The 288,358-nt window shown below is 41.2% G+C and overlaps 1 protein-coding gene, 3 non-coding genes and 1 pseudogene across 5 annotated transcripts; 3 read left to right on the forward strand and 2 right to left on the reverse strand.

Moving 5' to 3' along the window:
* Positions 1–1,904: 1,904 nt before the first annotated feature.
* Gpd2 (glycerol-3-phosphate dehydrogenase 2) lies at positions 1,905–176,045 on the reverse strand. 2 transcript variants are annotated; one of them, XM_045147796.1, is made up of 17 exons: positions 175,752–176,045; positions 136,873–136,982; positions 107,832–108,003; positions 94,266–94,390; positions 92,865–92,962; positions 90,929–91,092; positions 50,711–50,875; positions 49,765–49,909; positions 34,773–34,966; positions 17,502–17,636; positions 17,088–17,263; positions 16,433–16,564; positions 14,646–14,804; positions 9,306–9,418; positions 9,143–9,221; positions 8,412–8,510; positions 1,905–5,136 (listed from the first exon to the last, which is right to left on the reverse strand). In XM_045147796.1, exons 2-17 carry the CDS (start codon positions 136,972–136,974, stop codon positions 5,011–5,013), a joined length of 2,184 nt encoding a protein of 727 aa, XP_045003731.1. In that variant the 5' UTR covers positions 136,975–136,982; positions 175,752–176,045; the 3' UTR covers positions 1,905–5,010. The 2 variants fall into 2 exon arrangements, with proteins under 2 accessions (XP_045003731.1, XP_045003732.1); XM_045147797.1 differs by lacking the exon at positions 175,752–176,045 and adding an exon at positions 175,149–175,253.
* A 53,078-nt stretch (positions 176,046–229,123) lies between these two features.
* Positions 229,124–229,628, forward strand: LOC101615893 (annotated as a pseudogene).
* Positions 229,629–250,266: 20,638 nt separating this feature from the next.
* On the forward strand, positions 250,267–250,337 carry Trnag-gcc. Its single transcript has one exon. It is a non-coding gene; the product is annotated as a tRNA-Gly (tRNA).
* A 254-nt stretch (positions 250,338–250,591) lies between these two features.
* On the reverse strand, positions 250,592–250,663 carry Trnaa-cgc. Its single transcript has one exon. It is a non-coding gene; the product is annotated as a tRNA-Ala (tRNA).
* Positions 250,664–258,698: 8,035 nt separating this feature from the next.
* Positions 258,699–258,805, forward strand: LOC123460336. The gene has a single exon (XR_006636901.1). It is a non-coding gene; the product is annotated as a U6 spliceosomal RNA (small nuclear RNA).
* The last annotated feature ends 29,553 nt before the right edge of the window (positions 258,806–288,358 follow it).

Here is a 288,358-nt window from a genome sequence, read left to right on the forward strand (position 1 = left end):
TAAAACTATCCTTGCTGAGTATAGTGGTGTATTCCTTTAATTCCAGCACTTGGGAGGTAGAGGTAGGAGGATTGCTGGGAGTTCAAGGCCACCCTGAGCCTACATAGTAAATTCTAGGTCAGCCTGGGCTAGAGTGAGACCCCACCTCAGGGAGGGGTTGACTATTCTTTTATAGGTACCAGGACCACAAGGGTTGGGTGGGGGGGATACACACACACCACTTCTAACCCCCTGACATGATGAGGGAAAGCTCGCATCAGCCAGTGAAGAATAAAAGCATACATGGCTGGGCAGAAGCCACTTCCTGGGAAATGTGGGTAGGGGTGCTGCTTGCAGACGTAACAGTGGACTGCATGGCTCACACACAGGTTGCTGCTTTCAGACATAACAGGGGGCTGCATGGCACACACGAGAGTGGAAGCAGCTGGGCCATGGGCCATCCTCAAGCATCCACAGAGGGTTCCATGTAATTCCATTCTCTTATCCTTCTACTCCTAAAGGATGTGCTGCCTTCCTGTAGGACATACACCACAACCTCCCTAGGTTCAAGTGATGCCAAAGTGAATATTTATGGTAATGTATGCTAAGCAAATTGATTCCATGCCAAATGTGGAGAACAGGATGGCTCGGATAATTCTGCTATGGCAAAAGTTTGCTTAGGTCCTATCAATTCTGGACCATGTCCTTAAGAGAATGCAGAGATGCCTAACGAGTTTTGCACCATCCCTCTTAGCACAGGGCCTGCAGGACTGTGGCATCATCAGGCTCACACATATCATATTTTGTGCCTGCATTCCACAAGTTAGGTAGCTAATTAGAGACCTAAAATACAAAGTGAAGGCATAAAAGGCTCATCATTTCTGCCTCCTATATAGAATCTGTCTCATTATGAAGGTTGCTGATCAATTTAAAACTTCAGTAGCTTCTTTCTTTTCGAAGTCAAATGCCATCTGGTGAAAACCGACACCAGTGATTTTGCACTGTTGACAAACTGCAAAATATTATGCTCACACCACGGCTCTCTTTGTTTTAATGACCATCAATTTTACACATTTTGAAAACTGGAAACAATATTTTGATTAATTTTATGCTGACAAATTTTAAAGTGCTCTCAAATTTGATAAGCTGGATCAATGAAACATGTTTGAACCACTGTATATTATTTTTTTCTAGACACTGAACAGTTTTGTTCCAGTCTGGCTGGGAGCCTTTGCCTGAGGTAGTCTGTAGACGGGCAGAAGCTCACAGATGTCTTTGGACATGCAGAAGCAGGAGGCAACCCCTTGAAGCCACACGTGTAAATGTGCAAATTAAAACCTATCAAATAACACGGGCATTATAAAATTTGGCCAGTGTTAAAACCGATACAGCTTTACTGATTTACTGACAATGAAAATATATAGCGTTTTTTTTTTCCTGTCAGAGCATTTATCAACACTTGGCAACGCTGCACTAACTTGACATGTAAGATGATCAAAATGGATTATGTAATCTTTCCCATTCATTTCTATTGATTTTAGTTATGATAAAATTCATCAGCATGCCTAGAAACATGGAGGCTGAAAGGTTCTAGTTGACACAAGAAAAAAAAAAATAGAATTCAACTGAGTTGTAATAGGATAAATGTAATTTTAGAATAGAGTTGCACAAATACAGAAATCATGCCCTTAAGGCTAAAGCAACAAATTAATACAAATAATTCTGGTCGCTTCATAACATTACATTTGTCTATGCAGATATTTCACCCTAGAAATAAAGCTACAAAGGTCTAAGGTAAAAGAATTAATGTGTGTCATTAAAAAAAAAAATAGATAGCTTCTGAAAATATTTTTAAACTTTTAAAAACTTACCAGTAATTAAAGTTATTTGTCTGACAGAAAGTGACAAGAAAATGCCAGCCAATGCACCATTTTAATCAGTTTTATTGATTCATGCTTTCCTTCTTATTCAGTTAAAAACAAGGCACATTAAATATATCCTCTTACTGCTCTATAAATGCATGCAGCTCATTCTGTATATCAAAAGTAATAAATAATGGTGATAAAATACCAAGACAGTTATAAAAATGACAACCCAGCCTCAAACATAGTATTTAACAGTCCAATCTAGAACAATAACCCAATACAACACATAAAGGTGCCACAATAAGAAAACATGCAGTGAGAATGTCCACTCCAGTACTGTGCTAATTCCTGATATTCTTTAAAAACTTTTTTAAGGGCTTTTATTTGCTCTTCAGAAAAGGTTTATATAATGCAAAACAGTGCAAGTTACAGCATCACGGACTTCAATATGGGGTTACATTCATATGCAAAAGAGTCTTCACAGAAGCATAAAAAGGGAACAAAAAAAATCAATGATGACCCCATATTTCATAAAATTACAATAAAACTTTTGTTGTACAAGAGAGGAAGCTGCATATTTTAAAACAGATAAAAATCAAGCCAGAAACTGAGGCAGAACAAGATGCATGCACTTACTAGCAGAAATCTTAGTTACACTCAGTATAAACTAATTGAAAGCATGGATATTGCAGCATGACAGATATGAGGCAGACAATCTTGGCTCAGTTAAACAAACGAACAGAAATCCAGCATTATTACTATTATGACAACTGAAGTAGAGGCTAGTTAAAGGAATATCCAACTTGCCACACAGTTGCGGTTCCTTCACCTGAATCCCCTGAAAGGCTCTTAAACTAAAACATTTGGTTACAGAAAGGTGACCCCTGCACACCCAGCCCAACACCTCAACAAGTCAACTGGTATTAGTTTTACATGAAAAGAAGGTAAAAAATGTTGTTTTGTATTCAGAATGGGTTTTGAAGGTGCTTATTCCCTTGTGTCTTTTCACCTTTTCTGAAGTCAGGTTTAAAAAATTTTAAAGCTGTACAGATTTAATTAAACTTATACAAAATGCTGGGTGCTTTATTCCCAGTAATGACTTGAAACCAGTTCATGCAAAACGAATCTCTAGGATTGGTGAAGGAGCCTGCTTTAGAATTAGCAGATTTTTAGCAAAAGCAGATATGCTCAAATGAAGAAAAGTGCGGTCTTCTTTGTCCTTAAAGGAACTTCCCTCATAGCAAAACATTCAAAAGCAAGACCTGCTTTGCAAGCACATATCTGCCTAAGTAAGTCGCATTCTAAACCCAATCCCTACTGTAAGACAATCGGGGAGGATACAAGCCACGGTTATCTTGATCTAACTAGAAAAGAGAGAAAGAGAGAGAAAGTATACATGTACAACACTGTCACATCATCTGGGATGTTTTGACGGACAGCATTTCCACCTATTTAATGTCACTAGGTTATACTCAGTGAAATTTATTTTCTTGATAGAAAAACTCTAAGTTGCAAAGCCACATGTATCCATTAATTTAGAAAGTCAGTGTAAAAAAGAAATCACACTTAGAAAATTCACAGTGACACCTGGGATCATCACTAGCTCTATTTTTAAGTTTTCTGAGTTAAGATGCTGCTTTTCCTGTAGGTCTTATTTGTTTCAGATGTGCTGTGTGGGAGCTTGGGTAAGTGAACCTCCAAGTTTATGATAGACAGGCTCATAGTCCACATGAATGAAGCAAAAAGATATCAATAAAGTTGACATAAATACAAAGGATAGCACAAAAGAGTTTTATGTGCCAATTTATACATGTACACAATTCAATCTGACCAAAAAATAAATGTGAAATAAGGATTGCCCTTCCTATTTCAAACAAAACCTGATCTTTTAAAAAAGTAGTAGTTAGCTTCAAAAGAAGGATAACAAATATTAAGATGACTCCCTAAAAATGCCAACAAAATAGAGCAAAATCATCCAAAACTGGTATTTTTCATTTGACACATTATTGTTAAATTTGATGCGCACTGGTGTAGTATATATGTACTTGCATATCTTTATTTTTTGTTATTGTTTAAAAAATTAGAACGTTTTCTCCCATTAAGTACAGAAAGTGAAAGGCTTTCAAGTAAACAGACTGTTCTTAGATATTAAATAGTTGTGCCTTACCTAATAGGTAATTATAATTAAAGTTAACTAAAATCTATTCACTCTTATCCTATTATCTGTTTGCAAGTACTACCCCAAAAGAACTGGTTTGACAATACCATCTGCTACAAAATATAGGACTTGAAAATTCTATCATCATATTATTACTCCTGTAAAGACTGGAAAGATTTGGTCTCATCCTATTATATCCAACTTACCACTTAAATGCTAGTTTTAAAGTAAGAAAAGCAAGGATATTTCTGGCAACTCTCACAGTTAAAGAAAACCAGCAGTGAGTGGGGAAAAAAACTGAACTGCTGAGATGAAACTATCACTGTAGCTCCCACAAATGTCAGTGCTGTCCCTATCTTACACCTGCGATTCTGGAAGCCTTCAGACTTTCTCTTTCAGACTTATAACCAGATCGAAACCAGACCTCAACTATTTTTTTTTCCTTCCTCTCCTGCTTAACCAGCCATGCTCCAAACCTAACACTGGGCAGCATGGTTTAGAAGACAGAGGCTGACAAACTGGAGGAAGAAAGAGCCAAGAAGTCTCCATATCCCTATCATTGCAACAGGTGTTTCTTATTCTTTAAGAACTAATGCAAGCTTAAGAGCTGAGAGAGCATTACAAAGTTGTCTCTCCAGCTTCTTTCTCCAATTTCGTCCAAAAGATTCTGCCTCCAGAAATATTCAAAATATATGAATAGAAAAGGAGAGTGTCAAGTCTAACAGGTCACAGGATGAATGCAAAACATTAAATTAATGTGCATTGAAGATGAGAAAATATACGTTTTAGAAACTAGATCAACGGGAAAATTCAAATAAAGTATTGGGAAATTAGGTTGGTAAATACACCAATGTCTTAGAAGTTTTGGAATGTTTTCCAGTGTTAAAAAAAAAAAAAAAAAAAAAAGGTCAGCTACCATAGCCACTATTTAGAGTGGTTTAAGTCATCTCTGGTTGTCAAATGGTGTTGCTGTCCCTATGTTGTCTGGCATGGATTTACTGGTCAGACTCACAATCCTCCACAACTACGGTCCACGGGAATTGGAACTCTTCGGTCAAGGTTCTCTTCAGCAGTTTTCATCAGGATAGCAAGCCGGCTTCCAGACACCCTTCCTTTCTGAATAGCACTCATCAGCTTCAAGAGAAAAGAAGCAATACATGTAGCAGGCAAGCCAGCATATAGATACCCTTCTTCTTGGCCACTTAAGGGTGGCCATTGTTCCCGGCACAGGAAATTAAGTGCTCCATCTAAAACCATAGCATGTACTTGCTTTCTGAGCATTTCTAAACAAAAAGGGACAGGAATTTCACTACTGCTGAAAAAGACACCCACCCAGCACATCAGCCTTTCTTCAGAACAGGTGTATGGGTAGTGTGTGTGGTGCATGTGCACGTGGGTGCTGAAGCATGCATTCCGTGTGCGAGGCTGGAGGACAACGTCACATGTCCTCCTCCATCATTCATCTGCGTATTTCCTAGAGGTCTCTCTCTCCTTCTTTCTCTCTCTATGAACTAAGAGATGCAGTTTTCATAAGACCCAGAAGTTCTCAGGTCTCCGGCCCCTGAAAGGCTGAGGTTACAGGCATGCATAGCCACATCCAGCTATTTAAGTAGGTGCTGAGGAATCCAACTCAAGTAGTCTTGTACCCTCTCTGGTCTTCATGCTTGCACAGCAAGCACTCTTAGCTGCTGAGCTATCTCCCCAACCCCATATTTTGCCTTTCAATACGTATGTGTCACTTTAAAAAAAAAAAAAAAAGAAAGCAAAGAAAAAGAACCTTCAAATATTAGATTTTTGGGTTATTTATTTATTTATTTACTTTTGCTTTTCGAGGTATGGTCTCACTTGAGCCCAGGCTATCTGGAATTCACTATGGAGTCTCAAGGTGGCCTCGAACTCACGGTGATCCTCTTACCTCTGCCTCCCGAGTAGTAGGATTAAAGGCGTGAGCCACCATGCCCAGCTTAGATTTTTAATTCAATAATAAAATCATAAAAGGAAATCTCATGGATTAATAAAGACAAAACAGGATCTACATTTAACTATCATTTTTCACTGTAACTGTGTAACAACACTGAGTCCCCTAAATCCAAATTCCTTAAAGACGTCAGTTCTTGGAAATATACCCAGAGATCTGCCCTAAGAATTAAAAACATTCTACTACTGCAATTTTAGCTAATTCATTTTTATCCAGTGGATAAAATCAGAATTAGTCCTGAAATGACATGCTGTCAATGGGCAAAGGCCTTTCAACTAGAAAGCACCTTGTAATTATGTGTGAGGATTTCCCATCTTTTTCACACTGATGTGGTATCATTAATTATTTGCCTTTGCTTGATCTCATTTCCTTCAACATTTTTACTTAGTCACTTAAAAAGAACAGAGTTACCCATTCACCAGAAAAAAATATGTATGAATATTCTTTAATATCTTTGGGGATGTAGCTTGTAGAGATACATTTCTCAAAAACAAAACAAACAAACAAACAAACAAACAAAAAACCCAGCTCTGCATATAAGTCTGAGGCATCATCTGCCAAGGGGCTGGATTAGAATTCTGTGACCTTATTAAAAGCTGTTTCACAGTGATTGCTTACTGGAGATGGACTCCTACATGCACAAGTGTCAGTACAGTCAGTCCTTAGAAATAAAGTCATGCAACCAGACTGTATGTAGAGAGATCATCCAAAACGACAACTGAAAACACATGTCTATATTCCTAAAAGTTCTAACGAGGAAAGCTTAGTATTCAGAAAAGGAAATCATCTTCTCTAGCAAATTTGGAAATGTGCTTTACAACTGAGATATAGTTTATCTAAGGAATGCTGACTGAATCTAAAGACAGTCTACTGTGTATTGTCTTTTTGACCTATTCTAGGAAGAGCCTGCAAGTTTACCAGAGGTAAACACACTGCCAGAGCTGAAGTTTTCTTTCAGCCATAAATAGTAAATCATGAAGCAACCTAAATATTTTCTTTAAATCATATTGTAAGAAAAAATAGTATTGGGATATGAATATATTGTAGGGGAGTAATGTCACCATTTTTTAACTTGAAGCTTATGTGGTATACTTACCCCAAGCATCAATAGTCTCTTTATCTTAAAAAGAGACATAAAATACTCAATTATTTTAAAATATCTACAAGGAAACTTGAAGGTTTGTTAAATTATTTTCTATGTGTTTAACTCTATTGCATTCATGAAAATTACCGAAACCCCAAGCCACAGGTCATATTCATAAAATTAGATTTTTATTGCTTCTAAAATCCTAGGTTTTTAAAGCATAAATGCTGTTGTTTATCTATAATGCACAGGAAATCAAACACAAGCTATTTCTTTAAGAAAAGTTTTCTAAAATTTTGAGAAAATAAAATGCTCTCCACAAAACCTACACAAAAGGATGTATTAACCAGTTGCCTATTCCCCAGGAATACATTCTAGACCAATTTAAAACTTGCACTTAGTTAAGCAATACAGTAAAGAACTAAAGATTCTTTTTTGTAATGCTAGACACAACCTGTGAAAATTTTCTGCATTTAGATTCAACAATGCTCTTATCTGAAGCTCATCTCTAGAGAGACAATTACCATTTCCTTTGCCTTGATCTTGTTTGTTTAACTTGACACAGTGAAGAAAGGGCTGACATTGACCAAAATCCCCAGCATTAATTTATTTCATGTTCAGCATTCATCATTGCCATGGTGCAAGCAAGACCTGGCATTCATTTGAAACACCTGCCCAGGAACCAGGACGGACGAACCTGGATGCATTCTTCAAATGATCAGAGTCCTATGGACAGCTACACATAATGTATGGGTTTATTGAATTTCCTTTTTTCACGGACTTTTAAGGGATGATGCAGAGCATCTAGTTTGAGGTTAAAGTAACAAAATTTATTTTCTTTGTGATGATAGAAATTAAGTAATTGAAACTTCAGTAAGTTGAAACGTGGAAATGGAAATATTTAAATTATATGGTCTTGACCCCAGGGTAGACATTTCCTTCCTTTTGCCTGTCTGGTTCTTCATAATGTAAAAATCAAAAAATTATTTTTGTAGGTGAGCATGATTCTTAAATAAATAGAACTATAGTTTTTAACTTTTTCCATAAAATATTACTCCCCACATGAGAAATATTATGTTCTTTTCTTGATGTAGGTAATGGTACAGCATACTTCTTTCAAATGCATGCTTCCAATTTAATCTGTTGAGCCATAATCACATTGGATTTAATTAAACTGCGTACTATAACAGAACATCTCATAAAAAGAAAGAAAATTCAGTGTACTGCGCAGAGCTGCTAGCTCAAGCTTGTTTTGTCAGAATGAAGTGGCCAGTGTGTAGATTCCTATTCTTAGGATAATGAGAACCAAGAGAAAAATAAAAACATAAGTATTTCACAACTACTCACCTGCAAAAATTCATTTAGTTCAACCTGTCCATTTTTGTTCAAATCTACTTCATTCAGAATTTCATGCAGTGTATTTTCATCCATTTGCACGTTGATACTCTAGGGAAAAAAAAAGCACAGAATATGAGATTTAATTAAAAATGGTGCCTATCCTTTTCCCAATCTCACCAAGCTGTCAAAAATTTTTTAAAAAGCTCCACTTTTAGACAATATTAGATGAGAAGACATCATCCAATTTATTTTTATTTTTATTTATTTTTATTTATTTATTTATTTATTTTTTGTTCATTTATTTATTTGAGAGCGACAGACATAGAGAGAAAGACAGATGGAGGGGGAGAGAGAGAGAATGGGCGCGCCAGGGCTTCCAGCCTCTGCAAACGAACTCCAGACGCGTGCGCCCCCTTGTGCATCTGGCTAACGTGGGACCTGGGGAACCGAGCCTCGAACCGGGGTCCTTAGGCTTCACAGGCAAGCGCTTAACCGCTAAGCCATCTCTCCAGCCCTTTATTTTTATTTTTATTTTTGAGGTAGCATCTCACTCTAGCTCAAGCTGACTTGGAATTCACTATGTAGTCTCAGGGTAGCCTGAAACTCATGGTGACCCTCCTACCTCTGCCTCCCGAGTGCCGGAATAAAAGGCGTGTGCCGCTATGCCCGGCCAATATTTTCTTTATATTCTTCCACTTTCAACAACTGATAATAAACAAAAAAAAAAATGTGTATATTACCTCTAATACACGCTGAACATCAACAATGGTGATAAAACCTTTTTGGTCTGCATCAAACTTATGAAATCTCTTCTTGTACCTGGAATACAGGATTGAGTAATGAAAAACATGTACTCACACAGAAGAAAGAAGAGAGAGAAATCTAGAACCTTATGAGAAGTACCTGTCAATGTCTGAAGGCAGCAGGCTAATTTCAGAGCGATCTGTTAACTGCTCAGATCGAGATTTATAGCCCATTTCATAATACAGAAATTTCTTGGCTGTTTCAAGTTCTTTCTAAAACAGAGATACAAACAAAGTTCAAGGATTTATAGAAATAATTAACTTTTTCTTTTAATCTTTAAAAAGGAAATTGATCCTCATCTACTGAAGCAACATATATATTTCTTCCAGGTTTTTATGGAAGTACAATGAATTTGCTCTCATATGCTCAAGATACAGACATTTCCATTAATTTACAAGCCTCCTCATGACCATCTTCATTTGACTATATCCCCTGATCACTAGGTCCAGGCATCCCCACTCTGCTTTGGGTCATCACTTTTCTTTTACTGGAATTTTACATTAGAAATTTCATAAGCACATACTCTTCTGTGTTTGATTGTTAAGTCATAACATATTCTCTGACTGGCATAAAACTCATTTAGAGTGCCTCCTGGCTACTCCTCACCAATGTTTGCTCAGAAATTTAAGAGACAGTGAGAGAAAGGCATTAAATTCTTCTCCTCTACAATTCAATAATATATTGTGTGTCACCTTGAGCAATGATCTTGATCACGTCCTATAAGCATTCTTTTAATTTCTGAAGATATTTTGTTGCCCTTTGCATTATTTTTTCTCAACAGTTGGCAAATCCTAATAATGTGATGCTCACGTTGGATCATTATGCACAGAGACACTGCCTCTTACCCATAACTAATGGCTAACCCCACAAAGCACGACCCATATTCCCCAACAAGGAGAGTCCCTGCAGAGGGGCGAGGGCAGGGAGGAGGCTAACAATGGAATCAGCATGACTGTATACACACTGTGTGTACGTAACTAATAATTTTTTTAAATGTGTTGCTCATACAGTCCATATTACTCGTGATTATCATCTTTTCACTTCCATCTGTTATAAATTTGACGTTTAATCCTTTAATTCTTTTTTCTTGCCTCTCACTTTTCCTTCTTGTTGCAATCAACCTGGAAATTATTTCTCTTTGTGAGACTCTCATTCTAATTAAAGGATCTTTTCTTTAAAGTCCCTCAATGATAAAAACATATACCTCTTGCTTGAAAGTTGTAAAATCAAACCCTTCAGGGCAGCATTTCCAAAAGCAAGTCCTGAGGGAATGCTGACCCCCTTCCTGCTCAGACCTTCCAAATGTGAGATTGGTTTGAGACACAAAAATGTTCTCTTGGAAACCAATAATACAAATAAGCATTTCACAGGTTCCAAATTATCTGATTTAGAGAAATTAGTTTTCTTTAGTTAACAGAAAAATTTCCAAAATCTTTAACCATGTAGTCATGTCTTAACACAACTTGTATATATGAGTCTTTCGAAATCCTTCCTACTAAATTCTTCTGTCAATCCCCAACAACATCAGGCAACACTATCAACACTAATCAGTTTTTTCACTTTAGCTCACTTTCCCTCTAAATATGCCTGTGTTTCTATATGAAGATACACATGCCTTTTTGACATGTGTATATGTTATATCTACACAGTTAGGGTCCACTATCCTTGAAACTATGAGCTATTTATTATTCTCCTAAAATATTTGGTCCAATGCTCAGTATACAAGTCACTCATTAAGTATTGACCAGTAGAAAGAACCACAATTCATCTACAGAGAGTTATTTATCACCCTGCTACACTCTCACTTTTGCAGGTTAAATAATCCCAATGCTTTTAACCTTTTCTGTGAAATCTAACTTTCTAACCTTTTAATACTTTCCTCCCCCCTTTGTGCTCTCTAGACAGTCCACAGTTCTCATTAATACTCTTATGTCTCAAATAGTGAATAATAACTTTAAGTGTTTTACTGTTGTTACTTTTGTAAGGATGATAAAATAGTATTTCTAGGCACATAAATCAACACGTAAAAATTAGAAATAAACATGAAAAAGACCAAATATAACTGTCTTATAGAAATTTCTTCCTGTTTACTACTTTTTACCTTCTGAATTTGAAGCATAAAATATATTCCTACATATTTACATCATACTACCCATGTTCTTTGTAAGAACATGTTATCCATAATCCTAACAATCAGGGAATATGATTGGCAGGGACATAGAAGTAAGCTTTCTTGCTTTATCTGATCAAACTGAAACTCAAACCCTGAAGCCAGTGGCATAGCTAACACAGAAGCAATGAGGCTGAGTGGAGATCAGAAGACCAGCTTTCCGCCCCAGTTCTACAATGTACTGCTTACATATAAACTGCCAGGGACTTACTTTGTGGGACTGTTTCCTAAAATATAAAACACAGGGAAAAGTTATCCCTCACAGCTGGGGGTGGCATTGCATGCTTCTAATTGCAGACTTGAAGGCTGAGACCAAAGTAACAGGAGTTTCAGGCCAGCCTGGGCTACACAGGCTCTGTCATATAATATAATTCTCAAAACACTGAAAGAAAAAAAAAAAAAAGGACTGCCCTTCACAGAGCTAGGATAAGCACAGCAATGTTCTCCACTTGACCAGTAATTTCTGCCATCAATTCACTGCTGTGTACTGTATTAAAGTGACTACAAAAGCATACACCCTTTAATCCCAACACTCTGGAGGCAGAAGTAGGAGGATGGCTGTGAATTCAAGGCCACCCTGAGAGTACATAGTGAATTCCAGGACAGCCTGAGATAGAATAAGACCCTACCTTGAAACACATAAAAAAACAAAAAACAAAAAAAAAAAAAAAAAGGAAGAAGAAGAAGAAGAAGAATAAAGAAAAAAAAATCATACACAGGGACATGGTGCCTCCTGAAGATGCTGATACTCTGAAGTCAAGCCTCTAAACTCACCTTTCCTGGATGACTAGTAGGGAATTATATCATCAGTACCTATACCATACTAAGAACACTTTAAGGACAGCCCACAAGCCCAATTCCTCCCTTCACTCTCAGTCCAGGATGCAGACACTCAATGGTGTCCATTCAGTGTAAGGGAGAAAGGAGAATTGTTTCTGAACTTTGAAAAGTGGGTCTTTATTAAATCTCAGATATGCTGGTGCTTTGACCTTGGACTTCTCAGTGCTTGGAACTGAAAGAAATGAAGCATACAGTCTATAGTATTTCTGATGGAGCAGCCCAAACAGACAAAGTTACCTTCTGGTCTCCCTCTTAATCTTCTCACACCTCCTTTAACATTTCCAGCTATTCCATTCTCTTTCTTTTGTATTCTTCTTTATCTCTGCAATATCTAAACTTGGAGGGCTCCACAGTCCAATCTCAGGGCCACATTCCTCATCTAACAACAGTAACTTCCTCCATGGCTGACAGATTAAAAGAAAGTGAAACATTCACGCACAACCCAGGCCTAGAGTGACATATTCAGTGACCTGGATTATGTTCTCATAGGATCCTTAATTTTTTTTTTTTCTTGTGTGTGTGTGTGTGTGTGTGTGTGTGTGTGTGTGTGTCCCCATGTCCTAACTCTAGGCCAGGCTGGTCTGGAAGCTCCATCTGTAGCACCAGACTGGCCGTGAACTCATGGTGATCCTCCTACCTTAGCTTTTTAAGTGCTGGAATTAGAAGGTATGCGTTACCATGCTGATGGATCCCCCAAGTTCTTAAGGTGAGAACACTGGTTTAACTGGAGGGAAACCACTATATTGATTTTTATGAGAGATACCTAAGTATACATCAGGGTGAAAGAAATAGATGTGTTTAAGTTTGAATTCGATCATGATTTGAAGATAAATATAATAAGATTTACTAATGGATTTAGATAGTGACATTAACATATGAAAGGGAAAGAGCTACTTATGATATGGAGAAAAAGACCATAAGAGCAATACTTGGAAGAGGTTTGAGGTGGTTCAGAAGTGGCCTTCCAGTCAGGTGTGGCACACACCTTTAATCCCAGCACTCAGAGGCAGAGGTAGGAGCATTGCTGTAAGATCAAGGCCACCCTGACACTCCATAGTGAATTCCAGGTCAGCCTGGGGTAGAGTGAGATACTACCTCAAAAAATCATAAAAAAAAAAAAAAAGTGGCCTTCCAGACTGTGAGAAAGCCATTCTGTGAGGCATGCTGGTTTATACCTATAATCTCAGTATTTGGGAAGCAAAGACAGAATGATAGAGTCACCAAGGTCAGACTCTGTCTCAAAATAAATAAATAAACAAAAAAACAAACAAGAAGTAGTTCAAGGAGGAGAGTAGAATAACTGTGCCAAATGTTGTAACCTAGTCAAATAAAATTAGTACCGGGAGTTGATACTGATCAAAGTGATGTTCCAGGTGAGAGTGGGCATGGTTAATACCAAGAGGTGATGACAATAAAGCCCAAGTGGAGCATATGGAAGAAGCCTAGAGGAAAGGACAGAACCCAGTGAATGAAGAAAGAACTTCCTGCATATATGAAAATGCTGAATGTCCCTCTTGTCAGGTCAGGACACAATGGAGTTATAGCAGGAGGCGACAGAGATAAGGAAATGGGTCATCCACATTCCTCAAGAAATTGTCTAGCCATTAATGATGCCCAGGTCTACATTTACTGCCTCCTTTATCTCTCACAGGGTCACTTCTGGTCTCATCCTATGGCTAATGTAAAGAACAGAGATTTACTGCCTCAACAAAGAAATTCCTTCCCTTCCTCACCTTCCCCCAACTGAAGCCCTATAAAGCCCACTATTTGTAAGCCCAAGCTGACTGCTCTGCTCTTGAGAGTCAGTCCTGGCAGCTCATGTCCCACCCCAATAAAAACTTCCATCTTTGCCTCAGAGTGCTTTCTGTGGTCTTGGTCACTCCTGAACCTTATACCTCTGAGTATCACAATAATTTGGGATAGTCAAAAGGCATAAAGATCTTCTGCTTATTACAACAAACCAGGCATATGTGTGTGTTAAAATGACGCATGCTTGCATCATTGACTTTATTTAATTTGGACACAGATATAAAATATAAGTGATATGAATGGTAAGCACTTGCTGCTCAGGCAGCAAAGCCACTATTTATAGCACAGGGTTACAGAAACTGAAAGTCCACCAATATGTTCTAAGAGCATTTCAAGTGAAACCTAGAAAAGGCTGTACACAACCATCTTTTATACCTCTTTTTCAGGAATCCTGACTATGAATTTAAGAGCATTCTCAATATTTTCCAAGAACAACAAAAGTTTGGTATAAGAATAGCATTACATTTTCATAAGACCAAGCAATATTAGATAAATATACATAGAGAAATTAGAAGAAACAACTATGATTATTACCAAAAATTATGTTAGCCTATATAAACCAATAAGAGTGTTTCCTGTTTTTAAAGGGAACTGCAGTGGTGAAGATTTCTATATCGTACCTGTTTCCTAGAATCACTCCAGTTCAGTTCTCTGCCCATTAGCTCAACTATCCTAGGAAGGGCTTCCTCTGCAGCCTGAACATTGAGAAAAGCCAAGCGTGTCCGACGTGAAATAATATCCACGGCAGTGCAAGCATACTCCTTAATCCCATATTTCACCTGGATTCAAACACAATCATTTAAAGTTTCACATAAAAATCATAACAAAAATTCATGTTTTGAAAAGATGGTATTTTTATTGACCCTCTGGTTCCCTAGCAGTAATAGCACAAAGAACACCATCGGGAATCACTACCTGTCAACCAAAGGATGTTTGGAAAATGGGGTAAGTTGGACAAGAGTTAGTGCCTTCTTGCTGAATACAGCCTGACATAAACATGCTTCTCATCACTTGTAATTACACACCCATAGTAATCACTTAGATCTCTTTGCTGGCCATGTTAATTTACATGGCTGAATAAGGAGACAAAAGTTTGGTTTTGCTGGGCTGGTGGTGCACACCTTTAATCCCAGCACTTGGGAGGCAGAAGTAGGAGGATCGCCGTGAGTTCAAGGTCACCCTGAGATTCCATAGTGAATTCCAGGTCAGCCTGGGATAGATATCTCAAAAATAAAAAAGTGAGGGCTGGAGAGATGGCTTAGCGGTTAAGCGCTTGCCTGTGAAGCCTAAGGACCCCGGTTCGAGGCTCGGTTCCCCAGGTCCCACGTTAGCCAGATGCACAAGGGGGTGCACGCGTCTGGAGTTCGTTTGCAGAGGCTGGAAGCCCTGGCGCGCCCATTCTCTCTCTCTCCCTCTATCTGTCTTTTTCTCTGTGTCTGTCGCTCTCAAATAAATAAATTAAAAAAAAATTTTTTTAAATAAATAAATAAATGAGTTTGGTTTCATGTCTGCAGACTGTAAACTTTTCTGTCTTGGAGGACAGGAACCTTGAATTCAATCAACAAATGCATGCCTACAGGACACTGATTTTTTTTTTTTTTTTCCAATTTGATGGTGGTGGAGGGAGTGCTGGGTGGTGATGGTGTTTTAAGTAAAGTGAATTACAAATAAATATAAAGCAGGTTCTCTACTTTTGTATTAACTTGAAAATATGATGTGAAATTTGAGAAATTGTCAAAGCAGGACACTATGACATCAGGCAAGATAGCAGTGGCATTAGCTTGTGTTACAAATTTACAAAAGGGACAAATGACTGAATTCAAAGACTTGGAAAAACAGAAATCCATTCCTTTATACTATGACCACTATCAATGTTATTTGAGAATTAAAATTCTAAGCTGGGCATGGTAGTCCATGTCTTTAATCCTAGCACTTGGAAGGCAGAGGTAGGTAAATCCCTGTGAGTTCAAGGGCACCCAGAGACTATATAGTGAAGTCTAGGACAGGTTTGGCTACAATAAGACCCTACCTTGAAAAACCAAAAAGAGAGAGAGAGAGAAGAATAAAATAAAATTCTATAAATGGCTGGGTGTGGTGGCGCACGCCTTTAATCCTCGCACTCAGGAGGCAGAGGTAGGAGGACTGCTGTGAGTTTGAGGCCAACCGGAGACTACACAGTGAATTTCAGGTCAGCCTGGGCTAGAGTGAGACTCTACCTTGAAAAGCAAAAAAAAAAAGAAGAAATTCTATAAATGAGACCCTACCCTGGGCACTCAAAAACCTTACTCTACATTTAGCTGATGCATGTGCATTAAAATGAGTCACACATAATTGTTAAAGATGGATAAGGAATGGATGAATGGTATAACATGGCAGAAAAGAAGTTCCTCAGTGACCATTCACATACCTCTGCTTCAATATATGGAAATTCTGACACCAGACGCACTCCAACAATAGGCCAGCGTTTTCCAGTCACACTTGCCATTTTGGCCACCTCAAAAGCCTTGTCACCATAAGTGGTGGAAAGGTGCTGTGCCACCTACAGAAACATAACTGCATTAGGCAAGCACTTTGAGTATCATTCCTTCTCCATGCAAGCAACAAAAATGTACGTGCTTATCCTGTCAGCTCTCTTACAGCCTGTAACTAATAGTTCTCAGAGAGAATTAGGTTCTGATTCGGTGGGAGGAAACCACTTGGGCTCTGAGTGCTTAGGCCAGCACTAACTTGGCTGCTCATGAATCATTGTATCAATGACGGATGGAGCTTCAGGCAAATTTCCCTCCCAGTATTGCTGCTGAGGAACAGCCTTCCTGATGCTCAGGATGGAATTTTGGAAATTCTGAACAAGCCAAATAAACAAAAGATTCCAAAATAGAAACTCAAATATACATTGCTTTTTAGGCAACTGTAGTAAAGTTGCATCATCTTTTTTTCTTAGTTTATTTTGTGATACACAAGTGAATTGTACCCAGCACAAGGAAGCACTAAGCCATGGTTACAGACATGTTACTAGCAAGAATGAGAAATTAAGTGAAGTGTGAGCTAGTGTAGCAACATACCTCACTCTCAAGCCCATAATCCTGTACAAGCCTGATGTAGAGTGTGGGGCTCCAATCTTTGCCTCCTTGAAGGAAGAGCCCAGATGTCCTACTTGGTCCTGCTTTCAAGTTGTGAATCTTGATAGCAGCATTCACAGTATCTTCTGCCATAGACCGGTAAGTTGTCCACTTTCCACCTACAAAGGAGCTGATATATTAATTGACAGTCCTTATTTTTCTTATACTTAAGTATTTATCAACTTACTAATAACAACAGGAATGTGTTATGTGTAAGAAATATGGCAAAATGATGTGTAAGACTCTCCTCTGAATCATAAAAGAAAACACCTATTTATCGGAGTCAAGGGATTCTCATAGAACAATCCAGTTGCTTCTATCTAACATGTATCCAAACAAGAAGTACGTGAGTCTTACCAGCTATTGTAATAAGGCCACTCTCACTGATATCAACAACATGATTCCGGGAGATGGACTGGGTGTCTGCAGATTTAGGATCTGTAACAAGGGGGCGGATGCCACTCCATGCTGCCAAGACGTCTCCTCTTCTCACTGGATGAGTCAATGCCAAGGGTTATGTGTATTACTAAAAACATTCCAACAAAAGTATGAAATAATTAATACACATGAAAGCATTCAGCAAGAGGAGTGAAGGAGGGGTATTTTAGATTGAAGAAAAACATTAAAAATCTGAGAGGCCAGATGCAACAAACACTCAAAAAAGTATTTAATTTGGCAGAAGCAAAGGAAATCCCTGGTAATGATAGAGAAAACATAGTAGGGCAAAAATGGAGAAGTTAGAAGAACAAGAAAAAGTACAAACATGGGCTGGGAGATGGCTTGGTGGTAAAGGGCACTTGATTACCAAGCCTATTAGCCAGGGTTCAATTACCCAGTACCCAAAGCCAGATGTACAAAAATGTCATTTGCACCTGGAGGTCGTTTACAGTGGCAAGCAGCCCTGATGCACTCTCTCTCTCTCTCTCTCCTTATAAATAAATTATATATATATACATGTGTGTGTGTGTGTATACACACACACACAAATAACCAGGTATAGTGGCATATACCTTTAATCCCAGCACTCAGGAGGTAGAGGTAGGAGGATCACCATGAATCCAAAGCCACTCTAAAACTACATAGTGAACTCCAGGTCAGCCTGGACTAGAGTGAGTCATTATCTTGAAAAACCAATTAAAAAAAAAGTAAAAATAATGAAAAAGATTAATTAATGGTTAAATTTCCTTCTAGAGTAAATCTTGCTGTCTCTTTTCGGGGAAGTCAAAGAACCTTATTAAATTAGCCTATAGCAGAATGCTTTCTCTCCTCACCAATCTTACTCAGTGAGCAACTACAGCAGGCCCAGACCTGTGCAAGATATTTGACATTTTAACCACACAAAATATCATAGTATTGGGTATTGTCTTCTCACCACCCATGCTGAAAAAAATGTGACTAACTTGGGAAAACAACATATGCCAGGCCAACACCCCTTTTATAGAGTAGACCAGCATCAAGCCAACTTCATCTGGTTTTAAAGCTTACATGCTTACTCATTAAGCCACTAACAATTTTCATGTTCTGCTCCTTTCCTTCTCTCACCCCTTACCTTTAGAACTGACACAGAAACAAGCCTATTGGCTCTTATCAATAGCTATGTTACAGGGTAATAAATTCCATCCATACTCAAACTGTCATGAAATTATCCTATCTCTGCCTCAAGACTCATTAAGTTGCTGAGACAAAGTGACTTCTTTCTGAGTACTCAGCACTAAATAAAAGGTCTCTGTTATACCTTCTAAGAGTCAAGGAACATTGCAGAATGAGGGAAGAGAAGAATATAAGAGCCAAAGGATGGAGAGGAATGATTTCAAATGCTGCTCTCAGGGCATAAACTGGCTAGTGGATTTATGATCTAAGAATGACTGCCATTACCTGCACTATATTGGGCTCATCAACATTTTGTCATGGATACTGGAAAAAGACAAAATAAATAAATAAATAAATAAATTGAAAAAGGACCAGTTGGAAAGAAGAATTTCAATAGAAAGGGTAGTGAGACAAAAGAAATTAATAAGAAGGGATTCTGAGCAAAATACATGATGTGCAAGTATGAAAATTGTCAGTAAAAAGGCAAAAAATAAAAAAGTTAAAAATTAAATCAAGAAAATGAGAAAATTAATGGTATAGTGATTTAAATCAGAAATGCCCCCCCCCCCATAAACTCATGTGTTCTGAATGCTTGGTCTCCAGCTGATGACAATTTGGGGGATGGAACCTTGGTGGAAGAGGTAGGTTGTTGCGGTGAACTTTGGGGTGTTACATAGCCAGCTCCATCTTGCTAGAGCTTGGCTCACTCTCCTGCTGCTGTTTTCCTCCTGCTGTGGCACAAGTGATGTCCAGCCTCTGCTCATGCCATGCTTTCCCCTGCCATCCATGAAGCTTCCCTTCCAAACTATAAACCAAAATAATACCTTTCTTCCATTGTAAGTAGCTACTTATAGCAGGGTGTTTGTTTTTTTTTGAAATTTAAATATTTTACTTATTTATTTCTGAGAGAGAGAAAGAGAATGGGTGCGTGAGAGCCTCTAGCCACTGCAAATGAACTCAAGACACATGTATCACCTTGTGCATCTGCCTTACGTGGGTGCTGGAGAATCAAACCTGGGTCCTTAGGCTTCACAGGCAAGTGCCTTAACTACTGAGATATCTCTCCATCCCTGGATGGATGTTTTGTCTCAGCAATGAAAGGTAATTAGAACAGATGACATAAATAATACATAAATTGGGGGCTGGGGAAATGGCTTAGTGGTTAAGGTGTATGCCTGTGAAGCCTAAGGACCCCAGTTCAATTCCTAGGACCCATGTAAGCTAGATGCACAAGAGGGCCCATATGTCTGGAGTTCATTTGTAGTGGATAGAGGCCCTGGCATGCCCATTCTTTCTTTTATCTCTATCTGCCTCTTTCTCTCTTTCTCTCTCTCTCTCTCTCTCTCTCTCTCTCACTCTCTGTAATCAATAAAATATTTTTTTAAAACTTAAAAATAAATAAATTTAAGCTGGGCATGGTGGTGCACACCTTTAATCCTAGCACTTGGGAGACAGAGGCAGGAGGATCACTGTGAGTCTGAGGCTAGCCTGAGACTACATAGTGAGAACCAGGTCAGCCTGGGCTACATGAGACCCTACCTTGAAAATCAAAAAATAAATAAATAAACAAGTTTTTCCTATCTCTGGAAAAATTCAATTATCTATCAGCATTATGATTATGAACACAAGTAGTTTATTTTAAAACTAGAGAGTTGCTGAGTAGCATTTGTGACTGACCTGAAATGCCTTGGGGCACAGATGTGGTTCTGTTCTACCATCAGGACAAGGACAAGACTCAAGGACAAGATTCTTAGAATCTACTGTTCTTTGTCTCTGTTAGCTTAAGGGACAGCTTAGATCTTTGTCCCTCTACAGGTGGGAGACAACCTTGCACACCTACAGGCACTACAGACAAGTGTTCACCTGGTCACTGCCACTGCACTTACTGTGGTAAAAATCAATCAATCTTTAGATAAAAGATCTAAGTGTAATTTTTCTTCATCCATGTCTTAAGAGTCATGTGAGCCTTTCCTCTTCACTATATTCCTAACCCATTCTCCCCAGTAATAAAAAGTAAACTGTAAATACTTATGAAACCTTTAGTACAACAGGAAAACTAGACCTTAACGTGCAAAAATAAGAAGCTGATCCCTTACCTATACCTTGTGCAAAAATCAACTCACAGGGATAGAAGACCCATGCAGAAGAGCTAAAACCATAAAATTCGTGTAAGAAAACATTAGAGAAAGTTTCCTGATACTACATTGGGCAGTGTCTTCAATATGACATTAAATGGACTAGCATAAAGTACATAAAAAAGAAGAACCAGTTCTAATGGGCTTCACCAAAATTTGAACAAACATCCCACAGAATGTAAGAAGATATTTTCAGAACATGCTACCTGATGAGAGGTCAATATTCACAATATATAAGGTACTTCTAAAACCCATCATCAAAAAAGTCTCCCAAATAACCTAAATACTAATGCATCTTACCAAGTTATACGGAGGACAAAATAAAAAAACCTTAAAACAAGTGATATTACCCTCTTCCTTCTTGCTCTCATATGAAATACAGACATGACTAGAGATGGTGGCACATGTAATTCTAGCACTGGGGCAGGAAGATTACCCCAAATTGAAGGCCAGCCTAGGTTACACATTGAGTTTCAAGGCAGCTTGGACTATATAAACACTATTTTAAAAAATAGCATTCTGGTAAAGATTAATTACACTAAAGTAAATCTACCATATAGAGTAGTTGCTTAAAAGCCATACTCTTAAATGACTAGTACCTGAACGAAGGGGAACTTACATCCAACCCGAATCCAGCAATTACACTGAAACAAGAGAGGAAGGGACATAAGCTACTGAGGAATCTGAGGCTTCTCAGTCTTCTTGTTCTTGCCACTCAGAGGATACATGGGATCTTATGCTGGGAATCTAATCCCAGATCTGCCCATGTGTGCCTTCTCTTCAGCAGTTATAATCCTGATGACTCCTGAAGCCTAAGGGTTAACTTCTGCATCACAGAGTTCAACAAGCCTCGTAAAACCTCACCACAAATATTACAAAGTGCTTTGTGCTTTATAAAAAACTGATCTAGGAAATTGCTACTATTTTCCATTAGAGTTCACTTCAGCCTCTGAGTCAAAAATAAAACACCCAACCCACCTATAACGTCACTGTGGTCACCACACATGCCCTCCTCTGTCTGTGAGATTCCTTTGGTAGCTACACTGATCAGGAATTTGGTTTCAACTCTAAAGGCTCTATGACTAGTTTTTAAAATATTTCCTGGAAAATCAGACTTTCTGTAATAAATTAGAAACTTATGCATACAATTGGTGGCAAATGCTTTACCTTTTCTAGTCTAGTGGTCAGAAAAGCACACACACAAGGTTACAGTGTATGAAACAACTGGATGGAAACATATTCACAGAGTTCACTCATAAAGGACCTAAAACTCAAAACAAATTGTGAATTGATGCCATTTTTGATCCTTACTCCTTGATTGATCCTCAAATATCCCATGGCCAAGACAAAGGAGTTCAATGGGAAGACCTTTATATTCTGTTAAATCTTAGCCTTGGGCTGGAGAGATGGCTAAGGGGTCAAGGCACTTGCGTGCAAAGCCTAACGACCCAGGTTCAAATCCCCAGTACCAATGCAAAGCCAAATGCACAAAGTGGTGCATGCATCTGGGTTCTTTTACAGTGGCTAGAAGCCCCGGCATGCCCTTTATCTCACTCTCTCCCTCTGTCTCTCTCTCACTCTCTTTCCTTGGAAATAAATACTTTTTTAATATTTTATTTATTTGACAGAGAAAGAGTGGGGAGAGAATGGGTGTGCCAGGCTTCCAGCCACTGCAAACAAACTCCAGACATGTGTGTCCCCTTGTGCAGCTGGCTAACGTGGGTCCTGGGGAATTGAACCAGGGTCTTTTGGCTTTGCAGGCAAACGCCTTAACTGCTAACCCATCCCTCCAACAGGAAATAAATAAATTTTTAAAACTCTTAGCCTATAGTTCCTTAGGCAGAGAATTGTAACAGATGGATGCTTGGATTGAATTTATTCAGAAAGACCCATTTTGAAGATAATAAATTTTTATTTAAAATATAAATTATTCTTTAATATTTCATTTTATTGTGTGTGTGTGTGTGTGTGTGTGTGTGTGTGTCTGATGTGTGTGGGAGGGACACACACATTCCATGGCATGTATATAGGTAAACATGTAAAATATTAATTCTAACCCTTCAAATAAAAAAAAAACAAACCTGCAATTTTCTGGGCATGGTGGCACACACTTTTAATCCCAGCACCTGGGAGGCAGAGGTAGGACTTCCGTGAGTTCGTGGCCACCCTGAAACTCCATAATGAATTCCAGGTCATACTGGACCAGAGTTAAGACTGTACCTCGAAAAACCAAAAAAAAAACACCTACGACAGGTTTTTCTACCTATGACCTATTTACTAAAGATGCAAACCTAATGAGAATTTACTCAAGAAGGAAATTCAGGGCTGGAGAGATGGCTTAGCAGTTAAGCACTTGCCTGTGAAGCCTAAGGACCCCAGTTCAAGGCTCGATTCCCCAGGACCCACGTTAGCCAGATGCACAAGGAGGCGCACACATCTGGAGTTCGTTTGCAGTGGCTGGAAGCCCTGGCGTGCCCATTCTCTCTCTCTCTATCTGCCTCTTTCTTTCTCTCTCTCTCTGTCACTCTCAAATAAATAAATAAAAATGAACAAAAAATTTAAAATAAAAAGAAATTCAAAGCAGTAGTCAGAACAAGAATCATTACCATATCTTTTAACTTTGCCTGGAGTTGTTGCAGCCATGTTATAAGCATGAGCAAAACAATCTTAGGAGGTAGGAGGAAAAAAAACAACAACAACAACAAAAAACGTGGAGTTGGTGGAGTGAAGAAAAATAATAGCCAAGAACCTTAGTTACTGCAAAATCATGTACTCCTTCTTCAGCCTCCTTACCCTGGAATCCTTTTTCTATAAAATGATTTCTTTGCTTTGTTTAACACTATAACCCCTTTACCCAAATCAATGACTCCATGGAATCGAGCCTCTCCTCTACAGTACATTTAAATATTTCTAGTCTCTGATGGTCAGGTCAGTCCTACAGATATTTATCTGTGCTGGAAAGGAGTGATATCTGCACATTCCAATTCGATAGTTAATAGCAGCTACTAATCTCTTCAAATGTGATTTACCTGACTGAGGAAGTGAATTTCAAATTTCATCTAATTTAAATAGCCATGAGCAGCTAATGGCTATCGTACTGGACAAAGCCACTGTGTCAGTCATCTTCTTATTGCTGAGATAAAATACTTGACAAAAAGCCATTTTAAGGGAGGAAGGTTTTATTTTGGGTCATAGTTCAGGTTACGGTCGGTCTGTCACTGTGAGAAAGACCAGGTGGTGGAAGCTTGAGGCACCTAGTGGCATTGAGCACAATGAGGAAGCAGCAGGTAATGGCCACTGCTGCTCGGTCAGCGCTTTCCTTTTATATAGTCCAGTACCCCAGGCCACGGAAGAGTGGCACCCACAACTAAGGTGAGTCTTCTCACCTCAATTAGCCTAATCAAGAGAGAGGCTAATCTAATCCACATAATCCCTCACAGGTAATTCCAGGTCCTATCAAGTTGACAGTCAGTATAAACCATCACAGTTCCCTACAGCAAAAACCCCAGCAGCTGCAGACATCAGGCTGTGCTGTATGTTACCAAGCAGGTTTTTTACACCGGAGCTACCTGATCCACATCTCCCATAATGCACCCTGCCACTGAAACCTGACTGCTGGGGCTCTGCTGGGGAGAATCTGTTTCAATAGCATCTCACCCCACAACACTCCTGACTTCCAAGCTCCACAACCATCACAGCAAAACATCCTCCTCTCCTACTCACCTTGAGAGCAAAGAAATAAAAAGTTACTCTCCGTTCGAGAATCTGCTTCTTTTTTTCAGATAGACGCAAATCCTAAGGAAAGAACCACCTCATCATACCTCAAATGGGCCCCAGCTGAAACTAAGAATAATTGGGGAAACATGCAAGAATGCTGTTCTTGGCAGGAACTAGCACAATGGTGAAGGAGATAGACACAGAGAAAAATCAACCTCTACCAAACCAGATATCCAGAGACACAGAAGCTCCCAAGATCTCAACATGGAAACAGACCTAATATGAACCCAACATGGCTCAGGGAAATTTGTGGAAGAGGGGCAGAAAGAATGTCAGAGCCACACACTGGGTCACAACACGCAGAGACATTTCCTCCTACCTGAAACTGAAGGCTAACCCCACAATGCACGACCCATACAACCCAACAAGGAAGGTCCCTGTGGAGGGGGGAAGGACAGGATGGAGACTAACAATGGTACCAACTTGAGTGTATTCACTGACTACAAAAATAAAAATAATAAAAAATAAATAATAAGATTTTCATTAAGTATTCTTACTCTCAAATTATGACCCAGAAGTCACTCCTATCTTACAGATTGGAGCCAAGAATAGTGAACATGTAATAAATGTGAGCTACTTTAATGCACCATGGTGAGATCTGTGAAAACAACATGGATTGGGTCTCCCATGCTTCAGAACTCAGAGATCCCTCTTGATTTTATAGTTGTTATACTGCAAAGACAGCTGAACAAGATTTCAACTAGTGTTCCATCTCCTTTCTGCCAAACTATCAGTCTTTAGCAATGGGGAGTCTATGTGCCCTCTCAATACCCCCAAATATTATATCAAATAACATGCTGTGTATAGTTATCACTAAGGGTTAAGCAGAGTATGAAGATTCTCTGTGCCAGGAACAGTGTTGTGTGTCTGGAATCCTAATATTCATGAGGCTGAGATGAGAGGATTCTGAGTCAGAGGTTAGCATGGCTCAAAATACAAAGCAGGGGGCTGAAGAGAAGGTTTAGCGGGTAAGCACTTGCCTGTGAAGCCTGAGGACCCTAGTTCCAAGCTCAATTCCTCAGGACCCATGTTAGCCAGATGTACAAGGTGGCACATGCATCCGGAGTTCATTTGCAGTGGCTGGAGGCCTGGCACACCTATTCCCTCTCTCTCTCTTCATCTCCCCCCTCTCTATCTCTCTCTCTGTTGCTCTCAAATAAATAAATAAAAATAAACAAAAAAATTTTTAAAACAAAAGCAGGGCTGCAGAGACGGCTTAGCACTTAAGGCGTTTGCCCACAAAGCCAAAGGTTCGATTCCCCAGGACCCACGTAAGCCAGATGCACAAGGTGGCACATGCATCTGGAGTTAGTGTCCAGTGGCTGCGGGCCTTGATGCCCTCCTCCTCCACCAAAAAAAAAAAAAAAAAAAAAAAAAAACCATGAAAAACCTTTTACCTCAAATGTATATAAAAGTGCATCACAAAGTTTCCAAATGGCAATGAGTATATAAAATAGTCCTTGTATCATAATATTTAAGAATTATTTTTATTTTGGGCATGGTGGCTCACACATGTAGTCACAGCACTTAAGAAGACTGTCATGAGTTTGAGACCAGCCTGGTCTACATAGTAAGATTCTGTCTTAAAAACCCAAAACTAAAAAGACTCATTCAGATATTTCTATAGATGTGAAAAGTAAGCTATAAATAGTGATGAAGTTAAACGTCAGTTTTTCACAGCTTGTTGAAAAAGCTAAGCACAATGAGATTGTTCAAATTATAATTAATATTTTTACTCTCACATACTTGGCAAGACAAGTGTTTGTTTTAAAACTAATAGAAAATGAAGCCCGCAGGAAGTGACAATTAAAAGCTAAATGTGTGGTTTTTGCATCACATTAGTTATTCAGGCATACATTTTTGGGGTGTCCTTCCTCATGCTTGCTACTTTGAAAACTAATCAATAACAGCCATGTGAATATATCTAAATGAGCACAGGGAACCAGTGTCAAAAATCAATACTTCTCTTACCAGCATGTTTAACCTGCTGGAATGAAGTGTTAATCACAGAAATAAGATACCATATTACATTTATAAACTAATGAAACTAGAAAAAGCAAAGCGCGTGACACTCTAATTAAACAGCTGGAAGACATCCAAGCCTGTGTAAGTTGATAACCCGGGAACAATCTCTGGCAGGGAAAGGCAGGTCTGCAGCGAGGTGATATGGCCAGCTCAGCTGTTAATTGAATAACAGGCAATCTATAAACACTGCTAATTGCACATGAGAAGCCCATGTGTGAGTGTGGAGGCTGCATGGAGAAGCACTCCCAAAGCACTGCATGGATGGAGTAAGCACCAGGCTCGCTTCTGTCTCTCTCCACCCAGAGGTCATGGCTGACATTCACCACCACATCCTGATGAACCACTACACTGCAGCCTTGATACATTTATCAAAATATCAGTTTTGGGACTGGAGAGATGGCTTAATGGTTAAGGCGTTTGCCTGTAAAGGCTAAAAGATCCAGGTTCGATTCCCTAGTACCCACATAAACCAGATGTACAAGATGATGCGTGTGCCTGGAGTTCATTTGCAGTGGTTAGAGACCCTGGAGAGCCCATTCTCTCTCTACTGCCTCTTTTCCTTCCTCTCCCCCCTCAAAATAAATAAATATAATATTTTTTTAAAGATTATTTTTCTTCCTAACTCAATATGAGCTACAAAACTATCAATTACCCATTTCAGAAAAGAACAAGAAATCTAGAAAATTCAGCTTGTGAATGGAAAGCTTTCTAAATTGTAAAAGGAGACATAGTCTTACTCCCAACAGGCAAAATGCCTCTCAGATCTTTTGACACTCCTTGCAGAAGTGTGGCAGCTGCTGTGAACTATATTCAAGATTGGGATTTGACACATTTTCTCCCTCCCATCTTTTTTTCTCTCCCTCCCCTCTCTGGATATAGTCAAGGGGAGGGGGCGGTCAGAAACTGCCAGAATTTCACTTATCCATTTACTAAACCCTCTTAGTATGTTCATTTCAACCTGGTGAATGAAAACATTGCAAAATTACAGCTTCAGAGCCTAAACAAAACTTTATTTTTCCTTTTTTAAAGCTGTGGAGATCAGCTGGGCCAATGGCTATCTTAGGAGATATAGAAAGCCTTCTCGAGTTTCATTTTTGATTCCAAAGAAGGTCACTGTCATTGTAAAGGGCTAACAGCTTCCATGAAATGAATGAGCTGACAGAATCCACTCCACGGTGGGTGAAATATCACATCATGAAACCCACAGCTACTAATGCAAGAATTGTATAAGATCAGGAAGGTCGTGTAAAGCCAGACTTACTTAAACTCACATTATGGCTCCAGCACTACTTACTATGGGCAAGACTCTTTAGGTCACAGGGCCTGCATTTTAACCATGCAGGATTACAAAATATACCTTACAAGGTGGGTATAGGAAATACAATAGAACCACTAGCAAGGCCTGTCTAGCAGTGTGTCTAGCAAACAAAGTACTCGCCAACAGGGAAGCTGCTAATATTCAAGCAAGCAAAGGTGAATATTAAAATGTGGAGAGGGTATGATGAAGACTGACCTTAATCTTCTAGAGCTCCTCCCTCTCCCTCTCTCTTTCTCTCTCTCTAACTCTTTTATATTAGTTTTCTTTTTCTTCCTTCTCTTAGTGGGCACTGACCTGTAACTCCCACTACCAGCATGTGGCTATCATCCACAATGAGCTTTTGATTAGAGAGACCTACAAGGTTTCCTAAAAAGAAAGGCAGATTTCTGTTAGAGTACTTGATGACCCACCAAAGGTTAGTGGTAAGACCCTACTGCTGAAGATGCCTTTTGCGGTTGACACGTAAAATGGAATGCCATGGCTGGAAGCCAGTCCACAGACAGTCAGCGTGTCTAGTGCCAAAGGGTGCTACATGGGCGACTGGAGGAAAATGACCAATATCTGTCCAAGCAACTCATGGTCTAACCTACTTGGCAGCAAATAACCTGTCATGATGCTCACACAGTGCAATAGTGGCGCACAGCCATGGTGGGAAACCAACTGCTCTTGATTTGGCTAACTGATCCCCTCAGTGGTAAGGGACCCTTAGCTGGAGCTGGGAAACAAGTCAGAACCATATCCAAACATAAGCCTGCTCTCCATTATCAAACTACCACCAATCGTGGGCTACAAGAGGGCCTACACCTATTAACTTCTTTATAAAAAAAGTGAGGGTTATCTCATTTGTCTGCTGCTAACTTACTCTGCATTGGAGAATCTGCTTCTCTTTTTCAGACAGACGTAGATCCTAAGGAGAGAGCCACCTCATCATACCTCAAAAGGGCCCCAGCTGAAACTAAGAAAAAATGGCAAAACATGCAAGGGTGCTGTTTTCCTAGTGAACCGGGTACCAGCACAAGGGGGAAGGAGATCAACACAGAGAAAAATCAACTCCTACCAAATCAGATATCCAGAGACCCAGAGGCCCCCAACACCTCATCAATGAAGCAGACCAAAAATGAACCCAACATGGCTCAGGGAAATTTTGCTGAAGAGGGGGCAGAAAGAATGTCAGAGCCACATGTTGGGTCATGATATGCAGAGACATTTATCCTACCCATAACTGTGGGCTAACTCCACAATGCACGACCCATATACCTCAACAAGGAGGGGGCAGGGGGAGGGGGTAGAGTATGGATGAGCCTAACAATGGCACCAAACTGACTGTACTCTCTGAGTACAAAACTAATTAATAAAAAAAAATAAATATAAAATAAAATAAATACAATGTGTATAAGTAGGGGGCTGGAGAGATGGCTTACTGGTAAAGGCACTTGCCTGTGAAGCCTAAGAATATCGATTTTATTCCCCAGGACCCACATAAAACAGATGCACAATGTGGCACATGCATCTGGAGTTCATTTGCAGTGGCTGGAGTCCCTAGTGTGCCCATTCACTCTCTCTCTCTGTCTTTCTCTCTGCCTCTTTCTCTGACTCTCTCTGAAATAAATTAAAAAAAGAAAATATTTTATTTATTTATTTATTTATTTTCTTTTTTTCTCTCAATTTTTTTATTAACATTTTCCATGAGTGCAAAAAATATCCCATGGGTAATACCCTCTCCCCCCCCCACTTTCCCCTTTGAAAATACTTTAAAATGTATATAAATAGGGCTAGAGGGATGATTTAACAGTTAAGGTGCTTGCCTGCCAAACCTAAGGACTCAGGTTCCATTTCCCAAGTCCCACATAAGCCAGATACACAAGATAACATACATGTGTCTGGAGTCTCTTTACAGTGACTGGAGACCCTGGTGCACCCATTCCCTTTCTCTCTGTCAGCCTCAATCTCTCTCACTCTAATAAATAAAATATATTTTTTTAAATTTAAATGTGTATAAATAATCATATGGCTGGATGGTGACTAAAGCTAAGCTTCTCACATTTCATTTGTACACAAGAGAACACTGGGTTCCACCACAATTTCTTGGGAAAAAAAAAAAAAAAACACCAATGTGAATGTCATCACTTTAAGACATAAACATGCTTCAGCTACTGATATTTCTTTTTTTAATGAAGACCAAGCACATTTCCTCAGATATGAGGCCTTCAGTCAATTAGAAATAAGAATAACGCTGGCCATGGTGGCACACACCTTTAATCCCAGCACTCAGGAGGCAGAGGTAGGAGGATCGCTATGAGTTTGAGGCCATTCTGAGACTACATAGTGAATTCCAGGTTAGCCTGGGCTAGAGTAAAACCCCACCTCTAAAAACCAACAAAGATATAAGAATTAAATTAACTGTAAGAACTTTTGTATATGTGTGTGCGGTGTGTGCATTTGTGGAGGTGCATGAGCATGCATGTGTAGCTGGGTACATGTGCGTGTGGAGACTAAAGGCATCTTCCTCTATTGTGTTCCACTTTATTTTCCTTAGAGGAGGTCTCTTGCTGAGCTCAGACACCTCTCTTCTGGCTAGTCATGCTAGCCAGCTTGATCCTTGGCTCTGCTGTCCCTATCTGAAAGCTGGCATAGCAGATGGGTCCTCAAGCCTGCCTTACTTTTACATGGGTTAACAGAATCCAAACTCAGCTCTCATGCTTACTTGCTTACTCGGCAAGCACTTTATCTATTGTACTACAATGAAAATAAGAGGGGGGAAAAAAAGAAGTTGAGAGGCTCAGAGCATTCACAAAAGGAACAAAAACTATTCTGAAAGCTAAGCTCTCACAGCACCATGCTGAGAAAATACACACCAAAAAGCTATCAAAGGTCATGAAAAGAGAAACACCAAACAAACAAACAAACAAAGCATAGAAAGAATAAACAATCCAGGGAGAAAGCATGTCCCAAAATAATTAAGAAAAATGAAAGGAAAAGAAGGTAAGAAAATGGGAAGTCCCTAGACCCAAAGTCCAGGCCCAGGACAGAAGTAACAACCCAAAGTTCAGGCCCAGGGGACAAATGTATTAACCCCAAGTACAGGCCCAGGGTGACAGAAGTATTAACAGGTATATTCTAACAGGAAAGAGAACATGGAAGAGAAAGACTACAGTTGGCACTACAAGAAGTCTACCTAAATGAGAGAGTCTTTAAGCCATTGAACTACATTTCAAGAAGTCACATGTTCTAAACTTTGCCTGCCCAGACCCCCTCATCAATACATATGTAGCTCTGGGCATAATAACGAAAGGTGCAGACACTGAAGTGAAAGTGGTCAACAGACGCCTTATAACACAAAGTTACTAGAGGAGGAAGTATGCCCAGGTTGTCAACAACCTTGAAAATGTGGATGGGTAAATGTGGTACTGGGTTACAGCAGTTTCATGGAAGCGACTCCTGCTAACCATTGAGGTCGGAAAACTCACCATAACTGTGATATTTCTGAACACTGCCTTGCACATCAGCAGTCATCAGGATTATTTACAGGGCTGGGAGATAACTCACTGGTGCTTGTTTGCAAAGCCTATCAGCCCAGGTTCAATGCTTTAGCACATACAAAAAGCCAGACATGGGCTAGAGAGATGGCTTAGTGGTTAAGCCATTTGCCTGAAAAGCCAAAGGATCCTGGTTTGATTCTCCAGGACTCATGTAAACAAAATGCAAAAAGATGCACAAGGGGGCACATGCATCTGGAGTTCGTTTGCAATGATTGGAGCCCTGGCATGCCCATTCTCTCTGTCTCTTTCTTTCTCTCTTTCTGCCTCTTTCTCTCTCTCAAATAAATAAATAAAATATATATTTTTTAAAGCCAGATATAAAAAGTGGTGTATGCATCTGTCACTCAGTTGCAGCAGCAGGAGATCCTGGCAAGTGTGTGCACGCCTATGAGCACACAGACACAAATAAATAATTTTTGAGAGAACTGCTTATTTAATTACAAAATAAATTAAAATGAAAAAAGAACTTTACCCTATTCTAATTCAAAATAATCACAAATAGTGCCATGTCAGTTAGACAAGTTTTGTAAGTGAAGAAAAATCCTTGTTCTCAAGGAGCGCCATGAGAAAAGACATCTTTCACACAGCATAATGTTGTGATATAGACTACTGTCCCTTGGGAGGACAAAAGGCAGGTGATTTGTGAGATACAAACCTTTTTGTTAAGATGACAAGTTGATACAAAGGATATCGCAGAACAAGGTTTCATCAGAAACAGAGGAAAGTTTAAATATGTATGGCATCCCTTGGAAAGGAAAAATAATACAATTAGAACACAGAGTCCATAGAAAAGAAGGGGCTGAAGCACTTGTAGACATATACTTTATGCAAGATAATTGACCATTTTTGCTAAAGTCAATGAGTAAATTCGTAACTGGTATGTTTGTTTTGTGTGTGTGTGTGGGGGGGTGAGTAGGTGTGTATTCCTGCATGCGCACATGCGTGTGTGTGTGTGTGTGTGTGTGTGTGTGTGTGTGTGTGCACGCGCGTGTGTGCATGTGGAGGCCAGAAAACAACCTCAGATATCTTTCCTCTCTGAGGCCATCTACCTTTTATTGCCACAGGGTCTCTCATTGGCCTGGACCCTAACAAGTAGACTAGAGTGTCTGGCCAGCAAGCCCTGGGGATCCAGCCCTCTGCCTCCCTGTCTTCGGCATGGTAAGTACACACCACCACTCCTGGCGATTTTACGTGGCTTCTGGTAACTGAACTCTGGTCCTCATACTTGCAAGGTAAGTATTCTATTGACTGAGCCATCTCTCCAGCTCCAGGTTGTTATTTTAGAAAGTGATTTCTGATGGAATGATACACTGAGTGGAGATAAAGGCATGTCACAGTTAAGGGTCAATGCAATTGTTCAAGTAAGAAATGACCTAGGTGAGTGCTCCTGAAAACCCAGCACTTGAGCAGCAGAGGCAGGAGGAACGCTGTGAATTCAATGCAAGTTAGGCAATATAGTAAGGCCCGTCTCAATGACTAAATAGTATTTCTTATAGACAAAGTAAATTGGGACACTAAAATGGCAAGGGATGTGCACAGTATTCGAAGTAGCTGAGTGGCATTACACTAGATATGAAAAGGAAATGGATCAAGAAAGAAACAGAATTGTACTTCCAGCTTGAGAGACTAGGTGGCTAATGAAGATAGGAACTGAGAATATTGGGAAAGTTCTAGAACTATACTGTATAAAAGAGTTCACAACTTAACCAGGTATTGTGACCCCTGCCGTTAGTCCTAGCACTTGAGAGGTAGAGGGTAAAGGATCTCTGGGAGTTTGAGGCCACCCTGAGAATACACAGTAAATTCCTGATCAGCGTGGGCTAGATTAAGACCCTACCTGAAAAAACCAAAGAAGGGAGTTCATAACTTCATGGAAGAGAATGTTAGGACAGCCACATTACACTGCTGCCCATGGAAGAACTGAAAAGAAGTACAAACTTTGGCTTCATTGTATATTCCACATAGTAACAGACTGCTATGATTCGGGCACATTTTGTTTTCTAAAGATGCAATTGCTAGAAGTGTGTCTCCATTGTGCTGGCCCTGACACACAGTGGTGGAAATATTAAAAGGAAAGACCTAGTGCAAGATGACCGCATCAGGACTGCTCTCATGAACAACTGACACCGACCACACAGGAAGGCCTTAGATAATTTGATTAGTTCCCAAGAGAAAGTTGTCAGAAAGAAGCAAGCCCGGTCCTCCCCAAACTCCTACTTTCTCTATGCACTCCTTCTCTCACATGCATTCCCATTATGTGATGCTCTCTTCTGTAGAGGGACAGTAGGCATAGCAAAGAGGTCCTCCTCAGTGGCCAAATAGATGGAGCTACTGATCTTGGCTTTCCCATATTAAAAACACTGAGCTAAATAAACCTCTTTGCTTCACAAGAACATTCAGCCTGTGATATTTTGCCATGGTAACACTAAAACACACACACATAACTATAAAACTTAGGGTATCATACCATGCTTATATGACAAGCATTTAGGAGGCTAAGGTGGGAAGACAACTGTGAGTTCAAGGTCAACCTAGGTTGCAGAATGAGACCCTGTCTCAAAAAACAAAAGCAAAGTCAGAAGCGGTGGCACACACTTTGAATCCCGGTACTTGGGAAGTAGAGGTAGGAGAATCACCATGAGTTTAAGACCAGCCTGGGACTACAGAGTGAGCTCCAGGTCAGCCTGGGCTAGAATGAGTCCCTACCTCAAAACAAACAAACAAACAAAAAACAGAATTTCATTCTCCTTTCATTTTTCTGCCTCACTGTTGTACAGTGCTTGTATCTGACCTTCCCAAGTTGCAGAACAAAACAGTGATGCAAACACTGCATGCTCTTTTACCAGTTCATTTGTGCTAGGGAGGCTGAATGTGTCCGTGCACTCTTTGCCTAAGAAATGATCAGGAACAGGCTATATAAATCTCAGGTGGATGAAGCAAGTAGAGAAGAAAAAGCAGCTTCTACAGTGCTATGATTTGGCCCTCACACATCTTCAAGGAGAATGTTCATATGCAGTATATGGAGTAGGTCACTGGGAAGTTGCTCAATGATAGTGCACTTGTCCATTTGGAAGGCCCTGAGTTTGATCTCCAGCAGAAAAGGAGGAGGAAGGGAGGGAGTGAGAAAGAATGACAGAAAAAAATAAACTACGTGAGTATGAGTCAGACAGACAGGTCTAGTGAGGTGCTGAAAAGGTTTGGAGGAACCAAAGAAAGAAGAAACTCAAAGGACTGTTTCCGTTACCTTCAACATCACAACTCAGGTAGTTACGCACTTCATTCAAAATGAAGTTTATGTCCTCTTCTGAAGGAATTGGATGCTGTGTGATTTCCGTGGGAGTGTCGGTAGTGCCGGCAATGGTCATCTTTTCCCAGGGTAAGAAGAAAATAACTCTTCCATCACTGGTCGCAGGGTCAAGAAGGCCCATACTCTCTGGGCTGAAGTTAAAAACAAAACAAAATAAAGTATATTTTTGAAATTAGAAGACTTTTAATCAGTATACTAAAAAATATTTTATTCACTAATGCTCAAAACAAGAAAGAGATGATCTATTATTTTTACTGCTCCTACCATAGTCCAGAGAAATTCCTAAAAGAAACCAAACTTAACAATAACAATGAGAGGAGCAAATGGGATAATATTATATTGCAGCAGAGCCATCTCCACCTCAACAATGCAAGGTTAATTAACTTCCAGTTGTTTGCATTTTTATACTCCTTGGACCATTCACATCAGATAATGTCAGTGGGATTTATCTACAATGGCCAATTAAGGATAGTTCTTCAACCCTTTTTTGAGTCTATGAAAAGTATCTTCTTGGGACATTTGACATTTAGCACATCTTTCAGTAGGTCTCAGAAGTACATAAGAAAGTGAAGAGTCTAACTTTCTAGAAAATAAAATGGAAATGTACAATTCTTTACTCCTTTATGCCTAGATGACCTGTGCTCCTTTACCATATATGAGATTTCTTTATTTATTTTTAATATTTAATTCATTGATTTATTTGTAAGGATAGAGAAAGCATGCACTGGGACTACTAGCCACTGCAAAGGAAGAAGCGCCACTTTGTGCATTTGGCTTTATGTGCTAAAGAAATTGAACCTGGGTCATTAGGCTTTGCAGGCAAAGGCTTTAACCACTGAGCATCTTATTTTTATTTTTTTATTTAAAAATTTATTTTTAAAAAAATTTATTTGAGAGCAACAGACAGAGAGAGAAAGAGGCAGATAGAGAGAGAGAGACAGAATGGGTGTGCCAGGGCCTCCAGTCCCTGCAAATGAACTCCAGACACATGGGCCCCATTGTGCATCTGGCTAATACGGGTCCTGGGGAATTGAGCCTCAAACCAGGGTGAGGCTTCTCAGGCAAGTGCTTACCTGCTAAGCCATCTCTCCAGTCCCATCCCATCTTATTTTTAAGTAACAAAAATCAGAAGAAGTGCATGGAGAAAGGCTCAGATATTTTCATAAATAACAATATCCTAAGATAGGTCAAAGGGAGAGAATAGACTGTTTTGGAAAAAAAGGAGATGGGTGTATGATGGCATTAAATTAAGGCAGAAGTCAGACTTCTGACCAAACAAAAACTTCCCAAACCTAAACTACGAATTTTCACTGACATACTGAATAATCCAAAAGCCAAATTATGAAACACATTTGAAAAAGCAGTCCCTGTAGAAAAACATTAACAGAATCCATCCAATTTGTGACTAGAGACTATTGTTTTATTGCATTCATTAACCAAAGAAATTTGGCAAAGTTGTCAAGGAAGCTGGAAGAATCTGAAAGCATCATATTCACGTACAGAAATATAAACATTTACATAGCTATCAGAATTTGAATTCTTATACAAAGCTAGTGTTAAAGGTATTTTCTATAAAGATATTTTAATGTTTATTAATGGAAGTTTTAGGTAGCAAACAACTATATTTGGTATGAGAAAATTCAAGAAATCACTCTTATACAAACTTGAAGGGTCATGAAGTCATTGTTTTTAGGGGGAAGGTGTGGTGGTTTGATTCAGGTGTCCCCCGTAAACTTAGGTGTTTGAATGTTAGGTCCCCAGCTGATCTGATGACAATTTGGAAATTAAACCCTACTGGAGTGTTGGGGGCGGGCTTATGGGTGTTACAGCCAGCTTCTTCTTGTTTGGCACACTCTCCTATTGCTGTTGTCCATGTGATGCTGGTCAAGAGTTGATGTCCACCCTCTGCTCATGCCATTATTTTCCCCTGTCATCATGGAACTTCCTCTCAAGTATATAAGCCAAAATAAACCCTGTTTTTTCCCCTAAGCTGCTCTTGGTCAGGTGATGTCTGCCTGCAATGTAAACCAAACTGCAACCAAAGGGTTGAAGAAGAATCTCACGCAAGCCCGGACTGACCTGGAAACTTATTCTGTACCTCAAAATGGCCTCAAACTCATGGTAATCCTTCTCAAATGCTGGCATTATAAGCATGAGCCACCATACCTGGCATAGCCAACTTTTTCATTGTTACCACGTCCTGAAAGCTTTTCAAAGATTTATTCAATGAAGCCTAATCCTAAAACATTTGGCTCTGGCTTATAACTTCTCATACCAAAAATTGGTTAAAATTCATGTTGAGCTATTGATCAGAGAGACCTATGGAGGTCCCCAAAACAAGACAGGCTTTTGTCAACACACCTAATTACATATCTGAGGTAAGAGGTAAGACCCTATTGTTGAAGACAGCACATGTTCTGGATGCTGAACAGCAAGAGATCCAGCTAAATCTGATTTTTTTGTTTTGTTTTGTTTTGTTTGGGGTAGGGTCTCACTCTAGCCCCAGCTGACATGGAATTCACACTGTATTCTAAGGTTGGTCTCAAACTCACAGCAATCTTCCCACTCCTGCCTCCCAAATGCTGGGATTAAAGGTGTACACCACCAAATCCAGCTAAATCTAGAAGGAAGCCAATTCCAAGATAGTTAGCCTGTATAGCGCTGAAAAGCACTGCCTGAGGTGCTAGGGGAAAATGGCCAACAACGCTGAGTGCAAGCAGGGTTGACTGCTGTAAGAAAACAACTAGCCTGACAAAATGTACACACCTGTGTAATAGTGGCATACAGTCTGAGTGGGCAACCACTGGCTCTTGAATTGGCTATGAGATTCGTTCAATGGAAAAGAGCCCATAGCTGGAACTGGGAACCAAGTCAGAACCCTATGGAAGTCAAGATTACAGACTCCAAAGAGAAGATCCCACTAATCTTTGTCAAAATGTGAGGCTATAACCATCAAAATCTTTCCAAGTTAAAAATGTACATTCCCTTTAACCTATCTTGATCTCAATCTCCATTGGAGATTCTGTTTCTCTTTTTCAGAAAGTAGCAAGAACTGAGGATAGACAAAGTCTATCAATAAGGCAAGGATAGCTGACTCCTTGACAGGAGATGAACCACCCCTCGCACAGCAGTTAGGCCCAGGTGAAAACACAGAGTAATTGGCAAGATGGAGCAAGAGTGCTGCTTCCATGGCAAACCTGACAATCTGAGCCAACGTGATAGAGACAGACACTGAGGATATTCAAAATGTACCACAGCAGAAATCTAGAACCTTCTGAGAGTTCAACACTAATGAAGCACACCACCACCTTTCAGGAAATTTTGCAGAAGAGGGGGCACAACATATGCAAGAACCACCGGATAGGAGGGAATATCCAGAGACATTGGCCCCCACAATGACTGACTGCTGCCCTCCCAACTGAAAACCCTCAACTCCAAGATGAATACCAGTAATTTTACTAAGGAGAACCCTCAATAAGTGGAGACAGGAAAGAGGGAAATGATAGTACCAACATATGATGTGTCCATACAAAATTTTTACTTGATAAAAAAAAAAAGAAGAAACCCAGGCGTGGTGGTGCACGCCTTTAATCCCAGAACTTGGAAGGCAGAGGTAGGAGGATCGCCATGAGTTTAAGGGCACACTGAGACTCCATAGTGAATTCCAGGTCAGCCTGAGCTAGAGTGAGACCATACCTTGAAAAACCAAACACAAAAATAAAAGAAGAAGAAGAAGAAAAAGAACTACCTAGGCAGAGGAGGGTCTTCAGTGAAATGATGGGAAAGGGGATAAAAGAGGTTCATGAGACAGGAATATGATGAAATCATAATATGTTTATATATTAAAGTTCTTAAAGCAAAAGATTTATTCAAGTGTGTAAGGATGAGAAAGTAACAATTATTTAAAAACAAACCAAAATAATCTATGTAAGAAAGGAAATCTATAATAAGTATCACTACTATGTCTACTTTATTTAAGCCACAATGAATTTGGCTCTTTTTTTTTCCTGGAACTTTGGCCATGTCCAACACTGCAGAGCTTTGCTTTGTAGTTTCCAAAGGCAGCATGTGGTGGTTTGATTCAGGTGTCCCCATAAACTTAGGTGTTCTGAATGCTAGGTTCCCAGCTGATGGAGATTTAGGAACTAACGCCTTCTGGAGGCAATGTATTCTTGGGGGCAGGCTTATGGGTATTATAGCCAGTGTTCCCTTGCCAGTGTTTGGCACAGTCTCTTGTTGCTATTGTCCACCTTATGTGGGCCAGGGGGTGACGTCCACCCTCTGCTCATCCATCATTTTCCCCTGCCGTCATGGAGCTTTCCCACGAGCTTATAAGCCAAAATAAACCTCTTTTTCCCACAAGATGCTCTTGGTTAGGTGATTTCTACCAGCAATGTGGACCTGACTGCAACACAGCAGAAAGAGGTTGATCTAAATTTTAACCTTTGGCTATAATTTGAGCTTCCTCGAGAGTCACATAGGGGAAGTAACATTCATTCCAACATGCTAAAAACAAGTATTCTGGGTCTTGAAAAGTGACTATGTATTTTTGTCATAAAACTGAAAATCTTAAACTAATTAATAACATGTGTTGTAAACTCATTTTTTGGTTTCATATTGATGTGTGCTTAGATGAAATCAGTCACATGGGGCTGAACATAATAAATTCAGAGTCCATGCTTTCAGTCTGATCAACGGTACTTTATGGAAACAAAATGCTAGTTCCCATATTCTAACATATGAGAAACAGCTGAGAAATTACATGTTGATATATTTCCTATATAACCCATTCCATGGATTGGATAATTTATGTGCTTGAACTTGACAAGCAAGCCTAAAATTCTAACATTAAATAACCTAAGTAGGAACTGCAGCTGACAATGCATGATCGCCGAATCCTTTAAAACTTCCACTGCAATGAAAGCCATTGACAGGGTGAAGGTGACAGTCACCAGCACACACATAACTGGAACCTGTACAGAATTGACTGCATAAGTGAAGACATATGTGTCAAACATAAAATTAACAAGCTCAGAGGGAAGACAAAGCTTCTAATGAATGATATAAAACGTTTAGAATCCACTTGGAAATATCTCTTTCATCAGTTCTAAATTGCCTAATTCATAGTCTCCCTCAGGGAAAAGTTTGTTTTCTTACAAAGGATTAATTCTGCAAGGTCACCCTAAAGTGTCAGCTCTAGTGATAGTACGTTACAGTAAGGCACAAGTCCCTTCTCGAGCTGTACAGTCACCTGACATCCGAGGGGACACTTGCTAATTTATGTGTGTGTCTAGGATTAAAGGGAATGAACATTTTTCTCATGCAGACCATTGCTCCCCTGAAGTACCCTTAGTTAAACTGAAATCAATTTATTGTTATCCAGTTGGCAATCAGTGTTAGAGCTAATAGTATGTACACACATTATAGAAAAAAAATAAATGACCTCTTGTCAGTAGAAAAGAAGTGTCAGGCTAGAAGGAAATGATTATTTTCAGTCAGTTGGTGTATTGTTGCTTTTGGAAATGCCAGATTAGTTCTTAATATAAGGAGTAGATTATAAAAAATGATTTCTGTGCATTGGGCTTTCTGAAATTAAAATAATTCTTCCTGCTTCTCCTCCCCTACCACATGCCAAAAGCTCTTATCATGGCTTAAGATAATTCCATATGTGGAATTAGTGAGATTTATACCAAACTTAAAAAACATCATTATAGATTCTTTTGAAAATGACTCAATAAGATTGAGGTACAGTTGTCACTCTGTTTACCAACCTACATTCAAGAAATCAATGGCTACTAAACTCACTGAATTTCCACCCTAATCAGGCTCTAACTGAAGCAAGTGGCCTTAATTTATCATTGGCCTGCAGTAGGACAGCCCCAGCAGGCCAGAGAGTTCTGCTTCAACACTGAGGACCTGACCAAAAGCTTGAAGTTTTAGCCTTAAGGTGTAGACAAGATCACCTCAGGCTGAGAACTTTGGACACCAAACAAGAGAATGATGTCATGTGGAAAGGAAAACCTTTCCCATGGAAAGCCAGTAAGTTGCTCCCAAAGTCAGTGCTCAAAGTGGATGGACCCTCCTCCAGAGCACAGAGCTGAACAGATGTCAGCCGCTAACCCGGTTTCCAGCAGCACATGTAGCAGCTGTGGTTGAAAACACCAAACAGGGAAGAATTAACTACCTCCTGGTAGAATAAGGTGACTTATAGCGTCTTAGACTGAGGCAGACCGGCTGTGACTACACCTTAGGCTTATGGGGTGGTGACCCAAAATTAATGCCAAATTTTTAGGATTAAAAAGACAACTTAAAAAACAACTTTTAAATTATTTTTAGCATACATATTAATTATACATAATGATGAGTTAGCTTTTTTATATACCATTTCATACACATATGTAACATACTTTGACATATTCACCCTTCTATTACGCCCTTTGTCCCTCTCCCATTCTCTTTTTCCATTGAGAAAGGACAATTTCTTAGAACTCAATATGGGGCTGGGTGATGGCCCAATCAGTAAAGCACTTGCCACGTAGGCAGGCAGACCCAAGTTAACCATAACCAGCGGCCCCACAGATGTTAGTTGTGGTGGTATGTATACAGTCTCAGGACTGCAGAGACAGAGAGAAGAGAATCCCTGAGACTCACGGGAATTAAGACATAAGAGAGAGCCACAAATAGCAATTTATGTAAAAAGCATAACAGGGGTTGGAGAGATGGCTTAGTGGCTAGGTGCTTGCTTATTAAGCCTAAGGACCCCAATTTGAGGCTAGATTCCTCAGGACCCACGTAAGCCAGATGCACAAGGGGGTGCACACATCTGGAGTTCGTTTGCAGTGGCTGGAAGCTCTGGCATGCCCATTCTCTCTCTTTCTCTCTCTCCCTCTCTCTCTCTCTCTCTACCTCTTTCTTTCTCTGTCACTCTCAAATAAATAAATAAAAATAAACAAAACATGTTTAAAAAAAAGCTTAAAAATAATTGTAGCGGGATACACATGTATGTGAGTAAAATAGTTTATGGGAAGAACTGGAAGAAAGAATTACTAAAGATGTGATAACGAGGGGAAGGAAGGAGGAAAACAGAAAGTCTTCTATTGGGACCCAGTTTTCTATGGGGATTGAAATTTTTGATCTTGAACTTATTTTTTATTTATTTATTTTGGGATACTTTGGAGATTAAAATGAAGAATTGTATTTTGTTTTCATAAGTTAAAATTCTCTATATTCAAAAAAAAAAAACTCTAGCAAACGTTGTGTTGGCATTTCTGCACTATAAAAAACACACTAGAGATAACCAACCTACCAGAGGAAGGACTTGCTATGGCTCCAAGTTCTGACAGACCCTGTTGCTAGAGGAGGGCGACGTATTCTACTGTAAGAGGTGGAACAAAGCTGCTTACCTCAGGGCTGCAGCTCAGGAGGCAGTGAGAAGCAGAGACTGGTATCCCACCGTCACCATCGAGGGTATTCCCCTCATGGCTTAATGATCTTGCACTGGGCCCAACCTCTTCAGGCTTCCTCTACCACCAGAGGGGAGCCAAACTTTAACACAGACTTTAAGGAGATATTACAGATCAAAATACCTGCTGCTACACTACTATTTTTTTTTTTTTTAACATAGGATAGAACACTAGTGCAGGCTGACCTAGCACTCACTCTGTAGTCCCAGGCTGGCCTCAAACTCATGGTCATACTCCTACCTCTGCCTGCCAAGTGCTGTGATTAAAGGCGTGTGCCACCATGACTGGCCTCTGTACTAATATTGTAATATAAAAAATGTGACTATCTCAAAATGTTAACAATGCTAACAAAAATGTTAGTAGGATTCATTCAAAAACTACTTCTTGATGCTAGAGAGATAGCTTAGCAGTTAAGGTGCATGCCTGTGAAGCCTAAGGACCCGGGTTCAATTCCCTAGAACCCATGTAAATCAGACGCACATGTGGCATATGCATTTGGAGTTCCTTTGCATTGGCTGGAGGTCCTGGCATGCCCATTCTCTCCATCCCTCTCTTTCTCTCTCTCTAATAAATGAATAAAAATAAAATATGAAAACTATTTCTTAGCCTCAAGCAAAGTATGAACAAGAGGGCTGATCTAAAAGTGGTCTTCTGACACATGAACATGCACACAAAATAATAATATAAAAAAAGTGTAATTCAAAAATACTAACACTATTTCTAAAGATGTACTCCAGTGCACAAAACACATTATGAAGAAAAATGATCCAAGTCATTAACCCACAGGAATAAGTGCTGTCATAAATATTTAAGATATTTCCAAGCCCATGCAAGGTCACTGAGAAAACTTGCTGGAACTGAGCTGAAAATCTCCTCTGTATAGACCAGCTAACACTGCATGCAGATTCACAGGACAGAGAGAAATCAACAGTTGAGATAAACAACAGTGGCCTTAAGTTTGGCCAGCCAGGCCAAATGAGCCAACAGGTATAATAGTGGTATGTCTGTTATGGGGGAGACCAACTGCTCTCTAATTGAACGGGAGCCCTGCTCCACAGGAGGAAACACATACCTGATACGGAAAACCAATGACAGTTGAAGTCATGAGATCTACAGGTGAAACTCTTGCTGGTGTTTGACTAAATGCATATGTTATGCTCAATAAACTGCCCGGTAAGCACCTTTCTTAATATTCATACCCATGTATTATGCTACTCTCACCTTTGGTTAGAGAAGCTTCTCTTTTCAGATGGCAGTGACCTTAAGATGATTCAGAAGGCACTATAGTGCTGAGAAGAAGTGATAAAGGAGTGTTCAGCACTGAAACATCTCTCACACCTTCCAAGTCTCAGGGTCCATTGTGGAAGAGGTGGTAGAAAGAATGTAAGAGCCAAAGACAGGTAGGACTCCTTACAATGCACTATTCCAGACACAAAATGACTTAGATATAAATGACCTCACAGTGTCTGGCTCTACCTACATAAGACCCTCAAAACAGGAAGAAAAGATGATGACATCAAAATAAAAGAGAAACTGATTGATATGGGGAGGGGATATAATGGAGAATGGAGTTGTGAAGGGGAAAGTAAGTGGGGAGGGAATTATCATAGCTTATTGTCTATAATTATGGAAGTTGTCAACAATAAATATATTTTTTAATCTCCAAGCCCAGAATGTGTTTTGTTCTGCAGAGTCCCTTTCCTTGTTTGTCATCACTTTGAAGAGTGAATTAGAAGGTCTGCTGTTGTTGGCCACTTTCCCCCAGTAGCTCATGTAGTGCTTTCCAGCACTACGTGGGCTGTCTGGAGACTGGCTGTCTTCCAGATTCCAGCCAGGTCTCTCCGTGTTCTGTCCTGGCAACATATGGTGTCTTCAGCAATAGGTTTTTACCTTTTACCTCAGGTGGGTAATCAAGTGCTTTGACAGAAGCCTCTCTTGTTTTAGGGAACCTCGCAGGTCTCTCTGATCAACAGATCAATGTGGGTAGCACCAATTTCTGGTACTGGGAGTTACAGGCCAGAGCCAAGAAATTTTAAGGTTAGGCTTCATCCCACCCCCTCCAGGGCCCTTCTTTCAGGCATTTCCTCTATGTTCCTGTTGAGGGTTATATCTTCTAGTCTGTCACGGAGGAAAGTTTCTACGGTACCAATTTATTTCAGGTTTTAGTTTTATTTCCCCCCAACCTCGCTTTCCCCTCCCACCAACCCCTTCCATCCCTATTGTCAGCAACTCAAGATGTTCCAGATTAGGAACCACAGATGAGGAAGAACATGTGGCTTTTGTCTTTCTGAGACTGTGTGGGTAACCAATAGCTTTCTAATTAGCTAAGAGATCTGTTCAGTAGAAAGGAACCCATATCTGAAATGGGGAACCAAGTCAGAATTCTATGGAGACAAAGATTTATGCTGTCCAATGTCAAGCTCCCATTAGTATTTGGCAAAAAGAAGGGCTACGTCCATCAAAATCTTCCTAAATATATAATAGTCATCAAAATCTCCCTAAATTAATAATGCTAATCTAATTTAACCTATGCTGACTTCAGTCTCCATTGAAGAATCTGTTTTTCTTTTCCAGAAGATAGCGAGACCCCAGGAGATAAACCACCCCTCACTTTTCAGGCAAGGGCCAGGTGAAACCACAGAGGAACTGGGGAGATGAGCAAGAGTGCTACTTCCATGTAAGCCTCACAATCAGTGCCAGGGTGAAGGAGAAAGACGCTAAGGAGGATAGTCAACAAAAGCAAGGAGAGAACCAAAGGCTCCTAAAAGCTCACTATGGCTCAGGAAATTTTGCAGGCGATGGGGAGGAAAGATTGTAAGAGCCACAGGTTGGGACGTCATAGCCAGAGGCACTGCCTTCCCTAAGTGCTGGTCCCACAATGCCTAACCTACAACCCCATGGGGATCCCAGCAACCACAATGAGGAGAGTCCCCAGTGGAATGGAGGCAGGGACTAGGGAAAAGATGGTACCAACACATGATTCATCCACACAAAATATGTTCTTAACAAAAAAGAAAAACAAAAGGAATGTCTGCTATTAAGAAGAGTGCTGCCTGTAGATGAACAGACAAAACAAAAACCCAAACAACTACAGCCAAGTGGCCTTTGATAACAATGGAAAAAGTACTCCTTGGATTAAAGAAAGCCTTATGCAAAAAAAAAAAAAAAAAAAAAAAAAAATTTGTTGAAAATGATAAGGAGGAGTAATTTGGACTTCTGTTTTCCAGTCACAAAGAGCCTGGCCCATTCATGACCTCTCACCATTTGTCATTATTTACATAACACTTACATGATATTGGGTTCATCAACATGCTGCCAGGGAAAATGGAGAAGGGCATAAAAAAGGGGCATCAAAATAGAAAAAGGGGGCTGGAGAGATGGCTTAGTTGTTAAGACGCTTGCCTGCTAAGCCTAAAGACCCAGGTTCAATTCCCCAGAACCCACATAAGCCGTATGCACATGGCAGTACCTGACTCTGGAGTTTGTTCCAGTGGCTGGAAGCCCTGATATGCCCATTCTCTCTGTCTCTTTCTCCCTCAAACAAGTAAAAAAAGAAAAGAAAAGGGAAAAAAAAAGGGCTTAGTTGAAAAGAAGAGGCTCAGTGAAAATAAATAAATAAATAAGATGGGGGAGAGAGCTGGAGAGATGGCTTAGCCGTTAAGGTGCTTGCCTGCTAAGCCAAAGGTCTCAGGTTCAATTGCCCAGGACCCATGTAAACCAGATGCACAAGGTGGTACATGTGTCTAGAGTTCTTTAACAGTGGCTGAAGGTCTCAGTGCGCCCTTTCTCTTAACCTGCCTCCATCTATCTCAAATAAATAAAATAAATAAAAATTTAAAAAATATTTTTAAAAGATAGGGACAGAGAAAAAAGAAAGCAATGAGAAGGGATTATGATCAAAATAGATTATTTATATGGATTAAAACTGTCAATAATTACATAAAAAGAAATGGAGTTCAAAAAATTGCATATCCACATGTAGAAGAATGAAAACTAGAGCTGAAGAGATGGCTTAGTAATTAAGGCACTTGCCTACAAAGCCGAAAGACCCAGAATCTACTCCCCAGGACCCACATAAACCAGATGCACAAGGTGGCACATGCATCTGGAGTTCATTTGAGGTGGCAGGAGACCCTGGCACACCCATATTCTCTCTCTTTCTCTCTCTCAGTCTTTCTCTCCTCTCAAATAAATAATTTTTTTGTTTATTTATTTGAGAGCGACAGATAGAGAAAGAGGCAGAGAGAGAGAGAGAGAGGGGGGGGGGAGAAAGAAAGAGAGAGAGAGAGAGAATGGGTGCATCAGGGCCTCCAGCTATTGCAAACAATCTCCAGATGCATGCACCACCTTGTGCATCTGGCTTATGTGGGTCCTGGAGTATCAAGCCTTGAACCGGGGTCTTAGGCTTCACAGGCAAGCACTTAACCACTCAGCCATCTCTCCAGCCCAAATAAAGTATTTTTAAAAAAGAATCAAACTAAATTCCTATCTCTCACCCTGAATAAAAATCAATTCCAGGGCTGGAGATACGGCTTGGCAGTTAAGGTGCTTGCCTTCAAAGCCAAAGGACCCAGGTTCGATTCTCCAGGACCCATGCAAGCCAGATACACAAGGTGGCACAAGCATCTGGGGTTTGTTTGCAGTGGTTGGAGTCCCTGGAATGCCCATTATCTCTCTCATTCTCTCTCTCTCTCTCTCTCTCTCTCTCTCTCTCTCCCTATTTCCCAAATAAATAAAAATAAAATAAAATAAAAATTCAAAAAAATCAACTCCAAATGGATCAAAGACCTCAATGCAGAAATTCAAGGAGTTAAGTTAAAAGGAAAAAAATTAGGGAAAACACATTAATATATAAGCATAAGACAAGAACTTTCAGAATAGAACTTCTGTCACTCAGGAAATAAGACCAGGCCAACAAGTGACAAATGGGACTTTGTGATATTAAAGAGTTTCTATATAGCAAGGGACACAATCAGGCGAAGAGAAAGTCTACAGAAGGGGAGAAAATCCTGCTAATTATATAGCTGACAGAGGATTAACACTTACAATATGGCCTTTAATCCTAGCACTTGGGCTGGAGAGATGGCTTAGCGGTTAAGCGCTTGCCTGTGAAGCTTAAGGACCCCAGTTCGAGGCTCGGTTCCCCAGGTCCCACGTTAGCCAGATGCACAAGGGGGCGCACGCGTCTGGAGTTCGTTTGCAGAGGCTGGAAGCCCTGGCGCGCCCATTCTCTCTCTCTCTCCCTGTATCTGTCTTTCTCTCTGTGTCTGTCTCTCTCAAATAAATAAATAAATAAATAAAAATTTTAAAAAAAGTAAAAATTATAAAAATAAAAAAAAATAATCCTAGCACTTGGAAAGCAGAGGTAGTAGGAGGATGGTTGTGAGTTTGAGTCCAGCCTGGGACTACAGAGTGAGTTCCAGGTCAGTCTGGGCTACATTGGGCTACCCTATCTCAAGAAAAAAAAATCTACAATATGCAAAAACCTCAAAATTCTAAATAAGAAATCAAACTCAGTCAATAAATGGGCTAATGAAATGACACACAATTCTCAAATGATGAAACACAAAGGGCCAATAAACACATGAAATAATGTTTCACCTCAGTAGCCATCAAAGAAGTGCAAACTAAAACTACACTGCAGTTCCATCTTAGTCCAGCCAGAAAGGCAATCATTAAGAAAATACCCCAGACACGAAATGGCCTGGATCTCCATGACCTCACAGTGCCTGACACTACCTACACAAGACCATCATAATAGGAGGAAAAGATGATGACATCAAAATAAAAGAGAGACTGATTGAGATGGGGAGGGGATATGATGGAGAATGCAGTTTCAAACGGGAAAGTGGGGGGAGGGAAGGCATTACCATGGGATATTGTTTATAATCAAGGAAGTTGTTAATAAAAAAAATTTTGAAAAAAAAAGAAAACGAGACAAAACAAATAACAAGATGGGAAGATGCCTTAGTGGATAAAGCGCTTGGCCAAGCAAGCATGGACACCTGAGTTCAGATGTTCAGAACCCCTGTAAAGCCAGGCATGGTCGTGCACGTATGTAATCCTCCCAGCATGTCAGTAGTGAGGAAGAAGGCAGCAGCAGGTGAATCAAGTTCATGAGCCAGTTAGCCTGGCAAGTGCAGTGGTAAAACAGTGAGAGATTTTGCCTCAGAACAAAGTGGAGGGTGAGGACCAACACTGAAGGGTTCCTTCTTGCCTCTACATGTGCACCATGGCACATGCACACACACACACACACACACACACACACACACACACATCATGAACACACCACAGAAAGAAGGAAGAGTGGAAAAAAGAAAGAACAAATAACAAATGCTGGCACGTATGTGGACATAAGAGAATACTTATTCAATGATGGTGGAAATGTAACTAGTTTAGCCACAATGGAAATCAGTATGAAGTTTCCTAAAAAAACAAACAAACAAACAAACAAAAAAAAACTAAAAATAGAACTACCATATGACTGAGCAATATCACACCTGGGATTGAATCAAAGGACTTCAAGTCAACAAATCACAGAGCTATTTGTATATCAATATTTATAGCTAAGCTATGGAACGAAGTTTAAGTGGTCATCTTACCGAGGAATGGATAAAGAAGATATGGTAAGTATACACCATGATACTTTTCACTTAGACACATACAAAGCTATGTCTTTACAGGAAGTAGATGCTACTGGGGACAACCACAGTAAGCAAATAAAACCAGTCTCAGGAAGACAAATATATATTTTTTCTCATAATGTGGTCCAAGATTTTATATAGATACAGAAAATCAGGTATGCATACTATCACTTAAAAGCAAGCTGGGTGTGGTGGTGCATGTCTTTAATCCCACAAATGGGAGGCAGAGATAGGAGGATCACTATGATTTCAAAGCCATCCTGAGACTAGCAAGTGAATTCCAGGGCAGCCTGGGCTAGAGAAAGATGTTACCTTGAGAACAAAAAAAAAAGGAAGAGCAGGGGTTGGAGAGATGTCTCAGAGGGTTGAGGTGCTTGCCTGCAAAGTCTAATGACCTGGGCTCAATTCCTTGGCACTCACATAAGGCCAGATGTACAAAGTGGTACATGCATCTGAAGTTTGTTTGCAGGAACTGGAGGTCTTGGCATGTCCATTCTCTCTCACTTTTCTCATCTCTCTTTCTGCATGCAAATAAATGTTTTTCTTTCTTAAAGAGTAAATGTGTCTTGGGGGGACAAAAATGACTAACACGAAGGGGTAGAGAATATAGAGAGTAGGGAAGTATAGGGGAGTTTGCTCAATATGCAATGTACATGTGTTTGGAAATGTATGCAGCACAGTACCATGTGCAATGAAAATATACAATGGAAAATTTAAAAAACAAAACACCCCAAATACTTGCACAACTATGAAGAGTGTGCAGATTCAGTTACTGTCCCTCTTTGTCAGCTGATGACTGGCAAAATGGAGCACCATTACCTGTAGTAACCAGGCATCACAATGTGGACGCCGGCACTTGGCTGGCAGATCGCCGCAGCGTTCTGATCATCCATTTTGCGCACAGAGTCTGTGAAAGGTCCCGTAGCATTGATAACACACTTGGCTCGCACATCAAATTCCTGCCCTGTGAAAGAAAGTAGCATCAATCATATACTCTGTTTGTTCTTCTGATCCCCAGTGCTGAGTTACGAATTCATCTATTTACCTATAGTGAAGTATATGGCATACTACACTAAGTGACATGAGCATCCAGAGTTACTGAAAAACAATGTAAGAGGCTCACTCCCGAGTAAATTTTACCAAAATCAAGCCCAAATTAAAGGGTAGAAGGTAGTATGTCACTTTTTCATCCTCAGCCTAGGTATAAAGTGCCTATAATCAAGGTGCTACACACAAAGATGATGGAATAAGTAAATAACTCACTTTCTCCTTAAAGCCAAATATGTAAACAGTATTACTGTCAGAAAATATATTTCACAGTGTGGGCTTCACAACTGCCTGCATGTTGATGGGACTATCGGAAAAAAATGAAAATCTAGCAGAGTTAAAAGTGACTGACTGTAATAATATGTAAATGCATGGCCTTTGTCACCTAAGTGATACTCGGAAACTTGGCACACTTATTTAATTTTATTAATAATATGTTTTTGTAAGGGAAATGGAATGCATTCATAGCTGTGAGAATTTTGTGGGCATTTATTATTATCAGTATCATTATTATTATTTAATACAAAGGGGAAAAATTGCCAAGTCCCACAAGGGAAAATTTTCATGTTAAACCAGTCATTGTTGACAATGAAGAATATAATTAATATGACTGAAGTCTGGCTTCAATGAAAGAAAAGTGACAGAGAAATTATAATTCAATCATTATACAAGCAAAGCAAAATGCTAAGAAAAGCCTCCTGGAGGAGACCTAGCATACCTGTGAGGACATCCTTGCACCGTGCACCGCTCACCCGCTCCTTGCCCGTTTCGGGGTCTGTCTTCTTGAGCAAGCTCACTACCTCCATGTAATTGGCCGTGGCAGCCCCATACCTGGCAGCAGTGAGGGCGATGGCAAGGTTCATCCGTGCATCGTTGTGCTGTCCTGCAGCATGAAGGGAGGGACAGGAGTCACCTCAAGCCACAGACTGGTGGCTCAGAAGTGTGTCACAACAGATATGTCACATCTGTCCCTGTCACCCAGAATATACATGATGGCTGGGCAGCTCTACAGAGCACCCTGTAGAAATGCATGGCCACCCTCAGGCTGACATTTACCTGCCTCTTTTGCAAGTGCCTTTGGTGTACCATAAAAATGATGCAAAATATCTCTTTCTTACATACATAGCTGACACCAATGATATGAAAGTTAAGGAATCAGTAATTATTCTCTCCATGTGGGAACATATGTGTATGTCAGACTTTTTCTAATACAGAAAAACCATAAACATGAAAGTAAGGCAATTCAAAACTTCAGAATATTTGACACCCCAACTGGTGTTGACGAACAATTTTTCTGAGTATGTGCTCTATCTAATATTCAAAATTGAAAGCTTAATCTTCCAGAGAGAACCTCTCAGTTTTCCATAAAAGGATTTTTCTTGGTTTGAATTTTGATCAGTGCTTCTTAAAATATAACATTTTTTTGTAAAAATATAGCATATAAAAGGTAAGAAATTAAGCAGGGCAAAATTTAATTACAGAACAATTCCTACCTGTATTGTTAAAGATTTATTGCTGAAAAAAAAAATCCCAGTTAAAGAAAACTAAAGGGGAGGAGAAAGCGGGGAGAGATGATTAATCACTTTAAAATACTGGCATCACTGGAGACTTTTTCTATTTATTATTGCCAGTGGAGTTAACGCTGACCAGGAAGAATGAGTCTACATTGCAGGGCCAGGTTCTCTGTGCCCTGAATAATTAATTATACAGGGCTAGATGTATTAAAGCAGGGTTCAAATTCCCACACATCGGGATCATTTCTATCAAGATAATACGGATAAAGGGATGAATCTGTAATGGATATTGTTGTTGATTTATGTCGCCAGCATACCAAACATGTAGTATAAATGGTTTATGTAAAGTTTCTTCCTTGTGATTCTGTCTGTGCAGGGCTGGAAGCACAGCACAAGTCATCTGTTCCCACGAAAAGGGCAAAGTTATAAAGAGAGAATCAATGATGGCAGATCTCACTGCCCCACCCCAGAAACTCCACATTCTAAAATGGCTGAACCAGGGGCTAAGATACTTCCCCCAAATTATATGCACTGTTAAGTGAAGACGAAATAGAAAACCCTGATGTGCTTTTTTTTTTAATGATTTGCAAGTTGTTTTATCCAAAACTATGTCATTTATTACCCAGAAAACCTATTATCCTGAAGTTAATTGTATCCAAAAATTCACAGACTGTTAAGTAGGAAAAGAAAGAAATACAGTCACAACAGCATGGTAGAGGTGGAAAAAACTCAGCATGACCCTGGATAGCCTCAGTCAGCAGTGAAGTTTAAGAAGCCAACTATTACTAAGACAAGGCGCTCTACTTAAAAAAAGGATACTAGAATACTTCCACAGAAACTAAACACCACTACAGTTTTGCTTCCTCTTTGACTAAGGAGATGACACGGGGCTCATCCTGCCGTCCTCTCAGGGAGATGGACATTAAGCAGTGAGATGCCTCCCGGGCAGAGGTATGCACTTACTAGCACAACACACTAAGTCATGTTCGTTCATAGACATACAGCAGGCAACTCGCTCTCTTGGCTATGTCACTTTAGCATGGAAAGTCACATGTAAACCAACAGCTTTAAATCCTTCATGAACTATTTCAAAGAATCAGGCAGAAATTCCACTTACATGACAGATTCCTGTATAAATGATAAATCTATACACAGTCATCTGATGCCAAGGAGATCAAGGTGATCTTGATAGTATAAAATGTTCCAAGCTGGGTGTGGTAGTGGCAAACATCTTTAATCCCAGCACTCGGGAGGCAGAGGTAGGAAGATCACCGTGAGTTCTAGGCCAGCCTGAGACTACAGAGTGAGTTCCAGGTCAACTTGGGCTGTCTCAGAAAACACAGCAATATAAGAAAACTATAATGAGAACGAAGTGAAACTATCCCTTCTAGTCTCCATTGATTCATCAATATTTTTTATTTATTTATTAATATTTATTCATGTGTAAGGGCTGGCCATGGTCTCGCTTGTTCTTCAACATCCACCCTCAGTTCCCAGTAGTTAGTGCCTGCCTTGACTTAATCAACATTGTCACTTACTGACGGGGACCCTCTAGGATATGATGCCGGCCTGCCACAATTCTGCTCCCACTATTCTTACTATCTCCATTGACAAATTATTTGCAGCTCCTTGACATTCAGGCCTTTTTGCCTTTGCCCCACTTCTGACTCTTCTTGGTGTGGACCATTTTGGAAGCTTTAAAAAAAAAAAAAAACAGCTCAGGACTGGAGAGAGATGTGTACTGTTTCTTTAGGCTAGCATTATGTTCTGTATATAACTTACCTACAATCTTCCTGATACTATAGCCACTCATATTCCCAAGCACTTTCCATTTAGAAAACTAGCAAGTTTTGCTTAGGAGTTGAGCTCTGAGATAAAGGCAGGGATACAATGGTCATAAAGACAGAGGACAGCCCAGGGCAGGAACTCATTTCCTATTGTGAGGACTAGATGATTCCCCTACTGAGAGGGTAGGGAACATGGGAGAGATGGCAAGGGGCTTCTCTGTTGTTTAGTTTGTGTTCTTATGTCTCTATCTCTCTTTCTACCCTTTCCTGCCTTCCTCTCTTCCCCTTTCCCTCTCTATCATTAGTACCAAGCACAGAACAGCTATCCAATAAGTGTTAAATCTGGCCAGTTCCATACAGCATGTTAAATGTACAAGGTCAGAAAGTCTTACCTGTAATTATGAAACAAAATGTCCTATCTTTTAGCCACCAGCAAGGTTATGTCTAGATATTTGAGGGGTGTAGGGAATCTAGAAATATGTACAAAAAATGAACTTAACCCCAAACTAGCCTTTCTATGTACCTGAATAATGAGAAGGGAGGAGAAATGGCTATGAGTGATTCCCTCAGGACAACCCCAAGTATTGTCCCCTGCTCCATTGGAGAGTGCAAACAATGCCATTATTAGCTCCTCAAAATTGAGGAGCAAGTAATTTACTTCCCTTGAGCCTAGGAGCTCATTTTCCCAGCAAGCGTTCCTCTGTGTAGATACTTACCTCCACTGGTTCACCTCTTCAGATATAGAACAAACAAGATCTGCCTTGAGACACCCAGATACCTGCAGTGAATACTTTCTGGGGTAAAAAAAATTATCTATTTTCATTATTTTAAGCTAAATCTCCTCTACCCTGTTTCTTGACATTTTGAAATGTCTCTATCCCTCCTGTAACTTCTTCTGAAGAAAAAAAAAAGTTCTTGACAATACTACCTGTAATTGAATGTGCTACAATAGTCTCTAATCCCCACCAAAATGGTCTGCTTATGAAGTTTAGATTTTCAAATCTGCTTCCTCAGAGCCAGGCAACGTTACACTGCCACGCTGATCAGCGAGGAGCTGTGTCTTGGCACTGACACAGAGATCCAGACGGTGACTGGGAAAATCTGCTCCCTGCTCTGTTCTCGTTTGCACTTGAGATCTTACATATGCGCACATACTAAGCTTTCAACTCACAGGAGAGGAGGCACATGAGAGGTGGAACTATAACTGTTTTGTCTTGTTTAGAAAAACAAAACATTATATATACCCACCAAAAAGAATAAAGGCTGTTGGGTGGTAAGGATTTTGTCTTCTCCCTCAATGGTCTTGCATATGTCAGAGTGAAGAGTTTTTGAAGTGAGAGTTTCATGATTGCACATAATTTAGGGTGTACCATCTATAAAGACAGGCCACACATATAAATATTTTGGAGACATAGCAGTATTGCTCTCCTCAGAATCAAAGTTTGGCAACTAAGTTAAAGATGAAAAAACAAAAAACAAAAAGTATTACTGGATGGATAAAGGGTGTAGAAAATGAGTAAATATGAGGGGAAGAAAGTAAGAAACTAGCTGATATCTCCTGTTCCTTCAGAACTAAAACACTGAGATGCTATGAAAGTCCATACACAATTTTACTCTTGGTGAACATCCATTAAGTGGTCCTTTGCTGTTAAAAGACCTGCATAGGGAAAGACCTACCTATCTCCTATCTACCTACAGAACTAGATAGTCTAAATTTTCATTCATTAAAATATACCACCCATAATTTCATCACCAATACAACTTCTACTTTGCAATATTGCAATTTCCTTCTATTCCCTGTGCCATGACCTAGGTCTTAGGCAATTGCTTTGACTAGTTCTCACACAGGGGAAGGAGGCTTTCAAGAAAGAATACCTCCCTAAAGTGTTAGCCCCATTTCTAACAAAATCCTCACAGAAAGTTTTATTGTCTCAGATGGCCAGGGTCACAGTGACCTCTGGCAACTTCACCTTTGCAGTCTGGTAATTCAATGGCTAATCTAGGAAACTCACATTACATTTAAAACTTCCCTTTCTGAAGGGAAGAACGCAAGAGGAAGCAGAGCAAAATAAGTGTGTGCATACACGAGTATGTTCAGACAGTAGTAAATTCTGCTATAAGTACAAGTGATGAGCACAGTCTTCATGGTAAATTCTGACAACATGCCATTTCCAAAAGTAAGTCACTTACAGAAAGTGCTTATTGTGGAAAGATTGGTGGCTTGATGAGAATAGACTTACAAGGTGCAGTGCAGAGCGGCGCTGGGTTTGAAACTTCTGAGTGCATTACTAATCTAGCTGGGGGAGTGTGAATGATGCCGGGCACTTGTATGTGCCCATATCCTACAGGAACAGAGTGCTGGAATCTCTGAAATTACATATGATGGTCAATCTTAATAGCTACCTATTGCTTTCAAGATACTGCTTCAAACTTCTCCCCATGTCTAACTTTGCATGAATTCTTTGTACATTCAAACAAGTGCCTTTAACCACTAAGCCACCAGTCCAACCCACTTTGTACATTCAAAAGAGATTGGAGGTAGCCGGGCATGGTGGCACACACTTTTTATCCCAGCACTCAGGAGGAAGAGGTAGGAGGATCACTGTGAGTTCAAGGCCACCCTGAGACTCCATAGTGAATTCCAGGTCAGCCTGGGCTAGAGTGAGACCCTACCTCGGAAAACAAAGAAACAAAAATGTTCAACAAAAGAGATTGGGGGCCTGGAGAGCTGCTTCAGCAGTTAAGGATCTTGGCTACAAAACCTAAAGACCTGGAATAGATTTCCCAATACCCATATAACATCAGATGTACAAGCTGGTACTTGTGTCTGGAGTTTTGCAGTAGCTAGAGGCCCTGGCATGCCCATTTTTTCTCTCTCTTTAATTTTTGTTTATTTTTATTTATTTATTTGAGAATGACAGACAGAGAGAAAGAGGCAGATAGAAAGAGGGACAGAGAGAGAGAGAGAGAGAGAGAGAGAGAGAGAGAGAGAGAGAGAATGGGTATACCAGGGTCTTCAGCCACTGCAAACAAACTCCAGACGCATGCACCCCCTTGTACATCTGACTAACATGGATTCTGGGGAATCAAGCCTCGAACTGGGATCCTTAGGCTTCACAGGCAAGTGCTTAACCACTAAGCCATCTCTCCAGCTCCTCTCTCTCTCTCTCTTAAATAAATAAATAAAATATTTAAATTATAAAAAATACTGAAAATCCATAAAGACCAGACAGACACTTTATCAAGAACATCAGAAGAAAAAAAAAGACAAAAACTGTCCTTTTCCATGAGACTGAAAGTTATAATTACATTTCATTTGATTAACTTTTATGAACTCCATAATATATTATGAACATTTTCTCAAATCTTCTGTCCTTCCTATAGCCATGGCCTTTTAGTTATGAGTCTTCACAGCTCCCCTTCCACTCTGACTCTGGGCTCCATCATGGGCAGTTGCTTGGTCAGTGGAGTATTAATATGGTAAGAAAAACAGCTTCCAAGGATCACCTGTGTGTTTCTGCCCTGCCCCTGCCCTCTGCCAATGATATAAAGGAAAGATAATCTCTGGTGACTTGGGCATAGGAAGAGGATGGGAGATATTGTGATTGACCCCACTCACTCATCCTAGCCCAAGCAGGCATCCTGCATCAACTAACAGTCAGCCAAACACCTGTTCAGAGAAGTTCAAGTTCAGCAGAGACCAGGAACCACCAAACACATGAGCCATGAAGCCTGTGCAATTAAGGCTATCAATTTCTATGAGTAAGACCAGCTAGAAACTTATAGGATTATGAATTTGCAGCTACAGCCAAAGCTTATATAAAAACAGAAAGTACCAGAAATGCAGTCACTGGACTAGAAAAACTCCAGTGTGTTAAGTAGTGTCGATAAAGTGACCTTTTCATTTATTTAGACAGTAAGGTATATTTGCCTATGTTTCATCATATATGTATGGTGTATGTGTGTGTGTGTGTGTGTGTGTGTGTGTGTGTGTGTGTGTGTCTTTCTGATTGATGTACACTCTTAGTATAGTCTGGTGAAACTCCAAATTAAAGCATAATATTCCAAGTTTTTGAATTGGAGTAATTTGCTGTCATCTATCCATGCTATCATTCTCAAGAAGGGACACCTGTTACCACTGAACATATAATCATTTTTATTATTAAATACAAAGGTACAATTAATGCAGACACAGGTGTGACCTGCATCATAATTCTGCCTGGCCTTTCTCTTCAGGTTCTCTTTTTCATTATCATGGGCCTTTTGTTCCCTCAGGTTTCTTTTGTCTCACCTTAAGTTCTCAAATAAGCTATTTACAATCTGAATAATTAGCAATCATGGTGGACCTGTGGTCTTTGGCCTCATGTAAAGGAAACATTGTCAAATGCCTGAACATGACACACAGAAAAACATAAAGTTTCCATACCCTTACGACTTTCCTTTTTTGAAAAACTTTTTAAATGAATCTAATGAGGAGAGAATTTCCTACTTCTCTGACACTTAGGAATCTAACTAGTGTTGAACAAAAATGAAACCACATTTAAACTGCAAACAACAGAATGCTCTGGGTATTCATTAGCTATTTCCGTACAAAAATGTTCCATACATTAGCTTATAATGAAGATTCCCATGCCTACTTCAGGACAATCCATTCTCTCTGTAGCACAAGCCAAAAGTACTTCACATTCCCTCCCTCCTTCCTTCTTTTCTTCCTTCTCTCCTTCCTTTCTCTCAAAACATATTAGAAAAAGAAACAAACAAGAAATGAAGCACTATAACAAAGATGAATGGAAACTGGAGCATCAAGAAGCAAGACATGAGTCTGGAGAGATGGCTCAATAGTTAAAGGTACTGCTTGCAAAGTCTGCTTGCCAGGGTTCGATTCCCAAGCTAGATTCACAAAGTGGCTTGATCTGGAGTTTATTTCCAGTGGCAAGAGGCTCTGGCTCATTCATTTTCATTCTCTCTATCTCTCTCTACAAACATTAAAAGTATTTTTAGGGCTGGAGAGATGGCTTAGCAGTTAAGGCTTACAAAGCCAAAGTACCCGAGCGCTATTCCCTAGGACCTATATAAGCCAAATGCACAAGGTGGTGCATGTATCTGGAGTTCATTTACAGTGACTGAAGGCCCTCTTTCTCTCTCTGTCGATCTGCCTCTTTCTATCTCTCAAATAAGTAAAATAAAATGAATTTTTTTAAAAGTATTTTTATTTCAAAATTAAAAAAAAAAAGAAGCAAGACATACCAAGACTGTACACTTGTTTGTGAAATGCACAAAGTTCATCACTTAGCCAATTTGAATGTCTAGCTACGATGGCAAAACTCTTCTTTGAATTGAAGTCTGGGGCCTGGAAGATGGGTCAATGGTTAAGGTACTTGCGTACAAAGCCTAATGACTCCAGCCCAGCATGGTGGCACATGCCTTTAATCCCAGCACTTGGGAGGCAGAGGTAGGAGGATCGCTTTGAGTTTGAGGCCACCCTGAGACTCCATAGTGAATTCCAGGTCAGCCTGGGCTAGAATGAGACCCTACCATAAAAAACAAAACAAAACAACAAAAAAAAAAAAAGCCTGATGACTCCAGTTTGATTCCCCAGTACCCACATAAAGCCAAATACACAAAGTGGTGCGTGCATCTGGAGCTCCTTTGCAGTGGCAGGAGGCCCTGGTGCACCCATTCTTTCTTTTTCTTTCTCTCTCCCTGCCTCTGTCTCTCTTTCAAATGAATAAATAAAAATATTTTAAAAAAACTCTTCTTTGAATTAAAGTCTGGATAGCATGGCATCTTTAAAATTTTTTTTTAATTTATTTGTTTATTTGCAAGCAGTGAGAGTCACAGTACCTATTACCTCAGTACCTAGGACTGCATGGAGTAGAAACTGAAGAAGGTCAGAATGGGCCAATGGCCCAGGACACTGGTCTGGGAGAGCAGGTTCACTCTCGCTGGGAAAGTCATATGCTCCCTAGACCTTCCCACGTCTCAGCACATGTCTTTTATCTTCCCTCTGGAGCATGTGTAGATGTGTACAATGTTTGTGTGCATGGGCACACATGTGCCACAGCACACATAAAGATGTCAGGACAACCTCAGATGTTGGTCCTTATCTTCCACTTTGCTTGAGTTAAGGTATCCTTTCTGTTTTGTCTCTGCCACTTTGGGGGCACTAATCTAGCTGGATTGAGAGCTCCTTGATTCTCCTGGACATGGTAGGATATTAAACACATACCATTTGGCATCAGGCTTTACCTGAGTGCTGGGTAGTCAATCTCAGGTCAGTGTACTTTCAAGCAAGTTCCTTTAACAACTGGGCCATCTCTGTAACCACTGAAGCGTTGCTAAAACATCACAAACCCAATGCCTTCTTTTTTTTGCTTATTTTTATTTATTTATTTGAGAGCAACAGAGACAGAAAGAGGGAGAGAGAGAGATAGAGAATGGCATGCCAGGGCTTCCAGCCACTGCAAACGAACTCCAGATGCATGCACCCCCTTGTGCATCTGGCTAACATGGGTCCTGGGGAATCGAGCCTTGAACCAGGGCCCTTAGGCTTCACAGGCAGGTGCTTAACCACCAAGCCATCTCTCCAGAACTAGCCCCCCCCCCAATGTCTTCTTTTCTGTCTTGCGTTCTAGGAAGACTAGCAAAGCTTCTAGCATGCAAGCATACTTAAGATCAAGTTGACTGCACTGACTGTTAATGCCAGGTGCTTCTGCTAGCACTGTAGTCTCACATCTACGCAAGCAGGATGACAAGGGGCTTGGCAGTCACTGGCAGCAACAAGTCAGGGTCACAGTGCATGCTACAACATAACAGTTCTAAATAAATGCACTATGTTTACCTTTTTTGAATGGGGGGGGGCAGTATATGTGTGCTGCAGCTCATGTGTAAAGGTCAGAGGACAACCTCCAGGCATCTGTGCTCTTCTTCTATCATTTTTGAGACACAGTCTCTTGCCCACAAGTTTCTCATTCTGGCTCAGCCATGCATGTCATAGGCACATTGGAATTACAGACATGTGTGTCACTTTATGTCCAGCTTTATATGGGAGCTGGGGAGGACTAAACTCAGATGAGCAGGTCAAGTAAGGGGTTTTACTGCTGAACCTCTGAACCATCACCACGGCCTCCTATATTTACCTTTTGTTATTAAAAAAGAAAATACTGAAAAGGCACAATACTGCCTAAAATAGGGTTAGAGCTTAAAATGTTTACACACACAGGTCTTCTTTCACCTTAGCAATGGCAGCAGTTACAATGACAGATGTCAGCAGCTGAGGACAGCGCTAAGTGACAGAAACAATAAAGTCTTCAGAGAGCTGGTTCAGGAGCAGAGTTTGCCTGTGGCCAAATATTATTTTTGGTTCATGTTCATTATTTTTCAAGGTAGAACTTCTTTCTCCCTTTCCATCATTTCCACTGATATTCTAAGTCTTTCTGAGAAATCCCTTTGTGTATTCCTATAACCCCAGCACTCCAAAGAGTAAGTTGGGAAGATTTTGAGTTCAAGGCCAGTGTAGACTACATCATGTGAATATGTCAAAAATTAAAATAACAAAAACATTTTTTTTACTGGGTGTGGTGGTGCATGCTTTAATCCCAGAACTTGGGAGACAGTGGCAGGAGGATCACCATAAGTTCAAGGGTACCCTGTGACTACATAGTGATTTTCAGGTGAGCCTGAGCTAGAATTAGACCCTACTCAAAAAATCAAAAGATAATAATAATAATTTTTTAAAGAGAAAATCCTTTTTTCTTTAAGCGAGCCAGATTGAATTTTCCCTGCCTGTGATTATACTTTTGGGCAAGTCTTAACTGTCATGCCTCAGCTTTCTCATCATTCCAGCCATAGGATGGACCCTGACGATTTCTCTTCTATTCCTAGCTCTTCCTGTTCTGTTAATTGCAATCACAACATTCAATATAATCCAGGTGAAAACTTAGGGACTCAATTATATAAAAAGCCCAAAGATGCCCTTTGATGTAACCAAACCACCTTTCATCATCAAAGGGCCAGCAAACATGTGAACCCTCCACTTATAACACACCCTGCCTTTGAGCCCTCCTCTTTGCACAAACACATGCACAACTTTTTTACAAAATGCTAGAATGGCTTGATCTGCCCCAGGGATGATTTCAAGTGTGAGCTACATAATAAATACATGGAGCTCTGTGCTGAGAGCCAGCCTGGGAATTCTAACTGGAAGCCACCTTCTGAGAACCTTTGTCTGTGTTATAGTGAGCCTTGTATCTAATCAGATTTCTCTCTCTAATCACAGGAAGATTCCATCTTATCAAACTGTAATCTAATCAATTGGACAAGAGCCCAGTGCCCCAGTCTGAAAGCCAGTGTGCAGAAGAGTTGACAGGAACATGCTGTCACTCTCAGCTGTGCTGGGAGAGGGGGTCAGGACGCACCCACCCACAGGCACACTCTCTTAGTAGGTCTGCCTCTCCATCTATAAAATCAGGCTATTATCAATCTCTTGCTCTTCCATCACAGCTATATAAATGACCCCATTCAGCATATATAAAAAACAGAACTAGGCATGGTGGTTCACATCTTTAATCCCAGCAGAGGTAGGAGGACTGCCCTGATTTTGAGGCCACCCTGAGACTACAGGGTGAATTCCAGGTCAACCTGGGCTAGAGTAAGACCCTACCTCAAAAAACCAAAGGAAAGAAGAAAAAAAAAAAAAAAACAGGAACAAAATTATTATGGCTTTTTGAGATACCTTATATTTATGTCCAAATCATAAATATTCCTAAATTATCAGAATAATGTGTCAACAACTCAGAAACCATATTTTATTGGGAAACCGTATTTTCAAATTTTATTCTCTAAAAGTACAAGAACTGGCAAGTTAGAACATAATTGTCTTTTTAACTACAAAAGTAAAGCATTCCAAGTATGCAATTACCTCCACTTGAACTTTTTTTTTTTAAATATTTTATTCATTTACTTGAGAGAGAGAGAGAGTGGCAGATAGATTACAGAGAAAATGTGAATGCCAGGCCTTAAGCCACTGCAAATGAACTCCTAACACATATACCACCTTATGCATCTGCCTTATGTGGGTACTGGGGAATCAAGCCGGGGTCCTTAGGCTTCACAGGAAAATGCCATAACCACTAAGCCATCTCTCCAGCCTATCTGCTTGAACTTTGTTTGTGTGTGTGTGTGTCTCTGTGTGTGTGTGTGTGTGTGAGAGGGGGGGTGGGCTGATGTAGCATAAGCTGGTCGCAAACTCACTATGTAGCTAAGGATGACCTTGAACTTCTAATCCTCTGTCTATCATGTCACGAGTCCTGGGACTATAGACCTGAGCCACTATACCTCGTTTACACAGTGCCAGGTATTAAACCCAGGACAAGTACTCTATCCACTGAGCTACATCCCCAACCTTTCATATGAACTAAGCAAAATCATGATCTTAATTTGATTTTTCAACTAGGTTTGATTTCTAGACATTTTTGGTGCATGTGTATGTGTGCGTGTGCACACATGCTTGTTTAAGAAAGCACATACAGGCCACAGCATACATTTGGAGGCCAGAGGACAACTTTGAGTGTCAGCCAGGGTCTCTTGTTCCTCAACACTGGGGTTACCAGGCAGGCTGGCTTACATACATGTTTCGGGGTAATTTTGTTTCTACCTCCTTCACACCTTAGGCACACTGAGATTATAGATGCTGATGCTAGCGGGTCCAGCCTTCTGTGGATCTAAATTCAGGTACTCATGCTTGTGCAGCAAGCTCTTTTGCTAAACCATTTCCTCAGTCTCTAGGTTCTCTCTCTCTCTCCCTCTCTCATGTTTTTAGAACATTTAAAATATATTATTTTAATTTATTTATTTTTGAAAAAGAGAGGTAAATAGAGAATGGCACAGCAGGGCCCCTAGCCAATGCAAATGAACTCAGATGCATGTGCCACCTTATGCATCTGGTTTTATGTGGGTATTGGGGAATCAAACTCGGGTGCTTAGACTTTGCAGACACAAAGCATCTTAACCACCCGGCCATCTCTCCAACACTGCACTTTCTTTTATAGTAGCATAATGGGTCATCCAGTTTTCATGGAGGTTTCACTGTTCATCAGAACAAACAAGTAAGGATAAGAACTTTGTTCCATTCCCCAACATCACCCCCAGTTCATCTCTAGCAAAGACAAAGTGTTTGATGTGCAAAAAGGTGTTAAGGAATTATTGGGTGGCTCCAAAGTAGCAATTAAAATAATCTGTGAGTTATACAGATGTCAATAAACTTACTATAGCCTGATAATCTTAAAAGAATTTTTAAAAATGGGCATATTATATCATTACATAGCTAGGGGCTAAGGAAGAAAATTGAGGTCAAATACTAGTTTCACCGCTTCCTAGTAGCCACAGAATACATGAATTGTCTTCCAGACAAAAAGATATATTCATGTACAATACAGTTAGCAAGAAAAGGACATCAATATTGCAATCATATACACCAAATAATGTGCCAGGTGCTATGGACATATTTTTAAACAAACTTGTTGAGGTAAAACGTATAAACATGTAAAACAGAACTTTCCCTTTGGGGTGGCAAGAGGGAGGAAAATAACTATAAATGTGATCAATATTCCCCTGGACATGAGAAAGACATTTCCAATATTCTACAGTTTGAATGGAAGCTGCATTCAATAAATATGTATGAGTTTACAAAGGAAATAATTCAATAAATAACCTATAGAGTTGTTTCTGATAAATTATTAAAAAATTTACAATGAAATAGTGCCATAAACAGCTTATGCCTGAATGGGTGGTACAAACCTGTAATGCCAGCCCTTGGAAACAGAAGCAGGGAGGATTATGAGCTTGAGTCTACCCTGGGCAGCATAACAGAACTTTGCCTCAGGAAAAATACCAAATAGTTCTTTCAACAATGAATGGCAAATGTTTCTTTTGTCTCTAAACTTGTATAGAAAGACTCAACTATTAAGAACAATCATCCTAGAGGAGGGCATGAGGTTCCCATCCCTCCCTGAGAAATTATTGGCAATTGGTGGTTGTGGAGGAGGGGAGATATTTTCTTCAGTGGTGTAGCCCCACATGTGCACTTGTAAATAACCCCCCCCTCACACACACACACACACACACACACACACACTCACTCACTCACTCATGCAAGCAACCCTAGTTAAACTCAGAGGGACACAAAAAGATAGGAAAATAGAAAAGGGACTGTTTGGGAAGAAACAAGAATTCATTGGGGAGGGGGAGAAGGCAATGGAAAGTGACTATAATCAAAATATATAATAGATATATAAAAACTATTAATAAATAATTTTAAATCCACAAACCAATGATATCCTCAAACTTCTAGTCATTTCCTACAATTTAAAAGGATGCACTGCAAATTTATATAGTATACAATGTCACTGCCACTCTAAATTAAAAATAGATTTATTAGCTTCACTTTTACCTTTTAAATACAAAGCTGGGACACAACATAGCTATTAGTACCAATGCTTTCACTTCTGCTTTATAAGGAAAAAGAACCAAATCTTGTGTTTCAGTGAGTAGGGCTTTAAGCTTACATCCCTGGCAATTCTCAAGGTCTTCCAGGAAATGCTGGTTATTGTCAAAAAAAAGATCTCATTAGTTTCTAAGACAGTCAAGGTGCCCTTGCCCTACTTTCATTACTGAAAGCCTTCAACCTGCAGGCTCATCCCTTACAGCTCCTGAGTCAATCACTGCACGTGGTGATGTACAAGGAGCTGCCCCTGTCCAGGGGCAAACACAGGGGTCTAGGAGTCCCTGGAGCTAACTGGCTGCAGTCCCACTCACCATATAGACCAAGCCACCCCAAAGGTCTCCATGTGCTCTGTGGCTAGAATTCTACACCTTCATCTCACTTGCTTACTTAGAGCTCTGACATTAGGCCTAGCCTTTCCCCCAAGTGAGGCTTCTGGCCATTTCAAAGGATAGCTTAGTGTTCTCCTAAGACCTCCTTCTTCCAAAAGAAACCAATATATTATCGTATGTTAGATTCCACAGGCTACTTGTTGGGGAAAACTGCTATCCTACCCAGAACCACACACTGATAAGGGCTGGATAGACATGAAAGTTACCATGTCATCTGAGACAGGTGGCCTGGGATCAGTCACTACCCTCGGAAGCTGCTCAGAGCTTGGGTAGACCTGTTGGTTTGCTTCTCTGAAGCTACTAACCTGCCTTAGGAGAGCCATACCCTTTAGTTTTATGAAAAGGTATCTATGTTTGAAAGATAAGAACTTGAGTTTGTCTGTTAGCCTAGTCAAGGGTCAGTGCTGGCCAAGTAGCTGCATGAGTAGACTGTGAAGTTCTCATCACACTGGAAATGTGAGAAAGAAAAATACATCCTCTATTCGTTGTCAATATCACAAGCTGAGTTAGCGAATTCAAAGTTAACTTTATTTTATGAGTTCTTAATTCATCTGGTCAATAATGAAAGTTTTGCCATGCCAAAATGCTGGACTTTAATTAAAAACCTAAGCCTAAGAATGAAAGACTCAATTCAAGCTGACTGTAACAGACTATTCACCTTAAGGAGAGAGCAAAATTATAATATATTACACCATTAAAATACAGTATATTAGTCTTCAGCAACACACGTCTTGAAAGTTCTGAGGAGCACTGAACAAAGATGCTTTTGTACACCACTCAAAGCACTTTGAGGTGGCCGTATGTTCATTAAAAGGAAGTATTACTACTCACATACATAAGGTACATGATGAATTCAGTATGTGCCCAGAATTGGCTAATGCCATTAAAGCACATGCCAAAAGAACAGACTATAAATCAAAATGCAATTTGTCAAAGTTAGATCCTAAAATGATACAGGTTAAAAATAAATAAATAAACCGCCAATGTTCAGATATGGGATTGGCGAGGAGAGCTAAACCCAAACTGCGACCAGGTTGCAGTTGACATGCCTTTGTTCTATCTATAGCTTTGGCTATCCTTCTCCTTCCTCCACCTGGATCAGTACAAAATTAGCATGCACCAGCCATTCTTCACTCTCCAGAGGGTTTCTATCTCTAACACCGCTTTAAAGACAGGTATTCTTTCCAAAATGCTGACATAAACCAGTTGGGCAATCACAGATTTTTCTAAGCCCACATTATTAAGTTTTAAAAGATCTAGATTATTCTTAAAACAGAATTTAGAAATAAATGGCATTACTTTATTAACTCATTTCCAAATTGCAGACTTAACCAAAGACCAGAAAGGGCACACAGGCCAATAAAGAGGCAGAGAAAACTATCAACACAACAAGAAACTCAGGGTAGTAGATATTGGAGAGTTTTCCAGGAAACAAAAACAATGAGAGTGGATACTAGACCATGAGTGATGCCTTCCCTTTCCTATATTTTCAGTTCTCTTTCTAGCCCAAGATTCATTCACAGCAGCACTAAATGTCATCCAAGACTCTCCTATTAGTCACCCAAGCATGGTTTCTACATCCTGAGTTCCCTACAACAAATGCTGCTTTCCTTCACTGGATCCCCACTGGCAATTAAATTCCTCAGCCTGGCAGTCCTGGACCTTCATGGTCACAGCCCCTGATTCGACTGCACACCTCGGCTCACTCTCATCTCAGGCTCCACACACAATGTTCCCCTCCATATCCTCCCAGCTGACTTGACTACACTTCTCTTTCGTAAAATTCAGCAATGCACCGTGCACTTACATGCTTTCCTCCACTTCCTACCCCTTCCACAGAGTATCTGGGCTGTTGCTGTATATCACCCCCTTGCCTGTCTACATACTCTGCCAAAAAGTCTTGTGAGGAAAGACAACATTCTGTGCTGTTCTGTCCAGTACCTATGACATTACCTATATTATATATACAAATATTATAACTGTGCTAGAAATAAATAACTGAAAATGTGACTCAGTTAGTAGAGCACTTGCCTAGCATGCTCAAGCCCTGAATTTCAATCCTGCACCACAAAAAGTGAGCAAAAGTGGTAGTAATACAAAAACTGTCTTTTCATCTTGAAGAAAACATGAATCTATAGTATTCGAAATTACTATGCAAAATATCCTTTCTTCAACCACTCTAAGCATTTCAATACTAATGCAATAAAGCCAGCCTTAAAGAACAGAGTACATAGTTCAAGAACAGAAAATCTCAGAAGTACTGATAGTTACCTGAGAAGATCGTACAGATGGGACAATGACCTACTATAAGCTAGACTTACAGGAGTACACTTCAGTTCAGCATCACATGTTCACCTTGATCCTTCTACCCAGTAATCATACCTCATGGAGTTTAGTGGTATTCACAGGAAAACAAGCTGTTCTATCCTCGGACTCATCACAGATTTCTGAAGGGATGCTTTGTCCAATCTTACGAGGGGTTAAAAACATCTAAAACTGGATCCTGGTGTTAGCATCAGATTCTTTAATAAACAAGAAGACAACATCTCAAGCCCCAGGCTTCAAAAGATGCTCAGGGGCTGAAGAGGTAGTTTAGAGGTGCTTTCCTATGAAGCATAAGGACCCCTTAGGTCCCACGTTAGATCCCACGTTAGCCAGAAGCACAAAGGTGAGGCAAAGATAAGGTTGCAAATGCCCACTAGGTAGCAAAAGCATCTGGAATTTGATTTCATTGACTGAGGCACTGGCACACCAATTCTCTCTCTCTAAAATAAAGATATTTTTTTTAAAAGATACTATGTAATCTGGTGAGCTGCAGCTTCCACAGCAGAAGTATAAGACTAATGTTCAAATTCTGTTTCCTAGGTACTCAACATTTCTCTAACAGAACCCATAGCTCATGTGTTCCAGAGGGAGAAAAAAAAAAAAAACACTCTCAGCTTTTCATTACTGATAGTCTCACGTAGCCCAGGCTGGCTAACCTCAAACTCACTGGGTAGCCAAACATGACCTTGAACTTCTGATCCTCCTGGCTTCCCCTCTTCAGTGCTAGGATTACATTGTGCATCACAATGCATATGCTAAAGATAAAACCTACTCTACCAGCTGAGCTCCATCCTCAACCCTCATTATTTCCCTGTAACTATCTAGCAAACAAACATACAGAGACCATCCCAACCACACTAAATGCTCCTTGGGGGGCAATGATACAGAATTTTTTATCTAAAGGAAGCCTGTTTTATTCTAAACACAAAGAAAATGGAAATCAATGAGAGGTCAGCCTGCTGAGCAGAAGAGGCACGCCCAGTGCTCACTGGAGCTGCTAACCCCAGGCCCTGGAAACCCCCTTTGCGGAAAGCAAAAATCATTTGGAACATCTGGAGTGACTTAATGCCTTGGTGCCCTTTTTAACAAACTGATTCATTTCTACTGTAAAGTGCCATCGCACTCTTTTAGAATGACTCAGGAAAATCTTCATAGCAACTTGTTCGACTGCCTGGCTCAGCCCAACATTAGACAAAACATAATTTCTGTATCAAACACAGGTCACAGAGGGTAAAGAAAGTAATCATTTTTTTTCCCCCCTCTGGCCCTTTACTATTGAACTGTCTTCTTAAGTTCCTCCTGGTATTGGTTAGGCCTAGAGTTTCCAACTTGGTCTCTTCGGGTTTCTGGGAAAAATGGCTCTGGGTAACTGTAGTGGCAGCCAGTGAATAATTTCAGTGAAAGTTGCTTGGATCAAATCTTCCTGAGATGCCTAAAATTCCAAACTGGCTTTTTAAAGGTGTAATTAAAAGTGCTTGTTTGCAAATGCTGTGTTTGACCCAAGTTCAAGTCCCCAACCACCCATGTAAAGCTGGATGAGAATTCACTTTCAGCAACAAGAGATCCAACACACACACACACACACAAATATATTCAAAAAATACAAATAGCCAGCATGCCAGAATTGCAAAGGAATGGGCAGGGGTAAATAACCACTCTGAAATCCACAACAAAAAGTGCAAATAGATAGTGAAAGACGAGTGCCTTCCAAAACCTAAGATGAGAAGAGCAATTGAGGAGAATGAAGAAAAGTCAACTCTCAGAGGATCCTGGCACACAAATGACCCTCAATTATACTGAGGTGCAATTAAGGGCTTGTTGAATGGAGAGCCATAATAACAAAAAAGGAAGAAAGATAAGTCTAAATTAAAATTTATGGGGTGAATTAATTCTATTCACATTTGGGTGGGGTGGGGAGAAGAGAGGACCAAGGTTAAATTAAACAGCAACTGCAGCAAATTAAAATAATTAGACTTCAGTGAGTGAGGTGTTTAATTGCATCTAGGTATTTATATTACTTGAAATATTGCTCTAAATCGTATATGTTTCATTATGTTGTGTTAATAATGTTTACGCTTAGCTTTTTTAAAAATGAGGTCTCCCACTACTCTAAAATTCAACATAATTGAGTGAGAAAATTTATTTTTCTCTGTTTATATTTAAGGAGGCATGACAATACAAATTTAAGATGTGAGGAGAAAAAAAAAATACATAAGTAGAAGACAGAGGGAAAAGGCAATATATATAAGCTAACCTTCCTTTACACAACAGACACATTTCTTATAACAAGCATGGACTACTACCTGATCTTTGAAATGCCATTGGAAAAAATAATAAAATAAAATGTCATTGGAAGGGGCAACAGTTTAAAAAAGAAAGAACTTGGGAGCTGGAGAGATGGCTCAGCTATAATGGTGCTTGCCTGCAAAGCCTGACGGAACCAGGTTCATTTCCCAAAGCCCAAGTAAAGCCAGATGTACAAACTTGTGGATGTATCTGGAGTTCATCTGCAGTGGCAAGAGGCCCCGGCATGCCTATACTTACTATCTCTCTGTCTCTTTTTCTCAAATAAGTAAATAAAATATCTTTAACAAGGTAATCTGAAGTTGGACATGGTGCCACATACCTTTAATCCCAGCACTCTGGAAGCATAGGTAGGAGTAGTATCACCATGAGTTCAAGACCAGCCTGAAACTACATAGTAAATTCCAGGTCATCCTTCACTAGAATGAGACTCTACCTCCAAAGAACAAAAACAAAGAAAAGGTAATCTGGATTTATTTTATTCTATTATGGGAGTAAGAATCGGGAATTTATCCAATTTGTTAATCCTGATTTCATTCGGATTACTTTTTTTGTTTGCATTTGGATGTGTTCCATGCAGTGTAGGAGAATGCAGATATGTGGACACTGTGTGTGTGTGTGTGTGTGTGTGTGTGTAGACACACACATGTGTAGGATAGAGAGGAACTTTCTGGTGCCTTTTTTCACTGCTCCTACTTTCCACATACTTTTCTGAGGTGAAGCCTTTCCCTCAATCCATTCCATCAGTGATTCCCAGCAATTATCTGGTCCAGCCAAGCACAAGAACTGGGGTTACAGGCATAAACAGCAAGCTCTAATGGCTGCTGTTCCATCACCCCAGCCCAATTCCTCTTTTACCAAAACAGATTTGAAGTAACTTTTGAGCTACAGTGTGTTTCACATACAGAATTATCAAGAGAGTGAACTAACTCTGAGTGACCCTTCAGTGTAAATGGAAGTAAACTGTGAATCACCAAGTTCATTCATTATAGTCTCCTAAGATTAAAAGTTAAAAAACAGAAAGCACCTGGGAAATACGAAGTTCCTGGTTCACTGCTAGTCACTGGCATTACCTCTCTCCCTTAGTTTGGTTCCACATTGATTGCCTTTAACATCAAGACAGAGTACATGGTATATGATTTGTTGCTAATCTGGTAGGTGCTCTCATCTTCCTTAGGTGTACTTTAAATATTTTCTCCAGTGAAGAGTTTTGGACAGGAAAGGAAAAAGAGTTATATAAATAGCGTGGACTGTGCATGTGCATGTGCATTTGTATGTCTAATGACCACAGTTGAGTTTAATAAAAACGATGTTGTATGGTTCTTTCTGTAGGTGGACATACTGATTGAAAGCATAAAGAAGTATTAAGAGTAATAATGAAACAAGTTTGAAAACCTATATAACCTGTATCCTGAAATAATCTGGTGGGCTCTACGAAGGTGTTACTTATATTCATAAGGACTACATGTCAATGACCTTTTCACAACTTTCTATCACATTTCTAGGGCTTATTTATAGAACTGTTCATTGTAAATACAGTGCTGGGATTAAAGGCATATGCCACCACACCTGGCTACAGTGTGGGCTTTTTAAGTGAACAAATTCCTCCATTACTGCTTTTTCGTGGGAGGTCAAATGCATAGACTAGGCTGTCTCTCTCTTGACTGAGAGTGTCTGGTGTAATCGGCAGAACTCTAAAATAGATTGTTGTTTTTTGGCTGTTGTTCTTCTTCTTCTTCAATTTTCTGGGCAAATACTACTAATCCCCAAGAAAGAATGCTAGAATAAATCTAAGGAGTGGCTAGAAGAGTGAGCACCTATCAATGCAGCCAATAGATGAGAACAACAAATTAGAAAACAAAAAAACATATCAGTTCTTGACAACCAACCCTAACAGCTTCCTGATGACCAGTCATTATTATAGTGTTCTACTTCCTATTTGTGTATTTATATCTCCATGTCAGTTATTTTGTTCTCCGCTTCCTTTCAGTGTGGAGTACAAGACTTTACCCCTGAGGGAAATGTGAGGCTGAGATGAACGCACTGGGAGATGACTTCGTTTCAAAGGGCAGCACTTTCACTAAGGCGCATCCCTGACCATGTACGTTCACCAGATCTCTAAAACAAAGGAGAAAATAACTCAAGCCTTTAAATTTCAACCCTAAAATGCAATTAGTTAGCTTCACTTCCACTTTTTAATGTGCCATTGATATGACCCATATCAAAATGAGGTTTTACCAAGAAATGTATAATTTAAAATACTAGCATAAGACAGGCCCAAGTATTTAAAAGGCTGTGATTAACATGAGCAAAATAGTCTAACTCAGGAAACTGGTATTCAATGCAAGCAGATGATATGAACTAGGTTTTAGCAAATTTAAACAAATTAGAGCATATTTTACATAATGATAATAATAGCATTAGAGACTTGAAGACTAATTTTAAGCTCTCAATACAGTTAAAAATGGTTTAAATACCACTCTATAGAATCCCAAAAAAGAAGATTCATTTTCAGTTATCAAAAGAGTAACTTGGGCTGGAGAGATGGCTTAGCGGTTAAGCGCTTGCCTATGAAGCCTAAGGACCCCGGTTCGAGGCTCGGTTCCCCAGGTCCCACATTAGCCAGATGCACAAGGGGGCGCACGCATCTGGAGTTTGTTTGCAGAGGCTGGAAGCCCTGGCGCGCCCATTCTCTCTCTCTCCCTGTATCTGTCTTTCTCTCTGTGTCTGTCGCTCTCAAATAAACAAATAAATAAATAATTTAAAAAAAAATTAAAAAAAATTAAAAAAAAAGAGTAACTTGATTGTGTGGTTTAATGGTGACCACAGTTATATAGTATTGACTACATGTTCAGTCATATTTTAAGTAATCAGCATACTTATAAATTTAATTCCTCAGTTCTTGCACATTTCTTAAATTTACTATTGAAAGACACGATGAAAAATGTGAGGCACTAGTATTATTTATGAAATTGTGGGACAGCAAAGATTAAATATAAATACAAATATACACAGACCATACCCATTTTTATTTTTATTTTACTTATTTGCCAACAAAGGGCGAGAGAGTAAGTGTACCAGGCCTCTTATCACTGTAAACAATCACCAGATGAATAACCTCTTTTGGCATCTGGCATCATGGGTGCTAGGGAATCAAACCCAGGCTGTCAGGCTTTGCCAAGTGCCTTCAATACCTAAGCCATCTCTCCAAAGCCCCTCCCCCCACACACACCCATACTCATAATGAAACAATACACTAAAATTCCTAGGCAAGAGTAGTCATTACCTTGAAGGAGCAAGAAGAACAAAAAGAGAAGCTAGCCTTATCTGAGTATTGTTTTGCTTCTTTGTTTACATTTGTGGTGAACTGAATGTAAAATGTCTCACATAATACTTAAAGCCCAACTGGTGATGTGATTCAGAAAGATGGTAGAGCCTTTAGGAGTGGGGACTTGTTGGAAGAAGTAGGTGGCGGGGGGCTTGAGATATTACAGCCCAGTCTCTCTCTCTTTTGCCCTCTCTCTCTCCCCCACTTCTTTCCTTCTTCTCCCCCTTGCCTCCCTCCACCCTTTCTGTCTCTCTCCTCTGACCTGCTAATGTGACCTGGGCTGTCTGCTCCTGCTGTGCTTTCTCTACCATGATAGGCTCACTTCCCCTCAAAACTGTAAGGGGAAAATGAAGCCTTTCATAGGATACCTCCAGTGAGTTGATGGCCAGGGAGGTCCATGGTGCCCGCAAAACATTATTGGCCATTGACGAGGCCCTTGGTTTCCCACCAGAAACAGATGGTAAGACCCTATTGCTGAAGACTCCACATACTTGGGCTGCAAGGCCACTGAGAAATCCTACTGGAACTGAGCTGATAACCTCCTCCATATAGACCAGCTGACCGAAAGCTAGAAGAAGCCATTCTACATGCAGGTCGAAGGGAGAAAGAGATACCAGCAGTGAAGATACTCAACACTGGACACTGCAAGCCTTATAATTGGCCAGGCAGGCCAAATGAGCCAATGGGTGCAATAGTGGCACATCTATCATGGTGGAAACCAACTGCCCTCTAATTGGACTGGAGGCCCACTCCATGGGAAGGAATACATCCCTGATACTGAAAACTTAAAACAGGGGTAGTCATGAGTGTAATGTCTGCTGATGGCTGGATAAATGTATATACTATGTTTATCAAACTGCCCAGTGAGCACTGTTCTTAATATTCATACCCTTATATTAATGCTACTCTTACTTTGGGTAGATAATTTTCTCTTTTCAGATGGCAATGACCTTGGGACGACTCAGAAAGTATCATGGTGCTGAAAATAAGTGAATGGAGTACTGAATAATATCTTGATCACACCTTCCAAGGCTCAGGGTGTAATGAGGAAGAGGTGGTGGAAAGAATGTAAGAGCCAAAGGAAGGGTAGGACTCCTTGCAAAGTGCTCCCTCAAGACATAAAATGGCCTGGATATCCATGACCTCACAGTGCCTGACACTACCTACACAAGACCATCATAAGAGGAGGAAAAGATCATGACATCAAAATAAAAGAGAGACTGATTGAAGTAAGGAGGGTGTATGATGGGGAATGGAATTTCAAAGGGGAAAGTGGGGGAGGGAGGGTATTACCATGGGATAATTTTATAATCATGGAAGATCTTAATAAAAATTGAGAAAAAAAAAATGAACCCTCTCCTTCCTTTTAAGCTACTTCTGGTTAGGTATTTTCTCCCAGCAAGAAGAAAATAATTCATAGAATTTAAAACCTTATATTTTACATAATTTAAAATATGCTTTTCACTGTTATTTTCCAGGGCTGGAAATTGAAACCTGGGACTCCTCCATGAAAGGCAGTCACTTTACCACTGAGTAATATCTCCATCCAATATTGCAAAAATTAAAAAATAAAATAAAATAAAATAAAATAAAACACAACTGTGGTGGTCAGGTGTCCCCCATAAACTTAGGTGTTCTGAATGCTAGGTTCCTAGCTGATAGAGATTTGGGAATTAATGCCTCCTGGAGGGAGTGTACTGTTGGGGGTGGATCTATGGGTGTTATAGCCAGTTTTTCCATGCCAGTTTTTGGCACACTCTCCTGTTGCTATGGCCCACCTTATGTTGGTCAGGGGGTGATGTCCACCCTCTGCTCATGTCATCGTTTTCCCTGCCATCATGGAGCCTCCCCCTCAAGCCTGTAAGCCAAATTAACCTCTTTTTTCCCCACAAACTGCTATTGGTTGGGTGACTTCTACCAGCAATGCAAACCTCACTGCAACAGTAAAGTGGTACCAGGAGTGGGATTGCTGCTAGACACCCAACTGTGTGGCTTTGGCCTTTTGGAGCTGATTTTCAAAAGGAATGTGGAAGGAATTGAAACCTAGGCCTAAGAGATGCCTTGCAGTGCTGTAAGTACAGCTTGATGGACTATTCTGGTCAGAGTTGGAAGACCTGAATGCAGTAAGAACTATGGACTGTGAGAGAAAGAGCTTTGCTTGGACTGGGCTAGCAGTCTGTGTGAGAAGCTTGCTGTTATGCCAATTCCCTGAGAAGTTGTGCAGGGTTGCTTATGGTAGAAATGACCTGGTGTATGGCACTGAAAAAAAAAAATCTTTGGGTGGACTGCTGCCCATTCAGCAGATTACAATCTTTGAAATTGGGCCATCTGACCTGCACTAGGGCAACAAGAAGAATGTAGATTCTTTTGATGGGGCCTGAGTGCTCAAGGAGTGTCCTGTTTTTCAAAATCTGCTTGACTCCACCCTGGATTAACAAATAGGCACTCTACCTGGTATTGTGGAGTATAAGAAATGCAGGAAAGACAGGGTCATTGAGTTTGCAACATGGTCTTGTGTTTTGGAAATGCCATGGACAGTGTGAAGCAGGTTTGCTGGTTGCCTGCATGGAGAATCCATGAGGCCATGAGGATGAACCATGGATTGCAGTGAAGACCCTGTGGAGATGCCGGAGCCATGAGATGGTTGCCATGGACAGCTGTTGACCCCATGAAGTTATCCAGGACTGTGAGTCGCCTAACTGGAAGGGTGGAATTGGAACTCCAAAGACTTGTTGCTGTTTAGAATTTTTGGACTTGGAGATTTGTCACTTGCTAGAGTTGTTGGACTTAGAGTTACAGAGTTTGGTGTTTGCCCTGTTTGAATCTTGTATTGGTTGAATGTTTCTTTGCTATGCCCAATGCCATCTTTTGCAGTGTGCATATTTATTCTGTGCTATTATGGGTTTGGGGGGGGGATTTTTTTGGTATTACAACTCAGTTAAAAGACCCTTAACTATGGAGATGTATGAACATCACTCAGACTGATAAAAACTATGGGGACTTTTAAAGTTGGATGAATGCATTGTATAATCATGTATGGTTATCAGTTTATGAGGGCCAGAGGCAGAATGTGGTGGTTTGATTCAGGTGTCCCCCAAAAAACTTAGAGGTGTTCTGAATGCTAGGTTCCCAACTGATGGAAATTCGGGAATTAATGCCTGCAGGAGGTCGTATATTGTTGGGGGCAGGATCATGGGCATTATAGCCAGTTTCTTCATGCCAGTGTTTGACACATCCTCCTGTTGCTATGTTCCACCCTATGTTGGCCAGGGAGTGATGTCCACCCTCTGCTCATGCCATCATTTTCCCTGCCATCATAGAGCTTCCCCCTTGACCCTATAAGCCAAAATAAACCTTTTTTTTTTTTTTTTTTTTTTTTCCCACAAGCTGCTCTTGGTTGGGTGATTTCTCCCAGCAATGCGAACCTGACCACAACAACTTTAGCTAGGCATGGTGGTACATGCCTTTAATCCCAGCACTCTGGAGGGCTGAGGTAATAGGAGGATCTCTGTCAGTTCAAGGCCAACCAGAGACTACATAATGAATTCCAGATTGGCCTGGGATAGAGCTGGAGTGAGACCCCCCCCTCCAAAAAAAAAAAAAAAAAAACCTTTAAGAAGATATATCCATAATGATCTAAAGCAAGATCAAATTAGTGTGTTAAGACAGATGGTACTATAATCACACTGAAAAAATCCTAAGGAACCCTAAAAAGAGTAATATAGTAACATTTTTTATTTAGTATTTTTCAGTTAGTAAAATTTTTATAAACACTCACTGTCACATACCCTAACAACAAATATGAAAACAAAGTCCAACTGGTTAGCAATACAATTTTTGGAAATATGATTAATAAGTTTAAATTAAAACCATGAACTCTGGACTCTGACTGGTAAATCCCAGTCCCAGAATTCGGTTACTCCCCACAGTGAACTATTTGCCAGAGAGACCCATGAGGTCCCAAAAACAATGTAGGCCATTGCCAAAATACTTGATTACCTACCAGAGTTAAAGACCCTATTGCTGAAGACACCACAGGCTGCAGTGACTGGATGTCAGGATACCATGCTGGAAACAAAAGGGAAACCAGCTCCCTCCCAGCCACCCTCATAGAGCTGGAAAGCCCTATGGGAGCCACTACAAAGTAACAGTTACCAATAGCATAAATAAGCAGTAGACCCTGCAGACTCTGAAACCAACCAGCTTGACAAAAATGTGCACACTTGTGCAATGGTGGCATGCAGCCTCTATGGGTAACCCACTGTTCTCTGATTGGTCATGAGGCCTGCTCAGTGGAAGAGAACCCATACTAGGTAATAGAAACCAAGTCAGAATCCCATGGTAAGGAAACTCAGACTTCAGAAGGAAGTCCCCACTGCCCTCTGGAGAAGAAGAGTGGGCTTTCACATCAAAAAGTCCCTCAAGCCAGGCATGGTGGCTTGCACCTTTAAACCCAGCACTTGGTGGGCTGATCACCATGAGTTTGAGGCCACCCTGAGAGTACACAGTTAAGTCCAGATCAGCCTGGTCCAAAGTGAGACCCTACCCCGAAAAACCAAAAACAAACAAACAAAAAGAAGTCTCTCAAATAACTTTGCATACCCCCTTTAACCCAAGATGTTCTCACTCTTGGTTGGAGAATGCCTTACTTCACAGACAGCAGAGAAAATGGAAGAGGAGAACCAAGATTCATCAATAAGACAAGTAGATAGCTGACTACTCACCATAAGATGTGCCACCATTACCACATCTGCTGGAACCCAGGAGAAGTTTCAGAGGAAGCAGTGACATGAATATTGCTCTTACTGCTAGCCTGACAACCAGCTCCAGGGCAATTGTGACAGACACAGTGATCAATCAAAAGCCGGGCATGGTGGTGCACACTTTTATTCCCAGCACTCAAGAGTCAAAGGAAGGAGGACCACAATGAGTTTGAGGCCACTCTGAGACTATATAGTGAATTCCAGGTCAGCCTGGGCTAGAGCAAGAGCAAGACCCTACCTCGAAAACAAAAGAAAAAAATTTAAAAAAAGAAAAGAAAATACATCAAAGCAGAAATTCAGAGGCTACAAATAACTCAACACTTAATCAGATTGGCAACAGGCCTGCCATGGCTCAGGGAGCATTGCAGAAGAGGGGGCAGGAAGACTGTAAGAGTCACAGAGCTGGTAGGAATATTCTGAGGCATAGTACTCACACTACCCCACAGGGACTGAGTGAAGCCATCATAACCTTACACTGAATACCATAACCTCACTGAGGAGGCCCCCAGGGTAACAGAATCAGGGGCGAGGGGATATAAGAGTATGACCTGTTATAATATACAAATAACAATGTGTTCAAATTAAAAGTCACAATACATTTAAGAACTCAACATGGGATTTTTTTTTCTTCAAAATTTTTCCTAGGGAAGCACAAGAGCATATGCCTAATACTCAGAAAATTGAGGCAGTAGGATTACAAGTTTGAAGACAGTATAGGCTACATAGACAGTCAGTCAACAACAAGAACACAATCTTAACATTTTCTGAAGATCTAGGAATAATGAACAACCAGCAATAATGAATATTCAGAGCATAGCTGTGGTTTAGAATGACAGTGTACCACCAATTTCTTCCATGGACAAATAGCTGCTATCCACACTAGGGTAATGAAGTTTCAAGGAATAGCCCAAATATCTTGTAGCAGAAGAGAGCACATAAATCATAACAGACCACTGATGGAGACAGTGGAAGTTCTCAGGATACACCCTTGGGAGCTGCCAGGGGACAGAGATAGGGTAATTTAAATATCTACACATCTAATGGGTAGGCACACAGAAAATGTACTTAATGAGTTTATGATTATAATCCCTAAAACAATCCATTACATTTGGCAAGGTGATGAGAAATGAAACACATTGTTACCTGCATAAGACCTCATAACATTAAGAAAGAAGAAAGAAAAAGACACCCAAATAGAAAAAGGACTAGTTGGAAAGAAGGGGTCCAATTTCAGTGGAAGCAAGAGGAAAAGGGCTAAAAAGGAAGTATTAAGAGGAGATTAGAATCAAAATACATTATATACATGTGTGAAAATAATTAAAATAAGTTGAAAAAAGACACTAGCAGTTTCTAAGCATTCAAACACAGGATAGAATATGGATGGTTCCTAGGTCAGTGTGGCTACTTTATGTTTCTGAGCTCATTGTGAGAGAATGCAAGCCTGGTGTTCAGTACAGGCTGGTCAAGGGAGCAGTAAACAACTTCAGGTCTCCTGGGGGCTATGATGCTGTGTCTCGGCATCAGGAAACCAAAGCATATGTTGGATGTTAGCCTGGGTGGACACTGTGTGTCCTATTTACTCAAGGTTTCTTGTGAAGCCTTAGTTTGTAAGTTTTCTTTCTTAGGGGTACATGTCAAACTTCATTTAGCATTAGTTGGTATCCAAACACAGTGAACAGCAAAAAGGCAGCATTTGAGGGCAAAAGAAAAAAAAAATGCCAGCCATATGAGCAGTGATGTCAGCTCCGTTTATGTAACTCAGAGAAACAAGAGCAGAGATACAACAGGAGAGATGACAGTAGGAAATCAAGATGAAAATCTACGCGATTAGTTTAGAAGTGCAAAACGGCACATGGACAGAAAAGGCAAGAAGACAAATAAGCTTTAAACCTATGTTTCAAAAGTAGATAATTTTAAATGAAGTTCTTGGGAAACATTCTGATTTTAAATCCTAAAATTTCTAATGCTATCCAGTTACTTGGAGCATATTGATGTATATAATCCTTTTCCCCTTTCCCTAAAAAGCCTTGACATTTTTTTCTAGAGCAATCTTTAAATTTTAAATCCATAAGAGCATGCCTATAGAACTAATATTCATTTTGGGACAGCTTCACAATTAATATTTAATTGCTCATTGAAGTCGTAAGCTAACCTGAAAGTTAAGTACCGTAACCTGCATCTATAGAGAGGTGCGTAAAGCAAGTGAGCAGCACCCAGCTGCGTATGCAGTGTCTCAGGGCAAAGCGGCACACAGAAGCAGATGACTCGGAAGCAGCTCCCTCTGACGGCACTCATAGATCATCCCATTTTCAACACCTTTTCCCTAACACTCATCCGTGTTGTAGTGTATTCACTTTCAATGCTGGTTTACTCCATTGTGTAAATTGATTTTAAATAATTTATTTGTCTTTTGATAAATACTGGCTTTCATGACCCTTTTTTGCATGTGTATGTGCATCATGTGTATATGTGTGTTTGTATCATGTGCATGTATGTGGGGTGGGGAATGAGCATGTATGTATGTGCACTTCCATGTGAAGGCCAGGGGTTGACCTTAGGTATCTTCCTCCGTTGCTTCTCCATCTCAGTTTTAGGAGACAGGGTCTCTCACTGAACCTGGAGCTCAACAATTCAGCTAGACAAGCTATCTAGCAAGTCTCAGGGATTCTCCCATCTTTCCCTACCCAGTGTTGTGATTACTGACACATGCTACTACACCCAGCATTTCACATGTGAGCTGAGGATCTGAACTCAGGTCTATGTGCTTGCATTTCAGCATGTGTATAGGCAAAAGCATGTCACAGCGCATATGTAAAGGTCAGAGTACAACTCAAGGTATCCACTAGGCTCTTCAGCTTTCTTTAGGAAGATAACAGACATATGTGCCACTTTGCATCTGGTTTTACATGGGTGCTAGACAGAATCAAACTCAGGTTAGCAGGCTTTGTAAGCAAGCACCTTTAACCACTGAGAACTCTTTACAGCCCACGACATACATTTTACTCACTGAGCCATCTCACCAGCCCCAAAACTTTTTGAAAATTTCTCCTGACGGGCACAGGTAAGAATATTTTCTGAAGGTATATACAGTAACAGAACTACTAGGTCATAAGGTCATATGCATACCCAACTACCCTATGTGCCTCCCATTGCTTTCTGAAGGATTTATACCAACTTGTAAAACACATCATATAATGTTTTTATGCACTCAAGTACAACTTTCTTACAAAGTTTAAAAAGAAGAACTGGTGAGATGCTTCAGTGGTTAAAGGCATTTACTTGCAAAGCCCACCAACCCAGGCTCAATTCCTCATTACTCACATAAAGCCAGATGGACAAAGTGCTGCATGCATCTGGCACCCATTTGCAGCCACAAGAGGTTCCAATGTGCCAGTACACATTCTTTCACTATCTCATTGAAAATAAATAAAATATTAAAAATTAGAAGTTTAAAAACAAAATTAAAGAAATGATTTTAACATGTTTTATATGTGATAAAAAAAATTTTAGAAGACAGTAAACAATAATTATAAGATTCAGAATAACAGTTAATACCTAAGAAAGAGAGAGAGACAGATAAAGTGAGAACTCACAAATACTTCAATTTATTGATAACACCCAGGGTATAAAAGCTAGCTACGGATTCCAAAGTTTTATTATAAGAGCTAAAACCACTACAATGCATTCTGTATATTCTTTTATATGCATCAATATTCATGCCACTTATTTCTTCTTTTTTTTTAAAATTTTTATTTATTTATTTGAGAGCGACAGACACAGAGAGAAAGACAGATAGAGGGAGAGAGAGAGAATGGGCGCACCAGGGCTTCCAGCCTCTGCAAACGAACTCCAGACGCGGGCGCCCCCTTGTGCATCTGGCTAACATGGGACCTGGGGAACCGAGCCTCGAACCGGGGTCCTTAGGCTTCACAGGCAAGCGCTTAACCACTAAGCCATCTCTCCAGCCCTATTTCTTCTTTTTAAAAATATTTTATTTATTTATTTGAGAGAAAGAGGCAGACAGACAGAGAAAGAGGGAGAATATGGATAAGCCAGGGCCTCCAGGCACTGCAAACGTACTCTAGATATGTGTGCTACCTGTGCACCTGGCTTTACATGAGCACTAGGGAATTAAACCTGGGTACTTTGGCTTTGCCAACAAGCGCCTTAACCACTAAGCAATCTCTCCAAGCATTCTTTTGGTTGATTTTTTTAAAAGATTTTTTAAAATATATTTTATTAACTTATTTGAGAGAGCGAGAGAGGCACATAGAGAGAATGCATATGCTAGGTCTTCTAACCACTGCAAATGAACTCCAGATGCATGCATCGCCTTGAACATCTGGCTGGGGAATCAAACCTGCGTCTTTAGGCTGCACAGGCAAGTGCCTTAACCATTAAGCCATCTCTCCAGCCTTCTTTTGGTTTTTGATGCAGGGTCTAACTCTAGCTCCAGCTGACCTAGAACTCAGTCTGTAGCTGAGGATGGCCCTGAAATCATAGGGGTCCTCCTGAGTGCTGGGAGTTCTGTGCTACCATGCAAGGATTAATATTTTCATAATTTTAACTCCTACTTTTCACAGTAATAAGGATTTGAAAGTGATAAAGTGGGGATTCTGGACATTGTTAGCAAACTGAGCTTAATGAATTTTTTTTTCATTAAGGTAGAGAATGAAATAAAGTGCCCAACTTTTTAATACACATGCCAAAATTTGAAAATTATTTTTTATTTTAAAAAAAATTTATTTATTTGAGAGTGACAGAGAGAGAGAGAGAAAGAGGCAGAGGGAGAGAGAGAAAAAAAAAATGGGTGTGCCAGAGCTTCCAGCCACTGCAAACGAACTCCAGACGTCTGTGCCCCCTTGTGCATCTGGCTAACATGAGTCCCAGGGAATTGAGCCTTGAACCAGGGTCCTTAGGCTACATAGGAAAGCACTTAACCACTAAGCCACCTCTCCAGACCCCAAATCTAACAATTTTGAATCCCTGAGATAGCATCCCTTCTTATTCAATAGTTTTATTTCTTTTAGTTACCTCGAGCAAAGTATAGCAACCAGACCTTGGGAAATGAAGGAAGAGAGTAATTTTTATCTTTCCAAAGAAAACTTTATCTTGCTAGGTTCATCTTGAAAACATTTAAATTCACCAATTACCAAAGGCATAAAATGACTATCAACCCAGTCATCCAAAATAAAAAAGTGGGTCTCTCAAAAGCACAAGTGAGCATCATCATATGTCCTTAGTAGTTGCATTATTTATAAACAGCAAGCATGCACAGCTGTCTTGGTACTTTATACATGAGCCCCACAAGTATACAACTTGGTGACATGTTTGAGCTGTGCATAGTGGCACACACCTATAATCCCAGCACAAGAGGCTGAGGCAAGAGGACTGCCACCCTGGAGCTACAGAGTAAGTTCCAGGTCAGCCTGGGCTAGAGTAAAACACTTCTTAAAAAGGGAGGGAAAAGCCGGGCATGGTGGCACTGGTGGCACACGCCTTTAATCCCAGCACTCAGGAGGCAGAGGTAGGAGGATTGCCTTGAATCCAAGGCCACCCTGAGACTCCATAGTGAATTCCAGGTCAGTCTGGGCTACAGTGAGACCCTACCTTGAAAAAACAAAAAAAAAAAAAGGGAGGTAAGAAAAGGGGGAAAAGTGAAGGAAAGGGAAGGGAAGAGGAGGTGAAGGGAAAGGGAAAAGAAAATGTATAAGAGTTTGCCTGTTAAAAATCTAAGCAGAAGACCTAGAGGGATGGCTTAGCAGTTAAGGCATTTGCCTGCAAATCCAAAGGATCCAGGTTCCATTCCCCAGGACCCACATTAGCCAGATGCACAAGGTGGCACACGTGTCTGAAATTCCTTTGCAGTGGCTAGAGGCCTGGCACACCCATTCTCTCTCTCTTTCTTCCTCTCTCTGTCTCCCTCCTTGTCAAATAAATAAATAAAAATAAAGTATTTTCTTTAAAAAATCTAGCCCCCAAAACATTATAGGCTATTGCCTAGACCCATGGTTTCCCACCAGGAATAGATGGTAAGACCCTATTGCTGAAGACTCCACATACTTAGGCTGTAAGGCCACTGAGAAATCCTGCTGGAACTGAGCTGATAACCTCCTCCATGTAGACCAGCTGACAGAAAGCTGGAAGAAGCCATTCTGTATGCAGTTCAATGGGAGAGGAGAAATGAGCAGTGAAGATACTTAACAGTGGACAATGCAAGCCTTAAATTTTGCGAGCCAGGCCAAATGAGCCAATATGGTGGAAACCAACTGCCCTCTAATTGGACTGCGTGCCTGCTCCATGGGAGGGAATACAGCCCTGATACTGAAAACTTAAAATGGGTAGTCATGAGTCTTAGGGGTAAAACGTCTGCTGTTGTCTGGCTAAATACATATACTATGCTTATCAAACTGCCCAGTAATCACTTCTCTTAATGTTCATATCTATGTACTAATGCTACTCTCACTTTTAGTAGAGAACCTCCTCTTTTCACATAGCAGTGACCTTGGGATGACTCAGAACGTACCATGGTGCTGAGAAGTGACAGAGAAGTGCTCAGCACTGAAATATCTCTATCACACCTTCCAAGGCTCAGGGTCTATTGCGAAAGAGGGGATGGAAAGAATGTAAGAGCCAAAGGAAGGGTAGGACTCCTTACAACATGCTCCTCCAGACACAAAATGGCCTGCATATCCATGACCTCACAGTGCCTGACACTACCTACACAAGACCATCATAAGACGAGGCAAAGATCATGACATCAAAATAAAAAAGAGACTGAGAGGAGGAGGGGATATGATGGAGAATGGAGTTTCAAGAAAGCAGGGGAAGCGGGGGCATTGCCATGGGATATTGTTTACAATCTTGGAAGTCGTAATTAAAAATAAACAAATAAATAACAAATCTAAGCAGAAGATGCCCCTTTAGTCCCAGCACTCAGAAGACTGAGGTAGGAAGATCCCTGTGAATTCAAGGCCATCCTGAGACTACACAGTGAATTCCAGTCAGCCTGAGCTAGAATGAGACCCTACCTAAAAAAAAAAAAATAATAGTCTAGCAGAGAGGCATTAAGTTGTTCTTCCTGAAACTTCACAGATGATTCTGTTACCTAGGAAGCTCACATGCTCAATTTTAAATATGTCAGTCCAATTTACAAGAATTGTATTAAACAGCAAATAGCTTAAACTTATATTTGTAAATCTAGTTTGTTCACTCATCTGTTCAACCTATTTCTATACTCTGGAGAAATTAATGTGTCTCTGTGATTTAAAATAGATAAGAACCAAATATCTCAACTTCTTTTTTACAAGTGGGACAAATGAGAATCATAGACACCATCTTCAGATTTCACTATAGGGAGAAGAAAAATCACCTTTCTGGTATTATTGATTCTTTTTTTTTCTTTCAAAATAGATATAATCAACACCTTAAAATATTTGTCATTAGCCCAGGCTTGCTTTCATTAAAGTGTACAATCTGGGTGCATGCCTAAAAGAGTAATAGTTTGTTCCTAACAAAAGAGTCTGGATGCCACAGCCTGCCTGCCTTTTGCCAGAGGCATCATTCCCCAAAGCACACGGCTAACTGCATCTCCTGCTGTACCTGTAACAATGTAATTGTGTAAGTCAGCCTAGTCAAGCATCTCTAGCTTATGACTAGGAGACATGAAATTCATTGTCATTATTGTCCCTGTCATTTTGGATCATTATATCCTGCTGTAGAATTTTCCTCACTTCAGTGCATTTTTACCTCCAGGAGCCAGGGATTATAGCTAAGGTTGGGGTGAGGGGCAGGACTGTGAACTACATTTACCTCAGGGGAGCCAGAGATTAAATTGGCTTTGCTTTCTCAAGAGCTGAATTCATCTATTTGTATGCTATGAGTTTTAGGCTATAATAAAAATGAATATGCTAGTGAGTGTCAGGCTTTAATTCCCCTTTGAAACATGGATGGAACTAACTTTTATTTACACTTGGAAAGCCAGCACAGTTTCTTCACATTGTTATTTTCATATGTGCATAAGAAATACTGACAAGCACTGTCAGGTATGAAATAACAGATATCTTTCTCTGTCAGTGCCTTGACTGTCAGAAAGGAAGAATTTAAAGCTATAATTTTGTTCTCTGGTTTCATTTTATAGGAGAGGCTTAATGGGGTTATTTAATGGCTTTAGATATTTAATGAGTTTTAATTATATTTCATTTTCTATGCAGTGGATTGGATGACTGAAATCCAACTAGAATGGCACCAGGGAGCCCCCTGGGAACTGGAATTTTTTTTAGTTCAGTTGGGTTTTTGTTTGTTTGTTTGTTTGTTTGTTTTGTTTTGTTTTTTAATTTTTTTTTTTTAATTTTTTTTTTCAGGTAGGATCTTGCTCTACCCAGGCTGCCCTGGAATTCACTATGTAGTCTCAGGGTGGGCCTGAATCACAGTGATCCTCCTTCCTCTGGCTTGAGTACTAGGACTAAAGGCATGCACTAACGTCTGGCCTGTTTAGTTTTTGTTTTTGTTTTTTGATTTTTGAGAGTGAGCCTTATGGAGCCAAAGCTGGCTTTCAACTCACTATGTAGCTGAGGGTGACTTGGAACTTCTGAGCCTCTTGCCTCCACTTCCTTAGTGCTGGGATAAAAGGCAGGAGACACCACCTTGGGGAGCTAGAAAATTGAAGTGAAGTTGATAGATAGACAACAGAAGCTCCTGAGGAACCTGGCTTCCCCTCCACATCCCCAACAGCTAGTTCACACAGCATGCTTTAGCACTTCCTACTGTCTGCAGAGAATGGTTTGTTTAGCATTATCTATCTAGTAACCTTCTTGTCAGTAGTAATAGCCATGACCAAGTTCCTACAAGCAGAAGGAAACGTGTGGACACAGCGCAGTGAGAAAGCTGGAGAGTTGACCGCACAGAAGAAGATATAACTACAGGGAAAATCTGGTATGTCCTCTTGTATCTCCACTTTCATTTCATATAGATTTTACTGAGAAACTTAATATTTCCTCTGTCTGCATTAAAAAAGCCATTATTCCTCTATATGTATCAGTTTGCCTTTTAATAGTTGACAATAAAATATTACAATGGTTCACACTTATGCCATTACACAAAACAGCCAATAAAACTACACCAGGAAGTATGAAGATCTGTGTTATGCTTCATAACTGTAATTCCTGCACTCAGATGACAGAGGCAGGTGGATAGAGATTTCAAAGCTAGACTATGTTAGATAGCAAGAACCTGACTCCAAAAACAAAAACAAAACAAAAAGTATGAAAAATTTATTCAGCTACTTTTATACAGCAGCTATCAGAATTGATTTAAGATGAAGTATGATTAGGAATAATTAAGAATCTTTTGATATCAGTGTATTTTGTACTGCAAAAGGAATGTCTTACAACCTTAACATCTCTGGTGAAGGCCTTTCAAAGGTTGCCTAAACCCCTGGACCATCTTTATGGTAATGTTGGAGTAATCTATCCCACCACATTTCCACACCATTGTATAGTCCACTTCTTACTGGCATTAAAACAACTGTAGGATGTGTTACTAATACAAGGTTTTACTTAACAAAGCTCCTGGTAGTGTTTTAAAGTTGATGTTATTAACTTATACAATCATTTCATTGAATCAAGATTCTCTCTAGGGCTGCATAGATGGCTTAGTGGTTAAGGTGCTTGCCTGCAAAGCCAAAGGAACTGGGGTTCGATTCCCCAGTACCCACATAAAGCCAGATGCACAAGGTGGCACATGCATCTGGAGTTCATTTGCAGTGGTTAAATTCTCTGGCATGTACCCAATCCCATTCCCTCCCTCCCTCCCTCTCTCTCTCTCTCTCTCTCTGTCTGTCTCTCTCTCTTTCTCTCAAATAAATAAAAAATAAATACTTTTAAAACTCTTTAAAACAAAAGATTCTCTCTAGCTGGGAATTATAAAAGTTTCTTTTTCCCTTAGAACAGATAATTGTACGTGAATTTAAGGACTTAAAAAGGGGTATATCAAGCCGGGCGTGGTGGCACATGCCTTTAATCCCAGCACTCAGGAGGCAGAGGTAGGAGGATCGCCATGAATTCAGGGCCACCCTGAGACTACATGGTGAATTCCAGGTCAGTCTGGGCTAAAGGGAGACCCTACCTTGAAAAAAAGGGGGGGGTATATCAAGCCTGGAATCATTTTACAATAACTTAAGTTATTACATATATTCTCATAATAGTTATTTACAAAAAAGAATATATTTATTACTGGTAACAAAACTTCATTTTACAAAGTATACACATGCTTGTAATGGTTCTTTCTGAAACACTTTGAATAGCAGTTTTCCTGGTCAAGGAGTAGGGCTTTCTGTACCCTTCCTGAGTGTGTATTTAATGCATTTCATTCTTTGCCTTTAGGCTTCCATTGTCCTATTTCCTGTCAACACTTAATTGCTTATCACATTGTATCAAGTAAAATAAAGTTGTATCTGTGAATACATTGTAAAACCCAACAAGTCTATACATTTTTGTTTTTCCCCACCTTAAATTGACACATTTGTTCCTGAATAATTTTAGAACATGGTAAAAAATCAAATCATTTACTTCATATAACTATAGTAGACTTATTTGCACTCCTTCACTTCAATACTTGAGTTTTGTGACCTATGTCCAAATAACCACATCAAACTGAATAGTTTTTCAATTTCTCAATAATCTTTGCTAAACATATTTCTGCAATTTATAAAGATCAATTCTAGACTAAAGGAATTCTCTTCAATCTATTTAGAATGTCTTCTATGTTACAAAACACAGGTTTTTCTTGGACTCTCCATGTAGAAAAAAATGACAGTCTGTAATTTCTAACTAAACAAAGATAATACAAGTTCAGATAATGATATCCACTAATGTTCCTCATCACGAAATTCAGATATTAACAAGCTAATAAATTAAATTAGTCTGTACTCAACACATCCCAGGTTGTAGAAAATGATCAGCGCTTGAGAGGGTTTGTGTGGGAAGAATGAGCACTATGAAGCAAAGGCCGCACGCATTTACAGAGCAGCACGGACAGGATGCTATTTACAAATGCCTTCCTACTCCTCCTGGACCAAGAACCTCTTTACTATAATCACCCAATAAACTACAGAGGATTAACATTAAGGACCTGATGCACAGAAAGCAGATTCATAGGGAAGGTTGTCCTTTAACATGTAGGCCCATCAAGGGCACCAAAAAAGTAGTTAAGTGCCCCCCCTGTGGTGTTGCAGATGCTGAAAGGCCCTGCAAACTGTTAATTTTCTAGCTTTTAATGTTTGTCTAAGACCCTTAACATTTTTCTAACATTGTTGCTCCTAGGACATTTTCTTCAGTTTGGTCCCCATTGCCCCCTCTGTACATATATATTTTGCATTTATACATGAAAGTCTGAAAGACAGAGGAATTGGTTCAGAAAAAACACCAGAAGAGGAAAAAAAGAAAGAGAGAGAGAAAGAAAGAAAGAAAGAAAGAAAGAAAGAAAGAAAGAAAGAAAGAAAGAAAGAAAGAAAAGAAAGAAAGAAAGAAAGAAAAGGAAGTAAGGGAGGGAGGAGAAGAGAAAAAGAAAGAAAGGGAGAGAGAGAGAAAAAGGAAGGGAAGGAGGGAGGGAGGGAAAAGTAGGATGGTCTTGAGGACATCCCATAATATCAAGTATCAAAGTCTCCTAAAACAAACCACACACACACACACACACACACACACACACACACACACACACACACATTTCTCTATGCAGAGTTTGGATTTTAAACACGAAATATAAAAGTCTACATAGGGGACCGGGAAACTGAGATACAGAGCCTAAGTTGTCCTGTGTGTCACATGTAAGACCTGATCATGTATGATTTTCTGTGTCCATGAAAATGGTTAGACTATGTTCTATTCCCATACAACCTTTAAAACAACCATTAATCATTCGCAGATGACTTTCCATGTATTGTTTTGTTTTATGACCCATCTAGAAATGACTGCTTAGTTCCTTCAAAAACAGAATGCCCAGATGATATTGTGCACACACATATACACACAAGAACTCACACAGAGCATGTGGCAAATGGACATCAGATAAGGTCACTGTTAGAAAACATCTAGTAGCAATAAAATAAGCCATGAAACTGGAGGGTTTGGTTTAACAGATGCAATGCTCATCTACCTTCGGCACATAAATTATATGTCCAAGAATGTGTCCTATGCATAACACAAACATGTCAATTTCAGCCCAGGGGGCATTTTTCTCTAGGTTTATAACCCCTTGAAAATAGAGGTTTCATCTAGAAAACCTAACAGATCCTCGGCTGCTTTCTACATCATAATATATTCATGAGCCAAGTATTCTCTGGCAAACATATAACAAATTGAATGGCATGAGGGTGGACTGACATTCATAACTATGAGAAATGGACCAAACCAACCATGAGACTTAAGAGGTGAAGGAAGAAAAGGAATGTACAAGACAAACAGCCAGGAGAGGGGGCTCACACCTATCATCTCAGCACTACAGAAGCTGAGGCAGGATGATTGCCACAAGATGAAGGCCAGCCTGGGCTACATACTGAGTTCCAGTTCAGCCTGGTCTAGAATGTCTTAATAAAGTAATAAAAATAAACAAATAAAGCCAGGCGAGGTGGCTCACGCCTTTAATCCCAGCATTTGGGAGGCAGAGGTAGGAGGATCGCTTTGAGTTCGAGGCCACCCTGAGACTACATAGTGAAATCCAGGTCAGCCCGGGCTAGAGTGAGACCCTACCTCAAAAAATCAATAATAATAATAATAAAAATAATAATAATAAACAAATAAAACAAAACACATTAGAATTAAAGATTGTGGGTGCTTTTTAGACAGTACTGGAGAAAATAGTATTGTGTGTGTGTTTGTATGTTGTAAAATTAGCATTAAAACCAAGAATATAAACCTATCTCACTACAGAGTGCTGTAAAAGTAACAGTATAATGAGGGGTCAGAGTGAGAGGGAAGGCCATCTGTGCCAAAAGAAAAAAAAAAGAGAAACTGAAATATCACATACCATCATAGTAGACGATGGCTCCTACCAATCTGTCCTTCTGCAGCATGGGAAAATGTTCCAGGGCTCTGGATTTGCTGAGCACGTAACTACTCTTCAGACAATTACTCCCTGCAACCAGGTCATACAGCTTAATTCCCACCCAGTAATAAGGTAACTGCCACCACCTACAACATAAAAAGGGAGAAAGGTTTCTTTAGAAAACAGAGAATGTCACCTTAAGTTACAAGAAACTCTGTCTAAGCAAACCAAAGTAGAGGCTGGAGAGATGGCTCAGTGGTTAAAGGAACTTGCTTACAAATCCTGATCACCCCCGTACTCATGTAAACTCACATTCATGAAGGGGATGCAAAGGGGCACGTGCAGTTGGAGTTCTCTGCAGTGGCAAAAGGCACTAGCACACCTAAACTCACTCTTCCCCTTCAAGTAAATAAATATATATATTTTTTAAAAAAGAGGGGCTGGGCTGGAGAGATGGCTTAGCAGTTATGTGCTTGCCTGTAAAACCTAAGGACCCTAGTTTGAGGCTTGATTCCCCAGTACCTATGTAAGCCAGATGCACAAGGTGGCGCATGCACCTGGAGTTCATCTGCAGTAGCTGGAGGCCCTGATGCGCCTCTTTCTCTCTGCCTCTTTCTCTCAAATAAATAAATAAAAATAAACAAAAAAAAAAAAAGGAGCTGAAGAGATGGCTTATTGGTTAAGGTACTTGCCTGCACAACCTAAGGACCCAGGTTGGATTCCCCAGTAATCACGCAGGCCAGATGCACAAGGTGGCACATATGTCCAGAGTTCATTTGCAGGAGCTAGAAGCCCTAACATGCCCATTCTCTCCCTCTCTCACTCTCTCTTTCTCTCTCAAGTAAATAAATAAAATATTGGGGCTGGAGAGATGGCTTAGCGGTTAAGCGCTTGTCTGTGAAGCCTAAGGACCCCGGTTCAAGGCTCGGTTCCCCAGGTCCCACGGTAGCCAGATGCACAAGGGGGCGCACGCATCTAGAGTTCCTTTGCAGAGGCTGGAAGCCCTGGCGCGCCCATTCTCTCTCTCTCTCTCTCTATCTGTCTTTCTCTCTGTGTCTGTCACTCTCAGATAAATAAATAAAAAATTAAATAAATAAATAAAATATTGAAAGAAAGAAAGAAACAAACAAAGGAAGAAAGAAAACCTAAGTACTCCTAGAAGTGGGCTGAAAAAACATTTAGGACCCTGCATATCTGTTTTTAACAAATCAAGCTGGAAGTGTATAAGTAAATAAATAAGCTAGAGTTGAAGTAAATCTTCCCTGTGGTCCTCATTCTATCCACAAATTAGAATTCTCTTGGAAACACTCAAGATAAATACCAATGCCTGGGCCTCCCAGGTCCAGAGGTGGATTTAGCTCATGTGGGCGGGTGGGGATCTTAGTGAAGGTGAGGGTATTACATAGTCCACTGTTTGGCAGTAGTGGGTCTCCAACTTCATGCAGAATTCTCACACTAAGAAAATAAGATTTGATAACATAATCTGACACCTCCAGGACAAATTTTCCTTTGGTTAACTTAGACCCCAAAATGATCCAAAACCATGTGGGCTTTGACTGGCTCCACAAAAGGTTCATATTCTGCAGCAAGATAGTTTTGGGGTCTGTATTTTACACTCTTCATATGACCTGTGTATTCCTCAGTGCAAGCGCAGCTGTTCATCTAAATACTTTCAGAAGCTAGAATGAAACATCATTGACAATACACACAGAACTCAATCCCCTAAGACTGGTCCACAGAGAGTATTTAAGAAGATCTACACTTTAAAATGTACCAAAGAAGCGTTTGAAACAGATTAAAGATAAAGACCAATTAAATCCACATTAAGAAGTGCACGTTGAAGGATTATTTCCATTAAAACTGCTGTTCTGTTGACCTCAGACAAGCAAATAATATACAGGTGATACCAAAGGCTTACTTGTAAACTGGAAGCATTATAGGCAATGGAGCTGATAAATGAGGAGCGATTTCTAGTAGGTTGGCACGTTCATGAAGGGCTTCCTTTACCATCCTATACTGAAAATCAAAACAGAGAAAATTAGTTTGGCAGTAACAGATCATAATATTTTCAAATGGCAAATAGACACCCTGCCAACTGATTGATATACAGAAGCCTTCCACCTCTGAGCGAGGAGAGCTCCTTCCTAATCAAATTTCTAATAATACATCATGCTGTCAACCTCAAAGATTTTTTAGAAACCTTAACTGTATTTGCATAGGAGAAAAACATGCTGTCAGAGTTCCCAGGTGTAAGAGATTTTCCTGACTTGAGTTACAAGATTATTGTAACCATTTATCTTGCATTCTCTGTAATGTCCCCCTTTCTCAGTTCTCCATAATATTTTCTCCACCTAAGAGATTACAGGTTGTTGACATTCATACTAGAAGTTTTTCTTGCTTCCCTAAACCCATCAAAAAAAAAAAAAAAGATATGTCACAGATGCACAGCATTGTACAAACTATAAAGAAGGCTTTGTCTTAACTCTTATGGTCCCCATTATGCCTCTCTAAAGAGCTAGCATCAATATCATTATTATATAAATTTTACAAATGAGCATAAGGCCCATAGATATGGACTAAGTAATGTAGCTGGTTGAAAATCCTATGCTGGTTTTTTTTTTTTTTTTTTTTTTTTTTCCTCAACCATCACAAGGCTGAAGAGAAACATAAGAAAGGGGACAGATTCAAAAGTGACTTGTCAAGGAAAATACAGAGGGACAGCTTCAAACTTGACAATGGCCAGTCAGTGTTGCTGTGTTTTTCTTGTATGAAAAGCACATAGGGAGTGAAGCTGAATTTTTCTTAGTCCTCAGGGAAATGTCAGTCCCCACACTGCCTTGGCAGTTTTCAAATGGTGGCAGACTGGACACAATAAGGTGTGACATGGGGAAAGCATGACTCAGATCATCTCTTCCCGAAGAATATGTCAGTGACAATATAAAGGAATGATTGCAGTGGCCGTTAAGAGGATCCATTTGGCACTTCCTCTGCATTACAACACAGCTCCCCCAAACTGCCTGCAAAGTAGCAATTTGGTGGCCATTGGGAAAAAAAATCAATTATCAAAAGGCAACACATGCAAAAAAGATTTTGTAAATCTGCTCCTCTGACATGCTTAAGCAATGTAAGTTAGAAAACACTCCTGATTGCCCATAAACAAAATACACCAGCAAAGAACTGGCACACCTCTCCTGAAAGACAGTCTAGCAGTATGCACTAAAGAGGTACTTCCAACAGGAATGAATTTTTAAAGCCTGATTTAATTGGGTAGAAAAAGCACAGTCACAATTTTTGTTTAACAACCAGCATACACAATTACCTGCTCAATATCCAACTTCATGATGGCCTTCTGAAGGTATCTCACACCACCGTGGATCAATTTAGTGCTTCTGCTGCTGGTCCCCGATGAGAAATCATCTCTTTCTACAAGGGCTGTTTTTAGTCCTGTGTAACCAGAAAACCAAATTAACTTCTTAAATTACACAATTTGTATGTAATTCATTAAAGGCACTTCTCCAGGGTAGAGACAATCACAGGAAAAATTAGTCTGAACATGGATAAATTTGTATTCAAAGTGCAGTACACTGTCTATATTATAATGAAGAGATTTTAGGCTCTTCCTGAGGGAAAAGTCAAGCCACAATGAGAAGCATATTAAACTGTGAATGAATCACACCTAGAAAATATTACAGTATTTCATGGCAGCAACATGCTCTGGTGCATTTGGGGATCAAAGGAGAGCCTGACAGCATTTACTCATGTGGAGTGTCACCACAAAGCCTTAAGGAATACATGCTCATACCTCTCTACTGAGCCCAGAGCAGCTCCCTCCCCTCATCTCTGAGCTACTCTGATGCAGCCCCAGAAAATCAAGGCCAGACCCCTTCTATGTGATGACTCCCATGTGCAAATGTGCCTGGGGTGGTGATATAGCCAATATAGGATGGAGAAGGGAGAGATCCAAAATATCCAACAGGATAAAAGAGAATAACTTCTATTATTGAATACAGTCTAATTTTAAAATGTTTGTGTATGGGCTGAAGAGATGAGTTATTGGTGAAGGCAATTGCCCACAAAGCCAAAGGACCCAGGTTTAATTCCCCAGGACACAGGTAAGCCAGCTGTATAAGATGGAACATGCATCTCAAGTTCATTTGCAATGGCCGGAGGCCCTAGTGAGCCCATTCTCTCTCTATGTGCTTCTCTTTTTCTTTTTTTTTTTCTCTCTCTCTCTCTTTCACACACACACACACACACACACACACACACACACACACACACATAAATAATAAATGATTTCTAAAAAATTTAACAATGTTTGCATATGACAATATTTTAGAATGATGAAGAAATACAAGCTAGACAAATGAACACAGTACATATCATGTCCTTGAGAAAAGAAGATATTCTTGATAAGGTAAAGCTGAGGAAAGATGGGTCAATTCTAGAATTAACACTGTTCCCTTTATCTGAAAGTCACTATACACCTAAGGAGAAAACCTGCTTCTCTTTTTTTGTTTGTTGGTTTCCTGGTGCCTTTCCAGGACTGGAGATGTCCAGCAATGCTGATGCTGCAAGTACCATACACTAGCCAAGAAATGAGAACTGCAATGTCAGGAAGCCTGAAGTACACATCAGCACCCATCCAAGAGGAATTTCCAGGGGATAAGAGAACACCATGGAATCAATTACAATGAAAATATGCAATAGGAGCAGTTTGGGCTCACAAAGTGGAACAGGAGAACCTGTGCATGCATTTAATTCAGAACCACTTATTACATCTAATACCAGAGGGTTGTTTTTATAACTTTTTAGCAGCTTAAAAATTATACCAAAATGTCATCATAAAATCAAAGCCATCCCCTTAAAAGGACAAGATATCTGGAAAGTATGGAAAGGTGAGAATTTTGATTTAAGGTCAAACACTGCTAATGTCCCATCCTAACTAACAAAATAACACAGAAATTACAGGTATCATAAACCCATGTCACTACTTTTAAGCATTATTCCTGAGAAAGTTCTGCAACCTTCTCAGCTATTTATTACAACATAAACAAAGCTTAATAAATGTAGTCCTGGATGCATTAAGTGCACAGAAAAAGAGAGCAAGTTAGTACATATCTCTTTAAAAGCAGCAAGAGTCAGAGTGGGGACAGTAGATATGAACCTAGTAGTTGAGTGGCTCCCCTCAGGAAGGGGGTTTTAATAGGGATCATGTGCAGGCAGAGGAAAACTTTTGTTTTACTCCAGGCTAGAAGATGAATTCAGACCATGAATCCTAAATTGTATAGAGTCAAAATTACATTTGCAAATTTTTTCAGAATGCACACTAGCAAGCTCTATCATCTTTACATTAACAAAGTACAAGGGACTTTCGCTATTCTAAAATAGCCCGTCTTTTCTTCAACTGAAGATCAGACGCAGGAGTTGACTTTCAGATGGCATTTAGGAGTCAGATTACTTAAGATATAACTCTCTTTAAATCTTGGAAGAGCAGTCAGAGCATGAAGACACCCACACCAGGAAAGGTAGGAGAGAGAGACTCTGAGGACTAGCAGTATCCCATCCAAAAACAGCTTGCACTCAGGTATACCCAAGTGCCCTATAGGCTATGATCATAGATTTTATCCCTGCATAAGACATAACCCACTGCTTTTCTCCCTCTCTCCCCAACCCCAGCATGTTCCCTGGTGAAACAAGCTGTCATGTAACTAGTGAAGTAAACAAGAGGCCATGGATGGCAGGTCATAAGGTATCCAGGCCGCAGTCCACACCACATATTGTGAGAAAGCGCTGTATCCATGGCTCACTCAGTCTTAACACACTGAAACTAAGTGATGCTGTTGTTCATTGTTTGAAAACCTATAATGGAGGGAAGTCATGAGACCTAGGGGTATAATGCCTGCTGGTGTTTGACTAAATGCATATATAATGCTCACCAAACTGCCTGGTAAGCACTTCTCTTAATGTTCATATCCATATATTAATGCTACTCTCACTTTTGGTTAGAGAAGCTTCTCTTTCCAGATAGTAATGACCTCTGGGATGACTCAAAAGACACCATTGTGTGGCAAAGAAGTGACAGAGGAGTGCTCAGCACTGAAACATCACTATCACACCTTCCAAGGCTCTGGGTCCATTGCAGAAGAAGTGGCAAAAAGAATGTAAGAGCCGGGCTGGAGAGATGGCTTAGCGGTTAAGCGCTTGCCTGTGAAGCCTAAGGACCCCGGTTCGAGGCTCGGTTCCCCAGGTCCCACTTTAGCCAGATGCACAAGGGGGCACACGCGTCTGGAGTTCGTTTGCAGAGGCTGGAGGCCCTGGTGCGCCCATTCTCTCTCTCTCCCTCTATATGTCTTTCTCTCTGTGTCTGTCGCTCTCAAATAAATAAATAAAAAATGACCAAAAAAAATTTAAAAAAAAAAAAAAAGAATGTAAGAGCCAAAGGAAGGGCAGGGCTCCTTACAATGCACTCTTCCAGACACAAATTGGCCTGGGTATCCATGACCTTGCAATGCCTGACACTACCTACACAAAGCCATCATAATAGGAGGAAAAGATAATGACATCAAAATAAGAGACTTATTGTGAGGGTGAGGGGATATGATGGAGAGTGAATTTGTAAAGGGGAAAGTGAGAGGGGATGGAATTATCATGGTTTATTGTCTATAATTATGGAAGCTGTCAAAAATAAAAAAAATATACATAAGATGGAGGGGGGAAAAAAGGAAAGCTCCATCTATACAGCAGTGTTAATATGTGAAGAGTAGGTTAGGGCACTGATGGTAAGCAGAGTCCAGCTTAGGGAAAGGAAGAAAATCGGACTTGGTGAAGCATGGCATCCTGTAAGCCCAGATCTCAAGAGGCTCGGGCTAGAGATTCCTTAGTTTCCAAGCCAGTCTAAGGTATAGAATTAAACCTTAAGAGCAGGGAAAGATACTCTGAAGACACCAAACCCACTGGTTACATGACATAAAGATATTAAACAGAACCAGAGGCAGAAGCATCCTTAGTTTCCATAGTGCTATAAAGTATTGTAGAGCCAGACATGGTGGCGCACACCTTTAATCCCAGCACTCATGAGGCAGAGGTAGGAGGATCACCATGAGTTTGAGATCTCCCTGAAACTACATAGTGAATTCCACGTCAGCCTGGACTACAGTGAGACCCTACCTCAAAAAACCAAAACAGTATTGTATAGGCTGCTAAAGAGAGAAGTAGTCATCAACAGCATCACCCATGATTGAACCTATATCTTAAAATAGTGACCCATCAGGAAAGACATAACCTCTTGGTCCAACAGTGACATGAATGTTGTGTTATAACCAACCACTCTCTGATAGGTTTTAAGGCACTCTACACAAGAAGGAATTCATGCCTTGTACTGAATACCAGGCAAAAGCCCTTAACTAGGGAGACCATAGGCCCTAGGGGAGAGCTATCATTTTGCTAAAGAGATGTGTTGTCAAACTGCTTCCTAAGTATTTATCTTTATGCCCACAGGTTAGTTCTGCTCTTAGCCATGGTCATTTTTTTTTCTTTTTCCTTACTTGCTTCCTTCATTTCCCTTTCTTTCTTCCTTCCTTCCTTTCTTTCTTTTTCTTTCTTTCTTTCTTTCTTTCTTTCTTTCTTTCTTTCTTTCTTTCTTTCTTTTTGGCAGGGGGGAGGAGTGGGAGAAGGTTAATGAACAGACTCATAAATTGTGAAAGTGATAAAAATAAGTAATGAGTGTTTAGCCCTCCTGAGGAATTAAAAAAAAAAAAATCCTTGAAGAGGAGGAGGATGATGACAAGGGGGAGTAGAAAAGAGAGGGGAGCAAAGGGGGCAAATGACTGAGTAGCCCAACTTACTCAGGGCTTCTTGTCCCTGGATAGTAGAGCGAACGGTGTTCACTGTGAGGATCCCAAGGGGAGAAGGTATCAAAGCCCATCACAAGGGGCCTCTCAGCCATTCTGGGACATGTGGACCCTGCCTGCAGGCCACTGCGGGACACAGGGAAGTAATTTCTAGGTGTTCCTAAAGAAAAAGGCTGTATGAACATGGCTGCAGGTCCTAATCGGTGTTAGTAGCCTGATTCATCATTAAAAAAAGACTTGGCAGGGATGATAAGGAAGTATGGACACAGTACTGGGCTCAGTTACTGGGTATCCATTCCAAAGATCCACAGCATGTCTGGCAACTTATTTTTAAAAAGACATAAGTTTTACATTTTTCCAGAAAGTTCTCAGATATTGTTTTGAGAAATACTATTATGCTGCCTGTCAAGGGAACCATTAAAGGGCTTGAAGCTAAAAAAATTGGATTCAGGTCCTGGAATGATTTCTCTGACTGACAGGGTAAAGGTTGGGGCCAGAAAGGGGTTAGCGGAAACACAGCCTGAGCAGCACAAGGAAGAAGCTGGCCTCTCAAGGTGAAGATGTGACAGGAAGATGCTATCAAGACAGAATTTTATGGGCCGGTCAGCAAGGAATTTTTCTCTGTTTCCCAAACTAACTAGTGAGAGGAAGAGAATGCCTTGAGAAATTAGCCAGCCATCTCAGAAGGGTATGTCAGGATATTTAAGAGAGTGCTCACATTTCCCAGCTCTCAACACTGCTTTTTCCAGTAGTGGACATTTAAAAGTTATTCACATGTATTTATGTGAGAAATCATAGTGAATACTAACAAAATGTAAAATAAGTCTCTCAGTCAACCCAAGCTGGCTGTGTTGTGATGGCTTTCTTTGTACCATTACTTCCAGTGTCAAAGCACCAAGCTACCCAACAGGACCTCTGAAGTGAAATAAATACTTCTTTTCCCAAAGCAAAAACAGAAACTTAACCTCAAAATTTACTATTAAATTCATGCATTAAACCACCATTCAATCAAAACATTTTTTGAACTACAAAAAAAGGCTTAAATTTTTCATCTGATAGCTGGGCATGGTAATGCGTGCCTTTAATCTCAACACTCGAGAAGCAGAGGTAAGGAGGATTGGCATGAGTTCAAAGCCATCCTGAGACTACATAGCAAATTCCATGTCCACCTGAGCTAGGGTAAGACCCTATCACGTAAAAACAAAAACAAAAACAAAAACAAACAAACAAACAAACAAACAAAAATCAACTGATATCGCATATCCAACGCTCTGCATTACCAATTTTTGCTATATGGATGTAGTTAAGTAACATAATTTGAAAGTGTTACAGAAGTGATAGCTGATTCTCATAGCATTAATCATTAAATAATGAGCCACAATGGCACAATAAAAATATAAGGCTTTAAGATATTGGGGGTGGGGGAAGTTGGGTATTTTTGCGGGATAGGGTCTCCCTTTGTAAGACTGTCCTATAACTAACTCACTTCAGCCTCCAAAGTGCTGTGGTTCTAATCTCATATCTCTATACTCATGCCACTGGCTTCTTTTTATTTGTTTTTATTCTAATCTGTTTCCCTCCTCAAAAATCACTGGCACTGGGCTGGAGAGATGGCTGAGGATAAGGTACTTGCCAGCAAAGCCAAAGGACCCAGGTTTGATTCCCCAGTACCCACATAAAGCCAGATGCACATGCTTTTGGAGTTTATTTGCAGTGACTAGAGGCCCTGGCATGCCCATTTTCTATCTGGGCCCCATCTCTCTCTCTCAAATAGAGAAATAAATAAATAAAACTTAAAAATCATTATTCTTAAATGAAAAGCTTTGTTTTCTCATTTAAGTTTTATAATTTCAAAAGTAATGGGGAGACCTGTTTTATCCTCTCAGACTGACTAGATAGTATTTTGATGTAGCATTCAACAAACATGTTTTGCATTATTAATTAAAACAGTTAAGGTCAGAGAAATCAAAATTACTGTTTCCAATATCCAAGCAACTGCTTACTCCAAGGGCTTGAGGGGTTTGGGGAATATTATCTGTCAGAGAAAAGAAAGAGTGATCCCCACATCCCTGTGTGAAGGCGGGCCTCTGCACACGCTAGGCAAGTTCCAGCTAGTTCAAGATTCTGAGGGAGACTTGGCTTCTTTATTCTCTCTTCTCTCCTCTCTCCCCTGTCTTTCCTTCAGCAATTACTTTTTATGGAAAGCAATGAGCCCTGTCATGATTAAGATGAACCAGAATAACCAAGAGTGCTATTACTGCTTCATCTTTTGTCTCTCCTATTAATTTTAGCAGGAAGCTTCAGGAATTGCCTAACAGTAATAAACTAATAAACTATGGGGTGAAATCTTAGGCACAATAACTAGATTAACTAATAGTAGAAAAGTAGGGCCAGCTCAACTAGAAATCTCCCTTTCACTCATCTTCATACCATCTTATAATGGATTTAAATTGTGTCTTCTGGGTCAGGCAAGGGGTCCAAACTGATAATAGCTCTATAAAGACAGCTTTGTCTTTTCTGACCTAAGTGAAACCTTCTAGCCATTTCCAACACTTCATGGATCAAGGCAGGTGGATGAATATAGAGGGATAATTACAATGGAAAAGGAGAAATGGTACGACATTTAACTTTCACAACATGGAAGAGAACACAAGTATAGTTTAATACCTTTTACTGATTATCTTATTATGCATGAAAACATGCTCAATATAATAAATGCAGAGGAGCAAAAAGAATAAAATAAAACTCTCCTGTAATAACAGCACTTGGAGATAAGCACAGTTGACATTTGGGTATTTAAACATTCACATTTTCTATGCATGTATTTAATCACATATGTACATTTTTACAAAATATGATCATATGAAATACTTTGCTTTTTTCATTTAACATTATTTATTGTAAACACTTTCCATATCAATAGCTTAAATAATATCATTTTAAAGCAGAAATAGTATTATATTAAATGTTTACAATGAGATGCATGCCATTCTTCCTAAACCCATGGCTGATTTTTTTTTCACTATTACAAATTTTATTGTCATTCTCATTTACACTCCTGAATCTTTATTTCATTAGAATAAAATTTCAGGGAGATCACTATTAAAGTATTGCTCAACAGAAAGGTAGAAACAGTCACTCTGAAATAACCACCAATGGAACCAAGGTCAGAACACAGCAGACTGAGGCACCATAGACTGGGGAATTAGGTCCCTATGCTCCATGAACTATCACTTGATAGTTCAAACAAAGGTCAGATCATCTTGCTCTAGAAAAGCTTTCACAACTAAACATTAGGTTTCAGAGAGCAACTGCCACCTCTAATCCAAGCACTTGGGAGCTAGAGGTAGGAAGACTGCCATGAGTTCAAGGCCACCCTGAGACTACAAAGTGAATTCTAGGTCTGAGCTCAAAAAACAAAAACAGGAAAGAAAAAAAGAGAGAAGAAAGGAAAGGAAAAGAAAAGAAGAGAAAAGGGACTAACCCAAGTCTGAACATTCTACATGAATGATCAATTACTCAAAAAGTAACACCTGTGTTAAGTTACACAGAAATCCTGACTTGCTAATCCCCACAGTCAGGAGCCAACGCTCTACCTGGCATATATTGTTAAAATTGTAATAATACCTTTTCGGGGAATGAGAACTGCTGCTATTGTTTTCTCTTTCCACTTTGGTTGAGATGAGGCTCGGTGGCTCAGGCCCACAATCCCACAATCCCACAATCCCACAATCCCAGCCTGAGGCCAGCACCAGGAGTTTGAGACCAGCCTGGGATACAGAGTAAGAGCCATTACAAAAATGCATTTTATATATATGTCACAACTGGGGAGATGTCTCCGTGGTTAAAGGCACTTGTTTGCAAAACCTGATGGCCCAGGTTCCATTCCCCATACCCACATAAAGCCAGATGCATAAGTGGTACATGCATCTGGACTTCACAGCAGCAAGAGGCCCTGGTGCTTCTGCTGGTGCTGCTGCTGCTGCTGCTGCTGCTCCTCCTCCTCCTCCTCCTTTCTCTCTCTCTCTCTCTCTCTCTCTCTCTCTCTCTCTCTCTCTCCTTGCAAATATAAATAAATAAATAATTTTAAACTTCTTTTTACTTTGCTAATATAAAATAATAGTCATACCCAAAGGAGATTCTCAAACAATTGAAGAGGAAAATAGAAAAATAATACATTGCTGATTTTCTTGCTATGCTTCTTTTTATTTTTTTGCTTCTAATGGGAATCAAGGTTATTGTTGAAAATGTCTCATATGCATTACCACAAACTAGTTGTTCTTATTAAAGCACACAACCTGTATACATTTGAGGAAGGCACTAAGTGATGGGGCCCATCTATGACCCTGGTTCATTGTATGGCCCAAACCTGTGTCCTCTATTACTATGCTGTACTGGCCAGACTTGGAAGAATCATGATGACATTCAAGAACTTCTAGCCAGACACTTAGAAACTAGAAGTACATGTGCATTTTATTTTGTTTTAGCTCTAGTTTTCTAAGACAAGGTCTCATATAGCCAAGGCTAGCTTTGAACTCACTATACAGTGAAGGATGACCTTGAACTCCTGGTCCTCCTGTTTCCACCTCCTGAGTTCTAGGATTAGAGGCCTGGGTCACCACTCTGGTCTCAACATATATATTCTTAAGCAAAAGAACTGCAACTAATACTGTCTTCTAGCAAGCAGTAGTCTTTTTTCCAATTTAAGCAGAACCCATGAAGTTCAGTTTTATGTTAGATTTTAAACCAAAAAGGTCCTCAGGGATCCCAGACACACACAGGTAACATCACATAAAAGGAATATAAAGAACTAACTAAAGAAGGGTTGGAGAACCGGGCATGGTGGCACACACCTTAAACTTAGCACTCAGAATGCAGGGGTAGGTGGACTGGATTGCTGTGAGTTCAAGGCCACCCTGAGACTACATAGTGAATTTCAAGTTAGCCTGGGCTAGAGGGTCATACCCTACCTCAAAAAACCAAAAAGAAAAAAAAAAGGCTGGAAAGATGACACAACGGTTAAAAGTGCTTGCTTGCAAAGCCTGAAGGCCTGGGCTCAATTTCACAGGACCCATATGAAGCCAATGCACAAAGTAGGACACACCTCTGGAGTTCATATGAAGTGTCTGGAGGCCCTGGTGCACTCATTCTCATTCTCTCTCCCTTTCTCATTCTCTCAAATAAATAAAAATATTTAAAGTATAGTTTTATAAGAACTATAGTATAGAAAATACCCTACACTCCTGGACATGAGAATGTTAGTCAGCTTCTCCTTTTACTCTGCTTTCTTGGAAGGAGGATGCCCACAACTGAACCTCAGGAGTGCTGCTCTGCCCAGTCACTGGACATGGGTGAGAAACAATGAAACCATTTCTGTTGGTCCTAGACCTGTAGGAGAACATGAGGAAAACTGTGTTTAGTGTGTTGATAAGTAAAATAGTCCTAATAAAAGAAATGAAAATCGATTTCCAAGAAAATGCAGATGAAGAGAATGCATCAAAGATTTCTGTGAAGACCCCAGGACACTTGCATTTCCCACAACCATCTTTGCTTACCCATTACCAAAATTACATGTGGTCCTAATATTTTATCTAAAAGCTTGTGCAAAGCCAGGCTTATAGTGGTGCACACCTTTAATCCCAGCACTCAGGAGGATTGCCATGTGTTCAAAGCCAGCCTGAGGCTACAAAGTGAATTCCAGATCAACCTGAGCTAGAGTGAGACCCTACCTCAAAAAAAAAAAAAAAAAAAAAGCTTGTGCAAATATTTTTATAGAAGCCCTTTGACACTGAGTGGTTCCCCCAAAACTTTGATGTCCTGAAAAATCTAATTATTACTGGTAACTTTAAAAGATCACAGTAATTTATTTTTGTCAAATGTGACTAAAGATTAATGGATACAATCAGAAATAATTTTGTAAAAACGTATCAAACACAGAGAAAGCAAAATTTGTTGTTAAGTGAAGCATCAAATATAATAAAAGAGCAAATTCCATGAATGAATAGCAACAATACACAATTCATTAACCAAAGGTCCATGATTATTTCACACTCCACAGGGCTACTGATACTCTCAAAAACAGTGGTAAAAGGATAAATATAGATTACACTCAGCATCTCCTTATACATTTTAATTATAAACACTACCCTCGGAGAGTTCCCAGTATAATAAAAGAAATGCAAACTAAGGCTATCCATTGCTGCTGTAAACCACAATTCCATATAAATAGAAAATCTGGCATTATTTTCTGATAGTAAACACTATGTCACAAGATGGTTAAGACTATCATGTTCTTAGCTGTTGTTAATTACAAAAATTACAGATCTGATCAACAGTCCAGCTCTAGAAGCTCTCCTTATCACCATCACTATCACCTCCAGTCATCTACGAAGGCAATGGGCACTGTCGGGAACACTGCTGAGCACCCGGCAGTGGAAAGTGTCAGTGAAGGCAGTGCTCTTTGAGGCAAGGCCACCTCTTATTAGTTTTGTATGCTCAGGGCTTGCTCTATAGTAACTCATAAATAGTATTATTTTACAGGGGAGAAGAGGAGGTTGAGGCTGGAGAGATAGCTCAGCCATTAAGTGCACTTCCTGCACAAGCATGGAAGGGAAGGAGAGAGGGAGGGAGGAAGAGACGGAGGGAGAAAGGATAAAAGAGGAGAGTCGGTGGGAAGAAGTAGAGAAGAAAAAAGAGGTAAGGAGGAAGACAGGAAGGAAAGAAGGAAGCGAGGAAAAATAAGGGAGAGGGGAATGGGTGGAGGGAGGAAGGAAAGAAGGAAGGAAGAAGAAGGGGAAGGGAAAGAGGAAGGGAAGGAGGAAAGAAGAGAGAGAGGAAGAGAGACAGGGAAGAATCCTCCTACAGACACCCTCCCTTCTCTGTACTTACTGCATTGTGCCCAGTCTCCCAAGAGTGTGTGCCCCATCTCTGCTCCCTCAAACGTGCCAGCCCATGCTGCACCACTAGGACCTCAAGAGTCCTATTCAGAAAATTCATAGGGCTTTGGGCACACCAAAGCCAGTCCTACTACCCCACTCTTGTCTCAGCCCCCACTCTGTTTCCCACACTCACTGATCCCATGTTCTTTGGCATGGGCCTTCAATTTTACTATCCTCATATGTTTATACATCTATAATGTCTATAAAGTTTCAAAACAATACATTCTCTATGATTCAGTCAATGCATACAAGTTCCCTAAAAGTACCAACTCTGTCAGTCAATTCTGTATTCCTTTGAAGTATCTTGTATATTGCCATGCATGTAGTATACACTCGGTGAGTATTTGCAAAATTTAAATAAAAATGATAATATATCTTAGTATAAAACATGAAAATAACTGGAAAAACAAGAAATAGTTATCCTGGTTTATACTAGTAATATGACTCTCTTTGATACAGAAAGTGGTCACCTAGTATATTTTAATTCCTTCAAGCAGTCCCTAAGCAAGGCTTCCCATTAAGGTAGAAATGTATGCCTTCCTTCCACTCTCCTGCCTAGGCTGCCAGAGTAGAAAGTTGAGTTCCAACTACTCTGTGATAACTATAAACCGCTCAACCTATCTGTTTTAGCATGTTCCAGCATAATCTGGTTCAAATTATATTCCATGATTAAAGGTAAGAATGATATGAAAACTGGAGTGTTAACAGTAGACTTTAGTGCCTATGTTTTTAATATATGTATGTGTGTGTGTGTGTGTGTGTGTGTGTGTGTGTGTGTGTTTATAATCAGAGAAATAGAAAAGAGACAGAGAGAATGGGCATGCCAGGGCCTCCAGTGGCTAAAAACAAAGTCCAGATACATGCACTTCTTTGTGCGTCTGGCTTTATGTGGGTACTAGGGAATCAAGCCCAGGTCACTAGGGTTTACAAGCAAGTGCCTTAACCACTGAGGCATCTCTCCAGTCCCTGTGTTTTAAATTTACCCCTTTAGAGTTAACAAAAAAGGACTTAGATTATGAGGTTTACATGATCCTGTGAAATCATAGTAATGTCGGGCAGCTTTTGTTTATGGTAGTTACATCACATTAAATTCATTTCCATCAGAGTAAACTCTACCAAATATATAAGATAACTAGATCTAATAAATACTACCAAGTTCATGATATAATTAGATGGAATGGTATTGGTAGTGCCTTCCTTAGTCTAAGGAAACCCACACCATGTAATAAATTATCACCACTGAGTATGTACCTGCCATAAATGCTAAACTTTATACAGAAAATAAAATAGATCAGGCTTAAAACTGCTTGCATCAATACCCAGCTCAATTCAGCACTTGAGGATAACACATGTTACTGTTTCTCCAGGACATCTGATTCTAGAAGCCTTTGCTACCTTTGTGTTAACAGCAGCAGTTACAATAGCATCTCTAACTCAGTGAATGTGTGAAAAACATTAAGCCTTCTCATGGTTAACAGAAGACCCAAAACAATCAGAAAAGAAATGATTTTTTAGTTATAAAGATGAAGAGCCTGGCTGGGCATGGCAGTTATGTATCAGAGGTTAGTCTGATACTCCTAATCTTCCCACCACCTCCCAAAAGCTGAGATTGCAGGTATGAGCCACCATACACAGCTCAAAAGAATTCTTTTAGTAAAATATTTCATGTTTATAAAACTTTTCTGCACTTGGCTGACATTGTGAGTTTAGGTAATATACACACAATTTAAAATTTTAAAAATATATTTATTTTGCTTATTATCAGACAAGTTTAACTGGGGCTGGAGAGACAGCCCAGTAGTTAAAAGCATTGATTGTAAAGCTTGTTGGCCTAGGGCTCAATTCTCCAGTACCCATGTAAAGTCAGATGCACAGAGGAAAAAAAAAAAAAAAAAAAAACTGGAAAAATGCATTTTCAGGAATATAAAGTTTTCTTTGTAAATATCTTCAGTGAAATGAAAACACAAATTATACTTAATTTTAAAATGGTTGCAAGTGCCTAGTTTTTATGATTCACAACAGATGCTCCTCACAAGGGGAGAAAGAACGAACCTTTCCCTGTGTCACAGCCATCCACTTGGGCTCTGCACTCACCTCTGGTGACAGCATCCAGTGCACAGCCACTGCCTGTTGCTCCTCCTCCAATAACAAGAATATCAAATTCTGATGTGTTCTGCAAAGTCAGGAGCTGAGCTTCTCTGGAAGGAGGCTCCCTGTTAACAGGTTCTGCAAGGTACTCTGCTGCTTCCACATAGGCCAGGTTTACCTGAGGTAAAAGCAGACCACTTTCAGTCATCCATCTGGAATGACAATTTAATAAAGTTTACACCATGCCAAGAAAAAAAAAAAAGGAACGAAATTCACAATGGAGATAAGGAATAGCAGAGTTGGACTACAGTCCACATGGAGAGAGAACAGCAACTGCCTTGGGAAGGAGCAACTACTGCTCATATTTCTTTTCATAGGTCTCAACTACTAACTACAAAAATACTTGGTATTTGGTAGCTCAACTGCTTTGGTTTTACACAGAGCCATGTTTAATCACTCTGCCACTGTACAGCAACTCCCAAATATTTTATAAAAACCAATCTGAGGTGTCTGAAGTAAATATTTTACCCAGAAGCATCAAATCATTCACATAAAATTTCAAAGTGTTTGTCTCATATGGAAGAAGAAGGAGCATTACATCTTTATAAAACTTCTTAAAAGCAAACATTTCTCATTCTATAATTTTTTAAATTTTTTTTGCTTTATGTTTATTTATTTATTTGAAAGTGACAGACAGAGAAAGAGGCAGAGAGAGAGAGAGAGGGAGAGAATGGGCACACCAGGGCCTCCAGCCACTGCAAATGAACTCCAGACGCATGTGCCCCCTTGTGCATCTGGCTAACATGGATCCTGGGGAATCGAGCCTCGAACCAGAGTCCTTAGGCTTCACAGGCAAGTGCTTAACCGCTAAGCCATCTCTCCAGCCCTCATTCCATAATTCTAATGACAAAAAATTTCTAGCGTTTAAGGTCTGTAAGTTTAAAAGAATCTATTTAGCACAAGTTGCTATCTGGTTTAAACAACCAACTAGGTTCACTAGGAATGACATTTTTCAAAGATTTCAGTAAAAAGATTTTTCATTAAATATTTTAATACAAAATTAAAATTTTCATGTTTACAATATGTTATTTGGAATTTTGAATACTGTGACAATGTTTTACTAAAACCAGGTATAATTCCCCTAAAAGATAATAAATAATCATCTACTTTATTCTTAGGTATTTATTTATATTTTATTTATTTATTTTATACACAGAGAGAGAGAGAGATTGAAAGAGAGAGGGAAAGAGAGAATGGGCATGCCAGGGCCTATAGCCAGTGCAATGAACTCCAGATGCATGCCCCACTTTGTGCATCTGGCTTTACATGTGTGCTGAGGAATCAAACTTGGGTCCTCAGGCTTTTCAGGCAAGTGTCTTAACCACTGAGCAATCTCTCCAGCCCTATTCTTAGTTCTTTAATAATAACATAAGTCATCATCGTGCCAATCAAAAATATACTTGGGCTAGAGGGATGGCTTAGTGATTAAGACACTTGCCTGCAAAGCCATAGAACCCAGATTCGATTCCCCAGGACCCATGTTAGACAGATGCATAAGGGGGCACACATGTCTGGAGTTGATTTGCAGTGGCTGGAGGCTCTGGTGCACCCATACTCACTCCCTTCCTCCCCCTTCTCTGTCAAATAAATAAATATAAATGATTTTTTAAAAAATAAACCATACTTGTCTTTTTATATTTTCTTTTGTTTGAAAACAAAAGTATATGAAGATTAGTATATACCTCAGTGGTTTGGTGTTTGCCTGGTATGTGCAAGACCCTGGGTTCCATACCCAGCACAACAACAACAACATTAAGAGCTGGGTCACGGGCTGGAAAGATGGCTTAGTGGTTAAGGTATTTGCCTGCAAAGCCAAAGGACCTCAGTTCAATTCCCCAAGACCCATGTCAGCCAAATGCACATGGTGGTGCATGCATCTGAAGTTCATTTGCAATGGCTGGAGACACTGGTGAGCCTATTCTCTTTCTGTGTCTGCCTTTCTCTTTCACATAAAAAATAAATTAATTAAATATTTTTAAGAGCTGGGTCCAGGCCAGGTGTGGTGGCACACACATATACTTCCAATAATCAGGACACCAAAGCAAAAGGATCATAAGTTGAAGGTCAGCCTGGGCTTCTTAAGGAGTTCCAGACCACCCTTGGTTACATGGTAAAATCCTATCTCAAAAAGGGTGACTAACAAAGCCAGAAGTGTCAAAAGCACATAAAAATTGTTTTTTTTTTAAGATTTTATTTTTACTTATTTATTAGAGAGAGAAGGAGAGAGAGAGAGTATGAGAATGGGCACACCAGGACCCCTAGCCACTGCAAACAAACTTCAGGTGCATGTGACACTATGTGCATCTGGATTACATGGAACCTGGAGAATCGAACCTGGGTCCTCAGGCTTTGCAGGCATGCACTTTAATCACCTAGCCATCTCTCCAGACTCAGGTATGATTTTTAAAAATTTTTTTTTGTTCATTTTTATTGATTTATTTGAGAGCGACAGAGAAAGAGGCAGAGAAAGAGAGAGAGAATGGACACACCAGGGTCTCCAGCCACTGTAAACGAACTCCAGATGCATGCGCCCCATTGTACATCTGGCTAATGTGGGTCCTGGGAAATCGAGCCTCGAACCAAGGTCCTTAGGCTTCACAGGAAAGTGCCACTAAGCCATCTCTCCAGCCTACCAGGTATGTTTATTAATGTCATTTCCCAAGTGTTGCCACAGATCCATTGACCACACTGCACAGTGTTGGCCCATGATGCCCAATCAGTTCTACACAGATACACAACCCCTCTTTCCACACAGCATGACCACAATCCAGGATGATAGTACTTTCCCATTCTGCTGGAGGTCACACTTGTTCAAAAGAAGGAATCTCAGCTCTTCTGAGACAGTGTCTTGCTATGTGTCCAAGGCTGGCCTGGACAGCTCTATGTAGCCCAGCATAGCTTCAAACTTGTGATCCTCCTGCCTCAGCCTTCGGAGTGCTGACAGGTGCTAACAGGTGTTTCCCAGCAAGTCCAGCTGTGACCTAACTTCATACATGGTGATTATTTTGATCATTCAATATGTGACTATTTTTAATTGAACTGAACAAAAAAAAAACTATACTTTATGATTGGATTTAGTGATTTTTCAATCCAGTCAGATGTTTATAAAAGTAAAGCTAGGGCTGGATAGTGGTTAAGGCCCTTGCCTAGAAAACCTAAGGACCCAGGTTCAATTCCCCAGTATGCACATATACCAGGTGAACAAGGTGGCACATATGTCTGAAGTTTGCAGTGTCTAAAGGCCCTGGTGTATTATTTCTTGTCCTCTCCCTCTCCCACTCTTTCTCTCTCATAATAAATAAATACATAAAGAAATAAATAGTTAAAAAAATAGAAAGTAAAGCTAGAGTAGGACTTGCAGCCAAGATGTCGACCGCCTAGCTGTGCTGCAAATCCTGGGGAAAGAAAGTCAAGATATTAAAGGTTCACTGGGTCATTCAGGGGAGAGCAATCTCTAATAGATTGCCAGTGGGAGGGCACAGAGGGGGGAAAAACAGGGAATCGCTGATCCCCTCGTGGGTGGGTAGCCCACCCCTCACCCCAAGTAGCCACCTTATCCACAGCGCCCTGCCTGCCAAGCAATCCCTGCCTGTGGAAGCTTAGACTGCTCCGCCCACTCGCCACTTACTGCTCCTGCCACCACACCTTCAGCAAGCCCAGGCCCACAGCAACTGCTACGCAAGCTCAGACTGTGTCTGTCCCTTGCGCCAGCTCAGGTGCCATCCTACCTGTCTGCGGCGCCGGCTGTCTGCCATTGTCCTGTGGCGAGGGGGCACAGACTGTTTCCAGGTCCCAGCGTTCCCACCCCAGAGTTTGGCTGCTTTAGTGGTTGGTGCCTCAATAGACCATTATCAGTAATAGACAGATCATCCAAACAGAAACTCAACAGGGAAGTAAGAGAGCTCAACAAAACCATAGATCACTTAGAACTAACAGGTATCTACAGAACCTTCCATCCCAAATCCATAGACTACACATTCTTCTCAGCAGCCCATGGAACATTCTCTAAAGTAGATCATATACTGGGTCACAAAGACTGCCTCCACATATTTAGGATGATTGACATAATTCCCTGCATGATATCAGATCACAATGCTATATTGCTAGAAATCAAAAAAAAAAAAAAAAAAAAAGCCACCCACCAAGAATCCCAATGGCACCTGGAAACTGAACGGCACACTTTTAAACAATAAATGGATAGTAGATGAAATGAAAAGTGAAATTGCAAAATGTCTAGAATTGAATGACAATGAGAATACATCGTACCAAAACTTATGGGACACAATGAAGGCGGTCCTCAGGGGAAAATTCATAGCACTCAACGCCTTCATAAAAAAGACAAAGAGATCCCAAATCAATAACCTATCCATCCACCTAAAGGCACTGGGAAAGCAAGAAAAATCCAACCCGAAGAGCTCCAGAAGGAAAAACATAACTAAAATAAGAACAGAAATTAGGGGAGGTAATATTATGGAGAATGGACTTTCAAAGGGAAAGTGGGGCGGGGGGAAATTACCATGGGATATTTTTTTATAATCATGGAAAATGCTAATAATTTTTTCTTAAAAAAAGAACAGAAATTAATGAATTGGAAACCAAGGAAACAAATTAAGACAATTGACAAAACAAAGAGTTGGTTCTTTGAAAAAATAAACAAGATTGAAAAACCCCTGGCCAATTTGATCAAGCAAAAAAAAAAAAAAAAAGAGAAGCTTCAAATTAACAAAATGAAAAAGGAGAGATCACAATAGACATAAGTGAAATTGGGAGAATCATCAGGACTTATTTCAAAAACCTCTACTCCACAAAACTAGATAATGTGGAGGAGATGGATAAATTCCTGGGCACATACCATCCATCAAAGCTAAACTCAGAGCAGATTAATCACCTCAATGAACCCATCACATTCATGGGGATTGAAAAAGTAATAAAAAAAAAAAATACCTCCCCAAAAAGAAGAGTCCAGTACCAGATGGCTTCTCAGCTGAATTCTATCAAACCTTCATGGAAGAACTCAAACCAATCTTCCTCAAACTGTGCCACACAATTGAAGAACAGGGAAAGCTACCAGACTCCTTTTATAAAGCTAGTATCACCCTAATTCCAAGACCAGGTAGAGATGCCTCAAGAAAAAAAAAAAAAAAAACTACGGGCCTATTTCCCAGATGAACTCAGATGCAAATATCCTGAACAAAATCCTCACAAACCAAATCGAACAACATATCAAAAGCATTATCCACTTTGACCAAGTGGGATTCATCCCAGGAACACAGGGGTGGTTCAACATGTGGAAATCTGTCAATGTAATACACCACATAAACAAGGTTAAACATAAAAACCACATGAGCATTTTGATAGATGCAGAAAAGGCCTTTGACAAGATACAACATCACTTCATGATCAAAACATTGGAGAGAATTGGCATGGTTGGTTCATATCTTAACATAATAAAAGCAATATACAAAGCTCCGAAGGCCCAAATAATACTTAATGGAGAGAGACTGGAGGAATTCCCATTAAGATGAGGAACAAAAGAGGGTTGTCCACTCTGACCTCTGCTTTTCAATATAGTTCTGGAAGTGCTAGCTCAAGCAATAATACAGGAGAAGGAAATAAAAGGTATACAATTTGGAAAGTAATAAGTTAAGTTAGCTCTATTCGCTGATGACATGATTGTATATGTAAGAGACCCGAGAGACTCCATCCCAAAACTCCTGAAGGTGATTAACTCCTACAGCAAAGTAGCAGGATACAAAATCAATGCACAAAAATCAGTAGCCTTTCTATATGCAAATAACAAAGATACAGAGAAAGAATAAGGGACATTGTCCCATTTTCAATAGCAACAAAAAAAATAATAAAATACCTTGGAATAACATTAACCAAGGAAGTGAAAGATCTATACATCAAAAACATAAAAACACTCAAAACAAATTGAGGAGGACTTGAGAAAATGGAAAGAACTTCCATGCTCCTGAATAGGCAGAATTAACATTGTGAAGATGGCAATTATACCAAAGGAAATATATAGATTTAATGCAATTCCAATTAAAATCCCTACAGTGTTCTTCACAGAGATAGAAATAATTATCTCAAATTTCATATGGAAAGGAAGAAGGCCTTGCATATCCAAACGTATCCTAGGCAAAAAAAGTACCTCTGGAGGTATCACCACACCTGATCTACAGCTATATTACAAAGCCATAATAATAAAAGCAGCATGGTACTGGCATAAAAACAGGAGTATAGACCAATGAAATAGACTTGAGGACCCAGACTTTGGGTCAAGCAACTATAGCTACTTAATTTTCGACAAAGGCCCTAACAATATAGGCTGGAAAAAAGACAGTATCTTCAACAAATGGTGCTGGACAAACTGGATAACCATATGCAGGAAACTGAAACTTGATCCACACATTTCACCATGCACTACACTCAAGTCCAAATGGATCATAGACGTTAATATAAGACCAGAAATTCAACTACTGCTGGAAGAAAATTTAGGAAGTACTTTCTATGATATAGGAATGGAAAAAGACTTCCTGAACAAAACCCCAGTAGCTCAGGATCTTAAACAGTCTCTCAACCAATGGGATCACAGTAAGCTGAAGAGTTTCTTTATAGACAAGCATACAATAAGCAAAACCAATAGATTACCCACAGAATGGGAGAAAATATTTGCAGGTTATCCAACTGACAGACCTAATCTCTAGAATCTACAAAGAACTCAAAAATCTAAACACTAAGAAGTCAAACACCCCACTCACAAAATGGGGCAAAGTTCTGAATAGGCAGTTCACAGAGGAAGAAATACAAATGGCAAACACACACTTAAGAAAATGTTTATCATCCCTAATCATTACCGAAATGCAAATTAAAACAACTATGAGATTCCACTTACCCCAATAAAGATAGCAAACATTAAAAAATCAAATGAAAATAAATGCTGGTGAAGATGTGGAGAAGTAGGAACACTCATCCACTGTTGGTGGGAATGTAAGATGGTAAAACCACTTTGAAAAGCAATATGGAGACTCCTGAAAAAGCTGACTATAGAGATACCAACAGACCCACTTATTCCCTTACTGGGCATCTACCCTAAAACCTTCAAACCACACGCCAGAGAGCTTTGCTCAAACCTGTTTGTAGTGGCTCAATTTGTAATAGCTAAGAGCTGGAATCAACCCAGATGTCCATCACCAGAAGAATGGGTAACTAAGAGGTGGTATACTTACACAATTGAATTCTATACAGCAGTAAGAAAAAATGACACAAAGAAATTTCAGGAAAAATGGTTGAACCTGGGACAGATCATTCTCAGTGAACTTACCCAATCACAGAAAAGAAAAAAAAATCGCCACATAGTGTCACTCATCTAAATCACCTACCTGAATCTACCCAAGATGCCTTACATACCCAGCAACCATCTCGTGGACTAGTCAATAGGATGGGTGGGGAGGAGGGGAGGACAACAGAGGGGTGGGAAACACAAATGTAGACACAAATGGCAATGGTACCATAAAATTCTACTTCCTAAAAGGCAGACCAAATGGCTGAACCTTCACCAGGCCCTTAGAGGGAACACCTGAGCCACAAGACACTGGAGAGGGTATAATGAAGACTGACCTTAATCTTCTACAACCTCTTTCTCTCTCTTCTCTCTAACTCTTTTATATTAAATATCTTTTTCTTCCTTTTCTTCATGGGCACTGACCTGTAAGTCCCAGTACCAGCATGTGGCTATCATCCACAATGAGTTTTTGATCAGAGAGACCTACAAGGTTTCCTAAAAAGAAGACAGATTTCTGTCAGAGTACTTGGTAACCCACCAAAGGTTAGTGATAAGACCCTACTGCTGAAGACACCTTAAGCAGTTGACATATAAAATAGAACGGCATAAAATGGAATCTGGAAGAGTCAGTCCCCAGACAGTCAGCACGTCTAGTGCCAGAAGGTGGTACACAGGTGACTGGGTAAAATGACCAGTATTTGTCCAAGCAACTCATGGTCTAACCTACTTAGCAGCAAGTAACCTGTCATGATGCTCACACAAGTGCAATAGTGGCACACAGCCCTTGTTGGGGAACCAACTGATCTTGATTTGGCTAACTGATCCCCTCAGTGGTACGGGACCCTTAGCTGGAGCTGGAAAACAAGTCAGAACCATATCCAAAAATAAGCCCACTCTCCATTGTCAAGCTCCCATCAATCATGGTCTACAAGAGGGCCTACACCTATTAAATTCTCTATAAATAAAAAGTAAGGGTTATCTCATTTGTCCCGGTGCTAACTTACTCTCTGTTGGAGAATCTGCTTCTCTTTTTCAGATAGATGTGGATCCTAAGGAGAGAGCCACCCCATCATACCTCAAAGGGCCCCAGCTGAAACTAAGAAAAATTGCCGAAACAAGCAAGGGTGCTGTTTTCCTAGTGAACCAGGTACCAGCACAAGGGGGAAGGAGATCAACACAGATAAAAATCAACTCCTACCAAATCAGATATCCAGAGACCCAGAGGCCCCCAACGTGAAGCAGACCAAAAATGAACCCAACATGGCTCAGGGAAATTTTGTGGAAGGGGGGCGGAAAGAATATCAGAGCCACATGTTGGGTCATGATATACAGAGACATTTATCTTACCCATAACTGTGGGCTAACTCCACAATGTATGACCCATATACATCAACAAGGAGGGGCCAAGGCAAGGGGGTAGGTCACGGGATAAGCCTAATAATGGTACCAAACTGACTGTATGTGCTGCATACAAAACTAATTAATAAAAAATTTTAAAAAAGAAAGTAAAGCTAGAAACCATAGAGTACATTGAGAAAACCCTGGGTTGGGATAACAGGGACTACACTCCTTAGCAGTAATGTCAATTTTGATGCATTTTCTCTTTGGGTCTTGGTTTCCTCATTTGGCAAATGAAAATAAAATCCTGGTGATGTTTCTCTCTCTGAATGTCTCAGTTATCCTTGGTCTGAATGGAACAATGACAATAAAGTAATTGTTAAACTATAATACTGTCCAACAGTTGCTAATGTGACTATTATTAAACCATCTGGTAGAATGTAATAAAAACTTACAACACATATCTAAGTATAATGTAAACAAAGGATATAATTGGATACAGTAATTTTTCAAGCTATTAATTCAGATGCCAAGCCACAAAAATCCCTTCCTGCCATATAACTTCTAATTATCACTAATAACTACTCTCTCATTTTACCTTTATGTACATTAAAGGTAACAAACTAAGTACCAGTAACTGCAAAGTCCTGCCTTTTACTTACAGAATTTGTCTTCCAGCACCTGATGAACCCAAAAGCAAACACACACACACACACACACACACACACACACAACTAGTATATACATATATAACATACAAACAGTTGTATAAATGGCAGCTGTGGAAGGGCATACCTACAGGAATTTGCTAAAAAGGAGGAGTCAAGAGGATTAGGAGATTGTATATAAGTAAATAAATAAAACAGGTTGGACATGGTGGCTTATGCCTATATCCTAGCACTTGCAAGACTGAGGTAAGAGGATCACCATGAGTCCAATGTCAGCTTGGGCTATACAGTGTTCCAGGTCAGCCTGTTATACAGTGATACCCTACTTAGAGCAAAAACCAGAGACAGATAGTATACAGATATATAACACATATCACATGCAGATGGAATATTCATATTTAATGCTCATGGATAGTACATGCACATATAACACACATAGATACTATATACATTCATAACATACACACACACATGCAGTCAAACATATATAGAAAGAATAAATGCCAAAATGAGAAGGATGAAGAAATTGTACCACCAGGCTATGACCATCCAGACAAAGACAGCCTTTCATTGGAGGGTTTCAACTGAGCCATGACAGATGGGAAGGACTTGGACATGGGAGTGACAAGTGACTAAGCTGTCAGAGAATTTTCACACATCAACAGAATTGCTGACATTTTCTGCTTGATAAGTTTTCTAGAAATACTTGAGAAATAAGTTTAAAGAGCATATTATGATATAGTTCATTAGGACCTGGTAATACCGAAAGCTCCTCTTCAGCTCTATGAAGATTAAACTCAACTAGTCTCCTTCAGCAGGTAGGCTAGATGCCAGGGGCATCAGCCACTCCCGCTGGACACCCTGTATGGTGTTTCAGATGTCTCCCATAAATTCATGTGCTTTGCATATTTGGTCCCCAGCAGGTGGCAATTTGTGAGGTGTAGCCTTGCTGGAGGAAGTGTGTTGTTGGGAGTGGACTTAGGGGTGTTATAGTCAACCACCCCCACAGAATTTGCCTCACTCTCCTGCTGCTATTTTCCACCTGCTATGGGCAAGGAAATGATGCCCAGCTTTTGCTCTACCATTTTCCCTGCCATCAAGACGTTTCTCCTCAGCACTATAAGCCAAAATCAAACCTTCCTTCCCATCAGCTGCTCTTGGCCGGGCACTTTATCCCAGCAGTGAGAAGATGCCCTGTTTCTCCTGATTTCATCCCAATACTCTGGCTTGTTTCATGTTTTAAAACACACCTCTTTGGCTGGAGAGATGGCTTAGTTAAGGCACTTGCCTGCAAAGCCTAAGGACCCAGGTTTGATTCCCCAGTACCCAAGTAAGCCAGATGAACAAGAGGGTGAATGCATCTGGACTTTGCTTGCAGTGGCTAGAGGCCCTAATGTGCCCATTCTACCTCTCTCTCTCCCTCCCTCCCTCCCTCCCTCCCTCCCTCCCTCCCTCCCTCCCTCCCTCCCTCTCTCTCTCAAATAAATAAATTAAATTAAATAAACACCTCTTTCAGCTGAGCATGGTGGTGCAAATCCAGAAGACTGAGGTGGGAAGATTGCAATTTCAAGGCCTGTATATAGAGTATACATCCAAGTTCCAGGTCAGCCTGCCCTACAGTGCAAAAACCTGCCTCAAGAAAAGAAGGAAGGAAATGAGGAGTGTGGAAAGGGAGGGAAGGGGAGAGAAGGAGGGGATAGAAGGAAGAAGGAAGGGAGGAAAGGAGGGAGGAAGGGAAGGAAGGAAGGAAGGAAGGAAGGAAGGAAGGAAGGAAGGAAGGAAGGAAGGAAGGAAGGAAGGAAGGAAGTGTTGTGCCAAGACCCCTGACCAGGAGCCAAGTCCCCCAGTCACCCAGGAGTCACCCAGAGAACCACCACAGAAGCTGAGACACTTGAATGCAAAAGCAACAGGTTTCTTTATTGCAAGCCTAGGCCTGGGCTCCATCTCCACAGTCCAGCACAGCGGTAGTGAGGGAGAGAGCCCCTTTCTTTTGGGAGAAGGGGTTCATATAGGAATTTGAACAAAGAAGTAGGGGATAGATACATGACTGGTTGATTTAAACAGTTCTGATTGGCTTGGGGTTTCAGCAGGCAAAGCTGGGGGCAGGAGCTAGGGGCACTCCAGGCAGATGAAGTCATCTCCATTGTCCTTGAAGTGGAGATTCCTCAGTTTCTTATCTAAGCAGGTGGTCGGAGTCACCCTCCTCCCCTCCCCCCCACCGCAATGGAGTGTTTCTGCAATGTCCTTGAAGTGGAGATTCCTCAGAAACTTTAGGGGGAAAGGCAGCAATTAAGCAAGCAAAGTTTACAGAAGCAAAAGGTCAGCACATTGGCCGGCTAGTTCTCTATCTAAGTCAGGCCTGGGCCTTTTTTTTTAAATGGTTATATTTGGTCTCACAGAAGGAAGGAAGGGAGAGAGGGAGGGAGGGAGGGAGGGAGGGAGGGAGGGAGGGAGGGAGGGAGGGAGGGAGGGAGGGAGGGAGGGAAGGAGGACAAGCAAGCAAGACAAGCAAACAAGAAAGCACCTCTTTCACGTTTCTAATAACATCCTAAAAATTCTTCACACAGCCGGGCATGGTGGCACACACCTTTAATCCCAGCACTGGGGAGGCAGAGGTAGGAGGATCACGGTGAGTTCGAGGCCACCCTGAGACTCCATACTGAATTCCAGGAGAGCCTGAGCTAGAGTGAAACTCTACCTGGGGGAGGAGGGGCCCACGGGGAGACTTCACAGGTTTGTAAACCTTTGCATGATATTACCTTGAGCTTTACCCACTCAGCTCTACTATCTGGATTTGCACATGCACACCACCACTACCATCACTACAACAGCAGACGAATCATGCTGCTGTGCTACTACATCCGGTGACACACAACTGACATCTCACTCAACTCAGTGTGTTTGAGACAGCAGTCTTCCGCTCTCCTAACTCTGCACCCTCTTTCTCAGCTTCCTCTGGATGTCACTGCCCAACATTAATCACTGACATGCATCTCTTGGGTGCATGCCAATCACTTATCTTGGATTGCTACGAACTCTCTGGAGAATCTCATGTGTGCCATGTCGTCAAATATTCTTTATGCCACAATGACTTCTAATTTTGTCTTCCATCTCTGGACCCTAGTATCAAACTGCCTAATGAGCACCTATATTTGGATGTCATAGATGTATCTATCAAAATTGATCTGATGACTTTATCTCCTCCAAGTTTTGTTTTAATCTGACAGTATTTCTTATCTAAGTAAGGGTGTCATTATTCATGTGTTGCTTATGCAGCGATTCTAGAAACATCTTTTGACAGCTTCTACTCTCTAAAGTCTCATATCTGATCAATCATTGAGTCCCATGGATTTTACCTCCTATAAAATTCATATCCACTCATGTTTCGCTCTCAAGTTATCTTCCTTTCCCATGGTAATGCAACAATAGTCCAAAGTCCTACACAAGCCTTCCAAATCATTCTCTAGAGAGTAACTGGAGTAATCACTATAAAAATCAAATGAGGGATGGGAAGATAGTTCAGCTGGTAAAGTGCCTATGTCACAACATGAGGACTTGAGTTTGATCTCCATCATCCACATAAATGCCGTGAAGATGCCATGTGCCTGTGGCCCTAGCCCTAGGGAGGCAGAGACAAGAGGACCCCAAGCCTTGCTAGCTAGCCCAGTCAAGCTTAATTGGTAGGCTCCAGGCCACTGGGAGACCTTGTCTCAAGGGAGGTGGGATACATTCCTAAAGATGACATCCAAGGTGTCTTCTGGCTTCCACATGCCTGTACATTCATGAACACACATATATATGGCCTACATACACAAACTTGCACACACATATATGCAAGACCCTCAAATAACATCATTATTATGTGTAAAACCTATCAAGAACTTCCAGCTGGGCATGGTGGTGCATGTCTTTAATCCAGCAGAGGTAGAAGGATTGCAGAGAGTTTGAGGCCACCCTGAGACCACATACTGAATGCCAGCTCAGCCGGAACTAGAAGACCTAACCTTGAAAAACCAAAAAATAAAAACAAAACTTCCAACTGAATTTAGATTAAAAGTAATTATTTTTATTCTAGTACCTAAAAATCATAGACATTTTTTTAATGACTAAAATTAGGTGAAAAAAAGGGACAATCCTGGGCTGGAGAGATGGCTTAGTGGTTAAGCGCTTGCCTGTGAAGCCTAAGGACCCCAGTTGGAGGCTCAGTTCCCCAGGTCCCACGTTAGCCAGATGCACAAGGGGGCACACGCGTCTGGAGTTCGTTTGCAGAGGCTGGAAGCCCTGGCGTGCCCATTCTCTCTCTCCCTCTATCTGTATTTCTCTCTGTGTCTGTCGTTCTCAAATAAATAAATAAATAATAAAATAAAATAAAAAGGGACAATCCTAAGTGCTGGTGGGAATGTAATTCATCTGGATCTCTCCTATAGCTATTAGAAATGTGAAATGACACATACAACCACTTTGGAAAACACATTAGAAGTGACTTTAAAGGTAAGTATACACTTGCCAAACACCCCAGCAATCCCTTCCTAGATAATTACCCAAGTGAAATGTGTCCACACAGAAACCCGTTAGCATAGGCTTACAATGGCTTTATTCAAAATTGTCCAAAGTGTAAACCAGGCGTGGTGGTGCACACCTTTAATCCCAGCACTCGGGAGGCAGAGGTAGGAGGATCGCCATGAGTTTGAGGCCACCCTGAGACTACACAGTGAATTCCAGGTCAGCCTAAGCCAGAGCCAAACCCTACCTTGAAAAATCAAAAAATAAAAAATAATAAAATTGTCCAAAATGGCATAGAGAAATGGCTTAGAGGTTAAGGAGCTTGCTTGCAAAGCCTGGCTGCCTGAGTTTGATGCCCCAGTACCCATGTAAAGCCAGATGCACAAAGTGGCACATGAGTTTGCAGTTTGCTTGCAGTGGCAAGAGACCCTGGAGCAACTGCTCTCTCTCAGCGCTCTCACGTCCTCCTCTCTCTCTCTCTCTCTCTCTCTCTCTCTCTCTCTCTCTCCTCTTGAAAATCAATAAATAAAAAAGTAACAAAAATTTCCCAAAGCAGAAAATCTCAAAGTCCCTTCATCTGGTGAATGCCTAAGCTGTGGTATACTATGCAATAGAATAATAATCAACAATAACAAAAAACAAGCAATAAAAAGAATACATGAACATGAAACACATTTATTTATGCTAAATCAGTACTCCACAAATTAATCTCTAGCACAAATCCAGCTGCCACTTGTTTCTGTAGACAAAGGAGCACTGGCACACAGTGACACTCTCTCCACGGCGCTTAATGTGGCATGACAGCAATGGCAGCTCAGTGGTCACCACACAGGTCCCATGTTCTGAAAATGTTTCCTGCATGTCCTTTACAGAAAAATCTACAGTCCCTGTGTGAAGCCAACAAAGCCAGACCCAGAAGTCTCTGAATTGTAAGATTCAGAATTCTGATGCTTCCGTACATACAACGTTATGTCCAAACCAAAGTCCAAGACCAGAAAACAGATTGCGGTTGCCCGGGGCCAGAGGGAAGGCTGACTGCAGAGAACGCCGCTGTGAGGGCCTGTGAGCTCGGCAGAATTGCTCCACAGCTTAACGCGGCGGCAGTTCTGTAACTCTGTAGCTAAACGATTCATCTCACTGCATTTTAAATTGTGCCTCAAGTTATACCTCAATAAAGTTGACTTTAATATTTATATAGCACTCATGTGCCTGCCACTTTTATAAGGGTTTTGCTTTTTTTGCTCATCAAATCTTCGTATTAAACCTATGAGTCAGCTACTATTATGATCCCCACTTAGGAAGAGGGAACTGAGATAAGAAACAGTCGTTGTCCCAGTTCACGATAGAGCTGGAAACAGGAGCGGCCCAGCCTAGAACAGAGATGGAGTCTTACACTACACCATACTGACTCTACATATAATTTGAGAAAAAATAAAACAGCAGACTAAATAGTTACAACATGATGAGATAGTGCCATTGCCAAAAGACAGAAAACACTTTTTGTGTTTTGTTGACAGGGGAGGGAGGGTGTTTATTGTTGAGGTTTTACTAAGGCGTCCCTCCATTTAAAAATCAAAATACGGTTCTATTGAGGGTGATTTATTTAATTTCTGACAGTACTTTTAAAATAACATTTTATTTTTGTTTATTTCCTTCATAAAAGCTGGAAAGTGTTGCAAGTGAGAAGCTAAGCACCAGTTTATGTTAGAGGCAGTAAACACAGCCTACGGCCCCACTTATAATTATGACAGGAGAAAGACTCATTTTGGCTTCATATGGCTTTGAGTCACAAAAACACATCTGCACTCTACCTTCTCTAGAATATGTTGATTTAGGGAAATAAAGAAAAAGGAAGCACGAATAATAAAACAGTAGTGCTAAGCACAGCACGCCTGAAGAAGAGGATCTTTGTGCTCCCAGCATGCAGACTACCCTTTCCTGAGCCCCCTTCCAAGACGGTTTGATTAAACAGTGTTGTGGGTAGTAGACTCTGCTGATGGATTGTTCCAGTTCTGGAAAAGCCTCGGGATGCCTCGTGCCCTCACTCATGAAAGACTAAAACCCTCTTGGGAAGTCCAGATACCCGACTTATCACTGGTCGGTATTTGAAGAGGCCCCATGAAGAGTCTATAGACGAGGAGACAAAAAGATAAGGAAGGATCAAGGGAAGAATCTCTTACCCAGGTCAAGGCTTCCGGAAATGATGGCAAATCAAGTCAAAATAGGCTAGTGGGCACCATGGGCAATGGTAACCAGGAAAGGAAGATGTAGAAGCATGTTGTTGCTTTTTATTCATGTTACTTTCATAAGATCTAATTACAAGTCTAATACTTAAAAACTGTTATAGTTCACATACCAATAGGGATTTCCATTCGAGGTTAAACTGTTGAATAGTATCACCACCTGTGGCCCACAGAAAGGGCTAGTGAGCTCCTGTTGCCCAGGGTGCTCAATCACTGATGCCACACTTTCACTTCACCAATCCACTCTAGGCACAGGAGTTTGCTGGTACCAGCCTCAACACAGAACAAGCTCGGCACTGCTAGCCTCAGGGTCACCTGCCTAGACCAGCACAGAAGCCAGAGAGAAAAACAGGCCAGACTTTTTTTTTTTTTTTTTTTTTGAGGCAGGGTCTCACTTTAGGCCAGACTGACCTAGAATTGACTATGGAGTCAGGTTGGCTTCGAATTTAGGGTGATTCTCCTACCTCTGCCTCCCAAGTGCCAGGATTAAAGGTGTGCACCACCATGCTCAGCTCAAGACAAACCTTCACAAGCCAAGTCTGGTGGTACAAGGCAGTAATCTCAGCTACTGGAAAGCCTGTGGCACAAAGATAACATGTTCAAAGCCAGCATCAGCTACAGAGTAAACTCAAGGCCACCTGGGCAACTCAGCACCTGTCTCAAAATAGAAAGTAAAAAGAAGCCGGGCATGATGGCACACGCCTTTAATCCCAGCACTCGGGAGGCAGAGGTAGGAGGATTGCCGTGAGTTCAAGGCCACCCTGAGACTACATAGTGAATTCCAGGTCAGCCTGAGCCAGAGTGGGACCCTACCTCAAAAAAAAAAAAAAAAAAAAAAAGAAAGTAAAAAGAGTGCTGGCAGTGGGTATGGTGGCACACACCTTTAAACCCAGTACTTGGGAGGCAGAGAGGTAGGAGGGTCACTATGAATTAGAGGTCAGCCTGGAATTAGAGCTCCAGGTGAGCCTGGGCCAGAGTGAGGCCCTACCTTCAAAAAAGTGGGGGAGCTGGAGAGATGACTCAGCCATTAAGGCACTTGCCTACAAAGCCTGATGACCCAGGTTCAATTCCCCAGTACCCACATAAAGCCATATTGCACAGTGGCACATACCTCTGGAGTTCATTTGCAGTGGCTAGAGATCCTGGCACACCCATTCTCTTTCTCTCTCTATCTGCCTCCCTCTCATAAATAAATAAGTAAATAAATTTTAAGAGGCTGGAAAGATTGCCCAGCAGTTAAGGCACTTGCCTGCAAAGCATAATGACCTGGGTTCTATTCTCCAGCATCCATGTAGAACCAGATGCACAAAGTGGCACATGCATCTGAAGTTCATTTGCAGCAGCTGGAGGCCCTGGTGCACCCTGTCTCTCTCTCTCTCTCTTTCTCTCTCTCTCTCTTTCTCTCTCTCTCCCTCTCTTTCCTTGTCTCTCTCAGCTTGGAAATAAATAAATAAATGAGTGAATCAATAAAAAGAGGGCTGGGGCTGTAGTTTTTTCGAGTAATCTACCTGTAGGTCCAATCCCCAGTGCCACAAGGAAAATCTAAGAAAATTCCCCCAGTACTCTGATAGCAAACATACAGCCCTTGTCAAAATCCTGCATGAACATATATCTACATAAAATTGAAAGCCAAGTTCATAATCTTGGAGAATTTACAACCCAGAGAACATTTCCCCTGAACAGGATTCAGAATGAGATCAGTTTTACTATGTCTGTGAACCATTAGACTTGCAAATTAAAAAAAAAAAAAAAACTAGACATTTGCAGCTTCAGGTGAAACTGAAAACAAGATCTAATAATTAGTGTCTATTTCTGAAAGAAGTGCATATTTAAAGACCACGGGCAATTAACAGCCAGGTTGTCCTGTAATCATGAACAGTAATAATTGGGTATAAAGAAGGGTCTCATGCAAATCACTTCAGACTACACCATCACTCTCCCTCTCTCCACATTCTGTGATTCAATCAATGGAATCATTTAGACTCAAGAGGAACTGTTTCCTGTTTCATTGTCACTGGAACAGAGCAAGTATATGCATGTATTCCTGGAAGGAAACACAGCAAGCCCCTCCACACAGTGAGCCTTAAGATGTTTTAGTGGCCTTCATTCACCTCCTGAGTCACTTGTGGTTAAACACTGATGGGCTTTCTTGTACTTACATAAGTAAGCAGCATGCCTCAGCATAAACATGTTCGTAAGGGAATCATGAGTACCCTGTAGCCCCTGAACAATAGGGTAGCTCACATTTCCACTGAGAACTAGATGAGAAAACTAGACCAGCCCATTGTGGTGACTTAAATGTGCAGATATGTTTGAATAGATGCCTACAGCTGGTGGCACTGTTTTAAGAGGGCATGGACCTGACGGACGTGGGTCACGGAGGGCTGTGAGGGTTACAGCCTGGCCTGTGATCACCAACTACCACCCAGATTCTTCAGCCGTCCCTTCCCTTCCCGCATGATGAACTATGAGCCGAAATCAACCCTATCCACTCCTCTTTCCAGGCAGCTAGGGGTGGAGCTCTAGCAGACCAGCGGTCAGGCTGACCCAACTATGGTTCCTTTGAAAAAGCACACAGAAGCTCTTCGTAATCAGGATATAGGCAAACAACTCAATCGCCAAGCTTTTCAGAAAGCAGAGATTCATGGAAACGATTATAGACTACGGCTATCATCACTCTCCTCCATATCATATGACTCGATCAATGGGATTGGTTAGATTTAGGAGAAATTGATGGAAAATGGGGAAACCTTTGACTCTAAATACACTTCAGATGACATCATAATTAACTCCACAGCCTGAGGTTTGGGGACTACGTCTTACTGGTTCTCACATAAACATGTTTAAAACATACAGTAAGTGTGGGGAGATGGCAAAGCAATATTGTTCTTCAACCTTTAACACCTTTTGAGGAAACTGAGGGTGCAGACAGATAGTCTGGGGCTGAGAGAACATGGAAGGTTGAAAGAGACACAACAACTAACCGTCCAGCAGCTGCTGGCTCTCCTGCTGCTCAGAAGGGCTCATGAGTGGACAGAGAGAAGGCGATCTCATTTCATTTTATTGGTGGTACTAGAGATTGAGCCCAGAGCCTCACGCATGCTAGCCATAGCCCTGACCCTTTGACCCATGAGAAAGCCACATTTATTTATTTCTTGGGCAACCAACTATGAGAATTAAAAGTTGATTCTAGTTTTGACTCTGAATTGCATGTCTTTGGCTCAAAGATGGCTGACTTGAGTCCCTGGATCAGCTGACCACTTTGGAACCAGCTGCGCAGAACCTGTGGTGCAGTCAGTAAAATCTAGAGCTCTTGGGGCGCATATATTACTAGTGCACAACCAACCATGCTGAACAGTTACACTGACACCCAGGGGTTTATAAAATAGCACTTTACCTTCAAAATCTCCTAAGGCATGGTGGTCAAAGTGGCTTCCCAGCTGAAACAGAGCTCAGTGGTGTGAGGTAAATAATCTACTAATCCAATGACCACTCCCAGGCCTTATAATCTATGTGTCTTTTCACTACTTTTAAACCTTATAGTCACAAAACTTTGTGGTCATCATCAAAAGTAAGGAAAATATGCATGCAAGTTTATCTCAATTGTACTTGCTGTCATATAATTAGACCTTAGAAGTTCTTTGTTGAAAAATCTCAAATTGTCAAATAAAGTTAGACTGATATCCACTCACTTTGATTTAAAATACCTATTTCCTTCTAAACTTCCAAGAATACCTATAAAAACTTTCCTAACACAAACATAATTTATTATGCTGAGAGTTGGGGAAAGGAGACATAAAAGCAAAAGGGCTCTCTTCAGAGCATTTATAGAAAGTTTCCTCAGTTCCACAATGTCCTGAAAAAGTTTCCTGAAGAGGCCTAAAAATGAATAAATAGTTGAAAATGAAATGCAAAGTCAAATCAAAGTGAATGTCAATGTGGCTCAGTTAGCGACAGCCTAGCAGCTCACCAGCTGTCGGCGCTAATCCTAGCTCAGCCGTTGACTCACGGGTGACCTATACGAGTACAGTTAACCTCGCTGATTTCGTATGCCAGCAACAAAATAGCAGCCCAAACTCCTCGAAGGCCTGATGTGAGTTATAACTCCAAGATCCTGCCGTGGCCCCACTTTGGGGGCTAAGTGTTAAATTAAAAACCAAAATTAGAAAGAAGATGATAGGATGCTCTTCAGAAAACATTTCCAGCTCTGTCTGCATAATTTCAAGGCTTTGATGAAACATGTCCTTGGAAGAAACAGTTAACCACACAGGGTGGTTAAGAATAGTTTCAACCGGTCTTATCTAAAACACAGAGTATTCTGAATCCTCATCAAGTTTTAGCTAACAGGCACATTCCCAACACATGTAATTGTATTTCTAGGAGAAAAATCAGTCCTTCCAGGAATCTAGGCACAGAGCTCTAAATAGGAGAAGCATGGGAATACTGCAGTCTTTGGTTTCAACCCTGGCCAAAACTCACCGAAAGGAGCAGTTTGTTCCTCGACTAGATCGGAAAGCACCTGCAGGACACATGTGACGGCTGGAGACTTGCAGAGAGAAATGCATAGCTACCAGGAGCACAGCTGTAGCCTGGGGACGTGGCCTAGAAGTTGGCCAAGGCAGACAAAGTTTCAAATAAGCTCTTAAAAAGTAGCAGAAGTGACTGTTTCAGAAGATGTTTGTCATCTGGTTGGTAAGGGTTGTTTGTGTGTTTGTTTGCTTAAGACAGGATCTCATGTAGCCCAGGCTGACTCAGTAGTCACTGTGTAGGCAAGACTGGTCTTGTACTCCTAATCACCCTGCCTGTCTCCCAAGGGCTGGGATGACAGCTATTGCAAAGGCTGGGAACTAGCTCAGTCAGTGAAGTGCTTGCTTTGCAAGCGGAGGACCTGAGTTCAATCAAGCCTCCGTTCTTACGTAAAAATGTCATGTGCCTTCACCCGGTGCTGTGGCGACAGAGACAACAGGATCCCAAGGCTCACTGGCCAGCCAGTCTAACCTTAATTGGTGAGTTCCAGGCTAGAAAGACTGTCTCAAAGGAGGTGGCTTATGTTCCTGAGAATCCTACCCTTTTCCTCTGGCCTCCATATATATGAACACATAGATGCACGCGCACACACACATGCATATGGAAAAGGATATACGGTGTTCTATCTTTGTTACAGTGCCTTTTAATCTGGGTCTGATTCAAATGTTAGCATCCTACATTGGGAGAAGTGGAAGATGCGTCTAGTACTATGACCACTGAACTGTGCAGTGCTTGGAGTCTGCAAGCAAAGTAACATTATCCTTACTTTATGAAGAAATCCGAACCAAACTGCCAACCCTGTGCACACTGACAAGTTCCTCAAAACTCAAGCGCATTGGTGAGCACAGAGCAAAGCCCAATAGCTTTGCATTTGTAGGACGTAGGACTATGAAAATAAACCCTGAACACTGTGGGGAAGTTGAGGCAGAAGGAATTTATGTTCCAGGCTAGTCAGGACTACAGAGAGATCTGGCCTCAAAAAAACTAAAAAAAAAAAAAAAAAATCCTATAATAAGTATTAACTGTAACAGAGTTTAGCATTTTATTTTTGTTTCCTCTCTATTCTCATCTTGGTTACTAACTTTAAAAAATCCTTTGTGTATATTCTAGCAATAAAAATCACTGCCTTTTACAATCCTTAAAAATAGCTAGGCGGGGCGGCACACGCCTTTAATCCCAGAACTCCGGAGGAAGAGGTAGGAGGATTGCTGTGAGTTCAAGGCCAACCTGAGACTACAGAGTGAATTCTAGGTCAGCATGAACTAGAAGTAAGACCCTACCTTGAAAAACCAAAAATAATAATAATATATTGGGGGCTGGAGAGATGGCTAAATGGTTAAGGTGTTTGCCTGCAAAGCTGAGTTGAATTCCCCAGTACCCCCATAAAGCCAGATGTATAAAGTGGTACATGCATCTGGAGTCTGTTTGCAGCACCTGGAGGCCCTGGCACACCCATTTCTCCTTTGTCTGTCTCTCTCATACCCCCGCCCCCACCGCCCCCTTTACAAATATACAAATTAAATTTTTTTAAAGAAAAAAAATAACGTATTAGGGACTGGAGAGATGACTAAGCAGTTACGGCACTTTCCTTCAAAGCCTAATGACCTGAGTTCAATTCCCCAGTATCCACATAATAAAGCCAGATGCACAACATGCCATATGTATCTGGAACCCAGTTTGCAGCAGCTGCCAGCCCTGTCTCCTCTCCTCTCACTTTCTACTTGCAAATAAATAAATAATTTTTTAAGCATGATGATAACGTAATAGGAGGAAAAGGCTGAAAGACATCTGGCTTTGAGAAAGTTCCCACGTTAGAGTGGTCTCACAAGCCCCACCACACCTCCAGAGTGAGTGATGGAAGCCAGCATGTGTTATACAAACCCTCAGAACTACGTAGACCCCTGTTACATCAACCACACCAATGGGTTAAAAAGCCCACACCCTAACAGGACCTTAAAAGGTATGAAACAAAGGTTGGGTTTAAAAACAAAAGAAAAGAAAAACCACCTCTAGGGCAGTCCTCCGCTAAGCCCTCCGGCTCTCACCATGCTCCTTACTCAAGTGCTGTCATTGGCAACAGGTGCAGAGAGGCAGGGCTGCAGCTGAGAGTAGCCTGAGAAGTTCCCTTAATCTTCTAGGGACCTTCACTCAGATAAAGCCGGAGAAAAGAGTTTTAGTTCAAGCCGCATGAAATAGAACTGGAGTTTATTAAAAGACATTTTTACCATTGATCTTGGGCACAGAAGTTAAGAGAGAGGCTTGGGTATGGGCTTCTCACAGGAGAATCACACTTTACTGTCTTTACAACAGTAATATATGGGAATTTGGTAATTATTTGAAATCATTATCTTCAAAGTATTGCTAACAGCTCTTAATGCAGGTATGTCACCAAGATAAGGTAAGGTATAACTCTAGATCCCAGAATCTTCACTGTCAACAAGGTCAACCATCCTGCTGGGAGAATTGCAGCCAATTCATGTGTCTGAAGGGGCAGAGCTTTAATAATATTTTTATTCATTTAGCTGAAAAGAGACAGACAACCAGAGCATATGGATACACCATGATAGCCTCTTGCCACTTCAAACAAACTCCAGAGGCATGCACCACTTTGTGTGGCTGGCTGTATGTGGGTACTTGGGAATCAAACTCAGGCCTGCAGGCTTTTCAAGCAAGTGTCTTTAACCTCTGAGCCATCTTCCCAGACCTAGATTTTTTTATATCCTTTTTTGGACTAGAGTCTCTCTCTAGCACAGGCTGACCTAAAATTCACTATGTATTCTCAGGGGGGCCTTGAATTTACGGGACCCTCCTACCTCTGCCTCCAGAGTACTAAGATTAAAGGCATGCGCCACCACGGCCAGTTTATATTCTTTTTTTTAATTTCATTTATTTATTTTATTCATTTGAAACAAAGGGGACAAAAGAGAAGGAGAGAAAATGGTGGTGTGCCTTCAGCCACTATAAACAAATTCCAGAAACATGTACCACCTTGTTCAGCTGGCTTATATAGGAGACCTGGGGAATCGAATCTGGGTCCTTTGGCTTCACAGGCAAATGCCTGAACCGCTAAGCCATCTCTTCAAACTGCAAGATTTTTCTTTATTCTTTTTTTTTAGACTCTTGAGGTCAGGAAAATTCCCCACATAGAATGGCTCTGATTGGCATATAGTTTCTGAGAGAAGACAGTTAAGTTAAAGAAGCCTGTGGCCATTTTATGCCAATGGCTAAAATAAACTGTTTCCTCTCTGTCACTCTGGTATTTGTCCGTCTGTTTCTTCCCAATCCCTTTGGCTACATCGTACTTGGCTACCCTCAAAATATATGCTCAAAGCAGTATCCTAACGGGAAAAGAATCACCACAAAAGCAGTTGGATTTCCTATGCAACTCACTGAATATGCCTATGGTGGTTTTTTTTTTTTTTAACAGAACTTGTCAGCTTAAAATTATAAATGACTTCAAGCTGCTCATATCCATTTCAGTTGGCTATCAGGGTGGTCAGGATGTCTGACTTCGGAATGAGATAAAGTGACAAGTGTTCTAGGAACCAGTTTTCTGAAAGTCCAGCCCTCCTGTGGTGGTTCGGGAACAGCATCAACTGTTTATTCACTGGGATCCATTCGTAAAGAATTTAAACCACAGCATACCCACACTCAGGAGGCAGAGATAGGTCACCATGAGTTCAAGACTACCCTGAGACTACACAGTGAAGGGCAGGTCAGCCTGGGTTAGAGTGAGACTCTACCTCAAAAAACCAAAAAAAAAAAAAAAAAAAAGGAAGAAGAAAGAAAGAAAAGCCAAATTTAAAAAATAGATCCAACAGTTCACTCAGGCACAAAATTAATTCATAAACTTCCAACTTCATTATGAAACATGCTTACTAGAGTTAAAAGAAACAATCCATGTACAAATTTAGGAACAACTATTAGATACTGTGACCTTTGGCATTACCCAGGATCGGTTCAGATAACATAAGTAAAGATGAGAAGTAATCTAATCCCTGAGACCATGACCCAGACTTCTGAAATAGCCTCAGGAAAAGGGGTGTACCTCATATTTGTTTCGAAGACACCAAAACAATGTTTTTTGGGTTTTTTTGTTTTCTTGGTTTTTCGAGACAAGGTCTCAGTCTAGCCCAGGCTGACCTAGAATTAACTATGTAGTCTCAGAGTAGCCTGAAACTCAGTTATCCACCAACCTCTGCCTCCAGAGTACTGAGATTAAAGGCGTGCACCACCATGCCAGGCAATCTTTTTTTTTTTCAGTTTTTATTTATAAATATTTGAACAGGTTATACTTTTTCATCCCTTTGCTCCTGATTTCACTACCCTGGGAGCCCTCCTCATTGAAGTTATGGTATTCCACTGTGGGGTCATGAAAGCCTGTCAGTCAGTCCCTGTGGGGTGGGGGGGGTACCAGCTACCAAGGCAATCTTTTAAAGGCAGCAGGGTACCAAGCATGTAGGTTACCCAGCACATGCACACCAGAGGAAGTGTTGGGATAATGTGCTCATAGCTCAGAATGAAAAGGGCAGAACACACTCTCTTCAATATCACCCATCTTTAGGAAGAAGTTCAGAGAAAAATGAACATCAGGCCAGGTGTGATGGCTCTCACCTATGCTGCCAGCACTTAGGAAGTTGAAACGGGAAGATCACCTTGAGTTTGAGGCCAGCCTGGATTACAGAGTAAAATCGCTTGTTCATTATAAGCCAGTACACTTAATCCCTCCTAATATGTGTTTTCAGAGTGGAATTTCCCATTCACAATAAGGATTTCCAAACAATATGCCTGGAGCCATCACATATGAAAAGTCCATGGCTTAGGATTAGAGAGATGGCTCAGCAGCTAAAGGTACTTGCTTGCAAAGATTCATGGCCTGGGCTTGATTCCCTAGAACCCATAAAAAGCCAGACTCACAAAGTGGTGTATGCATCTAGAATTTGTTTGCAGTGGTGGAAGGCCCTGGCATGCCCACAATCCCTTTCTCTCAAGTAATGTACAGATTTTAAAGGGGGTGCATGCCTCTAATCCCACCACTCAGGTGTCAGAGGTAGGAGCATCACCTTGAGTTCCAAGCCACCCTGAGTCTAGTAAATTCCAGGTCAGCCTGGCTTACAGTGAGACCCTATCCCCCCACCAAAAAAAAAAAAAAAAAAACAGAAAGGAAGGAAAGAAAGAAGGGAGGGAAGGGAGAAAAGGGACAAAAAGAACAAATCCAAGCTGGGCATGGTGGCATGCCTTTAATTCCAGCCCTTGAGAGGCAGAGGTGGGAGGGTATCTATGAGTTTCAGGCCACCCGGACACTACATGGTGAATTCTGGGTCAGCCTAGGCTACAGTGAAACTCTACCTCCAAAAAAAAAAAAAAAAGGGCTGGAGAGATGGTTGAGCAGTTCAGGCATTTGCTTGCAATGCCTGACAGCCTGCATTTGATTCCCCCAGTACCTACGTAATGCCAGATACACCATGGTACATGCATCTGGAGTTCACTTGCAGGAGGCCTTGGTGTGTGCCCATTCTCTCTATTTGTCTCTCTCCCTTGCTGTCTTTTTCTCTGTGTTTGCAAATAAATAAATAAATATTTTAAAAGGAGATCCATGGTTTAAACATGACCTTTAAAAATATAGGACTACCAGATGACAGACAGCTGTAAGAAGTCATTCTACATGTAGTTCAATGGGAGAAAGAGATACCACCAGTGAAGATACTCAACAGTGGACACTGCAAGCCTTATAATTGGCCAGCCAGGCCAAATGAGCCAATGGGTCCAATAGTGGCACGTCTGTCATGGTGGAAACCAACTGCCCTCCAGTTGGACTGGAGGCCCACTCCATGGGGGGGAATGCATGCCTGATACTGAAAACTTAAAACAGGGATAGTCATGAGCCCTAGGGGTGTAACATCTGCTGATGTCTGGATAAGTGTATATACTATGCTTATCAAACTGCCCAGTAAACACTTCTCTTAATATTTATACACTTATATTAACGCTACTCTCACTTTGGGTAGAGAATCTTCTCTTTTCAGATGGCAGTGACCTTGGGATGACTCAGAAGGTATCATAGTGCTAGAAAGAAGTGACTAGAGTACTGAGTAACATCTCGATCACACTTTCCAAGGCCCAGGGTCTAATGCGGAAGAGGTGGCGGAAAGAATGTAAGAGCCAAAGGAAGGGTAGGACTCCGTACAACGTGCTCCCTCCAGAGCATGAAAAGCCAGACTCACAAAGTGGTGTATGCATCTAGAATTTGTTTACATTGGCAGAAGGCCCTGGTGTGCCCACAATCCCTTTCTCTCAAGTACAGTACATGACCTCACCGTGCCTGACACTTCCTACACAAGACCATCATAAGAAGAGGAAAAGATCTTGACATCAAAATAAAAGAGAGACTGATTGAGATGGGGAGGGTATATGATGGAGAATGGAATTTCAAAGGGGAAAGTGGTTGGGGGGGGAGGATATTACTATGGGATATTTTTTATCATCATGGAAAATGTTAATAAAAATTGAGAAAAAAATATATAGGACTAGCCAGATGTGGTGGCGCAGCACTTGGGAGGCAGAGGTAGGAGGATCATCAAGAGTTCAAGGCCACCCTGAGACTACATAGTTAATTCCAGGTCACCCTGGACCAGAGTGAGACCCTACCTCGAAAAAACAAGTGTGTATATATACATACATACATACATACATACATATATATATATATATATATATATATATATATATATGTATATATATACATATATATATATATATATATATATATATATATATATATGACTGGCCAGGCATGGTGGCACATGCCTTTAATCCCAGCCCTCGGGAGGCAGAGGTAGGAGGATCACAAGTTCAAGGCCACCCTGAGACTACATAGTGAATTCCAGGTCAGCCTGAGCTAGAACAAGACCCTATCTTGAAAAACCAAACTAAAAAAAAATATATATACACACACATATATATACTTATATATGTATATATATATACACATATATATATTTATATATGTATATATTTATATAATCTATATATATACACACAAACACATATATATATGGGACTAGAGAGATATGTCAGTAGTTAAGGTACTTGCCTACAAAGCCTGAGGATCCAGGTTCAATTCCCCAGTACCTACAGAGCCAAATGCACAAGACGGTGCATGTGTATGGGTTTGTTTACAGTAGCTAGAGGTCCTTCTGTACCAATTCTCTCTCTTTGTCTCCCTTCCTTCTTCCCTCCCAAACAAATAAGTAAAGGCTGAAGGGATGGCTTAGTGCTTAAGTTGTTTGTCTACAAAGCCAAAGGACCCAAGTTCGATTCCCCAGGACCCACATTAGCCAAGTGCGCAAGGGGCTCATGCATCCGAAATTCGTTTGCAGTGGCTGGAGGCCCTGGTGCACCCATTCTCTCTCTCCCCCTCCCACTTGCTCTGTCAAACGAACGAATGAATATATATACACACACACACACACACACACATACATATATGTTAATCAATAAGAAAAAAAATTACCCTGGCCAGGTATGGTGGCATATGCCTTTAATCCCAGCACAGGGGAGAGGACTGCTGTGAGTTTGAGACCAGTCTGAGACTACATAGTGAATTCCATGTCAACCTGGGCTAGAGTGAGACCCTACTGCAGAAAAAAACAAAAAAGAAAGAAATCAATTTAGAAAACCAATAGTTGATTTGTCACCCAGTGAGAGACAGCCAGCCAGATGTGCACACCTTCATCTCTGAGGCAGGAATGCAGCACTCTGCTGCCCAAACAACACGTGAGTACAGAAACAGCCAACTAACTACAGAGGCAGTTACCAGCATGACAACCTGAAAAGAACAAAACTCTTCAACAAGACCATTTCCTGGCATTAACTTTTAACTAGGGGAAGGCAGGGCTGGGGTACAAAGGGGAAAAAAATAAAAGGAAAATGGAGCAGTTTCTTTGGCATTTTCATAACAATCCCATTGCCCTGGTATTCTCCCACTAAAATGTTCACTTTGTATAAGGTACTACATAAGTAACTAAACCAAAAATAATATAAATAAAACTTAAGAGTCAGAGTTTGGCCTTTTCTTTTCCTCTTCCTTTCTCAACTGCCTGCCTTCTGATGGAATGACCTTGGCGGGAACACAGAAGGTACCGAGCCATTCCAATGAACTGGACAAAACAAGTTAAATGAACAAACCCTGGCACTTGTAAATGAAGCAGTCTTTTAGAAACCAAAGAGCCCAAAGTGGGGCTCTTGTAAAAGAATCGCACATTTTCAAACATGAGGGACACACAGTTCTCAGTGATTATTAGTAAGGCAGCTCTCTGAATCAGTCAAGTCAAACTGAAAAACCTAAAGAACAATTTGAAAGAAAACCCAAGTGGACACATTACTTGTATATCTGTCAGTACATGTCCCCCACTTACTTGCTTCCTTCTATAATGAGCAAACTGGGAGAGGCCCAGGACAGTCGCGAGAGCTCCTCCTCCCACAAGAACAGTCCCCTTCACCGCCTTCTGAAATGCCATTGCTTAGCCTAAAAGAAAACAAGAAGTTCATTAGGCTTTATTGCATAGTAAAGAGACTGTGTGGATTATGAAACAGGAGATGAGGAAGTTTCCAATATGCCAACTTGTTTACCACCATTCTGAAGCAATAACCCAGAAACCTAGATAAAGGAATTGATTATGCAAAATTTACTTTCAGATCTGACAGGAATTAAAGAAAGAAATGCAAATTCAGAGATAACTGAGAATATTTAAACACTGTAAAGTCAAGAGAGCCTTGGAAAAAAGTATCATTTGTGTATCTAAAGCCATACAAGTAAGTCTGTTCAACAGCTCAATTCCTTCCACACGGAGTGATGGAAGCCTTGCGTCACTCATGGGGATGAACCCTAGGCCTGCCTCAGCTTCTGGAGCAAGTGTTTAATTCAAACTGTGGGACAGAACTCTTTCCCTTTTTAATGAGGTCCTCAGGGAAAGCTAAAAGCTAGCGCATTTTGACTTGCCACTGAGTGAGTCTACACCTTACAGATAGGAAGTCAGCAGACAGTGGATCCCTCAGCAAAGGAGAACTTAGCCACTGTAAATTCTTTCATTCGAAGTTTAACACAGAGAGACAATGAAAGACAAAGGTGCCAGGAGTAGCACACACCTTTAATCCCAGCAGAGGTAGGAGGCGCCATGAGTTCCAGGCCACCCTGAGACTACATAGTGAATCAGCCTGGACTAGAGTGAAACTCTACTTCAAAAAACAAAAATAGGCAAAGGTTTCCTCCATACAGAGTTGTCGTGGAGAAAACAAAGGCTTACTCCAGCACACCAGGTCTCAAGGGAAACCTCTCCAGGGATCAAGCACTCTTGTGCTCACAAAGCATTCCTAAACAAAGCACTACCTTGCGGACACCTTCTCCTCCTTTTCTACTTTGGTGCTAGTGGGACCTTTTTTTTAAGGAACTTGAGAAGCCGGGCGTGGTACATGCCAGTACTTGGGAGGCAGAGGTAGGAGAATCATTGAGAGGTCAAGGCCACTCTGAGACTACATAGTTAATTCCAGGTCAGCCTGAACCAGAGTGAGACCCTACCTCGAAAAATAAAAAAAATTTAAAAAAAAAAAAAAAGAACTTGAGAATATGTTCTTTTTCAGAAACCAGTAACACTGCAACATAGAAATATAAATTCCAGGCTCAGGAGAGAGCTAAGTGGACAGAGTGTTTGCTGTGCAATTCTGACTACCTGGGTGCAGATCTCCAGTCCGCTCACTTGCAACGCAGAAGCTGTGGTGGACTTCTGTTAACCCATGCGCACCTACAGCAAGAAGGAAGGTAGAGACAGGAGAATTTCCCAGAAGCTCACAAATGGACAAATGAATGAAAGAACCTACCTCAAATGAGGTGAAAGGTAAGAACCCTTGTGAAAGCTGTTCTCTGACCTCCACAAGTGCATTGTGGTACATGTGCACTCACACAAACACACACATGCAAATTTTAATTTAATTTAAAAACTTGGAAGGGCTGGATAGATTGCTCAGTGGTTAAGGTGCTTGCCTGCAATGCCTAACAACCAGAGCTGGATTCCCCAGTACCCACGTAAAGCCAGATGCACAAAGTAGTACATGCATCTGGAGTTCATTTGCAATAGCTAGTGGCCCTGGTGCAACCTTTCTCTCTCTCCCTCCCTCTCTGTCTCTTCCTCTCCCCACCCCATGGCAAATAAATAAAATTTTATGAAAAAATTAGAGCCAGACATGGTGGCATACCTTTAATCCTAGCACTAGGGAGGCAGAGGTAGGAGGATCACTGTGAGTTTGAGGGCAGCCTGGGACTACAGAGTGAGTTCTAAGTCAGCCTGGGATAGAGACCCTACTTGGAAAAAATTTTTTAAAATTTAAACATTGTTTTAAAAGGAGAAATAAAAGTTTCACCAAAACCCTTGTCTACTTTTATCCTGTTAAATATAAGATGCTGGACATGGTGGCTCACACTTTAATCCCAGCACTTGGGAAGCAGAGGTAGGAGGATCATCTTGAGTTCAATGCTACTCTGAAACTACATAGTGAATTCCAGGACAGCCTGGGCTAGAGCAAGATCCTACATGGAAAAATGAAGAAGAAGAAGGAGGAGGAAGGAGGAAGAAGGAAGAAGGAAGAAGAAGGAGGAGGAGAAGAAGAAGAGGAGGAAGAAGAAGAAAACACTGTTTAATCTCCTTTAAAAAGATGACTTGAGATGGGTGTGGTGGTGCATGCCTTTAATCCCAGCACTCAGGAGGCAGAGGTAGGAAGATTGCCATCCTGAGACTAAATAGTGATTTCCAGGAGAGCCTGAGCTACAGTGAAACCCTACCAAAAAAAAAAAAAAAAAAAAAAAAAAAAAAAAAACTTGAGTGAGTAATCTGACCTGCTAAGGACTTTCTTTCCACTCACAAAGTAGAGGCACACCCACCTCTTACAAGGAAGCCACTACCTATTTCCCTGCATGGGTGGTGATCAGTTCTGTCAGAACAGCATACCTTAAACTCTGCTGATATGTCATGACTCAGGAACATACTAATGATAAAGATAGTTTAAACTAAGGATACAACAACAGAAAAAAAAATAGGATCCCAATGTAAATTATATGAAAAATGAATATTGTGTGGATCCATATTGGATGTATATCTGCTATCATAGTATCCTAAATTAAAGAATTTCAGTAGAGTTGGTAACTAAGATTCTACAGAAAACTCATTTTAGAATACTACAAATTATATACAAAAAAGAAGTTGGCATTTTTAATTTTTTTTTCCCCCTCTGATCTTCTTTATCACAAGGCCCAAAATTCTAACGTGGCTTTTTTTTTTTTTTTTTTTTTTTTGGTTTTTCAAGGTCAAGGTAGGATCTCACTGTGTCCCACTGTGTCTCATTGTGATCCTCCTATCCTCCTACCTCTGCCTCCCAAGTGCTGACATTAAAGGTGTGTGCCACCACACCAGGCAACGTGGCTTTTTGCATTAAGACTCTCACCAAGAAAACATTTCTCATGAATACTCTTGATGCTGGAGCCTTTTTCTTTACTATCCTACCTCTGCATAACCATCCTCTTTTGCCAAGATTGCACAATATTAGCATGCTGGTTACGGAATTCATTCATCTTCAGTGAACCCCATGTAAAACGTCATCACATCTTCTGGTAGTCAGAACCTCATCATAGCAAATGGCCATTTGTTGCAGCACCAATGATGACCATGTGAGTGCCTATCACAGTATCTGCCCAGAGATAACACAAGGCTAGCATGGTCACGGGACACAGAGAATAGTGTCCTAATTCTATTTACCTGATGAACAGTCATACCCGCCCCAGTAGACAGAAGCCTGGTGGCCCATTGGATGCGAGTGTTGTGTGGTGTGGCTGGCTGACTAAAGTGGGCTATCACTGCTTCTGTCTTGCTGATAATGTCACTCATGACCTCACAAAGGAAACCACCCATCATTATGGACAACTGAGGGATATCACATAAACAGTCAATGAAAATGTCTCAAGCACAGGTGTTCAGTCAACCAATAAAGTTCTTCCAAAAGTGTGGATTTCCCATCCACCTATGGACACTGTTACAACTTAATTTGCCCAAGACTAAAATTTGCAAAGGAGAATATGTTCATGTATTTTCTTAATAAGCCTCAAATACAAGCTGGACATATGGTTTAGCAGTTAAACACTTGCCTGTGAAGCCTAAGGACCCTGGATCAAGCCTCAATTCCCCAGTACCCACATAAGACAGATGCACAAGGTAGCACATGCATCTAGATTTTATTGGCAGTGGCTGGAACCCCTGCACCCATTTTCTCTCCCCTCTCTCTTTCTCTCTCTCCACCTCTCTCTCTTTGTCATTCTCAAATAAATAAATAAATACATAAAAATAAGCCTCAGATACTAATGAAAAATTGGATTCCTGTATCGTCAGTTACCAATAATATTCACTATAGTTGCCGCCTTTAATCCCAGCACTCAGCACTCAGGAGGCAAAGGGAGGAGGATCACTGTGAGTTCAAGACCACCCTGAGACTACATAGTGAATTCCAGATTAGCCTGGGCTAGAAAACAAGACACTTCCTGGGGGCGGGGAATACACTATAGTTGAGTTTCTTCTTTTTTATATATAACTTTATAAAATAAGTTGTACTGACAGTGTCTAACATGATCAAATTCTTCCACAAGATCACTGGGATAACTATAATGGAAAAACCACACATAAGGCATCCAAAAACAAAAGCACAGAATTCCTTTTGCCTGACTTTCTATAATGACCATTCTTTTTTTGAATCAGGGTCTCACTATAGCCCAGGCTAACCTGGAACTTAATCTGTAGGTCAAGCTGGCCTCAAACTCACCGCAATCCTTCTACCTCTGCCTCTTAAGTGTTGGGATTATAGGAATGAACCCCCATGCCTGATTAAAGATATAGACCAAAGAAACTGGGTGCAGTGGTGTACACCTTCAATCCCAGCACTTGGGAGGCAGAGGTAGGAGGATCGCAGTTAGTTCGAGGCCAGGCTGAGACTACAAAGTAAATTTCAGGTCAGTCTGGACTAGAGCACAACCCTACCTCGGGGGGGGGGGGGGGGGGGGTTTAGACCAAAGACGGCTTTCAACTCCTCCTGAGTCCTGCCTCTACCTCTTTGGCAATTGCCCAATGGGTGTAATGGGTGTGCACTATATCAGCTTTGTTTCTGTACAAATGTCAAAATGAGAACAACTAGCACTTATGGACTATTTGCTTTACTTCCTTAAACATACCAGTTTATTTTGTCTCGTAACATCTGACTTCAGAAGAGACACCTATTGTTCAGAGGAGGTGTGGACTACCCTGAGGTAACTTCCTGGCCAGGGAGAAAGCCTTCACGAGATTTAGGCTCTGGGCCACTAGGCGGTTCTGCACAACCTTTCAGCTCCTAATGTCAATGAAGGGCCAGAGAGCAGCTCCGTGCTCTCACCTTCAGCAGCTTGAGAAATTCCCTTAGAGCTTTAGAGCCCATGGCTTCCGCAAACCCAGGATTCATTGCTTTAGCACACAGAAGAATTTCAGGATGGGCCAGTATGAAGCAGAGATTCCTTAAAGATACAAGAGCAAGAGTTAAAAGGAAGGGATGCAACTGCAGCAGAAAGATACACCCCAAAGGAGGGTGTGGGCTACTTGAAAAGAAGTTGAAAACCGCAAAAAGACATAACTAAGTGTGGAATTCGGCTCCTCAAAAAAGAGAACAAAACATACCCATAAGCATGTCATTAGTCATGTATTTTATACAATTTGGGTGGTGCTCAAGTGTTATCACAAAAATTGCTAAAATATCGTCCTCTCCCCCCCCCCTTTGATAAGTGAAATTACAGGGTGACCCTGGCGATACCTTGTAAGGTGTTACAATCAGATGGGGCAAAACCAGGTGGGAGGAGGGTTGCACAAGGGAGTTAGTGCATATGTTTTTACTATGAGGAGGGTTTCTACAGAGATTGCTAGAAAATTGTGGGGTTTACAGCTGGCAGAGGAGAAAGACTATCACAAATGTTACTGTGCTGGGATTCCTCTCCTTAGCTGGCAAGGAGATTCAACCAGATTCTGAAGGGCTCCTTTCCTCTCTCATGCCCTCATAAATTCCCCTTTCTATCTTGCCTCACTCCCTCCTCCTCCCCACCCCACCGCCCAGAAAAAGCCCTGTTCGCAAACAATCCTCCACAGCGTTCAGGTTCTCTAAAAGTCTGTAACCTTCTGTCAGATGATACAACAGCCTTGTTCCAACTTTCAAAGAAAGAAATTTAACACCAAATAAATACAAATCCTACATTAATATTACCTTTTAAAGACAAATATTTCACAATAGTTACAAAGAAGACTGTTTCTAAGTAAAAATTGAAGCCAGGAACTTAGAATGGGAGGCAGGACAGAAAAGTCAATAGAGGGCTGGAGAGACTGCTCAGCAGCTAAGGCCTGCAAAACCCAAGATGCTCTTAAAGAAGGGTCTTTCTACTCACACCTCCCTGTTCCTCCTCTTCATGTTTCTGTGTTGTTTTTATAAATTTGTTATATATTATTTATTTATTTAAGAGAGGAAGGGAGAGGAAAGAAAAGAGAGCATGCACCACCAGGAGTGTGTGTGTGTGTGTGTGTGTGTGTGTGTGTGTGTGTGTTTCTTTGTTTTTGAGGTAGGGTCTCACTCTAGCCCAGGCTTATGTGGAAGTCACTATGTAGTACCAGGCTGGCCTTGAACTCATGTCAGTCCTCCTACCCCTCCCTGCCTCCGAAGTGCTAGGATTAAAGGTGTGTGCCACCATACCTGGCTGGGTATTTTTTTTTTTACTATTTATTTATTTATTAGAGATAGAGAGGGAAGGAGCAAAAGGGCATACCAGAGACTTGCCATTGCAAACAAACTCCAGTCGCATGTACCACCTTGTTCATCTGGCTTATGTGGGTTCTGGGAAGTCAAACCTGGGTCCTTTGGCCTTACAGGCAAGTACCTTAGCCTATAAGCCATCCCTCCAGCCCTAAAATTTTATTTATTATTTACATGCAAGCCCACTTTCCCTCTCCTTCAGATAAATAAATTAAAAGTAAAATAAAAGCTGGGTATGGTGGTGCATGCCTTTATTCCCAGCACTTGGGCGGCAGAGGAAGGAGGATCACTGTGAGTTCAAGACTACTCTGAGACTACATAGTGACTTCCAGGTCAGTCTGGGCTAGAATGAAACCCTACCTTGGGGGGGGGGGGGAAGAAAGTAAAAGTAAAATAAAACTTTAAAGATTCCTGGAAGTTTGAAATCTGATCCTGACATTGTAGTTAAACTTAGCCCATTCAGAACCTATATGTGACCCCAATTTGAGTCACAAGGACAGGAGCTCTTGGTACTTCCTCCTCTTTCCTTCTCTTAATCTAATAAAGTCTATTGAAACCTTATCCTCTGGTCTGTGGATTTTTTTTTTTATTCATAAGACAAGAATCTGGGAATACCCCAAATTTATCAGTGTGCTGGCACATACTGGTACATTGGCATAACTCCAAATGATTCGTATGTTGGCATATACTGGTGCACTGGCAAATGTATTAATCTGGGTTCTCTAAGAGGAACAGAACTGATCGAATTGTATTAAAAATGGAATTTGGGCTGGTGGTTCAGCAGTTAAGGCGCTTACCTTAAAAGCCTAACAACCCAGGTTCAATTCCCCAGAACTCACATAAAGTCACATATACAAAGTGGCACATGCTTCTAGAGTTTGTCTGCAGCGGCTGGAAGCCCTGGTGTGCCCATTCTCTCTGTCTATCTCTCTTCTGACTTCCTTTCTCTGCTTGCAAATAAATAAATAAAACATTTTTTAAAGGGAACTTATTGGATTAGCTTTCAGCACAGTCCAACAATAGCAGTCTTCAGGCTTGAGGGTTAAGGAACCAGTTGCTGCTCAGTCCACACGCCTGGATGCCTCCGCAATCCCAATCCAGTATAGAAGGCCTGGAGGTTTTCCTGGAGAGCCACTGGTCTTAAGTCCGCAAGGGAAGGTTGAGGCAACTTGGTTCCAATGCCAAACAGAATAGATGCACTGTACTTGCAAGTAGCACAGGCAGCCAATGGGAAGGGACTCCCCTCTCAGGGCTTCCTTATATACAGCCCACCACTAGGAGGGCTGCCCACTCTGGGGGTAGGGCTCCCCCTGGGGAAGAACTTACTCCTTCAGTCAATCCTTCCTGGAAGCAATATTAGAAACCCACCCAAGAGGAATGTCTGTGGATTCCTAATCCCATCAGGATAACAACAGAACTTAACATTCATATAGAGACACCTCCAAATTTCCATATTAAGCACAGACACTTCAAGGTTGTTTCCTGACCTCTGCACATGCACCATGGTGTGCACATACCCATAACACATGTGCACTAATAAACAATTAAACCCTTAAAAAATGAATAAGCAGAAAAAGATGTAAATAAAGGATAAAGTATGCTTATTTGGTAGCTAGGCATGGTGGCACACACCTTTAATCCCAGCACTCAGGAGACAGAGGTAGGAGGATCGCTGTGAGTTGGAGGCCACCCTGAGACAACATAGTGAATTCCAGGTCAGCCTGGATTAGAGTGAGACCCTACCTCCCACAAAAAAATAAAAACAAAAACAAACAAACAAAAAAAAAATATATATATATATATATATTTATTTATTTATTTATTTAAAAGTATGACTATTTGGAGAAGAGAGAACATCATGGTAACATTCCCAAGACATCAAAAAGTTATCTGATTTTTCAGGGTAGGGTCTCACTCTAGCCCAGGCTGACCTGGAATTCACTATGTGGTTATAGGCTGGCCTTGAACTCACAGTGATCCTACTACTTCGGCCTATCATATGCTGGGATTAAAGGTGTTCACCACCACAACCTGCTATGAGATTCTTACCTCCAAAAAAAAATCCACAAAAAATATATTGACATATCTTCTGGGACTAGGTATATAGCTCACTGGTGGAGTGATTGCACTGAAAAATAACGATAAATATGTATATAGCATAACTTAAATATCCCACAAGGATGGAATTGTTAAAAAATAATCTTACGGGCTGGAGAGATGGCTTAGCGATTAAGCGCTTGCCTGTGAAGCCTAAGGACCCCGGTTCGAGGCTCGGTTCCCCAGGTCCCACGTTAGCCAGATGCACAAGGGGGCGCATGCGTCTGGAGTTCGTTTGCAGTGGCTGGAAGCCCTGGCGCGCCCATTCTCTCTCTGTCCCTCTATGTGTCTTTCTCTCTGTGTCTGTAGCTCTCAAATAAATAAATAATATAAAAAAATCTTACATGTAGATAGCCTCCAACTAGCAAATAGTATTGCAGTCTTAAGTTCTAAAAATTGGAAAATACACAAAAGAATTGGTCTGGAGATAAAGATCAGTGTAAGCACTTACTTGCCTGGCATATGCAAGGCACACTGTAAATTAGGTTGTGTGTGTGCACACATGTTTAAATTAAATATAAACAAACTAGTAAAAATACCATAAAAAATGAAGCTTCTTGCCATGGGATATTGTTTACAATCATGGAAGTTGTTAAGAAGAAATAAATTGGGCTGGAGAGATGGCTTGGCGGTTGGGCGCTTGCCTGTGAAGCCTAAGGACCCCGGTTCGAGGCTTGGTTCCCCAGGTCCCACGTTAGCCAGATGCACAAGGGGGCGCACGCGTCTGGAGTTCGTTTGCAGAGGCTGGAAGCCCTGGCGCACCCATTCTCTCTCTCTCTCTCCATCTGTCTTTCTCTCTGTGTCTGTCGCTCTCAAATAAATAAATAAATAAAAATTTAAAAAAAAATAATGTTAAAAAAAAAGAAGAAATAAATTAAACAAAAAAATTAAAAAAAAAAGTTATCTGATGTGGGGGGGGAGGGAATTACCATGGGATATTTTTTTATAATCATGGAAAATGCTAATAAAAATTAATAAAAAAAGAAAAAAGTTATCTGATCTGGCTGTAGATGGTGTCCAATTGCAAATCAGGTTGTGAAAAAAATTCCTGAGAAGAGAGATGGACAGGATGTATGAGGTAGATATTTCCATGTTGTGAACAAGGTGTAGAAGCTATACAGGAAAGAAACACATGCTTTGTCCCAAGGTTTCTAAAGACTTCTGTGTTGACAGCTTATGAGAAAGACAGACCAAACAGCAATGAAATAGTTCAGTGTGAGATGACATAGGCAGGTTAGAGCAGACCTGAACATGAGAATGCAGCCATCAGTGCTTTGCAGGCATCCTTCATTTCTCAAGCAGAGGCCAAGAGAGGACCTGGCAAGTGATGACAGAAGGACATGGACGGCGACAACATCACAAGTTGTGTGAGCCTGGGTACCCGGGGGCCGCCCCAACTGTATGTACAATGTTCAGACCCAGAAAGACAAAAAGGTTTAAGAGGGGAAAAGAACTCTGTTTGGAATTATGGAAATTTGAGATCTTGACACAACACCTACATAAGAAAACTGCAGACAGTTGTCTTTGTATACCTAAACTTAAAACAGAGAGAGAGAGAAATAAGTCATCAACTACAGGTGTGGTTTGGGATGCCAGCCAAGAACTGACAGAAATAACTGCTACTCAGTGACAAGCCCTTCAGCGCTCACAAAGGAAAACTGGATTTGCCACTTCTCGAGATGTGTTTCCAGCTCACTGCTGCAACCTGCCTGGCTCACCTGAAGCTTAGCTGTTCTCTGAGGACCCACGATAGATACAGTGACCAGAGGGGAAATGTCTTGACCAGTCATTGAGGGCTCCCAGGCTGCCTCCTCCTAGGCCTCTCTTCCAGCTAAATCACATACCTGAATAACTTAATCATGAATTTCAGACTTTTAAAAGCAAGTAAGGGCTGGAGGGATTGCTTAGTGGTTAAGGCATTAGCCAGCCTGCAAAGCCAAAGGACCCAGGTTTGATTCCCCAGGACCCACGTAAGCCAGATGCACAAGGTGGCATATGCATCTGAAGCTCCTTTGCACATGCTGAAGGCCCTAGCATGCCCAGTCTCTCCCTCCCTCCCTCCCTCTCTCTCTCAAATAAATAAAATAAAATAAAATAAAATAAAATAAAAAGCAAGTAATTACAACATATTGAAAAATATAGAAAATCCCTTCAGGAACAACTACTATAAAAAAAAAAAAAAAAAAAAAAAACACTTCCGGCACCCTAGGTTCTCCAGAGTGCTGGCATTCCTCTCCGGTCTTCTCCTCACCTTCTCTCTCAGTAGTCTTTCTTACTAACATGCAAATTTAACATAAGCAAGACATCATGCCAGAAGATTTACCACCCCTCTGTGACAGAAGCCCAGGATCCAGTTTACAAAACTCTCCTGTCCTTCAGGCCTCTTTTATACAGGCATTCCAGTGATCTGCAATGACCTCCCTAATTGTCATGCTCTGCATTAACCGGAGAAAAACATGTGAGCCTCTCAGGCTCATGATCATTATGCCAGAACAAGAGCAAGCATCCCTCACAGGAGTGACCACTGGGAGGAAAAAGTCCAGCTCAAAGATCACTGCCAGCTGAGTGTGGTGGCCAAGGCCTACCACTCCAGCCCTGGGAAGGTGGAAGCCAGGGGATGAGCAGCAAGACTAAGGGATAGAGTGCCTGTCTGGCGAGAGAGACTCCAACACCAGGCTTGCTGTCCTTGGTACATGGGTTCAACATCAACATAGAGAAATGTTCTGTGCTCTTCTATTTATCTACACTGAAAAACCCGATGTGCAAAGCTTTGCAAACACAAAATAAAATCTCCTCAATGTGGTCTAGAGGCTGCATGTGCTACTCCCTCACTAAGCACTTTACAGAGTGAGCCTACCATGAAAAGGTAGCACAAAGCCTCGTTACTGCAGTGGTGCAGCCCCGCACCTTGCAGGTTAGTTAGCATGGAAAACCACCTCCTCATCTATCGAGTCACTGTCTCACTGTCACACCCATGGAAAGCACAATGCAGGGGCCACACCACGAGGTTCACCCACATACAGATTCAGTGACTTCTTTTTGATATTTTATTTTTTATTTACTTGAGAGAGACAAATAGGGAGAGACAGAGAGAGGGAGAGAAAGAGAATGAGTGCGTCAGGGCCTCAAGCCACTGCAAACGAACTCCAGATGCAAGCCCCACCTTATCCATCTGGTTTACGTGCCTCCTGGGGAATCGAACTGAGGTCCTTTGGCTTTGCAAGCAAGCGCCTTAACCACTAAGCTATCTCTCCAGCCTGATTCAGTGACTTTTTGGGGGGTTTTACAAGGTAGTGTCTCACTTTAGCTCCGACTGACCTGGAATTCTCTATGTAGTCTCAGGGTGGCCTCAAACTCAATGATTCTCCTACTTCTGCTTCCCAAGTGCTGGGATTAAAGGTGTGCATCACACGCCCAGCTCATGATTCAGTGACTTTTAAGAGAACAGTACATGAATTACAAATAGAAATGCAAGATCTCGGCTGGAGCGATGGCTCAGCGGTTAAGATGCTTGCCTGCAAAGACTTACGTTCAGGGTTTGATTCCCTAGTGCCCACAGAAAGCCAGATGCACAAGGTGGCACATGCATGCATCTGGAGTTCATTTGCAGTGGCTAGAGGACCTGGTGTACCCATTCGTGTTATTTCCCTGCCCCCCCCTTTCTTTCTTTGCAAGTAATTTTAATTTAAAAAAAAATGCAAGATCTCCTTAGAGGAAATCCTACCCAAGGTGTCTAATCATAGAAAGTCACAGTAAGTCCACAGCAGAATGAAAGAAAATAAAGGAAGCTAAAGACATCTTTCTAACCAACAGCCTATACTAAATATACCAGACAGGACTTCTGGTACTTAAATTAGATATGTTGTATTTAGGGGTTTGTTGTTGTTTGGGATATTTTGAGTGGCTTCATTTTGTTTTTCTGTTTGTTTGTGGTTACTGTAATTGTTTTAAGACTAGGTTTTAGGGCTGGAGAGATGGCTTAGCAGTTAAGCGCTTGCCTGTGAAGCCTAAGGACCCCGGTTCAAGGCTCGATTCCCCAGGACCCACGTTAGCCAGATGCACAAGGGGGTGCATGCGTTTGAAGCTCATTTACAGCGGCTAGAGGCCCTGGTGCACCCATTCTTCCCCCGCCCCTCCCTCTCTCCCTTTCTCTCTCAAATAAATAAAAAATAAAAATAAAAGACTAGGTCTTAGCTGGGCATGGTGGCACACACCTTTAATCTCAGCACTGGGGAGGCAGAGATAGGAGGATTTCTGTTGAGTTCAAGAGCACCCTGATTCACATAGTGAATTCCAGGTCACCCTGGGCTACAGCAATACTATACCTTGGGAAAAACACATACACACAAAGACCAGGTGTCAGGTAACCTAAACTGGCCAAGTACTTATTAAATGTAGCCAAGGCTGGCTTGAACTCTTCAAGCCTCTATCTCCTAAGTGCTGTGATGATGAGCACGTGCTCAAAACCAACAACAACCTGTAATTGTAAAGAACAGCCTCTGAGAAGGCACTGAGAAAAGGATTTTCCTGAAATTACATATCCTCAGATCCCAGGTGTTGAAAACTTCCGCTCGCTCCCACATGGCTGGTAAGCACCCAACCTGAATTGGGTCCTGACTGCCACACCCTCCCCGATGGCGAGGCTGCTTCCAGGAAAAGCAAAGTCTTCTACATCGAGTCCCCTACCCAGGAAAATGCATCTTCAAAAAATGGAAAAGTCTTAAAACAGAGAGATTAATAAAGAAATAAAAGAGGAACAAAAATCAGAAAACAAAGAACATAAGAAAGAAAATAAACATTGTATTTATACCAAATTATACTCTCAAGCCAGAAGGTACTTAGGAAAAGCTTCTACAAGTCCCTGTGGGCACCGTTAAGTGAGTTGTATCATTTGAGGAGCCAGGCCACAGCTATGGATGACTGACAGCCACTCTGCAGACTCAAAGGAGGACAGGACCCAGAGCCTGACAGGAGGAGGGGCTGGCAAAAAGAAGTGGCTAGCTGGCTTCATAGTTCAAGCCAGAGTCCAAACAGTGTAAGTAAAAGTCACAAAAAATAAAGGGAAGTAGGCCATGGTGGGGCATGCCTCCCTGTGAGTTCAAGGCTAGCCTGAAACGACAGAGTGAATTATAGGTCAGCCTGGGCTACAGTGAGACTTTGCCTTGAAATAAAAAGTTACAGGAAAAAATATGAGTTAATTTCAGTCTCTACTTAGGAAAAAAAAAATTGCCTAAAACATCATTGCATGAAGCATTTTGATATGCAACTTTTTAAACTTAGTAAACAATTCCATAACCATTAACCAAGCATTTATTTCCAAGTCCTCTAAAATGAAAATGTATTAAAAGGGAAGAGATCTATAAGACATGGACACATGCTCACACTTATAGCCATTTATTATTTAAGATCCAATTCTTTGCAAAATGTATCCTGTTTTCAAGGTATGATATGCTAGCAAATTTGTTCCATTTCTACAGTTATAAATTTGACATTTTTTTCTTATTTTCATGAAGTCCACTGTAAGAGGAGGAAAAAAAAAAAAATCAGTGAAGCCCATCTTATCTAATAGATTGATATTCATTAAATGCAAATGATCATAATTTAATTCATAATAAAATAGTTTACATGCTTTCCATAGAATTGCTATTAAAAAATCATAAAGAACTATAGTTAGTTAATGTCAGTAAATTTGTTTTTCAGTTTCAATTCATTTTTAAGGGTTCTGTTTATTTGTTTGGTTGGTTGGTTGGTTTTTGTTTTTGAAGCAGTGTCTCACTCTAAGCTAGGCTAACCTGAAACTCACTCTGTAGCCCAGATGGGCATCAAACATACAGTCACCCTCCTAAAGCCGTCTCTGAAGTACTGAAATTAAAGGAGGTGCCACCATACTCGGCTATGGTTTGAGTCTTCAATGCCACCTAGAAGCAAGCGTGCTAAAGCCTTCATCACTGGTGTGTGGAACTATTTGAAGGTGGTGGAACCTCAAGAGGTGAGTTTTAGTGGAAGAAAGTCAGATCACTGGATTCATGCATGCTATCTAAGGACACAGTAGAGCTCCAGCCTCTTCCTGTCTCTCTTGCTTCCTAGCCCCCATGATACCATCTGGCTTCCTTTGCCAGGTACTTCTGCCATGATGTCCTGCTCCGCCACAGGCCCAGAGCAATATGGCCAAATGTCCATGGACGGAAGCCTCAGAAACCAGGAGCCGAAATAAATTTTTCCTCCTGTAGTTAATTTCCATGGGTTCTTTGTCACTAATACTGTTTACTTAGCAGGCCACAAAGGTTCCACAGCCTCCCACAGGATAGTTGCAGCTGGGAACCAAGTGATCAAAGTAAGCCTGCAGGGGACATTCAAACCACAACACCATGGTCTAGGTTGTTATAGGTAAGGATTATTTTGCCTTCTCAAGGTTACACTAAATTACAATTTTAGGACAATAAAGAATATGCAACCGGGAGTGGTGGCGTGCGCCTTTAATGCCACCACTGAGGAGGCAGAGGCAGGAGGATCACCAAGAGTTCAAGGCCCCCCTGAGACTACAGAGTGAATTCCAGGTCAGCCTGGGCTACAGTGAGACCCTACCTCAAAAAAACAAAAAAAGAATATGCATTAATTTTGCTTTTAAAATGAATTTAAAAACAGGTGTGGTGGCTCACACCTTTAATTCCAGGACTTGGGGGGCTGAAATACGAACACCATGAGTTTCCAGTCAGCCTGGGCTACAGAGTACGTTCCAGGTCAGCCTGGGCTAGAGTGAGACCCTGCCTCCCAAGGTAAAAATTTAAAAAAATCCAAACATAACACTATCTTTCACACATGAAATTTCTCTCTACCCCCACTGAATGAAGAAAAATAAAATAATAGAGATTTGAGGTTAGTTACAATAGCCTTCTCATTTTCAAGAACTGCATTTATCTGTAGAACAAGAATCAACAAACGTGGGCTAGAGAGATTACTCAACAGTAAAAGGCACTGGACTGCAAAGTTTACAATGCCTGGGTTCAATTTACCAGTACCCACAAAATGCTAGATGCACGAAATAGCCAATGTGCCTGGGGTTCGTTTGCAGTGGCAAGAGGCCCTGCCACTCTAATGCTCTGTCCTTCTCCTTCTCTCTCAAATAAATTTAAAGACTCGGCTAATTCAAATAAATTAATTGAAATCACAAAGCAAGTCAATGGAAGAAAATGAATTTACAGGCAAGTCTCTCCAAATTTTCCTTCCAGGAATACCCCCTGGGGTTTTATTTTTAATCTGGCACTTGAGAATTGGAAGGATATATAGAGGGTCTTTAACTATTTTTTGGTTTGGTTTGGTTTGGTTTGGTTTATCGAGGTAGGGTCTCACTCTAGCTCAGGCTGACCTGGAATTCACTATGGAGTCCCAGGGTGGCCTCGAACTCACAGTGATCCTCCTACCTCTGCCTCCCGAGTGCTGGGATTAAAGGCGTGCATCACCATGCCTGGCTTTGTTTTGTTTTAAATCAAGGATAGCTTTAGACTTTTGAGCAGAACCCTTCGCCCTCTAAAGGTATGTAAATTTAGAGCTCTGCTGCTGTGTTGGCACATGGTGTGTCAGGCCTACTCTACTAGACTTGCTTCCACTCTGATACTTGAATGTTTTCCACTTAGGATGTGTGTCAGTCAAAAAGAAGACAAAGAAAAATCTTAAAAGGAAAGAATTTGAGAAGATGCCACATTCAATATTGGGGGGAGTCAAGTGGGAGATATAAGATCTTGTGACCAATACTGTTTCAGCCAAGGTTTGTGTTTTGTTTTGTTCTCTGAGAGGCCATGTGTCACTCTGTAGCTCAGGGTGTCCTAGCTAAGGCGGCCTTTGTGACGATACTCTTGCCTCAGCCTCCAGAGTGCTGGTATTATAAGTACAAGCATCATTCCTAGCCTCAGCCAAGGTGACAGCATTGCTCATTACTTTTACCAAGGTAAAAGAAAACATTCCATTTGCCAGTTTGGAGGGAGAGTAAAAGGACTAGTGAATTTGGATTCTTTCATATTGTTTTCATATACTTTGGGATAGGACTATCATTAGCACTAAGAACTACTTCAGTCTCCCATTTTCTGATGCTTATTTCCTGAAGGGTTGGATATTTTTTTTTAAAGACTATGACCACTTAGTATTATCTTGATTCTGGAACATTTCAGATTCTCTTTGCATGTATTCATTGTACATCCAAGTTTACATATGTACATTACTGGATTATAAAGAAACTAATTTAAGCCGGGTGTGGTGGCGCACGCCTTTAGTCCCAGCACTCAGGAGGCAGAGGTAGGAGGATCACTGTGAGTTCAAGGCCACCCTGAAACTACAGAGTTAATTCCAGGTTAGCCTGTAATAGAGTGAGACCCTACCTCAAAAACCAAAAAAAAAAGAAGAAGAAGAAGAAAGAAAGAAATTAATTTAAACATAAATTGGGGTATAATACAGAATTTTTTTAAAAAGCACATAGTGTAAAATGTGGCCTTGCTTCCTGGGGATCTCTTCTATCACAAGGAAACAGAGTAACTGATATACTCTAGCATATTTCTTGATTATTATTATTATTATAGCTCTCAGTCGTGTCTTAGCAATAAACATTTGTGCAGCATTATTGTAATACAGCTGTATTCACACAACTATAGATACAATACATATATATCATATATTTGTATATAAAATATATATTTATACTGTAATACATATTCAAGTGTAAATAAATTAACTGACATTATTGTGCTATAATTAATTATCATACAAACTCATAAACTCCGCTATATGAGTTTGTTTGGTTTTTGCTTATTTTTTGAAAGGTTCAACCCTTTACAGATTACCTCTGCTTCTTCTTTTTTTAAGATCTATTTTCATTTATTTTTTATTTTTATTTATTTCAGACAAAGAGAGGGAGAGATATAGAGAGTGAGTATGGACACACCAAGGCCTGTAGCCACTGCAAACAAACTCCAGATACATGCACAACCATATGCATTTGGCTTATGTGGGACCTGAGGAATCGAACCTGAGTCCTTAGGCTTCCCAGGCAAGTTCCTTAAGTGCTAAGCCATCTCTCCAGCCCTATAGGGGAGTTTTGTTTGCTTTTTATATTTATTTGGTTGTTTTTTGGAGGTAGGGTCTTGTCCTAGTCCAGGCTGATCTGGAATTCACTACACAGTCAGATTGCCCTCAAACTCACAGAGATTTTTCTACCTTGGCCCTCTGAGTGCTCGGATTAAAGTCATGCACCAGCATGACCAGCTTTGGATGGTTGTTTGTATGTTTGTTTGTTTGTTTTAAAATATTTTATTTATATTTATAAATAAATAAAGAAAGAGAACCAGATGCACAAGGTGATGCATGGGTCTTGAGTTCTTTTGCAGTAGCTAGGTGCCCTGGTGTCCCTATTGCCTCTCTCTCTCTCTCTCTCTCTCTCTCTCTCTCTCTCTATATATATATATATATATATATATATATATATATATATATATCTGCCTTTTTCATTCTCCATCTCTCAAATAAATAATTATTTTAAAAAATAAAAATGAGTAACAGGTTAGAGTAACTGGGAGGAGCTGGGTTCTATTTTAGATAAAATATTCCTAGAGGTGACTTGGGAACAATCAATGGGCAGAGCAGGAAGCAGCTGGAAGCTCTGAGGAAAGGCCTCAGGAGAAACCAGGGAAGCAAAGATCAGGCAAGCATGTGCAGGGGCCCCTCTTTAGTAAATGGACAGGCCACTGTCACTACAGCAGAGTAAGGAACATTGGAAGTAGGCTCCAGCCAAGGTCAGAAAGGCAGAAGGTGCCAAGTCACACATGACCTCTTTCTACCAAGGCTTTCATTCTCATAAGAGACAGGAAGTCAATCAATGAAGGCTTTTCAGTATACAAAGATCTGATAGAATTAGTGTTGCAAGGGAAATAATAGGCTGGGGTGTAGAGCTCTTGCTCAGCATGCAAGTTCCTGGATTTGACATCCAGTGCTGGAAGAGGAAAAGAAAGAAAGAGTAAAAGCAGTTGTTCATTCATCAGGACACCACTAGCCACCTTCATGAATATATGAAGTGTGAAACTGAGGCTGGAGAGATGGCTTAGTGGTTAAGGAGCTTGCTTGGAAAGCCTAACAACCTGAGTTGGAATCCCCAAGTAAAGCCAGATGTACAAGGTGCTGCATGTGTCTGGAATTCATGTGCTGTGGATGGAGGCTCTGGAATGCCCATTCATATTCTCTCTCTCTCCCTCCCTCCCTCCCTCCCCCCCCCTCCCTCTCTCTCTCCCTCTTTATCTCTCTCAAATAAAAAGAAAGTATGAGACGAAAGGACATAATCTGGGGAGACCAGGAATGAGAAACTGCATGAGAAAGTTAAAAATGCTAACCACAATCAAAATAGGATTTACAGTGGGCAAACAAACATTTTAAGGATAATCTTGAATATACATCCTCATGAACTCATACTTGAAGGATGTCTCCCTCTCCTCCAGTGTGACAGGCTGGTATGAAGAACAGAGAGAGCCTCTCCAATGCCCACAGAGGAAGCCTTTGTCCATTCGTTGCCCCTAGGGCTGGGGATGTTTGCAGGTGACTTCGCACCCCTCCCTACCCACTACCCACACACTACTCATTATAACAAAAGACCCATACTTTAAAAGAACACATCTCAACAGGGAGAGGAACCTAGAATATTCCCCCACCAACCCCTAGCAGGGAGGCTAAGTTGCTGTGTGAAACCAGCTGAGTATAGATTGAATAGGTGCGGGAGTAAAAAACACTAGAAGATTAACTACAGCCGCTTGTACTTATGGATTTGAATCTTGACGAGGGTGCCTAGCCTATCCCCATTTTGTTTCATAATGTTCCCCTGTGGGACACTGAAGAGCAGAAGTCAATCGCCTGGGCACTGGCTTCACAGTGGAAATTAAAGGGCCCTGTATTTCAATTTCAGCTCAAGAAGCACTTCGACTGAGCGGATGCAATTCCCAGACCCCAGTGGGTGAAGGCTTGCTCTGTTGTCAGTCAAATCGCACCATGGATGGAAATCAGCAGAGAACATTAGCAATTTAGACTCAACAACCTCTGCTCAGCCAGAAATTCTGAGATAATGTTAAAGGAAACTCAAAAGTTAATCCAAAAAATGCAGCCCATCGCTGGAGTCCCTGCTCTCAACCATGAGGCAGTCAGGAGGAAGTGGCTGGCAAAATGGCATTCCTAATAGGGCTCCTGTCAAAACTCCAGGTTCCAATATCAACATAGTGACCTTCAGGCCTGACCTCACCCAGTGCACTTCTGCCTACTCCCTGGGCCATCAGCTTGGCAGCTGCCTGCAACATGGGTGGTTTTCAGACTATGCTCTCTAGAGATTATGAACTCAGGTACTACTCTACCTATGACAGCCTCTGCCTAAACAAAGCCACATGACTTCTCTAGACCTGACTCCTCACAGAGAAGATTAGATCCTGCCTACCTGTGTACTGTGGACCCCACAGCCCTGCTCTCTGCACCTCCTGCCATTTCCCACCCAATGCAATGATCAGCTCACTCACCATGTAAAAGAAAGCTGCTGTCAGCATCCCCACCTCACTCTGACTGAAAAGGCAACTTTTTAATAACATTTTTCTAAATATCATAGTAAAAAAGTTCTAGGATTTTCTCAGCTTTTCTCAGCTTAGTGGCCAAGGGTACTTGCTTGCAAAGCCTGCTAACCAGGGTTCAATTCCCCAGTATCTTTTGAAAATCAGTCACAAAAAGGGTGCATGTGTCTGGAGTCCATTTACAGAGGCAAGAGGCCCTGGCACTCCTACATATAGACACACTTTTTTAAAAAATAAATTTCTTTATTTATTTACAAATAGAAAGAGAGAGAGAGAGAGGCTACAACAAACAAATTCCAGATGGATGTGCCACTTTGTGCATCTGGCTTTTACATGGGTACTAGGGAACCAAACCCCAGGCAGTTAGGCTTTGCAGACCCAAATAAATTTCTCCAGCCTAAATAAATTATTTTTTAAGACAGTTCTAGAAACATGGACAATCATACGTAAGGCATTCTAGAATCTATTGCTTAAATTTCTTCAGAGTAGAGACTGAGTAATGAGCATGCAGGAAATAATGTAGGTAGCACTGGAGAGATGGCCAGCAGTTAAGGTGGTATTATTGTCATAAAAAGTGAATGTATGAGGAATGAAAATGTTAGCTAAGAGTAGCATGGAGACTGATAGCAGGCACTGGACTAAACCCACATCACCTGACTGTTACTTTCATAATCCTCCTGTTATACAATTTTTCTCAGTAAAAAGTAAAAGGAAAAGAACCATATAGAAAAAAAAAAAAAAAAGAGTGTGCCTTTGCAATTTACTCAGACTGTTGGAGCAACAGCAAAAAAAAAAAAAAAAAAAATAGTCACAGAAAGATCGACCTTGTTCTCAAGAACACATCTACCTGATTCTCAAAAGCACCTGCTATCAAGGACTCCCACTGTTCATACATAAGATGACTGAGCACCTACAGTGAGCTCTGACCCTTTCACATCATGCACATTTGCAGGCAGAATTGGCTGCTGGTCAGCCTCCACCATAACAAGGATGAATGTCTTGCACATCTGGCACAGGAACTATTTAAACCTGAGTTACTGTACCTAAGCCAGTGCTACAATTTTAGTTACTATACATTACATATATAGGAACTAAATATGACCAAGCCAGTTCCTGCGAAAGATCATACTTTCTCAAAATTTCCAATGCCCAACCCCTAAGTCTAGAAACTCTTCAGTCAGGATTCCACCCAAGGGCCTGTGCGCTGTACCAGCCCCAGAGAAAGCGCAGATACCCAAAGAATGTACAGCCTCTCCTAGAGCAGCCTCCGCCTTCCCATGCTCTCCTCCCAGTAACAAGCCATTATTTGTGTGCAGGGCACAGCCCCTTCTCCAGGTACAGCCATGTTTCCTGCTAGTCACAGGTGCTGTCCTTGGCCTATTCAAATGACACCAGTGTCACCTTCAGCACATCCACTGGGAACGTTCACTGTGTATCAGATTCCCACTGAAACTCAGCCTCTTACAAGGTGGATGACTAGGATTTTTAGTTTCCTTATCTACAAAATCTCATCTGTATCAAAAGTTATACAGAATTTGAGATAATGTAAGTACAGAAGAAAAATCACCTGCTATCAAGGACTTCCACACTGTTAACACCTACAGTGAGCGCTGACCCTTTCACATTATCCACACTCACAAAGTAGAACTGGCTGCTGGGAAAGACTCTGGTTAGAGTAAGAGTAAGAGCAGCCCACCTGTACAGGCTACGAGCCGGCTTTGGCCCGCCATGGACTTGTGCATGTAACAGTCACAGGTTGGGGGCAGGGGGATAAATCCCATCACTTTCCCAATCAATCAGGAGACAGGCTTTCTCTGCCATCTCTCTCCAAAATAAACACTTCCTCAAACAGAATACATAGTTATTTGTGGAGTGTATTACAAATCCCAACAAAAACCTAGTACCTACTGCAGATCTGGGCCACAGGTTACCTGTTGCAGAAGTCAGAACAGGGAGCTGACTTTCCATTCAGGTCAGGCTCCAATCACGTGGAGTCCAGTGGCTGTTAGTGGACACGGATTACAAGAATTCCCTGTAAAAAGCTTGATCAAAGGTTTGTGGCCTGAATTAACCCAAGCCACTAGGACAATTGTGCCCCATAAATGTGGATTTTCATCTTCTCCTTGGAACAGTACTTCTTGGGACTTATTTTCAGTTCAGACAAACTGGTGAGTGGCTTTCTGGGTCTGGACATCATCTCTCTTTACCAAAAGACAAAAAAAAAAAAAAAAAAAACCTACTACAAAACCCAAATGCCACCCAAACAGCCCACTTTATAATTTAATTTTTGTGAAGAAATCAATGTGTTTCTTAAGAATGTGTCCCTTCCAAGATGATACTCTAATCTCAGGACATGAAAATATGCACTATGACCTGACAGCAAAAATTTAGGCACGAGTGTCTATGAGCCCATCTGAAAGCAACAAAATGGATCTTTTCATTCAGATCCTGCTAACCACAGGCCAGCAGTCCACTGTGACCTCCAAAGTTCTGCCACCCATGCCACATCATCTCCTCTACTCCTCTTAAACTCCTAAGCCAGCCCTGACCCACACTTGTCCTCCCCATACCACCACTCCCTATTCACCTGTGACTCACTCCTCTTGCCTCATTTCACACTGACTCATGCCCCTCATTCTAAATTTCTATAGCTGATATCTTATATATATTATCTCATGCCTCCAATGTAGAATTAATTATCAACATGCAGGATCCTAGAAACTAACATTTGATGAGACCTGAAAGGAAGTGATTTTTTTTTTAGGAAGTGGATTTTTAACCAAGGTTCCAGAAGGCTCCACACGACAACCTGCAAGTCAGTAGACCATAGAAAAAGCCCAATCAATTATACTTAAATACATCAGAAAACCACCAGCTTTGTCTTTGATCATATCACCAAAGAAGTTAATAATTACAAACACCACAGCACAAGCTACAACTCTGGTAAGAGTAAAAAAAGAAAGGGCTGGGCGTGGTGGTGCATACCTTTAAACCCAGCACGAAGGAGGCACAGGTAGGAGGACTGCCGTAAGTCTGAGGCCAGCCTGAGACTACAGAGTGAATTCCAGTTCAGCCTAGGCTAAAGCAAGACTCTACCTCAAAAAAAAGAAAAAGAAAAAGGAGCCCAGGACCAAGATGGCTTTCCATCATAATCACTTTCACCACGGAGACCAAATATTGTCTGCACTCCTCCTCTACTTTATCAGAAAATTTCCTCCACTTGTATTTTCATCCATTTAACAAACATTTATTAAGCACCTCTGCTATATTAAGTCTTTGAGTGAATAACTTACGGATTCTGCCTTGAAGGATATTATTGTTTGGAAAAGGAGATTCTAAAAGAAATACAGTGACACAAACAAGACTCAGATAAGAGGCTAAGGGAACCATTATCCTTTCAGGGAAGAGGAGGCAGGGAACATCTACAGGGCAGTTTGTAGAGAAAGCAATATTTAACTCTACTGTTAAAGGTCCACTGGGTCCAAAGTGACTGTGAGTAAGGATGGCATGGTCTGCGAACAGCATTTCTGCAGGGCACAAGAGTGTGCCACTGTGGTCTGAATAAAGCTCAGGGTAGTAATGCTACCAGTGTTGACCCCCAAGTGGGTCCTTTCTCTGCATGGAAGGAAACTGTACAACTAACTAGTAACAATACTCCACCAACTGAGCACCGATGGAACAATGAAGTAGACTTTTATGTCAGTCTATTTCTGTTTTTGATGAAGAATAAAAGCCTAATCAGGGTGTGGTAGCACATGCCTTTAATCTCAGCACTCAAGAGGCCCAGTTAGGAGGATTGCTGTGAGTTTAAGGCCAGCCTAAGACTACAGAGTGATTTCCAGGTCAGGGTGGGCTACAGTGCAGAGACCATACCTTGAAACACCAAAAAGAAAAGAAAAGAAAGAAAGAAAAAAGGAACAAACAGAAATAGGAGATACAAGCTGGGCGTGGCGGCGCACACCTTTAATCCCAGCACTCGGGAGGCAGAGGTAGGAAGACTGCCATGAGTTCCAGGCCACCCTGAGATGATAGAGTTAATTCCAGGTCAGCCTGGATTAGAGTGAGACACTACCTCAAAAAACCAAAAAAAAAAAAGAAGAAGAAGAAGAAATAGGAGATACAAACATACAAATACAAATCAACTCAGCCACTGGGGTCCAGTGCTTATGGATACCAGGTAAAAGAAATGAGGGTATGAGGGGTTGGGAACAGGTAATAAAGGATGGAATAATCACACCTTTCCTGGGAGTAGATGCCATTCTTGTGGAGTTCAGGCACCATCTTTTTATACTCCTTTTATGGTACTTCCAGTGGCCACTATGTCAACTGTCACCAGTCCTAGCACTGAAAGAAGCAGCATTTAGAGGACAGAGGGGATTATTATGAAGTCAGAGGTAGTCTGGGATCCACAGGACCAGTGTTGGCCAGGCTACCAGAAGACAGACTTCTGGCCTGCAGGCATCCTGTCCTCAAAGGTATGCAAGATTAGGATGGGGTAGAAATTCAGTTTAGTCACCTGGGCAGTAATCAGCAGACATAAAACTGAGGAAGAGAGGAAAAGGAATGAACAAGGTAAGGTAACCTGTTAGATCTCACACACAAGATCCATTGGAATTCAAAGGAATTTGGACATTTCCCAGGTGAGCAGGGTGACCTAGGGAGACTTTCAAAATCTAGTAGTTGGCTGCGGCTGTTTTAGGACTGTTCTAGTCAATCTACAGAAGATACTAGACCTAGTCATCATCCACATTCCTATGGGTCCACACTACAACAAGCACAAGATAGAAGAGGTCAAATCTAGTGTGGAGGGAAGATGCTAAGATGATTGTTCCCAGAAGCAGCAGTTCTTGGCTTCTGCCAAACTGACGGCTTCTCCTTCAACAGTCAGGACACTATCCTGGTTCACCAGAGGCCCCAATGTCACCCTGAGACAGAGTTTAACTCATAACCAACCATAATCTTGTCACTAGATGCCTACAGGCCAGAAGCCTATCTTCAAGTTAGCTGGCCAACACCAACTGACTCTAAGATGGCTGCTAGAATGACCCCCCCCCCCACATAACCTGTAACTTCAATATAGCCCCAGCTCCACACTAAATGACACACCCTCCATGTTTTGGCAGTTACCATGGTAGCCACAAGAAAGAACTATAAAAGAAGGGAAAAGAAGCTGGGGAGGCAGAGATAGTATAACTGTGAGAATATGTAGTAAACTAGTGAATTCCAGGTCAACCTGGGCTAAAGTGAGACCCACCCTCAAAAAAACAAAAAAAAACAAAAAAAAAAAGAAGGGAAGAGTCAGTACCCAAATTCTCATTCCCAGAAAAGAGATGAAAGAAATTCCTCTTTCTTAATAGCCTGTCCCTCCCCATCACTTCTTTTAATCTATATCTATAACCTCTCCGGGGCTGGGAAGTTCATTTTCTACCTTTCCAGTTCTTGACCAAGAATAAAACTCTTTAGTTGATGCTTAGTGTTGTTACTGGCTCTACAATTCCCACAAGGAAAAAGAATCCCCATTGGGAGTTAAAAACTTAACATGAAGAGCACTTCATGTTTTGGCCTCCAAGAGCATCTCCCAATGAGACCTCAACACTCCAGGGGCTCCAAACCCTCTGAGAAAGCTCTTGCACACTTGGGGCCCCTACCTCAATAGGAAGTGCCGCACAGTCCGCACACAGTTTCTTGCAGAGCTCCACCTAGACGAACCTCAGCATGCGCCATGATCCTCTACTCAGGCGTCAGAAGGCCCGTCTACCCAATGTGTCACCTTCACACAACTGCCACATCCGCCCACTCAAACCCAAAATCTGTCCCATGCAAATTCAATTACGTTCTCCTCTCTCAATATTCCTCTCACCAAGACAGACCTCCAAAATATGAAAAAAGTAAGATTTAACCAGAATTTTGAAAGCTGAACCCTAACTACAACTGTTTCTCTAGCAACCCATCAAGCGAATGTTGTTTTAATTCTCACATTTGTGTCTAATTTCTGCCAATAGTTGTATCAGTTGCTAAATTATCAAAATAATTCTGAACCAAAGCCAGGCATGGTGGTGCATGCCTTTAATCCCAGCACTCAGGAGGCAGAGGCAGGAGGATCACCATGAGTTTGAGGCCACCCCAAGGCCAGCCTGAGCTGGAGACCCTACCTTGAAAAACCAAAAAAAAAAAAAAAAAAAGAAAAGAAAGGAATGGTGGGAGGGAGGGAAGAAAAATAACTCTGAACCAGTTCTGACAACTGGCCCCCTTTCTGGATTCCTCCTACGATCATGTGATGTGAGGACCCTGCACCTGTGAGTTGCCATGTCACTGCGTTGTTAAATACTTTTAGTAACAACCTTACTCATGTTCTAAAATCTCCCAATCTGAAAGTGGACTAAGTTTCTTTCCAGTTCACCTTCTAATTCTTTCTCTATTCTCTTCCTTTTTTCTTTTCTTTTGGTTTATGTTTTTGTTTTGTTGTTGTTGGGTTTTGTTTGTTTGTTTGATTGTTTATTTTGAGACAGGGCTCATGAAGCCCAGCCTGGCCTCCCACTCACTATGTAACTAAAGCTGACCTTGATCTCCTGATTATCCTGCCTCTGTCTCCCACATGCTGGAATTACAGGAATTGTCCACCTTACATAGTCCTCTATCCTCTTTGAAGTATCTTACCTAGTATATGTCACAGGACAAAGAAAGCTGAAGTCAGAGAATTTTATATTCCAAGCCTGGGCTACATAGAAACACACAGTCTCAATAAATAAATTATTTATTTTGAAGTTCATAGTAGTAAACTTTACCACCTATTTGCAATCATCTATACATCTTCTTCTCCTTCACTGATGACTTTAGCACCTCGCTCTTCCCTCTCCACTCATGCCTGCCTTCATTCTCACTGTGTTTTACCTTCTGTGTTTATCTGGAGGCTCCAATTCCTCAACCGCCTGATCTCCGATGATCTTTACGTGGATTCTACCTCACTTAGTCATCCATTCTCATTCTCATAACCTCTGGAGAATTGTGATCAGTCTGCATCTCCAAGCACCCTAGACTATGAATGCCTTCTCTTTTTTCCAGCTTATCTTCCTATTTGGCACTTTCATTCCAACATGCTGGCACTATTTGGCTCCCAAAACATCCGCTTTTGTTTTGCTTTTGGTCACTGTATGTCAGTGCTCCCTTTCTGGCTCTCCAGAAATTTTGCTCTCACAGCTGTTCATCATTCTCTCTTGCTATCATCAATACTGCTCTCAGTATCATTCTATTAGCCTAGAAACTCATTCTATTATCTTCTGGTTCTAACTGGCCCTCCCTGAATAACATCCCACTCTAAGAGCTATTTCTTTTCCTCTTCACAACAAACTCCCTGAGTTTTCTGAAAATAATGTCTCCAATTCCACAACTTAGTGCAACAAACTTTTGTTCCAGCCTCTCCTCTAGTCAAATAGTCAAACAGAACTCATTTCACCAAATGCAGTCTTTATAACTGACACAGGGAACTATCTCTGTTTGAAAACATTCTGAGCTCTTAGATCCAGAGATATTTCCTGGCTTCCTTCCTATCTGCTGGAAACTCATCTTCAACATGACAGTTGGTCATTATCCCTTTCCTATCTATACATTCTATATTGGAAAGTCCATGCAGTACCAAATCTTTATGTAAATAATTGCTAACTCTGTATCCTCAGCCAAAATGTCTCATTCATCCACAGTATGAGACCTCCAAAGAGATATCTAGTGAGCATCTCAACGTAGTACCACCAACACAGGAAACCTGACTTCAACTGGTCAATTTGCTCAAGTAAATTAGTACAGTGAGCTTTTATTTTGATTCCTCTTTCCTCTAGATTTCCAACCTATCCTTAAATTCAGTAACCAAACCATTTCAAAACCATATCCCAAGTCTGTTCACTTCTGTCTATCTTTCACACAATGCTTGTCCTCATAATTCTCAGTTGCTCAGTCTAGAGCAAGTAGTCCCTTAACCAAAGTCCTGCTTTTACTACTGTTCCCCTATCTCCCATAATCTTGCCTGCTTTCAGAAACCAGAGTAAACTCTGATAGCAGCATTCTCAATAGGAGCACTATTGGAATTTATTCTTGGCAGGAGGAAAATATCTTTTAATAATTTGTGGCCCTCCCAAAGCTCAACCCAACCAACAAAACCTAACTTCTTAAGACATAAGGAATGGAAAATTCAGCTTAACTTTATTTTGTTTTTCTTTTTAGAAGGGAGTAACCAAAAAAAAAAAACCTTTCTGAGATAGAGTTATCACTCTAGTCCAGCCTGTCCTGGACTTACTACATAATACAGGCTGGCCTCAAACTCTAGTAATCATCTTGCCTCAGTCTCCCAAGTGTTGTAATTACAGTCATTAGCCACCAGACTCAGGTAAAAAACTGAATGAAAAACTGACTTGTAAACCACTGTAGTCTTAATTTGGGGAAAAATAACCAACATATATCAGGTAACTAATAAACTTAATGACTAGATGGATGATATTGATATAAGTGGTAAAGAGAAAAGATTGTGGTGTGTCACAATGAGACATGACAAAGAAAATAAGGAAGAAGGAAAGTCTTGTCGTCCTGTCTTAACTGTGGAGTATCCAAGTGGAATATCCACTGACTCTGAGCTCTCAATTCCCTAGAGGTCTGGTGGGTGATATTGATTTGGAAATCACCCAAACCCTGGATATGGATAAAGCTGGTCAGTAAGCATCTGCAGAAAGAAGACTGGGAATGGTGGGAAAAGCCTGGAAGCTCCAATGCCAAGGGAAAAACCTGCAAAGAAGCCACAAGCAATAATCCAAAATGGTGCCAGCTGCCATAGGAGCCTGCTGAAAATCTGATTTCATAAAGGAAGAGCTGAGCAAAATATGGAAATTTCAAAGACTATGATCCCATTAACTTGCCAGCCAGTAATCATAACAGCAGAAAAAGATTCATCTGAGATTAAGATCAGATTTCCAAAAGTAATAAAGTCAATGAATGAACTAGGAGAAAAGCATGAAAAGTGGTGGTGCATGCCTTTAGTCCCAGCACTCGGGAGGCAGAGGTAGGAGGGTCACCATGATTTTGAAGCCACCCTGAGACTACGTAGCAATTTCAGGTCAGCCTGGGCTAGAGTGAAACCCTGCCAAAAAAAGGAAAAAAAAAAAAAATGAGGCTGGGGAGACGGCTCAGCAGTTAAAGGCACTTGCTTACAAAGCCTGATACCTGTATTCATTTCCCTAGTACACACATAAAACCAGATGCACCAAGTGGTGCATACATCTGGACATTCATTTGCAGTGGCAGGAAGCCCTGGAATGCTCATACTCACTCTCTCTGCCCCTCTCTCTCTCTCTCTGTCTGTCTCTCTCTCTCTCTCTCTCTCTCTCTCTCTCTCTCTCTGTCTCTCTCTCTCTAGTAAAATGCATATTTTTTAAATAAAAGCAAATAGTAGATTCCAAAGTAGCAAAAATCAGGAAACACACTACAGAAATAGGAGTAAGGAAGCTGGGCATGGTGCTTGATCCTTGTATCTAAGCATTAAGGAGATTAAGGCAGGAGGATGGAGAGTTCAAGGCTAGCTTGGGCAATACAGTAAGACTCTATCTGAAAAGAAAAGAGGAAGGAAGGAAGCAAAGGAGGAAGAAAGGGAGGAACAAAAGGATTATCTCTTCATTTAATTACTTCCTGACATAGATTTCATGAAGTTTCTGTCATTCTGGAAAATATCTATAGTGTCTGAATGAGTCACTGAACTTCTGTGGACTTCTGCCTGCTCACTGATATGAGAGGAGTCACTCCTGATGCATGTTAACAACATGTACAAAGTGCTTATCACTGTGACTAGAAAATGGCTATTATTATTATTATTATTATTATTATTATTATTATTATTATCTGGGTGGGGGAAAGATTTTTCAAGGCAGGGTTTCACTCTGGCCCAGGTCACACTGTAACACTCACTTCCAACCTGGGCCATACTCTGTAGTCCCAGGCTGGCCTCAAACTCATGGTGATCCTCCTACCTCTGCCTCCCAAGTGCTCGGATTAAAGGCATCAACACCACTCCTGGCATATTATTTTTACTTCTAATTAAAAAGTACAGTTGGATGAAGTCTCTAAGTTCCTTCCTAATTAAAATTCTACAAGGACATTCAACCAAGACAGCTTGCTCCACCCTAGAGCAAAGGCTCTGCTGTGACTCACTGGAAGCCACATGTGGGCAGTACACCAAGGTTGAGCTGGTTCCTCCAATCCCTGCTGAGAACTCTACAGCTATTTAGAGCTTGATAAAAACATAATCCCCAGTAACCACATAACACCAGATACACAAGGTAGCGCATGCATCTGGAGTTCATTTGCAGTAGCTAGAGGCCCTGACATACCCACTCTCTCTATTTGCCACTTTCTCTCTCTTTCAAATAAATATTTTTAAATAATAATAATTATCCAGAGTGCTCAGACTGATAGCTTCAAACATCTTACAGTTAAGGAAGCTATGGTTTGGTGGTCACTGAAGTGTGGATTTGGTTTTATACTAATGAGATCACAGACAAGCATGACATTGTTGGCTACACTGCTTGAAGACCAATCTTTAACATCTGATTATATTAGATGTATTATTTGAATGTTCTTGGACCATGTGTGATCAGACTACTAACTGAATGAAATATCATGTATCAAAAATAAATTCAATGAATCTGGCAGAGGATAGTGCCACACACCTATGATCCCAGCAGGACAGTCAGCCTGAGCTATCTAGTGAGACATGTTCTCAAAAGTCCAACAGAACAAAATATTATATATTTGTTTTTTATTTTAGATAAGTAACCCAGCTACTCAGTAGAGAACTGGGATTGGAGACAAGATACTAGCAAACATCCTGAAAGAAAAAAGTGAAAATGGGGTTTTCTTTAAATATTTTTAAATATGTTATTTATTTGTTTTGGAAAGAGGCAGATAGAGAGACTGAGCAGTGGCTTCTAGCCACTGCAAACAAACTCCAGATGCATATGCCACATTGTGCATCTGACTTATGTGAGTCCTGGGGAATTGAACCTGGGTCCTTAGGGTTAGCAGGCAAGTGCCTTAACCACTAAGCCATCTCTCCGGCCCTAATATCTTATTTTTATTAACTTAATTGAGAAAGAGAGAATGGGTATGCAAAGACCTCCAGCCACTGCAAATTAACTCCAGATGCATAAGCCACCTTGTGCATCTGGCTTAAGTGGGTCCTGGGAAATCAAACCTGGGTCCTTTGGCTTTGTAAGCAACTGCCTTAACCACTAAGGCATCTCTCCAGCTTGAAAACATGTTGTTGTTGTTGTTGTTGTTGCTGTTGTTTTATAATGGACCCTATAAACATAAGCCTAAAGAAAGACGTAGGGGGGCTGGAGAGATGGCTTAGCGGTTAAGCGCTTGCCTATGAAGCCTAAGGACCCCGGTTCAAGGCTCGGTTCCCCAGGTCCCACGTTAGCCAGATGCACAAGGGGGCGCACGCGTCTGGAGTTCGTTTGCAGAGGCTGGAAGCCCTGGCGCGCCCATTCTCTCTCTCTCCCTCTATCTGTCTTTCTCTCTGTGTCTGTCGCTCTCAAATAAATAAATTTTAAAAAAATTTAAAAAAAAAAAAAGAAAGACGTAGGGCACATGTCTCTGGATGAGAATAGAATGCTACATCTGGAGAGGCTTAGAGAAAAAAAAAAAACCAACTCCACACGGTAAGAGGAAAAGTTAGGCCAGAGCAGAGGTAACAGAACCCACAGGCCAAGACCAGCTTCCTCTTAGGCAGGATAAGAATAATAACCTCCTTCATATGTTTTCCCTTGTTTTGGAGGGGGAGAGGGGGGTTGAGGCAGTATCTTACTCTAGCCCAGGCTGACCTAGAACTCATTCTGTAGTCCCAGTCTGTTCTCAAACTCATAGTGCTCTTCCTACCTCTGCACTCTGAGTGCTGGGATTAAGAGTATGTTCCACCATACCCAGTTCCTTCATGTTTAGTATTTATTTATTTAAGAGAGGAAGCGGCAGAGAGAGAGAGAGAGAGGGAGAGAGAATGGGTGTACCAGGGTCTCCAACCACTGCAAACAAACGCCAGATGCATGGACCACTTACTACATCTGGCTTACATGGATCAAACATGGGTCCTTTGGCTTTGCAAGCAATCACCTTAACTGCTAAGCCATCCTTCATGTTCTTGATAGACACAAAATCCCCTCAGTCTAGCCACGTCATTGTACAGTGTTGCAGAGGGTAACGAAAGCCACTCTAGTAACTCCGTACATCTGGGATGCTCAGAATGGCAGCTACTCCCCAGTCTCTGTTATTTATTTGAGAGAAAGAGGTAGAGAGACAGAGAATGGGTACACCAGGGCTTCTAGCTACTGCAAACAAACCCCAGATGCATGTGCCACCTTGTGCATTTTCTGGCTTTACATGCATACTGGTGAATCAAACCTAAGTCCTTAGGCTTCTCAGGCAAGCACCTTAACTGCTGAGCTATCCCTCCAACCCCCCAGTCTCTTTTGACCTAGCTTACATATATGGTCCCTAAGATGAGAAGATGCTATCAATCACTTTATAAATCTACCAGATTCTGTTCTTTCTCTCCGCCCCCCTCTCTTTGTGTGTGTGTGGGGGGGGGGGGGTTAGGCCACACTAAATAGCCCAAGGTGGCCTCAAACTCTGTGATCCTCCCGTCTCTGTCTCCTATCCTCTTAATTACTTGGATAACACATGTTACACCACTAAGCCCAGCTACGGTTCTCTCATAAAAAATAACATTAGGCAAGTAGATGAAGAAGGAAGAAATTAATGAAGAGAATGGAGCCCCAGTTGCCCAAATAGGAATGGATATCATGTGACTTCCTGGTTCGTAAATTACTCCACTGATTTCAGAGATTCCTTTTCTAACAGTGGTTCACTTGAAGTAATTTCCGTATTTCTTCCCAAATATCTTCTAAATGTTAAAACTGCCCAATGCAGGCAGGCACAGTGGCACAAACATTTAATCCCAGCACTTGGGAGGCACAGGTAGGATCACTGTGAGTTCCAGTTGAGACTTGGATAGAGTAGACCCTACTTCAAAAAATTTAAAATAAAAATTTTAAACCCTTCTTAATGCATACTGAAAAAAAGAGACACAGACAAAAGGCTTAGTTGAACTAATTATCTGACATAAATATATCTGGCATATGTAATCCACTACCCAATTACACCCAAGCCTATTACTTATTTCTTGAGTAGTTAAGAGGTGAGTAATTTAGGATAGAATCATGCATTCAGCAATTATTTACTCACATGCTCAGACGAGGTAGGCACATGGGGTCTGTAAAATCATGTAAGACTCAGGCCATGTTCTGTTATGAAAGGAAAAGGCTCAGGTTTTCAGTACACAGGCATACATAAGGGACCCGAAAGTGCTTCAAAAGAACAGTTAACAGTTTAGGAAACATATGAAACAGTTCTCACTAGGACAGAGAGTGAAAACCTCATGAGGTAAAAGCTGATGGCATGGCCTTCAAACAGGTGAGGCTTTCAGAAGGAAGAGCAGTGGCATAAGGTCACTGTAGAAATAAGGCAGATCTAGAGAATTCCAGTTACTCCAACTTGCCTGGATCCTCAAGAAGACTGGGAAAGAAATACAAAGGACATAAAGAAGTCCACAAACTCCACGACAAAGACTCAGAACTTGATCCCAGAGAACAGAGGGACCCAAGGAAGGGTGGAGCAGAGAGGGGCAAGATCAAAGCCATTCTGACATGACTTACTGCAGTGAAACAAAACATCCTTTCTTTGTTCAGTTGAAATCAAAGGGAAATAATTTTGAGAACCTGAACTGTACTATTTTTGTCACTTTTAAATTACATTTAGAAGTCGAGTTATAGTGATATAATAATGGCATAAAATCTTGGTTTTGAGTTGTTTGCTTGATTTTTTTGAGGAAGGGTCTCATTCTAGCATAGGTTAACCTGGAATTCACTCTGTAGCCCTTCACAGTGATCTCGAACATCTTGAAATTGCTGGGATTAAAGGCATATGTAACCACGCCCACCGGTTCTTTGGAATTCTTTTGAGACAGGATTTCACATACTCCAGGCTGGCCTCAAACTCCCTAAATCCTGATCCTCTTGACAGGTGTGTTCCATGCCCAGCTTAATGGCATAAAATTGTGGCTGAAATTTTCTAAAACGATTTACATTACATATAAACTTTTCTTCCTAATAGCTGTATTGTAAACATCTGAAATTTCTACTTGGTGTTAGTAGTGATCACATGCCAGTATAAAGGAATTACTACAGCTTGTCACCAAACTGAACTCAGAGGCAATCTAGTTTGACAGTACCAGCTCCAATATGCTTCATTTTCAAAAACTGATTTCCCTGTTAATTTGTGAGATTTTTCCTCCACATTAAAACCTTTACACAATTACAATTGGCAAGGAAAGATAAAGGCATTCAAAAAAAAAAAATCCCTATCTGAAGAATACAAAGCTTAAAGCCATTATTCAAAATGTACTCACATTGTTATAGGATCTTACTGTTGAAAAATAAATCATGCCAGCAAGGTGGCTCAAGCCTTTAATCCCAGCACTCAGAAGGCAGAGGTAGGAGGACCACACAAGTTCCTGGTCAGCCTGAGCTAGAGCAAGACCCTACCTCATAAAAATAAAAGTGATGCTTCATATACTGTCTTAAAATGCTATGTATAAGAAAACTGTTTCTTTATTCACAACGGTTCTAAATACAAAGAGTCCTATAATTTCATTCAAATTATAGCACTGCACGTGTTAGCACAGACCCTAGAGGTTCAATACCACAATACTGCCCCCGACCAAATGTACTTCAGAGTAGTGACACTTCTGTCCAACTTGACTGCCAAGGGAGAGTCCCACAACTTTCTCCTCAGATTCAGAGCAATAGTAACTCACAGAACTCAGGGAAATGTCTTTGCAGGTTTATTGTAAAGCAATATATAAAGAACACAAACAGGGAGATAAAGAAGTAAATAGTCAGCTTGGGAACAGGAGCAAGGAGTTTCCTTCTCTCTACACTTGCCACCCTTCCAGAATCAACATGTGTACCCAAACTCAACGGTTTTCCAAATGCCAAAACTTAGGGTTTTGTGAAGGCTCCACTTTACAAAATGGCATGCGGGATAGAATCACTGGCTGTTTGTGACTGACAGAGTCTAGTCCCTTTCTCCCCAGGGAAAATCAAGAGGTAGGGCTCAGAGTCAAGTCAGCAATGTTCTCAGGCAATGAACTCCCATGCCTGAAGCCATCTAGGGCCCACTTAAGAGTCCTAGATAGCCAGGCCAGGCTTGGTGGCGCATAATGAATTCCAGGTCAGCCTTGGCTAGAGTGAAACCCTACCTCAAAAAAAAAAAAAAAAAAAGTCCTAGATATACAAAAAGGAATTCAAGCCCCAGAAGCACCAGAAGTCAAAAACAGGAATGAGTGTGTGTGTGTGTGTGTGTGTGTGTGTGTGTGTGTATTGGTTTTAGTTTGTTTTGTGACAAGACCTTGCTATGTATCCCAGACTGGCCTTGAACTTTGAATCCTCCTGCCTTAGACTGCCCTAAGGTTAACAGGTGTACCTCACTACACCCAGCTTCTAGTTTTAATTTTTTTTATTATTTATTTATTATTATTGTTTTGGTTTTGTTTCAGTTTTTCTAAGTAGGGTCTCGCTCTAACTCAGACTGACTAACCTAAAACTCACTGTGTAGTCTCAGGCTGGCCTTGAACTCACAATGATCCACCTACATGGGCCTTCTGAGTGCTGGGATTACAGGTATGTATCACCATAGCCAGCAGGTTACAGTAAAATTTTAGTTAAGTCTTATGAAAACACTTCAACATTATACTGTAGCCAAATGACTTCAGTTGTCCTGAAGACTCATAAAATGACATCACTATTACCAGCTGTTTCTAAATTTCTGCACAAGTGTTTTCCCCTTTTGACTCAGTATTTAGGTATTAGGACAGTAGAAGGTAGGTTAGAGTAAGACCCTACCTAGAAAAAATACACACACCAAAAAAAAAAAAAAAAATTACTGTAACTGGTTCTAAGCTTAACCAGACCTGAAAAAGCTAATAAATTACATAATTTTTTTTTTAATTTAAAGGTGGGAGAATGCTGGATAATTCATACTGGATACCGAAGAGCTAAATTATCTAGCTAACTGTACTCTTTGTTCAATTTTTCCTTTTTCAATATGAAAAGAAAATACAAAGAGGAAGAAGCTAACCTTTGGAGTCTACCATCTCCCAGACAGATTACTACTGATTTTACATGAGTTATAACTGAGATTTAGTGAGGTTAAATACAATACCTAAGGCCAAAGCCTTCAATCTCTTAGACTCAGTGAGTCTGTTCAATTTAGTCACTCATAGAGAAAATAGGTAATGAGTGCTTAGTATAAGCCAGTCACCAATGAAGTAGAGGTTTGGAGTGTGTCAGACACTCCAACCCTGCTCTCACAAAAACTTATATCCTAGAGATGGAGACCAATATCCAAACAGGGTAATGTCAGTTAGCAGTTTGCCAACATTACCGTGTTATGTACAGTGACCACCAAATCTTTTTTTTTCACTTATTTATGAAAGAGAGAGAAAAAAAAAAAACAGGCAGCCAGGTGTGAGGGAATGAGTACACCAGGGCCTCTAGTCACTGCAAATAAACTCCAGACACATGTGCCACCATGTGCATCTGGTTTACATGGGTCCCAGGGAATGGAACCTGGGTTCATAGGTTTCGCAGTCAACAAATCTTTTTAAGTATCAATGAGATTAAAGATGTACAAACTGGGTGTGGTATGCATCACCACACCTATAATCCCAGCCCTTGGGAGGCAGAAGCCAGCCTGTGACAACAGTGATTTCTAGGTCAGCCTGGGCTAGAGTGAGACCCTACCCCAGGGGAAAAAAAGAAAAAAGAAAAAAGATGTACAAGAACAGAGTAGAAGGGCATAGGGCATAAAACCCATTGACAGTCGACAGTAGTATATGCCCCTCTATTCATTACTGAATTACGGAACCAAGCAATTGCACCTTGTTACAAATCCGAGGGCCTCAATGCCTTCTAGAATCTCTTTAGGGGAACTATCAGAATGAGGCACTCCAAAAATGTGGATGCTCAAACACAGTCTTTCTTATCTCTTATCTATTATCCACTGAGTTACTGCCAAATTGGTTAGAAAAGAGTGGAATTGCTACAATCCAGGAAGTGTGGTAAGTGACATAACTCCCCTAGGAGGGAGGTTTCAACATGCCCAGCACGGCCGCTGGGCAATGGCATCCAGGTCTCATATGGCCAGTGAGAACTCCTGGATTCGGTCATCAGTCACTACACAGAAGCACGTGGTCCCAGTGTGTCTACAGCCATTACTCTCCACTCTCCAAAAAGAAACTCCACGTCTTAAACTTGGAACACATGCAAAATTCTAAGTTGTGTTTTAAGCAAAGAACTTCCTTTTCTCAATGAGCAGCTACTGGTTTCGGTGGCTGTCTCCTGTGATCTATGTGCTGTGTCATTTGGGATGCCACCGTCACCAAGTGTCTGTAAGAAGTTGTGTGGAAACTCCTGTGGAGCTCTGGAGGAAGCCTGTTCCAGGAGAGTCTGCACGGGGCAGGAAATGGTCCACAGACCAGAGACAGCCCTTCTGTCTATCTCCTAGGCGCAGTACTCAACTTCGTTCACCCGGCTGTGCCTTCCTGCCACCGCACTCTTGCATAGAAGCGGTGACTTGGAGAAGTGTGGAGGCTGTTAAAACAGCTCCTCGGTGTCCACCCTCATGAGCTCTGAGAATCGTCACACCCAGGCAGCTGGGTTTCTCAAAGAAGCCTCCCTCCCCTTCAGAAGGGAGCAACAAGCCTTCTCCAAGGAGCCACATTAGCAGGGGAAAAGTTTGCATAAAGTTTCCCGCAGATTACAAACGCCACCGAACTGTAAAGTGCACTGCTAATACATTACACCCAAAGTCCCCTCCAGAAAGGAGCTTGAATAAGAACCACTGTGTTCATCGGCGGTGATGGGAACAAATTGTGAATTCTAACCCTTTCCTCCAATTTCCCGCCCCCACAGCCCCACAGGGTAGCCACCGGGGCTCAGAGAAGGACCACGTCCCCCGTCCCCCAGAGCCCCGGGGCTGAGAAGGGGGTTCGCCCGGGAAGCACACACCTGAGATGGATCGTCAACCGCGGGGCAGGGGCGCAGGTTCCTCCGAGCCAGGGCGGAGCCGGCCTCCCCGGGAATCGGACTCTCGGGCCTGGGCTGGCGGCGCGGCGCGGCGCGGCGAGGCGAGGCGCGCGGGGATGTCACTCGGGTCAGGCGGGGCCGAGGTAACCCGACCCTCCGGCGCTGCCTCCGCCCCCGGCCGCGCCCTCTCCGCCTCCCCGGGCCAGGTCGGGAGGGGGCTGATCCGGCCAGCGCGGCCCAGGCGCTCCGGCCCGGCGGGCACACGCGGAAGTGGAGCCGAGCGCCCGGGCCCGAGGGGCTGGAGGCTGCTGGCCGCCCAGGCACGAGACTAGCGGGGGCACGGGGGACACGATCCCGCCGAGGCCCCGGCGCGAGCTGCAGAGCCTGCGGTGCGCCCCGGAGGCGCCGCCGCCCTCCAGCCTCAGCCCCACACCCCGGCATGCAGACGGGAACGCCGGGCCGGGCTAGGCCGGGGAAGCCCGTGGCGGTGTGAGGGTTCCCGCGCCCTCCCCGAGCGGTGACCCACGCCATCTGCCCGCGAGCGAGGAAGACACCCCCGCCTGCACGCCGGCGCGGCTGGCTTACCTGATGGCGCGTCGCCCGCCCCCAGATCGGGCGTCCCCTCCTCGTCGCCTCCCGCTAGGCAGGCCTCTTCCGGGCCTAGAAACGCGTGCAGGAGGCGGGCGGACCCCGGGGACCGAGCCGCAGAGCCCCGCGCCCTCCCCCGGGCTCGCCGGGCCTCCTGACCCCCGGCTTGGATGTCTGCGCGGGGACCTGCCGGGAACACCGAGTCCTGTCGCCACGGGGTGGGCTGCCAAGCACGGGCTCCGCAGGCCCGGCCTGGTACAGGTGGGGGGAAGCGGAGAGCCCTGCTAGCACTGCTGCTGGCTCCTCACTTGCACCCCTCCACCCCCCACCAAGCCGACCCTGCCCACTGAGCATGCCCAGCTCACTTGTTGGAGCCACAAGGGTTAGGCAAGCCCAGAGAGGTCGCCTGTGGGGTTCTGAAGAACTCTACATCCTTAGGACTTTTCATCTGAAGATCTAACAATGTTTTTTCGCTTCGTGGAATACATCATTAAGTCACTTACATAGTATTCAAAATCATTGCAGAATTTCCTCAATTGACGTACAGGTTTGTGTCCCAAACTCACGGAAACTTCTGGGAGTCAACCACAGTCTATCCAGAGGAACATAGGTTGTCTCAGCCATTAAAATTCAAAGGCCCGACTTGCATCGCCATGCCCACTCAATGAGTCTGCAACCTCTACCATTGGTGCCCGGAAAAGCCCTGCTAAAGCGTGGCTATCACAGCACAGCCCTGGGACACAGCAGCGCGAGAATCCTGAGAACTTGATAGAAATGCAAATTCCTGTCTGCAGTCCAGACAACCTGCTTCATAAACTCTGTGAGACGGAGTTCCAGATTTAATAAATCCTTCGGGCGATTCAGATGACCACTAAAGTTTCAGAAGCACTGTTGAATAGTGCCCCTGGATGATTCTAATGCACTGCTGGAGATGAGAACCCTTGTCTAACCACTGGGCCATCTCCCCACCCCAGTTGAGAACCCTTGTAAAGACTTCCATGTCGGTTTTTTTTTTTTTCCTCATTCATTTTTCAAATCCCAAACATTTCTCTAGAAGCTCTGTGCGCTTCTCAGTAAAGAGATAATTGGGTTGAATCAGGTACCCGTCCTAGATTTTCTCACTAATTCTCCCCCAAGAGTTTAGTCCCCTTCCATTGAACCCCGTCATCCCAACTAGTTCCGCTTCTACTTTGATCTTTTTTTTTTTTCTTTTTTGCCCTCCCTCCATCATCCATGATGATGGGTAGATGGGCCCAATATTAGGCAGTATTTGTAATGATAGTAGCTGTGATGTCATAAATGCCACTACCACTTCATGTCCAGCAGACAGTGTTTTAAAGCATTCCTCTCCATGCTCTGGCTATTATGTCTGTCCCTATTCCAAAATTTTCCCTGAGTCTTGGAGGCTGTGACAAAAACATCTCATTTAGCACTGAGCACTCAAAAGTCACTTATTCTCAGCACTTTGATGAGTTTTGAGTCTTCCCAGAAGTCACTTCCATCTACAAAAAAGAATCTGTGGACATAAGAACAGGGCAACTGGATGGGCACAATATATCCACTTAGGAAAACAGTAGTAACTTTCACCTTAAGGTCTGTGATCTTCCCAGCCACAAGCTTTTGATTAGGTTTTCAGTACCAGGCATAAAGTTCCTCCCATGGAGAAGCCTCAAACACAGTCACAGAGCTGGTGATTACCCCACAGGCTTATGCCACTATTGCTCCAATGGGCATATCTTGCTTGGCTGGTTGGTTGTGCAGCTCACAGGATCCACTACTGGTGAAGACTTGCGATGACTTCTCTCCTAGCAACCTGCAGGGCACTTTCCACCACTAGGACAGCCAGCCAGCAGCAAGGAGACTTACAGCTCAGTTCCAGTTTGAATTCTCAGTGTCCTGCAACTGCAGCATGAGGTGTCTTTAGCACTGGGGCCTTACTATCCAGTTCTGGTGGGCAATCAAGAGCACTGGCAAAGCCAGGCATGGTGGCACACACCTTTAATCCCAGCACTCTGGTGGAAGAAGTAAGAGGATCGCCATGAGTTCAAGGCCACTCTGAGACTGAGACTGCATAGTGAATTCCAGCTCAGCCTGGGCCAGAGTGAGACCCTACCTAGAAAAACCAAAAAAAAAAAAAAGAGCACTGGCAATAGCCTGAATTGTTTTGGGGGTCCTAGAGTCCTCCATGGCCAAAACTCGATGGGAAGTGTCCCACCATGGTATGGGATTTCCCCAAAACAACCAATGGCTTCTGCGGGGGGGGGGGGGGGGGGGGGGGGAGTGGCAGCAACATTATCCACCCTCACGGGGTACTTCTGCTCAAACTTTTTTTTTAATATTTTATTTCAAGCCAGGTGTGGTGGCGCAAGCCTTTAATCCCAGCACTCGAGAGGCAAAGGTATGAAAATCACTGTGAGTTCAAGACCACCCTTAGACTACATAGTAAATTCCAGGTCAGCCTGGGCTAGAGTGAAACCATACCTCAAAAAAACAGAAAAAAATAATTTCATTTATTTGTTTGAGAAAGTCGCAGAGAGAGAGAGAGGCAATAGGCGTACCAGGATCATCAACCACTGTAAACAAACTCCAGACAAATGTGCTGCCTTGTGCATCTGGCCCACGTGGGCTGTGGAGAATCAAACCTGGGTCCTTTGGATTTGCAGGCAAGTGTCTTAACCACTAAGCCATCTCTCCAGCCCCAAACTCTTTATTTTAATTATAGTTTTAAATTAGCTAACAGAGAAGTAAGTTTCCATGTGTATGTGGTGTGTGTGTTTTGCCACATTTTTGGTTTTGGCTAACGCTGCCCCTTGTACTTCTCTCCTTCATTCCCCTCCCCTGATCTCATCTAAACCTACCATCCCCAGGATTTCACTTATCTATGCATCTGCTTGCCTTCCCCTTGCACCATAGCCCCTCATTCCACTCATATTCCACTCATGGTCCTTTTCTAGCTTCCCAGTGTCTATTGACTCTTATTCCAACTTACATACAAGTCTAAAAAATTCGAAGCTAAACCAGGCGTGGTGGCGCACACCTTTAATCTCAGCACTCAGGAGGCAGAGGTAGGAATATCACCACTAGCTTGAGGCCACCCTGTGATTACATAGTGAATTCCAGGTCAGCCTGACCTCGAGTGAGATCCTGCCTCAAAGAACAAAAAACGAAACAAAAAAAATTTTTTTGAAACTAAGATCCACATATGAGAGAACATGTGGTGTTTGTCTTTCTGAGCCTGGTTTACCTTACTTAGCACAAGATTTCTCAGATCTATCCATTTTCCTACAGATTTCATAATTTCATTTTTCTTTACAGAAAGCATTCTTTATTTACTTTTGAATCTTAATTATGTCTTTTATAAAACCTGAATTATTAACCCAGTAATGAAAAATCGGAATTACGTTTATGATATCTTGAAACAAATTAAGATTACGTTAGGGCTGGAGAAATGGTTTAGTGGTTAAGGTGCTTTCCTGCAAAGCCAAAGGGCCACGGTTCCATTCTCGGGACCCAGGTAAGCCAGATGCACAGGGTGGCACATGCATCTGGAGTTCCTTTTCAGTGGCTGGAGGCCCTGGCGTGCTCATTCTCCCCCCCCCCATCTCCCTTCTTCCTTTCCTCCCTCCCTCTTTCTCTCTCTCTCAAATAAGTAAATTTAAATTATTTGAGAGAAAGAGGCAGAGAGAGACAGAGAGAGAGAATGGGCACACCAGAGCCTCCAGCCACTGCAAACTCCAAATGCATATGTCACCTTGTGCATCTGGCTTATCTGGGTCCTGGGGAATTGAATCTGGGTCCTTTGGCTTTATGGCAAGCACCACTAAGCAATCTGTCCGGCTCTCGAGGGTTTTTTTGAGGCAGGGTTTTATTCTGGTCCAGGCTGACCTGGAACTCACTCTGTAGCTCCACACTGGTTTCGCACTCATGATGAACCTTCTACCTCAACATCCTAAGTGCTGGAATTAAAGGCACGTGCCTCCAGGTTAGATTTAAATATTTACTGATGGGATCCTAAGTAAGATTAAGGTCTGTGGATTTATGTTCTTATGCAGGGGCTTTTAAATACAAGCCTTAGCTACTCTATCTAAATGTCTATAGCAGGGCCTTGGCTCCTGTATTTTATTTACCCCAGGTTCAATTCCTCAGGACCCACATAAGCCAGATGCACAAGGTAGCACATACGTCAGGAGTGTTTGCAGTGGCTGGATGCCCTGGTGCCCCATTCTTTCTCTCTCTCTCTCTCTCTCTCTAAAATAAGTAAATTTAAAAAACAAAATATTTAAAACATGTTTCTAATTGTTATTTTATTTGCATATATGTGTGTGTGCGCGCGCGCCCGCATACATGGGGTCTTCTGCTGTGAATGAACATCAGACATATGTGCCACTTTGAGTCTAACTTTACATGGGCGGATGGGGAATGGAAGCTAGCGTGAAGGGCTTTGCCAGCAAGTACCTGTATCCACTAAGCCATCTCCCCACATGCTATTTATGAGCACCTGATACAGCTTTCAGCTTTCTTATCTCTGCCCCTGTGTCTTGCTCTAACATGACAAAAATCTCAGTGAAAGAGATTGGCTGGGAACTAGAGGATGTAACACAGCAATTTCCCAAATGTCTATGTACTCATCATTATTTAGATACGTTTACAAGGACCGGTGAGCATGGTGATACAGCCCTTTGATCCCAGCAGAGGTAGGAGGATCACTGTGAGTTCAAGGCCAGCTTGGGACTACACAGTGAATTCTAGGTCACCCTGGGATACAGAGAGACTCTACCTCTAAAAAACAACAAAAGAGAGAGAAAGAATGAGAGAGGAAGTTTACTAGGAGGAAGAGGAAACTCCATTTAGTAATGGCTCTTTGGAATTTTTGCAATAGATCCAGAAACAATATTTTTATTTACCAAAAACAAACAAATAAACAAAAAACACCTTTAATACAGACACTTGCTACTGCTTCTTTTTGCTCAGCAGTTATAGCCAAACAAGAACCAGTTTAGGGATAAAAATTGGGGGAGGCCTAGGCGAGGGTTGGGAAGCGAAGCACTAATGATTGCCATTAAAAACATGAGCTGTTGCTTCAGCAGAGACAATCTTAACAACAATAAATACCCCAGGGAAGTTCAAGTCAGAAGCTCTTCTGCTTCTCATCATGAGCATGACTAAGCATTTGGAAAGCAGTTGTGTTTACTGTCTTTCAGATTGCCATATCAAGTAACTGTGGTGCCACCTGACTCTTTCCTTGTGCACCTAAGAAAGCTTTAGGCCATGCCTAGTGACTCAGGCCTGTGAGACCAGCTGCTAGAAAGCTGAGGCAGGAGTATATGGGTTTAAGACCTGCTCGGGCTACAGAATGAGTTTATGGCCACTCTGAATATCTTAACCAGGCCCTGTCTCAGCCTTTTCATAACAAAATAAAAAGGGCTTGAGGCTATGTAAAAGCACCAGCCCTAGCATGCAAGACCCTTTAAGTTTGATTTCCAGCACAGGAAGGTAGGGAGGAAGGGAAGGAACAAGGGAGGGAGGGAGGGAGAAAGGAAAGAGATAGATTGGTTCAGGATTGTTAGCGGTTTTCACTGTCACATAACTAAGTATCTGAAAAGCTTTCTCTCTTCCTGTATGATGATAGCCGAATGTGCTCACCATTTGTTTATCATTAAATTGAAGTTTTGCCTGTATTCCCATGTAACAAAATGAGAGTAGGCAGCCTCCTCCTGTCATCTTAAACCAGCTGCTGGGGTAAGGATAGTTTTCCCAAGATAGAGGAAGCCACTAATGCTAATGAACCAACCTGCTTTTCCTCCCACAGAATACTGATCATCGACAATGAGTTTTGCAAAAAATAGTTTAATCACTGACAGGCTAAGTAGTTGAAAACATGAAAAAGCTCACCAAAAATGACAAAAAGACTATAGGTTTACTACTTACAAGTAAAACACTAATGCACAATTGCTAAAAGGTTAATAGTGTTACGTAGGGAATTGTCAAATCCTTCAACAAGGTGGGACAGATGGCTTGGAGACCTCATGATTGGAACAGTTTGTAAGTCCCCACATCCTTGTTATACAAATTCTTACATGCAGAGTTATAGACATCTAAAAATATCTAACAGAAAATCTTCCCATGTCAGTGATTCGCAGAGTTAGGAACAAGAATGAAATGAAAATATATGATCCTTGAAAAGATGAAATAAAAACACTAAATATATTTTTAAATGGGTACTTGAAGTTTTATTCTTGCTTTATAGGAATCTGGGAAAGTGTTCTTAAAGTAAAGTTTTAAAGCATCAATATAAAGTGGCACCAAGAAACTTGCTTAGATTTAATAAAGGTCTTTAGGATAAAGGAAATGTGTTCTTCTTTCCTAGACAGACATGTGCTTTGTTCCTTGGACATGGACAAATTGAAAACAAGCTTTCATAAATGTTGGTGAGGTAAACTGAATCATGCTTTCTCTGGAATATAGCCTTCTACTTAATAGCCCCAGGAAGCTTGTGGGTGAGCAGAAATGTCCCTGACAGCACACATTAGTAGTAGATTCTGATGTAGAAGCTCAAACACAATGGAGAACTGGGTTCAGAAGAAAACTAGTTATCCCCATAAAAGGGGTAACTGAGCCCAGGGCAAGAAGCCCAAGCAACTAGAGTTTCATTTCATTGTGCATTGGAATGCCTGTTACATAACTTTGAGGTAGTTTAAAACTCAGTAGTAAATTCTTAAGATAAACCTGATCAGTGATTGTACTCTTAAAGTGATTTTAAAAACTTAACGAGGAGCTCTGGGGATATTGCCCAGTGGTAGAAGGCTTGTCTGAGCACTCATAAGGTCTTACGTTCAGCCCCCAGTATGACAAAAAATGAAAAGTAAATAAATAGGACTGGAGAGATAGCTTAGTGGTTGAGGCACTTGCCTATGAAGCCTAGGGACCAGGGTTCAATTCCCCAGTTCCCGCGTAAAGCCAAATGCACAGGGTGGCACATGTGCCTAGAGTTTGCAATGGCTGAAGGCCCTTGTGAGTTCATTGTCTCTCTACTCTCTCTCTCCCACTCTCTCTCATGAGTAAATAAATCAATGAAATGTATATAAATATTTTATCTGGGCATGGTGGTGCACACCTTTAATCCCAGCACTTGGGAGGCAGAAGTAGGAGGATTGTTATGAGCCGAGGCCACTCTGAGTCTATGTAGTGAATTCCAGGTCAGCCTGAGTTAGAGCAAAATCCTACCTCGAAAAACCAATAACAACAACAAGAACAATAATAATAAATTTAAAACAAATAAATAAATAATATGAGCAACAGAAACAGAATAGGAATGATCAAGATTGTTGCCTGTACATGATTAACAGTATTGTATTGTATCTGAACTCAGCTCTGCTGAAACATGCAGGCATTGACCTAATTCCTGTCAGGCCAAAAGGAAGGCATTTGACACATAGGGAGGACCTGCCAGAGGGTAGCAGGTGCTGTTCCCTTAGCAAATACCTTGGCTTCAGAATCAGATCTCCTTTATTCCTCCTCTGTCAGCAGAGTCACCATACGAAGCCTCCACATGGAAGACAGAACTGAAAGAGCCTAACGTTCATTTTGGAAAGAATTCGGTGGGGGAGTGTAATAGAAAAGAGATGGAGTAACAGCCATAAAGAGAACATTTTTCAGTTTAATAGGAAGTCCATTATGATTTGTTTATTTGCTTATTGCAATACTGGGGATTGAACCTTCGAGTCCCTTGCAGGCTAGACAAGTGTCCTACCATTAAGCTATATGACCAGCTGGAAAACTTAGAACCCTTCAAGCAATATTGTAATCAGATTGCTCATTTTTTGCATAGCTTGTCTTAACTCTGGCCAAGTTTCTGAGAGCTGAGACAACTCATGATAAGAAGCTAGAAATTAGTGTCAGGAGTTTAAATTTTCAAACTGAGCAAAAGCCTTCTCTTCATAAAAGTAACCTTATTATAGTGAGCCTCAATGTACCATAAATTGCTTATCTACTTAATTTTTTTTTACTGGTGTTTATTAATTGAACAAAATGACCCATTTCTTCTGACATTTTCTTCTTTCTTTCTTTCTTTTTTTTTTTTTTTTTTTGGTTTTTCAAGGTAAGGTCTCACTCTAGCCCAGGCTGACCTGGATGGAATTCACTATGGAGTCTCAGGGTGGCCTCGAACTCACAGCAATTCTCCTACCTCTGCCTCACGAGTGCTGGGATTAAAGGCGTGCGCCACCACACCCGGCTTCATTCTGACATTTTCATACATGCTAAGTGCAAGTCATAGCCCTAAACCAGTGAGCCACTTGCCTGAAATTTTCATATGTGCATATAACATATTGATCATAGTCACACAGATACACACGCATATATACACGTTATTCTCTCTTATGTCCCCTTCCACTTCTCCTGTTCCTCTTCGTATTCCTGAATAGTCCCTCTTCTATTTTTTTTCTTTTTTTAAATTTTACTTAATTTTTATTAGCATTTTCCATGATTATAAAAAAATAACCCATGTTAATTCCCTCCCCCCACCATCTTCTATTTTTGTGTCTTAAAAAAGACATGCAATATTTATTTGCCTTTTTGTTTGTTTGGTTGGTTGGTATTTCAAGGTAGGGGCCACCTACCTGTGCCTCCCAAATGCTGGGATTAAAGGCATGCACCACCACACTTGGCTTTTATTTGCCTTTTAAGTCTGACTTATTTTATGTAACATGTTGATCTTCATCCTGCAAAGGACAAAATTTCATTCTTCTGTATGGCTGAATGATAATCCATGTGATATATAAACATATGTGTGTAAATTTATATTTTTATCTATCTATACATATATAACCTCACATGAATTTCTCTTCTTTACATCAGTTTATACTCCCAATAATTTTTTTTTTCTTTTTGTTGCTGTTGTTGTTTTGTAAATAGGGTCTCATTCTGTAGCTCCGGCTGGCTTAAACTCACAGGAATCCTCCTCCACAGCCAGGCATGGTGGTGCACGCCTTTAATCCCAGTATTCGGTAAGCAGAAGTACAAGGATCGAGGATCACTGTCAGTTCAAGGACACTCTGAGACTACAGAGTGAATTCCAAGTCACCTTGGGCTAGAGATCTGACCTCAATAATGAGAAAACAAAAAGAAAAGAAAAGAAAAAAAAAATCTTCCTCCTTCAGGTCATGGGAGCTGAGATGAGAGGCATGAAGCACCACCCCAATGGTTACTACTCTTGTGTCCAGACTGATAGAAGTGAAAGCAAAGACTATGATGTCCAGTGCACTCCCAGTATTCCAGCACCTAGGGAGCTTAGGCAGGAGGATCTATTCAGTGAAAGCCCAGCCTGACTGTTTCATTCAATAAATAAATAAGCAAATAAATAAAAGATAGATATCATGATATAGATTGCCCTGCATTATCAATATGGCTCCTAAATGTAATCACATGAATTTTGTGTTTGTGTGTGTGTGTGTGAGAGAGAGAGAGAGAGACAGAGAGAGAGAGGGGGGAGAGAGGGAGAGAGAGAAAGAAAGAAAGAAAGAAAGAAAGAAAGAAAGAAAGAAAGAAAGGAAGGAAGGAAGGAAGGAAGGAAGGAAGGAAGGAAGGAAGGAAGAAGAAAAAGAAAGATGGGGTGGAAGGATCTAATGTATCCCAGGCTAGTCTTGAACTTATTAAGTAGCTAAGGATGATCTTGAACTTCGTAATCTTTCTTCAACCACCTCCCAAGTCCTGAAATTATAGGCATGCATCATTATGACCAGTGTATGTGGTGCTGTGGATCAAACCCAGGGTTCAGATATTCTAGCACTCCACCAACATACATCTACAAACTCTTCTTTTTATTCTTTTTGATATATACATATATATATATATGTGTGTGTGTGTGTGTGTGTATATATATATATATATGTATATATATATATATATATATGGTTGATAACTTCCATAATTATAAACAATATCCCATGGTAATTTCCTCCCCCCCCCAACATCTACGAACTCTTACGTGTAATTTTTTTCCCATGGAGTTGATTTTCAAGCTAGCCATGACTGACAGCAGAACTCAGGTTAAAATTACCATTTCTGAAATGTTTCCTGGATCCCAACAGATGTGGTAGAGGATTGTCATGGTAGAGGTGTCTCATGATAGGAAGTTGGGTATATTTTCTGGTCTTGTTTCTCCCCTGTATTCTCTGCCATTGGATATTTAAAAAAAGCAGATTCTCCAACCATAAGTGAGAGCAAATTGGGTTAAAGGGATATGCATAGTCATTTGACAGACTTTTTGATGTGTGTACTAATTCTTAGCCAAGTAGTAGTAGGAACTTCTCTCTGAAGTCCACTGAGAGGGCCTCATGTCTGTTCTGACAACATGTGGTTATTCACATAGGCTGTGTGCCACTATGGCCCAGCTGGTTGACTTTGTTGCTTGCAGGATCTCCTGCTTGTTCACACTGTTGGTGATCACTGTCTCCCAGCAGCACTTGCCAACACTATGAGGGCTATCCAGGAGGGAGCTGGCTTCCCTCTCATTTCCAGTGTGATCTCCCAATGTTGTGTGTCCACAGCCTATGGTGTCTTCAGTAATAGGGTCTTACCTTTCAACTCTGGCCAATAACCAACATCATGATCTTCATCCTGCAAAGGACTAATTTTCATTCTGGACTGCATTGCTCTGGGGACTGCACTTGGCTGTGTCATCAGCTTTATATAATTCTTCTCCCCACAACCCTCCAAGACCCTTCTACCCCTGAGTTCTGGCCCTCACCTAGCTTGTCAAGTAACCCCTCTTCTCATCACTCCCCATTTCTGCTTTCTCCTAGTCTCATTATAGTTGCACGTCAATATTCCTGATGCCCACTACTGTTCACAATCAACTTATACTGATCCAAGTTAGGAACCACATTTGAGAGAAAAGATGCAGTGTTTGAATTTCTGAGCTTGTATAACCTCAGTTGGAATGAATTTTTTCCAAGTCCATCCACTTTCCAGTGACTTCCATTATTTTCTTACTGCTGAGTAGAATTCTATTGTATATATGTACTTTTTTTTCTTTTAATTCTTTTTTTTAAGGCAGGGTCACACTGTAGCCCAAGCTGACATGAAACTCAATCTATAGCCCCAAGTTGGTCTCAAACTCACAGCAGTCCTTTCGACCTCAGCTTCCTTAGTGGTGTGACTAAAAGCAATTGACAGCATGCCCAGATACATGTATTGTTTTTTTTTTTAATTTTTATTTATTTATTTATTAGAGAGCGACAGACACAGAGAGAAAGACAGATAGAGGGAGAGAGAGAGAATGGGCGCGCCAGGGCTTCCAGCCTCTGCAAACGAACTCCAGACGCGTGCGCCCCCTTGTGCATCTGGCTAATGTGGGACCTGGGGAACCGAGCCTCGAACCGGGGTCCTTAGGCTTCTCAGGCAAGCGCTTAACCGCTAAGCCATCTCTCCAGCCCTTGTTTTTTAATATTTACTTATTGGCAAGTAGAGAGAGAGAGAATGGATGCACCATGCCTGTTGCCACTGCAAGCTTACTCGAGATGCATGCAACACTCTGTGCATCTGGCTTTACATGTATACTAGGGAATTGAACCTGGGTTACCAATCTTTGCAAGCAAGCATCAGCATCTTAACCACTGATCCATCTCTCTAGCCCTACAGGTTTGGTAGGGTCTCACTCTAGCTCAGGCTGACCTGGAATTCATTATGTAGTCTCAAGGTGGCCTCAAACTCACGGCAATCCTCCTACCTCTGCCTCCCGAGTGCTGGGATTAGAGGCATGTGTCACCATGCCTGGCTTTATTTTATTTTGTTTTTTTTATTTTTACTTACTTCTGTAGTGTGAGAGTATAGGTTCGTGTGCCACACAATGCATGTGGAGGTCAGAGGACAGTTTTCAAGTCAACTTCACCTTCTACCTCATTTTAAGGCAGGCTGTCTGGTTGGCCACTGTGCAATTCACAGGCTTTTGGGAAATTCTGTCTCCACCTCCCATTGCTCTTGTTGTTGTTTTTAAAACATTTTATTTTTATTTATTTATTTGACAGATAAAGAGGGGGAAGGAGAGAGAAAGAAAGAGAGAGAGAGAATGGGCAGCCCAGGGCCACCAACCACTGCAAATGAATCCAGACACATGTACCTCCTTATGCAACTGGCTAACATGGGTCCTGGGGAATCAAACCTGGGTCCTTTGGCTTTCCAGGCAAATGCCCTAACTACTAAGCAATCTCTCCAGCCCTCCACCTCTTTTTTTTTTTTTTTTAAGGTAAGGCCTTATTCTAGCCCAGGCTGACATAGAATTCATTATATAGTGTTAGAGTGGCCTTGAATTCAAGGTGATCCTCCTACTTCTGCCTCCCAAGCTCCCAAGTGATGGGATTAAAGCATGCAAGACAACATTGAGCTTTCTTACATGTATTCTTTTTGTGTGTGTACAGGCGGGGGTGGGGTGGGGAAAGGGAGTTTATTTTGGCTCACAGACTCGAGGGGAAGCTCCATGATGGCAAGGGAAAAAGACAGCATGAATAGAGGGTGGATATCACCTCCTGGTCAACATCAGACAGACAACATTAGCAGGAGAGTGTGTCAAGCACTAGCAAGGGGGAGATGGAGCTGGCTATAATACCCATAAGCCTGTCCCCAACAACACATGGCCTCCAAGAGGGTTTCCCAAATTGCCAACATCTGGGAATATGGCATTCAGAACATGTAAGTTTATAGGGGACACCTGAATCAAACCATCACATTCCACCCCTGGCCCCCATAAACTAATAACTATCCATGATATAAAATGCAATGTAATCAGTCCAGCTTTAAAAGTCCTCATAGGTTTTTATCAATCCCAATGATATTCAAACATTCCCATAGTTCAAGGTTTTTTAACTAAGCCATAATACAAAACAACAACAACAACAACAAAAACCTATAATGACACAGAATAAACATTTATACTGCAAAAGGTGGCAAAGACATACTCAACCAATTCAAAATTTAAAACAACCAAGGAAAATATCAAACTTTGTAGCTCAAAGTCCAACAATTCTAGCCAGTGAAAAGTTTCCAACTCTAATAATTCTAACCAGCAACAATTTTCTGGTGTTCCAATTCCACCCCTCTAGCTAGGTTACTTGCAGTCCTGTAAAACTTCATCTGGGGCCAGCAGCTTTCCTTAGCAGCTGTCTCATGGTCCCAATATCTCCATTGCATCTCCACTGCAACCCATAATCCATCCTCATGGCCCCATTGGGTCTCCATAAAGGCATCCAGCAAACCTGCTTCACACTGCCCATTGGCCATTGCCAAAACACAAGAAGGTGTCACAAAGTCAATGACCCTTTTGCCTGCATTTCTTATACTCCATAATACCAGATAAGGTGCCGGTTTGTTAATCCAGAGGGGAATAAATCAGACTTTGAAGAATAGGACACTCCTTCAGCATTCAGGCCTCTTCAAAGACTCTGCATTCTTTCTGTTGTCCCAATACAGGTCAAGTGGCCCAAATCTCAATGGTTATAATCTCTCATACAATTGCAGGTGAAGGGGCAGCAGTTTGGGCCCAAAGATTTCATTTTTCTGTGCCATATCTCTCTGCTCATACCAGTCCATTTCTATACAATGCAACCCTGCACAGGTTTTCAGGACACAGGCATAACAGCAAGCCTCTCACACAAACTGCTTCTAGCCCAATCCAGGCTTTCTCAGCTTTACAAGCCAAACCTCACAGTTTGTACTTCTTACTGCACTCAGGTCTTTCAACTCTGACCAGAATAGTCCATCAAGCTGTACTTAGATCCCAGCAAGGCATCTCTTAGGCCAAGATTTCAAATTCTTCCACATTCCTTCCTCAAAAATCAGCTCCAGCCAGATGTGGTAGTACATGCTTTTAATCCCAGCACTTGGGAGGCAGAGGTAGGAGAATCACCATGAGTTAGAGGCCAGCATGAGACTACATTGTGAGTTCCAGGTCAGCCTGGGCTAGTGTGAAACCCTACCTCAAAAAAAAAAAAAAAAAAAATCAACTCCAAAAGCCACACACTCAGGTGTCTAACATCAATAATACAACTTCTTGGTACCAACTTTACTGTTGCAGACATGTTCACATTGCTGGCAGAAATCACCGAAGCAAGAACAGCTTGTTGGAGAAAAGGATTTATTTTGGCTTACAAACTCAAGGGGAAGCCTCATGATGGCATGGGGAAATGATGGCATGAGCAGAGAGAGTGGACATCATCTCCTGGCCAACATCAGGTGAACAACAACAGGAGAGTGTACCCTTACATGTATTCTTAAAAGAGAAAAGTAATGTGGAAATTACAAATAGAAGTGTAAATGGCAGTATAAGGACAATATAATACACAAACCAAGAAACAAACCACTAAAAGCAAAAAGACACAGAAAATAGCTCTCCCACGAGTGCCTCCTAGGAGAGATTTCAGGACAATGACACTGATTGTGAACTTCTGACCTTTAGAACTGTGAGCAATAAATTCCTATTGTTTAAACCACCACATATGCAGCACCAATGGGAAACTAATACAGAATCTTCCATTTATTTCCCTTTGGCACTCATGCCAATCTTTGTAGCACTAGATTTTCATTAAATCATTGCTACCTACAGGGTTTTCTCCACTCAGGATGCCAAAGCAATTTACAACTAACTAAATGGTGTCAATTTTCCACCCTGTGGAATAATCATGCCATATCAAAATCTTGTAAATGTTGAAAAATGCCTGGATCATTTTCTTTTGTTGTTTTTGAGCTTTCTAAGTAAATAAATAAATGCTAAATGATTTTTATTTTTAAATGATAATTTAATTTAATATTTAATATAATTAATATAATTAATTTAATATAATTAAAATGTTTATAATTACCTAAGTAATCCTTAGCAAAGAGATATTTCAGTAATTGCTCCTAGAGCCTCATGTAGGTCTAAGAACAAGATTATACATGACTCTGTAGTGGACACACTGTTATAACACGTATTAGGTTTTTTGGTTTTTTTTTTTTTTTGCAATGTAAAGAGTTTATTAGTCAGCTTGTCATCACTATGACACATGCCCAAGATAATCAACTGACAAGGAAAATTTTGGCTCACAGTTGTGGAGGGTTCAGTCCATTGTCAGTTGGGCCTGTTGCTTTTCTACATGGTGACCTAACACAACATGGCAGAATGCCTGACAGAGAAAAACTCAGAGCCCAGAAGAAATAAAATAAAGAGAAGACAGTTGATTCACACAGTCTCATTTGAGGGCATGTTCCCTGGTGACTTCCCACTAGGTCCTTTTCTTAAAGGTTCCTCCTGCACAATACTGCTACTTTGATATTAGGGTTTTCTATGGGAACAGCACTAAGGACAAATAAATATGATGTAACATGCATTACTATTATTATTATGATTTATTATTTTCATGTTCTGAGGTAGGGTCTCACTCTAGCTCAGGCTGAACTGGAATTCACTGTGTAGTTTCAGGGTGGCCTCAAACTCTCAGCAATCCTCCTACCTCTGCCTCCCTAGTGCTGGGATTAAAGGGGTGTGCCACTATGTCCAGCTCATGCCTTATTTTTTAAATATTTATTTATTTATTTGAGAGAAAGAGAGAGAGAGAGAGAATTGGCACACCAGGGCCACTGCAAACTCCAGATGCATGTGCTATCTTGTGCATCTAACTTATGTGGGTACTGGGGAATTGAACTCTGATCCTTAGCCTTTGTAGACAAGAATCTTAACTGCTGATCCCTCTCTCCAGCCTATATTCTTTTTATTACTATTTTTTTTTTTTGAGGTAGGGTCTTACTCTAGTCCACGCTGACTTGGAATTCACTATATAGTCTCAGGGTGACCTCAAACTCACAGTGATCCTCCTACCTCTGCCTCCCGAGTGCTGGGATTAAAGGCATGCACCACCACGCACAACTTATTATTATTTTTAAATTTATTAAAGAGCGGAATAGATAGGCAGAGAGAGAGAAAGACAATGAGCATACCAAGGTCTCCTGCCACTGCAAACAACTACAAATGCATGTGCCACTTTGTGCATCTAGCTTCACATGGGTACTGGGGAATCAAACCCAGGCCATCAGGCATTTCAAGCAAACACCTTTAATCACTGAACCATCTCTCCATCCCTATTACTATTTTTTTTAAGGTTTTATTTTTATTTGTTTGTTTGAAAGCAACAGACAGAGAGAGAAAGAGGCAGAGAAAGAGAGAATGGGTTTATCAGGGCCTCCAGCCACTGCATACGAACTCCAGATGCATGTGTTACCTTGTGCATCTGGCTTACATGGGTACTGAGGAACTGAGCCTTGAACTTGGATCCTTAGGCTTCACAAGGCAAGCCCTTAAACGCCAAGCCAACTCTCCAGCCCCCTCCCTGGAGGCAGGGTCTCATCACCCAAACTCATGCTGTCTTCAAACTCAATATGTATACAAGGAGAAACTTGAAGTAATCCTCTTGCTTACACCTCTTGAGTGCTGGGATTACAACTATACACCAACAAATCCTTTATATGTCATCCTGGGCATCAAACCCATTACTTTTCTCTATGCTAAGCAAGTATTCTACCAGCTGAGATCCACTGTTTCTTACATGCTTAGTTCAACCAGGCAGCCCAGGCCACATTCAGGGAGGAGCTTTCCCCCTCAGTTCCTTTCCCATGGGTCAGCCCTCTTTAGAAATACCCTCACATGCCAACCCACTAATCATCTAGGCATTTCTCAGTCAAATTAACCATCAAAACCATCACACTGCACTATGCACATTCTTATTTCCAGGTGCTAGCCACCATCTACAGATTTTGCCTGAACTCTGAGAGCTGTCGCATTCCTTTGCTGGGCTAGTCCTTATCCTGTGATTGAATGAGGCAGGAGGGTACGCCTGAGCAAGATACCTGAGAAATCACTGGGAAGGAATGTGCATGCTTGAAAATTTCCTCAGGACTTGGAGTTTGGCTGGGATTTGTGGCTCAGCCACTTCTGCCCTGTTCTCTGCACACACTGAGTCCAATGAGGCTTGCATGTGGTACACTGCCTCAATACCCACTTCTGATAATCCCAGTCTGCATCAGACTCTTTCATAAATGTAAAAGCCTAACTAACAAAAACCCCTAATTTCTACAGAATTCAAAAGTCATTCTTTGTTCTGATTTCTTCACTAAATTGTGTATTTCAAATAAGAAACCAATCCCTAGAACTGAAGTTCTGCTCCACATGTATAATGATTCAAGGGTTCTCAATCAAACAGTGTTTGTTCTGGTTTTTGAGGGGATGGGGGGTTCAAGGTAGGGTCTCACTCTAGCTCAGGTTGACCTGGAATTCACTATGAAATCTCAGGGTGGCCTGGAACTCATGATGATCCTCCTACCTCTGCCTCCTGAGTGCTGGGATTAAAGGCATGTGTGCCAGTACTCTGGGCTAGTTGTTTTTGTTGCTGTTTGGTATTTTTGTTGTTGTTGTTGTTGTTGTTGTTTTCAAGGCAAGGTCTCAATCCAGCTCAGGCTGACCTTAAATTTACTCTCTAGCAATGGCTGGTGGTGAGCTAACAGTGATCCTCCTACCTCAGCCTCCCCAGTACAAGGCTTCTCTAAACTGAGGGGAGCTGAGGAACTTGAATGTCTGAACACTCTTCATACACTGCTTCCTTTCAGGTATTTCTAACTTGAGCCTTATTTTGTTTTATTTTTGCTTTGGTTTGGTTTGGTTTTCAAGGCAGGTTCTCACTGTAGCCTAAATTGGCCTGGAACTCTCAGTGATCCTCCTAGCTCTGCCTCCTCAGTGCTGGGATTAAAGGTGTATGCCACCACGCCCAGCTAGCCTTTCTTTTTTTGAAACAAATATTTATTTGAGAGAGAGAGAAAGAGAGAGAGTATGGCCATACCATGTAAATGAACTCAAGACATATGTACCACATTGCATGCACCACTTTGTGCACCTGGAATTATAAGTGGGTACTGGGGAATTGAAGCCAGGTTGTAGGCTTTGCAAGCAAGCACCTTTAGCCACTGAGCAATCTCCTCAGCTCTAACTTGGATGTTTCTAACATTAATCATCCAGTGGATAATTGTTGAGTATGCTATGCACCAGGTACTACTGTACTGTTCCAGGGACATAGGGACATAAGCTTTCATCACATACTGCATCACATACTGTCACATGCCTGCAACATGTGACACACCTTTAGACCAAGGTTCTCTTATGTCTCCAAATCAAAGTGCCTCCCTAGAAGATATGAAATAACTAACATCACTGCTGAATTTTTGTTGTTCTTGTTTTTGAGGAAAAGTCTCACTCTGGCCCAGGCTGATCTGGAACTCACTCTGTAATCCCAGGCTGGCCTCAATCTTACAATGCTCCTCCTGCCTCTGCCTCCCAAAGTGGTGGGATTAAAGGCTGGTACCACCATACCCAGCTACCTTTGAACTACTTTTTCTCTAATATTTAACCTGACTTAATTAAACCTTTGGGTTTAAATTCTCATCCACATGAGAGCAAGCTACTTCCTTTTGACAAGACATTGCCACAGAAAGGAAAAAGTTAGAGAGGAGGAAAAAGGAGGACTATTATAGAGTAAAGGAAACATGTGACACGACCACAAAGACTATGCTTAATCCAATCCAAGCTCAAAGACAAATGAATGGAAAAGATATTTGGGAGCCTCGTAAGGTTTCAATGTTGTTTCCCCCAGGGTTCATATGACCTTGGTCATTAGAGTAGCAGCATTATGAAGCGTGCAACCTTCCAAGTACATCCTAGTATGAGATCCCTAGCTAGGGTAGGGGCATGCCTTCTATAGGAGTGAGGGATTTATCCAAATTGGATACAGCATCCTTCCTTTAGTCCTTCCTTCTTCCCTCTTTCCTTTCCTCCCTCTTTCTCCTCCCCTTCCTTCCTTCTTCCTTACTTGTTTCCTTTCCTTCATATGTAATATCACTATAACCATCTGCCATGAGGTATCATACTTAAGATAAAGTCCTTACCAGAGTCTTCACCATTGGCCATGATGTTTGGAGTTTAAACATCCAAAATTATGAGGTAAGCACACCTCTATTCTTGATAAAGTCAATCTGCCTTAGGTGACTCATTACAATAATGAAAAAATGGACTATTTCAGGGACAATGTAAAGGTTTTAATGTGGGCTGGATAAAGCTGGCATTTAGAGAATTACAATTGATTTTTTTTTCAGTGTGATAATATTGCAGAAATACTCTTTAGTGTCAGAAATGAATGCTGAAGTATTTAGGGACTAAATAGCATACTATAAGATGGTTCAGCAAAAATATAAATGTATAGATATGAGCATTTAATCTTTCTTATATTTTTGTTTATTTTTATTTATTTACTTGAGAGCGACACAGGGAGAAAGAGGGAGAGAGAGAGAGAGAGAGAGAGAGAGAGAGAGAGAATAGGCGTGCCAGGGCTTCCAGCCACTGCAAATGAACTCTAGGCACGTGCACCCCCTTCTGCATCTGGCTAATGTGGGTCCTGGGGAATCAAGCCTCAAACCAGGGTTCATAGGCTTCACAGGCAAGTGCTTAACTGCTAATCCATCTCTCCAGCCCCTGAGCATTTAATCTTTAACCATGCAAGATATAAACAGAATTTAGAGGTAGGTAAAAGCACATTTATTTTCTTTGTTATTTATATTAAGTTTTAAGACTTTTTCTCCCCCCGCTTTTTTTTTTTTTTTTTTTTTTTGGACACAGGGTCCCATGCAGTCCAGGGTGGCCTCAAATTCACCTCATTGTCAAGTATGACCTAGAACTCCTGATCCTTCTATCTCTATCTCCTAAGTTCTGGGATTTCAGACTCTACCACACCCAACTCTCTGCAAAGTTCTTGTCATGACATACTTAGGCCCAGTGGTATCAATTTTAAAACTCAACTGGAGCTGGGTGTGGGGGCCCATACCTATAATTCCAGCCCTTGGGAAGCAGAGGTAGGAGGATTGCTGTGAGTTCAAGGACATCCTGAAACTACATAGTGAATTCCAGGTCAGCCTGGGCTAGAGAGAGACCCTACTTTGAAAACAAAAACAAAAAACAAAAAACAACTGGAAATCTGGGTTGGAGAGATGCCTTAGTGGTTGAGCACTTGCCTATGAAGTCTAAGGACCCCAGTTTAAGACTCTATTCCCCAGTACCCACGTAAGCCAGATGCACAAGGTGATGCATGTATCTGGAGTTCTGCAGTGGCTGGATGCCCTGGGGTACTCATTCTCTGTATCTGCCTCTTTCTCTCTCTGTCTCTCTCAAATAAATACATAATTAAAAAAAAAAACTGAACGTTATAGCTCTGTATGATCAGACAGAATGCAGCTGAATGCTGAAGCACAAGACTTCTAGTTGGCCATCTTTGGTTTACAAACTTTACCTTATCCTGTTTCCATCTGTTTTCTTCATTTTTTTCTTTTCTCAGGGTGTTTAATAACTAATTTCCTCTTTGTCTCTTTCTTTTCTACTGACCTCTTTTCTGTTTCACTGAGCAGTTGGAGGATAAAGTGAGAACTAATCAGGCTGTGAAGTTGCCCAAGTATCAGATGATTTTGCCAACTGGGAATTGTTTAATAATTACCCTAGGGTACTAAACATTATCCTAATGACCTAAAATAGGTATTAAACCTCACCACTTAAGATTATTAAACGATAACATCTGTGTCTTCAGGAAGCATTTCTAGGGCACATAATATTTGCAAAACATTTATAACCGCTTTTAGTTCTATCTCACACCCTAGGATAGGTTTATAGTTTTGTTTATGTTTTTTTCTGACTTAGCAGCAGGCATGTGTGAACACCAGGCATAGAGTCCAGAAGATAACTTGAGTCCTTGGTGTGAGAAGGTATTAGACCAAGGCCAGCTTCCTTGATGACTGTCTGCTGCTGATCCCACTGCGTCAGGCCTCTCCAGCCCTTGTTCACTTTATTAGCTAATTACCAGGCTGTAGGTTCAACCCAGGTTCCAACTGTATTAAGGGCTATTTACCAGCTAAAATCAATACCCTTTCGATTAGCCACCTGGCGTGGCTTTTGGTAACTAAGCATTATTTGGGCTTCACTGCTTTTGCTCCATTGGGGAGTTGGCAAAATGCTTTGTTTTGATTTTTTACACTTAGTAGCTACTGCTTTTAGCAGTAGGAGATAAAGGGCAGTGGAGACCAGCTCTGCTACCAAAACAAACACATCATATTTATTGCACAATGAAAAAGCAAAGGAAAGATCAAAAGACAAACTAGTTTTAGTATTTTGCGGGCAAGTGCCTTAACCACTGAGTGATCTCTTCAGCCCTATCATTTTACTAATTTAATTTTTTTTCCAACTATGCAGATCTCCTTGGCTATTTCTCTGATGTTCTGGGAATCATAGTAGATATACCAAATACCAAGCTGAATGAAATAGATCCCCCAACTTAGTGAAGTTAGCAAGACCAGTTCTGGTAGCCAGGCATGGTGGCATGGCTGAAAGTCCAGCATTGGGAGGCAAAGAGGTAGGATCACTGTGAGTTTGAGGTAAGCCTGAGACTACAAAGTGTCTTCCAGATCAGTCTGGCCTAGAGTGAGACCCTGTCTCAAAAAAAAAAAGAAAGGAAGGAAGGAAGAGAGTACTGAAGCAATAATTACTTTGAAGTAGATGCAGAACAAGGTTGAGAGATAGCATGCTAAGCAGAATTATTCACTCTTTCTAGAAAGAAAGACACCATAAATATATAAAAATATTCTTTCAGGAGAAATGGTGGTGGAAAGCCAGCCCAAAAGGTTTTATGTTTGTTTGTTTGTTTTTTAGGGTTCTTTTGGCAGTGCTGGGCATGGAGCTCAGGGCCTTGTGGATGCTAGATGAGCTTTCTGCCACTGAGCTACACCCTAGCCTCAAAAGGACCATAGCAATGCAGATATTTTATTAAGTAATTAATCATGTTCATTTAAGAACATGAATCTATAAAAAAAAAAGTTCCCATAATGCTACTGGTTGGGTCACAAATAATCATTGTTAAGAATGCTATAAACATTTCAAAGAGTATTTTCTTTCTTATAGTATTTTTAAAATTTTATTTACTTATTTTTAAGCATAGAGAGATAAAGATAGAAGGTGGGGAGGGAATGGGTATGCCAGGGCCTCTAACCACTGCAAACAAATGCCAGATACATGTGCCCCTTGTGTATGTGGCTTATATGCACCCTGGCGAATTGAACTTGAGTCTTTTGGCTTTGTAGGCAAATGCCTTAACTGCTAAGCCATTTCTCCAGCCTTCAAAGAGTATTTTCTATGACATATAAGCAGAACAGGTGATTGTTTTTATTTAAAAAATGTATTGGGTTAAGGGTGTGACTCAGTGGTAGAGTGCTTAGTAGGAGTGAGGCTGTAGGCTGGATTTCGAGCACTAGTAGAAAGCAAGGACAGACAACCCACAAAATGGGAGAAAAATTGTTGTTATTTACTTCTGTATTTTGGCTTTTCAAGGTAGGGTTTCACTCTAGTCCTGGCTGATCTGGAATTCACTATGGAGTCTCAGGGTGGCCTTGAACTCATGGCAATCCTCCTATCTCTGCTTCCCAAGTACTGGGATTAAAGGCTGGCACCAGGATGCCCAGCACTTGTCATTGCCTTTTATGTTTGTTTGTTGGTTTGTTTTTGAGGTAAGGTCTCCTTTAGCCCAGGCTAACATGGAATAACCTGGAATTCACTAAGTCACTATGTATCCTCAGTCTGGCCTCAAATTCATCACAATCCTACAACCCCAGCCTCTCAAATGCTGGATTAATCCCAGTATTCGGGAGGCAGAGGTCGAAGGATTGCTGTGAGTTCGAGGCCACCTTGAGACTCCACAGTGAATTCCAGGTCAGTTTGGGCTAGAGCAAGACCCTACCTTGAAAAAGCAAAAAATATATATGTGTGTATATGTATATAATAAATATAAGTATAATATATATTTTATATAATATATATTATATATTTTTTACTTATTATTTTTATATATTATATTAATAATAAATAAATTCTCTTGTGGTTGTTATTGTTGGATTTTGTTTGATGGGGTTTCATGTAGCTCAATCTTGCTTCCAATTCACTATGTAATCTAGTTCTCAAGTAAATAAAAATACAATAAAACAAGGAGGGTCCATTGGGAGGGGGTAGATCATGGATGAGCCTAAACAATGGTACCAAACTGCCTGTATTTGCTGAAAAGAAAACTAATAAATTAAATTAAAAAATACAATAAAATATTTTTAGAAATGATTTTACTTCTTTAATCACAGCACTTGGGAGGCAGAGGTAGGAGGATTGCCACAAGTTCAAGGCCACTCTGAGACTACATAATGAATTCCAGGTCAGCCTGAGCTAGAGTGAGACCCTACCTCAAAAAACAAAACAAGAGCCGGGCGTGGTGGCGCACGCCTTTAATCCCAGCACTCGGGAGGCAGAGGTAGGAGGATTGCCATGAGTTCAAGGTCACCCTGAGATGACAGAGTTAATTCCAGGTCAGCCTGGACCAGAGTGAGACCGTACCTCGAAAAAACAAAAAAAAAAAAAAAACAAAAAAAAAAAACAAAATCATTTTACTTGCTGGGTGTACTGGCACATGTGTTTATTCCCAGCATTCTACATAGTGAATTCCCGGTCAGCCTGGGCTAAAGCAAGAGTCTGACTTGCTGTCTTCATGCAAGCCAAGCATGTCTAGCACATAAGTACACACAGTGAGTCATATCATGCTAAATCCATACTTTTCACTTATGTGATGTGCTTAATGTCAGCATCAGTTTCTTTATCTATAATACACAGGCAGTGATACTTGCCTCAGAGAATTGTAGACAACTAGAGGACTGTTCTTAGAACGGTCTCTCAGCATATAAAGCATTCCATGTATCCATTCATTCAGCAAATTCTGTTTTGTTTTCAGCAAGGTCATGATGCAACAAAGAATGATCTTACTCTCTTTTTTTTTGTTTGTTTGGTTTTTGGTTTTTGGTTTTTCGAGGTAGGGTCTCACTCTAGCCCAGGCTGACCTGGAATTCATTATGGAGTCCCAGGGTGGCCTCGAACTCACAGTGATCCTCCTACCTCTGCCTCCCGAGTGCTGGGATTCAAGGTGTGTGCCACCATGCCTGGCAAAGTTATTTATTTATTCATGTTTTTGATTTTTCGAGTTAGGGTCTCACTCTAGCTCAGGCTGACCAGGAATTTACTGTGTAGACTCAGGGTGGCCTAGAACTCATGGCGATCCTCCTATCTCTGCCTCCCGAGTGCTGGGATTAAAGGCGTGCGCCATCACACCTGGCTATTTATTATTTATTATTATTATTTTTTAATCTTGAACTCTTAATTCCACCTCCCAGCCAGGTTTTGGGATTACAGGCATGTACCACCATACCCGCCTTACATACTTATTAATACCTCTTTCCAAGGGTGCAGTTCAGTGGCAGAGTGCTTACATAGCAAGATCAGGACCTGGGTTTGATCCCCGGCACTGAAAATAAAAAATCTTCTGCCAGGGTGGTAATATATGCTGTAATCCCAGTACCTGGGAAGTAGAGGCAAAGGTGTTAGGAATTCAAGGTCATCCTAGATTTCATAATCACCTGGGGGCAAGATTGAGCTACATGAAACCCCGTCTCAGGCTCAAACAAACAGAATCCAACAGCAACCACATAAGAACTCTCATTTCCTCTCTCTTTTATTTTTTTTTTTGGGGTGGGGGGACTTGAGGTAGGATCTGGTTTGTCTCTAGCCCAGGCTGATTTAGAATTCACTATGTAGTCTCAGAGTGGCTCAAAATCATTGCCATCCTCCTACCTCTGTCTCCCAAGTGCTGGTATTAAAGGCATGCACCACCAGGGCTAGCAGTTTTATTTATTATTTTTAATCTTATTTTATTTTTTCTCATTTTAAAAAAATATTTTCCATGATTATAAAAAATATCCCATGGTAATACCCTCCCTCCCCGGCTTTTCCCCTTTGAAATTCCCTTCTCCATCACATCCCCTCCCCATCTCAATAAGTCTCTCTTTTATTTTGATGTGATCTTTCCCTCTTCTTATGATGGTCTTGTGTAGTAGTGTCAGGCACTATGAGGTCAAGGATATCAAGGCCATTTTATGTCTGGAGGGAGCACTTTGTAAGAAGTCCTACCCTTCCTTTGGCCCTTACATTCTTTCCGCCACCTCTTCTGCATTAGACCCTGAGCCTTGGAAGGTGTGATTGAGATGTTACTCAATACTCTAGTCACTTTTTTCCAGCACCATGATACCTTTTGAGTCGTCCCAAGGTCACTGCCATCTGAAAAGAGAAGATTCTCTACCAAAAATGAGAGTAGCATTAATATAAGGGTATGAATATTAAGAGAAGTGGTTACTGAGCAGTTTGATAAGTGTAGTATATACATTTATCCAGACATCAGGAGACATTAACCCCCTAGGGCTCATGACTACCTCTGTTTTAAGTTTTCAGTATCAAGGATCTATTCCCTCCCATGAAGTGGGCCTCCAGTCCAATTGGAGGGCAGTTGGTTTCCACCATGATAGACGTGCCACTATTGCACTCATTGGCTCATTTGGCCTGGCTGCCTTGATGTCATTTTTATGGCCCTTACATTGTGTGGATCTTCTGCAGGTAGCAACAGCCATTGTTTGTTTGTTTTATTTATTTGAGAGAGAGAGAGAGGCAGACAGAGAAAGAAAAGAGAGTGATAATGAATGGGCACATCAGGACCTCCAATCTTTGCAAATGAACTCCAGATGCAAGTTCCCTTTGTGCATCTGGCTTATGTGGATAGTGGTGAATTAAATTTAGGTCCTTAGGCTTTATTGGCAAATGCCTTAACTGCTGAGCTATCTCTCCAGCCCCAGCAATAGCCATTGTGAGGTCAAGAATGTACTGGTCAGGCTGGAGAGATGGCTTAGTGGTTAAGCGCTTCCCTGTGAAGCCTAAGGACCCCAATTCAAGGCTCGATTCCCCAGGACACACCTTAGACAGATGCACAAGGGGGTGTACACATCTGGAGTTTGTTTGCAGTGGCTAGAAGCCCTGGGACGCCCACTCTCCTCTCTCTCTCTCTCTCTCTGCCTCTTTCTCCCTCTGTCTGTCACTCTCAAATAAATAAATAAAAATAAACAAATTTTTTTTTTTTAAAAAAAGAATGTACTGGTCACTTTGTGTCTAGAACACAGCATTCCCAAGAACTCCTCCCCATCCTTTGGCTCTTACATTCTTTCTGCCATCTCTTCCACAATGGTCCCTGGAGGACCTCTCATTTCTTCTCCCCACCCCAAGTAGGATCTCACTATAGCCCAGGCTGACCTGGAACTCACTCTAGTTCCAAGCTGGCTTCAAGCTCCTTGAACTCTCAGCAGTCCTCCTATTTCTACCTTCAGAGTGCTGGGATAAAAGATGTTTACTGGGCTGGGGAAATGGTTTATCAGTTAATGAGCTTGCCTGAGAAGCCTAAAGATTCATGTTTAACTCTCTAGGTCCCACGTAAGCCAGACACACAAGGTAATGCACACATTTGGAGTTTAATTGCAGTGGCTGGAGGCCCTGGCTTGCAATTCTCTGTCTCTCTCACATACACATACACACACACACACACACACACACACACACACACACACACACACACAAGGTGTGCACCACCATGCCTGGCTTAGAACCTCTCATTTCTAAACACTTAGACCACACCAGTGAATGAAATATGGTCAACTTCAAGTATTTCTTACTCATAATGCCAGGGACCAGAAGTGTTTCATGTCATCTCAGGCTGACCTCAAACTCATGGCAATCTTCCTACCACTGCTTCCTAAGTGAAGGGACTATGCCAGGATGCTTATTTGCAAAAAATTGAAAAAAAAAATTGAATCTAGGCTGTCGTCATATATATATGGTGAGGAATTTCAAGGTGAGATGCAAATGTGAGCCTCATTTATGTTTTTCATGAACCTGTAACCCAGAGGTAATTCACAGTCTTTTTAGTGTACCTATTGACATTGATTCATCTCATTAGGGCAACTGTGGTGGCTTGAATCAGATGTCCCCTATACCCTCGTGTGTTTTGATTGCTTGGTCCCCAGCTGATGGCAATTTGGGAGGTGGATCCTTGCCTGAGGAAGTGTGTTGCTGGTGTTGGTGATGGGGTATAGGGATGTTATACCCTTTAGAGAACTCAGCTCATTCTCTTACTGCTTTCTGCCAGCTTTTGTGGCAAGAAGTGATGTCCAGCTTCTGCTCTACCATGATTGCATATCACGATGACACTTTTCCTTGAGACTGTAAGCCAAATTAAACCATTTTACTCCTATCTACTACTTTTGGTCAGGTGGTTAGTCCAAGCAACATGAAGGCAACTACATTAGCAAGTCTTCCACTTGTGGTACCATACTCTTACTCAAAATATTTCAAGTTTTCAGATTAGGGATGCTTAGTCTAGATTTACTTTTTCTCCCCAAAAGAGAGAGAGAGGGAGAGAGAATGAGAATGAGAAAGAGAATGAGAAAGAATGAGAATGAGAATGAATGGGGCACCAGGGATTTCTGCTGCTACGAATGAACTCCAGACATACGTTCCACTTTGAGTCTGGCTTTATGTGAAATTGAATCTAGGCTGTCGTCAGGCTTTGCAAATAAGCACCTTTAATATCTCTCTAGCTCCATACATATATTTTTTTTTTTGGGGGGGTGGTTTCAAGGTAGCATCTCACGCTGGCCTAGGCTGACCTGAAATTAACTATGTAGTCTAAGGCTGGCCTCTACCTCATAGTGATCCTCCTACCTCTGTCTCCCAAATACGGGGATTAAAGGCATGAGCCACTACGCTCAGCTCCCATATATGTTCTTTAAAAGGAATTATTGAGCCAAACAACATGAATGTTTAAATAATTTTTCCTTTTTGTTTTGTTTTGTTTTGTTTTGTTTGGAGGTAGGGTCTTGCTCTAGCCGACTCTAACCTGGAATTCACTATATAATCTCATGGTGGCCGAGAACTAGTGATCCTCCTGCCTCTGTCTCCTGAGTGCTGGGATTAAAGGTGTACATCATCACACCCTGCTTTTTTTTTTTTTTTTTCAGAAGACACCCTGAGTTTAACATTTTCCCTTTTAGTAGTAAATTTTCTTTTTTTGTTTTTGTTTTTGTTTTTGTCTTGGTTTGGTTTTTCAAGGTAGGGTCTCACTCTGGCTCAGGCTGACCTGAAATTCACTCTGTAGTCTCAGGGTGGCCTCGAACTCTCGGCGATCCTCCTACTTCTGCCTCCTGAAGTACCGAACCGTTGTTAACAAGATTTCTTTTACTCTTTTATTCTAGTATATTTCCAAGGGTTCTTTTCTATTTTATTTGTTTGAGAGAGAGGTAGAAAGAGGAAGAGAAGGTATACACCAGAGCCTTCAGTCACTGTAAACAAACTTCAGATGTATGTGCCACATTGTACATCTGGCTTATGTGGGTCCTGGGGAATTGAACCTGTGTTCTTTGTCTTCACAGGCAAATGCCTTAACCACTCAGTCATCTCTATAACCCCAGAACCAATTGCTTTGGTTCAGGATGTCTTGAAGCCCAGGCTGGCCTAGAACTCACTGTGTAGAAGAAGATATCCTTGAGTTCCTGATCTTCCTGAATACTGGGATTACAGATATGTGCCAGAGTACCTAGTTCTTAGCTCATTCATCCAAATCTGCTCAGGCCTCTCTCTCTCTCTCTTTCTCAACTAAGAAAATTACAGAAGTACAGGATTCTTAAAGCAAAAATTATTTTAAATATTATTTATTTATTTATTTATTTATTTATTTATTTATTTATGAGAAAGGGGAAGACAGAGGTAGATACAGAGAGAATGAGCATGCTAGGGCCTTCAGCCACTATAAACAAACTCCAGATTCAGGCACCACCTTGTGCTTCTGCCTTATGTCAGTACTGTAGAACTGAACCAGGGTCCTTAAGCTTCACAGGCGTTAAGTGCCCTAATTTCTCAGCCATCTTTCCAGCCCAAAGATTATTTTAAATGTAATGTATAGCCAGTCATGGTGGCATATGCCTTTAATCCCAGCATTCAGCAGGCAGATGTAGGAGGATAGCTGTGAGTGAAACCGTACCTCAAAATACAAAACAAAACAAAACAAAACAACAAAATGTAATGTATATAAAAATAATGGAATGAGTGTCTAAAAACATACTTATAGGCTGGATTGATGGCTCATCTGGTAAAGTCCTTGCTGGGAAGTGTGAGGAAGGGCCTGATTTCAGATCCACAGCACCCACATAAACGCTGGGTGTGGTGGTGTCTGCTGTCATCCTATTGTGGAGCCAGGCAGATCCCAGGTGCAAGATGACTAGCTAGACTAGACAAAATTGGTAAACTCTGGCTTCCCTAAGCAGGCCTGTCTCACTAAGTAAAATGGAGTGAGATAAAGGAAAACACCCAACCTTGACCTCTTGCCTCCACATGCCTGTCCACACATGTGCACTCATACTGGCAAAACATACATGCACCCACTCACATATAAACATGTATACAAACATACACAAGAAATATTTATTAGCACACATACACACACAAGAAATATTTATAAACCAAGCCTAGTGGCACCGACTTGTAATTACAGCTACTCTTAAGACGGAGGCAGGAGGATTGCAAGTTCAAGGACAGCCTGGGCTACAAAGTAACATCAAGGACATTCTGGATGAGACTGTAGTGAGACCCTGTCTTAAAATCAAAGTAAAAAGAGGCTAGGAATGTAGCTCAATAGTGGGAGGGTTTGCCTAGTATGTTCAGATCCTGTGTTCAATTCTTAGTACTAACAAAAAAAGAAGAAATAAGGAAGAAGGAGGAGAAGGTGGAAGAGGTGGAGGAAGAATTCCTGATTGTGTATTTTATGACTCATAAAAACAAGTTGAGGACTACAAATTTACTTTCTAATGAACAATGCAGATGACAGGAGTCCACAGACATTACCCTGAAAACTGCTATAACCCTTCCTGCTTAGAGAGTTGTCCCTAGCCAGGTATGGAGGTACACACCTTTAATCCCAGCACTCAGGAAGCTGAGGTATGAGGATTGCCACGGATTTGAGGCCAGCCTGGGCTACAGAGTGAACTCCAGGTCAGGCTCTGCTACAATGGGACCCTGCCTCAAAAAATAAGCAAACATCAAAAACAAATAAACAAGCAGAGCTGTCCCTTTGTGAGTGAGTAATGACATCATTACTTGGGAACTTACTGTGGGTAAAGAATTGGGGGACTTGTCTGAACTTTAAAGGTAGAGTGCCTTCTTAACATGCAAGGCCCTATATTCAATTCTGAGCATTGCACACACACATGCAAATTAGTAGAAAACAAAATAATAAATCTGGGCTGGAGATATGGCTTAGCAGTTAAGGCATTTGCCTGTGAACCAGAGGACCCAGGATCAATTCTCCAGGATCCATGTAAGCCAGATCCACAAGGTGGCCCATGTGTCTGGAGTTTGTTTGCAGTGGCTGAAGGCCTTGGCATGCCCATTCTCTCTCTATACATATCTACTTCTTTCTCTCTCTCTTTGCCTCAAATGAATAAATTAATTAAATATGTTAAAAATAATATATTTTTTTAATTGGATAGATTAACTGTCAGGAAATTATAAGTAGATCTATCATGGAAAAATACTATGAGGAGAAGCTGGGCATGGTGGTGCACACCTTTAATCCCAGCACTCAGGAGGCAGAGGTAGGAGGATCATTGTGAGTTAGAGGCCATCCTGAGACTACATAGTGAATTCTAGGTCAGCCTGGGCCAGAGTGAGACTCTACTTTGATAAACCAAAAAAAAAAAAAAAAAAAAACAAAAAAGAACAACAAAAAAAAAAAAAAACCAAGAAAAGGAAGAAAGAAAGAAAAATACTATGAGGAGGGAATTGTTTCTTTGCTTTTTTTGTTTGTTTGTTGGGAGATAGAATCCACATAATGCTGGACCCTGACCAAATATAGCAAGGAACTTTGTATCTCAAATTTCATAGACTATCATTTTAGTGTTATGGAGTAAGGGGAGCCCAGTATGATAAGCTGTGGCATTTAAGACTCCTTCACTAACATTCCAGGAAAAGCAATGAGGAAAAATGATATCTAAATGACCTGTGAATAGCTGCCTGGCTCTTCTGCTTATAAAGCAATACCTGGCTCTTTTCTAGTCATTTGTGAGGTTGTGGGAGGCTGTAGCAGGGAATATTCATGAAATGTGAGGAATGATCAATAGATGTGAAATGAAATAAGCTTAGTTTCAGTTTCGTGTCTCATATTGTTTTTTATTGACCTACCTTTTAAATTATAAAATTATATAGCTGAAGCCAAAAGCAAGTAGTGGAAGTCATGATACTTTTTCTTTCTTTTTCACAGATCTTTGATTTAGTATTACTGGTTGATAGTTTGAAAAGGTATAAAAGTGGTAGAAATATACCCTATTGAGTTACACATTTTACTGGATTATTCTCTTAGAGCAATATGGCTGGGGATAACCACCTTATAATCAAATATGAATATTAGTCTATCAAATAGTTTAAATAGTTACTTTTTCAGAGCTGAAGAGATGGCTTAGCTGTTAAGGTGTTTGCCTGCAAAGCCTAAGGACCCAGTTTTTTTTTCCCCAGTACCCATATAATCCAGATGCACAAGGTCAGACATGCATCTCGAGTTCATTTGCAGTGGCTACAGCCCAGGGACACTCATTCTCTTTCTCTCTCAAATAAATACATAAAATATTTTTTAAAATAGTTAATTTTAAAAATGGGTATGGTAAGGTGTGGAATAAAGCATATGAGAAGGAAAGTACATGTTGAGCCAAGTCACTTTGTCCTATTTGTTCCTTTGCTTGGTCTTTCAGACATGGTCTCACGTGGTACCCAGGCTGGTCTCAAACTCCACATCCTCCTCCCTTTGCTGAGAGTCCTGAGGCTTCTACTCTGTGTTATGACACTTGGCGCTGAGGGAGACTTTTGTATCCTACAGTTTTCTGTATTGCAGGTACACTTAGAAAAATACCTTTCAGAGTTTATTAGGCCTTCAAAAAAGAATTTCAGACTGGGGCTGGAGGGACACCTGAGGTCCTGAGACCAGTCTAAGAAACACAATGTGATGGTTCCCAGGTTCTTTTTCCCCAAAAGGAGTTATTCTTCCCTCTTGGAATTGTGGAACCATTAACAAGACAGTACCAGTGGAGCAGTGAAGGAGTCCTTTATTTTTGGCCAAGAATGGAAGTGAGCATGGTGATGGTTTATACCTATAATCCCAGCACTGAGAGAGGCAAAGGCAGGAAGATCTTGAGACCAGGCTGAGCTACATAGCCAGAACCAGTTGAGCTGGAGGCCCATTCTATGGAGGGAATACATTCCTGGTACTGAAAACCTAACCAAAAGCCTATGGCAGGGGAGATCATGAGCCTGAGTGGTATAAAGCCTGCTCTTGTCTGGATAAATGCATATATTATGCTCACCAAACTGACCTGTAAGCACTACATTTAATGTTCATATTTATATATTAATACAAATCTCACTTTTGGTTAGAAAAGCTTCTCTTTTCAGATGGTGGTGACCACTGAGATAATCCAAAAGGCAACATAGTACTGAGAAGAAGTGACAGTAACAGACTGAAACATCTCTATCACACCCTCAAGTCTCAGGGTCCATTGCAGAGGAGGTGGCAGATAGAAAGTAAGAGTCAAAGGAAGGTTACCACTCCTTACAGTGCAACTGTCCAGACAGAAATTGGCCTCGATATCCATGACTTCGCAGTGCTTAGCAATACTGTCACAAGACCCTCATAATAGGAGAAAAAGATGATGACAACAAAATAAAAGAGAGACAGGGCTGGAGAGATGGCTTAGTGGTTAAGCGCTTGCCTGTGAAGCCTAAGAACCCCGGTTCAAGGATGGACTTCCCAGGACCCACATTAGCCAGATGCACAAGGGGGCACATGCGTCTGGAGTTCATTTGCAGTGGCTGGAGGCCCTGGCGCGCCCATTCTCTCTTTCTCTGCCTCTTACTCTCTCTCTCTCTCTCTGTCACTCTCAAATAAATTAATTAAAATGAACAAAAAATTTTTAAAAAATAAAACAGACAAATGGAGAGAGGGAGGGGATATGATGCAGTGTGGATATGTGAAGGGGAAGTGGGGGAGGGGAGGGAGTTATGGTTCATTGTCTGTAAGTATGGAAGCTGTCAATAAAAAGTTTAAAGAAAAGGAAAGAAAAGAAAATCTCAAGCTGCATGAATGGTTCAGTGGTTAAGACACCTGATTGCAAAGCATAATGATCTGTAAAATGAAGCCATGTAAAAGTCAGACGCAAAAGCCAGGGGTGGTGGCGCACACCTTTAATCCCAGCACTCGGGAGGCAGAGGTAGGATGATCACCATAAATTTGAGGTCACCCTGAGAGACGACAGAGTGAATTTTCAGGTCAGTCTGGGCTAGAGTGAAGCCCTATCTAGAAAAAAAAAAAAAAAAAAGTCAGCTGTACAAAGTGCCTCATGTATCTGGAGTTCACTTCTGGTAGCATAAGGCCCTGGCATGCCCATACTCATTCTGTCTGCCTTTTTATCTCTGTCTCTATTGCTCCAATAAATAAGTAAACAAAAATACTTAAGAATAAAAAAAAGCTGGGTGTATGTGGTGACACATGCATTTAGTCCCAGCACTTGGAAGGCAAAGGTAGGAGGATCATCATGAGTTCCAGGTCAGCCTGAGACTACATTGTGAATTTCATGTCAGCTAGAGTGAGACCCTATCTCAAAAAGACGCAAATAAATAAATAAATAAATAAATCACATCTCAGGCTAGAGGTATGACTCGGCAGCTTAGGCACTTGCCTGCAAAGCCTAACAACCCAAGTTCAATTCTCTAGTACCTGTGTAGAAGCCATGTGCACAAAGTAGAGCATACATCTGGAGCTCCTTTGCCATGGCAAGATGCCCTAGTGTGCCTATACTCGCTGTCCCTCTCTCTCTCTCTTTTTCTCTCCATGACTGCCTGTTTCTTTCTCTCTTTCAAATAAATAAATAAATAAATAGAATTTAAAAAAAAAAATAGCTAGGCATGGTGGCCCACGCCTTTAATCACAGCACTTGGGAGGCAGAGGTAGGAGGATCGCTGTGATTTCAACCCCACCCTGAGACTACATTGTGAATTTAACCTGAACTTGAGCTAGAGTGAGACTCTTCCTTGAAAAACAAGACAACAAACAAACAAGTCAAAGCTTTTCTTAAATATTCTTTATTTTATTTGCAAGGAGAAGGAGAGAGGGAGGGAGGAAAAGACAAAGAGAGAGAGAGAGAGAGAGAGAGAGAGAGTGGGGGCAACAAGTTCTCAAGACATTGCAAACAAACTCCAGATGCACTTGTTAGGTTTCAGTGGTGAGTGCCTTAATCACTGAGGTATCTCTCCAGCACCAAGAAGGATCTTAACCAAGATACCTATGTAAGAAAGATGGGAAGTTGGCACTGCAGCCCATCTTTAGGTACCAATATAAGTTTTAGGTTTAAATAAAGCAAAAATGGGACAGAGGGTGAATATGTAAGCAGTCTTGGTGAAACAGTGGTGTGGCTGATCATGACCTCAGTGCTGATTTTGCAAGAAAGCATAAAGAATTCCCAGTAGCCAGGGGACAGCCTAGTTCTTGTGAGACGATTGCTCCGTCTTGAGAGTTGAACTCCTCCTGAGGTAAATGGGTGATCTGTGCTGAGAAATTCTGCTGTTTCTGGTATCCATGGTGATGGCAGGCTTAGGACAATGCTGGAGACTCTTGGAACCCTTTAGAAGGATTACAATAGCACTTTGTAAAGACAGACAGTAAGATGGATGCTGCAGATTCTCATCTTTGTGCCTCCAGTCTTGAAAGGGAATGAGATCCCTTAGGACTCACCAGTGTTTAGACAGACACCCCCCAGGTGATTAGCACGCTGACCGGTGCAGTCAAGCAGAGGTCTGACCCAAAATTTTAAGACAGAAGCAAAATGAATGCAGGGATTCCAGCTTTCATCCTATTGTATGACTCATGATATTTTTTTTTCTCAAACCTTCAAGACTTGTGTATGTTTCTTACTGTATTTGCTATTTTGTTATTAATGTAACAGTTGTACTCAAATCAATTTACTTAAAAAAATTCTTGGAGTGTGGCTGGGCTGTAACACCTCAAGGCCTGCCCCCAGCGTACTTCCTCCAGCAAGGTTCCACCTCTTAAAGGTTCCACAACCTTCCCAAGTAGTTCAGACAGCTAAAGATAAAGTTTTCAAACATATGAATCTATGGGGATCTTTTACGTCCAAATCACCACATTTGTCTGGTGGATAAAGGCTGTCACACAGTGTACTTGTGCACCAGCACAGTATAATTCCAATCCTTTATCCATCGAAGGAAAAAGTAGGGAAGCTAGAAAATTTTGAGGGACTGTGAGTGATCCTGCTTGGAATTTGAGAGTTTGTTTGGAGGTCCTAACAAGGGAATCCAGGTACTCGTATACCCTAGACTGAAGACCAGCCTTCCTCTATTCAAGTGAGACGCAGCTTCAGGAGGGAGCCACATGGAGTTGTGAGAGAGGAAGGAAACACCTGATTTCTCAGTGACCTTGCCACCCAGGCATCTGAAGTCCTCATCAACAGGGTCTTACCATCTGTTTCTCATGGGAAACCAAGGGCCTTGTAATAGCTATTTTCTTTCAGTTTCTGTATGCAGCCAGACATCTTCATGACTATTGCAGGAAACTATAAGAATGTATCGAAAAGCCTCTACCTATCCTAAAATGAAGACTATTCCACAATGGCATCTAAAACCATTGGGAAAGACCTCTTCACTTTACTATAGTTTGTGTACCTAATTCCTCCTCCAGTACATTGGTGAATGTATTGCATGACATTAGTTCTAAGTCTATGAAAGCTCATAGTACCTATTAATAGCAGAACCTGTCATTCAAACTAAGACCTGCTGACAAAGATTTTCATTTTTTTTTCTTAAGATTTTGCCTAATCACATTTTCTTCTTTTTTTTTTTTTTTTTTTTTTTTTTTTTTGTATTTCAAGGTAGGGTCGGTAGGGTCTCACTCTAGCCCAGGCTGATCTGGAATTCACTATGTAGTCTCAGGGTGGCCTCAAACTCATGGTGATCCTCCTACCTCTTCCTCCTGAGTGCTGGAACTAAATGCGTGTGCCACCATGCCCAGCTCCTAATCACATTTTCTTTTAAGGTAGGGTCTTGCTATAGCTCAGGTTCAAGCTACCACAACAGGCCCCTATCACATTTTTCATCCCTTGGTCTATGCTTAATTTTATACTGTCTCAGACTGTTGTTTCACCAACAATATTTTTAATATTATTTACAGATATATATATATATATATATATATATATATATATGTATATATGTGTGTGTGTGTGTGTGTGTATGTATTTGCAAGCAAAAGGAGGATAAGAGAGACAGAGACAGAGAGAGAGAGAGAGAGAGAGAGAGAGAGAGAATGGATGGACCAGAGCCTCTAGCCACTGCAGATGAACTCTACATGCATGTGGCACATGTGCATCTGGCTTCATGTGGGTACTGATGAATCAAACCAGGATCTTTAGGCTTTTCAGGCAAGTGCCTTAAATGCTGAGCCATGTCTCCAGCCCTCATCAATGGTATTTTATAGCTTTTCCTGGTTCCTTTGTTCTTGCTCACTCATCTTGCAAAGAATGAGTTAAGGGCTAGAGAGATGGCTTAACAGTTAAGGACCTTGCCTGCAAAGCAAAGAACCTAGGTTCCATTCCCCAGGAGCCACATATACCATGTGGTGGTTTGATTCAGGTGTCCCCCATAAACTTAGGTGTTCTGAATGCTAGGTTTCCAGCTGATGGAGATTTGGGAATTAATGCCTCCTGGAGGCAGTGTATTGTTGGGGGTGGGCTTATGGGTGTTATAGCAGTGTTCCCTTGCCAGTGTTTGGCACACTGTCCTGTTGGTAATGCCCAACCTCTGCTCATGCCATCATTTTCCCTGAGCCCGTAAGCCAAATAAACCTCTTTTTCCCACAAGCTGCTCTTGGTTGGCTGATTTCTACCAGCAGTGTGAACCTGGCTGCAACATGCCATATGCTCTTACCTGCCTCTTTCTCTCACTTTATCTCATAAATAAAATAAATTAAATAAGATAAGTAATAATGAGTTAAAAACAAAAACATAAAGTCTTACAAAAACAAATCTTTCTGAGTAAAATGGATTAGTTTGTTTGTCAAATAACACCTGGTATGTGGGCATCATTGTGCTAGTCCCTCCGTTCTATCTTCTCAATGGTATGACATGGCGCACGTTACATCATATTCTCTAAGAGACAGCAGAACATTAGCTGATTATAACATAACTCCTGAATCTACTTAGACAACATGCAAGGCCTTTACTTAAGAACATATACTAAAGCCTCATTCCTCCCTTCCGGGACTGTCATTATTGAGGACGCACATGGAATGATTGATGCTAACCCCTGTTTCTAAAGTGTAAATCGCATTAATATACTCACTTAAAAAATGAGTACTCATAAAGTAAGGTTAGTACCAAATAACCTTTAAACATTTTTTAGAACTCATCCACTTTGAATGTAAAAAGTTGATTTCTTCTTCGATAAAGTTCACTAATAATGTGACGCTGCTGAAGCCATCGAAATGTCACAGGACTGCAGAGCCAGAAAGTAACTTGGGATCATTTGGTTCACACCTTTTCCATAAAACATGTGAATATATACGCTATTCAGGATCCATATATTTCTTAGGATAGAAATACATTTAGATATATCTGGAAGAATCGTTATGAATACTTTCAGATAATAGACCTATCCTTTACATTTTAATGTGAATCTTTGACCTCACATTGATTCTTTCTCCTTGTGCCTTAGCATCAGTTATTGCAGACTTGTTGAGTTTAACTTCCAGATGATGATAAATTTGAAGAGTAAGGAAGATAGGTTAGTAGTTATATATCTTTCATGCTTAATAATTATTGTCTTTTATAAAACATCAATTCTAAAAGCAGTTTTACTTGCAATACTCAAGTGAGAATAGGTGAACTACATATGTTCTCTTTATTTATAGTGAAAACATTGAAATGTAACAGCAAGAATGACATTAAAACTGTATCCTTCGCTTTAATCCCAGTACTTGGGAGGCAGAGGTAGGAGGGTCACCATGAATTTGAGGCCATCTTGAGACTACATAGTGAATTCCAGATCAGCCTGAGCAAGACCTCACAGAACCAAACCAAAACAAAGCAAACAAACAAAAAATATGCCAGTTTTTCAAGCTCAGAAAAAAGGTATTTGGGCTACTATGTAGTTTATTGTCTCAGATTTATATATACTATCCTCATAACATGTTGGTCATCTTTATTTTTAATTATTATATTTTTACTTATTTATTTGCAAGAAGAGAGAGAATGAATGAGGCAGGGCTTCTTGTCATTGCAAGCTAACTAGAAGCATGCACTATTTTGTGCAGCTGGCTTTACATGGGTGCTGGGAATCAAACCCAGGTCAGCAGGCTTTGCAACTAAGCACCTTTAACTACTGAGTCATTTCCCCAATCCCGTGGTGGTTATCTTTATGCTGGGCATTAACAGGTTTTATGATGCCATCTTAGTTCTCATTTGCTATCTTAATAGCTAGCATTTATCTAGCTAAGCACATTAAGTTCTCAAAACTGTGCAAGAGCTTTATATGCATTACTCCATTTATATTATTTATTTATTTATTTGCTTACATATGAGAGAGAGAATGGGCACCCAGGGCCTCTAGCTACTGCAAATGAATGCATATGCCACCTTGTGTATCTTGTTTACATGGGTACTGGGTAATCAAACTTGGGTCCTTAGACTTCACCAGCCAGTGCCTTCAACTTTAAGCCATCTCTCCAGTCCACATAACCCCCACTTAATTATCACAACCTATGAGAGAAATACAATGACATGCCCATTTTACCATTGAGAAAATTGAGACAGAAAAATTAAATGCCCTATCTAAGCTCACAGAGCTAGCAAGAGGTACAGACAGGATTTAAACATGCAGCTCAACCAAATCTTGTACTTTTCTTTTTTTTTTTTGAAACTGGGTCTCACTTTGTAGCCTCCTCCAGATTGACCTGGAACTCACTAGGGAGACTAGCCTCGAAATCATAGCAATCCACCTGCCTCAGTATCCCAAGAGCTGGGATTACAGGCATGTGCCACCATGCCTGGCTAGAACTTTAGGTTTAATGATCTATAATATCACAGTAGGATACATCTGATTAGTTTTATGTCTTCCCAATACCTGGCAAAAAAAGCTGCTAGAAGTTTTCAAGGGTACATTGTCTAATGTATACAATGTACCTCACAAGAAGTTGACCAAGACAAGTACAGAGCAAATCTGTTATGGAATATAGATGAGTTGTAGAGAATATAAACTTTGCATCATAATTTCAACTATTTACCTACTTTTTAGAACACTAAGCAATGTCTCCTAAGCCCTTGTTTTCCCATCTGTTCACTAGGAGTGTTCTTATGAAGAGCCAACCTGACTCCATTTTAATAGCAAGAGCCATTTGATATAATGACTAAGTTGAGTTCTGTTTCTCTAGGTTTCTATATCTGAGCTGGGGCCACAAATTGTTCCCTGGTTACTGCTCCCAAGATTGTGTATTCTAAAGTTCCGGGAAGTAGTTGAACTGTAATGGCTGGTCTGCTTCTGTCACCAGGCTTGCTTGCCTTGGAAAAACCCCCTGCCCTGTGATTTCTATGGCTTCACCAAAAAAAGAGCCTGAGAAGCTGACTCGGGGCTGCTTTCTACACCCCACCTTAGGGAGGCAGCCCTAAGTGCTCGACCAGCATTATAGTTCACAATTAAAGGCTTGCTTCAATTTGGCCATAATTTGTGGTCTGTGGTCTTTATTCTCGCAAATTCTGGGTTAACATAATGGAGGCCCTACTGAGATAGAGACTCCTAACCCAAATTCAAAAGGTGGACCCTTCTCTCGCTGAGCCTCCAGGACTGAAGCATCGCTCCCATGGGGTGTGGCACTTTGAAGGTGTTCCAAGACCCCAGGACACGCCTTCTGTTCCACAACAGCAGGTATGAAGGGCTGCACAAGGGTAAGGCATAGTAAGGCATTTCCTCCACAACATCTGGTACTAGTTCTGGTGGGATTGCTACTAGGGACAAAGAGGTGTCTGATGAGGCACATTCACGTTCTTGTCAGTGCAATTTAAAGTCACTGTGCTGCCCACCTGGTTCAGGACAACTGTGGAGCCCATATTGTCCACTTGGTCCTGGTTCTAGGCAATAGCAAGACGTCGCAGTGTCTACTTGGTTCTGGTTCTTGGGCCCATATATCATTCGATTGTTGTCTGTCCTTTGTCCTTTGTTTGTTCTTTTGTGTCTTGTCCTTTTGTTTAGTGTTTGTTTTGTCCTTTTGTGCTTAACATTTTTGTATCCTCCTAAAAACTGCATATCAAGTCACAGGTTGTCTTTGGGAAACCTGGACACCCTGACACCCCAGGTAAATTGAAAACTGGATATTAAAAATTGGAATTGAGACTTGTGGTGCTTTGATTCAGGTGTCCCCCATAAACTTAGGAGTTCTGAATGCTAGCTTCCCAGCTGATGGAGATTTGGGAATTAATGCCACCTGGAGGCAGTGTACTGTTGGGGGTGGGCTTATGGGTGTTATGGCCAATGTCCCCCTGCCAGTGTTTGGCACACTTTCCCGTTCCTGTTGTACAGCTGATGCTGGAGAGGAGGTGATGTCCAATCTCTGCTCATGCCATCGTTTCCCCTGCCATTGTAAAGTTTCCCCTCAAGTCTGTAAGCCAAAGCCAAATTAAACTCTTTTGTTCCCGCAGGCTGCTCTTGGTCGGGTGATTTCTGCCAGAAATACGAACCTGACTGCAACAAGACTAATCAAGTTTTGCTTTGGAAAATCCTGAATATGAAACCGGAAATATACTCAAAGTAATTCTGAGGTTTGGTTTTGGTCTCCAGAGTTATAAATAGAATAGGAATTTAAAATGGGAATACAGAGCTTCTGAATAAAGGAATGAATGACTGAATGTGTGAGGGAAAGTGTGTCTAGAGTCTATATTAGAAGTGCACTTAGAATGAATGTGTGTGTACATGAGGGTATGTGTGGCTCACAGCCCTGAGATTGCAGAACGACGAGGCTTTGCCTTTTGTTTGTTCTGCAGCACCAACATAGTGGGGATTGTCTTTCACAAAGCCTACTGTCCTAGGCTGCATGGCCAACTTTTACTGTTGACTGTCCCCCAGGAAGGAACACTGATAGTAATTAAAATCACAGGCAGAAAAAAAAAAAAAAACTGCAAGATTTTCCTACTCTCAAAAAGTTATAAAATGACAGGATCAGAAAGCTACCTTGTAGTCCTGAGGGAAGTCCGAAACTATCCCTTGGGATTTTAGGGGAAAGGGGGGGGAGGGATTATCCTGTCCTGCTGTGTTCCCCAGGAGCAAAAAGTAGATAAAAAATAACTAAGTTCTCTGTCAATCCCTGACAGATGCTAGAACCTGGGAAAAAAAGTCTTGCTCTCACATATTATGGCTGGGACAATTCTCCATAACAAAGATAGAAATAAGGGACTACACAATAAGGCACCTGCAATGGGTCACCTAGTGCTTTCCTCTGAAGGGCTTGATCTGCAGATGGCCAGGCGGTCCTGGAAATAAGAGGAGGAGCCTAACGCACAAGGCTCACTGTTGGATCGAAAGACAAGACACAGACCTCTCTGGAGTTGATGCTGTCCCCAGGAGAATCCCTGGTGGCTCTTAGCTTTTCTACCTTGCAGAGCTATGGGGGTTACAGGTGCAGGGAATCTCAGGATCCTGGCCCCAGCATGATGATGGATGAGTCCCAAATTGCTAAGAACAGATGGGGACTTCTTATAAAAAATAAAAAAAAATTGCAACTGCTTTTTTTCCCCCTGAGACAGGGTCTCGCTGTAGCCCAGGCTGACCTGGAATTCGCTATGTAGTCTCAGAGTGGCCTCCAACTCATGGCACTCTACCTACTTCTGCCTCCCGAGTGCTGGGATTAAAAGCGTGCACCACCACACCTGGCACAATTGTTTTTATGTTTATCTCTCTATGCGCCTATGGGACTACTAACTGACAACAGTCTCAAGATTTATACTTAGATTTAGAAGTACTCAATAATTAATTTGTCAGAAAACTTCTAAAATTTCTGTTAATGTTTAAATCTGCTTTCATGTTCTAAAAAATATGTTTCAGGATAATCTGAGTAAATATAAATCAAATCTGGTCTAGTCTTCTATAAAGAGGTAATTTAAAAAGCCCTTTGAGGAAGAAAAAAAACTTAAATGGTCATATTAAAAGTCTTATGGTAAGGGCAATAAAAGTTTTTGTTAGTAATTATAAATTGAACTGACTAAGTAAAATGGACCCAGCATGGTGGCACATGCCTTTAATCTCAGCACTCAGGAGGGAGAGGTTAGGAGGATCACTGTGAGTTCGAGGCACCCTGAGACTACTTAGTGAATTTCAGGTCAGTCTGACCTAGAGTTAGACTCTACTTCAAAAAACAAACCAAATAAAAAGAGAGAGAGAGAGAGAGAGAAAAAAAAAAAAAACAACTTTAAATATTGGATACTAAATGTTTGATGAAAAATATTGTTACACAGTGGTTACAGATTGCAAAATAAAAGTATGTAAATGAAAATATAAATAAACTTAAACAAGATTACAATCATAATTAACTGAATTTTAAAATACTTCAACAGATTACAGACTTCTTGAGATATAAAATGACTATTTTTTATATTTTTATTTATTTATTTGAGTGTGACAGAGAGAGAAAGAGGCAGAGAGAGAGAGAGAGACAGAGATAGACAGAGACAGAGAGAATGGGCGCGCCAGTGCCTCCAGCCACTGCAAACAAACTCCAGATGCGTGTGTCCCCTTGTGCATCTGGCTAACGTGGGTCCTGGGGAATTGAGCCTCGAACCAGGGTCTTTAGGCTTCTCAGGCAAGCGCTTAACTGCTAAGCCATCTCTCCAGCCCTAAAATGACTATTAACCTAATGCTTATATCAGACTAATAAAGGATGAAACTGGCTGGTGGCAAGTTGGTATGGTATTCAGGTTGTAAACTTAATACTTCAAACTTTGGACTAGCAAGATGGCTTAGCAGTTAAGGTGCTTGCCTGCAAAGCCCAAGAACCCAGGTTCCATTCCCCAAGACCCATGTAAGCCAGATGCACAATGGGGCGCACATAGCTGGAGTTTGTTTGCAGTGGCTGGAGGCCCTGGCATGCTCATTTTCTCTCTCTCTCTCTCTCTCTCTCTCCACCTGCCTACTTCTGTATCTCTCATAAATACAATACAATACAATACAATAAAAAATAAGCTTATAGTCAGGCGTGGTGGTGTACGCCTTTAATCCCAGCACTTGGGAGACAGAAGTAGGAGGATCGCCATGAGTTGAGGCCACCCTGAGACTCCACTTAGTGGATTCCATCTAGTGAATTCCAGATCAGCCTGGGCTAGAGTGAAACCCTACCTTGAAAACCAAAAACAAACAAACAAACAAACAAAAAACATAACTAACTCATTGATGTTAATCTGGCCATGATAATGGTTGTGAAAGACTGACTTTAGAGTACTCAGCCAAGTTAGCTAGGTTCCTCTATTTGTCAACCTTTTAATTAAATCTCAAAGTTAAATTTGGCTCATTAGGGCTGAAGGGATGGCTTAGTGGTTAAGGTGTTTGCCTGCAAAGCCAAAGGACCCAGGTTCAGACGTTAGCCAGATGTACAAGGTGGCACATGAGTCTGGAATTTGTTTGCAGTGGCTGGAGGCCTTGGCATGCACATTCTCCCTCTCTCCTTTTCTCTGTCAAATAAATAAATAATTGACTCATTAATATTTAATTCTCTTCCAAGGTTATCATCTCTAAAACCCTGCCTAAAAAAAAAAAAACCTCACAGATGGGGAAGGGACATGATGGAGAATGGAGTTTCAAAGGAGAAAGTGGGAGAGGGAAGGTATTACCATGGGATATTTTCTATAATCATGGAAGTTGTTAATAAAAATTTGAAAAAAAAAATCTCACAGAGGAATTATTTAGTCTCTTTTCCTATTCTTTTTTTTTTAATTTTTTTTGGTTTATTTTTATTTATTTGAGAGCGACAGACAGAGAAAGAGACAGAGAGAGAGAGAAAGAGAGAGAGAGAGAGAGAATGGGTGCGCCAGGGCTTCCAGCCACTGCAGACGAATTCCAGATGCGTGCACCCCCTTATGCATCTGGCTAATGTGGGTCCTGGGGAATCGAGCCTTGAACCAGGGTCCTTAGGCTTCACAGGCAAGCGCTTAACCACTAAGCCATCTCTCCAGCCCCTCTTTTCCTATTCTATAAGGCAAATTGACCACATTTGGAGACACTGAACAGCATTTATCTGCTATACACTTGGGAACTATTCCTCAATTCTTCCAACAATCATCGTCTTAATACAGATTTAACTTACATCATTATTGAGTAAGTTTACTAAAGTGCAGCAGGCAAAATTATTAAGTTGGTTAAGATTTAAATAGTTATAGATTATGTCATGAAATTTTGTGTATATTTGAATTCACAATACTTCTACAAAATCAATTTGGAGAAGATTAAAAGTATTTCTGGCTCAATACTTAAAGATGCTTGTTTGCAAAGCCACATACACATAGTAGAGCATACATTTAGAAATTGTTTGCAATGACAAATGGCCCTGGCATGTCCATTCCCTCTCTTTTCCATAAGACTTGTCTCCTTTTGCATTAGATCATAGTAGTTTATACCAGTTCCTCTGTTCTTTGGGTATGTTAAATATAGCTGAATTAACTTCAGAAACTGACTTATAGATTGGGTGTACTTCTTATTTAGCTTTTAAAAGTGCTAAATCTCATACACACACACATTATATGAAGGTATCCTGATACTGATGAACTTTAAAACTTTAAAAAAAATGTAAAGTTTTTTATGTCTTCATATTTAAGTGAAAAGTAATATAAATTTCTTGTTTATTTTGAATTCTGAGTAGATCTTTTATTCATAGAGCCTCATGTGCCTTAAATATGTAAAATCTACTTTTTTTTTTGCCAATATCAGACTTTTCCAGCTATCAGAATATTGTAATCTGGTTTACACAAAGTCCATGATGTTTGGCTATCAAATAATCAATACTATTCAGCCTCACCAATCAATAATTATAGCATAAAAAAGAAAATGAAAAGTTTTAGATCTTACATTTCATTTGCTTAATATTATTTTTGGCCAATAAGATAATTGTAAAAAACAATCTTGAAAATTATTTAAAGTTTTTCTTAATGTGTTTTTTTTCTCTGAAAAAAATTAAAGGCTAGAGGTTTTTTTTTGTTTTGTTTTGTTTTTGAGTTAGGGTTTCACTCTAGCTCAGATCGACCTGGAATTTACTATGAAGTCTCAGGATGGCCTCAAACTCCCAATTATCCTCCTACCTCTGTCTCCCAAGTGCTGGCATTAGAGGTGTGCACCACCATACCTGGCTGCAATTTTTATTTATTTACTTTTTTGAGGAAAGGGTCTCAGGCTGACCTAGAACTCACTCTGTAGTCCCAGGCTGGCCTCAAACTCAGAGTGATCCTAACTCTGTCTTCCAAATGCTGGGATTAATGTGCACCATTACACTTGACTAAAACCCTGTAATTTAAAAATGATTCCTGTTTTTTTCATGCTGGTTTTGCTGGATGGTTTGGTCATTGTGACTTTGTTCTTAGGAAAACTAAGGAAGCTCCTCATGTCTTAGGGAAACCTATTGAATACAAACAATCTTAATGTAATTTGTCTAAGCTTTACATAACAGTCATAAATATTTCTTTAATTAAACCATAAAATTATTCAATGGTAAAAGGTAATTTGCGTCTGTCAAAATGTCTCTAATATATATTAAAATCAGGCTAGCTTAACTCAACAATGACCAGGTTTGACTTTATTCCTTTTTTTAAAAATTAATTTGATTTGTATTCAGCAAATACAGTTAGTTTGGTACCATTATTAGGCTCATCCGTGACCAACACCCTCCCCTTGGCCCCTCCTTGTTGAAGTATATGGGTCATGCATTGTGGAGTTAGCCCACAATTATGAGTAGGACAAATGTCTCTGCATATCATGAGCCAACATGTGGCTCTGACATTCTTTCCACCCCCTCTTCCACAAAATTTTCCTGAGCCATGTTGGGTTCATTTTTGGTCTGCTTCAGTGATGAGGTGTTGGGGGCCTCTGGGTCTCTGGATCTCTGATTTGGTAGGAGTTGATTTTTCTCTAGCTATGTATAATCAGTCCCAGTCAAGGTTTTATTTAAGTAACTTCATTGCTTATAGATACATTGATACTTAAGACATGATTCCTAGAAAAATAATTGTCAGCTGCCATTCTGCCTCCAGCTTGGGGAGTAATTGGCACCTGCACAGGTATACAGAGTAGCCAAAGTCATTTTTAAACACAGATGACAAGTTTTTATACTGTCTTATCTTTTTCTGACATACAATGTCTTGATTAAATCAATTGGCTTAAACATATTGATAAAAATAATTGATAAAATATTGTTTTCAGGGCTACTAAAATGTTCTGCTTGTACATATAACTGACAGGTACTTAAAAGATAAAATGTGTATAGTTTTTATGTTCCAGATGTAGCTTATACTGTCACCTGACAACTAAACTTAAATACTAATCAGAATGATTTTAAACTATTGTGTCATTCTCTGTCCAGATCTTCTTTGCTAACCAGATATGTTCTGTACCTTTTTAACTAAATCTATTTTGATAATCAGATATGTATAATCTCTCTGAGTGATTGATTATCATATATAGAAGCCAAAGTCAATTGGAAATATCTGAGCTAAAAGGATAGCCAATATTTTGGTTCCTGCTCCCAGGTCAGCAGGCCACAGGAGATGATGGGACAGTACTAACTTCTAGCCTTTGGTAAGTCACCTGTCTTCTTGGTCAGAGAGGATATGGAGACCTAGAGATGAACTGAAGGCAGTGCATCTGCAATAGGAAAGTCACGTTGGAAGAAAATAAGTCCTCCAGGCTGCCCAAAAGAGAGAGGGCCACTTGGTGTTACAGTCAGGTTTGCATTGCTGTAGAAATCACCCAGCCCAGAGCAGCTTGTGGGAAAAAAGAGGTTTATTTTGGATTACAGGCTTGAGTAGGAAGCTCCATGATGGCAGGGAAAATAATGGCATGAGCAGAGGGTGGACATCACCCCCTGGCCAACATCAGATGGACACTAGCAACAGGAGAGTGTGCCCAACACTGGCATGGAAACTGGCTGTAGCACCCATGAGACTGCCCCCAATCATACACCACCTCCAGCAGACTTCAATTTCCAATTGCCATCAGCTGGGGAACCTAGTGTCCAGAACACCTAAGTTTATGGGTGGGGGGTGCTTGAATCAAACCACCACACTTGCTCAGCATGGCCTTAACTTATCCTAGCAGATAATAATGCTGAGAGTCAGAGAACTCCTCACATGTCCCTAAAAGTCTCCCCTACAGCACCATTATTGACCTCCAAAATATACAGTCAATTCTGCATGGTCTTAATAACCCAATAAAAAACCATAACCACAAAATATTATAATATAAACAGACTCAGACTTATAGGCTCCCTTGTTTGATGTTGGCTTACAATACTAAACTAACATTAATTCATGCCTTCTGCCTCTGTCCCTGATTAGTCAGCCACTGTTGACTTTAAATAATAATTCCAAACATTGTCCTCATTGGTAATTTGCACCTGATAGTTATTGATTTATTTTTTTATTTTATTTTTATTTATTTATTTGAGAGCGACAGACACAGAGAGAAAGACAGATAGAGGGAGAGAGAGAGAATGGGCACGCCAGGGCTTCCAGCCTCTGCAAATGAACTCCAGACGCGTGAGCCCCCTTGTGCATCTGGCTAATGTGGGACCTGGGGAACCGAGCCTCGAACCAGGGTCCTTAGGCTTCACAGGCAAGCGCTTAACCACTAAGCCATCTCTCCAGCCAAGTTATTGAGTTTTATTTGTCCAGTCCATCCTTGATATCCTTCTTAAAGGAGGAATATCACTAAGGACTTCTCTCAGACCCCCATCCTAGTATGGAAAAGCAATTTAGAATTTTAGGTATTTGTACTTCCTGATGTGGATGACACTGATTGTTCAAACGTGTCTCTTACTCACATAGAGGTAAACTAGAATTGTTTGTCATCGATGGTATTCTCTCAAAATTTGTAAAACAAGGGGACCCACATGCCCTCAAGGAATTGGGCCCATACCCATCAACCGAAGGGTATAAATTCATCACTCCAGAGTCAAGAGCACAATGTCCTCAGCTGATTGTAGCAGCTAACAGATGACCAGGAACCCAGAGGGTGTCCTTCAAGTCAAGCTCCAGAGGACACCCACCCCTGACAAAGAGACTCAGCCCTGTTCTGTCACTTGGGAAGCAGACTAGTCTATGCGTCTATGTACAGCAGAAGCTTGAGGAATTCAACATGAGATTTAAAAAATGAACATAATGTACACTGTGCCTGGTTAAAAAAAAAATTACATGTTAGAATATAAGGGATTATGACTGGGAAGATAAGAAAAATGTAAAGTCACTATTAGAGTTAACTGCTAAGAAAATGAACGTATCTCTATCAGTAGCTGAAGGAACCCCAAAAGAGGTAACTGGTATCAATCTTTGTTCAATTCCCCTCCCCCCCCCATTACCTACTCTTATCTTGGCTGCAGCCGGCCCTTTATTACTTGTCTTACTTGCCCTCACAATTGGGTCATGCCTTCTCTAGCACATTGCTAATTTTGTATCCAGACAGAGAGAAACTGCAAAAATACTTGCTCTTCATAAACGTTATCAACTAATATAGCCAATGGAAATGAAACCCCTATCAAAGATTTGACAGGGATACATAAGAAAAGGAGGAAATGAGGGATTGGTAAAATGGCTTAGCAGTTATGACATTTGCCTGCGAAGCCAAAGGACCCAGGTTCAATTCCCCAGGACCCACGTAAGCCAGATGCACAAGGGACACATGCGTCTGGAGTTCATATGCAGTGGCTAGAGGACCTGGTGTACCCATTCTCTCTTTCTATCTATCTGTCTCTTTCACAAATAAATAAATAAAATATATTTAAAAAAATGAAAAGGGGGAATAAAGAGCCAACCTGGCTCCACTTAATAGCAAGAGCCATTTTGATATAATGACTAAGTTAAGTTTCTATTTCTCTGTTTCTTTTTTTAATTTAGTATTTACTTATTTGACAGAGAAAGAGGGAGAGAGAGTGAGAGAGAATGGCGTGTGAGAGTCTCCAGCCACTGCAAATGAACTCTAGATGCGTGCACCCCCTTGGACATCTGGCTAACATGGGTCTTGGGGAATCAAACCTGGGTCTTTTGGCTTTGTAGGCAAATGCTTTAGCCACTAAGCCATCCCTCCAGCCCTGTTTCTCTAAGTTTTTCTGTTTGAACTGGGGCCACAAATTGTTCCCTGGTTACTGTTTCCAGGATTGTGTATTCATAATATTCCAGGAAGTAGTTAAACTGTAATGGCTGGTCTGCTTCTGTCACCATGCTTGCTTGCCTCTGAAACCCCTTGCCCTGTCATTTCTATGGTTTTACCCTATGAAAAGAGCCTGAGAAGCTGACTCTGGGCTTCTCTCTACACTCCACCTTAGAGAGGCAGCCGCCAGACCAGCTCTACTGTGCACAATTAAAAGTTTGCTTCAGCCGGGCGTGGTGGCACACACCTTTAATCCCAGCACTCGGGAGGCAGAGGTAGGAGGATTGCCATGAGTTCAAGGCCACCCTGAGATGATAGAGTTAATTCCAGGTCAGCCTGGACCAGAGTGAGACCCTACCTCGAAAAAAAAAAAAAAGTTTGCTTCAATTTGGCCATAATTTGTGGTCTTTATTCTTGCAAATTCTAGTTTATGGTAATTATTTTTTGATAATTTTCATACAGGTATACAATTTTTGTTCCTACTCACTCCATTACCTCCTTTTATCCCTCTCTCCCTCCCACTGAGCCCCTTCTTCTTCCCAAGTAGTTTCTACACTTCCACTTTGATGGCTTTTTGTTGTGATCCACTGAGTTTAATTTAATTTAATTAGGGCTACTTAAATGAGCATGGGTGGAGAGGTTATTTACTGAGTCAGGCTAATTTACTATTAAATTTGCTACACTACTGAATAAAACATATCTCCCTCTACTCTAGCAACCATTAACTACCAGTAACTTCTCAGGGAGGGATGGGGCCTGATGACCCCCTCCAAACTCCATGATGGAATATTGATGGGCTCAATACCATGCAGTTATCATTCAGATAATCACGACTGTTGTGAATTCATGAGTTCAACAGCCATGTCATGTTTGGAAGACAGTGTTCCATAGCACTGCTCCCATCCTTGGCGTTTACATTCTTTCTGCTCCCTCTTCTACAACATTCCCTGACCCCGGGGTGGGGGGCAATATAGATGTCCCATTTAGGGCTGAACATTTAATAGCCACTTATTCTCAATACTTTGATAAGTTGTGCATTTCTCAATAATCACATCCACCAAAAAAAAAAAAAAAAAAAAAAAAAAGTTTCTGTGACCAAAGGTGAGAGCAGCACCAGACTGTGGCATAAAACTAAATCTTTGGAATATGGTACCTGCTGTTGTTAGTCCCACATGAACAAAGTCTGGTTTGCTTGTTTCTTTCTTTCTTTTTATGTTGTTGTTGAGGTAGTGTATCACTCTAGCCCAGGCTGACCTGGAATTAACTCTGTAGTCTCAGAGTGGCCTTGAACTCATGGCAATCCTCCTACCTCTGCTTCCCAAGTGCTGGGATTAAAGGCATGTGCCACACTTGGCTAAAATCTAGTTTCTTATAAACCTAATTTGTAGTTTTACTTGTCTTCACCAGCCATATTTTTCTTCCAATGCATAGAGCTAACCTTAGAAATGGAAAAAAATCATCACAATAAATTCAGAATTACATGATTATGTTAAACATTTGAAGTAACTGACTAAATGAAATATTTATTTCACCAATACAATATCCTTTTGTGTAAATATTGTACCTATGATAATAGAGAAAAGAGGAAGAGGTCTCTAAGTAACTAATAGCAGTATTAACCTGGTAGCATAAAGTCAAGATAAGGTGGTCATGACTGTTAAGGAGCAGTCAGATGGTATATGGTAAATGTGGCACCTTGCACTGAGTGAAAGTAAAAATAAAATAAAGCAAAGACAACTGTGTTAATGAGTCAACCAAAGATTTGAAGTTTCTGTCAGGATGAGTCATTCTTTGTGTACATCTTCACCACCAGCATGACTCATACTCTGGAGGAATAAAGGTCAAGGGACTCACAAGACAGTCTCCTCAGTCATATTACCATATACTTAGGGAAAACTCAATTGCCCAGGGGAACATCAAATTGTGTAAAACATTGCTCTGGCCCTATTCTCTAGGCCAATAGCAGTCAACCAGGGTCTCTAGGAGGTTACCTGAACTGAGCCTAGGATATTTTGGTCTAAGGGAGATAAATGACCTCCAAAAGGTAGTAAGGGTGGGTGTGGTGGCCCATGCTTTCATCCCAGAACTCAGGAGGCCAAGATAGGGGGATCACTGTGAGTTCAAGGCCAGTTTGAGTCTACATATTGAATTCTAGGTCAGTGTGGACTAGAGCAAGACCCTACCTTAAAAAACAAAACAAGAACAAGGAATCACAAGAAATCAAAGAATACACTTAAAAAGAGCCAAATTTAGGAGCAGAGATACTATTAGTAGGCAAAAACTTTTGGGCTAGTTTGTGTTTTTAAATTTTTTTATATTGTTATTTATGAGAGAGAGAGAGAAAGAGAGAATGGGGGTGCCAGGGTCTCCAGCCACTGCAAATCAACTTAAGATGCATGGCCACCTTGTGCATCTGGCTTGTATCAGTCCTGGGGAATTGAACCTGAGTCCTTTGGCTTTTTAGGCAAGTGCCTTAAGTGCTAATCCATCTCTCCAGTCCCTATTGGGCTAATTTGAACATAGGGAAAGCAGATGTTTCTATGATCTACCATATTATAATAATTCACTATTGTTTGTATTTCACCTCCTTAAATTCACACATTGTAATCTTAAACTTCAATGTCATTATGTTGGAAAGTGGATACTTTCTAAGGCCTTTTCATGTGAGTATGAAATGTCCCCTTCAGGCTCATGTGTTTAAATGCTTGGCCACCTACTGATGGTACTATTTGGGTAGGTAGTGGGATCCTTTGGTCATGTCATATGCATGGTGTGTGCAAGGAACTTGCTGGGAATAGATACCTTAAATTCCTTGCTTCTTGACTGTTGATGTGATATAACCAGCTGCTTCATGTTCCTGTAGCCACAGTGGTCAGCTGCTCCCATGCCTTTCCCACTATGATGGGCTGCACTGTAAGCCAGAATAAATCTTTCTTATGTTGCTTCCTGTTAGTTACTTGGTCACAATGATGAGAAAAAGAGTGGATATATAAGGTAACCAAGTCATGAGGGTGAAACCTATACTGCTCTTATAAAAGGAACCACAGAGCTCTCTCACTATGTCTGCCATGGGAGGAAGGGGACACACACACATGTACACCCCCCCACACACACACACACACTCACATCCACAGTCCACAACCGAGATGAGGACTGGCATGAAGACGAGACAATGGTGATACACTCATCTTGGACTTCTTGGCTCTAGGGCTGTGAAAATCAGTCCATGGCACGTTGTAGTAGAAGTACTATGTAATTAATTCAATAATTTTTCATGAATATCTTCTAGTTGTGAATAAACAAAGATGTTTGGAAGAGAATGCTGTTTCTTATTTTCCCCATATATTGTACATTCTAAATGTATCCAGGAAACAGTTTTCTGGCCATCCGGACTGGTTTTTTAATGTATTTTTTATTAACAACTTCCATAATTATAAACAATATCCCATAGTAATGCCCTCCCTCCCCCCACTTTCCCCTTTGAAACTCCATTCTCCATCATATCCCCTCCTCCTCTCAATTAGTCTCTCTTTTATTTTGATGTCATCATCTTTTCCTCATATTATGATGGTCTTGTGTAGGTAGTGCCAGGCATTGTGAGGTCATGGATATCCAGGCCATTTTATGTCTGGAGGAGCATGTTGTAAGGAATCCTACCCTTCCTTTGGCTCTTACATTCTTTCTGCCACCTCTTCCGCAGTGGACCCTGAATCTTAGAAGGCCTGATAAAGATATTGCAGTGCTGAGCACTCCTCTCACTTCTTCCCAGCACCATGATGCCTTCAGAGTCATCCCAAGGTCACTGCCATCCGGAATGATTTTAAAAGCAAGTGAGGTGCTCCTTTGCAGACGCCGCTGTTCTCGGTCATAGGTTCTTGTCAGCCATGGTCAACCCCACCGTGTTCTTCGACATCGCGGTCGATGGCGAGCCCTTGGGCCACGTCTCCTTCAAGCTGTTTGCAGACAAAGTTCCAAAGACAGCAGAAAACTCTCGTGCTCTGAGCACTGGAGAGAAAGGATTTGGTTATACGGGGTCATGCTCTCACAGAATTATTCCAGAATTCATGTGCCAGGGTGGTGACTTCACACGCCATAATGGCACTGGTGGCAAGTCCATCTATGGGGAGAAATTTTAGGATGAGAACTTCATCCTGAAGCATACAGGTCCTGGGATCTTGTCTATGGAAAATGATGGTCCAAGCACAAACGGTTCCCAGTTTTTCATCTGCACTGCCAAGACTGAATGGTTGGATGGTAAGCATGTGGTATTTGGGAAAGTGAAAGAAGGCATGAACATTGTGGAAGAAATGGAACGCCTTGGGTCTAGGAATGGCAAGACTAGCAAGATGGTCACCATCGCTGATTGTGGACAGCTCTGATATGGTTGATTGTTCCATCTTAACCGCCAAACCATTCCTCCTGTAGCTCAGGAGAGCACCCTGCAGTCCGCATCTGCTCACCATACCCTGTCATCTGTGCTCTCGCTACAGTTCTTTGGGGTTCCATGTTTTTCTTATTCTTCTCCAAGTCTAGCTGGATTGCAGAGTTAAATTTAAGATTATGAATAAAAATTAAATACCAAAAAAAGCAAGTAAGATGTATTATATGCAGCTAAAAATGATCTAAACAAAGAGTACAAGAGCTATAACCACTGTAACTTTACCAATAGTATTAAAACATGAAAGGAGAGTCTGTGAAGGGGCTAAAGATAGTTAGTATGGAATACAGGAGCATATGATAGCTACATGCAACCCATCCAAGTGGAAGGAAGGCCTGGCTCTTAGATTCTGTTCATTTTCTTGGTAGAGTCATGTACCTGTGATAGTTTATATTGACTGTTAACTTGATCTGACCTAGAATCTAGAAACCTATGAGGGATTGTGAAGATTAGGTTAGCCTCTGATTAGGTTAATTGAGATGGAAAATGCTCCTCAATCATTGGCAGCACTGTTCTATGGGCTGGATCCATGACCAATGAAAAAAGGAGAGCTGGCAGAGCAGCAGCATTTACGGCTCTCTGCTTCCTCACTGTTGCTGACCACTTGCCTCAAGCTCCTGCCACCAACACTTCCCCACCATGGTGGTCTGTAACCTGGAACTATAAACTGAAATAAACCCTTTCTCATTGAATCTGATTTTTGCCAGGTATTTGTCCTAGCAATGGAAAAAGGTAACAAGTACAGTATCCATCAAGCAGATAGGAACAAGCTATTTTATCAGCATGACGCTGAATTCCTAGGTTCTAAACCCAATCTATCAAAGTCCACCAGAGTCCAGTCTGCTTTTTCTAATGAGGAGGAGGGTATAGCTTGAATTAGGTCAACGTAGTTCTGGTTTGCTTGTTTCTCTTTATTTTCTTTCTTTATTTTGAAAGAGAGAGAAAAAGGGAGAAAGAAAGAAAAAGAGAGAGAAAAGGAGAGAGAGAAAGTGGTATGTCAGGGCCTCCAACCACTGCAAATGAACTCCAGACACATGTACCACCTTGTGCATCTGACTTATGTGGGTCCTGGGAAATCGAACCAGAGTCCTTTTTTGTTGTTTTGCTTTGTTTTGAGGCAGGTTCTTACCCTAACCCAGACTTCCCTGGACCTCACTTTTTTAGCCTAGACTGGTGGTGAATTCATGACAATCCTACTACCTCAGCCTCCCTAGTCCTGTGATTATAGCCATAGGCTACCACATATGACCCAGAGGTATAGAAGTCATTAAGGACAATGCTAGGAGGTTAATGTTTCTGAAAAACATCTATCCTGACTTTGATATTCAGATTTACCTCCATCAAATGCCAAACTAATGGCTAATAATTATCTATTGAACTAAATATACCCAGTTTAAATGTATTTTTTTCTTGGTGTTAGGGATCAAACCCAATGCCTTGAAAATACTAGGCAAGCACTCAACTACATCCCCAGCCCTTGTTTCATTTATTTATTTTTGAGACAGTCTCTCCCTCTTCTCTTCCAGCCCTTTTTATGTGTACGTATGTGTGTGCACGCGCACATGCAGGTACACTCGCTGATAGGCATGAGATTACAACCCAGGCAAGCCTTAAACTCATGGTCATCCTGCCTCTGTCTCTGAGTGCTACATGGTTTTCCTAAGGCTAAAATTACATTGTTTCATAGTTAGCACATGTAATCCACACAGAACTCTAAAATTGTCTGTAATTACAGTCAGTATTTGTTGGGTCCTTACCATATTCTGCGAATTCTTCTAAGTGATCAAATGTATGCAAGCTCAGTTATTTCTCAAAACAATGCAAATAAGGTTGGACTTGCTATTATCCCAATTTAATAGAAGAAAATTGGAGACCTAAAGGCTAAGCCCCTGCTCAGCACCCACAGCTAGTCAATGGCAGCATGCACTTTACCACACTCCATTTTGTTCCCTTTATCCTTTCTCATGCAGACTGCTCCTGTAATTAGATACATTACTCTCCTTGCAAACATGTGATTATATAATACCTTTTCATAATGAGCTTTTGTTTTCCCCACACAGTAAATCATAAAAGTCTTTAGAAAGCAAGATGTAGCCAAGGGTCAGGCTTACTGGGTACTAGGGCATTGCTGCTTCTACTCCTTTATAGATGACAAAACTGAGGGAGGTCCCCCTCTCCCAGTGCTGGGGACTGAATCCAGGGTCTCTGGGCCTTGTACATACTAGGCAACTGTTCCACTACTGAGCTACATCCCTGAAACCTTTCTTCAGTCATGATTTTATAGTGATAAGCTCTTAGTTAAGTTCATTAACACAGTTCTATTTCCCTAGTTCTACCCTAACCCACCCTTCTTGCCTGAGATAGAGTCCAGGGCTCTTTGCACTTTCTAAGCATACACTCTATAGCAGCAGGCCTTACCCAATCGATATTTTAAAATATCACTTTCCAAAATGGGAAACATGGTAGAATATAGCATCTCTATGTATCTCATTTGCACATAAAGTACACATAAAGTTCACATAATGTTCTTTCAGAAGACACCAGTACTACTATTAATGGCACACCCACCTGCCATGTAAAACATAAGACTTCTTGCATTCTGGTTTCCTTTTTTCTTTCTGTCTTTTTTTGTTTTGGTTTGGTTTTTTTTTTTTTTTTTTTTTGAGACAGAGTCTCACTATATGGCCCAGGCTAGCCTCAAATTCACAATATTTTTTTCTCTACTTCCCCAGGGTTAGTTTTCCTGGCACATGCCACACACATTTTGTTTAAAACATATCCATTAAGTAAAGTACTATGCTGTGTTCAAATGTCACCTAAGTTAATCCTTTTGTGTATGTGTGTTTCTATTTTAGTATACCACTGGGCTCTTTGGGTTCTTATCTTTCCAAATTTTACAGTTTACTTTTTCTTTTTTCTTTTTTTGGTTTTTCTTTTCTTTTCTTTTTTCTGAGGTAGGGTCTCACTCTTTACTCTAGCTCAGGCTGACCTGGAATTCACTATGGAGTCTCAGGGTAAACCTCCTACCTCTGCCTCCCAAGTCCTGGGATTAAAGATGTGTGCCACCATGCCTGGCTGCTTTTTCTTTAGTGACAAATTCAACAAGTTTTTATTGAATGCCACAGTTCAGTATGCATTTTGTACACATTGTTATCTCATTTGCTGTATACATGGGTACTGGGAAATTGAACCTGAGCCATCAGGCTTTGCAAAATGTGCCTTAACCTCTGAGTCATCTCTCCATCTCTTTTATGTAATGTTTTTAAATTAATTTCTTATTTTTTATTAATGAGTTTTGTATTTAGCAGTCAGTTTGGTACCATTATTAGGCTCATCCGTGACCTACCCCCCCCCTTGGCCCCTCCTTGTTGAGGTATATGGGTCATGCATTGTGGAGTTAGCCCATAGTTATGGGTAAGATAAATGTCTCTGCATATCATAACCCAACATGTGGCTCTGACATTCTTTCCGCCCTCTTCCGCAAAATTTCCATGAGCCATGTTGGGCTCATTTTTGGTCTGCTTCAGTGATGAGGTGTTGGGGGCCTCTGGGTCTCTGGGTCTCTGATTTGGTAGGAGTTGATTCCTTTTATGTCATGTTTATTAAATTTTTTGGTTTTAATAATTTTAAATATTCCCAAATACAAAGCTATGTGAAAATGCATACTTAGGGGAGTCTAATTCACATCTGTCTCATTTCCATACATCACTTACAGCTTTTTTTTTTTCTGAAGGGCAGATTTAATGTATATATATGCAGATGTGTGTGTGTGTGTGAGAGAGAGAGAGAGAAAGAGAGAGGGAGAGAGAGAGAACATGTGTGGATATGCACACGGACAGTTGAGAGGTGTATAGAAACTTGAATAACATTTATAAATGAATATATTTACAAAGTCAAATCAAGATGTTCAAAACATTAAGATTATTAATAAAGCATAGGTAGATTTAGCATGATATAGGTTAATATACCAAGCAATCATATTTACAATATATTTTTTTTTAATTTTTATTTGAGAGCGACCAACAGAGAGAAAGACAGATTGAGGAAGAGAGAGAGAGAATAGGCGCGCCAGGGCTTCCAGCCTCTTCAAACGAACTCCAGGCGCGTGCGCCCCCTTGTGCATCTGGCTAACATGGGACCTGGGGAACCGAGCCTCGAACCGGGGTTCTTAGGCTTCACAGGCAAGCGCTTAACCGCTAAGCCATCTCTCCAGCCCTCATATTTACAATATTGATGAGGAAAATAAAAATATTTCATTTTGTCCTTAAAGCATCATGTCCTTCTTATCTATATCATGGTATGATGGCAGCCCTTCACACCCACTTGCTACATTAATGAAAATAGAACTGAGACATTTGCACTAGTAATTATTAGAGGAACTTACCTAAGCAGTTGCTATTGATCCACTATTTAAAATTTTATTTAGTTATTTTATGTTACTGGGGATTAGTAAGGTATTTGTTTTTCCCTTAGGGTTTTTTTCAAAATAAAGTCTCACTTTAGTCTAGGCTAACTCACTCTGTAATCCCAGGCTGCCCTCAAACTCACAGTGATCCTCCTACCTCTGTCTCCTGAATGCTGGGATTAAAGGTATGAGCCATAATATCTGGATGCAAGGCTATTTTTTATTTTTTGTTTATTATTCATTTGTTTATTTGAGAGCAACAGACAGAGAAAGAGGCAGATAGAGAGAGAGAGAGAGAAAGAGAGAGAGAGGGAGAGAGAGGATAGGCATGCCAGGGCCTCCAGCCACTGCAAATGAACTCCAGACACATGCACCCCCTTGTGCATCTGGCTAATGTGGGTCATGGGGAATTGAGCATCGAACTGGGGTCCTTAGGCTTCACAGGCAAGGGCTTAACAGCTAAACCATCTCTCCAGCCCAAGGCTATTTTGTAAAAAGTGATTGACCAAACTATTTTATCATCAAAAAGCCTTCCTTAAAAAGCTTCACTGTTACTGGGTGTGGTGGCCCACTCCTTTAATCCCAGCACTGTAACTCATTTTTGGAACTAATACATTATGAAATTATTCAAAATATATTACAAAGCTTCCTTAAATTAATCTCCAGTAATCAGGATCTTAATTTGGGTCTTTCAAATTTTTGTTTTGTTTTTCAAGGTATGGTTTCAGTAGAGTCCAGGATGACTTGGAATTTACTATGTAGTCTCAGGGTGCTCTCAATCTCATTGTGATCCTTCTACCTCTGCCTCCTACGTACTGTGATTATGCACGGCCAATTTTTAAATTTTTTAAAAAGTCTTGTTATTTGAGAGAGAGATTGGGAATTTACACCCCAGATCCTCCTGCTCTCACAAAACAATTCCAGATTGTGTGTCTGGTTTTGCATGAGTCCTGGGAAAGTGAACCCTAGGGAGCAGGCTTGGCAAATGCCTTGAACCACTGAGCCATCTCTCCAGCATCGGTTTTTGTTTTTTCAATTTTAAATAAAGTTTTGTTTATAGCTCAGGCTGGCCTCAAAATCTCTATGTCTTTGCCCCAATTTCTCAAGTGCTGTGATCAGTAATGTGCTTCCCCACATGTAGCCAAGATAATAATTATTGGAGATGAGTGTATTTACTGAATCCAGCCCTATAGACAGTTTTGGTTTGGACAGCAGAATGCTGTCAGGTCTGGCTTTGTGTTGCTTCATTTGTAGAAACTAAGTCAGAGCTACTGGAACGGTAAAGCTAATGTTAGGGCCATGCAAATCCAATGGCTGGTGTCATTGTCTGCCCTCTTCTTCCTGATAGTGTGTGTTTCTTTAGTCACCATGGGCATCATGACCAAAATTCATTGCTTTGATTGGGTTGGCAGATATGGTTAAAAGGGATCTGTTTGTGTCTCTTTCCTACCTTTACGTGGTTTTCTACCAAAAAAAAAAAAAAAAAAAAAAGATTGAGGATTCATGGCTACTTTGCATAATCATCTGACAATATTGAGTACATACAAGACAGACTTTACATTAATATTGTATTGGGAATTATGAAGAGTCGGTCAAAATAAATAAGGAAATACTAGATAAATTTCTACCTGTGCATGATGTATGCACCAGTAATCCTAGCACTGTGAAGGCCAGAGGCTAAGACAGGAGGCTCTTGATTTTTTGTAATTATTTCATTTTTTTCTTAATTTTTTATTATTTATTTGAGAGAGAAAAAGAAAGGAGAGAGTAAAAGAGAGGAGAGAGAATGGACACACCAGAACCTCTAGTCACCCCATGCATGGCTTATGTAGGTCCCAGAGAACAAAATTGGGTCCTTTGACTTGATAAGCAAATGCCTGCCCTAACTTCTAAACCATCTTTCCAAACCAGGATCTTGATTTTTAGTGCCAGCTAGGGGCTACAAAGAAAGACCTTCTTCCTAGAAGACCATTTTTTTTTTCCTTTGACCAAGGATAATGCATTATAAATATATGTTGTAAATTATAATTATATACTAGAACTGTCCAATATGTGTGTATATATATGATTATAACTATATTAGAAAGATATAGCCAACAATTACAAAATAAATAGTAAATATTTAAAGAGCTGCATTTTGATAGGGACTAAAAATGTTGCTAAAGTTCAGAGAAAAGGAATGTAACAAAGGCTGTCAATATACAAAAACCCTAGACCACCAGTGATGAAGTGATGACCATTCCAGTACACAGCGTCCATCAATAGAGAATTGAACTGTGTCCTTTCTACAAAGAACTCCACTATGATGATGGCAAAGGCAGCCAGCTGGTAATGAAATGTATATATAAGACAGATTAAACAAAATGTAATTGACGTCAATTAGCTTTAGGATCTTGATCTAGGAAATGAGGAGTGAAGATACTAGAATGCAGGGAGAATTTTACTTTTTAAAATATTTTATTTTTATTTATTTGAGAGAGAGAGAAAGAGAGAGGGAAAGAATAGGCACACCAGGCCATCCTGCCACTGCAAGCAAGCTGCAGACACATGTGCTACTTTGTGCATTTGGCTTTACATGGGTTGTGGGGAATCAAACTCAGGCCATTTTAATTGCTTAACCATCTCTTCAGGCCCCTCCTGCATCTTTTAAAATATTATATTTATATACAAGCAGACAGAGATACCAAGAAAAGAGCCAGATGAGAAAATAGGCATGACAGGGCCTCCAGCTGCTGCAAAGAAACTCCAGATTCATGTGCCACTTTGTACAACTGGCTTTATGTGGGCACTGGGAAACTGAACCCAGCTCACTAGGCTTCGCAGGCAAGTGACTGAACTGCTGACCCATCTCTCCTGCCAAACTTTCCCCCTTTTTAGTGAATCTACTATCCCTCCCCCTGGGATGGTGCCATACACATTCATGTTGGGTCTTTCCTCCTTAGTTTACCCTGTCTGGAAACCCTCTCACAGACATCCCCCAGGTGTGCCACATTGACAATACAGACCAACCATCCTAATGTACCGCTTACTTTTAAAATTTTTCTTGTTTGGGAAACACTTTTGCAGAAGTTGACGTAACCACATACATAATTCACGCTGTGTTTATATCACTGAGCCACAACCTCTTCATGCATCTTCTTGATAGATATATTTACTGTTGTGTTTTTCTTTTGGTTTTTCAAGGTAGAGTCTTGCCCAGGTAGAGCCCAGGCTGACCTGGAAGTCCCTTGGTTGTCTCAGGGTGGCCTTGAACACATGGTCATCCTCTTACCTCTGCCTCCCAAGAATATATGTTATTTTTATTTTATATTATTAGTTATGTAATGTATAATAACATATTAATCATGCATAATATATTATATTAATATTTATATTATACATTGTAATTTATATTATATTAATATTCATATATATTATAATTTATATTATATAGATATATAATTTGGGGGATTGTTGTTGTTTTTTCGAGGTAGAGTCTCACTCTGGTCCAGAATGAGCTGGAGTTAACTATGTAGTCTCAGGGTAGCCTCAAAGTCACCGCAATCCTCCTACCTCTATCTCCCAAGTGCTGGGATTAAAGGCATTCGCCACCACACCCAGACATTTACTCTTTTTTATCTTCATTTTTTATTTCATTTTGACTCCCCAGAAGCCATCATTATATCTGTTACATCTTCTATCTTACAAAGCATGTACTGTTTTGTATGAGTAGTTTTAAATTTATAACATCATGGGCTGGAGAGATGATTACTTGCAAAACCTGATAGCTCAGGTTCGATTCCCCAGTACCCATGTAAAACCAGATGCACAAAGCGGCACATTAATCTAGAGTTCATTTTTAGTGACAAGAGGCTCTGGTGCACACATCTCCTCTCTCTTTCTCATTCTCTCTCTGCTTTCAAATAAACAATATTTAAATAAATAAATTTATTCTATCTAATGCACAGGGACAAGCCCATAATGTTCTCTGTCATTTCACTTCCTCCCCCTGAGGTAATTTCCACAACACTACTTGCTTAAATTCCTTTATTGATCCACTTAAAAATTTATTTGTGAGGGCTGGAGAGATGGCTTAGTGGTTAAGGAGCTTGCCTGCAAAGCCTAAGGACCCCAGTTCGATTCTCCTGGTCCCATGTAAGCCAGGTGCACAAGGTGGCACATGCGTCTGGAGTTCGTTTGCAGTGGCTGGAGGCCCTGGTGTGCCCATTCTCTCTCTTTCTCACTCTCTCTCTCTTTGTCTCTCATAAATAAATAAAAATAAAATCTCAAAAAAAAGAAAGTGCTGCTCTTTATTAAAAAAATAATAATAATCTGTGAAAGCTGGGCATGGTGGCACAAGCCTTTAATCCCAGCACTTGGGAGACAGGTAGGAGGATTGCCGTGTTGCTGTGAGTTTGAGGCCACCCTGAGACTACATAGTTAATTCCAAGTGAGCCTGGACTAGAGTGAGACCCTGCCTTGAAAACCCAATATATATATATATCCCAGTGGTAGCACACACCTTTAATCCTGCCCTTGGAAGGCTGAGTTAGGAGGATTGCTGTGAGTTCCAGGCCAGCCTGGGCTAGAAAATACAAATGAAGATATGGATGCATGGTTCTGCATATTTGAAATCTGAGAACCTGCGTGAGTGAAGCAGGAAGATTGCCAAAACAGGTTGAGTGTGATAGTTTAAATGCCTCTCTCCCATCGATTCAGGTGTTTCATTAAAACTGAGTTTACAGCAGGGGCATGGTGGTGCATGTTTTTAATCCCAGCATTTAGGAGGCGAAGGTAGTAGGAGGGTTGCTGGGAGTTCAAGGCCAGGCTGAGACCACACACTGAATTCCAAGCCAGCCTGAGTGAGGAGACTCTCCCTTAACAAAACAACAACAAGGGGCTGGAGAGATGGCTTAGCAGTTAAGCGCTTGCCTGTGAAGCCTAGGGACCTCAGTTCAAGGCTCGATTCCCCAGAACCCACGTTAGCCAGATGCACAAGGGAGCGCATGCGTCTGGACTTCGTTGCCATGGCTGGAGGCCCTGGCGCGCCCATGCTCTCTCTCTGTCCCTCTTTCTCTCTCTGTCTGTCCCTCTCAAGTAAAAATTAAAAAAAAAAAAAAAAAATGAGCTTGCTGCTTTAGCTCCTAGCAGGCAGATTACTGCTACAGCAAAGAGGCTCTGAATCCCAGCACTAAAGGTGTGCAGGGAGGTTTGAGCTCTGGTGGGACTCCTGCTTGCTGCTTTTTGGTGTTTGTTGGCTACTGGCGGTTTCTCCTCCTCTGCTTGCATTTATGAAAGGGAGCCAGCTTCTTCCACCATTGGTGGAACTTCCCTTGGATCTGAAATAAAGCTCAAAATAAAACCCTTCCTTTCACAAACTGTGTTTGGTTGGATGTTAGTCTCAGCATCATGAAACCGTCTACTACACTGGGATATGTAGCAAATACAGCACTAGCAAGAGCTCATAGTCAGACTGTCTCAACAAACAAAAAGCAGGGCAAAACAAAACACCCTCAACTAAACATGATTCCCAACTCTCTCGACCCCCTCCCTCCCTCCGTACCTCCTTCCCTTCTTTCCTTCTTTTTCTGCTCTTTTCCTTTTTCCTCTTTCTTTCTTTTTGAAATATTTTTTTAATTTACGTATTTGCATGTAGAGAGAGAGAGACAAAGAGAATAGGCATGCCAGAGCCTCCGGTCACTGCAAAAGAATTCCAGATGCATGTGCCACTATGCTTCTGGTTTGGGAATCAAACCCAGACCATCAGCCTTTGTAGCAAGTGTCTTTAATCACTGAGCTATTTCTCCAGCCCCTCTTTCTTTCTTGAGATAGGGTCTCACTTTAGTCCTTACTGACCTGGAATTTACTGTGTATTGCAGGCTGGATCAAACTCAAGGTAATTCTCCTGCCTCAGTCTCCTTAGTGCTGTGATTATAGGCAGGAGCCATCATGCCTGTCTTGTTGTCCTTTTTGTTTTCACTTGTGTTGTTTTGCTTATTTATTTATTTTTAATTTATTTGAAAGAGAGAGGAATAGGAAGAGGCAGCTAGAGAGAAAGAGATACAACATACAAACCCCAGATGCATGCACCACCTTGTGCATTATGGGTACTGGGGAATTGACCCTGAGTTCCTAAGCTTCACAGGCAAGTGTCTTAACCACTAAGCCATCTCTCCAGCCCCCTTTTTGTTTTTGAAACAGAGTCTCACTGTACGTAGTACAGGTGAACCTGAAGCTTAGTCTGTGACCCTTGCTGGTTTCAAATCCGGGGCAATTCTGCTACCTCAGCCTCCCAAATGCTGAGAATAAAAGTGTGTGCCATGGGCTGGAGAGATGGCTTAGTGGCTAAGCACTTGCCTGTGAAGCCTAAGGAGCCCTGTTTGAGGCTCACTCCCTAGGACCCACGTTAGCCAGATGCACAAGAGGGCGCACACTTCTGGAATTGGTTTGCAGTGGCTGGAGGCCCTGGTATGCCCATTCTGTCTCTCTCTCTCTCTCCCTCCTTCTTTCTCTCTCTGTTGCTCTCAAACAAATAAATTTAAAAAATGAACAAAAATGTGTGCCATCATTTCCACTGATATTTCTTTTCAAAACTTGAATTTCTTTCATAACTTCATAGAGTTTAGTGTAGTGAGAAAATGTCTTCTGCATCCAAATCTGGTCTCTGTCACCTTACCAGTAACACTTAGCACTACAAACTTTCACTTATACAAATTCACATACTTTTTCTACAACATCAAACTAAACTCATATTCAAATGTAATGTTCATAGACTACCACCACTAAGAACCGTGGTGCTCTAGAAAAAATACCCTCATTTCATACCTAAGACACTGAGGCCTAGAGAAAATAAATGAATCCTCCAAAACTGAGACAATAAGGGGAGAACTGATAATCTGCAGGCTAGAAGAGACAGAGCTTTGGAATAAGACAGAAAGGGGAGGAAATTGGTTTTGACAGTGGAACAAGACTTCTAAGGCTTGAAGGGAGATAAAGTTGAAATCTTTTCAGAAGATGCATAGACAAGGAGAAATGTTCTGAAGACAGAAAGTAATATGAACCAGTGGAAATCCTGGAAAATCTGGCTAAGAGTGGCTGCATAATTTTCTAGACTTTAGCAAAATGGAAGCACCAGACATCTGTTCAGATATTAAGAACTGCAACAGGACAGCAGTAGCTAATGACTTCATCATTCATGAAGCTCCCCTATCAGCCTAGCAGAGCTTAGAGGCATCCACAAGGGTGCGAGCAAAGAGTGAGTATAATGATTTCAAAACCTAGAACTCTATTTTCTTTAAAAATTTTATTTATTTATTTGAAAGATGAGAGAAAGAGAGTGTGTGAGTGAGTATAGGTATGCCAGGGCCTCCCACCAGTGCATATGAACTCCAGACGCAAGCACCACATTGTGCATCTGGGTTTATGTGGGTACTGGGGAATCAAACCCAGACCATCAGGCTTTGCATGCAAGCCCTCTATCTGCTGAGTCATCTCTCCAGTCCAGATAGATATTTAGATAGATTAGATAGATAGATAGATAGATAGATAGATAGATAGATAGATAGAGATAGATAAACAGACAATGTATCTGCAAGGAGAGCATATTTTCTTTTTTTTTCTAATTTTTTAATTTTTATTAACATTTTCCATGATTATAAAAAAATATCCCATGGTAATTCCCTCCCTAACCCCCGCAACACTTTCCCCTTTGAAATTCCATTCTCCATCATATTACCTCCCCATCTCAATCATTGTACTTACATATATACAATATCAACCTATTAAGTACCCTCCTCTCTTCCTTTCTCTTCCCTTTATATCTCCTTTTTAACTTACTGGCCTTTGCTACTAAGTATTTTCCTTCTCACGCAGAAGCCCAATCATCTGTAGCTAGGATCCACATATGAGAGAGAACATGTGGTGCTTGGCTTTCTGGGCCTGGGTTACCTCACTTAGTATAATCCTTTCCAGGTCCATCCATTTTTCTGCAAATTTCATAACTTCATTTTTCTTTACTGCTGAGTAGAACTCCATTGTACGAATGTGCCACATCTTCATTATCCACTCATCAGTTGAGGGACATCTAGGCTGGTTCCATTTCCCAGCTATTATAAATTGAGCAGCAATAAACATGGTTGAGCACGTACTTCTAAGGAAATGAGATGAGTCCTTAGGATATATAGCTGGGTCATATGGTAGATCAATCTTTAGCTGTTTTAGGAACCTCCACACTGATTTCCACAATGGCTGGACCAGATTGCATTCCCACCAGCAGTGTAGGAGGGTTCCTCTTTTTCCACATCCCCGCCAACATTTATGGTCATTTGTTTTCATGATGGTGGCCAATCTCACAGGAGTGAGATGGAATCTCAATGTAGTTTTAGAGCATATATATGTATATATATATATTTATTTTATTTTATTTTGGTTTTCTGAGGTAGGGTCTCACTGTATCCCAGGCTTACCTGGAATTCACTCTGTAGTCTCAGGGTGGCCTCGAACTCACAGCAATCCTCCTACCTCTGCCTCCCGAGGGCTGGGATTAAAGGTGTGCGCCACCACGCCCAGTCTAGAGTATATTTTCTTAATTCTGAGTAATTCTACATTGTGCATTAAAATTCATAATACACTCAAACTTTGACTGAGCAACTGCACTGGAATTTCCTCTTAGCCATTGCAAAGTTCATGTCAAGTGACATTGTTTGAAAGTATTGACTTGAGCATTGCTCCTACCAGCAACAAATCAAAAATAGTCTCCACTAAGGGACCCATGTCAGGTGAGGGTTAGGTGGGGCACCTCCATTTAGAGCACTTTCTCATGGTCTTCTTTAATATGTTATTTATTTATTTATTTGAAAGAGGGAGGGAGGGAAGGAGAGAGAGAGAGAAAGAGAGAGAGAGAATGGGTGTGCCAGGGCCTCCAGCTACTACAAACGAAACTCCAGATGTGTGTGCCCCCTTGTGCATTTGGCAAAAGTGGGTTCTGGGGAATCAAATCTGGGTCCTTTGGCTTTGCAGGCAAAAAGGTTTAGTGGCTGAGCCATCCCTCCATCCCTCATGGTCTTCTTGTATCTGATGGATACAGGAGTCTTCATTCTCAAATCTTGATTCTAATTCTCAGGAAACTTGGCATTGGTACACATTACTTGTGATTATTAAATAATAATAATAATAATGTCTTCATTCCTATCTCCTTAAAGGGCAGTTAAAACTGAACACAACCAGCCTGGGGAAATGGCTCAAAGAGCAAGTGCCTCCTTGTAAGCAGAAAGACCTGAGTTGGGTTCCCCAGCTCCCTGTATGATGTAGGTTGGTCAGCTGAATCCATGAGTTCTAGGTTCAATGAAAAACCATGTCTCAAGAGAGAAAATAAATGAAAATAAAAAAGCATTATGTACCATTCTTAGAAATATTTATTCATTTGCAAGCATAAAGAGATAGAGAAGAGAGAATGGACATAACAGGGCCTCCAGACGCTGTGAACCAATTCCAGATGCATGTGCCACTTTGTTCATCAGGCTTCACATGGATATTAGGGAGCTGTTAGGCTTTGCAGGCAAGCAGCTTAACCACTGTTGCAGTCTGGGTCACATTGCTGGTAGAAATCACCCAACCAAGAGCAGCTTCTGGGAAAAAGAGATTTATTGTGGCTTATAGGCCCGAGGGGGAGCTCCACGATGGCAGGGGAAAATGATGGCATGAGCAGAGGGTGGACATCACCCCCTGGCCAACAGAAGGTGGACCACAGCAACAGGAGGGTGTGCCAAACACTGGCATGGGGAAACTGGCTATAAAGCCCATAAGCCTGACCCCAACAATACACTCCCTCCAGGAGGCGTTAATTCCCAAATATCCATCAGCTGGGAACCTAGTATTCAGAACACCTAAGTTTATGGGGGACACCTGAATCAAACGACCACAACCACTAAGCCATTTCTCCATCCCCCAAATAATTTATATCTCCATAGATATATCTTTGGAAGGAAACACATATATAAACTGATAAATGTTTAAGAAAAGCAACCAGGTATCTGGTTGAGATGGGATGGAGAGAGCTTTTCAGTGAGTATGCTCTAAATCATTTGTATTCTTTCCTTCTCCTCCTTTTTTCTTTTTCTTTAGTGGTTCCAGGTAGGGTCTTGCTCTAGCCCAGGCTAGAAATTCACTATATGGGCTCAGGGTAGCCTTGAAGTCATGACAATCCTCCTACCTCTGCCTAGTGCTGGGATTAAAGATGTGTGCCACTACTCAGGCTCTATCTGAATTTTCTTTTAATCTTTATTTATTTGACAATGACAGGAGAGAAAGAGAGAGAGAATGGACGCGCCAGGGCCTCCAGCCACTGCAAACGAACTCCAGACGCATACACCCCCTTGTGCATCTGTCTACCGTGGGTCCTGGGGAGTCGAGCCTCAAACCGGGGTCCTTAGGCTTCACAGGCAAATGTTTAGCCACTAAGCCATCTCTCCAGCCCGCTGTTTAAATTCTTTTTTTTTTTTTTAATTTTTATTAACATTTTCCATGATTATAAAATATATCCCATGGTAATTCCCTCCCTCCCCACCCCCACACTTTCCCGTTTGAAATTCCATTCTCCATCATATTACCTCCCCATTACAATCATTGTAATTACATATATACAATATCAACCTATTAAGTAGCCTCCTCCCTTCCTTTCTCCACCCTTTATGTCTCCTTTTCAACTTACTGGCCTCTGCTACTAAGTATTTTCATTCTCACGCAGAAGCCCAGTCATCTGTAGCTAGGATCCACATATGAGAGAGAACATGTGGCGCTTGGCTTTCTGGGCCTGGGTTACCTCACTTAGTATAATACTTTCCAGGTCCATCCATTTTTCTGCAAATTTCATAACTTCATTTTTCTTTACCGCTGAGTAGAACTCCATTGTATAAATGTACCACATCTTCATTATCCACTCATCTGTTGAGGGACATCTAGGCTGGTTCCATTTCCCAGCTATCGCTGTTTGAATTCTTAACCACAGGTGTGTGTGTGTGTGTGTGTGTGTGTGTGTGTGTGTGCGCGCGCGTGTATGTGTGTACTTAAAGCACACAACAACTTGGGAAGAAAAGCATCATTGGTCAGGGACTTAAAGGCCATTTCTGCCTGTAGATGGTGGTGGTCACGTGGTATAGGACAACAGGGCTTGAATGGTGCTGCACGTTGGAAGAAAGAAGGGTTAGAAATTTACACTGCATTTCTCCCATCTGCATTTCTTCCATTGCATGGACCCTGCAGAGTTTTGAAATTCATTCACTTTTGAATCAACTGTAAAGGAATGGTTGCATTTTCAAAAATTAAAGGGAGACAGAAATGGAGAAAGAAAGGAAGGAGTAAGGGAGGGAAAAGAAAGAAAAATTCAACTGGTTGCTGCACATGGCATGGCTTGTTGGGGAGCCCAGGGAGGTAAGTCTCTGCACACTTCCCTCCCTCCCTCCCCTCCCCCGCCCATGAGAGAATGTGATGAGGAGGAAGAACAAAATTGCACATCATTTTAAAGAAGGAAAGTCAGGCTTGTTGACTAATTAGACATGCTTGAGGACTGGGGGACAGGAGCAGATGATGTCATGGTGACAGCTTTCCAGGAAAAATTGCTGCATTCTCAACATCTGCATGCATCAGAGAATTATACCTGGATTCTTCATCTCCATGCCTTGATTTTAATCCTTAGGAAAGTAGGCCTTAGGGTACTACTTGTGATTCTAAAATGGAATAAGTAATGATTTAATTCCCAGCCAGTAAAGGGCAATCCAAATGACAGGCTCCCCCATCTCCCCAGGGCTAGTTTGTAACCTGGGACAGAAATAAGCTGTGTGTATTAAATCAATACAATCACTCACAGCTTTAAAAAAAAAAAATGGCCTTGCTTTGGTGAGTGCATTATATGAACAATTTCTATTTCTTAATGGTTTACTTTCTTCTGATGATATAAGCCTGACAACATTTCCATGGTGAGCCCACGCCAGCCAGGGACTTGGTGCCTTGACCAAGTGCCCCAGGGATCTCTGATGAAACATAAACCCGAAGCTGCTCTTCTGAGGTATATCACAGTGTGTAACATTTGACCATTTCATGAAACTACTCTGCTGTCTTCCCATCAGTCTCAATGAGGGCAGTCCCTGTGAGCCCAACTGGGAAGTGTTGGTGTGTGTCAGCCCCAAGGCACTGTCAGCCAGCCTTGTAATCTGTCCATGCGTGATCACATGAATAGCAAAACCACTTTCTGATGCAGCATTTCCAGTTCTCTGGATTTCATCTGAACTCACCCTCTCAGGGGCTTGCTTTCTCAATTTTCTGCCCACTCGCTCCTGAATCAACCACTTTCCTCAACCACTTCCATGGTCATAAGCCATCATAGTAATTCCTTTCCTTTGCTTCTCTGTTCTTCTGGAGACAAGGTCTTGCTATGTAGTTCTGTCTAGCCTAGCATTCAATATGGAATCCAAGCTGGACTTGAACTTGAGGCAATCCCCCTGCCTCAGCCTGCCAAGTGTTAGGATTAAAGGTGTGCACCACTCTACTCAGCTTTAGTAATTCTTTTCTTGCTCCACCCTCTCTTGAATGCTTGTGGTTGCATGTAACAAAATGTTTAATGAGAGAACACTTAAACAAAACATCTTTTATTTTATTTTTTTATTAAGTACTTTGTATGGATACATCATGTGTTGGGACCATCTTTTCCCTCCTCCCTGACCCCATTCTGCTGGTGGCCCTCCTCAGTGGGGTTGCTGGTTTCCCATGGGGTTGTGGGTTATGCATTGTGGGAGCAATAGTCAGTTATTGGGGGGAGGCAATGACTCTGGGTATGACATCCCAACCTATGGCTCTTACAATCTATCTGCCCCCCTTCCACAACATTCCGAGTCTTGGTGAGTGCATTTTAAGTCTACTTCAGTGATGAGCTCTTAGGAGCCTCTGGATCTCTGCTTTGGTATGTGTTGAGTGTCTCGAGTGTTTGTCTCCTTCACCCTGTTGCTGACTGTCAGGCTCACTGGGAAAGCAGCGCTCATCCTTGTCTCCCCAGTTCCTCTGTGGTTTCACCTGGGCTTTGGCTGAAATGCGAGGGGTGGTTTAACTCCTTGAGTCTTGTTCCCTTTCCTTGCATGCATCCTCCCACACCAACAAAAAGATTTTTTATTGGTTTTTCTATCCAAGGATCTGGGTGTCTCTCTCTCCTGGATCCTCTTCCATGCCCCTTTCAGCCTCACGGTGATTGGGCCACCTCCAGGTATTTTGGTATCCCATGGCAGTGTCACAAGGAAGAAATTGGACCAAAAGAGATCTTTCCTACCTCTTATTTTGAATCCCAGATTTCAGACCCTAACTGCCTTCTATATGAAACGTGCCCAGATCAATCTTTGGGAAGGAAAATGGGACAAATGACTTAGGGTAGCACATTTTTCTCATGGCCTTGATACATTTGAATAGGCATTTAGTAAAAAAGCAAAATGTAGGTAGGACAATAATAATGTTTGCCCTGAGACTTCTTTTCTTTTCCTATACTTTCTCTTCCTCGTCTTCCACCCCTCTTCTTTCACCTTTTTTTTTTTTTTTTTTTTTTTTTTTTTTGAGGTAGGGTCTCACTTTAGCCAAGGCTGACCTGGAACTCTAGCTCCAGGCTATCCTCAAACTCACTCACAGCAGTTCTCATACCTCTTCCTCCCAAGTGCTGGCATTAACAGCATGTGCTCCCATGCCGGGCCTCATCTTGTTTTAAGACAGAGGCTCACTATGTACCCTTGGCCAGCCGGGAACTTTATATGATCCTCCTGCCCCTGTCCCTTGACAGCATCACTACTCCTGGTATCTTTTTTCACAAACTAATAGGTTTCATTATGACAATCACATATGAATATTATGTACATTCCATTTTTCAAAATATATTTTAGCTGGGCATGCTGGCGCATGCCATGAGTTCAAAGCCACCCTGAGACTACACAGTGAGGTCCAGATCAGCCTGGACTAGAGCAAGACCCTACCTCAAAAAAAAAAAAAAAAAAAAAAAAAGAAAGAAAAGAAAAGAAAAACAAAAAATAAATATTTATATTTGCAAGAAAAGAGACAGAGAATGGGCCTACAGGGCCTCCTGCCACTGTGAACAAATTCACATGCATGCTTCACCCTGTGTATCTGACTTTACATGAGTACTAGGGACTCAAACCCAGACCCTGACTGGCAGGTTTTGCAAGCTAGTTCTTTAACTGTTGACCAGCTCCTCAGCTCTCACGTACACTTTTTATATATATCACCGTCTCCACCCTCTCTACTTTACCTTTTTCATTTTTTTTTCCATGTAGGGTCTTGCTCTAGCCCAGGCTTACCTGGAATTCACTATGCAGTGTCAGGCTGACCTTGAACTCACAGTGATCCTCCTACCTCAGCCTCCCAAATGCTGGGATTAAAGGCGTGCGCCACCACATTGGGCCCCTTCTGCTTTCAGGTCACATCTCACACACACACACACACACACACACACACACACACACACACATTAAATCTACCTTCTGCACGTGAAGCATGTTATTTATCTTTTACACCTGGGTTAATTTGTCTAACATTATGATCTTCAGTTCCATTCATTTTCTTGCAAATGACCTGGCGACAGCTTCAGTCTCAAAGGTTTATTTTCATTTTTTATTTTGTCTTGTTGTAACCTAGTAAACAATGTAAACAAATGGATACTTTCAAAATGAGCATGTGTACAAGGTGTGGTGGTCCCAGCACTTAGGAAGCTGAGGTAGAAGGACTGCTTGAATTCAAGGCCAGCCTAGGGCTACAGAGTGAGTTCCAGGTCACCATGGGCTAGAGTGAGACCCTACCTTGGAAAAAACAAACAAACCAACCAACAATAAATACATAAATAAAAATAAAAAGCAGGTGAAATGCACAAGACCTAACAATACTGGGATCATCAACATGGCATGGATGATGGAGAGCAAAATAAATAAATAATAAATAAATAAAAGAGGACCTAGTTGGAAAAAAGAGGGGTGTTAGTGGAGGGTGGAGGTGGGAGGGGATTATCATCAGGGTAAATTGTGTGTATGTATGGAGGTTGACAATAAATTTAAAAACAAAAATAATGAGCTGGTGAAATTAAAGGACAGAGTAAAGAAACTGTGGCCTCAGGAAGCTAATGGCTCGAGGTGGCTCTGAAAAGTTGGATCCTTTCACAATGGTACTTTAAAACCACAGTTCTCCCCTACTTCTCATTTTAAAAGAGCAGACTATAGTTTAAAGAAATGAAATGGTTTGACCTTGTTCTCTCACAGGTTACTTAGAACTGGAATTTAGATGATCGATTTCCTAATATCTCTATATCTTTTGTCTTTTAGTAATTCTGTAATGTGCTTGTCTTCAAATTCTTCTCTTTATCAACCCATCCAAATACCCTGTAGAAATTCTGACACAATTTCAGTGACCCTTATAGTCTTTCTCCATGTCTGCGCTAGTATTCTTGTGTGTGTGTGTGTTTAGTTTATTGAGGTAGCCTCTCACGGTAGCCCAGACTGACCTGGAATTCACCATGTAGTCTCAGAGTGGCCTTGAACTCAAGATGATCTTCCCACCTCTGCCTCTAGAATGCTGGGATTAAAGGCCTGTGCCACCACGCCTGGCAACTATTTTTAATATACGTACTGAGTGACAAGGAGTTCTGAAAGGCTACACTCTCAGACAGGGAACAAAATAGTACACGTTTTCATCTTATTTCCAAGAACTTGTTTCCAAGTTCTGTGTATGGTCACTATACTAGTTCACTATGCCCTTAATGTGTAGGGTACTGTTCTCTGCCTCTTACCACCAATCCCTAACAAATCCCCATCAGGCTATTTTATCTTGATATTTAAAATAATTAAAGAGATCAAAAGAGGAGGGAGTTGTCATAAATGATTTAAGAATCTAAAGACAAGCTGGAAGATGGTGTAATCCCATATAGACAAAAATCTTCAATTTTGTCATTTATGGAAGGCAGTTTTAAAAGTGTCATAAAGTTTAATAGAAGCAAGAATATTGAGAAATAGGAAATTTACAATGCTTTATCAATAAATAATAACATAACAATTTAACTGAAAACGCAATTTTTTTTCTGATTGTGGGTGCACAAATAATTACTATAATAAATGACATAAAAATATTTCCTAGTATAGCATGGAAGAGAAGCCCTCTAGCATCTGCATTGGTGGTTCAGTGGTAGAATTCTCGCCTGCCACGCGGGAGGCCCGGGTTCGATTCCCGGCCAATGCAACTTTGCTTTTCAAACACCTCGAAATGAGATTTCTTAAATTAGACTTAATGTACAATGGAAATTTAAATTTTCCTCTCCGATTCCTTCGTATATCTTTTTCAGCAATCGAAAGATTTGTTTTCTTGCATTGTTCTCATTTTTTTTTCTGGCCTTTTTTGTTTGATATTGTTTCTAGATATTCTAGCTGTGAGCAAAATGTAGAATGAAAAGATTTTTAACTGGGGAGGAACGAAAAAATATGCCATTGGCTGGTTGGAGATGCCGGGGATTGAACCCGGGACCTCACACATGCGAAGCGCGCGCTCTACCACTGAGCTACATCCCCCAGCCGGCTGAACCAGCCTTAGTGTCGGTACTCATTCAGTGCACTTGGCGCAAGTCAAATGACAGTAGCGACATTTCCAAGAATGCAGTCTCACGGACGTTTCTGAAGTGCATTTCTTCTCTTTCCACTGTTCTTTTAAGCCGCTTTCTTTGTGAATCGGAGCCTGTGCAAGGAGCCTGCAGCCTGACGTTCAACCGGAGTAGGGGACCCGGCGAGGCCCGCAGGAGCTCGCCAACGCCCGGAGCCCGCGCGGCCCGAGGGGCGGGGCTTCGGAGCCCGCGCGCTGGGCCTACTGCGCAGGCGCAAGAGATCCCTCCGGCCTCCACGCGGAGCTTGTGGTCTGCAGCCCCGGCGTCTGGACCAGACCCCGCCGCCTACCCCAGGCCGGGCGCAGCCTGGGGCCCGCGCTGCGACCGTCGTCACTCCTGGCGCCCGGGAGACTTGTTCCCAAGGCAGAGCGTTGCAGAGCTTTTGCATATGAAAATCTTACAGATTTACCCAACGCCTCCCCCCAACTCCCACTCCTCCAGAGCCCCCACCGTACCCCCGCGTCTGAGGAAAACAACGTGTTTGCGCCACATCCCGATAGAGTGGTTATGTGGTGGCTACAGCGACTTGCTGGAGGCCCTGGAGCGCCACTTCTCTCTCTCTCAAAAAATAAAAAAATAAATAAGTGATGTGGCAATTGGCTCTTCATTTGCATAGGCTTACACTGAAGCAAACCGCTGCCACCTTCTTGGTGGCTTAATCGTACATGAAAGATAAGATGGGGTGGAAGCCCGGCTCGTGGTGGATTTTGCACTCTCTTTGATCTGCACTCCTTGGGCCAGTCTGGCTGAAATGGGAATGTAGAGCTGTCAATCACTGGACTCTTCCCTTTGGCGTGGTGTCCTGGATTCCCGACCTAATTGAACCCTGGCCCCAAGTCAAGCACCTGTGCTGAGTCCTCCTTCCGAAATTGTCTGTCCCTAGTTGGATGAGTGCTAGGATGTTAGCAGAGAGGGGTGAGTTGTTTCTGCGTGCAGTTGAAGTTGATGCCGCACCAGGAAATTAAGGCTTTGTTGGAGAAGCCTGGGGCGCTGGTGGCAGCTGGGTAGAGAGAAGTCTGTCTGGAGAGCTGGTCGGGACATTTCTAGTTGAACTATGAGGCTGAGGCCAGCGGGTGCACCGAGAGAGCCTGGAGTCCCCCTTATTTTTACTTGTACAGAGCACTCCGGAAAAATGAAATGGTCAGCCCTTCCAAAAGCAGACAGAAAGAAGTTTCAGGATCACCCTGGGCAAGCCACAAGTTTCATAATGTTTTTGCTTGCAGCAATTTAAACAAGTAATGCCTCATAGCCAGATTTAGTGTTTAACTTGAATAAGTTGCATGCTGATCTAATCCAACTATCATACACGATTTCCAAAAGGGAGGTGGGGAGCTGCTGTAACCTGAGAGACCTACATTCATTCTCCAGACACTGGGACATGCAGTTCTTCAATCGATTCTGAATCAGAAATTGGAGACAAGGTTTTCACCAGGTCGAACTACAGCCATGATACTCATTTAACTGGGGTGGAAACATGTTTTGCCTCTATGATCCTCTTCGACATCTTCTTCAGGGTTCCTCTCCTTAGGACCCATTTCTCCATGGAATAAGACCTTCCCTTTCTGGCACTTCTTCCTCAGGAAGTTCCGTGTGTGTGCGTGTGTGTGTGTGTGTGTGTGTGTGTGTGTGTGTGTGTGTGTTGAAACACGCTCTCCTTATGTAGTCCAGGCTGATCTCAAACTGGAGGTGGTTGTCTAGTTTCTGTCTCCTTAGTGCTAGGACAAGTACTATGTACTGCCAAACCTGGCTTTCAAATCTGAACATTCCTGGCTAAGCCCAGAGAAGCCTCCATATAATACGTCTCCAGCTCCACCAATCCCAATCTCTGCAGCAGAAGCACCTGACAAAGTAAAGGAAACCAAGCTCTGAAGCCAACAGAGAATGTGGAGGGGTTTACTGAGCGGGCTTAGGTAAAGGGCAGAGTTTGAACTCAGTGGTCCTTCACCCCTATGCTGATGGCGAGATGGAAAAGAGGGCATTCACTTCACTTATGAGATCTTCTCCGGAATACTCTGGATCTATTCTATATGCAAATAAAATGACCCCTGCATTTGCAAAGACATAAAAATACCAATCAAATATCCCTGCTTATAAATATAAAATGTCCTGCTCTGTAACCTGTCTTCCCCGCATCTCTTTTGGTTACAGAGATAGTTCACAGTTCCTCTATTTCCAGGTTTTCACTGCCACCTCCTCCCCCCCATTTCTCTCTCTCTCACACACACACCATTCACAAAGAATGACCTCAAGCTTTATTTTGAGAAGGGGTCTCATTAAGTTGTGCATGCTGGCCCTAAACTCACTTTGTAGCCCAGACAAGCTTTGAACTTGTGATTCTTGTACCTCAGCTTCTGCCTCAGCCTCCTGAATAATCAAGTCCAGCCCAAACTTCCTTTTTTATCAAAAATATATATTTATGAGAGAGAGTGAGGGAAAGAGAAAGAGAGAGAGAGAGGAAAAAAGAATGGGCACACCAGAGCCTCTAGCCACTGCAAATAACACATGTACCACCACGTATAAGGGTTCTGGGGAATTGAACCTTATGCTTCACAGGCAAGTGTCTTAACTGCTAAGCCATCTTTCAAGCCCTCAAACCTATTTTTGAAGTGGGTGGCATCTACCCCTAGCACTCCCCCCGCCCACCACATATCTTGCCTCAGCTCGTGGCCCTCACTATCTAGCAGGTGCTGAGCCTCCTTCCCTCATAGCTGGCTACAAGGTAAGGTATTCATTCTCAGTCCAGGTGCTGGTTCTTACTGTGACTAGATATTAGAACCACTGCGAAGGCTTTTGAAAACTTCTGAGTTTGAGCCCAAACGTGCATCAAGTAAATCAAATTCTCTAGGGGTAGGTTCAAGCATCATCAGTATCTTTCTAAATAATGTACACACACACACACACACACACACACACACACACAAGATTGGCAAAGATTCAATGTATAATGTTATAGTTTGAAATATTATGAATGATTGTGAATTGATTACACATTCATTACAATCTATGCTGTGCATCAGATCCTCAGAACTTGTTCATTTTATTTTTATTTACTTATTTTATTTTATTTGACAAAGAGAGTGAGAGAGAATGGGCAAGCCAGGGCCTCCAGCCACTGCAAATGAACTCCAGACACATGCGCTGCCTTGTGCATCTGCCTAATGTGAGCCCTGGGGAATCGAACCTGGGTTGGCAGGCAAATGACTTAACCACTAAGCCATCCCTCCAGCCCTTGTTCATCTTATAAATGAAAATCTGAACCTGGTGTCCAACTCTGTCCATGGTGCTCACATCAGTTTCTTTTTAAACTTCCAGGTGATTCCAGTGCTCAGCTGAAGCTGAGAGTTGCATACCTTCCATATCTACTGCTACTAAGTCAGTGGTTCTTGCCCTTGGCTGTACTCTAAGAGCACTTAGAAAACTCTAAATCTATACAGGTGTCTGGATCTCCTCTCCACATACACGACTTAATGGTTCTTGGTGGCCTGGGCATGAAATGTTTGAAAGGCTTCCAGGTAATTCTAATGTGCAGCCAAGGTAGAGAATCACTGTGTTCAAGTGCATACTTTCTCAAGTTCCTCACTTGGAGTGTGAACACTCAAGGCTGCCATAATTCTGAGAGTGGAAGGCTCCTTGCCCAGAGCCCCCCACACTCAGGAGTTGGTGCTGCTAGAGGATGACGCTGACTCATTCCAAGCTCTCCTCCCTATTTTCGTTAATGTAAAGTCAAACTGGTGGAGGCAGGTGTTCAAGGGCTAAAAATGAGCATTTCTTATCCTCATATCCTGTCTCCTCCACTCCACATTCATGTGAATAGATTTCTTAAGTGGGGTGATCCTGATGATTTGCTGCCATCGAGACAGGCTCAGGAAGGGGCTAGGCGATGGTGGGAGGAGTGTGATCTGTACTTGGCACCTGAGAAGGGCTGATGTGTGGAGCTTCCTGGGTTTAAAAAAGGACTGCATAGCTTTACTTAATACCTAAAGGAACAAACAGCTTTTTGAAATACATCATTTTGCTCCCCAGGGTCATAACTGTTAGTAATTCTTCACCACCACAGTTAATTATCATTAATAACAACCTGAGGGTCCAGAAAGCTACTGGTTACATTACTACAGAGAAAGTTCATAAACATTACTCTTTTCAATCTGTATCGCAAAGTGAAAAATTACAGTGATCTTAATTCACATTCAGCATTACAAGTATTCGTTCAACAGCAAGTTAGATCTTATTTGGAAAGTTGCAAATTTTATAATTTAGATTCTGATTAAAACAGGAGGAAAATGTTTAAGAGGAAAGAGAAGTTTCAGAAAGCTCATACATCTGGAAGCTGTCATTGGTTAGTTTTAATGAGGGTTTTTTAAGATTAGAAGGAGAAAATAATAACTAACATGATGGGGCATGAAAGATTTTTCCAAACTTCAGTGGTCTGCTCAACTATAGAGGTTTCTGTCCTTTTGCAGTTGGAGTTCATTTCTGATGCTGCAAGTAAGGGGCACAGTTTCTTGTGGTGGTTTTGCCTGACGTCTGATTTTGCCCACTTGCTTGCCCCTGAGAGTCTATTTTATTTTCCATAGTACTAAGCACTACTGGATTCTTAACAAACCTATACTATATGCTGGTTTACTATTTCTTGGGAGCCATTGCTGAAAAGACTTTTTAAGGGTAAGTGGGCATACAGGATTCTTCTGGGGTCAGGAAGGTATTCTAGCTGGGCGTGGTGACTCACATCTTTAATTCTAGTACTCTGGAGACAGAGGCAGGAGGATCAATATGAGTTTGAGGCCAGCCTGAGAGTTCATAATGAATTCCAGGTCAACCTGGGCTACAGTGAGACCTTACCTCAAAAAAACAAAACAAAATAGCCAAGCATGATGGCACACACCTTTAATCCTGGCACTTAGGAGGCAGAGGTAGGAGGATTGCCATGAGTTCAAGGCTGTCCTGAGACTACATAGTGAATTCCAGGTCAGCCTGGGCTAGAGCAAGACCCTACTTTGGAAAAAAACAAAAAAAGATATTCTAAATCTAGCTCATGTGATAATTGCACAGCTTAGTAAACTTGCTAAAAGTCACATGAGGGCTGGAGAGATGGCTTAGCGATTAAGGCACATGCCTGTGAAGCCTAAGGACCCAGGTTCGATTCTCCAGGTCCCACATAAGCCGGATACACATGCAACTGGAGTTTGTTTGCAGTGGCTAGAGGCCCTGGCATACCCATCTCTCTGTTTCTCTCCTTCCCTCTGTTTCTAATAAATAAATAAGTAAATAAATAAATAATACAATCTTTTTTTAAAGGTCACATGATCATAATTACAGTGGGTGTATTTTATAATAGGTAAATTATAATTAATAACATAAGAAAAGGAGAGTATGGGATGGAATGGGATATGTTAAGAGGAGAACAGGATTTGCCAGACAATGAGAATTCCACACACTGTGTGACATGAAGATATGCCAAAACAAAAACTTGATACAGGGAGAGGCAGGGGCAGGGAGTGGTAACTGCATAGGCCAGTAAACTAAGCACAGGAGGACACAAAGGTAAATTGCAATCCAGGATGACAAATTCCATAAAAAACTGATAGACAACTTTCAGCCTTACTTATTCCCCCAAGAGACAGTGTGATGGTTAAGTTCTATTGTCAACTTCATCTGTTTAGGAACCCACAGGCATTCCTCTTGGGTGTTCTTTGAGGTTGCTTCCAAGGAAGGAATAACTAGGTGGAAGTCCTTCCTCCAGAGGGGGCCAGTACGGCGGGCGGGGGTGGGGGGGGTGGGGGGATGCCCTTCTTGAGAGGAAGGCTTTATTTATCTAAGGAAGCTCTGGGATAAAAGAACCCCTTCTTCCCACGTGGTTGCCAGAGCTGTTTGCTGCCTTCCAGCATGGACTAAAGACCAGCTCAGACTGAACACCAGTGGCTCTCCAGGAAGTCTCCAGGCCTTTGGTGCCAGATTGGAATTGCTGAGGCATCTAGCCTCCTGGACTAAGCAGCTACAGTGTTTCTTGGCTCTACGGCCTGCAAACTGCTATTTATTGTTGGACTGTTGTAAACTAATCCAATAAATCCCATTTTTATTTTTATTTTTTTTAAGTTTTTTGGTTCATTTTTTATTTATTTATTTGAGAGCGACAGACACAGAGAGAAAGACAGATAGAGGGAGAGAGAGAGAACGGGCGCGCCAGGGCTTCCAGCCTCTGCAAACGAACTCCAGACGCGTGCGCCCCCTTGTGCATCTGGCTAACGTGGGACCTGGGGAACCGAGCCTTGAACCGGGGTCCATAGGCTTCACAGGCAAGCGCTTAACCGCTAAGCCATCTCTCCAGCCCAATAAATCCCATTTTAATACAATTTATTCTATCCTTTCTGCTCCTTTAAAGAACCCCGACTTACAGACTGGGAGGCAAAAACAATTGCCTAATGCTGATGCAGCCTTTCTCAGTATTTCCTCTGCTCCATGACTTATCTGTGACTAACTAGGGAGATGCAAATTAAAGATAAAATAAAATAAAAAGATGGCTGCAGCCTTTCCTATGAATTCAAAAGTTTTGCTTCCAGAAGTTGTGCCTCATGCTGCTTTCTGGTATGTCTATGCTCCTGCCATTATGTAATAAACTTTCAAGGGTAATCAAGATATAAGTATTGACTGGTACTGATAATGCTCATATTTCTTATCAGTCTTGACCCACCTTTCACCCTTATAAGAACCTCTTATAAGGGTTTTTCTTATAAGAGTTTTTCACTTGTACCAAATATAGAAAGCAATAATAAAAACACCTTTGAATTTAATAACAATAAGATAAATATTGTGTTTACTCTCTCAAGTAAATAAAACAAAATAGAGGCTGGAGAGATGGCTCAGCAGTTAAGACATTGGCCTGTGAAGTCTAAGGAGCCAGATTCAATTCCCCAGAACCCACAGAAGCCAGATGCACATGGTGGCACATGCATCTGGAGTTGGTTGGGAATGGCTAGAGACCCTGGTGTCTATTTTCTCTCTCTCATTCATAAATAAAAATCAAATAATTTTTTAAAAAACTAAAGAAAGAACCGGGCGTGGTGGCGCATGCCTTTAATCCCAGCACTTGGGAGGCAGAGGTAGGAGAAGCATCATGAGTTCAAGGCCACCCTGAGACTACAGAGTTAATTCCAGGTCAGCCTGGACCAGAGTGAGACCCTACCTCGAAAAACAAAACAAAAACAAAAACAAAAACAAAAACGAAACAAAAAAAAAAACAAAACAAAACAAAAAAAACCCCAAAAAACAAGAAAAGAAAACCCATAAATGTATATCCCAGGTTACAAAAAAATCCCATCACTCTGCAAAATTTCAAGGAATTATATAACAATAAAATATTATATATGTGCTTTATGAACACAGTATAGATTAAATAATGTAAACTATTTATAATATTGACCAACTTAGGCATATACTGGGAGTGGCAATTAGGAGCGGAGGTGGTGTGTAATGTGATGCCAGTTTTCTGACTTGAACAATTATACTCAAAGTGCCATTAGCAACACAGCAATGAATGAAACAAGAAGCACTGGAAGGAGAATGAGAGGTTTGGTTTTGTTTTCTGAGAGAGAATCTTACTAGTAGCCCAGGCTGACCTTGAATTGATGACCATCATGCCTCAGTCTCTCCAGCGAACAGGCATGTGGCACCACATCTTACTGAGAGCAAATTTTATGTAAGTTGTCATTCATGCCATTTTTATTTTGTTCAATTTGAAATGCATTCACCTCTCCCATGGCAAGGCTTGGGTGGAAACTTAGAAGATGACCGCTTTGGACACAAGAAAAGTAGTTTGACATATATATGTATGTATGAATATCTATGAGCCAGGATTGATGATACATACCTGTGTTATCCCAGCACGCAGGAGGCTGAAGCAGGACAGTGAGCTCCATCCTAGCCTGAGCTGTATAATGAGGCCCAGTTTTGTGCTCGCTTCGGCAGCACATATACTAAAATTGGAACGATACAGAGAAGATTAGCATGGCCCCTGCGCAAGGATGACACGCAAATTTGTGAAGTGTTCCATATTTTTGTGTAGAGCACCGGAAACCACGAGGAGGAGGTGCAGCGTTCTCTCCTGAGTGTGAAGCTGGCCCTGGGCGCTGCTCTGTGCAACTGCCCTTTGCCATTGATGATCTTTCTTCTCTCCCCCGGGGGAGTAAGAGGGAGAGAATGCAGTCTGAGTGGGGGGAAAAAAAAATGAGGCCCAGTTTCAAATACATGCATACACACGTGTGTGTGTATAATATATGTTATATAGATAGACTACTAGTTTGAAAACAAAGTCATAGAATTGGATCAGAGTGTTTAAGAAGAAAGTGCAGAATGAGATAGGAAGGAATGAGGACCCACAAACCAAGAAAGAATGAAATGGAAGGGCTTTTAGAGATCCCCATGGGAAAAGAATGGTTTGGAAGGTCAGTTAAGGGCTGGGTTCAGAGATCAGTAGTTTGCTAGAATATGGGAGGTTCTACATTTAATCCCCTCTATTAGAGAGGAAGAGGGATTAAGTTTTAACAGACTGGTACCTGAAAAGTCAGTAAACATGCCTGAGATTTAAAATTTCCATTAGGTTAAGAGACTTTGAGAGCATTGGTTACCCTTAACAGTGATTTTACAAAATTGAATGTTAATTCTTCTAATAAGTGCTATGTAATTTACAATGATTCTCTTTGGGACACTTTCCTGTCTTTCTTTTATTTAAAAAAAGCCATTTCATGTTCTGCTCCTTTTAATACCCATCTTAAAGAAATAATTTCTTTTGAAGCAAATTCATCTGTAATTAAGAAAGAACAAGGGATTCAGATACCTTTAAATCACTAGGAATTTTACAAGTGGGAAAGGTTCTTTCAATTTTCCATTTATTTACTTGCTCAGTGAGCAGTTATCTATTGCCTACATATGACATGCTAAGCACCAGGCTTAGAGCTGGGGTTATCCCTAAAGTTAACTATGCCTGCTCTGACTACACCTAGGTCCAAAGGTGTCGGCAGATAAGTATAAAGAAATTATCAGAGGACCAAAAGTGATATTGCATGCCTGTAATCTAAGTATTTGGGAAGCTGAGGCAGGAAGATTACCATGAGTTAAAGGCAAGTTGAAGCTACATAATGATACCCTGTTTCAAATATTAACCAAAAAAAGAAATTATCAATAGTGTGACAGGACACATGGTAGAGAGAGCTAAGAGCAATGTGGGCATACCCTTCATCCACGTCCAGGTGGTCTGCAGCTTCCTGAGGAAACAGCACGAAGAGCCTATTGAGTGTGAATGGGAAGAAAGCAAATGATGACCTTTCTAAGGCAAGACAGAACAGACAACTCAGAAGCCAAGAAGATCAGATTGGTTTTAGGGAAAACAATAAACAGTGTGGAGCTAGAGAGATGGATCAGCAATTAAAGGTGTTTGCTTGTAAAGCCTGGTGATATGGGTTCAATTCCTCAGTGCCCACCTAAGGCCAGATGCACAAAGTGGTACATGTATCTGGAGTTTGCAGTGCAAGAGACTGTGAAGTGGTGTCTGCTCTCTTTGTCTCTCTCTCTCCCCCCCTCTCTCTTCTCTTTCTCTAATTGCAAATAAATAAATGAAAATACTTTAAAGAAACAATAAATAAGGCTGGAGAGATGGCTTGGCAGTTAAAAGAGAATAGCGTGTATGTGAAGGTGCAACTGTGTGTTGTATTGTGGGCTATGGAAAGCAAAATGGAACTGGGAAGTAGGCATGGTCTAGCTTAGGCAGAGGCTTATAAATACCACAGCAGCAGCTCAAAGGACTGTCAGAAAGAGTTCCACAGCCACATATACTGGTGCATGTCTTTAATCCCAGCACTCAGGAGGCAGAGGTAGGAGGATCACCAGGAGCTGGAGGCCAGCCTGAGACTACACAGTGAATTCCAGGTCAGCCTGGGCTAGAGTGAGACCCTACCTTGAAAAACCAAAACAAATAAATAAAAAACAAGCAAACAAAAAAGAGTTCTACAGAGGGGAAAAACAAAACAAAACATTTTGGCTTAGTATATGGAAGATGGCATGGTGCTGTGGCCAAGAACGAGAAAGGAGACCACTGGAAGCTGCTTCTCATCATTCAACCAAGAGACCGGTGATGAAAAGAAGTGTGAATCGAGGTCTATAAGATATCCGTTTGCAACATATACCTACTGAGTGTGACTAATCAAGTCACAATGAAAAATATCTCAAAATGCCTCATTTTTATGACTATATATGGAAAGACCATATAATTTTTAAGCCAATGTCTCACTAGCCCAGACTGATCTGGAATTCACTGTGCTACCCAGACTGTCCTTGAACTCACATAGATACTCCTAACTCAGCCCCTATTTCCCAGTGTACTGTGATTAAAGACATTTGCCACCATGCCCAACTGTCAATATTATTGATATTTGCATTTAAATAGATTCTATTATTAAAAAGAACTTCTCTTTCTATTGACTTTTTGTGGCTTCTAGCAAATTTAAGAATTTTCCTCTGTGGTCTGCAGCGTATTTCCACTGGACAATACAGGTTTAGCAGCTTCGCACTGAAAACAGAGAATACCACATGAATAAAGAAACACCGAGGAAGTGGGCTTGATAGTACTTGCCTGTCAGTCACCATGTTAGTCAGCCTCTCATAGCTGAGGAAAACATGACCAAAATCAGTTTAAAGGAGAAAGGGCTTATTTATTTCAGCTGAGCGTTCCAGAGGGCAGCCTATCATGGCAGAGGGGGCATAGCTGCAGGAGTTGGAGCAGAACTGGTCACATTCATCCCACAATCAAGAAGCAGAGTGATAAATACTGGTGCTCAGCCAGGTCTCTCCTTTTAATATAGTCCTGGACCCCAGCCTTGAAATGGTGCCACCCACAGTTTCTCAATTAACCTAGTCTACATAATTCCTCACAGGTGATTTGAGATCCTGGGAAGTTGACAATCACTATAAACCATCACTGTTACATAGAGGATCAGCAAGAGAACGCATGCATGATTCCCAAGGTTCACGTGTGCAAATCTGGGAGGTATAGAAACTTTTGTTCTGCTTTTAGTTTAAACTACAAGAGGTTCTGTATGTTTGCATAAAAATGGAAGGCACTGAAGAGAGATGGTCACTAAAAGTGTGTAAAGAAGTATGTTAGTGAGAAGTATGACGTTACAGCAGAAGAAAAGGACAGGGAGGTTCTGGGCTGGTTAATTATTGAGACTCGGAAATAATGGGATACATTTTCATGAAAATGTTTTTATTTGAGAAAGAGAGAGAGAGAGGGAGAGAGAGAGAGAGGGAGAGGGAGAGGGAGAGGGAGAGGGAGAGGGAGAGGGAGACGGAGAGGGAGAGGGAGAGAGAAGGACTCTTGACTTAAGGTCAGGTTATAATTTAAAGATTTGAGGAAAGTGGAGAACTTCTGAAGAAATTGAATGAAATTCCAAGTAGCATTCACACCCACAGGGGAATTGTAGGAGGAATCTGAGTGCCCCTGGGCACAAGAAGCCACTGTCTGCTAGACATTGGGTAAGGTACCTATGGCAAAAGTCACAATGGGGGCAAGAAATGTGAGAAGTGTCAAGGGTTAGACTGCAGAAACCAATATAGAATCTCAGATTGCCTTCCTCCCTAGACCCTGTGCCCGCCCCCCCCCCCACTTTTCTTGAAAGGGTCTTCTGTGTAGCCCAGAATGGTCTGGAACTGTCTATATGCAGTCCAGGATGGCTTTAAACATTAGGTAATCCTTCTCTCATGGTCTACCAGGTTATAGGTGTGTGCCACCCTGCCTGACTTCAAAATTTTCTTGACCCTGCCATACCCATACCATCTCTTTCCTTGTAAATAAATAAATAAATGGAAATTTTCATTTTTTTCTTGAAAGAAAGTATGGAAAGGATCAGATTTGCCAGATGATTGGAGATTTCCTTGAGGCCAAATCAGACAGCTGAGGTGAGTGGGACACTGGAATAAATATGTCAAAGGAGGAAGCATTATGGGGCTTACAATGGCATGGAGAAGAGGTAGGACTGAGTCCTGAGTCACCAGATTTGTTTCAGGAGGCTGGTATGCTCTGGGTGGTGCTGGCAGTGAGCTAATGCTGAGGGAAAGACAAGAGGGGGCTAATGAGAAAGGGGGAGCTGATTTATCCAATAAGTGTTAGTTGTTCTTAACACTTCACATAAAATCAACACAGCATTCAACTTTGTAATTTCATGTTACAGTAATATTGCATCTGTCTCTCCATACAAGGAGATACATGTGGGTCCTTTTCTCAACACACACACACACACACACACACACACACACCTCCCCACTGACATATATAAATTTGGGTTTTAAAGAGAATGTAAGGGGGAAATTTGTCAAATTGTGCATTTTTCCTTTGGTATTGCATATAGGAAAGGGATGTACAGTTTTCTAACACCATTAACAAAAGAACTTTGAAAGTGTGCTCAAACAATTGCTTCTAAAGGTTAGAGGCAGGCCACACCATTACATGCTGGGGTAGCATTTTTAAAGACAGTTTTGTTGTTTTTTTTTTTCATATGTATAGTGAAGAATGCTGAACTGGGAGTCAGAAGGTCTGGTTTCCAATCTGATTGTTCAATTATCATTTGCGTGTTTGGGAGAAGACATTTATACTTGCAAAATCTCTACCTTCATATCTGTAAAGAAATATCCAGCCCTTCAGATTTCACAGATCTTGGTGAGGAATAGGAAGAAAACATACAGGGAATTCCTTTGTAGCCGGTGAGATGCACATGTGAATTATTAGATGAGGGAACTTCTGCCTTAGCTCTAGATATTTTTGTTGTTGTTTTGTTTTGTCTTGTTTGAGACAGAGGTTCACGCTGTAGCTTTGGCTGGCTTGAATTAGTGACATTTCTCCTTAGTGCTAGTACTAGAGGTATGAGTCTCTACACTTGGTTTAGTGATCAAATCATCTATGTATCATTATCTATATGTATTTGTTTATTTTTGAGGTAGGATTTTACTCTAGTCCAGGCTGACCTGAAACACATGGCAATCCTCCTACCTTTGTCTCCTGAGTGCTGGGGTTGGAGGTCTGAACCACCACACTCAACTTATTTTTTTTATTTTTGGTAATTTCATACATGCATACAATCTATTATAATCATGTCCATCCCATGTTACCCACACTTATCCTCCATCTCCCATTCCTGTTGATATCTTCCTTCTTCCTAAGTAGTCCCCTCCTACTTTCACATTGCTCGTATGCATGCATATGCACACAGGTCTTGTTGCAGGTGGCCACAGCGGCTATATGATTTCAGTGACCATGTCCATTCAGAAGACAGCGTTCCACAGCACTCTTCCCCATTCTCTGGCACTTTCAATCTTCCACTCCCTCTTCTCTGATGCTCCCAGAGCCTTGGAGGTAGGTGATGCATAGGGTTGAACACTCAACACTCATTATTCACAGCTCTTTAATCCCATATAAGTCTCTGCTTGAACCATCACCCCCTACAAAAAGAAGTTTCTCTGACCAAGGCTGAGTGCAAGAAAAGGAAGGATGCCTGCTGGTGTAATAGTGGCATGACTGTTTGGGGAGTAACCAACTGCCTTCTTATCACATTTGAGGCACACATCACGGGAGGAAATACATGCCTGGTACTGTTAAACTAATCAAAAGACTATGACTAGGGAAGTCACAGGTCCTAAGAGGAATCTATTGCTGATGTCTGCTAAATGAGCATAATTTTAAACTGTCTTCTAGGTATTTATTTATGCCCATAGAATTAGTGCTGAACTCATCTTGGTCATAGAAATTGCTTTATGCAATGAGTGAAGATTTTCTTTTTAATATTTTATTGAATTTATTTTTAAATATTGGATTTTTATTTATTTATTTGAGAGTGAGAGAGGAGGGGAGTGGAGAGGGAGAGAATGGGCATGCCAGGGACCCTTGCCGTTGCAAAGGAATTCCAGGTGCATGCGCCACCCTATGCATCTGGCTAACATGGATCCTGAGGAATCAAACCAGAGTCCTTTGGCTTTTAAGGCAAGCACCTTACCCCCTAAGCCATTTCTCTAGCCCTTATTTATTTATTTGAAGAAAAGGGACAGAGCGAGAGAGAAAGAGAGAGAGACTCTAGCCACTGCAAATGAACTCCAGATGCATGTGCTACTTTGTGCATCTCGCTTTGTGTGGATACTGGGAAAGTGAGCATGGGTCATTTGGCATTGCAGGCAAATGCCTTAACTACTGAGAAATCTCTTCAGCCCTTGCTTTTTTTTCTGTGTGAAGCAGGGTGTCTCTCTATCCCAGGCTGACATGGAACTTAATCTGTAACACAGACTGACCTCTAACTCACAACAATCCAACAATCCTTCCTCAGCCTCCTGAGAGCTGGGCTTAAAGGTATACTGATGCATGCAGCTTAAATTTTTTTTTCTTTTTCTTTTTTTCAAGATAGGGTCTCACTCTAGCCCAGACTGACCTGGAACTCATTATGTAGTCTCAGGGTGGCCTTGAACTCATGGTGATCTTTCTACCTCTGCTTCCTGAGTGCTGGGATTAAAGGCAAACAACACCACTCCTTGCAAAAAAAAAAAAAAAAAAAAAATGTTAACACTGTTGCCTCCACTGAACACCTACAAATTCTACCCTTTCACATTAAGAACTTGTATTTGGGGTGGGGGGGGGCAAAGTGGTACATGTCTGTAATGCCAGCACCAGGTGGACATAGGAAAATAAGGAGTTCAAAGGCAGCACAAGCTTACATGAGACACTGTCTCAAAAATGGGGTGGGTGATATAGCTTACAGGTTCAAAACTCTGGGTTCAATCCCAAGAACCACAAAAATAAAATAAAATTAATTAAAAAAAAAACCTATACAAGATACAGTTCACCTATCTAAAGCATATAATTCAATGATCTTTAAGACATTTACAAAGTCATGCAACCATAACATTTATATTGTGTCTATTGATATAAGCAAACTTTTTATGAGCCTGGTGTGGTAGGACCTACCTTTAATCAGGAGGATGAGGTAGGAGGATTGACATGAGTTTGAGCTGAGCCGGGTGTACAGAGAGAGTGCGGGATCAGCCTGGGATGGAGTGAGACCCTCCTCGCTCCCTCAAAAATACAAAAAGCAATACTTTATGGAGGGCCAGGATTCTGAGTGGTCAGTGCATAAAGAATGATGATGGATAGGTAAGTAGATATTAAACCAATCACTACTTGTCATCCACCTCCTCTGCTTTTCCTAGCAGTGTTAGTCTTCGAAACCCAAGTTAGGACACACTAGAGACAATGATTACTTCCCAGTCTGAGAAGCGTGGATTGTTCCTTTGCCTGTAGCTGGACAAGCCTTGAACGTTTCTGGTCTGTGGGTCAGAAGAAATTTGTAAGGGGAAAGAATCATTATTAGGCTAGTTGGGAAGTTCCTTAGGCTGCTTTTCTAATTTAAAGGTCTTTCTCTCTTTTTAAGAATTCAGGATCAATAAAACTTCCTAGCATCTTTGGACAAAGCATGACTTTCAATAGCTTGTTGACAGTTCAGTTTGTCAGCCTCCAGAATGCCTGTTGAATCTCTGCTAATTTAGACAGGAAAGACTTTGAAACAAAAACATTTAATTTTGCTCATGAAAGGTAAGGTGTGAGTCAGAGGCAGTGGAGGCTTCAGAGAATCAGGGCACTCTTTAGGTAGTTTGAAAGATCCATTTCTTACTCTGTGGAAAGAAAAATGTTCCAGAGGAGAGTATTGTTGAGAAAACAAGGCAGCATTCGTTTCTACTTTTCACTGATGGGATTTTAAACTTATTTACTTAGTGTTGTTGTTTTGCTTTTCGAGGTAAGGTCTCACTCTAGTCCAGGCTGATTTGGAATTTACTATGTAGTTTCTGGCTGGCCTCGACTTCGTGGTGATCTTACCTCTGCCTCCTGGGTGCTGGGACTAAGAGTATGTGTCCCCACACCTGGCTTCAGTATTATTATTATTTTTTCAATAGTTCAAGATTTTATTTGCTAAGCTTGAAAAATCAAACATTTAAAGAAAAATTATTACAATGATATTGAAAATATCTTTATTGGCTTTAAAAAAGATAAATACAAATAAGAATATCTCATTTGTAAAATTAATTGTTAAAATTGTCTTAGATGTAATAAATATAAGATCCAATACATTCTTTTCCTGCAGTTTTTAAATTTAGTTTACAGTGTGGTAAGTTTCTAAAGTACTGTATTTAGTTGTGAGACATATATATATATATATATATATATATCAATCACTGTGTGTGCACGTGTGTATATATATTAGTATGTATGTGTTTGATAAATACATACATACATACCTCTAGACTGCCCTTCTTGGGCAAGCACCTGAACCACTGAGCTATCTCTCCAACTAGACTTCCCTTCTCATCTACTGGAACTGATAGCTACTCTGAGGAGAAGTCTTATTCACAATATCTGAACTTTCTCTTTTATTAAAAAATATGTATTTATTTGAGAGAGAGAGAGATGTGGAAATAGGCAGGGGGAGAGAGAGAGAGAGAGAATGGGGGTGCCAGGGCCTCCAGCCCCTGCAAACAAACTCCAGGTGCCTGTGTCCACTTGTGAATCTGGCTTACATGGGTCCTGGGGAGTCAAACCTTGCTCCTTTGGATTTGCAGGCAAGCGTCTTAACTGCTAAGCCATCTCTCCATCCCTGAAATTTCTTTTAAGGCTGTAAAGGCAATAGTAATTATTCCTTAAAACTCTTTTTTTTTTCTGTGTATTTTGAGACAGGGTTTCATTACTTCGCCTAACGTTTCCCAAGTTGACTTGAATTTGTAATTTTGGCTCAGCCTTCCAAATACCCGTGACAGCAAGTAAACACCACTCATTCTGCCTCTTCTATGCATTGGGGATTGAGCACAGGGTCTTGTGCATTCTCAAGAAAGGACTTACCCCATCTGTTCATTTTTTTAAAGGGTCTTATGGAGCACATACTACCCTTGAACTCGCCATTCTCCTGCCTCAGCCTCCTGAGCGCTAGGACTACAGCTGTGTGCTACCATACTTGGTCCACTGACCATAAGCTGTTATAGAGGGTGACCAATTCTTTCTTTTCCAGATGAGAAAAAAATAAGTTTTTCTCAGTGTAGGTGGTCATAACTTTACAGGAAGTTGTTCTTCTTCCCCTTCTCCTTATTCTTTTTTTTTAAATTATTATTGACAACTTCCATAATTATAAACAATATCACATGGTAATTCCCTCCCTCCCCCCACTTTCCCCTTTGAAACTCTACTTTCCATCATATCCCCTCTCCCTCTCAGTCAGTCTTTCTTTTATTTTTTTAAATATATTTTATTTATGTATTTATTTGAGAGAGAAAATGGGCATGCCAGCCTCTGGCTGCTACAAAGGAACTCCAGATGCATGCACCCCCTTGTGCATCTGGCTTATGTGGGTCCTGGGGAGTCAAACCAGGGTCCTTAGGCTTCACAAGCACCACCTTAACCACTAAGCCATCTCTCCAGCCCAGTCTCTCTTTTATTTTGTATCATGATCTTTTCCTCCTATTATGATGGTCTTGTGTAGGTAGTGTCAGGCACTGTGAGGTCATAGATACCCAGGCCATTTTGTTTCTGGAGGAGCACATTGTAAGGAGTCCTACCTTCCTTTGGCTCTTACATTCTTTCTGCCACCTCTTCCACAATGGACCCTGTCCTTCTCTTTATTCGTCTTTCTCAAGGTATGGTCTCACTGTATCCCAGGCTGGCCTGGAATTCACTGTGTCTCAGGCTGGCCTTGAACTCACAGTGATTCTTCTACTTCTGCCTCCCTTGTGCTTGGATTAAAAATGTGCACCACCACACCCAGTGGAGGTTGTCTTTAATATAAGTTTATTTCTCAATTAAATGCTATGTTCAGGGGACACACTAATGCTATGATGAAGTAAGCCCTTGTTAGCCCAGGCATTACATTTTTAGTCATGACATTAAATGAAAGCAGAGGGCAAATTCAGTTTTAAAATTGGTTCTTTTCCATGCTGCTAAATACAAGCAGACTGTGAGTTACGTTTTGAAGTTGGTTGCTTTCCTCATGTACACAAGATTGTCATTGTAGAAAGAATCTCAGTTCAGACTATCTATGAATGTTTTCCGAACTTCCAAGGGCTGTAGCTGAGGACATTGTTCACAGCCTTAGTAATCCTGCTCCATGTCAATCTGGATCTGCTGTTGACTTTCAGTGCATGACCCCACAGCATCATGCCTGTTTAGATGTCTGGAAGCAGCCCCTCATTCCAGGAAACACTTGGTCATCACACCCTGGACAAGTTTTGCTTGCCATCAACCACGTCACAAGCCTAATACTCAGCTTTCCCAGTCAGTCTTTCCAAGGACCCAGTTCACCTTCTTCTGTTTGGGTTTCCATGCTGACATTTAGAAAAACAACAATCACTCAACTCATAAAGCCCTTTCTCTATGTTCCATACTAATTTTAATATTGACTTTATCTCCTAAAAGCTCCAAAACATTTTAAGGAGTATTTTTTTTTCCTTTTTGCAAGATTGAGCTTCCAAGCTTGTATTTTTAAAGTGCTTCCAAATTTTTTTTCTTAACATATGTTGCATGAAGTCTGTCCTATTAACAGAACCCAGTCCTCTTCCAAATAGTATAAAAATCCAAAGATGTAGCCTTTCAGATAGCATTTCTAGATTGTACAATTGATTTGAGCTTTGCCTTTAGTTCAAATCATCATGTTGAGGTTGGGTTCTCCCATGTCTCTTGTCTATAGCCATCAAAGATTGTTAGGTATGAATCCATTTCAGGAACGCTGTTCGGCGTGTGTCTGGGTAAGAACACTTTTCTTCGTACTCATGAGGACAAGGAAATATTTTTTTTAATGAACATAGAAATATAAGACTTGACTATAACATTTTTTGAGCAGCTCTGTTTTGCTTCCCCCTCCCATTCAGGAAACTCTAAAATCATAGGATCTGATAAGTATATGTTGCAAATTAAGAATTTTTGAAAGGCGTTATGTGTGTGTGATTAAACACTTTGATGCCAGAACCATAACGCCTGGGCTTGGCTCTTAGTTTTGCTACTTCCTCACCATACAACCTTCAGAAGGTTGTATGTACAGTGTCTTTGCCTCAGTTTCTCAAGAGGAATAGTAAAATGTAAATGGAGATTGAGCAATAAATATATGCAAATCACTCCAGACAGCCCCTGGGCCACAGAGACAAAAAGCACTGTCTCTGGAGCCACACTAGGTAGAGTAAGAGGTCTGGGATGTCCACTTCATAGGGTGCTGCTCACATTGCTTCCCTAGGACAGAGGAGAATTCAGAGAGGAATTTCAGAGAAGTCTTTTTCTTGTTTGTGCTTTTTTGAGGTAGGGTCTTGCTCTAGCCCAGGCTGACCTAGAATTCATTCAGCATTCTCAGGCTGGCATCAAACTCACAGTGATCTTCCTACCTCAGCCTTGCAAGTACTGGGTTTAAAAGTGTGCACCCTGTCAAGAAGTCTATATTTTTATTTAGTGCCTTGAATTTTGTTTTGTTTTGTTTTTATTTTTCAAGGTAGGGTCTCACTCTATCCTAGGCTGACCTGGAATTCATTATATAATCTCAGGGTAGCCTTGAATTTATAGTGATGCTCCTACCTCTGCCTTCTGAGTGCTGGCTTAGAGGCATGTGTCACCACACCTGGCTTCGAATGTTTTTTTTATTAGTTATGGACATAGTCAGTATGTAAACAGTATTTGTTGGTACCATCCTTATCCTCATCCCTGCCCCCTCTCCAAAGGGAGCCTCCTCCTTGGGGATGCCGGTTCTTCTCATTGGGGACTGTGGGTCATGCATCATGGGGGGGTCCGTCTTTGAATTTTCAATTTATTTATTCTTTTTCTTTTTTTGAAGTAGGGTCTCACTTCTGGCCCAGGCTGACTTGGAATTCACTATGGAGTCTCAGGGTGGCCTTGAACTCACAGCGATCCACCTACCTCTGCCTCCCAAGTGTTGGGATTAAAGGCATGCACCACCACGCCCAGCTTCTTATTTTATTTATTATTTGCAAGAAGAGAGAGATAGAGAGAGAAGAGAAACAGGAATAATGGGCATATCAGGGCCTCTAGCCACTGAAATGAACTCCAGATGCATGTGCCACTTTGTGTATCTGACTTTACTTGGGTCCTGGGGAACCAAACCCAGGTTGCTAGGCTTTGCAGACAAATGCCTTCACCACTGAGAAATCTCAAGGTAGGGTCTCACTCTAGCACAGGCTGACCTGGAATTCACTGTGTAGTCTCAGGGCGGCCTCAAACTCATGGCCATCCTCCTACCTCTGCCTCTCCAGTTGTAGGATTAAAGGCATGTGCTACCATGCCCGGCAGCCCTGCATTTTTTTTCAACTATTTATTTTATTTTTTGCCTTGGATTTTTTTTTTTTTTTTTTTTTTCGAGGTAGGGTCTCACTCTAGCCCAGGCTGACCTGGAATTCACTATGGAGTGCTGGGCTAAAGGCATGTGCCACCATGCCTGGCTGCCTTGGAATTTTTATGCCTTGCCTTTAGTTTCATCTTGCATCAAAAAGAAATTATAGTAGAAAATACTTAAGGGCCATCCTGTAGCTGTTGTTCATGATTAAATGCAGTTTTGAAATCCATTTTATGATGGGTATGGGGTTTGAGTGAAAACATTTTGCAAATGGTTTTGACTAATGCTGGAGTACTGCCATGAGAGAAGTAATACAAGCCCCTGGGGTGACAGTGGCCACACAGGGTAGGAGGGGACAATGGTCATACCCCTCTTCCAGGAAAGACCTGCGTAAACTCTAGCCAGATCTCTTACAGATGCTTGCCAAGACTAGTAGCTGAAATAAATATCCAAGGTGTAGTTAGGATGGTAAGTTCTTGATTTGCTCTGTTTTGCTTTTGTAAAAGGTCAATTTAGAATGAGCCTGGAAGCACACGTGCAGAGCCTCAGCACTCCAGTTGCTAAGGAAGCAGGATGGTGAGTTTGAGGTCAGCCCAGGCTATGTAGTGAGACCCTCTCTTTATAAACAAGAATTCAGGGACTGAAGAAATGGCTCAGTGAGTAAAAGCACTTACTTGCAAAGTTTGATGGCCCAGGTTCAATTCCTCAGTACCCACATAATGCCAAATGTACACAGTGATGTATGTGTCTAGAGTTCATTTGTAGTAGAGGAGATCCTGGCATGCCCATACCATTTCTCTCTCTCTCTCCATATGTGTGTGTATGTGTATATATATATATATGTGTATATATATATATATATGTATGTATGTATGTATGTATGTATGTATGTGTATGTGTGTGTATGTGTGTGTATATGTATGTATATATATATATTTATATATATATATAAAATTTGTGTATGTATGTATATATATATATATTTATATATATATAAAATTTTTGAGGTAGGGTCTCATTCTAGCCCAGGCTGACCTAGAATTCACTGTGTAGTCTCAGGGCAGCCTTGAATAAACAAATTTTTAAAACAAAAACCCAACATTTTCTTTCTGCTAAAAATGACCAGAGGCTATGAAAAACAATAATGAATAATATCTCTAAAAAGTTTAATACAAGCAGGTGTGGTGGCATACCCTTTTATCCCAGGGAGGCTGAGGTACGAGGATTGCTGAGTTTGCCCTCAGCCTGGCCTACAGAGCGAGTTTTTGGGTCAGCCTGAATTGGAGTTAGACCCTCCTGCAAACAACAGCAACAAAAGAAGGTCAATGTCTTATTTAGCTGATACTGGGACTTCTTGTGCTGTATAGGAATCCAGAGTCTTTACACTCAATGCCAAGTTTAGAGACTGCTTGCTGTCCTGTTGTTGCTTAGCCCTTAGGTCTAGGTAAGTCTCGCCTTTCTGATTAGGTGCCAAGACTGGCACACTTTCTCATCTCCTTTAGCATTTGTACAGGGTTCACTGCTGATTCCAGTACAGCTGCACAAAGGGAGCCTGGTGCTCGCTGCCCACTCTCAAGGTGTTATCACACACGCTGTTGACAATCTCAGTCCTCCTATTTCTGTTTGTTTTGTTTTAAGGTGGATCTCACTCTAGCCTCGGTAGACTTGGAACTCACTCTGTAGGCCAGGGTGGCCTCCTACTTCAGCCTCCTTAGTGCTAGGATTAAGGACCGATATGTCTCATTTGTATTTATTTATTTGTAATCAGTGATAAATAGAGAGAAGAGGGACAGAGAGAATAGGCATGCCAGGATCTGCAGCCACTGCAAATGAACTCTAGATACATGCTCCACTTTGTGCATCTGGCTTTATGTGGTACAGATGTGATGCCCTAGAAAATATGATTTAAAACTTAAGACAGGGCTGGAGAGATGGCTCTTCAGTTAAAGCACTTGCCTGCAAAGACAACCTGGGTTTGATTCCCTAGTATCCACATAAAACCAGATGCACAAAGTGACTCATACATCTGGAGTTTGCAGAGGCTAGAGGCCCTGGCGTGCCCATTGCCTTTGTCTTTCCGTCCCTCTCTGCTTGCAAATAAATAAATATGTAAGCATATTAAAAAATAAAAGTTGGGCTGGAGAGATGGCTTAGCGGTTAAGCGCTTGCCTGTGAAGCCTAAGGACCCCGGTTCGAGGCTCGGTTCCCCAGGTCCCACGTTAGCCAGATGCACAAGGGGGCGTATGCGTCTGGAGTTCGTTTGCAGAGGCTGGAAGCCCTGGCGTGCCCATTCTCTCTCTCTCCCTCTATCTGTCTTTCTCTCTGTGTCTGTCGCTCTCAAATAAATAAATAAAAACAAAAAAAAATTAAAAAAATAAATAAATAAAAGTGACCACCCTGAGATTACATAGTGAATTCCAGGTTATCCTGGGCTACAGTGAAACCCTATCATGAAAAACCAAAAATAAAATAAAATAAAATTGAGTTTGAGGCATATTTGAGACTACAGAGTGAGTTCTAAGGTCAACGTGGGCTAGCTTAAGACCATACCTCAAACAAAAACAAAAACAAAAACAAAACTAAACAAAAAAAACCTTAGAAAATAAAATTAAAACAGCTAATATGGGCCAGGTTGTGCTGTTACCTCCAGTGTTGAGCACATTGAGGCAGAAGGACCAGATGATTAAGACTAACCTGTACAACTTAGGGAAGACCATGTTGTAATTAAAAAAAAAAAAAAAAAAAAAAGTACTTTTAAAAACTGGGATTCAAAAACAATGTCTAAAATCAATCACTCCAAAAACAGTGCTAATGTGGTTAAAATATGACAATACAGCATTTAAAAAAAGAAAAGAAAAGAAAAAGAAATGGCTGAAAGAATTGGAAACGGTTATTTCTGGAAGGATGGACCAGGGGATCTGCCAGGGAAGACAGACTAGGGATATGTTTGTACCATGTCTATCTTGGAAAATTTTATGCTCTCTTAGTCTGTTAAAGCTGCTGCAACACAACAGCGTAGGTTGTGGCTTCTGAGTAGCAGGACTGTACCCGTTTTGGAGGCTGAGAAGTCTAATATGAAGGTTTTAGCAGGCTTTGTGATGCAGGCTTTTTTCCTGCCACACAGAAGGCTGCTTCTTGCTATGTCTCCATAAGATGTAAGAAAAGCCAATTGCTATCCAGGGCCTTTTATTTTATTTTATCATTCTTTTTTTCTTTCTTTCTTTCTTTCTTTTATTTTATTTTTGTTTTTTTGAGGTAGGGTCTCACTCTGGCTCAGGCTAACTTAGAATTAACTATGTAGTCTCAGGGTGGCCTTGAACTCACAGCGATGATCCTCCTACTGCTGCCTCAAGAGTGTTTTTTAAAAAACTAAATAAATAAAGCTTTTTATATTTTATAAGGGCACGAATGCCATTCATGAGGGTGCTGTTTTTATGATTTAGTTCCCTCCCAAAGGCTCCACCTCCTTATACCATCCTATTGAGAGTTAGGATTTCCATATATGGATTGATGGCTGCACAAATATTCAGGCCTTAGCATATGCAAAGAGTTCTTGGATGAAAGATGAATGATAAAAATTGGTTAAATTATTTACAAAGTTGGGAGCTATCCTGGAAGAATTATTATAATCCCTTTTCTCCCTCCTATAAAAGAGAGCTTCCTACAGCAACATAGTGGTCATTTTTATTGCTAAGAAATGTGAGTTATGAGTTTCCACATCTTTAAGCTCATATTGATTACCTGAGTCATTTTTTTAATTGGGAAAGACTAATAAACCATCCAGTGGTAGATATTATCTGTCATCTAAGACAAATGGATGTTTGTGTGTTAATTATGCTTAAAACACAAGTATAAATAACTTTGTCATGAGTACAGAAAACAAATATTTGATGCATACTGAAAATCGAAGATGGTATCTCAGTGAGGTTTCTATTTTCCTCTTTCCTTTCCTTCTTCCCTTTCTCCCTTCTTCCTTCCCTCCGTCCTTCCCTTCCTTCCTTGCTTCCTTGGTTCTTCCCTCTCACTTTCCCTCCCTTCCTTGCTCCATTCAATTCTTTTGTTGTTGTTGTTGTTTCACATATCTTTATTTTTCTACTTTGGAAACTTGACTAGTCCTAGAACTCCAGAGGCCAAAGCAAGAAGATTAAAGACCCCTCTGAGTAATATAGCAAGACATACCTTAAATGACAAGCAACAGATAAAAAAAGAACATGGGAAAACTTTGCTAAATATCTCTTATAATGAAGAATAGCATAGTATAAAACACTAATGTAAGCTGGGCATGGTGGCTCATGCCTTTAATCCTAGCACTTGGGAGGCAGAGGTAGAAGAAGTTCTGGAGTTTGAGGCCACCCTGTCTACAGAGTGAATTCCATGTAAGTCTGGGCTAGAGGGAGACCAAGAGACCCTGGTACATACATACACACACACACCAAAAAAAAAAAAAATAAAAAAAAATAAATCTTAATTTAAGATGGGCATGATGGCTCATGCCTTTAATCCCAGCACTCGGGAGGCAAAGGTAGGAGGATCACCATGAGTTCAAGGCCACCCTGAGACTACATAGTGAGTTCCAGGTCAGCTTGAGCTAGAGTGAGACCCTACCACAAAAAAAAAAAAAAAAAAAAATCTTAATTTAAAACAAACCATCGGGCTACAGAGATGGCTTAGCACTTAAGGTCCTTGACTGCGAAACCTAAGGACTTAGGTTTAACTCTCCAGAACCCATGTAAGCCAGATACACATGGTATTACACGTGTCTAGAGTTCATTTGCAATGGCTGGAGGACCTGGCACACCCATTCTTTCTCTCTCTCAAATAAATAAATATAATATTTTTAAAATAAACTGCTAACACACATAATTTTGTGTACTGCATATATGTGTATACAATAGAGAGCTAATAATCCATTACATTGCAATATTGAGTATCCTTTTTAAAAAAGATTTATTTTTATTTATTTATTAGAGACACAGAGAGGAAGAAAGAGGGACAGAGAGAGTGAAGCTGGACAAACCAGGGCCTCTAGCCACTGCAAATGAACTCCAGACACATGTGCCACCATGTGCATCTGGCTTACTTGGGTCCTGGAGAATCAAACTTGGGTCCTTAGGCCTCACAGACATACACCTTAACCACTAAGCAATCTCTCCAGCCCCTGATTATCCTTCTTAAGATTCTTTTATTCACCTTCCAATTTTCTATATATTTCAAACTTTAATAGCAATATATACTTTTCTGTTTTTTTTTAAATATTTTATGTATTTATTAAAGAGAGAGGCAGATTGAGACAAAGAGATTGGGCATGCCAGGGCCTTTAGCTACTGAAAATGAACTCCAGACACATATGCCACCTTGTGTATTTGGCTTTATGTGGGTACTGAGGAATCATACCTCAGTCCTTTGGGTTTGCAGGCAAGTACCTTAACCATTAAGCCATCTTTCCAGCCCTTTTGGGTGTTTTACTGAGGTGGAGTCTCATTCTAGCTGTGGTGGTTTGAGTCAGGTGTCCCCCATAAACTTAGGTGTTCTGAATGCTAGCTTCCCAGCTGATGGATATTTGGGAACTAATGCCTACTGGAGGGAGTGTATTGTTGGGGGCGGGCTTAAGGGCTTTATAGCCAGGTTCCCCATGCCAGTGTTTGGCACACCCTCCTGTTGCTGTGCTCCACCTTACGTTGGCCAGGGGGTGATGTCCACCCTCTGCTCATGCCATCGTTTCCCCTGCCATCGTGGAGCTTCCCCTTGAGCCTATAAGCCAAAATAAATCTCTTTTTCCCAGAAGCTGCTCTTGGTTGGGTGATTTCTACCAGCAATGCGAACCGGACTGCAACACTAGCCCAGGCTGATCTGGAACTCACTCTGCAGTCCTAGGCTGCCCTTAAATTCACAGCAATCCTTCTACCTCTGCCTCCTAAGTGCTAGGATTAAAGACATGCATCACCATGCCTGGCTTCCAATAGCAATATTTTTATACTTCTAAATACTAAGCAAATAACAGTTTCATTACATACAATATTGGGAACTGGAGAGACTGCTCAACCATTAAATGTTCTGGCTTTTGGCCTAGGTTTGATTCCCCATACTCACATAAAGCCAGATGTACAAAGTAGTGCATGCATCTGGAGTTCATTTGCAGTAGCAAGAGGCCTTGGCATACCTATTCTCTTTCTCTCCTCACAAGTAACTAAAAAGTATCTTTAAGTGCAAGCTTAACACAACACTAGTAGATTGTTTCAGTTGAACACACAGTTCTTTTTTTTTTTTTTTTTTTACTGATGATAAATCAGATTTTTTTTTTTTTTTTTTTTTTTTTTTTTTTTTTTGGTTTTTCGAGGTAGGGTCTCACTCTGGCTCAGGCTGACCTGGAATTCACTATGTAGTCTCAGGGTGGCCTCGAACTCTCGGAGATCCTCCTACCTCTGCCTCCCGAGTGCTGGGATTAAAGGCATGCGCCACCACGCCCGGCGATCAGATTTATTTTAAAGCAATTCTTTCGTATACATACAATTTTACCATTGTGAAAGATAAAAGCAGATTTGCATACTAGGACTGGGAAGATGGCTCAGCCGTTAAAGGTACTTGCTTGCAAAACCAGCCAGCTCAGGTTCCATTTCCCAGTACCCACATAAAGCCGGATGCACAAAGTAGCACATGCATCTGGAGGTCATTTGAAGTCACAGGAGGCCCTGGAGTGTATATACATACACACACACACACACACACAAGCACACATGCATGCACACACACTCACACACACCTCCCCCCCCTCAAATAAATAAAATATATTTAAATTTGTATACTAATGAAGCTAATATGTTGTTTCATTTTACATAAAGCATTAGATCATGGGCTGAAGAAATGGCAGCAAGGCTATATGAAGGGGCTGCTGGGCAGGTAAAGTAAGAATATGGGACAAATTGAGATAACTTGCACAACTTTAAATTTCCTCCTGCCCAATACATAGTAGACTTGTCGTTTTGCTGTTTATAATATCTCCAGCTTCACGGGTGGGTCCTAATGGTGTGTAATTTTGGATGGCAAGCTCATCCTTAGCTCCATCATCTCTTCAACAGGCTAATCCTGGACTGAATCATCTAGTGCTTGGCATTCCTGGCTAGGCTCATTGGCTCAGGAATGGCCTAATCTCCCAAGAGCTTGAATTTCTTTCCTTTCCTTGTTGAGGAAGCACTATTCTTTCTCACTATATTTTCTTCTGCTATAATGGAACTCCTGAAGTTTGATACATTAATAGTGAAGAGAGGCTATATAGTTCATGGGTTGTGAGGGCATAGCACTGGCATCAATTCAATTCTGGTGAGGAGAGTCTTATGGTCATTGGTATATCAATGGCAGGAGCATAAGTGTTGGAGAAGAGATAGGTCACCTGACAAGACAGGAGGCAGAGAAAGGGGAAGAGTGAACTTTGTCCTCATTATAGCAATCATCTTGCAAGAACTAACCATAGGTCCAGGAGGACTACATCAATTTCTTTCCAAGAGCAGTGTCCTCCATGACTTCATTACTTCCCAGCAGCCTTACCTTCCTCTCTAGAGTTTCCATACCACTTCTCAACAATGCACACTGAGACCATGGTCCCAACATATGAACCCATAGGACAGAGACCCAAACCATAGCACTCACCTTACAGGCAACTTGACCTATGCACAACTTAGAGAAGCTATACTAGAGGCAAAAACAAAAGGTAGAGAAGGACAACAAGAAGTACAAAGGAATGGAGCCAGTTTGAAGACTTGGTGCCACTATGAGCTCAAGATGCTTCACTCAATTGAAACAAGGAATCACTGTTATTGTTTAGGGAGGGGTTTAATTCTGCAAATCAAAGTATTCTACCTGATAACACAGAAAGAGAATATTTTTGGCATTTCTTATGCATCAGACATAAGTGGTATTTCATTCTATCCTCACAAAGACATTCTGTTTGATTTTATTGCTCTCATCCTTTTAATGTATACTTACTAATTATTTATTTATTCATTTATTTATTTATGGAAGGGTCTCATGTATCCCAGGCTTTGTTTGAACTCACTATGTAGTTGAGGCTGGCTTTGAACTCCTGATCTTCCTGCCTCTACCTCTTGAGTGCTAGAGTTAGAGGGATTACCACCACACCCAGCTCTTTTACTTTCATTTTAAAGTCAGGGAACTGGGCTGGAGAGATGAGTTAGCAGTTAAGATGCTTTCCCACAAAGCCAAAGTACCTAGGTTCAATTCCCCAAGACCCATGTAAGCCAGCTGCACAAGGTGGCACAAGTATCTGGAATTTGTTTGCAGTGGCTGGAGGCCCTGGTAGGCACATTCTCTCTCTCTCTCTCTCAAATAAATAAATAAATAAATAAATAAATAAATAAATAAATAAATGAGGCCAGGCATGGTGGCACACACCTTTAATCCTAGCACTTGGGAGGCAGAGTTAGGAGCATCACTGTGAGTTTGAGGCCACCCTGAGACTCCACAGTGAATTCCAGGTCCGCCTGGCCTAGAATGAAACCCTACCTTGAAAATAAAAAAAATAAAAAAATTAAAGGAACCAGGTTCAGATCCAGAAGATCTTGAAGGAAGCCTGTATGCAGTTTTACATAAGCCTCCAAGTAATTCTAATAGGTAGCCAGGGTGGAGCACCACTGTCCTTGGACACAGGTTCTAGTTCCCTTGGATTGTGTCCACCATAGGTTTCTTTCTAGCCATCCAATCTGTTTTTATTTACACTTCAGGCTAGATTACACACCCTGGCAGATCCAGGAATTGTCTTTTCTGGCCTTGTGCTTTCTTAACTGTCACTTATTGCCTCATTACATTCTAATTTGATTTTTGTTTTCTTTTTCAGAACTGCTCAGGAAGTATGCAGAGTGTTTTTCTGAACATTAACCACAAGTACACACACTGCTTCCCAAGGATCTCACATGTTAGAGTCTCAACCTGGATGGTGGAATAAAAATCATTTATGACTCAAACTTCATCAGTAATTTTATGAGAATGAATTATCATCTTTCAGATTACATTCTGAACTAGATCCATTGATTTCTGTGGGCTGCAGACAATTGTGATCGTACAGTACAGGCCATTAAAGACGTTTTTAGAGAAGCCGGGCATGGTGGCGCATGCCTTTAACACCAGCACTCGGGAGGCAGAGGTAGGAGGATTGCCATGAGTTTGAGGTTTGAGGCCACCCAGAGACTACATAGTGAATTCTAGGAAAGCCTGAGCTAGAGTGAAACCCCTATCTCGGGGAAAAAAAGAAGAAGAAGAAGTTTGTAGAGTTGACACTTTCTCTGATAGATACCACAGATACTGCTTCTTCTGAGACCAGAGACTAATTGTGCTTATTTCTTGAGCTCATCTGTGCCTGTCTTCACTCTTTCTCTTATTTTCTTTCTAGCTCTTTCTTTCTCGCATGTTCCACTACACGTATACTGTCTCTCTGCCACAGATGTTTCTGACATCTGTCCCTCACTGTTAACCTTCCCAAGGTGAGAAGATCTGATGATGGTGTTTATCATTAAGAGTTAAGGTTTAGTCCTATAGGGACAATGTTGTCCAGTGCTGGTTCCCTGGCTTTGCTGGGTTCATGAGCAGTCATCAGTGTAGCCCGGCAGGCTTCACTCCAAATGTAACCTTCTTACATGACCCACTTCTACTTGAATTCAAGACTCAACATAAGCATGGTCTCCTTCATGAAACATCATGAATGAGCTTGGTAGTCCACTGTAGGCAGTCTGCTTCCCAACTGTTCAATTTCTTCCCTCTTTCCTTCCTTCCTTTCTTATTTTCTTCCTTCCTTCATTCCTTTCATTCTCTCTCTCTCTCTTTCTCTCTCTCTCTCTCTTTTGAGGTAGGGTCTCACTGTAGCCCAGGCTGACCTGAAATTCACTATGTAGTATCAGGCTGGCTTCAAACTCGTGGTGATCTTCTTACCTCTGCCTCCCAAGTGCTGGGATTAAAGGTGTGTGCCACCATGCCCGGCTCTCTCTCTCTTTCTTTTTCTCTCTCCCTCTCTTTATCTCTTTGGAGACAGGGTCACAGTATGTATCCCAGGCTGGCCTAGAACTCTCCCTGTATCTCAACCTGCATTATTCCAGGCTGGGTGATCCTCCTACTTTATCTTCCCCATTGAGTACTGGAATTACAGAGGTGCCGCATTACACCTGGCTCAACACCATCACTCTTTTCATCCTTCCAAATCAAGCTGCCTCAGTTTGTTAAAAACTTGGCTAAGTATCTCTCTATCTATGTCTTGGGAATGGTCATTCTAGCAATGGATCTCGTAAGTCTCATGGGCAGATTTTTTTGTCAATGAGATGGAAGTCTATTTGAAAGTTGCAAGGAGAAAAGTTTTCTCTCTTTGATCAGAGAACATCACATAAGAGAAGCTCTCTTGTCCAGGATTCCTGCCTTTGGAACCTTTCCCCCCACCCCCAGGACAAATGAGCTGAAACACTACTGTGCTGGAAGTGTCACAAGACTATGATGGAGCAGGCAATGGAGTTGCAGATGGCAGCCTTAATGCAATTTGAGCCACTGGATGCTTGTTTTCTAAACCCACTGTTACCTGATTCTCTTCTTGCTTTCAGTTGATACCATTCCTAACCTTACCTCCTCTCCATGAAGAAATGCAACCACTGAAGAGTCTCTTGCACTTCCTTGGGATCGATTCTGCCTGAGAGTGAAAATCTCTCTCTCTCTCTTTGATTGTGTTTTTCAAAGTAGGGTCTCACTCTATCCCCAGATGACCTGGAACTCACTCTGTAGTCCCAGGCTGGCCTCAAACCCATAGTGATCCTCCTTCCTCTGCCTCCCCAGTGCTGGGCTTAAAGTCATGAGCCACCATGCCTGGCATCTTCATTCTTAAGCACTTCCATATTATTGGTAGCAGGAAAGCATTTATAATTGGGTATAATTGGATACAAACATACTATGCCAATAAAAATAAGGCAGCTACACTGGCAAAAAGCTCTTATGCTATCACTGAGTGATAAAGATTAGTATAAAGCCATATTGACCAGGCAAATTGTCTTTACAGTATTCCAGAATACAGAAAAACAGGAAGGAAAACTTCTTTCAGCTGAGTAGAAATAAAAATAATTTCTTGTCTAATGATTTTCATAGTCTTCCAATAAAACAACCAAACTTCACATTATGGGAGCCAAAAACCACCCATCATCAGCTATATATGTTTCTTGGTCTATATTATTTCTGTCCCAGACATTGGAAGCCTGGACTTCTCCCAGAGAAGAGAACTGTCATCCTGTCACATGATTGCAATTGGCAAGTCTTACCAAGAAACTTTGGCAGATCTTAAGAACAGGACTAACATATGTTTTATATATGTGTGGGTAGGTGTATATATAGCCATCCATCTACATACATATATGTATACTTATTTATTTATAAGCCTTAGTTAAAGTTAGAAAAATTAATTTTGTTGCATATGGATAAGCCATACAAATTAGCACTAGTTTAGAAGGAATTAGGAGAAGCCTAAAGGAAATCATCTTAATTTTTTAAAAGTAAAAATGCCAGTGTAAATTTCAAAAGTAGAACATCATGCTAATAACTTTTATCTTTAGGTTATTGCTCATTTTTAGCAATGATTCATTTAGTTATGCAACAAGTGTTTATTAAACATCAAGTGTAAAGGCGTGTAATACACTATGGTGGTTTGGATGTAAAATGCCCCCCATAGCCTCTGTGTTTATATACCAAATTCCCAGCCATTGGTGCTGCATGGGACAATCACAGACAGACTTTGGGAGGTGGAGCATACTCTAGGAAGTGTGGGACTGAAGGCAGGTCTTGAGGTGCTATATATATGTCAGCCCTGCCTGGTGGCTTTGCTTTTGCTCCTTCCTTCCTGCTACTGTGATAATGTGACACCACTGTCTTCCATGACAGAAATTTTCCCCTGAGGGCTGGGCAAATGGCTCAGTCACTAAAGGTATTTGCCTACAAAGCCTGCTGACCCAGGTTTGATTCCCTAGTATCCATGTAAAGCCAGATGCACAAAGTGGTGGATGCATTTGGAGTGCATTTGTGGTGGTAGGAGGCTTTGACATCCCCATTTTCTCTCTTTCTTTCTCTCTTTTTCTCTCTGTCTCTCTTTCTGATTGCAAACAAATAAAAACATTAAAAAGAAGAAGAAGAAGAGGAAGAGGAGGAGGAGGAGGAGGAGGAGGAAGAAGAAGAAGAAGAAGAAAAAAGAAAGAAACACCTCCTGAAACTGTATGCTGAAAATAAACCCTTTCCTTTTTTAAGTTGCTTCTGGTCAGGTCATTTCTTTTCCAGCAATGAGAAAGTAACATATCTATGAAAACACCATTTTTTTTTTTTTTTTGCCCTTGAGAACCCTATGGCATATAGTAGATAGAAAAAGTAACAAAGCAATCCCAGCACTAGGGAGGCAGAAGTAGGAGGATTGTCATGAGTTCAAGGCCACCCTGAAACTAAATAGTGAATTCCAGGTCAGCCTGGGCCAGAATGAGACCTTACCTTGAAAAACCAAAAAATAAAAATAAAATAAATAAAAAAAGGAATAAAACATTCACTTGATCATTCCAAGACCTTTACTGAGGCCCTGTCATATGTTCTGAGAATAAAGGGGAGAGAAGAGATGATACTGATTTCATGGACCTTATGTAAAATGGCATGGGGAGAAAAGCAGTAAACATCAACAAAGGTACATGTGGAAGCTTGATGAAGGCCATGCAAAGATTTCTAATCAAGTGGTGCAGCAAAGACTTCCTGGGCACCTATATTTACACACCTGGATAGAGGACTCTTCTGAGAAGACATCTAAACTGAGGTTCAAGAGATTTTTTTTTAATTACTTATTTATTTGAGAGAGAGAGAGAGAGAGAGAGAGAGAATGGGCTGCCAGGGCTTCCAGGCACTGCAAACAAACTCCAGATGCATATGCCCCCTTGTGCATCTGGCTTACTTGGGTCCTGGGGGAATCAAACTTAGGGTCCTTAGGCTTCATAGGTAAATGCCTTAACAGTTAAGCCATTTCCCCAGCCACCTCAAGAAACTTTTGAAGGAGAAAAGAGATGAAGTGAGGGTCTTCTTGTTGTGACTGTTGCAATCATTGTAAGAAACAATTTGGACTGGTGTGGTGGTGCACACCTATACTCTTAGCAATCAGGAGGCAGAAGGTAAAAGGATCTTAAGTTTAAGACCTGTCTGGGCTGCATAAGAAGATGCTATCTTAGGCTAGTGGTTAAGTGCTTGCCTGTGAAGCTTAAGGACCCCGGTTCGAGGCTCGAGTCCCCAGGACCCACATAAGACAGATGCACAAGATGGCGCATGCATCTGGAGTTCGTTTGCAGTGGCTGGAGGCCCTGGCGCATCCATTTTCTCCTCTCTTTCTCTCTCTCTGCCTCTTTCTCTCTCTGTCACTCTTAAATAAATAAAGAAGATGCTATCTTAAAATAAATATGAAACTATAGGTCAGTGTAGTAGTTAATATGTGCATGTGTGTGTGTGTGCCTGGTTTTTGTTGTTTTATTTTTTGTTTTTTGAGGTAGGGTCTCACTCTAGCCCAGGCTGACCTGGAATTCACTATGTAGTCTCATGGTGGCCTCAAACTCATGGTGATCCTCCTACCTCTGCTTCCCAAATGCGGCACCACACCTGGCAATGTGTGTGCTTTTTAAGAAGGAATTACTAGAAGTGGAAGTAGTTTATGACAATGAGGGTAATTTAAGAGAGAAACGATGATTCAGGAGTGAGTGGGTAGATAACTGAGAAATAAAACCCTTGAAAAGGTGACTGTGGATGGGACCTGGCATTAAACTAGTATCAATAGCAGAAACACTTACTATAACATAGAAGGCAGGCAGAGAACAGGCATATAGAGGGAGAAGGGAAGGCAATTTTAAATTTAAACAGTGAGGAAATTCTTATTAAACTACTCATTTTCTCAACAATTTATGAAGCAAGTTTATAAACTGAAAATATGAAAAGGAAAGGAAGTTGGGGGATTAAAAAAATAAGGTGTGACAGGGGTTGGGAAAATGACTTAGGAGTTAAAGTGCTTGCTGGCAAAGCCAAAGGACCCAGTTTCAATTCCCCAATACCTATGCAAAGCCATTTGCACAAGGTGGTATGTATATATATATGTATATGTATGTATATATATATATATTTGTTGTTGTTATTTTTTCGAAGTAGGGTCTCACTCTAGCCCAGGAGCCCAGGCTGACCTGGAATTCACTATGTAGTCTCAGGGTGGTCTCAAACTGTCACTGATCCTCCTACTTCTGCCTCCTGAGTGCTGGGATTAAAGGCATGCACCACCATGCCCAGCTAATAAAATATTTTTTAAAAAAGTAAGGTTTGGGAATGGAGAGATGCCTCAGTGATTAAAGCATTTTGCCTCTTAATCCTAAGGTCCTGGGTTTGATTCCCCAGTACCCATGTAATGCCACATACACAAGCTGACACATGCATCTGGAGTTTGTGTGCAGTGGCTAGGGGCTCTGATGCACCACCAACCACCCCCCCCCCACATACTCTCTTGCTCTCTCTCTCTCTACATACATATGTATCTGCCTCTTTCTTTTATAAATAAGTAAAATATTTTTTAGAAGTTAGATGTGATGTGAAATGATCATTTTGGAAAGTAGGAATGCCAAAGTACTATGCCAAACCAATAATTGCTTTTGATTGCTCAGGATTTAAATCCAGAATTTTGAATGTACAAGCCAGTATAGTTATTATTATTCAATATCCAATTGTGTAAAGTATTGTGGTCTATTGTATTTAATAGGTTCATAGCTTAACCAGGGAGACAGTAGAGAAAAAGGAATGATCAAAAAAATAAAACAAAAAGAAAGATAGGCTTAGTAACATCTCAAAGAAACTTGAATGGATAGAGAAGAAAAGGATGATCCATGGAGTGCAAAGTGATAGTGATGCAATCATGAACTCAATAGTTGGGATAATTAAAAAAAAACTTTTTATTGGCAATTTCCATAATTGCACACAATAAACCAGGATAGTTCCTTCCCCTCCCTCATTTTCCCCTTCACAAATCCACTTTCCCTCATATCCCCCCCCCACCTCAATTAGTCTCTTTTATTTTGATGTCATCCTCTTTTCCTAAATTGGGAAAGTTTCAGTGAAGTTGCTTGTGCACATGTGCTTAATGATGATTGCAGCTACCCTTTTCTTTTCTCTCTTTTATTTTTGTTTTTGTTTTGGCTTTTTGAGGTAGGGTTTCACTGTAGCCCAGGCTGACCTTGAATTCACTATATAGTATCAGGCTGGCTTTGAACACACAGTGATGCTCCTACCTTTGCCTCCCAAGGGCTGGGATTATGGGTGTGCACCACCATGCCTGGCAGCAGTTACCTTCTTGTTGTTTAGAAAAGGTATGTGGCCAGAAGCAGCTGGTGGAAGGACAGAATTTACTTCAGCTTTCAGTTATGAGGGGATGCATCACCATGGTCTTGGCAGACCATGGGCATCATATCTTGTCACAACAGCAGGAAAGAAGCAGCAAGAGTGGGCTAGCTGTGAATACTACCTCAAAAAACCAATAATAATAATAATAATAAGCTATGACTAATAAGCCTCAGGGTCCACCCCCCAGTGACATACCTCCTCTAAGGCTCTGCCTACCACAGGCTTTACAGGCTGGGGATCAGGTATGAGGCTTAATCACAAACACATGAGGCTATGGAGTACACTTCATAATCAAACCACCACAATGAGATACTGGCATAGAGGAAGTAAGCAGAGAATGGCATGCTTGAACTTCAGATTCTGGGCATGTTGGGTGTGTTGCTGATGACCAAGTCAAGAGATTGGGACCAAACGAGTAAGTTGAGAAATAGCATCATTTTAATGTAAGGTGAGGAGGTCTGGAAACGGAGACTGTGGGGACTGCAGTCATTAAGGAAGTCAGTGACAATAACAGCTGAAATTACCACAGAATGAATAACTGACTTCTCTAGATGACAAGTAAGCGTAGGAGGTTACAAAGTCTGATGACATAACCCTCCAAGGAGTTGTGGTTGGAAAGATAAGATAATGTCTTGGAAGTGGCTGCAGATAACAGGCTGGGTCTGCAGTGAGACAGGATGCAAAGAAGCAGAAGCCCCCTGGCATATGGGCTGCATCAGGTGACTCCAGTGGATCATTAGGTTTCAGCTACAGTAACAAAGCAAAGGAACCATCCAGAGATGACAGTGAGATACAGACAAATTTGCTGGTGATAGACTATTAGCTATGGAGCTTATAATGGCAGAAGCAAAGGAGCATGGGTAGCAGGAAGTATAGTCTAGGAGGATGAATAACCACATGAGGGGTGAGAAAAACTATTCTACTAAAAGCCAGATCATAGATATTTCAGGTCTGGCTGCTCAACTCTGTCTTTAAGTATGAAAGCAATAAGCAGAAGAATGGATATGGTTATGCCTAAATAAAATATTACTTACAAAGGCAGTGAGTGGGAGGGATTTGGCCCATAGGTAATAAGCAGAGGAAGTAATAAAAATAAAGAGAGCTTTTGGTGATGGTTGAGATAAAAAGTAGAAATAGAGGTCCAAATAGGGGTGTCTGATTCCTTCCTCAAGAGAGAAGAAAGCCAGTTTAAGATAGAAGATGAAAGGCTACCCCAGGTGAGGTAGAAGCAATGAGAGAAGCCCCTAGATTGAAAATGCAGCGATAGGGGCAAGGAGCAATAGTTTGGGAGATATACCATTTTTGAGTGGCCCCAGTGAAATACTGAGTGGCAAAGCGATCTTCTCAGGTCCAGGACTCTCAGCACTGTGAATGAGTAGACTCCACTTGGTGGTGAAGAGGGAGGTAAACACATTCTGAGCTTCTAACGAAGGAAGATGCAAGCATGAGGAGATATGGGAGAAAGATGCAACATTGGGAGATATAGGAGGAAGGTGAAAGTATTGGGAGATATGGGAGGAAGATGCAACATTGAGAGATATGGGAGGAAAATGTACCATTAGGAGATATGGGGAAAAGACACGCATTGGAAGATATAGGGAAAAGATATAAGCATTAGTAGACATGGGAACTGGAAAGATTTTCCTGTTCAGCTCCTGTCTATATCCCAAACTTAAATCATGAGATGGGTTAATTCAGGTTTCTCCAATATTTTAAAAATGATACTTCATGGGCTGGGGAGACAGTGTAGCAGTCCAAGGCACTTGCTTACAAACCTGCCAGCCTGGGTT

Source organism: Jaculus jaculus, chromosome 4, assembly GCF_020740685.1.
Source record: "Jaculus jaculus isolate mJacJac1 chromosome 4, mJacJac1.mat.Y.cur, whole genome shotgun sequence".
In the NCBI taxonomy this organism is placed as follows: domain Eukaryota; kingdom Metazoa; phylum Chordata; class Mammalia; order Rodentia; family Dipodidae; genus Jaculus; species Jaculus jaculus.

Bases quoted from the DNA above. Each gene is read 5' to 3' on its own strand.
- Gpd2 (XM_045147796.1), bottom strand. From the start codon at position 136,974: ATGGCATTTCAGAAGGCGGTGAAGGGGACTGTTCTTGTGGGAGGAGGA. The intron at 94,391-107,831 runs GTGAGTGCAGAG...CTGGTTACACAG, and splicing joins ACTGGATGCTGTCACCAGAG to GACTAAAAACAGCCCTTGTA. The intron at 91,093-92,864 runs GTAAGCCTTTGG...TTTATGTTGTAG, and splicing joins ATAATGCTTCCAGTTTACAA to GTGGTGGCAGTTACCTTATT.